Source organism: Gasterosteus aculeatus, chromosome 10, assembly GCF_964276395.1.
Source record: "Gasterosteus aculeatus chromosome 10, fGasAcu3.hap1.1, whole genome shotgun sequence".
Taxonomy (NCBI): Eukaryota; Metazoa; Chordata; class Actinopteri; order Perciformes; family Gasterosteidae; genus Gasterosteus; species Gasterosteus aculeatus.
The window spans coordinates 1,938,349-2,223,769 of record NC_135697.1 but is presented as its reverse complement, the minus strand read 5'-3'; the positions used below and the strand labels follow the sequence as shown (position 1 = coordinate 2,223,769).

The following is a 285,421-nucleotide window of genomic DNA, read 5'->3' as shown; positions in this document are numbered from 1 at the left end:
CTTTAGGAAGAAACCTTAAAGTCCACAACGATACCAACAACCCGTGTTTGCAAAGTAAAGTTCAGCTCTCCGAGTTACTGATTCTACAAAGTATTTGCGGAGACAATATCAAACCACAGGGACGTAAAATTGAACTAGTAGCTAGTAGTAGACATTCCTTTCATAATCTCAAAGTGGCTTTCATATCCCCACCTGTCATAAACACTCAATGGCACTTTGTGTATTTCAAAGCTCTCCCGTGTGCCTCGTAAAGGTTTCTAAAGCCCGAGGTTAGTCACTTTCTTTGCATGCAGACTTCACATCCACAAAGCAGCAATTAACCATAATTATCCCTTGATGCTCTATAGCGCTCACTTCTTCTCCCCCAACCCCAAAGCTTCCATTTCTGTCTGTTTCTGCGAGGGGAAAGGAGGGGGGCGTGTCTGAGTTCTGTGGCATTTCCTTGATAACTCCTCACTATCATCTTTTCCACACGCTTGGCAGAATGAAAAAAAAAGAGCCAAAGGTAACGGTTATCTTTACTGTACATCTAATCAGTATATTCTGATGAAGAATAGCTATAATAGAGCAGCGCGTTCAGAAGGTGGTGGGTTAACATGCAGGAATGTTCTTGCTTAAGGTTTCTGAATAATTACATTCATTGAAATGATTAATTATTTCATTGATAATAAAAAACTAACACAGGTTGAAAAGAAAAGTTTCATGAATTTGAGCTGCCATTTCTTAAATGAATATGAATGAAACATTTCAAAATTAGATGTGAATGCTTTCCATTCAATTCAATTCATTTTATTTTGTATAGCCCATAATCGCAAATTACAAATTTGTCTCAGAGGCCTTTACAGTCTGTACACATACAACATCCTCTGTCCCGAAACCCACCATCGGCACAGGAAAAACTCCCCAAAAAATGAAAAAACCCTTCCAAGAGGGAAAAAGGGAAGAAACCTTAGGGAGAAAGTCAGAGGAGGGATCCCACTCCCGGGATGGACAGACTACAATGGATGCCATGTGTACAGAATGAACAATGTATAATACATGCAATTCCTATGACAGAAATGATTCAAGTAATTGTGAGTAGTAAGCCAGGCGCACAGCAGGACCACTGCAGGGGCAACCACCATCAGATAGAACCACCATCAGATAGAACCACCATCCACAGAAGCCTGTGGGGAGGGAGAGCACAGAGACTTTAGGAGAGAGTAATGTTGGTTTATGAGTACAGTAATATGATTAATATCTAAAATAATAATGATGATGATGATGATGGCAGCAGCAGGCGTCAGCATGGCCACGGTAGGTGTCAGGACCAGGGTCCCGAAGGAACCACGATCTACAGAGACCTGATAGGGGAGGAAGCACAAAAAAAAAACTCCCGGAAAGAAGCTGAATTAGTCATGTGCATTAATAAAACTTGAATTATGGTAGAACGAGAGCGTGAGAGAGGAGCTCGGTGTGTCCTAAGAATTCCCCCGGCATTCTAAGCTTATAGCAGCTTAACTAAGGGCTGGTCCAGGCTAACCTGAGCCAGCCCTAACTATAGGCAGAATCAAAGAGGAAAGTTTTACGAAACGAAAAATATTTTCAGGATGAATATAGTGGCGTGGTGGTTAGCACTGTTGCCTCACAGCAAGAAGGTCCTGGGTTCGATTCCGCCCAGTGGCCTTTCTGTGTGGAGTCTGCATGTTCTCCCCGTGTCTGCGTGGGTTCTCTCCGGGTTCTCCGGCTTCCTCCCACAGTCCAAAGACATGCTCTGGGGATCAGGTTAATTGGGAACTTTAAATTGCCCGTAGTTGTGTGAATGTGAGTGTGAATGGTTGTGTGTCTCTGTGTAGCCCTGCGATTGGCTGGCGACCAATCCAGGGTGTTCCCTGTCTATCGCCCGAAGTTGGCTGGTATGGACTCCAGCCCCCCCGCGACCCTGTGTGCAGGATAAGCGGTTTGACAATGGATGGATGGAATATAGTTTTGACTCAGCTCTATATTTCTTTTTCAATCTTCACATTTCTTTTATGATTGTATTATATTTTTCGGTTGCAGATTTTATATTTTCACTTATTTTTATTTTGAATACAGCGTTGTATTTTTCAACGTTCAAATACAAAATCTAAACTTTTAGGTTCACATTTGTTTTTCAAATGAACAAAACTTTTGACCTGGATTTGGCTCCATACAGACGTTTGTTTGCTGATCAGATCACAAAGAAATATCTTTGAAATGCATCATTGCCATCATGACCAAAAAGGATGAATGCAATAATGCGTTCGGGTTACTTACTTCTTAATACAGTGCAAGTTGGACCCAATGGGTGAAGACACACCGTCACAACGTCGTTACCACGCTCCCTGTGACAGCAGACTAAACACACACACACACACACACACACACACACACACACACAAGTGGCCATTAAAATCTGAACCTGTGTGTCCCTGTAGCATTACCTCTGATGAGTGGGGCAGCGGATGACTGGTAGTTCAAACAATCACCAGTCCAAGCACAATAATAATCAGTTTAACATTACAACCAGCTACACAAGATACAGAGACAAGACAATGTAGACAAGAAGACAAAGTACTACACAACTAGATCCCGCCAGTTTGATAGAGCAGATTCAGATCTGTAATTGGATGATAGTCAAGGTTCATTTTGTTTGAATTCATTTTGTGTTAGATTGTGTTTTGTGGGAATCATTTGAAGCCATGTCCATTAGAGCGGTTCCTTAAGGTGGTATGATCTTTTAAAGCCGGTATAAAGGTAACAGAACACCTTCATTAGTCACACCTTGATGCTGTTTTCAAACGCTTGTTAAACTAAAAATTAGCGCTGTCAGTTAAATGCGTTATTAACAACGTTAATACAAACCCATTTTAACAACGATGATTTTTTGTATTATGAGATAAACTTTTTTATTTAATTTTGGGATGGATGACTGTCCCCAGGAATGGTGGTCCACACATGAAGGAAATATTAAGCCATGGTTTAACGGTATACTATAGGCCATGTCCTTGTTTACCTCAAATGTGCACTTTGTCTTTTTGTACCGCCCTGTTTGGCAATGTTATTCAATATAATAAATAAATAAATGAATGCAAAGTCAATCCACTTTTCTATGTTGATAAGAGCATTAAAATGAAAAAAGATTATGGAAAAAAAAATGAACGGGCATTTAAAACAGATAAAAATCTGCAATCGGGATTTTTTGAGTTAACTAGGATATAAATGTGATTAATCGTGATTAAATATTTTAATCGTTTGACAGCAATACTACAAATAGAATATGAGTGATTATACATTCACCATTTGTATCAAGAAATATAAGAGTAAGTTCTGTACCCACTAAAAGCCTCCGTGGGCTCCTCTCCAGGTGCCAGTGCTGGCTATACCTTTACTTTCCTACGTTGTGTATGCGTTTATACTGATGACCCATGAACAGGATGCCCGCCTCCACCATCTGGATCCTCGGAATACATTTCTACTGTGTACTAAATTTCAGATACAGAAAAAAGGGACATGATGACGGCCATGTGTATGTTTGGCAGTAATGTGCCGTGCATGCAAGCCTGCCCAAAACAGACAATTGTAGAGCCTTCATATTAGAAACTATAGGGTGAGCTTGGATGGACTTGGAATGAGAAGGAGCTTTTGGCTGCTGCATCTCGCAATTATCCATAAAGAATCACAAGGAAAATAATATATGGAAACCACAGGGAGAATATAGAAAATCATTTTTGAAAAGCTGCCTTTGATGGAATCCCCCCCCAAAAAAAGAGTACCAAAGCAAATGATGAAACATTTAATTAAACAAGATTGATTACAGAGAGACTGTGTGAATACTGGATGGAAGCTACTCCCCTCCTTTGTACAGGCTGTACGTTGCGGTTATTCTCACCAGGAAGCGATCCCTCGCTGGGGCAGCTCAGACTTTATTATGGCTTCGCCGCAGTGGACAGACATTTGTTTTTAGACACAAACAGTCTGCTTCTGTTCCCTTGTGCCCTGAAAGTAGATGCCACATGTCGTAAAAAGAACATCCCAAGAGACATCTGTGGAATGTGTTTGTGCTCCACTTTGCATGTGTAGGCATGTAAAGTTTTTATCCACTTAAAGTCATGAATTCATACTCAGGGACTGTAATCACATGGAATGAAGTATGTTATGCTTGTGAATATGTGAATGCTTGATTCATGTGTGTGTGTGTGTGTGTGTGTGTGTGTGTGTGTGTGTGTGTGTGTGTGTCTGTGTTCAGCTTCACTTTATGGATATTTGTCAAATAAAAATAATTTTTTTCAGTATTTCTGTTATCTGTCCAAATTTTTCAACAATATTGTTCATACTGCTGCATTTACCTTACTATTATTATTCTATCTTGTATGTCAATTCATCAAACCATGGCCTCATTAAAGCAGGCTGCGATATAAAAACCTCAAAGAGTTGTTGATGCTTTTCAAGAATCTTGCTTGCCTCATTTTTAGATTTTTTTTAGAGTGTCTCTATCTTAAAGGTATCTTGTTGTAGAATGTGGGATTTAAATGTCTTTTTGATTACTAAGCAGTCTAGGTATTGCATAAAAAGTATACTGTGGTAGTGCTCAATCAACATAAAGATGTACACAGACACCTACAATCATTGAAAATAAGCATGATGCGTCCCCCATAAAGCCGGTTTAGGACAGGTACCCGATTGTTCACGTGATTATGTGCCTTGCCTCCATTTACTTGACGTGTTGTGCTTCCTTGTAGCTGACGTGAATCCGTCTGCATTTAGACCAATGGCATGCTGGAGAAAACATAAAAACAAAGTGGGAACCAAATAATAATAAAGAGGCACACTGATGCGCGTGTGGCTCAGGGGATAGAGCAGATCGTGCTTTAACTACAAGGTTGGCAGTTGGATCTGCGGCTCCTACATGTCAAAGTGTCGTGAGCAAACACCACCACGTTATTTCTAGCGCCAGGTGCAAGCCTTCAGCGTCTGGGCTCACTGCATGGATCGGGCCGACTTTTTCTGTCCGAGCCCGGCCCGAGTCAGACAGCCTTTAAACTATTTTGTCCGAACCCGACCCGAGCCAGACTATATTCGGGTTCCGACGGGCTCGGGTCGGGTATCCACCCTCTAGTTTATAAGAAAGAAATAAAGCCTTGCAGGACCAAATACAGGGGAATTTGGGCGATTTTGATGCACAAAATGATGTTTCCGTCCAAAAGTTGCAATTCTCTTTCAAACGGTACATTCTGCGAATTCCGTCTGTTTTCTGTTATCGCGGACATTTTCTCCCCGCATACCCCCTGAACCACTTTGCGTACCCCAGTTTGGGAACCGAGGTTCTACATCATGGGAAGCAGATGTTGACTTCACTACTTATTAAGATATTTTAAATACAGTCCCGACGGGTACCGACGGGCTCGGGTCGGGTGTCCACCCTCTACTGCACATGTGTCATACCCTCTTTCCCAAAAACGTGCCGCAGCCAGGAATCTATACTCCGGGTAAAAAAACGGGAGGGAACAGCCCCGACTCCGTAATTGATCAGCCAGCGTTCTGGTGCCACTATCGCTAACTGAAGGTCCGTCTCCTGGAGGCGCCGACTGCGATGAAAAGTTTTCTACTTAATCAAATAATAATTTGGTTCTTTATAATGAACTGAGGACAGAGATGTTGAAACGGTGAATAACTGTTGAGGTACCAGGTACAACAAGACAGCCCAGGCCGGGGCTAGCTGGTTAGCATGCTAATTTCAGTAAATATCTGAGCAAGACATTGACCTCTTCACATTCGGGTGCTGATGTTAGCTCGTCTTTTTCTGCGTGTTTTAAATAAGAAATCTGGCTCAGATCTGACACAATGCACCTTTAGAGTTATCATTACACATCTTGTCTGGTGCAGTTTTAGTAGCCAATGTGTTTTGTCTCTAAGGATCACACCCTTAACCAAATGCAGCATAAGCAACCCTGCCTTAGCAACGGTAAAATCCACACAAACGGCTGAGCATCCACATTATGGAAGTACCACACATTCCAAAACGGCAGGAATTGCACATATTGCCTTGCAAGCAGCATGACTTCATCGTCTCGAACGAACCAAGTGACCACTTCACAGAGAGGTGAGGCTGCTAAAATGTTACGACGGGGTAGAACAACCTGACATCAAAAAGGCAGGTGCTCCCACTCGTCTAATCCAGGAGAAAATGGGTGCAACAGGTCATTGTGAACCCTTCAATTACACCAATACGCTTTAAAGTCAAGACATATTTGATTAATAAAGCCTTATAATTTGCTTGCCGGTGATTTCAGGGTTATAAGAACCCAGAGACCACAAGATTCCCCTGAAGGGAAGCTCCATAAGATGTGGCCACCCACCAAACTCCTTTCTCACACTTCATCCAGTGCGACGGCGGCGGAATCTTGACAGGTTGTAATGTCGAGGGGGACTCGCATCCAGCTGATAGAGCCGCCTGGTGTGGTGAAACATCTGGGTCAAAGCAAGCCAGAGAGACTTCAGGGATTAGGACGATTCAAAACTTAGCAAGTGCCTGTGGGCAGCTTTCTCTCGGTGAGCTATTTCCAAAAGGAGAAGCTTGTAATTACAATAAAGCGGCCATATTATATTGCCGACTTCCTTGGAAAGTCTGTATTTTACTGGGCAGGGCTGCAAACGCACTCACACACCCTCGTAGCCACAACACCCCCCGGAATAGATCAGAGCGGGGGCTCGGTTGGGAGGAAAGGGAGAAAGGGAGTGGACTGATGCTCTCTGGGGTCAAAGAATATGTGCGATGAATACACACTCGGCCTGGTGAAGCCGCTGGACGTGTGCGGACCAACGTAAAAAAAATAAATATATATATATATATATATGTGAGGGGTGGGAAGTATTTTAAGTGTCCATTTGGTCACATATATATATACTGAAAAAAGGGAACTGGGAAAGAGAAAGGGTCAGTGATTTTCATTCTGGCCAGCGGACACACCCAGCTAACCACATACCTCGAAATAGGCAAGGACACGAGGAGGAGGGAGGGACTGAGGGGCAGAGCAAGGAGGGAGGGGGGGAGGAGGGGGGACATAGGAAGGGTACACCTAAGTGGGCGTGTGTTTCTGTTTGGATTGATCGCGCCAGTTTGCGGGCCAACTGATGTATAACAGTGTGTGTCTGTGTGACAAAGATTACACAGCATATTATGACAAAGTGGACTCGTCCTTTAATATTCCAACACTATAAAACAAAGAAAACACACGCTGTGTGTTTCCTTCTCTCTCATTCTCAGCACTGTTATGCGCTTCATTAGAGGCTCTCAGCGCTTAGAAATTTGTTCTTTTTTTTGGGTGGGGAGTTTGAAGATAGCTTCCTCACCCTTTGACGTTAAAATAGCAATAGGAGAACTCGAGGATTTGCTCTATTTAGCCGAATTACTCACTGTTAGAAGGTAATTTGCCCAGATGGCACATAATGGCTGGTCTAATAAAAGGTGTTTAGAAGGACTGATGACACAGCATGAACCACGATGGGAGAATATGTTACACTGAGTCATGAAGTCAAGTCACTGCAGCGTAATATAAAGAGCAGGTAACATTTATACGTATTCACTTAAAACATAAATTTACCACAATTAAACAGATAAGATCCCTATCAAACCAGTCCCAAAATACACACGAGAACAGCAAATTCATTCTTTGTGAAGGCCAACAATGAATACGGCTTATGGCCGGACAAACCACATCTCCATTTGCATCTACCAAGATCCATAATGAAGCAGCCAAAGATGGAGGAGAGATAGGACTCCACTGAAGGTTGGAGGAAACTGCTGCCTGGGAGGGGTGGGAGCCACGATCGTGGAAAGATACAGGCAAGAAAAATCAAAGGAATGAATAGAGAGCTGGTGGTGGGGGGCACATAGGCATGCAGACGGTGAGATGGAATGAATGAGGGCCATTGATAACGAAGGAGTGAGAGGACCAAGGTGAAGGGAGGGAGAAAAAGAGAGACGGGGAGCAAAATAGTGGGAGGAGGGATGAAATGGTATTTACACAAAGATATTCCAGAAGAAAAAAATGTTTTTTCACGGAGGGAAACAGTGGACGTCTGGACAGAAGCATGGCGAACTGACCTACTGACTAAGACCCAGGGTGGGACCTCTGCATCTTGTTCTTTCCACAAATGAAGTCACCGAACAGCTGCAGCACACAGAGAGCCACAGTGGGGCTCCGGTCCCCTGAGAATATGCAAAGGTTACCTCAGTGTGATGAGATGAAAACTCACCTGTGTTGTGAACAGTTATGTGTCTTTCTCTATCTCTTTCTATGCATCAAAACAAAATTAACAACACACCCGGAAAGGATGCAAACAGCTTTAAATGTTGGGCCGATTGATAATTCATGCAGAGACTGCGCTATCTCGCTGGACTGACTCCACAGATATAAGTGAGACGACATAAGAAGCAACTGTTGGTTCAACGCAACAACCTCTAGTAGACGATTCAATAGCATCAATTCTGTCAGAACGAGAAGTTATTTTTTTAATTGAAAGAAGAGTGAGGAACGCCACTGAAGGATGTTCTCAATGGAACATTCTGAGGCGGTTCTGTGTTAACGGGTTGGACTTCTGTCCAACGCACAAGCATCAACGGCATCAACGAATGGCTCACAGATATTACCTCATGTCTTCATCCTTTTCTACAGCTGCATCTTTACACCCTTACCATTAGAGGTAAGGGTTCATTGGTCCAGTCATTATCCCTCAAAATGTCCCCAACTAGGCAGAGTCATGAATTATTAACTTGTTTAAACATCAAAACAAAGATATCACACAGATTCATAGCACCATTGAAAAGAAAGAACTTTGATGTCTTTAAACGGTTCTTCACACCTTATCAGAAGGATGGAAGGTTCGGTTCACATCTCCGTCCACATCTTTGTTCTCTGTAACAATATCACACACCTTGCTGACCAGAGGTCTGACAAAAGTATCTCATGAGGAGGTATTAAGGTACATCACCATGCTAGATCAGCTCTGTCTCATAGTTCCTTGGTGTATTACCATATATTTCTACACAGTCATTGTGCGTGGGTGTCGGCATACATCTCAGACATAAACTGTCAATCACACAATCATCCATGTTGACCAACACACTCATCTCAGCCCCAATACTAAACACTTCCAAATATTTTTTAAAGCCCTTGAGAATAATGAAGAACTGATGGCTGAAAAGAATCAGGATAAAGCAAACCGCACAACTTGGAGAGGTTGAACTCATGCACCCTGACAGGATGTGGTTGCCTGGCAGAATTACGTTGTTTACTCCACGTCGATTCAGCCAAGTCAGGAGAGCATATTTAGAGGGAGCAGATTGAGAACCGGCGTATTGTGGGTCCACTGTATGGGATGAAAGAGGAGAAGCAGCAAGTATGTGAAGCATTAAAGGTATTCAGTCATGGTGAAGGGACAAAGAGCAGCAGAGCCACGCCCGGACCAGTCAGCTGGATGCTGAACGGTCGGAGCGGAGCTCATTGTGCCGTTAGAGTGACACCTTGCTGCACCTGGACCAGGTCACCATTCCAAAGGGGGGAGGAATCGGAACGACAAGCTGAGGATTTAACACTGCAATCTTTCTATGGATGGGGAGGAATTGGGTAAACAAAAACAACAAAGAAGTTTTTTATTATGTCGAACTGACGAATCCAATTTTGGAAGAAAATTAATTACTTTAAAAGAAACTTGCAAACAAGTTAAGGAATTGACCGTATAGGGTTTAGTTGCTAGGTTGATCCTGCAAAAACATGATCGGAAATATAAATGCTGATCATTTCCATAAGAGAGCATTCGATTAAAGTAGTCAGCTGCAGCACGAGGCATTGCCTCTTTTAATGATGATATTGTCAATATACACAGCAAAACTTCATTGTGTGCTATACAACTACATCATTTAAGACATATTTTCTGAGGGTATAGTTTTAGGTGAACCAACTCTTAGTTGTAAATCTGTGTGAGAATTCAAACATGCTTATAACATAGTTATAGCGTGTTTGAACACAGACTTTTTTAGGAACACATATGGAAGCATTTCATTGAGAACAATCCTAAATCAGAATTAAAGCTGACTGATAACTGATATAGAATCAACTAAGAGCTTAGTTCTGTCACTTAGAACTTCGTAGTGTCTGCTCAGAAGTACACGGCAGCTTTATGTCCATGTCGGTTCTAACATTGGATAAACTTCCACTAACTGTGTGCACACTTTGATCTTCATGCCCACTTCCCTTACGGTGGGCCCCGATGTCGGCGGAGACATTTCTCTGACACTCCTCCGTGGGCCACCGGGACTCAGAAGAGTGGGCCATCCCTCAACCAGAAGATGGGCGGTCCAATCCCCAAGTCGACGTTCCCAGGAAAGACAGCAACTGCTGAGTCATCGCTGTGTTGAATGTCACATGGTCCAGATGAGCAGGTAGCCCCTTCCATCACTTATGGACTGGATGTCAATGAGTGAATGACATGTTGCTCCATGGACTATTTATCATGCCTTATATATATGAGCCGGAACACTGTGTTCACCGCTAGTGTCTATATCAATGTGTCCTCGGCAAGACACTTACCCTGAATAGCTCCGCTGTGACTACAGTGTGTAAATGTTAGTGACTGATGGGCGTGTATGGTAGCCTCTGTGTGAATGGGCAAATGATGACGTGTAGTGTTAAAGAGCCGTGCTTGGTTGAAAGACTAGCAAAGAGACATCCGTACAAGACATAGTCCATTTACGTTGTGCTATTATTATCAGCTCATCAAAGTGAGTCGGAATGAAGGTGACTCAACGTCATAATGAAAGTCTCTCCAAGATGGCTCCTCCTGGACAGGAACGCCCAGCTCCACTCTCAGAGACCCCGGCGCTGACGGAGGTACTCCTCCGCCGGCCGAGGTGAATAAGGAATGCACCGGGGGAGAGGGAGGGAATGTACCACAGGGGTGTTGAGGAAGGGGGTGGGGAGGCAGCGGAGGCAACACAGAGGGGGGAAACAGAGGGGTCTTTTGTGAGACAGGAAGCTGCTGAGACCAGGGCCCTCTCTTGGGTACAGTAGAGGGGCAGAGAGAGGCCCGGGATGTGAGAAGAGATGTGACTGAGGGGATGAAGACGAAGAGAGCTCAGTAAGGACAGGAAGACACCCGGGAAATGGTGGAAAGCGGGACGGAACAAGTGCAGGAATACGCTGTAAAGGGGAAAAATGGTGGCTTAAAAAAGGTCTTTCTAAAACTTGGGATGGGATTAAGGTGATCCCACTGGAGTGAAATACAACAACAGTAATGAAGCACACCCAACCACCAAAGCTGCTTTCCTCCCATTATGGTGTTGATGAAGCTAAAAGCCATGTGTGTAACAGTCATCACACACACACACGCTGATGGAAGTGAACTAATGCTCATTCACAAACCACTGGCACAGCATTTGGAAACAATTTGGGGTTCTTGCCCAATTGGACTTGGAGATGGAGGGTCAATGAGCCCCTGATCCCATGGTGGTGGACCCTTGGCTCTACCTCCAGAGACACAGCCGCCTCTAAACTCAGTAATTCATGGATCTAACCGTGCTGTGACTATTTAGACAAACTCTTAGCAGGTTAATTAAAGACAGTGACAGAGTGACAGGAGGGACGCACAGATCATCAGATATGGACTCAAACAGCTGGAACTGGTATCAGGGACAGTAGGCCAGTCAATCACTCACTTTATATTATTTTATATATATTTTCTCATTGTTTAATATTTTGACCAATTGTCTGCTTTATTGAAAGGCTTTGACTTACATTTAAACTCCTGTCAGTTCTAAAGTTTTTATCTCAGTCCAAAAAGTTAAAGGAACAATCTTTTCTGCACTTCTCTGATATCAGGTCAGGTGAGTAGCAGAAGGGGTTCTTGGTGGTGGAATTAACAACAGGTGCACTAGAGAGGCAACAATGAGGCGACCCAAAAAACTGTTTTCCATGTGGAGGCCAGTTTCTCCCTCTTGATCTCTTTGACTGGTTTTCCACTAGTGTTGGTTTTAGCTAGAGTCATCAACACTACTGGGAGCATGAGGACATTTCTTAACCCTACAGAAGAAAGTTTAAAGAGATTTGATGTGTCTTCCAGCACAATCCCCAGAACATGGAGGAGATTCCAGGAGACAGGCAGATGCTCAAAGAGAGCAGGACAGGGCCGTTAAAGGTCCTCACGGCCAAGCACTGTGGAGCACCATTGGCATTTGCTATATAATTACAGGACTGGCATGTCCCCCACTGGCGCCCTGTGCTTTTCACAGATGAGAACAGATTCACCTTGAGCACCTGTGATAGACGTGAAAGGGTCTGGAGAAGCCAAGGAGAACACTATGCTGCCTGCAACGTGGTCCAGCATGACCGGCTTGGTGGTGGCTCGGTGATGGTCTGGGGACGCGTATCCATGGAGGGACGCACAGACCTCTACAGGCTAGAGAACTGCCATTAGACATCGGGATACAATTCAGAAGCATTTTGAGTTAGAATAGAATTTTGGCAAAATGGACAAGCCTGCCTCATCATTTTTTCAGTTTGACTTTTGGGGTGTCTATAAAAATAAGACATTTTACTATTGTTTACATCAAAGGATGTGGCATCCTTTCATTGCTAAGACATTAAACTGTCCATATCAGTATAGATATCCAATAAAAACATTAACAAATGTGTTTTTCAAAGAGTGTATTTATAATCTGAATATGCCCAACACTGGCAGGTTCCCGGAGGTCTCATTTGAGCTACAGCGGCCCACATGACATACATGTGGCGTGATACTTCTGGGTGGTGAATGTGCAATATGAACGCCTAACACAACAAACACAACTGGGGAGCCATCGAGGTCATGGACCCCCCAACTGCTTCAGGAGCTGCTCACCAACCAACAGGTGCGACTGTGGTTGTACAGAGCTGCGTCCATGCGGATGAATACCACAGGAATATGACATGTAATTTGCAGGCACGATACAAAAGTGGAAGCTGCACTGACTATGCGGTCATTCATTGTGTCACTGTGATATTGTGTTGATTCTTTAACATGCAGATGCACAGTATCAAACACACCATTGTCATCACACAAAGAGGCAGCAACAATCTCCTGCTTCCTTTTCTTCTTCATACATCATGCTCAGGACTGTTGCAGTTACAGTGAAAGGCCGAATTCAGAGTAAATCTGAACCGTTTCCATCTTAACATGCCCAGCTGCGTCCTTCTGAGACGTTTCCTTCAGCGCATCTCTCAGCCTCACTCATCCTCCACGTTGCCTTGATTAGAGAGCAAGGACAGAATGATATACTTCAGTGGGACCCGTTTCTCAGTTTCACCCAGATTTAGCCGCTCTCTAAGTGTAGCCTGGCTCACAGTCGGTCTGCGTGTACCGAAGCGCTAGCATATGATTACAGAAAGAACATGGGGACGGTGGCTGACCGGTAATTTGGCTTCCCTAAATGTTGTCGGAGTCATTCCAGTCTCTTCCCGTCCCCACAGGCTGGGCTTGGACGACACAATGAAGAGACACTTTTACCGTATGACATGGCTGGATTTGCTAAATCCCACAAACAGAAGCTGCCAGCCATCATTCAAGGCACTTTGATCCGGCATGGAAGCAAAATAAATAACTGCCAATAGTTTATGGAATTGAGGTGAACAGGAGATAACTGCTGTTAAAAAAAAAGTGCAGCTTTGAAGTTGTGTGTTTAGATAATTCCTTTTAGAACAGAAGATAACAGCGAGCAGCACACAGCGTGCCCTCCATTTCGGTATTTGACCATGCACACATGCTCAATGAAGCTCTGTCTTGTTTCTTCACACCTCGGGTTGGTGTGTGTGTGTGTGTGTGTGTGTGTGTGTGTGTGTGTGTGTGGGGCCACACACAGAAGCCATCAAAGCGACTCCCTTGATTGGTGCACAGTAATAACATTCACCCGGTGAAAACGGACCTTCGTCAGGCAGGAATTGAGGGAGAATCTGACCCTGGATATAAAAGGTGTCTTTCTGCAGCGCTCGCCCTCACCCGCACGCCAGAGGGAGTTGGGATAAGAAAACCGAGGGAGAGGACGAGTTAGAGCCAGAAGGAGACTGTGGAGAGAGATCGAGAGGTAACAGGGAGGATGGGGGGAGGCAATGTTGAGGAGGGAATATTAAGGCTGCAACAAAGAGGAGGAAGAGAGAGCAAGAGGCCCAGTGGAATATAGTTATAGAATATAGTATAAATAATCGTTTTGCTTTGAATTTAACTAAATGTCATGATTGCATTCTGTGTCTCTGTGCTCGTCATTAAAAATAAAAAGACAACTTTGAGCTGAAGTAGTATCATTCAGCTGGTGGAGATCTTGTGACTGTGAATAATCCTGTACAGAAGTCTGATTGTGCACGTTCCCCCTGCTGGCAGCTGCCAGCCTCGGCACATCGGAGAGGACACACGTCTGTATGCCTGACACGCCGGTCTTCTAGGAGATGGCGGTCGAAAACAATAGTTTAATAAATGCTATTAAACGCTGTAACAGCTGCTCAGATCCCATTAGTGTGCATTTAATATTTCATCTACTGTTGAATCCTTTCACTACTCTCGGTAAGCAGAACTCCAACTGCAGCCACAGGCTTTAAAAATACATGTAATAAGAGTGGGGGGGGGGCTCTTTCCTGTGGGTCACGTCAGGTGTGGAATGGTGGACGGGTCTCTGGACGTCCCAAGTCAGAGGACACACGGACACACTCACACCCACATTCCAGCCTGTGGCCGAGGGAACAGCAGCTCGGGGACGTTTACCTACACACACGTGCTGCTCCTCTGCTTCCTGATTGGCCGAGGTGCGTCGGCTGGCGATGGAGCAGTAGGAGACCCGGGTTGATGAGACACTGAGGAGGACGAGAGGTCAGTGCTCCCTCTAGAGGTGGAGATCTGGGACAGCGGAGGACCGGGGCCCTGCGGTCCTGCTGGACTGAGGAGCTCGCCGCCGCTGCCCCAAGACGCCGTGGGGGTCCAGTTCAGGCCGTCAGACTCATGGACACGGAGGGGGCGGCTTATGTGGAGCCTTGAGGAAATGAGTGCTCTGTAATTCTAAACCCAAGGTTTGTTTAAGATGCACTTACATCTTGCAATGTCTGAAATTACTAGCTTTTTTCTTTAATAATCACTTTGAAACACTTCAGTATACACATACAGTATTAAGAGTACTCAGACATGATACAACAAGGAGAGACCGGATCCAGAAATAATCACTGATAAAAGAACCTCTGTCTTTTTTTTCTTTCAATCCCTAAAGCACAAAGAAGTCGATGGCTCCATGATGATGGAGAGGGATACAGACAGGACACACAGAACAGAACCACTCGGGTTTTACACCTCATGAACTTGTTTAATACTTTGTAAAAAACAAAAGAAGAACAGCGTCGTTGGTGAAGAGGGAGACAGGAAACAAGACCAATAAACAGTGTGTGGGTTCTTTCAGGATGAAGAGTAAATAATTAAAGAAGATTCTAGATGGACCAGGGAAAGGTTTTTTTCTCTTTTTTCAGGAAACAACCGAACAAACGCACGGAAGAACAGGGCCACTCCTTCTGAGTGCGTTTCCCCGTGTTGAGGGAACCAAAGCAGCCACATCCGCCAACAAGCCGGCAGTCATCCATGAACCGGCGGGCGCCGGTTTCAAGGCTGCCTGGTTGAACACAGCGGGACGGGCTCTGTGTCAATAGGTCAAAATGCCGCCCCGACACCTAGTCTCTACGCATTGGTTGATTAGTCAGTCACAGCCTGTATCCCATAGCAACAAACAAAAGAAACACATGTTTAAGACAGCTACTCAATTCAAAATGTAACAAAGATGGAAACATCTGCGACTCAACGGAATCGCTTCCTCGCGCCTCTAAAATGATCCTCACGCAGTAAGAAAAAAAGAGCTTCACATCCTTTTTCAAACGGAGAAACAGAGTTCTTTCTCCAGGTCCGTGGTGCTGAGCGTTTGCCGAGGTGAAGCAGTGGAGGAGGCCGGCTTTGTGTGGATGAAGCTTCAGGTCAACACCTCAGCTTCTCCTCTGTGCCTTCGATTCGCTCAACAAACCAAACAAACAGCGCTCAACACATCAGCACCAGAGCAACGGGATCGGCCAATCAAACGGATTCACTACACACGTTCATGGAAGCATACACATGTAGCCACACACACACACACACACGCACACGCACACACACTACAATAAATGCTCAAAATAGCATCCGCCAACCACCAGGTGGAGCTAAAACATCATCAACGTCTGTTTATCATCCACTAAGCTCAAAGCGCATTGGCGCAGCTGGAGGAATGGGAATCCTGAATGTTCTCACTGCCAATTCAAGTCAACTTGTAACAGGGTTAATTAAAACAGAACAACAATGTGCAACTGTTTACCACAATATGAATCAACAAGTTGCATGTCCTTCGGCTTTGATTGGTATCTGCTCAGCGGAGTTCCACACTGGTATTCTTCTTCCCTCCAGCACTCGACTGGTTGTGTAGTCGTTCCAATCTCCAGCTTAGACATTCAGAACAGGAAGCTCCACAGAAATGTAGCGCGTCCTGAAGTCAGCCTCCTCCCTGAGGGGGGAGCGACTGACCTGTCTGAGGACAGCGGGTCAGGAGGCCCCATCAGGCTGTTCTTTACCAGCCTCCACCAGAGAGAGGCGGCCACACAAAACCTACACCACCACCAAAGTCTTTAGGTTAGACCACCGTACTGACACGTTAAACAAAGCCACCTGTCTGACAGGCCATCTAACGGTCCGCCTCCGAGTCCGCATCACATGGGGGGAGGCCACGGCTGTGAGAAGTATTTGGACTATCTGCAGGGCAGGAAGCGCGTTGCTCGTCGTGGTCGAAGCAGCTGCTTTCGTTGCCTAAGTGCTTTCTGAAATACAAAAACAAACAGTGGCTGCGTCTGGAGGAGCACCAACACTGATCACACACCGCCAGAATGCACAAGCACAGCTGGTGTTCCTCTCCCATCGGAGGGAACGATAAAAGAAAAGAAAAAGAAAGGGGGACTTCTACATCTTCAGCACACCTGTTGGATGTGGGGAATGGCTGACGGATTTGTCTGAGTACTTGCATAAGGTTTGCATTGATGTAAACGTGCACGTCTTAAACTATATTTGTTATTTAGCACCTGGTAGAGGACAGCTGTGCCTCTTTCCCGTAGAATGACACTGCATGTACGATGGCTAGTGACTAAATACACCTCAGAACAGAAGAGCTTTTAAATACTAAATAAGCACGTCAGAAATCTTTGTGCACGCCAGCACTGCTCCTCTCTCAGCGTGTCGACTAATTCAGAATAGATTTCTTTATGTGCTACTTGCACTCGACTTTCCTCTGCGATGCTCCGATTCAGCCGGCCAAAGTGTTCACTCACAGTAAATGTCAGTCAGCCAGCCAATGGGTTACAGAGAGAGGCCTGGAACATCGGCAGAGGTCGGTGCGGTCCGGCCCCGGGCTCCTTGATGACCTCACCTAAGAGGCGAGTCCCATGTGGAACGGACAGCCAAAACAAACAGCTTTCAGATGCGCTGGTTGGAGCCACACGTTGCACATGGACACGAGTGTGAACAGGCATCTGTTAGCAGGACTCCCCGGACCCTCTTTTGGATTGTTCACATCTACTGTCCAGCCACAAGCATCGGGCCAATGCACACTGCGTGCAGGTAGTAGCTGTAGGGTCTAGATTATTCCGCATTGTAATCTTACATTAACGGAACACCACCTGCAAGTGGCTCAATCCCTGGATCCCTGTCTGTCAAGCCAGACGCAGCCCGGTGAGGCCGCAGACGAATCAGACAAGCCAAATGTGATATTGATCGATGACCAGAACTGTTGCATTATTGCCTATGTGCAATCATTTTAGCTGGTCTTTTTACCCCTTGTGTTGCCCAAGAAGAGTGCAACTAGAGGCTGGACCTTCTGGTGGTCGTCACCAGTCATGTAGTGAATGATTGGACAACAACGCAATAATGACAAAACCCTACATGAAGTACCATCAAGGTAATCTTAGGTGTCTGAGAATTAATGGTCATTTCTAGGAAACAGGAACATTTACAACTCACAAAAGTGCATAAATGACCACCAGCAAAGGGAGGGTTTTGAAGGGAAAGACAAGATTAAAAAGACAACTAAAGGCTTTGTCTCGAATGAAACTGTACTTCCTTCTACCTGTAAGACTCTGAGCTGTTCAAAATGCCAACCAACTGTCACAAGAGGATGAAATCAAAACTACGACAAGGAAAATGTAAAATTCAAGTCATTCTTCCGTCTTACGAAGCCCGTTGTGCGCATCAGGCTGGGAGGGACAACGTCTCTCTGTTCAGCAAAGTGCTCCCACTCCCCTTTTCCTGGATTTCAATGCCTTGGAAAAAGCTCTCATTTCATGAGTACAGTATTTCAAAACAGAAACTCAAACAAGTTTCAGCATGATTACCCCCCCCCCCAAAAAAAAAAAGCAGAAAATGTTTCAACGTTTCCAATATTGGATGAGTTCACGGTGAGAGGGTGTCTGCATGTCTCCAGGACTCCTCCTGACAAATAACAATTGAGTTCGGACCAATGATGCAACCCCATCTGAAGCTAAAACCATTAAGAATAAGTACCCAGCTGGTGATCGATATCATCCACAGAGGTGCAGCTGTGAGTTAAGAACAGGCTGGTTACACAGAAGCCCCAATGTGAGATCTGAGTGCTAAAGGCTAACTGACGGTTAAGAGGTGACCTGTACATGTGTGAACAGGGGTCGCATTGTTTGAGTCCTAACCCCTATGGTGGAAAAACAAGTAGCGCAAAAGATGGTGTGTGTGTGTGTGTGTGTGAATTAGCGTACAGTCAATCCAGAGCCATATAATCCGTGTGTTAGTTCTGTTGCGCGTCAATTCATGTATGCGAGTTAAGATCTGCGAGTGCGTGTTATGACAATTAGCCAGTGACATGGAATACGTGTACGCGTGCGGGACAGCTGGTACATTAAAACCAGCAGGTGCTGCAGTTTAGAGGCCCAGCGAGCCAACGCCGCCCGTGGTGGTGTGCATCGGATCCCGACCCGACCGGGCCTCCTCTAGGTGAGCTGGTGGGGGGCCTCCAGCATCTCCATCAGGAAGGTGTCGATGGGCGTGTCGCCAATCAGTTTGAAGAAGAACAGGTGCTCCAGACACTTTAGACCAATGGAGCGCAGCGCCGGGAGCCGGAGGAGGAGCTTCGCAAACCTGGACGACGGAGACGAGGGAAATGATCACATGGACCGAACATTCAGGAGACGGCGTCTCGCTCTCGTCCCGCTGCTCTGTGCTACGGTGCCATGTTTAATGTGGCCGTGTTATTCGTCAGAGCAGAAACCCACCTGCCCAGCTGATCGGGGTATTTCTGTTTGCAGTAGGACTCTAGAGACGCGTACACCCTCTCTCTCAGCAGCTCCACCTCGCTGGGGCTGGACAAACCCTTGGCATCTTCGTGTGGAAAAAGAGAACTTCTACGTTATCTATATACAGGAATGAAACACTCGTTTTTCATTTCTAAATTGGTTGAATTTTCTAGACTTAATTGGTGTCCTTCGCCAGTCTTTCATAGTGATTTCCAACACGTCCACGTACCTGGGTTGAAGAGGATGATGGCTCGAAGGCAGCCGAGCTCTGTCTTGTCCATCTGCATGTCTCTCATCTTGCTTACCAGCTCCGTCAGAACCCTGCAGAGAGGAGAGGAGATTGGCGGAAGGGTATCCCGGTTGGAGAAAATTCCAGATTAATGAAGAGAAAGGAGACGAGAAAGAGGGAAGAAGAAATAGAGAGCGAGAAAGAAAGAAAAAACAAGAGGAAGAAAGATCGGAATAAGAGGGGCGAGAACAGAGAGGGTTCCAGACTCCTGGATCACGTTTTATACACGGTGACTAAACTAGACTGGCTCCTGCTTCTACAGGGGGAAAACAACAAAACACACAAAAAGCACTGGATCAACTGCTGCCACCTAATATTGGTAAGTTCTATCTTTTTTTCCATTCATTTTAATTCTGGATGTAATATGTTTACAATTTAATTAACAAGTTATTTGGAATTTAACTGTTTTCGCAAATGCTCAACAGTTCTATTATTAGTGCTGTGAAGGGCCAAATTATTCAAATATACCACCGCTGGAGGGTACAAACGTGCCACTATTTCCACCAGCTCTACCGATGACTCCAAGGAGAGGAGAGCAAAGGGCAAAGTTCAAGGAATAAACACGCATTATTCTCCGATTGCTAAAGCTCACTAAGCATTAGTGTTCATTACCTTTTAGGAAATGTCTCGTTCAAATAAAGTGGCCCATGAGGGTATAAATGCTCAAAGAATTGTGTCCAAACACATCTGAGCTAAAGTGAAAATAACAAAGTCAAAGCCAGAGCAGGGACGGGATTGGCAGATTGCAGTACTTTGAGCTATAAAAAGTCGAATGAAAATGAAATAATAGAGAAAAGTCTTGATGAATTGGAGTAAACGGGGGCTTCATTTAACAACAGTGAAACCGTATCAAACACCTGCTTCAAGTGTCATTCGTATTTGACACATGGATCACTGCTGAACGTCTACTTTAAACCCCTCTGGGTAAACGGGGGCTCTCTTTGGGAAGTAGAGATTCTTTGTTCACCATGGAGGCATGTGGGGAAACAAAGTTTGGATTTACAAATGTTCACTTCATCACTAAATGCCATACATTCATTTTTACACACTTCACAAATCTTGACACCTAAGAAAGTTTTAAAAAAAGCGGTTATTCAAGAGAAGACGCCAACTTACCAACCAATCCAGTTATTTCTAATGGAATAGTCACCGTGCATCATATATAGAATGTCCCTTTGGACTGAAGTAAAACGTAACCTGATTTAATTAGTTGTTAAAGGACATGGATGGAGGAGGGGAGGACTATGCAGACGTGAGTGATGAGGTCGGGGTGGTGATGTTTTTGCTACTCTGACATTGTCACAAACACCGCTCAAGGTCAGCATACAGTGTATTGATAGATGGCGTTCTTCTCTCATTAATGGTGAGAAACGGGCACTTCCCATCAGACAAGAAGGCCAACTGCACCTTCAAAAGGTCCAAACGCTGTGAAAGAGCAGCGTCTAGTCCTAATAATGCCCACAGGTTTCACTCTGCTCATTATGGTCTGGCAAGGCGCAACAAGCATTTGAATTTGGAACAAAGAGTTCCGTCGTTGGGGAAACGAAAAGTATCTCAGGCTGATTTCTAATTCAAAGTGCAGCGCTGCTCTGTCTCCATCATCATCATCATCTCAACCAAACCACGAAAGGTGTCAACTACGCTCAGTGGCCATTCAGACGGATATTTTGTAGGGAAAACAACGACTGACTCCTGCAGAGCTTCAACCTTTTAGCTTTGGTATCAAGAGGAGGGGTTTCAGAAAGGTGTTTGTGTAGAGGCGTAATTACCTGTCAAATATGGCCCCAACCTCGGCATTGTGCGCCCTGTGTATTCAATCACAATGTGTTATTACAATGTCATTACACAGTTACATTGTTATAACAAACTCTGACTTGTTCTCTGAGCCCTTTAGCTTTACAGACAGTCAGATCTTACATATGGTTTGACATAGTGACGATCTGTAGTGGTACAAAGTATTTGCTAATGTTATAGATGATTGAATGCAAAGGATCGTCCACAAAGTCTGAGTCTCATTTATCTGAGACACCTGCTCCCAAACACTGATATTTCTCTACGTATAGCTCTACTAAACATTTAATGACATTATGAACAGTATTCTTTCACAAGGCACCAACTTTATTGACATGGATTCAAATAAGCAGAAAAGGAGGTTATGATAACTCATGAGCCAAATGCATTACAGCAGGAAACCATTAGTACACAATAAAGCCATTAACCAGGGGCCTCTAACTGGTGCTCCTCGCTCAGGGGTACTCAGATTTATATTTGTAAAGGGAAGAATGTGTATTGATGTATTGGTTTTATGATGGTACCTCCTGGTTTCCATTCATTTGGCTGTCCCTGTATCCGTCTATTAAGGGCAACCTTAGTGTGACACAGCCAATCAAAGTGTTGGCAGTGGAAGGGGTCACATGGAGCAACAACCAACGTCTCATTCTCGTCTCACTCACAAATGCAACAATTTTGTTTTTTACAACCTCCTTGAAAAATAGAATTCAGTTCCCTCAAACGGATGCAGAAGCAAGCTGAAACAAAAGTCTTGCAGCTAGAAGAGAGCAGTGCTAGGAGAACAGGAGCAGACAAACTGCAGAAAAACCTGACCCGATTCCTTGGAAAAACGAATCCTTTATAACAATGCAACTACTGTGTAATTGACACACTAAGTCGTTGAGATTTGTGATGACGTACGGAACAACGCCCCAATGGAAGCCCTGATAACGTAGGAAAAGCTGCATAATGCAACATACTTCCATTGTCACATCAACAAGCCTTTATTACACACTTATTAACTATCATGTTCTAAACAACCTCTACTATCAAATGTACAATCTCATGATTTAGTTAGCTCATTATTGGTTTATAGTGACACTTCACTTACATGCCGTTTCCCTTTGAAAGTAGCAATGGATGGCTGACGTAATCATACAGAAGGAGGGAGAGGCTGTATTCATGTTCATGTTTCGTCTTCCGGAGTCTTTGGAATATCTGTTTTAAGATCTCAAACTAACAGGTTGCTGAATAGGAATGTTAGCGCTGACTGTATACCTGCGGCCATTAATAAGGAAAACAGGGCTGGCCAATATATTGATATTAGTTATCATCCTTAATGTAGCAGATGGTAGCGATCCAAACTCGCCTGTTCTTGCCGTTTCATTAGTTCCCTTGAGCCACTTGGTCTTAAGATCGACATTACTGATTAAAATATGTACATTGTTGTGACCTTGGATCATCGTTTGGTCAGCAGAAAAGAAGATGCAACCCAAGAATACATTCCCAAGGCCTCCACAACATTCTGCACAATAATGGGATGTAAACATCAACATGGGATGTTTACATCAATGTAATTATTGGTATTTGAGTGATATAATAGTTAGCATCGTACTTTCGCCAGCCATTGGTGGTTTGTGTGCGCTCATGCATGCCTCTGGGTACGCATTAGTCACCAGCCTGACCCGGCATGCGGTTTCTCTACAAGCAGAACAAAAGAAGGCTCTCAGCCAATCACTGCCAACGCAGAACACGGCAGCTGTAGCCAAAGATGAGTTCTCCTAAATTCTTTCCCCAGACATTAATCCAGCTACGCCTGAACAAATCATGTGTACAAGTACGACTTCTGTCTTCATTCTTAGGACTGAGGCTGAGGGTTTGCCAGGTGAAGTCATGAGGGGACTGATGATGTTCAGGGTCACATATTTTAGGCTAAAACTAAGTGGTCCTAATCCAGTGTAGAACAGGCCAGATCTAATAGAAAAGTCTGAAAAAAGCACTTGTATCGTTTTGGTGGCATGTCCTCATGTTGGGTCGCCTTAACATCTGGGGAAATATCCTGGTGTTGTACATCAGTCAGAAAGACATGCTCTGCTCAGATGTGTGTTACCTGTCAAAGATTGCTCCAACGCCGGCGCTGTGGGCGCTGTTCCTGTGCACATGCAGGCCGGTGGCCAGTAGGATCCCATCCTTCACAGAGATGGAGCGATGGGAAAAGGATGCGATCAGCAGTTCATTCCAGCCTGTTGGAGAGGGAGTGTTTTATTGTGAATTCAGCCAGTTGGGGTGTTTTGCATTTCTTTGCACCTGATAAGAATCTGAATGGTCTCGGTCCTCAATGAGCAAATTGAAAAGCTCTATTATTTTTGGAACAATTGACCCTTAACTTAGAATCTTCTGTACCAGCTGACGCTTCATCAACAGATTTGATATCAAACCCTCTTTATCATTTCCTTTTTTCCAAATATATCTTAAAGATATTTATAAGATTGAGGACCCTATTTCCATTTCTATGTGGAAAAGGGGGGGAAATCTCTCGGCCAGATTGCAAGACAGAATGAATAAAAAAAGACTCAAAATACAGGACAATTTGGAATCCGGCAGCCGCTGTGGCAGAAGCAGACGTTTCACCAGACGTACCTGCGCGTAGCAGGATGACCTGGTCGTCCAGGGTCAGCTCGGAGAAGTGCGGGATCCTCTTGGCCCACTCCACCAGGGTGAAGAGCTGCTTGTCAGCGGCCTGACAGATGTTGGTCACCGGATCGTTGGGCTAAACAAAGCAGAATTAGAGGTTTGTAAAGAGACCTTGTGTCATTCAAATGAGCCCAATGTCAGGGACCAGGTTGACGTCCAGACTACTCACAGAGCTGCCACCTGAACCTCCGTCTGCGTGAAGCTCCGTCTTCTGCTCCACAGCCACCTCCGCTTCCAAAATCTTCTCCACGGGCATCTCCTCGTTCACCACACTTGTTGACTCCACCTCGCCCTCTCGCTCCCTGTTCCTCTGGCGCTCCTCTTGGACAGCTGCAGGACGGGGCGGGGGAGAGGAGCACAGGAGAAAAACAATGAAGGACAGGAAAAGGGGAGGACGAGAGAAAGAGGAAGAGCAGCAAAAAAGGAGAAAATGGGTGTGGGAAGGATGTGAGAAAGAAGGACAAACACAATGGAGAAGCAGGGAAGGTGCAAGAGCAGACAAAAGGACAATTTACCGAAGCAAAGGGCTTGGACGGGCAACCCATGGGAGTGATCATAGGACATCATTGAGGACGAGGAACACACGGCAAAAGAAGGGGAGGAGAGAACGACGAGGAGCAACACAACAGATCAAGTGAGACAGTTGCAGATAAACAGATGAATCAAGAGGAGATATGAGGGGGACAGAGGATGGCATAAAACAGGTAATAAAGTTAAACAAAAGAGAAAAATAAAAGTGTAGAAATAATGAATGTGACAAAATAGAAAGGATAGAAACACAATTCATGATTATTCCAGTCTCTCATTCCGTCTTTCATACTTCTTTATGGCTCCCAATGGCGAGCCGTGAATGGACAGAAGAGATCATTATTTACTCCCTAGTTCGCAGTATGACTGAGCAGGCATTATGCCCAGATTCAATTTGAGGACAAATCTTTTTATCCTCAAAGAAAATCCACATTTATTTTAAGATCTTACCCTGATTAAGAACAAGCAGGTTTCTTGCTTTCAGCAAGTTCAACAAATGTGGTCAGACGTCGACTTTAAGCTTTCAGCGGCTGTGGTCGAAAAACTGGAAATGTGGGCCTACTAACAAATGGACTAAAACATATAGAGATTTGGACGTTATCTTTGCTGCGGTCTAGTACAGAGGTTATTTGAAAACAATCTAATGATAAGGAAATTCATTTGAGTTTTCTATTTAAATGTTTGCTTTGATCAAACATTTTCAGAGGAAAATATTCCATCATAAGCTGCTTAGAGTCAACACATCATAACTCTTCTCCCATACGGATGTTTTGATGCTGGAGTTTCTCTCCAAAAGCAATAAATGCAAGAATCCTTTTTTCACCAAATACAAATGTGAGCAGTCAGACATCAAAGCGGAGTGTCAACAGGTACGGATGGAGCTGCGCTCTGTGTGTTTGGGTCATTTCTCGGAGAGCAACGTGAGCTTATGATTCAAATACACCAAACAGAACACAAATTGTTTATCGTTTTCTACTTTTAAATGATGTCTTCTGTTATTGCTCTGTGTTTATTGTCTTCAACCAATCACCAACCCAAGTTCCTTGTATGTGTAACGTGGTTCTCATTAAGACGTTTCTGTTTCAAGCCCTTTTCATCCTTACTCATTAAAGTGTCTGGAAACAGGTTAAATAAAGCTATTTTAGTTTGAATGTCATGCAATGGAATCTTCATGTTATCACCATCAGTCTGCATTGGTCACTGTGTTCGTGCTGCATACATAACTAGTAAAGACTTTTGCCACATTTTGAGGAGCCGGCACTTTGAAAGCCAAAGCTTTCCTGAAACTATTTGCGTGGGCGTTTTCCAAAGACAAATCTAAAGTATCTCAAAGACGGGAGTTAAGCTTGGGTCAGGACTTGGACCCGACTGGGGTGGGAATAAACCACAGGAAGCTTTGCAGTAAAGTAGCATGAGGAGGATGAGCAGCAGACTCCCTGGACCTATGAAGGTGTGAAACAGACATGGGGGGAGTGATTGGAGGCGTGCCCTGGTCCACCTCTGGCCACTGGCAACACACTATGGAACAACATTTTAAAGGAGCTCTTTCTCATCCATATGCAGTGTAATATCTATGTGTGGTTGCTCACTCATGCAGACAGACACACACCCCTCCCTCCCTCTTCTCCTTACATCTGTCGTTCATCTTGGCCACTACAGAAGGAGGGATGGGGGGGGAGAGAGAACGAGAGGAAACAAAAAGAGGAAGAGAGGGGGAAAGGGGGTTAGTGTTTACAAGGCTTACCCACCCCCATCTCCCTCTCTACAACCATGTGCTCGTTCTGTCCATCTCCTTTTGTACCAATAGTGATGAACTCTCCTCGTTCAAATTCACACTGCTATATTTACTGCTATTCATAGATTGGGTGTAATATCTTTTGTAAAAGCCGGGGTTGGTAGTCTTCTTCAAAAAACATTGATATTTTTGTTAGAATTCTCCCGGCATCCTGACAGCAATCGGAAAATCAAATGATCTGATAGAAAAAGAACAACATGTGGGATCTGTGGTTGCTGCAGGACGGTTAAATTGTTCACTCTACCTGCCCGTCCACTTCCACAAGGTGCTCCTTTGACTGCTGTGAGGAGCAAACGTAGCCGTGTTTGTAGCATCACCTTTGCCGTGACGTTGTTGGGAGAGTGGCTTTGGAGAGGCCTGAGGGGGCGGAGGGTCGGTGTTGACATCTTGGGTCCCGATTAGCAACACTGGACTGGACTTTTTGTTTACATGTAGGTTTCACTCTCTGGTTCCTAGATTACCAACCTTAGCTTTAAGGTGTGAACAAGTGAGCTTTAGATTTATAGAAAGGGGCTCCCACAAAAAGCAGCTGACTTGAATGTCCCTTTCAACTGCATTGACTTAAAACTCCATGACTACCGTGACCACACATCTCAACAACTCATCCAACACTGACTGATTCATCGTCCCGCTAAAAGAAAGAAGCATCGCAGTGTGCTGTCCTTGTAACGTATAGAATTATATAAAGCACTGTACACAGTGTAGGGAGCTCTCACCTACACTGACCTACTCAACAGTCACTAGTATCAGTGCTTTACTTAGAGATGATGGTGTAGTAAACTCAGGCCATTTCCAGAAGGTGAGAAGTTTGAAGTTGAATTTCAAACATACCGGAACTGCAGTAGAAAAGGCAACACTTAAAAGTGTGGGTTATGCTTTTCATCCAACTATATTAAATCAAGGAATCACATAACCGCTCAGCCAATGCACTTCACAAATCGGACGGCACATTGCTGGGGACTGGACGTAAAGGAGAGCAAATGTGCTTCTGTTCAAACTGGTCTTCACGCCCCTGGAGGCAACGAGAGCGCATCAACAGCTGGAAACACAATCAAACAACATTTGGGTTCGTCCTGTGCAAGACATCATCAGCGCATTAACCTTTGACAGTAATGTGACTGTTACAGACTTGAAAATAGCACAGCTAATTACAGCCATGTTCTTCTGTATAACACAGACTATGCGGCCAAATAGGCAAGTGAAAAGCGACGTGTATTTCACGGCGTATCAGTGAGTTGGGTTTGTGCTTCAGAGACAAATGGATTGATCTGGGGGGGCCGGGCAAACCCCACCTTGCTTTTCTTTCCTCCCCGTTCAGGTCGGTGCTGGCAGTGGTACAAGGCTGCCTACTCCAATCTTTTCTCAAGTTTCTATTAATAGTAGTACTACAATGTATTCATTTCAAGTAGAAGTACACAGCTGGTAGAATAAAGTTGAGTTGCAAATATGGAAGCGCATTGCAAGCCTTTTCTAAAGTTATTTCTTAAGAGTAGAGCGAGTTAGAATAGGAATAAAACGTTGTCTATTTGGGGCCCTGGTTGCCGTCCTTACCTTTGTGGTTTATGTTTAACTCTGAATCACCATGGATTTATTAGAGAGAGACTCAAGAGCAAAAAGAGTCTGAAATGTCACACAGAAACCACGATTTAAAACAAAACAAGGGCCCAGAGAAGATTCTATACAAAAGAGACTCCAGTGGTTACAGAACACTGAAGGACACACTAGTTGAGTTCTGGAGCAAAAGACGGCCGCTGCTTCTTTAAAACATCTGGAGGAGCCTTTGGGGAGGGAGACCTTTCGTATGGTGTCGAGCATTGAAATGTTTGGTTTGAACCGTCCAGCTGGAAGCCGCTGTTTTGTCAGCCCAAAGCCAACTTGGCAAAACTTTTCTTTTGATGTTTGTTCAGATAAGGTTCCACGGTGGGCTCTTTATTAGTGGTGTCCGTTTCACTCACCAAACATGCACGATGTGAAGGAAACTATTCTGTTGCAGCTGCAGCGACACAGATACTACCCGATAAATCCACATCATCAGTGATGATCAGCTACTGATTGAAATTCTTGAACCAGATTCAGACGATCACACACTATACGAGGTTCTGATCCATCAGCTCAATCGAAAGCTTTCTGACAAATTATTGTCTTGAAATATTTTCAAAACATAAACTGTCTTTAAAATACAAATTGTTGGTGTGACAATGGCCATCTAATGCATTTAAACCTAAAATGGTGTGCGTTGGATGGCGAAAGGGCCCCTTTGAGGGGTCGACTGGCATTGAACCCAGCCACCTACAGGGTGTGCTGACGGGCCCCTGCCTGCTCACCTTCTCTCTTCATGCCCATGGCCAGGCACTTCTGGTAGCGGCAGTACTGGCAGCGGTTCCTCTGTCTCTTGTCCACCATACAGTCTTTATTGTCCCGACAGGTGTAGGTCAAGTCTTTGCGCACTGTGCGCTTGAAGAAGCCTTTACAGCCCTCACAGCTGTACACGCCGTAGTGCTTACCTGGAAGGAGAAAAGACGTAAGACAAGAGGAAAGACAATTTGTTGGAAATGGCAAATATCAAGTGTTTAAGGGTCTCGAGGTTTCCTAAATTTTTTAGTTTAGCCCCAAATCTAAGGGAAGGTACAGAAAAGAGTTATTGAAGGTGGATAGTTACCAGAAGATCGGTCTCCACAGATGGAACAAAGGCGCTTCTGGGACAGCATGGGCCCCGGGCTGTGGGACGACAGCTGCTTCAGGCCCAACGGAGGTTTCACGTCATCGGAGCTGCTCACGGCGTGAAGCCCCGACATGGACACTGTTGAGTTGATCTGTGAGAACGACAAAAGGAGAAGCTACAAACGATGATGCGCCGTTTTCACTTTGAGGAAAACTTCTGTAATAATGTAAAGGACACAAAGAAACCATCAGAGTGAGAGGTAAGAGAGTTGCCCCCGTTTTTACTATTTCTTTGGTTCATCCTTTTTAGTCTTAAGAAAAAAACACAAGACAACTACTTTTTTTTAGCAGAAGTTGCTAATTGTCACCCAACAATCAGGATGATCTTAGATCTTAGGAAAGTTTTGCTTTGCATCTTTTCAGATGTTGATTTCTATTTCCTGCTGTAATTGAAATGGCCATTAGGATTTAAATATATGCATGTAAAAGTGCTAATGCACATTTATAGGTGTAGAAAAATCTCAATTTGACCTGTGATAGAACAGGAAAGCAACCGCATGGAAAGGAAACTCATCCTGAAGGAAAGCAACGTCCCTTACCTGCGGGCTGCTGATGGGGCCGTAGCCCACTGATGGCGTGCCAGGTAGGCAGGGCGAGCCCAGTGAAGAGCTGATGACAGAAAAGGGGGAACCGATGCTACTAATGGGGCTGTTGACCCGAGAGGTGGTGATGGGAGGCAGCGAGGTCATGGAAGCTGCAGCTGAGGGACCCAGCGGAGGCGAGCGCTGCCCCGAGGGAGGGGAGGAGACAGACGAACTGTCTGGACTGTGGGAATCTGAGACGGCGGGAAGGAGAACGGCAAAGGAATGTTTCATTAATAACAGAAATGCATTGCAAAAATGGCTGTGCTTACCAGTAGGAGGTGATACAGTGTTGAATTGAATGTATTCTCATACTTAAATAGATTGAAGCTGATAGTCACATTTGGAAATATATGGAGCTTTTCTTCGTTAAGATTACAAAAAATATTAGTAGCCTGGACTTTGCTGCTGGATGTTTTATTTTCACCAAGAAAAACTGTTGGTATCCCAGCAATGCAGTAAAATGTGCTTTGCTTCTGGAGGAACACTGTGTGGTACCTCAAAAAACAGCACTGCACTCCTCCGTGAAGGGAAACATGTGGTTGAATAGTTATGCTCGACACTTCTCAGGATTTATCAGCTGTCACACAGCAACCGAGAGAAAAAAGATACACTTCCTAGAAAACTTTTTTTAGCTCGGTGACTAAAAATCTAGTGGACTTTTGATCTGTATTTGTGGTGCAAATAGTTGTATCTCTTTATTTTTGTTTACCGTGGGGTTCAAATTGTCTGGGCTTTGCAGCTGGCTACGACTGCATCGCCACGGCCTCGCGGTGTGAACTTGTTCTTCATCTTCTCTAATCTATCTTTCTGGCCTCAAACACACTGTAAAGAACTCAACCGATCATATGATCACATAACTCACCTGCTCATCGAAAACAGTGCTTGCACAACAATGTAAACACTGAACAGGTCAACAAACACAACAAAACCTGCTTTAAAATACTGAGAATATTTTCCCCCAACATTATGGATTTTAGTGTTCTCAAGCCTCCTGTCAATGTCTGACAGTGGTACAACTCCAACTCACAAATTTCAAAGCGCAAACATAGTAAACCCAAGAGTGTTCCACGGCTTGTCTGCTGTAGGAATAGAGGTCCAGAAAGCATTGGAGCTGCACGTTATCAGCGTTCCACTGATACATTGCTCTTGTCTTTACGGTTTCGGATAAAGGTGAATGAACAGAGGGCCAAATAGTAAACTCTATGGACTTTTCAGAGCACAACAACCTTTTGGTAACAAACCTTACCAAGAGCGTCATAATAATCCAGCACCAAAATGCCCTTCGCTTTGAACAAATAGGGAGATTTTGGAGGACTGACCCTGTGAAGAGTTTGTTCAAGAGGTTTGCACACTGGAGCACAGGGCATGAGTCATCTGTGTCAGCTGGAAGGCATGTTTTTTAGAAACCTCTAATATTTATTAATACACAAGTGAGTCGTCACCAGAACCCATTTAATAAACGTGAATTTACAGTGAGTACAATTTGTACAGCTGTAGCTGGTATCAACATTGGATTTTGAAAGCATTAATTTATTCATGCGTTTGCATCGCTGATGACAAACCCGCTCAGCACGCAGTCACTCTCTCACCTCTACTGTCTCCCATGATGGTGGTCAGGCAACAGCGGCTGGCCGACAGCTACAAACCGAGCTACCTCCGTATCAAACGGCCCGCTGTCAAACTCTAGACCGCGGACTGAGGCCCGGGCCCGAGTTGTTTTAGGAAACCAAAAACGGGTCTGAAACACAATAGACATTTGGTGATACAATTGAAAAACAAGGCTAGTAGCCCCCAGTCTACTGCATCGTTATGAGCGCTCTGTGTGCTTGTCATTGCAAATATTGACACACTTACTGTCTTTCGTGCATTTTTGGCATTTGATGTAACGTTAGCTAACGTTATCGTTCAGACAGGTCTTCGCAAAGCAATCAGCTGGTAAACCGATGCATGGGCACATTTTGTTGTATTCATTAATAAATACTTAACATTGGTATACAAAAAACGACTATGTTGACCGGTTTCAACGTAGTGCTGAATACGTCCTATTCCACTATGTAACCTAATTAGACGGTACCCTGACGGATGGAAGCATAACTACTGTTCTAGCAAGCTAACGCGAGCCATTGCATAGCTCATAAACTAACTTAGCTAACGCTGCTAGCTGACCAGCAAGAGGTCTGTGCCTACAGTAAAGCTAACGTTAAGTACCTTGAGCTAGCTAACTTACCCCGCTTGAATAACCGTACACACAAAGTTATTATCGCATATATCGGCACGATATTTAATACAACGAGCTCCTAACGGTACATTTAGTTTAGCACGAAACTTTGTCTGCGTTCAGTTGCCAAAACAACCCGAGCGCTATAACGTTAGCTCGCTATATTTAGCCACCTATGCTAGCTAGCATGCCAGTCCGCCCGAACGCAGCGGCAGAGAGCCACGCAGACCCGTTTAGAACCGGCTGCTCCAGCTGTGCGTATTTCTGCTAGATGCAGCTTACCTACATATTGTAAATATATATTAAGAAAAAACAAATAGGGTTTACTGACTGTTTAGCGGCGCAGCTTCTTCGCATGAAAAGATGTGGCGACTAGGCCCGGGGTGTGTGTGCTTCTCCCCCCACTTTGCCTCGTAGTCAAACCTCCCTCCCCCTGCAAAGATGAAAACACGATGATGGTGGAGGATTTGGCATAAGGCTCTGTTACACTTGAACATTGGCTCAGAATCATCACAGTACAGTTAAGCCTTCGTCAGGGGTTGTGTTCGTGTTCATGTTGCCTCTCACACATCAGCGGGGCATCTAGTGCATGAGGTCAAAAGGTCAAGACAAGTTCACTGAGTCATTTGCAGAAAAGGTTACTGGAGAGCTCCGATGTTTGTGCTGTGATGGAAGATATGACCTTTCTTTATCTTACTTTGAATCAATCATACAAATATGTTTAATCCAAAAGCCATACTATCACTGCATTGGGTTCATACATCGGATATACAATGCATATAAAAGTATTCCCCTCTTGGATGTTTTCCCTTTTGTTGCTTTTATACATGAAATCATGGGCATTACAATCAGGCTTTTTCTAACGCTAATTTTGCAAAGAGTGATTGTTTCATGTCAAAGTTAAAACAGATTTTTACAGACTAATATAAACTGACAAAATATGTATTATAAAATGAGTGACTGACCTAATTCACCAGCTAGTTGATGCCAGCAGGGTCCCAAATAGTGAAGTGGAGATCACTTGAGTGAAGTTGTTGTAGTACAAAAACCCCTGTGTCTGTAAGGTTCAGTCTGGTAGCAGTCTACAGTACTTCTTAATCCAATGGAGAATTTGTGGCTAGACAGCTTTTTCTCCGACCATATATATTATATAATCCATGATAGTTGATTATTGATTATGGAGAAGACCAATTTTAATTTGGATTACAATAAAAATCTAAAACACAAGGATATTTTTGAGTTTGTTCTACGTCGCCTGTGTTGTACACACACTGCCGTGATCATGTGATCTGTGACTGTGTTCACTGTTTATCGTTTCAAACATCTCTAACAGACGAAAAACAAGATAAGTGAGTTTGTGAGCGTGACATTTTTCGTGATGGAGGTTGCTAATGCCTCCTTGTTGTGGTCAGAGCCCCCAGCAGATAGCTGCTGCTTTATCTCCCTCAAGGGGGCTTGAATGGCATTACACAAAACACAAGCACCCCCATTTTAGGAGAATTCTGATCCTTTTTCATTTAATTCCACAATTATATCTTTAAAATGTATCTTATATCTTGTATGTAATGTATCTAATATTTCAGTTCTCTGAGATATTTAGCTTTATATTCTACAAGCTACTTTACAAATAGATTTTTGTGTACACTTTGCAATCCACGCAGCTATTGTTTCCCATTCATTTTATCACATAAAAATTTGTCGTATTCACTTTTGTTTTCATTTGGTCAAAGTTGCATCCTTATTTACGTTTGATTGCAATGAAGAATAATCAGTTAATCATAATCTGTTTACCAAATTCTGAGTAATTATAATAATGAGGGGGAGGTTTTTTCTTTTACATTATGATAACAATCCAGAATCAAAGCAATTGAGGTTGCGAGGAACTTAATAAAATGATCTATCCTAACAATTGACATCTTTAACCCAACCAACTTTTGTTCTTAGCAAGAGTTTAAAAAGTAAAAATTCCTTTTTAATGTGGCAGAGAAAGCTTTGTCCTGAAAGAAAGTGAGCCAATCAGCTGTAGAGGAAGAAACAGACCAAGGCGCCAAAACAGCTTTTTAAGTTTATTTTATGACTCTACATTTGATTCATTCATTGAATCATTTTGACCTACAATATGACAACAACACACACACACACACACACACACACTCAGTAGATAACATAACATGGTAATTATAGGGAGTTAATGACACGCTATATTTTAAATAAATCATTGAGTATCGAGCGTCCTTTCAATACATACAAAGCAAATTCTCCCAAACTCTAATTATTCAACCAGCTCAGGAGTTTGTCCTCAGGCACTTTGTATCTTTCCGGCTGATCATACCTAACTACATTTGATGTTAAGTTATATTGGATCAAGTCAAGTGAAACAAGTACCCAGTTTGATTGTGGAAACGGGGGGATTCTATCTGACCCGATTGATTCTTTGATGTGTTGGTCTGTTTGGAATCGTCCTCCTGCTGTATTCTCATCACATTGTGGTCCATCTGTTAAAAAAGGGACGTAATTCCCGCACTAATCTCACACTCAGTGTTTCACTTCAAATCCAATGAGCTGGAATACAGAGACAAAAAATATGCCACTGTCCAAATATTTTAACGCGCTCGGTGTGTGTGTGTGTGTGTGTGGGAGTGCTGCGTGGGGGGTTAGCCTCAGTGTGTGTTCACCAGTGATTAGCCTGGTCAGTGGGCCTGTTGTGCATTCACCCACACCATTAGCATATTAATGCAGCCGCGCTCTTGATCTCCCTCCTGCTCTCTCTCTCTCTCTCCCCCTCTTTCTCTCTATCTGTCTCTTCCCCTAAACATATTTCCCAGGACAAGTTGCTGCTTCCTGCAGTTTCAACCTACAAATATTACCCATTTAGGGTCCTCGTGCTGTGAAGCAGCAGACTGCCACACAAGTTTCTTTTCCCTCCAAAATCTCCTCTTGTCCCCCTCTCTCACATCTCTCTCTCTCTTTGTCAGATCTTTGCCTTCTTTTTCATCTCCCTCACCGTCTCTCCCCCTCGCCCCTCATTCAAATCCTTCACTTTCTCTCATTTTCCCCTTTCTCTCTCCAAGTCTGGCCTCCTGACCTTTGTCAAACACAGGAGGACAAACGCACACTCATTTTCACAGAGGCAAACACAGAGAGGATAAGCACACACACGCACACACACACACACACACACACACACACACACACAGAGACACACACCTCCCTCCCCTCATTCACCCTTCTGTCACTCTCACCCTTTCCATTGCAAGTCTAGCAGGCCGCTCTGTAGGCGCTGGTGCTGAAGTGACTGTACTTCACGCGGCGGGAGCTTTCTGCTCCCCAACCAGCTCCCAAACGGGACTGTCCATGGTTCTGCATGAGCCGTAGACATTTGGGTCGTAAGTTTACATCTAAACATTGACTTCCTCTTCACTGTCTAATTGGCTGCTGTCCACCTGTCGCTGCTGTTCGGTGCCATTACTTCTCAAATCAGCTCTGGTGGAGGACAATGTCCAAAGCTCTTCACACCCAAGTGGACCACCAGATGAGAAATGACTGTTTGCTCGACATCTTGTGATTCCACTTAAAAGCTTTAAGCTAAAATATTTTACAGTCTAAACTTAAAACAATTCCAGCCTGCGTTGTCGGGAGAAGCTCACATTTACATGAACACACACTTTCCCTGATTCAATGTCTCCCGCTCATCCCCCCTGTCCACGGTCCCTCGTTGATATTCAGAGGTCAGGGGCGTGATGTCCATCCACAACTCCTGGTTTCACAAAGGCAGACGCAAGAATTGCGTTTGGACAATCAGCTCCGGACCTCCGTCCGTCTCCTGTTCAACGGCGCGTGTCCATACTCACGCACACTCAAAGGGTCGACAGCTGCCCATTCAAAGTTGCCGAAGTGAATTCAGCTTCGATTCCCTAAAGCCAGAGAGGGAACAGCGTGTCAATCCTAATAATAAGTTCAGCACGTTTCACCCGCGCTCGCCTCACGTCAGCCGCCTGCTTGGGACAAGGAGGAAAGGACGGTCGGTTAGGAACAGAGGAATGAGCGGGAAGGCCCGGAGAGGGAGAGTAAAGAGAAAAGAGAGAGGGAGAAAGCTCTAACTCATGCTTGTCCTCTTGTGTGGGTGACACCATGATAAACGAAGGGGTCACCACCCGGGGGCAGGCCCGTCCAAAAGGAGCCTGCAATGTGACCCTGTACAAAGGAAGAAGTGGGTCCCCCAACGGTCACACAGATCAAAGGAGACAAAAGCCTGAGATGATAACTCAGCGCAGCGGTATAGCACATTATCATCAGACACATGAGGTGCAGTGGTAGCAAATTGAACTGAGTTGGAAGCAGGAGGAGGAAAAAACTGAAACAAAACGAAAACGAAAAAGGAAAGCTCTGACTCGCCCTAATCTCATTTGCTGTATGGAACATTTTCTCTTTATCTGATTCTCACCGTGAGGTGTTTTCTCTTTCCGTGGGAGCCTGTCTTTATCCCAATGATGTGGTCTTTGGTGAGGCCTGGCCTATTCATGGGAACCCCATGTGCTGCGTGCCCACCATTGAGGTGCAGAGCAGCATGGCCACAAAGGATGGCAGCGTCTCACAGAGTCCTCTCCTTACATTTAAAGTCTCAGAACAAAGTTTACCCTCAAATCACAGCGCCAGAAGACCTGCGACACATTTAAAAAGGGAAGAGGAAAAAGCCTTTAAAGTGTGTGTTTGTATTCACATAGTAAAATATTTGATCAACCTCTATGGAAATAAATACTTTTCGGTCATAAATGACTAAAAGACATTGATTGATCAAACTTTTTTTTGATAGTTACAGTAAAAATGTATTAAAATTGTGTATTCTATTTGATCTTTTTCAACAAAAATAGTTTTTCCTGTTAAAAACTATGTAAAAGGCAGTGGACCGAAAAGAGGCCGAAACTTATTTGGTTTACACTTGTGTGTTGCTCCTGCTACCACCGGACCACTTCACAGAAATACCTGTACTGTTTAAAAGGTGTAATACCTAAATCCACAGCTGTTAATATCACCTCAAAGCAAATAAAATAAAAATAGAAAAATACAAGAAGCCAAAGCGCAGTGGTGCCCTGTGTTTGGACCCTGTGGGGCCAAAAATCTAAATCACAAATGCCTTGCAGAAAGCTGGCGATAAGACGCAGCGAGATTCATCCTTACATGTGTGATGGACATCATCCCCTCATCCTTCCTCCATTGATTCCGGGTCCAGTTTGCGTTGGTTGTCGACGTCTGACCACACTTGTCCTGCTGCTCCATCTTTCACTCTCCGTGCCTTTGCCTCCTCTGATCCTGCACCCTTCTCCCTCTTCTTCTTCTATCCTTTTTGTGCAGACCTCCCTCTGCCTTTACATTTCCTTCGCCCTCTCTCTCTCTCTCTCTGTTTCCCCGCCCTCTCTCTCTCTCTCTTTCTCTTATTCCCTGTCTCTCTTCCTCTCCTCATTTCATGCAGCGCTGGGGTTACCTAAGAGACTGGGCCTCAATAGAGAAAATCTCCTTGGGTACAATGAACTGGGCGAGAAGCAGTGGGGAGGTGGAGAAAAGGGGGGTAGTGAAGGATGAAGGGTGTTGGACACAGGAGGGGTGAGGGAGGGAGGGAGGGAAACTAGAGGGAGTGTGCACATGCACGCAAGGAAGGGATACGAAATCTCCAAATGTGGAATAAGTGGCTTTGCTTGTGTGATTTGGCCTCAACGGTCAAATACCCCCCCCCCCCCCCTCCACCCCCCTCCCTCTCCCTTCACCTGCTCCCCAGTCAGCCCAGTTGGTTTATCAAAATAATACGACCACACATTCCAAGTAAACATTTGGTATGGAACGACCTCAAGAAGCGCTGCTCCATTTACTTTGGGGTCAAAATGAAAGTTCCAAGCCTTTCCTCTCCTTTGAGACGGAAGATCTCTGTTTTATATCCACGGCCGCCATTTTGTTTGTTTACTTGTTTGTTTGCTCTCAGGAGGGAGTGCAAGACGAGACCCGGAGTCTCTCTTTACGAAAAAACAAGTGCGTCTCTTCATGTGCACGGAGCCCATTCAGCACAAGTAATTACACCGGCGCCTTTAATGTGTTCACAGTGTCTGTCCGACATGGAGACAGAGCACGCGCAACCTTGTTTGGAGGTTAGTCCCTGATTAGCACCAAAACTGTTGCAGTTCATTATTGAGCGTCATTATGGAGCCATTCACTCAGTTGCTTGTCTCCAAGTCAGCAAACAGATCCCCCGCAGCTCAGTTTAACAACTCCGCCCCGGCCCGTCTTCTCATCGGAGGATGTGAGGAACAATAAAGCCAATAAAAGAAGGAGCGCGTTTGAGAGAGAAAGTTTGTGCTCCTACGCCCTGGACCACAAATACCAGCAGTGTGACATGGGATACGCGAGGAACTCCTGGTTTTCCTTTTATGCTTTCAACACTCACTCTTACTCCCATGTAGGTGCCGGGCTGAGATATCTGTGTTAACGACTCTATCGGGCCCCGATACCCAGAGGCCCCTGCTGAGGGGATTGCGTCCAAAGGGATTGTGCTGTTAGAACGTGGCCCAGGAGTTGTCAAAGATGGGTTGGGGGTTCCGTGTGTGCATGCGAGCAGGCGAGGGGAGGAGGGGGGAGCTTAGGGCAGATTGTCCACGGTGCTCACCCCTCCGGGCGGGGCTGAATGAAGTTATTTCCAGGCCTCTGTCCATCTGTTACCGTGGCAGCAGCAGTGGCCAAGGTGTTGCCATGGCGAGGTGGACACAAAAAGGCGTGGCGTGGGAACGGGTCCAGAGGTCAGGAGTGAGGTTCAGGGGGTCAAGGGTCACAGCCAGCTGGACAGAACACAAGAGGAGGCCGGGTGAGAAAAGAAGGAGGGAAGGTTTGGTTTTCTTTCTCCTTTTTCCCCCCTTTCTTCTCGGGAGGGAGACGTCCGAAGAGTGGACACCACTGGACATTAACATTGAACCGGGGCGGCAAGATGAAAAAGCGAAGGGGGGGTTGTAGAGGGTGAAGAGGATTGAGGGGGGCCGTGCGGTTCACAGAACGGGGCCCTCACAATATCCAGGCTTTGGGAGGCGAGCTGCATTCGGCCTCCTACCCTCTGGTGCTTAATCGCACATAGCATTTGACAGGCAATTGACTCTGTTCAACGTACACGCCAGTGCGACTATAGAGAGGGTGTGCAGGGCTGTGTGTGCGTCCGCCCGCCTGTGTGGCCTGCACTTTAGTCACATCAGTGATACTCGCAGGAAACAGAAGGCCATCCGACCACGGTTCATTCCAGTCATTTTGAACTCCAACCGCACCAACAATAAGTCGGGTACTAAATCCACATTTCGTTGATAATGGGAGAACACATTTCTGGAAATCTATTCTTTGACCTAGAACTTTTCAATCATATGTATTATTTTCATATGGCTGTTTGCTTCTTGCCACTGATTCCACTACTGACTGCTGTTTCCGCTGTAAAACCTGTTCAAAGACAAATGTTTGTCCACAAAGACCTGATTTTGAGGACGGAGTGAATCCTTGGTGGTGTGTAAAAAGTCTTTGTGTAAGGTTTACTTGTTCACATAAGATTTCCCATTTATTAATTGATTCTTCAAATCTAAATACAGTTTAAGCATTGGAGTTCAGTGTACCTTTGCGTGCACATATTGCTGGCCTCGTGGTCAGAATACCTGTTAAGTGGAAATGGAAAAGGAAATGAAATAGAGGGCGATATTCTTTTTTACACTTAACACTACACACATCCCTAGGTTTGGTAACTGATGGTGAAGTTGATTAAGGAGGACTAAGATTAAAAAATTCTAGACATGCTTTAAGCATCACATTGGTGTCACCGATTCCATGAAATATGAATATCTGCCTCATATACCCATTTTAAGCTTGATTAAATGCGAAAAATCCAATATTCTAGAAACAATTAGTTTTGCCACTTAATACTGTGTGAAAGTATTCATGACAAAAACAGGTTGGAAAATGTATGTTGCAGGTCCATTTAATGCAACCAAAAACAGGTAGAACAACGTGTAAAGGCCTTCTCTCTTGCTCTGGTATTTGTACAGATGTGGTGATTATAAAACCACTTTGAAGTAGTTGTAGTAATAGCAGTAGAAGTACTTTTAAATTGACCTTGTAGAAGTAAAATACATACAACATGCTAAATTATGATCCAATCCAGGCATCAGGCACCTCCACAATGCCAGCACAGTTGTCACATTTTAAACATTAAACATTAGGAAATAGTGAGTTTTATTCTTTTTAAGATACTTGTCTGTCTTTTTTTTATGTACAGTACACAAAATAACCTTGTTTTCTCATTGACCTATCAAATACTCAAACAAATATTTGGGGTGAAGCTCCATCATAGACTAAGGCAGCAGGAAAGATTGAAATGTCCACCTGCCCCGTAGCAAACAGAGAAAGACGGCGAAACCTTAAGCCGCATCAGTGGATAACACATTATGACAACGTGGATAAGAAGTAGCTTACAATGCAATTACACACACAAGAACACACACACACACACACACACACACACACACGGCGTAAACACACAGGGCCCCCTTAGACTTTAATAGTTGCTGGGATCCATACTCCTCCACAGCCACAGTAATAGGATTAGAAGCAGCCTCGGAAGGACATGGCATGCCACGTCCAACGCTCCGTTTGACACCTTTTGTCCACAAGCCCTGAGACGCAGATCACAGCAATGGGACGAGGGACAAAGGCCTTTGAACATTGTGTTGTAACTACAAATATACCCCGATGGGAGAGCGCTGAGCCCTCGTTCAATGGCACATTGAAAAAACATTTTGACAACTCAATTCATTTTTCAAAATCGGCCTTTCTCCCTGTTTTGCTGTTTACCAGTGAAGGCAAAATCTCACATTTTGTTGAAAGATTCCTCTGGAAATGGATTTATGCTCTTCAATTGAATTCTCAATGATCCTTTGGATAGAAATGGAGATTTGGGCTCTAAGCAACTTCTCACAATTCTCAAAAATGATAACAGTTTAATTGATGAAGTATGTTTTTATCCAAATGCAAAGTTTTTACTGAACAATTACCTCATTTAAGTTGTAAGAGCATTTTTCATGCATTTAATTTGATTGGAAAAAATGATTAGGATCTTTGTTATTAGTTATTTGGATTTTCTGCTTATTCAAAGTCAGCATGTTAAACTATTACATCATACACACCTCTTTAAGTGTTGTTAAGTTACTTTTCTCTTTAAATTCTACCGGCGCTTCTCAAGGTAACGAGATAAAACAACATACATCATCTCTGCTTTATTTAGGGAACAAAAGCACCATAATTGCTTTTTCATTTCTGTTAAATTGACATTCTGGGGGCTCCGCTGCCGCCGCTCCACCTCGGTTTGAGCGATTATTGACATTCCCAACGATCTCCTCACATCCCGTGCCGCGCCGAGGCGAGCACACAAAGATCGCCTGTCCTCTCCCCTCCCAGTGCACTCTGGGAGAGCGACCAAAAGACGTTTTTACGGCCGAGAGCTGCCGATGCTCACTTCCTGCCAAGAATCTGGGACGAGGTTCAAAGTGAATAGCGGCACACATGCTAACGCGTGTGCAGTGAGGGACACGCAGCAACCTCAGCACACGTGTTTGAGGATCCGTTTTGCCATCGTTCATACAATCAGACATGAGCTTTTTTAAAATCTTGCATATTTCTTAGAATGTTCAGCCAACAGGTGGATCCAACAAGTTCACGCCTGTTCTCTAGACACTGTCAAAGGGCATTCTGGGAAGAAGACGTAGACCAAGTTGAGGGGAAGTGAGATACATAAAAGAGTCAATTACAGCACGTTATCACGAAGCAATTAGAGAACTACAGTAACGGCCTCCTTCAATGGAACTCATTCACAAGGAAGATGTCCTCCTCTGCTGTGAAACCCGAGGACGGATGAGAAGATGGTTGAATCTCTGTGTGTTCCAACAGGGTTCCAATGCCTCATGTGTTGTAGCAGCAGAATGTTCCATTAGCTTCAGGTAGCAGGAAGACTTTCAATAATAAGACATCTTTGTTCCAACTGCGCTAGGAAGCAACAACAGGCTACGCCCACGAGGGCGGGGCACCTGAGATGTCAATCCAGTTTCATTCTAAGCACAGCAAGTAGCTCCAACGTACCAACTCATCCATATCAATATTAAACCAGGGATGTCTAAAAAGAAGTGGACATAGAGTGGGGGCTGTGGTCCACTTCCTTTCGTTGGACTTGGTGCATAAGGCCTAAAGATTACCCGGATCCTCTGCATCCATGTGGTCCATAGAGCGTTCCCACTAGAACTTCCTTGAACCCCTATATAGTAATAAATGTAATAATAACTATTTAAATGTTCATTATCAACTGAGTTATTACATCTACGATGTGGTACCACCATGTAATGTATGCACTTTCATTCACACAAATACTGCAGTTTTCTGTAAAAAACATAACGATGGATGTATGTATGTATTGAGATGATCATAAAAATATTTCAGAAGGAATTCAGAGTAGTTTATGAGGTCTATAAATAGTTGATGCTTCAACCTATCATCATTATCGTATGATCATTTACCTCAAATAGACTTTAGGAAGGCAGGAAATGGGAAAACATTTGCCTATTTTTAGTGAAATAATAAACATGATGTATCAACAACATTCCAACAAAAGTAATCAACAGGTTCTAATAGATTATTGTGTGACTATCACAACTCTGCGTTGAGTGTGGTGAGGCCCAACAAATGTTGCTTTAAACGTCTTGACATGCTCCCTCTTTTGAGCACTGAAGACCTGATTAATCAATACGAGCAATAACAAAGAAAAGGAGGGAAACCGGCTGAGTGGCAAAGACGTGTGAATAAGAGCCTTGGGATTGTTTACAATGGAAAAGAAATCCTTTATTTTCCAGGCAAAGTTGTGTCCTCTCAATGAAAAAGCCAGTGCGTGTGAGACAGTACGTAAAAAGAGCGGTGCATGTGATTATTGGATGAGGGCCGGACCGGGGCCACACAGGGCGGCCCCCAGACGGCCCAGGGAAAGGGACATTACCTTGAACTCCAATCGCCCCGTCTCTGGGGCGGATTCAGGTATTGTAGACCGGCCTGACAGGGTCAGGAGGGGAAACGGGGGGAGGCGTGTGGGGAATAGGGCCAGGCTGCTCTCGGGGTCGCTACCCCCTGTGGGGGGGGGGGGGGGGCAGAAAATGTGGGGGAGGGAGAGTAGGTATTGGCAGATTTTCATGGGGTGCAGATGCTCAATATGCAGATGTCTAATCGAATTGTGCGACGATGAATTGGTTCCCCCCCCTGATTAGCATGAGGACAATCCTCAGCAGTGGCTTGGGGGTCAGAGCGGTTCGCCGGGACAAAATGAGCAGCCGGCTGCAGACGCCCCTTAGAACGTGTGAACTTGGAGTAGACTTTACTCAATGACAAGGATATTGATTGATTCAAATTTCTGTCTGTGTGTCTGGGAGCCAATCTGACATCTGTCATTGGATTGAAGATGCGTTTCCATGTATACGTAAAACATGGATCACTGTTTGGCGATACAGGTTGAGTACAATGTTTCAGATTGAAGCACTTCACCAATAAATGGAGCGGGCTGAGAAGAGGGAATCAGCTTGTGTTTGGAAACGTTCTGTCTTGGCATAAAGAGGCAGGTGTCCCTATCTTGTGTTTCAAGCATGACTATTACATAATGCCTCAAAAGAAGTCCTTGCAGGAAGTTTATCTGGTGGTGTTCATGATTTAGAATGTAAATGTTCAATTTAGGGGTATTGCCTAATATCATTGGCCTACGTTTAGCTAATGTCTTTGGCTAACGTTGCTGATTGCATTGAGTTTATTCTCCGATAGCCATGATAAATATAAGTGGACAGTAACAACCATTTTATTTTTTTATTTTAAATCTTAAATTTGAGAACAATATGAGAATAACAAGTGCATGTAGTAAACAGCCAATAAACAAATCATCACAGACAACATCATTCATCAACATAAATACATGTCTGAGTATAAATATTACAAACATATATCCCCTTTCCAAAACTCAAACAATCAACTCTTTAACAAACAAATCTTTGTGACTCTTACCCTATACTTCTTTTTCAAAGTCTATTCCAACCTTTAATGAAGTGATAGTTTGTGCCACGTTGTCCTTGTGTAAAAGGAGATAATGCTTATGTATCAGTCCCAATCATAGTGTTACAGCAGCGCAGTGTTAGCACAATAACAAGAAGTTATTGTAACAGCAGAAAGGTTCTGGAGCAAACTGTGTTAGGGTTCTATTAACCATACAACTCTAGGAAAAGATCTACTATGTCCCAAAACGTGGTATGTGAAAGGACCCAGCCCCTCCGCCTGGCCTCCGCTGCTCCACACGTTGATTTAAACTAATGTGACATTAGCAGGTAAATGTGGAAATGGCAAACCTGACACGAAAGACATAAGAGGATGAAATAGTGGAAAAGACAAAGACAGATGTTTTTTTTTATTCTTCTAATGCTGGGCTTATTTCTACAAGGATCAGAACCAGTTTATTATCATTAAAGTCTCGTCTCTAAACCTAAACCATCTGTCATGGAGACACTTAGATCTGTTGTTTTGAAAACAAACCCACCGATGCGTCACATTATTTTTTTTATTTAATTTGATAAGATTTGATAAGAAATCTTAATGTCTTCCTAATTTCAGCTGCACAAAAAAGTGTATTTTGACTCAAAAATGAATGAATGAAAATGCTCTGTCACGCTGCTGACAAACATCAGAGTTGTGTTGCCCTCTAGTGGTAACAAAGGTAAATACACACTCTAATGTTCAGTGCATTCAGTGAACAAGGCAAACCAAACTCTTATATTACAAAAGTGTAAACCCATAATCAAGGCTAGTACAACACAATTGCAGTTCTGAATGCAGGACGGACTGGAGACTGGAAAGTTATATTATGCTTATAATATCACTGTATAATGGAAAATAGAGCTATATGTGAGTCATAATATCACTAACTATCTAAAAGACAGGTAGATCCGGCTCTGATTACATTTATGTATTCCAATAAATGTTTTTATATGCGTGTATATTGTATAGACAATGTTTGAATACAAATGTAAAATGCACTGAATAGGAGTGGTGTGGCGGTGTTTATCGGTACTTACCGATGTCAGGAGAGGAATGACACTCCAGTTTCTTAAAGACGTGGGCCACTTACTTAAGGCAGGTGCCTCTTGAAAGTGGTAGTAAATACATTGTACATTGGCATATGCCACTGGTAGGAAGGAAAAACTGTTTATTACAGAAATAAATGTGATTTCAATTTATATCAGTGTATTTCCCCCCCTGATCTGTTTTCGGAGAATGTGAAATGAAAACGTATGTTTTGAATAAACTTAATATTACTACTGCTCTTACTTAGTTAGACAGATTGACTGATTGACTGATTGATTGGTTAATTGATTTGTTGATAGATGGATGGATGGATCTGATCTGCTGACTGTGGGAGGAAGCCGAAGTACCTGGAAAGAACCAATACAGACGGGGGAGAACATGCAAAATTCACACAGAAGGGCGCTGGGTGGTTTTAAAAGCTATGACTTTCCTGCAGTGAGGCTACAGTGCTAACACCACACTACCGTGCTGCAAGGTAGAAGAATGTGGAGAAATATTTTTCTGTGATTCCAGAGCATGCAAATCTGTTATTTTAACCTCAAAAGATAACAAAATCAAGCAAGACAGCAACTTCAGAAATCAAACAATAGAGGAATGGTGACATCAATGAATAACCCCATTACAAACATATGATTGATATTGTTACTACTTGATACAGTGTAATTACCCGGGGCTCATGAAGCAGATTCTTTCAACAGAGGCCTGTGTGCACGGATCCATACGCGTGTAACGTTAACTCACGGCAGCTTTTGTCTCCCCTCTAAACGAGGCAGAAGCATATAACTATAAGAACATACATCTCAACATACATCTCAATTTACATGGTAATTAAGGATTATTAATGTATTACTACTTACAAATACCCGTACAAGTAGTTTCCTTGAGCAGTCTAGATGCTAAAAGCTAATACGCTGTCGTCGTCAGCATAAATATATATAACGGCTAGAGTACAGAACGTCCGCACATGGCAGCCTTCTTTCTACGCGCAGCTCGCTCACCAATAACATTGGGTTGTTAGGGGTACATTTAAATAATACTAACTTGCTCAATTTTCAACCAATTTTTTAATGGTTTGGTTTGTTATAAACGTCAGATGTAGTTTTGACACTGCATACTTATGTTCAGTTTAATGTAGTTTTCGTACGAAAACCCAAGGTATGCAGTGTTATAAAACATGTTGAGGATTTCAACATGCAGCATTTTGTGATGTATATTTGTAAAGGGAAATCCTGTACCTATTGTAGAACCTTTTTCTATTTTTTAGAACATAACATAATCATTCATAGTATGTATGCAGTGTCATACCTACGTTTATAACAAAAAATGAATCCCTGTGGAGCACCATTGGTAAAAGACAAGTATTTAGGTTTAGCTGTTCCAACAGTCTCAGACTTATAATAATGTTTCTAAGAAAAATAATTAAATAAAATGTGTATTTTGTCAAAGAGTTGTCATCTGCATGATATAATTACAGGTTACAGTTATTAAATAAAAGCCAAACAATATGAATACTGCTTTTTTATGTTGCTATGACAGGGACCAATTACTGATCGAGATGACCATCCCTTTCTATCACATCAATACATCAGATGCCACTGAACGTCTCTTTGACATCGACGATGAGTATGAATATAAGGACGAGCGTGCTGAGCTGAAAAAGGGTCTAAAAATCCGGTCTCTCATTGTTTACTGCCTGGCCTTTGTTCTTGGTGTGCTCGGCAACGGTGTGGTTATCTGGGTGACCAGCTTCAAGATGAAGAAAACCGTTAAGACGGTTTGGTTCTTCAACCTCGCTGTGGCCGACTTCCTCTTCACAGCGTTTCTGCCCCTGAGTATCACCTACACATCTTTGGATTTCCACTGGCCTTTTGGCAAATTCATGCGCAAACTGAACACCACATTAACTTATCTGAACATGTTTGCCAGTGTCTACTGTCACGGTGTGGTTCACTTCATGTTATATTTTGTAGTTTTCTGCCACTCGTGTCCCCGGGTAACTTCACTTCCTGCCTTGTCTCGTCATCCCCTGTGATCGTCTTAATAGTTTCCACCTGTGTCCAATCACCTGCACCTCCCTTGTGTATTTAAGCCGTGTGTCTCCTGTGTCACTTGTCGCGTCATTGTCTTTCGTCACGCATGTTCTTGTCCCTTGTTATGGATAGCTGTAGTTTCATGCCTGTGTGTTTTTGCCCCTTGGCCTTTTGGATTTTGGATCTTGTAACAATTAAAGCCTTTTGTTTCCTGCAAGTCTGCATTTGAGTCCTGCCTTCCACCCCCAACCCTGACAGAATGACGCGACCATGGGACTCAGCAGACCCGCTGCCAGACTACGGACTACTTGGACGTAAGAATCAGCTCGCCTGCCTCGAGCTCCGGGACCTCCTTAACCCAAGGAGAAGCAAGCGGAAGAAGCGCTCTCCCGTTCCCGCTGGGCCGCCGCAGCGCTCTCCCGTTCCCGCTGGGCCGCCGCAGCGCTCTCCCGTTCCCGCTGGGCCGCCGCAGCGCTCTCCCGTTCCCGCTGGGCCGCCGCAGCGCTCTCCCGTTCCCCGACACTGTCCTCCGACCCCGACTCGGCCAGTCCCCGCTCCGAGACTCTCGGCCCCGACCCCGACTCGGCCAGTCCCCGCTCCGAGACTCTCGGCCCCGACCCCGACTCGGCCAGTCCCCGCTCCGAGACTCTCGGCCCCGACCCCGACTCGGCCAGTCCCCGCTCCGAGACTCATGGCCCCGACGCCCCCAGTCCCCGCTCCGAGACTCATGGCCCCGACGCCCCCAGTCCCCGCTCCGAGACTCATGGCCCCGACGCCCCCAGTCCCCGCTCCGAGACTCATGGCCCCGACGCCCCCAGTCCCCGCTCCGAGACTCATGGCCCCGACGCCCCCAGTCCCCGCTCCGAGACTCATGGCCCCGACGCCCCCAGTTCCCGCTCCGAGACTCATGGCCCCGACGCCCCCAGTTCCCGCTCCGAGACTCAGATTCCCTCCCTCCCGCCCCATGGTCCTCTGATTTGAGGGGCGTCTGGGATCCGGCCCTTGAGGGGGGGGCTATGGGGGGGGCTGAGCCGCCGACTGCGGAGGTGTTCTGTGTCCCCGAGCCGACGACGACTGCGGAGGTGTTCAGTGTCCCCGAGCCGCCGCCGACTACTGCTGCCGTGTTCCATGTCCCCGAGCTGGAGCCGCCGCTGGCTACTGCTGACGTGTTCCGTGTCCCCGAGCTGGAGCCGCCGCTGGCTACTGCTGACGTGTTCCGTGTCCCCGAGCTGGAGCCGCCGCTGACTACTGCGGAGGTGTTCCGTGTCCCCGAGCTACCGCTGACTACTGCTGACGTGTTCCGTGTCCCCGAGCTGGAGCCGCCGCCGCCGACTACTGCTGACGTGTTCCGTGTCATCTTGCTGGAGCCGCCGCCGACTACCCTGGAGGGTTCCTGTGCCCCCGAGCCTTAAGGGGGGGGGTACTGTCACGGTGTGGTTCACTTCATGTTATATTTTGTAGTTTTCTGCCACTTGTGTATTCTGGTCGCGTCATTCTCTTTCGTCACGCATGTTCTTGTCCCTTGTTATGGATAGCTGTAGTTTCATGCCTGTGTGTTTTTGCCCCTTGGCCTTTTGGATTTTGGATCTTGTAACGATTAAAGCCTTTTGTTTCCTGCAAGTCTGCATTTGAGTCCTGCCTTCCACCCCCAACCCTGACAGTCTACATTCTGGTGGTGATCAGTGTGGACCAATGTGTGTCTGTGGTGTGGCCCATCTGGGCACAGAACCACCGAAGTGTACGCAAGGCATTCTTTGTGAGTCTGGGGGTTTGAGTAGTAGCTCTGATACTCAGCACTCCATACTTCATCTTCAGGGACACTATCGATGCCAAAGTCATCTACTGCTTCAACAACTTAGCTCTTTCTGACGACTACAAGACCGAGTCTGTGATTCAGCTGAAACCGTTTTGTTATAAGGTCATGGCCATCACCTACCTGGGATTTGTTGTCCCCTTCACTGTTACTGTTTCCTGTTATGCTGTCATAATCCATCATATCAGAAGAAACCGTATCCTGGCCAGTCATTCAAGACGCTCCTTTAAGATCATCACTGCTGTTATCATCACTTTCTTCCTGTGACTGAGTTGACACCAGTCAGAGTAGAGAGATATTGCCCCGTAATACTGAGGTATAAGGTTTAGGTATAAGGTTTCTAATGACATGAAGGAAAACAATTCTGAATTGAATAAAATGATGTGTCAAAGTACTTTTTTTGCAATTTTTTTTGCAAATTTAGAACAATTTGTAAAGATTATCGGACTAGCAAGGATCCGTCCATCGCGGCGTGCAGCTTTAATTTTGTATTGTTTTACCGGTGTGTGTGTCTCTGACTCTGTGGTGAGGAAGGAAACAACATAATGTTTGAAAATCATAAACACAATCATAATCACAAACACCAGATTGGCAATGGCCATAACAAAATACATTAGGTTAGCTTTGGGATAGAAGGGAAAATGTATTGTGATAATGGGACACACTGTAAATAAAACAATAACACATCAGGGGCGGTTTAGGAATAAATGTGAGATACCATTGCTCTAATCCACAGTCAGCAGAACTAAAAGAACGAACAAATGGTACAATCAAATCCAAATTGAGTAAAATGATGAAAGAAACAGAAAAGAATTGGATCATACAATGTCAAGCTTGGTGTGAGACCACTCTGCTGCTAGGTAGTATGTGCATGCTAACGCTTTGCATGTACATACTACCTAGCAGCAGAAGGGTCTCAAAGAATGTGCAGGATGCTTGTGACGGTTTCCTCCTTCTGACAGATGCAAGACTCGTTGTTTTCTTTATATCGACTCGTTTTGCGCTGTTGTTGATTACCGCTTCTAACCCCCCTCACCCCCGTCAACCGGCTGCTTCATCGGTCGAGAGAGGTACCTTGAGCAATGCCTCGAGTTAAACCTAAGGGAGCGGTGCCTCGGTTCATAGAGGTACCTGGAGTTTATGGGAGCGGTGCCACAACTTCTAAGGGATAGGTGCCACGAGTTAAAGGAGCATTGCCTCGGTCGAGAGAGGTATCTCTAGCAATACCTCGAGTTAAGGAGCCTTCTCACAACCTAAGGGAGCCTTGCAATGACCTAAGGGAGCGGTGCCTCAGCTGATAGGAGGTACCAGGAGTCTAAGGGAGAGGTGCTACGACTATTAAGGGAGCAGTGCCTAGGCTGATAGAGGTACAAGGAGATTAAGGGAGAGGTGCCACGACTGTTAAGGGAGAGGTGCCACGGAGGGTGAGGGTGCTGCGATTGTTTAGGAGAGGTGCCGCGGCAGTTTCTGTTAATTTTAGTATTCATATGTATACAATATGTGACAGTATAATACAGTTTAAGTACGACTGTTATCTGCAGGTTGAGTTGCCGTGGCGAGTCGTGACTGCCACAACTTCGCGACAGCTGCCTCGACTTTGCAGCAATGATGCCTCGACTGTTGCCGTTTTCTTTTCATATTTTGACAATATGTGAAGATGCTATGCGGTCCTTAAGAGTACGAGTGTTGTTAGTTGTAATTGGTTTATTCACAGTCAAAAGTATAGAGACAACTATATACTTACTTAACTGTGATTGGCATTTACTTACGTAAGCTATATAGATAGATATGTAAGAGCACACAACATGTCTTTCTGCCTTTCTATTACCAATAGCTGGCTATATTAATATTATTCTAAATTGTCACATTGGTATCTTCGGGGGCCACGTCATATGACGTACAGTGCATCCGGAAAGTATTCACATCGCTTCACTTTTTACACATTTTGTTATGTTACAGCCTTATTTCAAAATGGATTAAATTCAGTATTTTCCTCAACATTCTACACAAATCGCGCCCAACGTGTCTGAGATGTTCCCTTGAAGGAGGGCCAGTTGGTATGGTTGCGAAATGTTGGTGTACGGGGTCGCCACAAGATCCAGGATCAGTGGGCCTCAGTTTTGTATTGTGTTTTAAAGGCACCGAGGAAAGGGGGATCGGTTTACACCATTGCCCGTAGGGATGACCCAACCAGAGCCAGGCAGGTTCATGATCTTTGCTGAAGGCGGTGTTGGGGGTTAGTTCTCCAGGCAGTGCCAGCGTTTCCTCTCCTCCTGCGCCACCTCAGTCAGAGGATGAGCTGTCTTGTGATGGAGATTGGGTAGTATTGGGGCCGGAGAACCCATTGTCTACCTTTCAGGCAGAAGCAGTGGCTCAAACCACCCCTCGCCAGCTGGTTCCACCGCCTGACCCGGTCTCCTTTGTGCCACCTTCGTCGGTGGTTCCGGCAACAAGGACAGCTTCTTTCCCTGTTCTGGAAGGTGCTGCTGTCGGCCGGACCACTAGGTCAACTGCAGGCCATCACTCTAACATCCATCGCCTACCACAGCCTACAGGGGGGGCTGAACGAGTAGGTGTTAATCATCCTGGCCCTGTGTCTAACGCAGTTGCCGCACTATTTAGGCCTTGGAGTTGATGTTTAGCTCGTGGTTATTCCATCGTCGGGACAACAATTTAATTACAGGGGGAAGATTGTGGCAGTATGCAGTGATTGGTCCTAAAAACTTTCAGCTGGGTCTGGATCACAGCCAATCGCTGCATGACAATGCTGTACAAAGGCGGCCTCAGAGCACCTTGGTTAAACTAACCCTGTTCGGGTTTGCTTTGCTTTGCCTTTTGGCCAAGTTGCTTGCCTTCTCTTGGTTAAAGTATCCCTGTTTCTTTTCCTTTTGGCTAAACTGCTTTGCCTCGTGTTGGTTAAAGTAATCCCGGTTGGGTCTGCCTTGCTTTTAGCTGTATTTACCCTGTTTGGGTTTGCTTTGTTTTGGCCTCCTGACTGGGTTAAGACACATTTTAACTGTACGAGAGACAGGCCTTACTTATTTGTTTGGATCCTCTGTTATTTGTCTGTCAATTTGTTATTTTCTTTATTTTGTGATTTGGTTAAGCTTTGGTTAAGCCGTTTGTCGGTGTTTTATTAGTATAGTTTTTGGTTAAATGTAATTATTTTTCTGTTTTGGTTTAGTTTCTTTTATTTTAAACCTGTTGCTCTCGTCCCCCCCCTTCAGGTGCTGAGTCTGCGGTGGTGGATTGGTGTCCCAGGTGGTGGTGTCCCTGTTATGTTTTGCATGTTGTTTGAGTTGCTTCACTTTTAGTTGTTTCACGTATGGTGCTCCTTGCGTCCCCTTTTCTTTGGACAGTCCATCATCGTAAATCTCAGCCCTGATTGGTTCCCCCGTTGCTTGTCCCAGAGTGAGGGTTTTTTACCCTTGTTTTTAAACTGTGAATTTAATAAAATTACATTTTGTACTGTAAATTGCGTCTCTGCCTCATTTGCGACGAAGCTGATTGCCTCCCTTTAGTTTTGTTTGGTTGAAGATTCAAAACAATTCCCAGGGTGGTGTTGTCTGGCAACATTATAATATTTAAACTGCCCTCACCCATACATCACGCCTCGTGTCACTAAACATTCAAAAAAACATAACATAAAAGGGACACCACCGCCTGGGACATCAATCCACCACCGCAGACTCAGCACCTGAAGGGGGAGGGAGAGAGCAACAAGTTTAAAACACACGCTACACGCTACTGTTTACACAGTATGTATGTGTGAGTGTTTCATTAGTGAGTATCTCAGTAGTTAAGTCCTCAACGACCCCTCATACATTAGTGTGAGTTTTGCATTGTGGCAGTTTTTCTTTTATCCCCCACACATGCACATCCCCTTCATCCACCTATTTTCTTCATGTCTTTATTTACATGTAACTATCAAACATAAACATTTACGTACACACATACAACTAATATAAATGTATACTGAGTGGTGTCTTCATCAAACCAAAGTAACAAATTGTAGAATCTACAAGTTGTAGATTATTTAGCATGCTTTCTAAGTTATTGATTATTTTTGGCTATATTCATATGCAGAATAGAGCCAAAAAATAAGGCTACTTTAGCAGGTACCATATTACAAAAGTCAATATTCAGCACGCTGATCCTTACCTTTCAGGTAACATCGACTTTCCTCAACAGGTAAACCTCAAGCAAGCCCACAAAGTCAGAACCGGCACCACTGGCATCGAGGAGAGACTTTCCTGACGTTCCTTCTGTCTGTGATCATTTCCTTTTCCATTTGTTGCCCTCGATAATAACATTTTCTGTCTGTGTCTTCCCACTGCTATGTCCGTAATAAACAGGCACGAAACCTGAACTAATCGCAAAAGGCTACTTGTGATGTTGGTGTATCTTGATAAGGGGTCTTCTTCCGCTTCCAGTAGTGTCTTCAGTCTTCATAGGTCTGTCTGCCAACAGAGTTGTGCAGTATATGGAAAATACATTCTAGAATGACTTCAGAATTTCAGTAGATTCCATGGAATGACTCATAAATCAGAACACATGGAACCTTCTGACTTAATCGTCTTCCACAACTTTCCCCAGTCATACACAGTTCATGCATTAAAATGTCTTCTTTGAGATAGGATAATGTTCCCATTTAAACAATGGGATCTTGAGTAAAAGCACAAATTTGGGGAACTGACAGCTCTGTCCTTCTTATTCACACATACAATCACAGCCAGTGGGTCTCGTTATACAGTTTACCTTGGACACCCCAAGACTTTGCTGTCGTGCCCAGTTATGATAGAGTTAAGAACTTTTGCTCAATGTTATTAGTCCCCAAATTACTTTTACTGACTTTGGGAAAGAGAATTCTTCAAATCGTCTTAATTCACTTGCTTTTCCTATTACCAATACTTGAATACCTAATTCAATTCAATCTCTCTTAAAAGGTTTTAAAATGTACTCATAGGCAAATTAGGAGTTCTAAAAATGACAAGCACCTGAGTTCTTTTAAGAGGAATGAACGGCCTCGTCACAAACACTGTGAATTGTCTTTTAAGAATTGCAGTTATGACCCGTCAATAAACATTTAACAGATAATAGATTTTCAGGTGCAATTCAGGATTCAACCTGAAACCCTACATTTTCTTTCTGCTTCTCTCACTAAATTTAGCTTGAAACTTGACTGTTGATGTTGATGCTGCAGTATGAGGCTTCTGAGAGTGACCGCTGGAACTGAGAATGTGCAGCTAGAGTGGAGAAAGCCGTGTTTGAGCGGACTAAAAGTCTGAGTGTGCAGCGGATCTTCATGACTAAACTCATCACGTTTCTTGTCACATTGTGAACCTAGTTACATTATTTTATTTGATTGTGGTGGACGTCAGCTCTGGTATCGGAATATTCTTTCTCTGGCTATTCTGCAAGGTTTGGAAGGCAATTGTTGTAACCTAGTTCAAGTTAAGTTATTGACATCATGGCCCTTACCGGGGCTAAGTCAAGTAGCGCTTTGAGCTGCAGCCTGACAAAGCTGCTAAAGTTACACGACGTGTGTGTGTAGAAGTAACGCCGTGTGATGTGACATCTCATACCCGTCCTTGGACCGATGCCTTGAGGTTTCTGCTGCACTCACTGCAGACAAAGAATGTCTGGGACAAAACACAGATTCGTATCCGTCTAATGTCTTGTGGCAATTTATCATGTTCTTTAAAGATGCTGTGACAATTGTAGGCATGCAAACGTTGCAAAAGCAAACAGATGTATCTTATGTCTGAACTGCTGTAGTCTCAACCTGACATTTGAGAGTTTTGTCATTGCAATTTTTCTCACCACAACTATCAGGTGAAAAAAACAGCTCAACATTTTCACAGGACTGGAGATTCAGCCTAACCACAATTTACAAGAAGTTCAGTGTAGAGTTCCCTTTAGGATTGTGGAAATGTTTTGTATGTCATGTTGGTGGTGTGGATTAAGGAAACATTTCTGGGAGTCTCAGTGGACGACTCGTGTAGCAGTAATCTAACCCTGCCTTCACCTCTTACAATGGCAAGTGGTGCCAAACAGACAAAGGACAGTTGGATTTTCTATGGAATTTGATCATTTTGTTATGTACCTGTGTAAGCAGGTGAAACAGGAAACTATTAAACACTTCCTTATGCATGAACTCCAGTGCGGCTCAGTTTACTCATAGTAGCTTCTTTGTGTTTGTTTCTCTGGAGATGATAAATGTCACATTTTCATAATTGCTTTAGGTACTTTTCTTAAGAATCTCTAAACTAAAAGTGCAATGGGCACAACTGTTTCATGGGACATCACAACTCGATTGCATTAAACCCATACCTTTGTTCATTTGGCCCTTAAGGAGTACTCAATGGTCCTTTACATGGTACAAAGAGAACGCAATAACAATGTAAGCAAGTCAAAGGGAAGACATTAGACATAACTTTAATGAATAAAAGTAGAAATGTAAAAATAAATGTGGTATTTGGAGAAAATAAAATAGCTGTTTAGTTGCTCTACAACTCAAGAACTGAGCAGAGGTACTTGTACTTAACTTGAATCGTGAACTGACAGTTAATTGTTTAAAAGTAAAAAATTTGATACCAGTTTGTAGATTGTCTCTGCAAGGCGCGATGTGAGTCCCAACTTTATTGTTTTCTTGTTTCCCACTAAGGTGTATCTTATTCATATTTAATGACTTCACTAAATATGAATAATTATAGTCATAGTTTTTTTTTAATAATAAAGATTTTTGCGTGCAAAAGATATGAATAGCATGAAAAGTTCTGAATTATTTTTTGGACAAAATTTGTAAATTGTAAAGACGTTATGCTGTTCATAATTAATTTGTTTAGTGATATGTGCAAGTTCATTGTTGAAACAATTTAATTGATCATGATGATACAGATTTTGGACAGACATATGGACAGACCTGATGCATCAAGTACTAGACATTGCAGTCAGCATAGTGCACATTTCTGCAACGTGTCTCCCATTTTCCCTGTTGGCCGACTTGCTTTTACTCAAGTAGTCAAGTAGGACTTTTCCTTGTAATAGGAAGTATTTTAAATGTCGTCCCCCACTAGCTGGAGGTGATGCAACATTACATTTAGTAACTGTAGACATGAGGCTGCGTCGTCAATGTCGCAAAATTAAAGTAACATCTTTCTCGTCTGTAGATACAGCTTTCAAAATAAATAATTTACCGAAAAATTACAAGCTATTAGCGACGTGTACCAGCTACGTAAAGGCCTCCGCAATAAAAAAATAATTGAAAATGTATTCTGGTTTGATTGTAGTGTGTTCTTTGGACCAGGCAATGACATAATGTGGTCAGTATTGTTGCTTTTCCTTCAACACGCTGACTTGACTGGAAGCTCTTATTTTGAAAACTCGTTCGCTAATTCCGGTTATTGTCTCGACTGACGAGAGGCTGCGCAATGCAGTGCGCATCAGAGACACGCTGCTGATTCAATCGGTTGAGCCAGTAAAGCGTTTGAAGAACAAAGTAAGTTATCTAACGTCAGTGTGTGTGTGTGTGTGTGTGTGTGTGTGTGTGTGTGTGTGTGCGCGCGCGCTGTACGTCTATCTCGTTTGTTAACGTTGGGCGGAAATAGTGACTTTTACTCAAACAGAGTTTTAAAATAAGTCTACTCAAGAAGAAGTGTTGACGCATAACTACTGGACAATTGTGACTGAGCTGGGTGTCAACGTGTCCTATTGAGGGAGACACAGCGCAGCGTGTTAGTCCACAGAGACCCCGGCACGACACCGCGAGCGCGTCGCGAGCCTGTGGCCCCCGTGGGCCTCCGTGGGCCCCCACGCGCAGAAGGATGCTGCGATGTGAACCTGTCTCACACGATACGGGAATATGAATAACACACACTAATACGTCGGAAGCTTTTCACCGTCAGAGCGAGTCCACGTTTGTGATCGGTAGGATATTTAAAGGAGCTCCGTGTTGTTTACAGCATATTGTGATCGGAATCACCTCTATGAAGTTGGGGGGAAACAACTAACAGGATTATTATCGGCACAATAAGTGAAAACCAGAATTTCTGGAGGTGTATAAATCCAATGATGTTCTGGGAAGCCCCTGACTGTTGTCGTCTGCCCCCGTCCTGTTTGGGGGCCGCATTATTGTAGACGTGTAGTATTGTAGGCTTCCTGAGCTGCTCCTCCTAAAGTCCACTGTAATGTCCACAGCTGTGCAAACAGATGGTCTGTGATCCACTGACAGGTGGAGGTTGGCAGAGGGGGGGGGGGGCCTCTAACAGGATGGACAAATCTCATGAGTTCAGAATGAACTACGTAAAGATATTTCCAATATGTGCAATGCATATGCCACAAGTATAATCCCTTGGTAGAGAAGTGGCAGGATGTAGTGCAGACCTTCTACACGGTAGGAAACTGGACGTAGTCACACTCACCCGTTGGTTTTTGGACTGCCATTGTGAAGCTTCAAGTTCGGCAATTGGTTGCAATCTTGGCTTTTGGCAACTGTTGAAAGTAAGTGAACCTATTTGGTATGCGAAGGAGTATCTTCAGCGCTGCGACCTGTCCATACTTGTACGCCCCAAATCATACCGAGCTTCATGGTCTATTTGACTCCAAATGGATTTAATAAGAACATCATGCTGAATTGAAGAAGACTTGAAACTAGACATTGAGATAAACAAACCCATGTTTACTTTGAGAAAAAAATCTCTCTTGATTTATTCCCATAGATTTCTACAATCAGACTTATTATTTCAACCAGAGGAGTCACGGGAGAAACAAACAAACTAGCAAAAATAAAGGGCTAACTAAAAACATTATTTATTAATATAGTGTTTATTAGACAAATGTCTTTGGCCAAATGCGATTGCATGCGTCATTTCAGTGGAGGCAGGGTCGCTGTTCTGGATTCCTGGGTTGACGTCATTCAACATTGACGGGGATTCAGCCAGGTGACGTTGGCCTTAATTCATTGTGGTTTGTGGTTCTTCAGGTAGATGAACACGTTTGTTGTGTTGCTATGTGGCGCAGACACGCACACTTCTGCTTCGTTCTTGGTAAAATCAGTTAAAGAAATCCAAATCCAAAGAACTTGCAGACAACGGATGATGACCCTTTGAGGGACCAGCTCCTCACTTCTCCTCACATTCATTTAATTTAGCTTTCTGTCCTCTGTTCTCATGTCTGTCTCTACTCTTCTACTAACATCAGAGTCCACTGCAGACGGCGCATGACTCCTCCCACCTCCCCAGGTGGTTGGCTGACTGCTGGTTGAGGAAGCGCTTGATTTGATTTGATTAGTTGTGCAGCCCAAACATTTAGTTTGTTTGCCACGGCATCGTTTTAGATGATCAGTGTTTCATTGTAGTAGTAGTATTAAACTGCACCCTAATCAACCTTCTGTCCCTCCTTCCTGTCCCTTCACACAGCGGAGACATGTGTGGAATCTGGGCTTTGTTTGGCAGTGATGAGTGTCTGTCGGTCCAGTGCACCAGCGCCATGAGGATCGCTCACAGGGGCCCCGACGCCTTCCGCTTTGAGAACGTCAATGGCTTCACCAACTGCTGTTTCGGCTTCCACCGGCTGGCCGTCGTGGACCAGCTGTACGGCATGCAGCCCCTGCGCATCAAGAAGTTCCCCTTCTTGTGGCTCTGCTACAACGGAGAGATTTATAACCACCACACGGTAGGACTCATGTTTTCTGTGAGACCAGCGTGTTGCCGCAGGTTTCAGGAGCTTCGTTGTGAATACTGTGGAGGGGCAGAGTGTGGAGGGAGGGGCTCATGGTGGCCACGTAGCAGGTTGCTGATGGTTCTATGATGGGGTCCGTTTTTGTTTGTCCATTCTGGGCTACTGTAGGAGGAGGAAGGAGCCCTCTCTAGATATAAACACCTCGTCTAAGTCTAGAAAACAACGATTCGTGGCCTGAGGTGTTAATACACTGAAAAGCACATGCTTATTGTGTAATAATCCCTTTCTGCCAGCATCACATTACACCTGTAGGACCTGCACATGGGACACAGTTACTAGTGGTCTTAGCACCTAACCCCGGGTTTTTGTGGCTAATACTGATATTTTAACTTTTTAATTATTTTATCGGCAGAGATTCCTCTTTCACTTAAACAAAATCGTTTGCTACGGCAATTTAAATGTTTTTTACATTTGATACTGTGAAAAAAAAGATGTGTGTGTGCGTGTGCGCTGGGGCGGAACTCCACTGTGTGCGACACAGAGAGCAGAGGAGAACAAAAACAAACCAGACATAAGTGTGGTAAAGTTTGTTTAACAAAGGAAGAAGGTTAAATGTTCTACACAACGGTAACTGCTGTTATTATCTACAGTGTTTTTGAAAATGTATAAAATATCATAATACTAACCCATAGCATTATGATTTCATTTTATTTTATTTTATTACTTGTGCACTGCTGTCTTGTCTATTGTTACACTGTCTACTGTCACGCACCAACCGCCATGTCAAATTCCTTGTATGTTTGACATATTTTGGCAATAAATGTTTCCTGACTCCTAATAGGGGTATCTCCCCCTCGCTGGGAACAAAGTGGAATGCATGAGTTTTCAGGCGGTGGAGGCGTCGCTCTAACAACCCGCCGGTGGGATTTCCTTTCAGCTCAGGAAGCAGTTCGACTTTGATCACCAAACAAAAGTGGATGGCGAGATCTTGCTCCATCTGTACGACCGCTTCGGCATCCAGAAGATGGCCTCCCTCCTGGATGGCGTCTTTGCTTTTGTCTTGCTGGACACCGCCAACAGAAAAGTCTTTCTGGGGCGAGACACGTACGGCGTCCGGCCTTTGTTTAAATTCATCACGGACGACGGATTTCTTGCAGTGTGCTCCGAAGCCAAAGGTAACAGGGTAGTTTATTGCGCCCTTTTCACGGCTTCTCTGTCTGCAAGCATTGCTCAACTTGTTGTTATTCCAATCACAGGACTTACGGACATCACCCATGCAGCAGAGTCCCCCGCCAACATCGTGGCCCTCCTCCCCGGGCACTTCGAGGCCTTCGATCTGAAGCCGAACGGAAAGGTTCAGCCGGTCCAGATGGAGCCGTTTCACTGCTGCACAGAAGAGCCGGCGCATGCCGTCTACGACGCCGTGGAGATGCTGCCTGCAAGTGCGTGTGAGCGAGTGTCTGTTCACCCGTTTGGAAAACCCTTTGGATGACCTTTACAGCCTTGGTGTCTCCGCAGGCTGTGAGGACGAGGCGGTGAGGAGCAACGTCAGAGCCCTGTTTGAGAGCGCCGTGAGGAAACGTCTCATGGCTCAAAGGAGAATCGGCTGTCTTCTGTCAGGTCATTTCAGATATGGAAAAAAGTTTCTTTATGTTAACCACATTGTTTCCTCACATCGCAGTTCATCCTAGCTAAGCTAGCTTGGTGAGCCGTGGCGATGGGATGGTTTTTCTCTTTCTCTATTATAAAGGTCGGCGCTGACCACGCGGTTATGGCAAAGCGTGACCATAAGTAGGGACGCAGCAATGGGCTGATACCGGTGTTCACAAGGACTTTTAGCCTCATACTGATGTGGTTGTAGCTTTGTTTTGCTGTTATTTATTCCCCTTGGCCAGAGAATCATAATGATAATAATAATAAAAATGAATAACTGATCTGTTTCAAGAACATTTCATTGGACTCTCCTTGTATGATCCCAAATATTAACAAATGCCCAAGCTTATTTGGCAACACAATTTAGCAATTTAAATGTTTATCTGTCTGCGAGAACAACTCCCGTGTAGTAGCAGCTGATGGAGAGCTTCTCTTTACAGCCGAGATGCAAGAATCTGAACACTACAAACATGCAGCTAACTTGTGAAAATTATTGGTAAGATAATAGAAGATACTGAGCAGCTCTGCAGCCCGGTGACATCGTCAGTATTTGTAAGGCTGCCGGTAGCCTGGATTTGGATATCTCTTGATGAGCGCTCGCGTTGACGCTCCTCCCTCGTGTGGCCTTCAGGCGGGCTGGACTCCAGCTTGGTCGCTGCCACGCTGGTGAAGCTGGCCAAGGAGGAGAAGCTGCCGTATCCCATCCAGACATTTGCCATCGGGTCAGAGGACAGCCCAGACGTCTTAGCTGCTCGGAAGGTCGGTTGTCCGTCACGGTTCCCCTCATTTCAGCTGCCAGCAGCCGGCTCAGCCGTTGCCGTGCGGAGGCCTTTCAACGATTTCTAAATGTGTTCTAAACTCCATAATACAGTAAAACAACTGCATTTATTAATAACTGTTATTGTGAAGTGTGACCCATTTCTTCTGACCTCTCCGCTCCGTGCGATGTACATTTGTTCCTTGAAAAAAGGACTAAGCCAACAGACTTTTGGTGGGTTTCTGGTCACTGTGTGCTCTGCTCTGGTCAGGTTGCAGCCCACATCGGCAGCGAACACCACGAGGTGAACTTCACTGCTGAAGAAGGCATCCAAGCTGTAGAGGAAGTCATCTATCACCTGGAGACATATGACATCACCACTATACGCGCCTCTGTCGGTGAGGCTTTTGTTCATAGACATGGTGTTTCCCCTATGGTTGCAGCTTTGGGAACGGGGGGGTGGGGGGGGTCATTGCATGACTTATTATGATGTATTGGAGGAGCAGTGCAGGAGTTCAGTTGTGTAGCCGCTCACGGCTTTGTGTCCACATCTGTCAAAGGTCGCCTCACATTTCTGCTGATCGATGTGACAAAAATGGGTCTGCTGCATCAGCTGCATCCTTTTCCTCCCGATTGGCTCTTTTCAATCACAGCGGAATCCAGTGAGATTAGTTCACTGACCAAAGAGGTCAACGGAGGCACCACACAGGACATCTAGAGACCTCAACCCAATCACACAGCATGACGATAGCCAGATAAATGACTGCAACGCAACCGTTCGCTATAAAAAACAAGATAAGATGAATTGCTTTTAAGCTAATTATTACCAGTTTAATTTAAGTGTAACCACATTTTTGTTAATGTGGTCATTTGTTATTTTAACAGTTAAACTTGTCACTTTCTGTCATTATTTATCTATAGAACACCTGCTGATATTCTGAGCCCGAAAGTTTGTGAAACAAGCAATGGCAGTTTTTTTAGCCGTAGCATAAGTTCCACGTTTGAGGACTGACGATCAGGCAAAGACGAGTTGCAGCAGTACAGCTGGTCAATCAGTGCGAGGGGCTCAGACCACGACAAGCTCTTCACAGCATCCTTTATAATTGTAGCCATCTTTTAAAGTTTGCTATCCACGCTATAATTAATAGAAAATAAAATGAACACACCTTCACTATTCAGTTATTTGTGGAAAATGACCATTTCACATGCCTGTATGTAAACCCTTCCTCCCTCCGCTCAAGGGATGTACTTGATCTCAAAGTACATCAAGGAGAAGTCCGACAGCGTGGTGATCTTCTCTGGGGAGGGTTCTGATGAGCTGACTCAGGGATACCTCTATTTCCACAAGGCAAGTCGGGATCAGATAAATCTCATTCTGTTTTTAACAATATACAGTAGCATATGAAAATAACTAGATATAATCAACCACTTTACAGTGAAAATTTGAGATGCAGGACGTTATTTTATTTTGGCCTGTTGAGTCCAGCAACAGAAGAAGAAACAGGGAGTTCTGCACCACAAGAACCATGAACCAAACACGTCATCGCATTTCACAAGCCAGAAAATTTTATTTAGGGTCCTAGAAGGAAGCCATTACAGCAAAGCAGCGGTGTGATTGGCTTACAGAAACAGTGCCAACATATAGTTGGTTCATTTAACACGCACGCCCCCAACAGCTGACTGCAGCGTGAGATGTGGAACCCTGATGAATGAACAGGGCTGAGATTGTCTTCCCGAACCAAATATTGAATGTTCCTTACGGCTCCACTGACACGACAGCACAGTATCAATAAGATTTGATGGTGCAGAGACTGGAGGTTTTACCTGATGTCATACCAATAATCCATCCAGTTACCCTAAACACAAATCCGGGGTGAAGTAGGTGCGAGGTGGTGAAGTAGGTGCGAGGTGGTGAAGTAGGTGCGAGGTGGCCGTAGAGGCGTGCATGTTTGAGAGGAGCCTCCCTCGTGCATGTAGCGTGGACGCTGACGTGGTCTAGTTCCTCCTCCAGGCTCCGACTCCCAAAGCCGCCGCTGAGGACAGCGTCCGACTGCTGAAGGAGCTCTACCTGTTCGATGTCCTCCGCGCCGACCGCACCACTGCTGCACACGGGTAAACCCCCCACCCCCACGGAAATGACTTCAAGAGATGACTTATAATTGCACTGATGGATATTAGTGCCACAGATTGTTGTTGTCTGCCTTGCACACATGAAATGAAAAATGCATTTATAATTAAAGGCAACATGTAATTGATTATACCTTTTTTAATAGTGGCCTAAATATCTGCAGTAATGGAATCCAAGGCAATGCTGGTTTTAACTGAATCAAAAATGAAGATAATATACAATGATGACCAGTGAAAAGTTCAGTTTTTATCCAAATGTCTAATAGCCCTTTCACTTCATCAGTCAAGTGTTATTGAGATGTCTCTGCTCTGCTTTCCTTCCTTCAGTCTGGAGCTCCGAGTGCCGTTCCTGGACCACAGATTCACGGCCTACTACCTCTCCCTGCCTGAGGAGATGAGGACCCCCAAGGTCGGTTACTGTGCGTACCTCACCGTACAACTCCTGAAGTGATAATAACGCTCCCCTGTCTCAAGCAGCACGGCGTGGAGAAGCATCTCCTCAGAGACTCCTTCAAAGACCTCAACCTGATCCCGGATGAGATCCTGTGGAGGCGCAAAGAGGCCTTCAGCGACGGAATGATGTCTGTGAAGAAGTCGTGGTACGTGTGCCTGCAGGAGCACCTGGAGTCCATGGTACGTGTGAGCGTAACACCGGTCTTTAGCTTCGACAGTTAGTTCAGGTTTACGGTCTTCATGCACAGCGAGCTTGACCAATAACGGCCAAAGCAAAGGCCTTTATTCTTAGTCTGTGTAAGGAAGGACGTTTGATCTATTTGGTTTATTTACAATATTCGTGTTTGTGCAGAACTAACGCTGCTATGACCACAGTTCATTTGGCCATCCTGTGTCGTAAAATGGAAATAATAAATTCTGAGAATTCTTGTTAAAACATTCCGATGGCTTCAGGGGGCGAGTGTCCTTTTTGATGCCACCACTAGGAGACCTCCTAGTCAAACATTTCGGAAGGTGTTAAATGAATATGATACCAGGAGTGTTTCTGCTGGGAGAAAAATAACAAAATGTGTCATTGAAGTCACGTCCGCGATGCCTTTATCTGATATAGTTATAGTATAAGTAGTATAATAGTTAGATAAAAACACTAATTTAAGTGCGTGAGTATTTTGGACAAAAAGGCTAGTTTGTCGTCAGATGATTCTGAAACCACAAGTCATGTACGGCGCGTGTAAACGGAGCCGGGTCTGCATGGTGGATGCACCAGCACAGCTGCAGGAGCAGTGGGGGATTTGGGATGGAAATATCTTTCAGGGCATTGTATTATTAAAGAGACCTCGGATAATTATCCATTTAGCGATAAGCAAAACATTTGAACGCTTGTGTTCCGATGTACGCAGACAGAGTCCGTTCTGTTCTCTGTTCTCTGTGTGTGTGTGTGTGTGAGTGTGTGTAAGACCTGCGCTCTGTCGTCTCTCAGGTGAACGATGACCAGATGGAGAAGGCTCACCAGACGTTCCCTCACAACCCGCCGCCCTCCAAAGAGGCCTACTACTTCCGACAGGTGTTTGAGAAGCGCTACCCGGGCCAGGCCGAGTGGCTCTCCCACTACTGGATGCCCCGCTGGGCGGACGCCAGCGACCCGTCGGCCCGCACCCTGGCCCTCTACACGCCCGATAAAGACCAGTGATCCGTGTGCGTCCTGCTCGGGTTCTGCCTATTTGGTCGCGTCCTAGCCGCCAGTGGGACGCTGTTTGTCAAGCTTAGCTTAGCTTTAGTAACCATTTGACAAACCTAGGGTCGCTTTTATAGCCGGCGTGTTCTCACAAAACGGGGTCGGAAAGAGGCGAGCGCCACTTCCGACATTGTGACGTGTAGAAGCAGGCTGCAGGAGGATGTGTGCACTTGTAGAGGCAGATGGCGACGTGGGGAACTGAAGCCGGGTTGTAGGAGTGAAATGTCATTACATTGAGTTTTATTCTCTTTATCATTAACAGTCAAACCAGCAGGTGTCTTTGTGCTTTTACTAGTGAGCAATAACTACAGCCGCATTTAAAAAAAAATCATAATATAAAACCAACAAGAAACTCAAATCAAATTGTGTTTAATAATCTATCCAACAACAACAACAACAGCTGTGAGATAAAGAAAGACCGATCACAACCGGTTCTCCTCAAGTCTGCAGTGAACACAACTTCCTTGATTCATTTATGAGGACAGCATCGAGTACACAGAGATATCTAATCAGCTGTCACTCACGCTGCCTCCTGACTGTAAACCCACTGTAGTCGTAGCGGTTTGTATTTCATACAATACAAGGTCTAATCTAAGGATTTCATTCAGTATTTGTTATTTCAATGTTGGGCTTGTTGTACACTAGTTGTTAATTTTACTATCTGATTCGTATTGGGAGAAGTGAATAAACTCTGTTGTACTTTCCTGTGATTCCTTTGTGTACCGTGATGATGGCTGCGCCAACTTAATGGTAATAGTACCTTGACTGTTGATTTCAATCATGAGACTGAACGTATAGTTGTGTTGTCGGTCCCTGACCTCAGGGTGCTGCCTCGTTATTTATTATGTTGGGAAAGGGATTCATGCTAACTAATCAACCTGAACAAAGTGAATCTACTGCAGCCTCATCAAGCTGCTGAGGGCCGAAGCCTCACAAACGTCAACACGATACAGACATCTACACACATCACAACACCCTGCTCCCTCTCTGCCAATCACAGGCGCCCTCATACCTGGACCCACCCCCATAGGTGGCTAGGATGATTGACAGGATGAACTCCTAAGCTCTGTAACTGCAATAACTATTATTCTCATCTACAACAATTTCTAACAGACAGGTCACTCAGTCCGACACAATACTTTCATACAGTGTGCACACTGGACAACTGATAGTTGTGTGGCAGCTCGTAGGAGGAGAATATGAAAGAATGGTTCATTCAAATTGAAATATCTCAGCATCTATTGTCAGACAGTTGGTCACTGTAGGAGAAATGGACTTTAGAATTACCTCAATACAAAAAGGCCTAATGTCAGCCATGTTTTATTTATTTCCCACAAATATGGGGCCTGAAGTTCTGTGATTAATTGTAATCATATGTATATATATATATATATATATATATATATATATATATATATATATATGATTACAATTAATATGATTACAATTAATCATATATATAGCTCCAGATGTGACTGAGCAGCTGCAGTGAAGCACGGCTTGAGTGGAATGAGTCTCCGTGTTCACGGTCCATCCCGATTGGTTACACGGTGTCATGGTGGCTTTAGAGCGATATTTTAATTATTGAAAGTGTTCTACAGGAGCACAATGAACGGCTTTAGACCATCACGGGACCTGTGTGGGTTCGATGCCTGTATAGAAAACTTGTGCTGTTTCTCTGGTGGTCGAGGGTGGAACCTCACATGGATTCTGCTCACTAGAATATGACAAAATGTGTGTGAGACCTCTTACAAGTAGATGTGTGCATTGTGTCCACAATGTCCAAGTCTCATGTCCTCTCTGCTGTCCCACTGGGGTTATACGTGTGTTTGTTACATCATGTTGAAGTTAGGGTTGGCTCTTACGACATATGAAGGTAGAACTTTTATCTTTTTCTTTCTACTGTCAATGAAAAATCATTTTCAGACTAGTTTACTAATCCATGAAGAAACGGTTAGTTTCATCATGAAGGATTTCAAACACATGGACCACCTTTAGTTGAAGTGCTGGGCTGCGAGAGCAGTCTACAGGACACGGACAGTCATCTCTGTCCACTTGTCCACCTGACATCACCATTATTGGCTGACTTGTTTTCTACTTGCTGCTGCAATAACTTCCCCTGTTGGTGCATCTCCGCGCAGTGCCTCTGTCGTCCACCAGAGAGCGCTCTTACCTCAACTCTTTTTCACAATGAATTCACAACTTGAAAGCTGAAAGTTGAACCAGTAAAGAAAATAATTTTATTTTTGTTGAACCATGACGAACACACACACGTTTCCCGTCGTGTAGCATGTGTTAATCTGGAGAACTTGAAAACCGAAATGTTGTATTTAGAGGACAATCAGAAGCAGTAATTAATCAGAAATGAGGCACTATACACATACTTGGAGGGCATAGCCTTGCTTTGATGGTTCACAACAACAGTTAAGTCTTTTGTAGCATGGCAGATGTGGAAAACGCTCACAGAAAACATTGATGGGGAGGCCACCAAATGAAGACTGGCACAGGCACAGCACCACTACGTCACTACAATGTGCAAACAGAATCATTTTTACTCCACTAGCAGCTATACACAGTTTGAGTGAAAACATAAACCAGCGTCGGGTATCCACTCCCTCGGATGAGGAATGGCTCGATGAGATGCAGGCCGCTGGGGGAGGAAGGGGGGGGGGGGCGCTTAGCGGCGCTTGTCGTACGTCTGTAATGTGCTCCACTCGTACGAGCCTGCACAGGGAGGAAGCCCGTTAGTTTCATCCCGTCCTTGCAGCACTTACAAAGTGAGATGTGGCACCAGACTTGAGCAGAGTTTAGCAGAATGTGACTCACCTGGCTCTTCTTGGCTCCGTTTCCCCATCAGTCCAACAAAAGAGTTGACTTTATGCCCTTCAAAGTAAGAGGATCTGATTTGAAAACCATTCTGTGTCCTACCTGAACAGCATTATTATCATTTAGTATGAACAGCATATTACAAATACTGAGGTCAGGAGTCCAAATTGCTCGAGGACGGCCGTGGTCCCCTCTGAGGAACGTGCAACGGTCTGAAAGCATTTGTTCAGTAGTTCTCTACATATTGCTCCAGATGTCAGTCCCCACACTGTATCATTCTGATGAAACTACAAACATTTTAATGTTAGTCGTTATCTCAAATAAACAATAATCATTGTATTGTATATTGTATATTGTACATTGTACATTTCTGAACCTCTTGAAGCTGAACTCCTCTGGCTTGTTACTCCTTGAAGTAGAATCTAGACAGCATGTTATTAGAAGTGCAGCCGACACTGATAAGTGATTATTCCTCATCAGACTGTTCACTTCCATCTCGCCGTCTCCTTTGAAGGCCCCCCTACCCCCGAGATTAGAGACGCAGGATTGATCCCATACAACCTGTGACAGGGGAACGTACTCTCTCCCCGGGACGCCCTGAAAGGACCAGCGGAGCGTTTTTACAGCAGCAGGTTTGTTGAGAAGCGGAGGGAGACCTGAGGCCGGGGGTCCTGCTTTATGAGGATGGGATACTATACGAGTCCATCGTCATCACAATGATGAAGGTCACGATTCGCCACAATCGTACACACCGTCACGTGAAAAAGCTTGTTATTGTGGTAGAGAAGTAAAGAACCGAGTCTGCTTTTAAAATACAGGAATGAAAAGGGAAGAATGAGCTGAAACAACTTAGCGTTTGTTTTTCACTAATAAGAGAACACACAATTGTTCCCTTTGTGGTGCAATAAAATGTGTTTTTCAACATGTAAGATGAAGTTATTCCAGTATTTTAGTTCCATGTTTTGTTTATTTTAATCCTTAATTTGCAACATTATCAGAGATAATATTGTGAATCTCAGTTAATTTCATTACTACAGATTATATTATAACCATGATTACTTTCTGTCCATCCTGATGAGGATCCTGACGATGGCTCCACAATGTTTTTTTCTTTTTTCCTCCATTATTAAAGGTTTTTGGGCAGTTTTTCCTCTTCTGAGGATGTTGTAAGTGTTCAGAGTGTAAAGGCCTCTGAGGATAATTTGTCAATTTGGGCGATAAAAAAATGAATCAAATTGAACTGGAGATAATATTGTAAATCACAGTTATTTTATTCGGGATAGTTGTTCCCATGCCTACAGTCCCGTCGGGTCTACACTGTTGTAAATGTGACGGACGGGCTGACGGGGCGGCCTGTCAATCAGAGTAATGGACTGTAATATGATCAGGAGAAGGAGGAGGACCGCGGTGGGATGAATTCATAGAGAGCCCTGTGGGAGTGTCTGACATTACACACATCAATATGTGCATTAGGCTGATGAGGGTTAGCGGCCTGGAGAAGCAGAGGAAGACGCTTGTGTGACAGGCAGACTGGGGGTAACGTGCCCCTCCATCCCTCACAGGCGTAAACAGTCCAATGGAGCTGTGGGCGTCCTTGGGGCATCGACCCAGCGCGCTCCCCTTCCTAATGATGGGGGACTTCTAGGCACGCGTGCATGAGGAATAAATAAGATGTATGAATACTTTAAGCTGAACTGGGTGACTCATTTAGACAACAAAGGAATGCCAGGCCGACATGGAAAAGAGAAAATCCCCTTCTCCTCATCCTCCTCCCCTCCTCCTGTGCGCTCTTCATCTCTTCGCCACACACCGACGTCTCTGCGGCGCCGTGCATTCAAAAAAGGAAATGCAAAAACAATCATCTGTGCCAGTCGTCTACTAATTAAACCCTGTTTAACTCCCTCCGATCAATCCACTCTGTCTCAAACCCTGACGGAAATAAATATAGTCAATTTAATTCAATAATATTGTGAGGGAAATTCGCTCTTTGTTTTAGTTTTTTTAGAACTCTGCAAATGCCACTAAATGACTCAGCCGTTCCATTTGTCATGGGGGGAATTCAACAAGCAAGGTGTATGTATATATATATATATATATATATGTACATAATACACTAAAACACATACTGCTGTTTCTTTCACTGCAGTAATTAAATTCATTCATCCGATTTTGACTAATGTGGTACGAGGATCTAAAATGAATCTTATCATTTCTATATTTTGAAGCATTCTGAATAATTGAGTTTATTCGAAGCCAAGACGCAGCAGCAGGGGCGGAGCTCCCATTGAGGGTATTTTTTAAGTCTTGGTATGTTAGTGATCCCTTTTAAGGAAAGACGTTGACAATGAATGTGTGAGAAAGCGAGAAAGCTTTGATAGATAATGTTTGGTGTGTCCAGGAGGTGAGGAGGCGCTAAGCTGGGCTCACGACCTCAGTGTTTCAAAATGCTGCACATTTCTTCAGATACCAACAAAAGATGAAGTATGGACACGGGCGTCTTTTTACTGGACAGTGACAACATTTTTAATGTGTCCCCTCGTACTGCGTTTGTGGAATAAATCAAATCCCAGGTGAATGGGATGTTTTACTTACTTTTGCGGGTGATCTGTGCATTTGCTGTGGGAGGAAAGAGAGAGCGACACGTTACCAACAGCAGGTCCCCAAGAGGAAGAAGACAAACGGCGACTCGTACCCATGGAGCGTTTCCCCATCAGGCCGACGAACTGGTGCGGCCGCGGCTTTCTGGTCATCCTCAGGAGGACTTCTCTGAACGGGTCGTTGGCCAGCCAGCCGTTCTGAGGGGGCAAAAACACAACCAGCTGATGCGTACGTCTGCGTCTCAAATGAAGCAGGAACTAAGGGAAATATATTTCTATCTGGTTGGTTAGAAATGAGTGGTGGTCACTAAATTGTAACTGTCACTGAAAGCATCTTAATGGGACGTGATACAAGGGCCAATGAGTACTAATCCATTAAGCCTGAACCTCCATTCAGGGTTTCAGGATATATTTCCACAGCAGTCCTCATTTCAGCTGAGCCACTAGTGTCCCACACGCTCAGTGCGCATAAGGTGTAGCCGGCTCATTCATCAGCGCGCCCGGATGGGGCTGCTGATGGAGCAGCTTGGCGCGTTACCAACTCGCAATGTCAAACGCAGGACGTGCGTTTCATGTGGATGGAGACCGTTCGGGCTCCAGCCGCCGCTACGCTGTGCACTTAAGGGTTGATTTAATTTCCCTGCTTCGAGCGAGACGCTCAACTCTTATTTGTTTAATGTTTAAAGAGGGTTTCTCCTGATCCAAATCAATTTGCTTCAAGAGGGTTCTCGGATCAATTTGAACATATTTCCTGGAGAGAAGAAGCATTTGCTGTTAGACGGATTTGTTGCACGGAGGACAGAGAGGGTCCTTATCTCACTGGAGCTTTTCTTTGTAGGAAAAGTGAAAGTGATCAGTGAGACAGCTGCTTTCAATGAACTGAGGCATAGAAGTGTGACACTGCGTGTTGGCAGTCTGAGTATTAATTCATCATACTCCGCTCAAATTGATGGCTAAATGAAGAGAGAGCAAATCATGAGTAGAAGATAACAAATATCCACCAGAGCACATAACAAAAAGTGTAAAAGAATAAGTGATAATAACCCACACCTCTAATAACATTCCCCAAATAATATCATAACGGTTTCTCAGCTTTATCCACCGAAATCTAACTGCATCATTTGGCTTAAATATACTTTATATCAGTAAACTCGGACCCTTTACTTTAAAATTTTTCATTTTATATTTGGATTAAATAAATGAATAGTACTGTGTATAGCTTTTAAGCAGCTTTATTCCAGATCCAAGATAAATAAACAAATCAAATATTAATTCCGTATATATATATATATATATATAATTACATTTACATTTAGCGGCATATTACCTGAATCTCGTTACTGTTGGTCCAGTAGTCAGCCTCTTCTTTTGGCTCGTTTTCCTCGCAAAAAACTTGTGCGACGGCGCAAAAAAACATTAAAAGCGGTAAAATGACAAACTTCATCATGGCGAGCCTGCGGGAATCTATGTGAGACTCACGGGTGCGTTCAAACAACCGACGATATTCAACTTGAAAACAAAAGGAACAACTAAACGGAGAAGGCTCGAGGCGCGGGAAGCAGCTGTTCTGTGCGCGCACTGCTTCTTCATAGCGCGTGACCCAAATCTGTGCGCGCGCTCAGCCCTGCAGCTTGTTCGTCCTCGCGAGTCCTCCCGCCCAGAGTGCGCGTCTATAAATACGAGCCACGGCGGTAGTGTGATTACTCGAGACGCGGTGGAGTTACAGCTTGTAGAAGACACGTGCGTCACTGGACCTTCTGAATGTGACTTTATTCAGACATACGTCATCATTAAATGTCATAAATGAGATGAAATATAATAAACGGGCCTGATGTTAGCTGACAGTATTCAATGAGGGAGCTCCCTGGTGTACACGTATGTTTTCCTTAGTGAATATGTGAAGCCCTTTGAAGCAGGCCTTCTTCTTCTTCTTCTTCTTCTTCTTCTTCTTCTTCTTCTTCTTCTTCTTCTTCTTCTTCTTCTTCTTCTTCTTCTTCTTCTTCTGGGACATTGTGAGTGACACCCACATATCATGTCAAAGGGTCGGATGAGATACTTCCATAGTTTCTACGATGACGTGATAACGCAATGGTCAGGCAGGTGTGTGATGACGCACTTGAATTTACGCAGTTTGTTCACATAACTGCGTTGCAGTCTAGCAGCAGTGAATTCAATCATTTCCCGAAACGCAATAACAACTTTGATCCAAACTCAATAATAGTAATAAATTGACATATGATGTAATACAGTTTCCAGCATTTGTAGGTGTTGCTTTTCCCTTCAACACTGTCATCATTTTGCCAGATAATGCCATGTGAAAAAATATATTTTCTGATCTTGTAAATGATAAGAGCGCATGTATACAAACTTCTGTCTTATGGCATCATGTTGACTGCTGACTCCCTGTCTGGACATGTAAACTAGGGGTCATGCAGAATTTGAAAGGACAACAGATGGTAATTGCCGATTTGTGGAGGCAAATTTTCAAGAAACTAAAATCTCCATCAATGTGGAAATGAACGCGGCCACACCCACGCTCATCGGGTGAAGAAGAAGGCAAAGTGGTTGATTCAATCTCCATGAAATGTTATTTTCCATCTGGTTAGGTCAACATTGCTCTTTTAAGTGTCTTGTTTGGTTTGACTCATCTTGTGAACTCTTCACATTGAAAATGGAGTTTGAAATGAACCGAAAAGGAGGCATTAAAAGCCACTGATCCCGCACTTCCCTGTTAAAAGTGTCATTATCTGCCAGGACATTTGACCACATTACTGCACAACTTCTTGAATTACTCATTTTTTTAAATGTATTTTCAATCATGCTAAGTGCAAATTTGACATGTTGAGGAAACCTATTGCAAATCTATTTTATTCTATGAATTCACTGCGCTTGTCTGTTTTTATAAAGACTTTGGCAACACTCGCACCCGATGCCTGATATATAATGTAATGCTGTATGTGGCCTGTTCCTACAGCTCAAAGAAAATACTGTTTACAAAACGTGAATGAAATGAGGCGTGTGACCCGGGGGCAGCACTGATTTCCATCAGAAAAGCTCTTTTTTAAAGTGTAGTGTGTTCAGGGTGAGTCGAGGATCCGCTGCAGCATCAGGTTCAGCAGCAGCGCCCCTCAGCAGGGCTCGATTTGCCTTAGTGCTTTTATTCTTTCGACAATGAGTTCATTTTGTTTACTCATGTGCTTTTGGCAAATGCTAATCTTTTTCCCTTGGGGGCGGGGGGGTATCTCAGTCTGTCTTCTGTGGCAAGTGTTATTCCTCTAATCGTTTAATTAATTAAAGTTAACAATTCCCATTAACCGGAGGGTCGTTAAAGTAAGCTTTCCATTGACGTGTATTTTCTATTTATTTTATTTTATTATTATCTCTAAGAATTCATAGCCTCAAGTTCAAACAATGTCATGTCTGACTGTTGGACTGTTGGAGACATAAAGGGAAGAGGTCCTGTTTGAGTCCCCGTGCAGGTGAGGTGACTGTGGACAGGTTTACAATAATACAGTTTACACGTCCCTACCAACGGGAGCTCTGTGTGCTCACAAAGCCAATCCGGACTGGAATTTAATCATCCTCACAACTGTGACAGCTCATCCAATTAACAGACGGAAGAGGGAGGTGAGGAGAAAGAGAGAGAGAGAGAGAGAGAGAGAGAGAGAGAGAGAGAGAGAGAGAGAGAGAGAGAGGTGATGGAGCTGTTGGAACCATGCGAGGGAGTTACCACGTAGGATGAGGAGCAGGAGGTGAAGGGAGTAGGGTGCCGCTGAAGTTGGGAGAGAGATGAAGAGATATAGGGAGAGTGGACTGATAGGACGGCGGTCCACAGAGGCAGGTGTTTGTTGTGATTATCACTGCTGCATAGGTAATGGGATAACATGGGTGGGGAGGTCAGTCACTGTGGACGCTCCTCACACTTTGATTAGGCATCCAGCAGCAAACGTGACGCTGAGATGCATGAATATATTAGAGAAGAGGTTGATTGTCTGCATGGAATTAATACACAGGGACGACTGATTTATAGCCGCACATTGCCGATGGTTGATGCAGGAGCGACGTGAATCAGAAACTCCCTGGTGTGAGCAAGGAACATAGCAAACATTCAATTTATATTTCAATTTAAACAGCCAAGAACAAGCAAGATAGAAAACTGAAAATTAAGACAAAGATCTTGTGCACAGAAATGTGCACAGAAGAACTCTTCTAGTGAACAGTAATACTTGCCTTGTATGTAACGTGAGATAAGACAATTGAGTGTGGGTCGTAATTAATTTGACTGTTCTCGGGTAATTCATGTGGCTATTATTTATTGATGATACATCTAACCTTATCCGCTCTGGAAATAGACAAACTATCAGTACACCGTCATGTTTTTGAACAGAAAGCACATATGACTACTGTACATCATCAGAAAACACATGTAAGTTCACAAGGGACAAGTATTGTTCACAATATGTTGTTGAAGGACACGCAATCTCGCTGCCATCCAACACCTTATTAGAAATGCTGCAACTAACGGCAAGGTCATAATGTCTGGCCGTGTTTCCAACAGTATCATAAACTACAAGTTTCTTTTGGGCATCTTTCATTTATTTCCAACAAAGAAATGTTCACTGCAAATGTGAGTGTGAGACGTGAGCATGCCTGTGCCTACAAAATGGGCATCAACAAAAAAGCAAAGCCAACCACGAGGGGCCAAAAACGGAATTTCCTCCATTGGTCTTCAGAAGTGAGTGAGTCCCTGCAGACCCTCACGTTGAAATGTTCGTCTTCACAGTCTGCTTCAAACAATGCGTTGGTCTTGTTAACTAATTCAAACATTCAAGACAACTGTGTAGAGAGTGTTCTTTTATAACTCACCCATTAAAAGGTGAACTAATGCTTCAAGCTATGCCCAAGAAAGGTAGGGGCTGCTTTGGGGATTGATGTTAATAGTCGGCGAGTTGCTAGCTCGGCCATGTTTTCTGGCCGTGGGGCCTTTCTGGAGAAATTGTCTTGCAAATGTCTGTAAAATAATATGGCTAAACGTCTGTGCTTCATCCTCTCCCAGTTCTGGTCTGATGAACAGGAAATGTATCAAATCCTATTGATATGTTCCAAGCTACCCAGTGGTCATGGTTTTTGAGGCGTTTGTCTTATGGAAGTGGGTGGGGCTTCATCTCCCAGCCTGCTTGCCCACTTTATTGCATGGATTATTACTGCATCATGTGTATTGCGTTCAGAAGAGAATACTTGCTTAAAACTAAAAGTGTTAATTTTAGTGTTTGTTAAACAGACCCTTTGAATTTTACACCCGAGTTGCTAAAAAAGGTATAAGAATAAAAGCACATTTTGACAGTCGGTGTGTGAACAGAAAAATATCCACAGTTTCATCTTTAAATCTTCATCTGTTCATCTTCAAAACTCCAATTAAGCTGTCAAAATCTGACAGATCTTCCATTACTTAGTGAATGTGTCACTTTTGAATGAAAATTGTTTTGCACTCTCTTAAACAATGACTGCATTACCCGCTGTGTTTCACCAGCCATGGCAGTGGTAAGAGAAAACTGGAAAACTTGCTTGAGTCTCTGGTTGTGCTTTTGAAAAATGTATTTTTATTGATTTGGATTTGGATTGTAATGCATTTGTTTTCTCTGTGCAGAAAAATAGGTTGAAGGAACAATGTTGTTGCTTCAGATGGAGTTGATCCCCTGGGCTCTATCTGGATGATAGGTACTTGCAGGTGGGGGACTGATGTGTGGAAAATACTGATAACTGTCAGACATCAAAGAAACAAGCCCCACCTTAGATAATGAGGTTAGGTTTGCTGCAGGATTTGCTGCACAAGTATACACATATGCACAAGTATTACAGATGTATTTTTGAGTTTGAGTCAAATATTTTCCTTCCATTAACTGTCAATAACAACCAAATTTTCAATTTTCTATTGTGTGATAAAAAGGTCCAGAAGGGGAGAGAAAAAATAACCAGAAGATTTAACTTAAATGAAGAGCAAGTATAGGATCTGTGTAGGCAAATCGGTCCAATGTGAGGTGCCGGGCTTGAGGCCTACAAATGAATTGCTTGATGAATCTTTTAACAGCATCTGAAACCACCTCTCCTAATGAGTCATCACGCTCCGGCAGTGAGGTGACGTAGTATGAAGACTGAAAAGACCTGCGTAGGCCAGCTGGATGGGTTAAACATGGACAGGAATACCACCCTGAGACCGCTGTTCTTGTCCTGTGTGAAACTAACAAATTGCTGTTTTTGTATCCACGATGTAAAGTTTCCCTTTCCCATTTGTGTAATATTTTTAACCCAAGGCCACAATCATTTTTTCCCCGCTAAACAAATTGCTTTTTTTTCACTTTGTCAAGCTAACCCCGTTTTTACTGCGGTCGCAGTGGAACGTCAGCGTTAAGGTGAGGTCAAGGGATCCTAACAAAGCTTCAGCATGGGACGAGTTAAGAGGAGAATGGGTTGTTACCAGAATGTAGTCATTTTTGACCCACTGATTCTTTGTGTGTCAGCAGGTTTCAAAGCTATACAATGTCCATCCTCGAGATGGTCCAAACGTGTTGGCTGTCCTCATCAGCGGGTGGAGTTTGCATCACCATGTGTGGAACTCTGTTGACTAGTGTCCCTTCAGTGCCAGGTCGAGAACGGGAGCCGATTGGCAAACAAATGGTGGCCAAACTGTTTCCAATATGGTTCATGGAAGCTCAGTTTGAACTTTGAAGAGAATATAAAGTGGCATATGTTGCACTGCTAGGCTCACTGCAAGAAAATAGATGGTAAATGGACTGTGTGTCTCTATTCTTTCAACCCCTCAAAGCTGTTTAACACTACATGTCATAATTCACACCCATTCATACACTCATGACATACAAAGTGCAACATTCACACATTGTAGTCACAGCTCCGCGATGGGCCACATATGAGTATTCTCCATGTTAAATAGTAAATAGAGGTTATATGAAAAAGTTTGTTTTTAACAGACCCCTTTAATGACTCACCAGTGCACATTTCACCAATTTAGACACAGGTTAACAAAACTCTCCACACATTTTTGCAAATGATTTATCAACAATCTAATATTGTCCCTAAAACGCCCACCAGCCGTGACTGTTGTTTCAGTGAAGCGTTGCAAAGTGAAGTGGCTCTGCTCGGCTTTCAAGCACTCAGGAGTGCCAGGAGTGGGGTTTGTTCCCAGTGTGAGAGGCGTTTGAACGAGTCGATGTACAATTGTCATCTGCGCTTCACTCCGTCAACTCCAGCTCGCTACTGTTAGCTGCGAAATGTCAAGTACGTGGATGGGACAGTAGGGTGCATGAGGCATTCAGGGAATAAAATCATGTGGGTCTCGCTGGAGTGGGGAAAAAACAATAACAGTTTTGTGTACCTATCTCACGAGCAGACACACACATAAATCACACAAAAGATCACAAAATACAATTTCATGTTTGAAGGTTTTGAGGAGCCTTTAATTTTCTTAAATGCTACATGAATGAGTCATGAGCTTTGACAGCTGCTGGAATCCAGTTTGTCACAATGGTTGCTTCACTCATTGCCATTCCTGACATGCGTGCCCGCTTGCATGCAAGCACACCCACACAAACACACACTTCAAACTCTGATTCAAAAGAATGAACCACCTTTCAAAAGGGAATTGGTGCTGAATGTTCCAGTAGCACCGGAGTTTTTTTTTCAGAGGAATTTCAATCAAGATGGTCCAGATGGGACACGTCAGCGCTGCACAACACACTCTCATGGCCACTCATTTCTTACCAGTGCCAGTTCTCACCTCCCTGCTCCTGCTCTTCTTCAAGTGTGCTGACATAAACATGTTTGTCCACACGGACCTCTAAAGCTACAGGCAACGTCTCAAAGCCTGTGCCTCAATAAAACTTAATGCCATCTTTTAATTTCTTCAGATTAAATCGGCGTTGTGAAAAACAATGCTTAGTAAGTATTAACTTACTGGGCCTTACTCGTCTACACATTTCATTGTTCGATTGTTGTTAATTGCCATCTGCGATTCAGCGTTCCCTGCTGGCCTGAACAAACAGCTTGTAATGAACTGCGTCCGGCAATATTTAAGTGTGTAAATATAGATATAGTTTGCCTGATATTGTATTTTATGTCTATCATCTCATATTGTTCCATTAAAACTGTAATGATTCAAGTCAAAAGCTTTTAATAAGCTACCAGGTCTTCGCCAGATGGGACTGCACCCACTGCTGCTGAGTCAACTGTTGCTCAACTGCTGTCAGTTGTAAACCTGGCGAGGTAACAGCTCTGATGAAATGAAGAAGATGAGGGACTGAAGCTTGGTGCCATGGAGTTCGCTCAGGTCCTCCACATTGTTTCCTGGGAATCAGATTGGACAAGATTAATATCCACTCTCTAGAAAACAGCATCATACCACTAGCGAAGTCAGCCTGCCTTCTAAAACCTCACCAATATCCACTAGTTGCCCTCACTTCAAAAAACAGTCAAGAAAAACCTGATTCAGACCAAAGCTAGGCCACAACCAGTTTGTTAGGATAAATATGGTACAAATGATGCGACGCTTTCGCTTCCCCATCACAACATCAAATTATGTTAGGATTAAATAAATGCATAATGAAGGCCGTGAACGCTTTTAGCAACAGGTGGTTGCCATTCCAGGTGAATCACCACAAGCTGTCTTCTGCACACCTCCATTCTTGGATTAACCGGCAGCCAGTACTTGTACAGGCGGCCCGGAGCCGCCCACTGTCAGCTTCTTCAGCTATGTCCATGTATCATTCAGTCTATTGTGTGTCAACCACCAATTCTGTCCTGTGGTTCAGGCATCCCATTGCCTGATTGTTTCATGACAAACTGTCACATATCTAATGTCTGTTATCTATTTTTTATTATTTTGAAGCCTTTTGAAACAGTTCTGTATGAAACATCTCCAAAAGGACAAGTCATGTCATCCGATTAAGTTATGTTATGGATAGTATGCAGATGGCGTAAATTGGAGGATCTGGAAAAACATTTGGTAAGTTAGAGTGGCTTTTATAGCATAACATTCAAATACAAGATTCAGCCCTTGTCTAATAACCCCCCCCAAAATCACAGTGTCCCTAAATCAATCATGAATAATGATTTAAGTTGTGGCTTGTCTCGTTCTGCCGGGAGAATAATAATAAAAGAGTTACTCACGTCATTATTCATCCATTCACACCCATTTACACACTGATGACAGGAGCTACCATACACAGTGCCACCTGCCCATCGGGAACTAACATTCTAACATTTACCCAACCCATAGTCACAACTACAGGAGCAATGTTGGATTAAGGGTCCTGCCCAAGGAGACAGTTTCAAAAAGGGCTGGGCTCAAACCGCCAATCCTCTGATTGGAGGACGATCCCAGACCCACAGCCACCCATACTTGTTTCATTCAGGAGAGACTTCTTGAATTTAACAATGATTGATTGAACAGGCCTAACTGTGAGATATTGCATGCCGAGATACGATAAGGCATATTCCCCCTAAGGAGTCCAGTCACTGGTGGCGGTGGTGGTAGAGAATGAATTTTTCCAATCCTTTGATACGCCGGGTTTGCTGGCGATTGGAGGTTTCCGGAGTGGTGGAGGTTTGCATCGGGTGCGCACTGCAATGAAAACTGACAGGAACGGAGAGGATCATTTTTTTAAAAGTTTGACGGATAGGATTTGTTGACGGAAAAAAGGACAGGGCAGGACATAGCGACGGTCTGGCTGGACCACAGTAAGTTATGGTTGGATTTCAACAGATCAGTGAAAGAGAGGCTCTTGGTAGACCGCAGGACGGGATAGGCTGAGGTTGTGTAAGCTTGCAGACAAGGCAAGACAAGGTTGTGTTCATCCTAGACTGCAGCAGAGAAAAGTCGGGGTCAAGTGAGACCACAGAATAGACATAGTTGCAGAGGGGCTCCCCTCACAAAACAACTTGACCCCCATGCAAGGGGACACTGACAAGATCTTCCAATATTGCCATGATTGAAGACATTACCTCCAGTTATATACATACTTACTAGATCTTTACGGCTTCAAGGATCTTTAATTCCCCAGTATCGTGTTATGGTCGGGCGGATGTAGGACACAACAGCGGAGGACGACCACCGCACCCATCTGCTACAGGGTTGTCCCCGGGATGCCTTGGTTAGCTGCCTAAGCTCCCTTATACTAAAGGAATGAGTAGTGCTGCGGCGATAAGGGGCTTCTAGTGAGGATACACAATGAGTCAATACTTTGAAGGGAGTAGAACTCCCTTTCGTCTATTGGGGTATGTCTCCGCCAGTTTTGGAAATGTTCATCCATTCTTCTTGACAAAAAAGCTGACGCTCTGTCAGATTGGAGCAATTTTGAAATATTAGATTCTCAATTGAGGTCCGGGTTTTAAAGATTAACACGCTTTGATCCCAACTATTGTAGCTGTATGTTTAGGGTTATTGTCGTGCTGGAAGATTTTCCGCCCCAGTCTTTTGCAAACTGCTTCATATTTTCTTCAAGGAGTGTACTGTATTGGGCTCCATCCATCTTTCCCTCAATTCTGACTAGTTTCCCTGTAGCTGCTGAAGAGTAGCATCCCCACAGCATTTTTGCATTGAGGCCAAAAAGTTCCATTTTGGTCTCGTCTGGGCAGCGCACCTTCTTCCACGTGATAGCCGTGTCCCCCTACATGGCTTGTGGCAAACTGCAAACGGGATTTCTCATTGTTTACTTTCAATAACGGCTTTCTTCTTGAGACTCTTCCATAAATGCCTGATTTTATACGGTAAACGGGGTGAATATGTATCATACACTCAACACTTTTTGGATTTTTATTTGTAAATTTTGAAATCCATGTTAACTTTCCCCCGACTTCCTATACTATGACAAAATGTAGAAAAGTCCAAGTAGGTGAATACTTATATAAGGCATTGTATTTGAACATACATCAAAGGAAATAGTCCCTGGTGTGTAAAATCCTTGATTGGTGTACAAACCATCAGTACACAAGAACTAAATACTTAATCTGAGTGAAGTCCTCCCTGTAGCAATGACAAAGAGGACGGAGCCCAGACGTTTTCAATCACACTCCGACAGGAAAATACGGAGGAGCTCCCCCGGCACCAGCAGCACCACTACAGTGAAGAGACCACGGCAAGGGAGGGGTGTGGCCCGCTGACGCACTCTTTAACTCACTTAACATGAACCCTCATGCGTCAGAATGTCTAAGTGTTCCAGTAATACTATTTGACAAAAACTTTTGGTTCCTCATAAAGAAAGCCAAAGGACAGGTTTTCAGCTCCTCAGTCTTTTTGCTGTTTTGAACCCAGTATGTTCAAAATGAAATACAGGCTGCATAAAAAGACCGCTTCCAATCTGGGTAATGAATTCAATACTGCTGCTGTTGGCTGCCGGCCCGTTCAGGATGAATGTTTTTTTTCAATGATGCCAATGGAATTCTTAAAACAGTCACGGCTTGAATGGGCTTCCATGGGACATGGAATCACCACTTACTCCCACTTCATTCATTTATCCATTCAGTAAGTCATCCTTGTTTGTGGCCGTAACAGTAAGCTAAGATCAGTGACTCATCCTCTCTGCAATGCTGGTAAACTTACTGATGCCTTTTGTTTCTGAATGTTTAACGAATAAGCTTCAAACATAGAGGGGGTTGAAAAAATAACAAAGATCTGATACATAAAAGTGATCCCAAAAAAAATCCACAGAAAATATGCATTCCAGGGTATCCCTGAATAGCACAGGCGGTTATTTTTTCTTCTACTTTTAGAAGATCATGTGAATAAGATAGATCTCCAATACATTTTTGTTTTTTATTGTAGTAGATATAAGCGGAGAGACGTCGCCAGACACTGAGGCTGTGCTTCGGCCCGGAAATCCAATGTCGGCTTCTGCCAAATTACAATGCTGTTTTGTGAAGCAGACATAGTGTTTACCATGTTCATCCTCTTAGTTTACCCTGTTAGCATGCTAACATTTGTTAGTTATTACTAAACACAGAGTACAGCTGAGTTGATGTCGATGAAAGGTTTAATCTTAAGTATTATACGGAATTTCCTAGCAATCCATCCCACAGATGTCGGGAGTCACAAATGTCAAATTCATATTGGCATTAAAGGAGAAGTCAGTGGATGCAACCTTGACTGTGTGTACAAAATGTTGTGCCGATACATTCAATGGTTGCTAAGATATTTCACACAATAAGTGAACATTTTTTAACTGTAGCAAAACACAGTTATTATTCTGAAGGAAAAGTGATGATTGGTGCATGCAGTTCTCTCACATCACATAAACATTTTTAATACAACACTGACGTATATTGGTTCTTGTGAGGCCTAAACAATGAGATAAAGAGGAATACATTTTGAAATGTAAAAATCTATTTTTCCTTGGTGCTAAAGAGATCCATACACGGTACCTTTTATAAATTCTGAACAAATTAACAATGATTAGGCTGTACCAAATCATAATTATGCATACCGCATGCAGCAGAAATTAATTTATAGCATGCTGCCCTTGCTCTTCAATAACATCTACCCACCGATCGCTACAAGTACGATTTCGTTTTCTCTACTTCCTTTTGGAAGGATGTGTTCCTTCTTCAAATGAGCCCTTTTTTTAAATTGTGCACATTGAAAGGTGCAACTCTGAATTGTTCTGCTTTGAATGGGGAGGAAATTTCTCTCAAATAAGTTAACTTCAATTAAATGTTGCCAGTCTCTGGCTCCAGAATCAGTTTTTCCATCAAGCCCCTCATTTTCAAATTCAAAGGAAAATACCAGTGGTTAAAGGCCGACATGACTGAAGGTTGCACTACATTTGATATTTAATCAAAAAGGTACGAGAGGCAGAACTGTATCGTCAGTAGTGTTCTGTTCAATCCTTCAACAGTTGCCAGCGACGACTGCCTGCTACAGTATAAATAGTAAGTAAATATTGAGCTGCCTTTCAGCACAAAATAGTAGCCAACCGAGGTTGTGTATCGCATTTCAGTAACCTAGAGAAAATAGTCCCTGTACGAGTGGCTGTTGCTATACAACAGCATGGGGGACATCACCGTTTTTTTGGCAGCCTAGCACCAAACGTTTGTTGATGATTAGCTTGGAGATCGACATTCCTTTCCTTCCATTTGTCTGAAAACATCCATGGTCTTGCTAGATCTCGCACCATCTCATTCATTCACATTGCTCATTTTATAAAAGTTTCCATTAAAATAATAAATGAGAAACTACAATGATATAACATTTAAACATTAGGCCTAAACTAAGTTATTAATGAATGCTTTGCAGTTACTGGGCATAACAACGTTAGATCAATAAACGTAACTTAATTAGCCTTTACTGTTTAAACTTAATTAACTAGGAGTTACTAGCTGCAGCTTGATATACTGACATTTGGCTGCTGTTAACGTTTGTTTATGTTGATTTGGATCTCCATTCATTTTGCATCTGTAAAAAAAGTTTCTCATGTCCCCTTTGTCTTTGATGACATCGCTTGCTCTCTTTGCCGGTGGCTGGGTGTTGGAAGTGCCTTCCCCAGTGAAGATATTACTCCAGCGCTGTCTTTCATCGAGTTTGGTGCCAGCAGCTTTGAAGGGAGCTTTTGGATTTATGTCCACTCACGGAGATGATGTCTCTTGCTTCCACCCAGCATTAGAGAGAGTTTGCACCAAGGTGGTGAATAGGCAGTGATCGTTATAGATTTTTTTGCCCACCGCCTTGTATATCCTGGCCAACATTGGCCATTCTGTACAGACCACAGAGAAAAAGAACTATCATTATTATGAATGCGTGTTAGGGTTGGCTGGCTAAACCACGTAAAGATTAGCCTACTGAAGCCAAGAGCAAATGTTATCTGAAGTGGCAATGCAAATGCGTTGGACAGCGACAGGACAGCGTTTTTTTAAAATCTGAACTAAAATCAAGATTAAAAATAGATCAAAGAATAATAGGCTGTACGTGTTGCTGGTTTCTGTCGAGCAATTCATAGTTCATAATAATTAAATATTTGTTTGACAGGATGACCTGTAGTTTCACTCACATGGGAAATGGGTTTTCGGTAGGTTTATTGATTGTTAAGCGTTTGTTTTTGTGCAAAGATACAGTCTGGTCTCCTTGGGGCTTTACAGGTACTTCCACCTGTATGTTGACATACTGTAAAAAGACATGGAAAGACACACATAAGACAATTTCCTGGTTGGATGATGACTCAGGGGGCAGCACAGATGTAGTAACCAAATACAGCTGCCTGAGTTTATAGTTTGGTGTGGAACATGCAAAATGGTTTCCATGAGAGATAAGGGAATGAAGGGTGATGTACACCTATGATTATAATGAAGAATTTGGTAACCCATAAAGCTTTGTATCCCAACGGAAATCACTGTCCTGGTTCAACTATGTATCATTTGGTGGGTCATTAAAAAGGCCATTGTTTTTTTAGGTTTAGGATCCATAGATGATAAAAGAAACAGAAACAATACACACAAGTTGTTTTCTTGTTTCCATGAAGTAAATCTAACTGACACTTAAAGAGGAGGTGTCACGAAAAAAAATTGACAGTGTCATGTTAAGTGCTTCTGCTCCCATTTAAGATCAGGTTTGGCACGGGAAATATTATATGCAGTGACAAATTATATGCAGGAAATACAAAAAACAAGAGAAAAGTACTGCATCAGTCAGAGAATTGCCACCTCTGGAAAGCTCATTGATCTTGTGATCTTTGGTCACATTGTGTGAGTATCCATATCAGCAGGTCAGTATCATGTCAAACAAATGCTGTTCATCATGATCTTAATGGGGAGTCTCTCTATGATGGATTTCTGTTCTTAATAGCTCCTTAGACATCGACACGTCTACAGGATTAAGTGGATGTTAGAATCACTAACAAGGAGGAATTGCTACAATGGAAAATGTCAGTGGTAAACACTTTAAACGAATGATGAAAATGACTTTTTATTGCACAGGCTTACAGAGGCTGAAGGCCGGCAGTGAAAATGAAGTTTCTGAAAGGCTATTTGCCACTAATGTGGATTAAAATTGATACATGTTGTACATTTTTGTTTTGAATCTATCTTGTTGTTAGCACTCAACAACTCAAAGAATGGAAGTGAACACCAAATGCTTCTATCTAATGGTAATCGGAACAATTATGTCTAAAGGATGAGTCTAAAATCCAACCAAATGAAGCTTTGAACAATTAGGTACAGATGTAGAATTGTCTTGATGAATTTTGTGTTGCGTTGACAGATGACGAGAGCATTGTGTTCACTGCTACAGTCCTTTGACAGCCACATGGACAAATCATGAATCAATCGCTCTCTCCCACCGGCTAGACTGCATATGCTTACATTTAGGGACATATAGATCAGGTAATCCCATACAATCGCAAGCAATTATAGTGCGTACTAGTGCCTGTGTCCTGAATGGGTTGCCACAGCCTAAAGGGCCCCATTCTGGATGGTCAGCTTTGTCCAGAAAAAACATACCCCTTCATTTTTGAAGCGGAGCTAATTTCTGGAGAAGTTTGAATTTTATTTTAGAGAACCTTTTCCTGTTGTGGAGATGAGGGATTCTACAATATGTACAAATTGGTGTAAAACTGAGTGGCTGTCAACTCTGTGAAAAAAGCTACTTTTGACAAGGACTAGAGAGACCAAGCAGTCGGACTGCATGCCTTTGGTAAAGGATCATATTCTCATCAACTCCAAGTCTAACCTAATCTAAATACTAAATATTACTAAATGATATAAATATATCTATTATATTATATTGAATTGCCCATGAGGGTTACAAAAATAAGATTTTTAGTGTATAAAGTGTGTATTGTTTTGGAAATGTTAAATACTAGTAGTAATCTGTTTTTGATAGCTTAATTGTTTTATATTAAATCACACTGGAAATAGCTGAAATCGATCGAATGGCCCTGCCTAGAACAGTTCCCAGTTTAGCAGTTTATGTCCTCCTCTCTGGAGGTCCAACATCAAAATATATCTGAATACATGGTTGAATTCAAATCAAAAGGTGTAGTATACGAGGTCGGCACAGTGGTGTGTTGGTTAGCACCTCACAGCAAATAGGTCGAGGGTCCTAATCCACACAGCGGCCTTGCTGTGAGCAGTTTGCATATTCTCACTGCGTGGTTTCTCTCCTACAGTCCAAAGACAAAGACTCGGGTCAGGTTAGTTGGTGGCTCTAAATTGCCCATGGGTGCGCGAATGCGAGTGTGAATGGTTGTTTGTCTTTGTGTCAGCAACCTCACAGCATAAGTACAGTGTATTTCAGAGTAATTTCGCCATATGTCCTGAAAACGTTTAGCCTCACTATATATAGAGATGCAAATATAAACAGGGGACTTGTAGAAAATAAGGGGTCTCTGGGATGAAATCAGGCATCTAGACTGGGAAACGGCAAACTGTCGGGTTTGTCCTATATTTAATTGAAAATGTTTGTTAGAGATTCACACGGTTATCTTTCAGTCCGCAATACACACATTCAGCTTCCTGCAGGAGCTCTCTCAAGCTGGGCACCGGTTCATTCATAGCACCTTTCATGCAAATACAACAGCAGAGGCAGTAGCCAATCAGATCACGTTCATGCTCACGTCTAAAGAGCGCAGAGCTCCAAAATAAAAGATGGCGGACCAAACTCCGTTGAATAGGGGGTCCCTGCTCCATCTCGCTATCAGTATGGGGGACCTTGGCTTGAAAAACATTGCTAACCCCTGCTTTAGACCAAACGTCCGGCACATTACCAAAGTTTATTTTTTCACGTACCAGAGATTTTCATTTATTTCTATATGAAAACATGAAACAAGCCCTGATAACAATTCCCCTGGATGAATATATTTAGTTCCACCAACCCTCTGCCATTTGCCAAAGCAAGGTTTAAGGCCGTAAAGGGTTATTTCAAGTTACGCTATTCAAGTGAGAGTGCTCGACAATAGAGGTGTGGAAGTGGAACATGCTACAAGGCCACTCTTCTGGAAAGGAGCACAGCCTTGGATATGTACACAATGCTGAATGGAGATGGTGCTGGGGTCTCACTCGCCAGAAGAAAAACTAGCTCTTATTAAAGTTAGACAATTTTCCAATACAAGCCATTTGAGGGTCAGAGTGAAGTCATTTTCATGTATCGCAGCTGCCGACATGCCTGAAACATTTCTGAAGCATTGAAGTTGTAATGTCAGCCCCTTCTCCCACCTATTAGTCCTCTGCTTTATTCTGATGCCTGTAAACATAACAATTTGGAATACATGCACAGCAAATTTCAGAGTTAAATTGACTCTGTGAGATTCAATTTTAACTCTAACCTGGTGTTTATATTGTCCTAATCTTGTCAGTGTTAAATCAACACTCAACAAAGTGTTAACAAGTTAATAACTGTCAAAAATAAATCTGCCCAGTGTTAAATATATTATATGTCATTTAGCTGATGCTTTTATCCAAAGCAACTTACATTGCATTTTTAACCAATTTTAACCACATTTCAGCCTTGGGAGCAATTAGGGCTTAGGTGTCTTGCTCAGGGACACTTCAACATGGGACATGGAGCAGCCAGGATTCGAACCGCAAACCTTGTGGTTCCTGGCTCACCCTCTATACTCCATGCGCCACAGTACGTAGAGTTAAACCGAACACCAATAAGTGTGACACTCCTCAGTTACATTTCAAACCTATCAAAGAGTTAATTTAACTCTACTAAGTGTCGCAAATGAAGGATCTAGAAACTGGATAATGACTCCAGCTCTTTCGTGCAATTGACTCTAAGAGTTGAATCAACTTTTTGCAGTGTGATTCAACTCTGTACTTCAACACTTTTGCCTAATACCGGAAAATGAACTAACAGTTTTGCTGTATGGATTTTTTGCAAACAACTCTGCACTCTGCTAATCATGTTGTATGAGTGGGAATTTCATGCTCTTCTCTTACAAGCAGGCTGCTTGGGAAACTGGACACCTGAAATCAGACTTTGCATGGACTCAGGTGCCTGGCTGCGTTCTTCAAGCCTTGGAAATAATCAAAGAAAATGCAGAGTCTTCGGGCTTCAATGGTGTTTGGAATTTGGTATACGTGCCGACATCTTCACGCCACTGCGTTCAAGCTGGCTTTGGTTGAATGCAGAGGACAGTAAAAGATGAAAGACATTGGTCAAAACGCAATCCGGAACATACTGACTATTGTTCATTGTTTCTTCAAATTTAAGAAAATTAATTAAGAAAACAAATAAAAAAAACAGATGAATCCCTGAGGTTCTTCTTTGTCATTCTCATTAAAAAACACCCATGTTGTTGTTTGCATTTCAGGCTCTGGTCTGAGGACATCGTTAGGCTCAACACTCCTTGAGCACAGCATTGGTCTGATACTCGCATTGTATTCCTCTCCGAAGGTGACAGTGTAATTGCAGCGTAATAGCACTGTGTGGGCAAATGCATAGAACGTTTTGCTATTCTGTCAGAGCGGGGAATCAGCCTGCTCTCTGCTCAAAGAACTGAGGTATGGAAAGGTTCAAGCAAACTAGTTTAAACGACTCCCTGATATTTCTAAAATGCCAGTTCGGGATGGTTTAATAATCACAAACAGAAATAGTTGACACACAGTGGGAAGGCATGATGGTATCTCATAACAGCAGGACCTCAAAGCCATCTCATCTCTTGTTTCTCTGTTGCAGAATATGTGGCAGTTCAGCTTCCCTTCTCTGTCGCACTCAGCTAATTACTGTATTTAGTGCACTAGTTGGTCACGCCTTCCTCATTAGCTCAATCACTCTCACCTGCCCATCCTGCCCCCACTCCTTCAGTTCTCCCCACAGCAGTGTTCTGAGATCGGAATCTGGAATGAAGCTTGTCAAATCAATCTAGTTCCATTGGGCTGCTTATGCGTCCTTAACACCACTGTTAAAGAATACAAAATGTCTGCGTCTTAATCTACTAAGAAAGTAATACATTAAATCGCACAAACACACTTTCTAAAGAGCTCTCCGCAATCAAAGGGCCCCTTAATCACTTTAACTGCAGATGGAATGGGAAGAAGAAGCCCAGTCTTCGGTCCAAGTGCTTTGAGATGAAAAACTGTAGTTTTTCATGTGTCTTCAGATTTCTGGGAATAGCACGTTCAGACCAAAACTCAGATGGGGAAGAGTGTTGGAAAAATTCTCACTCGACACAGTGTAAAATCATCATTTAATGTTTGCAAACAGGAGACAGAGTTGACACACATACAAGTCATGCGCCAAGCCTGCTCGAAGGTCTTTTCCAGCCACCACAAATATACTGGGATAAGGTGTGATAAACAGGAAGGTTTTGCGCACGCACAATGATCTCATTGTACAAGGACCGTCATGTTCTTTATAGGCCTACATCTAATCCTTATGAGACACTGAGTGGCCTTTTGGACACCGAACATACAGTTAGGGTCAAAAGTTTACATACACTTGTAAAGAACATAATGTCATGGCTGTCTTGAGTTTCCCGTTATTTCTACGAGTCTGATTTTTCTCTGAAAGTGATTGGAACAGATACGTCTTTGTCACAAAAAACATTAATGAAGTTTGGTTCCGTTATGACGATCACTAATGATTTGATATCCACAATAAATGTTCGCCATATTATGGGTTAACAGAAAAAGTGATCAAATTTGCTGGGTCAAAAATATACATGAAGCAGTGATAATATTCGGTCACATGTCCCTTGGCTATTTTCACTTCAATTAGGCGCTCATCTTGACAGAATTGGTGCAGTTCAGTTAAATTTGATGGCTTTCTTCAGCATTGTCCACATGTCCACAATGACATTTAAGTCAGGACTTTGGAATGGCCATTCTAAACCATAATTATAGCCTGATTTAGCCATTCTATTGCCACTTTTGATGTGTGTTTGGCGTCATTGTTCTGTTGGAACACCCAACTGCCCCTAAGACCCAACCTTGGGGCTGATGATTTTAGATTATCCTCCTTCTTCATTATCCCATTTACTCTCTGTAAAGCACCAGTTCCGTTGGCAGCAAAACAGCCCCACAGCATAATACTATCACCACCGTGCTTGGCGGTAGGCATGGTGTTCTTGGGGTTAAAGGCCTCACCTTTTCTTCTCCGAACATATTGCTGGGCATTGTGCGTCTGGGCATTGTGCGCCTGACCAAAGAACTTTCCTCCAGAAGGTCTTATCTTTATCCATGTGATCAGCAGCAAACTTCAGTCGAGCCTTAAGGTGCTGCTTTTGGAGCAAGACCTTCCTTCTTGCACGGCAGCCTCTCAGTCCATGGAGATGCAAAACACACTTGCTGTGGACACTGACACCTGTGTTGCAGCAGCTTCTAATTCTTGGCAGATCTGCTTTTTGGTTGTTCTCGTTGACTCTTCACCCTCCTGACCAATTTTCTCTCAGTAGCAGGTGATGGCTTGCGTTTTCTTGCAGTGACAAAACAGTGCCATCCACTTTATACAATTGTTTGCACTGTTGCTCTTGGGACCTGCAGCTGCTTTGAAATGGCTCCAATTACGTTACAGGTCATTTAGCTGATGCTTTTATCCAAAGTGACTTACATTTCATTTTCAACCCATGGCATTTTACATTTTTTCCCGGGGAGCAATTAGGGGTTAGGAGCCTTGCTCAGGGACACTTTGACATGGGACATGGAGCAGCCGGGACTCGAATCACCAACATTGCGGTTCCCTCAGTGCACCCTCTCTACCCCTGTGCCACATCGCCACTAGTTCAAGTCAATGATTCGCTTTTTTCAGCTCAATGCTGAGCTCCTTTGACTTTCCCATTGTAGTGTTTGTGGGCATTTGTATCCAATGAGCTCTATTTAAATGGCCTCAGAGACGTTACCAACTGTAGTCACTCATAATCACTCACAAGAAGTTAAGAAGACTTGCTATGAAGCTCATTTCATTGACACAACTTTCTTAGTCATCATATTTGCTAATTCATGTTGCTGTATGTATATTTTTGACCCAGCAGATTATGTCACATTTTCTGTTAGCCAATACTAAAGTCATAAAAGAACCAAACTTCATGAATGTTTTTTGTGAAAAAGAAGTATCTGTTCCAATCACTCTATCAGAGAAAAATCTGAGTTGTAGAAATAACTGGAGACTCAAGAGAGTTCTTTACAAGTGTATTTAAACTTTTGACCACAACTGTACACGTCACACAGATTTCATATCCTGAGCGGTCATCTTCTCTCAGCTGACATGTCATACACCCAACTTATTGTACAAACAATACAGACATAGTCTTGTTTTGTCTAAGCACCCCTTCTTGACATGACATTATTGCAGTTTTTCCAACAAGTAGTGATCGAATAACGGAGAAGTTGAAATAAGTGAGCGGGGTTTCTGGTGATTTCGTAGCTAACAAGGGACAGGATAAGCTAATCATGACATCATCAAATCTAGCATTTTCTTCTTCTGTTTGACAATGTAACAAATCTACTGGAAATCACATGTTTTTTATGCATCCATCCATCCATCCATCTTCAACCGCTTATCCGGGGTCGGGTCGCGGGGGCAACAGCTCCAGCAGGGGACCCCAAACTTCCCTTTCCCGGGCCACATCTACCAGCTCTGACTGGGGGATCACAAGGCGTTCCCAGGCCAGTGCAGAGATATAATCTCTCCACCTACTCCTGGGTCTTCACCGGGGCCTCTTCCCAGCTGGCCGTGCCTGAAACACCTCCCTAGGGAGGCGCCCAGGGGGCATCCTCAGCAGATGCCCAAACCACTTCAACTGGCTCCTTTCGACGCAAAGGAGCAGCGGCTCTACTCCGAGCTCCTCGCGAATGGCTGAGCTTCTCACCCTATCCCTAAGGGAGACGCCAGCCACTCTCCTGAGGAAACCCATTTCGGCCGCTTGTACCCGTGACCTAGTTCTATCGGTCATGACCCATCCTTCATGACCATAGGTGAGGGTAGGAACGAAGATTGACCGGTAGATTGAGAGCTTTGCCTTCCGGCTCAGCTCTCTTTTCGTCACAACGGTGCGGTAAAGCGAGTGCAATACCGCCCCCGCTGCTCCGATTCTCCCGCCAAACTCACACTCCATCTTCCCCTCACTCGTGAACAAGACCCCGAGGTACTTGAACTCCTTCACTTGGGGTAAGGACACATTCCCTACCTGGAGTAGGCAATCCATCGGTTTCCTGCTGAGAACCATGGCCTCAGATTTAGAGGTGCTATTCCTCATCCCGACCGCTTCACACTCGACTGCGAAACGCTCCAGTGAGAGTTGGAGGTCACAGACGGAAGATGCCATCAGAACCACATCATCTGCAAAAAGCAGCGATGTGATCCGCAGCCCCCCGAACTGTAGACCCTCTTCCCCCCGACTACGCCTCGATATCCTGTCCATGAAAACCACAAACAAGATTGGTGACAAGGCGCAGCCCTGGCGAAGGCCAACCCCCACCGGAAACGCCTTCGACTTACTGCCGAGCACCCGAACACAGCTCTGTTTTTTATGCAGTAAATTGTTATTGAAAATTAACAATGACGTTGCAGGAAGAGTGTCGTCTTAAAACACTGTGGGGGAAATAATTGTAATTTATTTTTTATGTTTTAATCCTCATATCACCCACTTTAAAAGTACAGGTCAATGACTCAATTGAAATAAAGCAAATTGAGATTTTATCTTTAATTGACAAACTTCTGGCCCCGTTGTTGTTCCATTCGGGTTGTAGAGCAGTGTAAGACGCACTTCTTTCTCTCTAATCTGTGCCAAGACAGCTACACACACTGATCACTGCCACAACATTTAGATCATCTTCATGAACGATTTTCTAGGAGGCTTTTATTTGCGCATCTACACAATCTTTCTTGGTGCCTTGTCAAATCTGACCTTTGCATTTATCACTTCCAGCATCTTGTGCTAAACCATAGCGCCTTTGGGAATTGAGCAATTATCATTGCAATAGAAAGAAGGCCCTTCCCTTCAAGTTTCTGGTAGAGTAAACATAATACAGGACAAACTGTTTATCTGATTTATATGGTAAATACAGGGCAACAAATCATTTTAGTCCTTGTTTGATGACAGCATTTTTCATGCTACAAAGCATAATATGCACAGTACTGTGACGGGTTCCAATTTATTTCATCCAAAATAATGGTCACGTTTCTAAATTCCCTTGTGTTCTCACTTAACACCGGTGTAAAATCATCAAAACAGGATATTTAATGTTTGCAAACAGGAGACAGACACACATAGAAGTCATGCGCCAAGCCTAATCAAAGGTTTTTATCTCCGGAGCAGGAATATATAGATGGAAGATAAACATGCTAGAAAAGAGGCCGCAGATTCTGGGCTGGTAGTCGACCTCGGGCTCGATCTAGATCTTTGGCACCACAAGATTAAACACATCGGCCCACAACCACCTATAGATTATCAGATGACCCAGAACACCTTGTGCCTCTATATGAACGAGCACAGACTCTCTGTTGTACTAAGGTGGAACATTATTGCAGTTCTTCCAACATCTTGTCTTTACGAGATGGGGACATGTCAATCAATGCACTATGAGAAACCCTTTGATTTTGCTCTCCACACAGTCTCAGGTGTTGGTCTCTAAAGAAAACAGGTACAATGAAACAAATATTCAGTACAAAAACTAGAAACGTGCACAAGTAGAAGTATAAGGCTCCAGATGTGTGAGCAGCAACTGAGACAGTCCACAACGACTGATGTATGCAACCAACTAACTAACCAACGTATTCACACTCAAAAAACACTCACCAAGCTCTCCTTATGAAAACTTTAAGAAGTTACAACACTGCTTCAATTCCACCATTAAGATCGTCTCAGTCAAATTCAGATTCACTTCTGCAAACAATTTTATTTTCTCAAATCAGCACAAATGGCTTTCGTTTAAAGTACAGGAGCTGCCATTGCCTCAAATTGAATATATATATATATATATATAGAACACATGATCAAAAGGCCAACATGGTAATGCACTTTACAATTGAAAGGTATTTGTGATTTATCTATGGTTGTTTTTGTGATCTAGTGTTGTTTTCCTGTCAGGTGGTGCTATTTTATTCTGTTGGGTTTCATTTGTAGAAGCTGTAGCGTGACTGTTAAATGAGGTTAATTCATTACCTGATTCTCAAAAGCAGTTTCAAACGGTGAAACACCCTCATTGTTACAGTTCTGCCACTACAACCCTGTATTTTCCACCTCTGACCCGCCTCACCAGTTCATTCAGTGCACTAGTCACTCTGCCCCTTTTTAAACCTGTGTTTTACACACAGTCAGATTGTTTCCCGCTTTAATACCAAACCTTCACAGCCTCGCCTCGCCTCTGCCCCGGCAATTCACCCAGCCTTCTGTTTGTGACCACAAGATCACAGAGTTCCCTGTGCCTCTGCTACCTATTGTGGGTCTCTGTTTAAGAATACTGCTGCCGTTTGTCGTACTGCTTCTGGGGCTGCACCTTACCCTTACACTCATATCATCTGCCTGTTTTTACTGGGCAAACATTGTTGTTATAATGCAAAATCAATGATTTATTAATGCACTATGTAGTTTCTGTGAGAAATTTAAACTTTCATTCTAGACATAATACCAAAGAGAACCCAGCAGAATTGCCCATTTCAAAACAAGCTCTATCATATTATTGTATTATAAGTATTGGTGCATTCATGTGTTCATTTATTTAATGTTACGGCTGGTAAAAGGTACAGCTTTCAACTATTACTTATAATAAAAGGGGTAATTAATCAATGTTTATGATGACACAAAATGGAAATGTGTCTGATGTTCAGTACACGTACCTCAACATTGTATTTTAGTAGTTCAGTAGCTTAATGTACTGGAGTTAACCCCACTGATATGGCACAAAAAGAACACAAAGTTCTTCATGGAACTTTTTTCTTTCCCTTTCAAAGTGCACCATGTAAAAAATGATTTGCAGGAGAACATGTCCCCAGAACTTTCTAAGGGGTGCAAGGTGCAGCCACCACAGTAGACACCAGAGCTCAGGGAGGCTTGACGTACCACTGTCTGGGGGGGGGGGGGCAGAGATTTAATCACATTAAATAGGGTTTGTGCAAAAAGTACTTTCATTTACACCAGGGGTCTCAAACTCCGGGCCACGTCCGGCCCGCCGGGGCGTCCGGTGCGGGCGGTCCGTCAACGCCGCCACCCACCTGCCCCTTCGTCCGTACTGTTCGCCGGTCGGACCGTTAGCGCCGCCACCCCCTCCCGTTGTCCACGTTCGGTCAAAGTGGGCTGCGTCTGGTCCGCACCTGAAATGACTGTGAGACCCCTCATTTACACTAAGGTCAATTCAATATTACACAGTGACTGGAAATATCTAACTCTAAGACATGAGTAGGCGACGGTAAGGGAGGTGGCCAATGTATTACAATGATGACATTTCTGAAAATATTCTTGATGTCACATCAAATCAATACACATCAAACTAAGCATTAAGAGGAAATGACAAGTTCATCATTTCTAAAAAATAGCCCTGGCTTGCAGATGTTCTCGTAAAAAGAGACGCTATGGTACAGTATGTCTAAGAGGAATGAAAAACCATCTTTTAAAGTGGAAACAGAAGCGGTGCGAATACAAAATGTTCTTTCAAAATGCTTTTACTTTGGAAACAACTAAGAAGTCATGACAGCATTTGGTAGAGGAGTTCTGACCCACTCCCCTTTAGCTGACAGCAGGCACTGTGCTCCTCAAACTGCAGACGGACCAATTTCATTCTCTTGTCTCATTTTCATTCACTCAGGTTTAACTTTTCAATCAAATCCTCAAAATGCAACCGCTCTTTGTATCTTTTAAGAGCAACAAGCTGCTGTCTGACATGCCGCCTGTCAACTTGACTGAACGCCATCAGGAAAGCTTTTGCCACTCAATTATTTTGCGGCGATGAGTGGGCGCCGCTCGTGTCTGGAGTCTGCCCCCCCCCCCCGAGTTTCTCATTAATCAAATAGATTGAATACAAAGCCATCACTTTACTGATGATAATCGGCTCCCTCGAGTACAGAAAACGCCAAATTGAGTCCCACTGTGCAGATAAGATGTTGCCTATTTCTGTACTCCGCTTTAGAGTTTGTTTTGGGTTCTGGGCATGTTCTGCATGTAGTTATGTGATTGTGATTGCTTAGGTAAGTTGCTCCTCAGGATCTACTATCACATGGTACTGTAACATATCTGTGGCAGGTGAGTGGGTTACTCCCATGGCATTTGTCAAACCACAGAGGGATCAGAAAGCTTCCTGGTGTCTACGGGTTAATTAGTCTCCATGGGTTTTCAGCGGCTGTGCAGACACCAGACGAGCCCCTTTGACAGGCTTAGTTCCAACTGAGTCCTGACCTTTGACTTCAGTTGGTATAATTATTCTTCAAAGCATGCTGTTATCCGTTAGGGTTTTGGGACAGAGGATCTTGCATGTGTACTGAAACCCTCTGAGGCAAACTTGTAATTTTGGGCTATACAAAATAAAATGAATTCAATTCAATTCAATTATCTGTCATTTTCATTAAAACATGAAACATTTGCCCTTTCTGTTGCGAGGACAGTCTGTAGGTTCATTCAAATGGTTCAAATGGTTCATCCAGCTGGGAGCATAAATTTACATTTCAAATGTCAAGACAATCTACCAGTTAAAGTGGTTGATATTGTGGCCAGAAAATAGTGCTAGATATATAATATGAAAAGTTTATTTTCTGGCAGACGAACACCTTTAACCAAGTCCTTTAAACTAAATTGATAAATAATGTTTTGCCTTCGACAACAATTTACCAGAACAAAGTGCATTTTTGCAGTTGTTTGATATGCCACTGCTAGGTCGAAGGTTTGGTCACACTTAGACGAGTTAGTCATGCTAGTGATTTGAGCTAAATGCACAATATGCTAATATGCTGATGAAAAGCAGATTTTGTATTTCATTATTTTAGTGAGGTACCCCGTTAATATTGGCCAATTAGAGGTAAACATAAGTACATGAAAACAACATTTGAAATAGGCCAACAACAGCGGATGATCCAAATGTTTGGGTTTTGGTTTACTTTTAAAATATAAACTGTGTCCTTAACTGCATAATGCCAAACACTAGTGTCCTTATACTCTTTTTGGTCATAAACTAAAGCAATTAGACAGACCCGGCAGGAAAGGAGTTAAGAAAATCCTTTTCATACAATCCTTTGGGGAACCGAAATGTCTTTATAAAATGTTGTAGCAGTACTTTTTTTTTAGCTTTGATGTGTCAGGGGCGATTCAAGGAAAGAAACTCCCTATTGGGAGTGGTATGTCTGCTTGTGTAGCAGGCAGCATTTCTTTTTGGGGCCCGTTTGGGCCCGCGGATATACATTGTTTCAGACAGGTCATAGTTGGTCCAATCAGAAAGAGTGGGATTTCGCTCAGTAGTTTTGCTTGTACTTAGTATATGATAACACGAGAACAGGGTCAAATTTGAAAACACAAACATAAACGTTTACTTCGAAAATATCATGAAATAATAGGCTATGCCTTGAACTAGTCTAGGCCTTGCCACAAATGCCTACACATTTCTGCCAGCTTCAACAGCTTCTTATATCCATCAGTTAATGAATTGGATGATATACAAATTCCCCCCTTACCCTACCGACGCCCCTGTGATGTGTTTCAGTCTAAATCAACCGGCTGACAATGCCATGCCTTTAGAGCCACGTCTGGCAAGTAGTTGGACTTAAGGACCTCCTGACCACAGCAGCAGCATTAATAGTCCTCAGGCCACGGCTGCCGGAGGGAATCAAATGCATCTGACTGCGTGTGATTAAGAAATGTTCAGCTGTCTCTGGATAGACAAGCAACATTAAATGTGCATATGCAGGGGAAGCAGATAAACAATGCTGAAAGAAGAAAGAAAGGAAAATGTGCAAAGAATGTATTGTAGTATCACAGAAATATTGAGAATTTTGATTCCTTCCCCCCACTAACAATGCTCATTCTCGCAGTTTCATCCTACATCTATCGAGGTTTTCTGTCTATATTATCTGAAAGTCCAAAAGATCCAAAAGCTACACAAAATATAAATCACTACGATGGCACAACAAGAAAAACGTTATGCTGTACTTTTACAAACACTAAATTGAATGTCCTTCGATGTCCATACGGCGCTAATTTGTCATGAAACTCTTCGTACTCAATGCGAGGTTAGGGTTAGAGTAAGACGAGTGAAAACACCGAACCAGGGCCGTGGTTTTTACTGGAAGGAGAGGAAAAAAATGCCCAAACTAACACGTTATGTCACATCATTGTGTGGCTCCACAGCTTTCGGGCGCGGTGTGATGGCGGCGCGTGTGTGTGTGTATGTGAGTGAACTGGTATGGAGCGTGACGCTGCCGGGGCGCTCTGCTGCCATCGCAGTAAGCCCACATGAACTGTCAAGCCTTTTGAAGAAGGTGCCACTCAGAGTACTGACTGTGTTCTCTCCGCTGCCTCTTCACATTAGGCCCCTGATTAATGATCCCCCCCTGCACTCCCACACCACACAATCTCTGTGCATCTGGGAAAACAAAGATATAACTCTGCCATAAATCAACAGCATTGAAAATAATTTACTAGTGTTAGCAAAATTCTTATTGGACCGATTTTTATCACCGGGTAAATTTTTTAACGAGACCTCCGGTTTGAGGGCAGCACAGATAATAATAATAATATATAATAATAACACTCAGGCGTTGGTACTGGACAAAAAGAGGGGTTGTCACCTCAATCATGGATGATGATAAAGTTATCGAAGACTCGTTTCTGGCAGGAGAAATGTGAGATTAAAAATAAAATAATGAGCCTTGTATGCATAAAATGTGAGGTGAGCTTTGTCATAGATATATACGTGAGTAACCTGTAGGTTCAGCTTCTTTATTATTTGGACAGCATCAATCAAACCAATTTATTAAATGCCACAGGAGTATGTCTGTAAAAGATCACCCTTTGCACTACTCAATAATTTTGATGCAATATAACATTAACACTGGAAATTTATTACAACTGATCTCATATACAGTGCATCCGGAAATTATTCACAGCGCTTCACTTTTTCCACATTTTGTTACAGCCTTATTTCAAAATGGATGAAATTCATTATTTTCCTCAACATTCTACACACAACAACCCATAATGACAAAGTGAAAACTGTTTTTTGCAAATCTGTTAAAAATAAAGAACGAAAACATAACATGTACATAAGTATTCACAGCCTTTGCTCAATACTTTGTTGAAGCACCTTTGGCAGCAATTACAGCCTCAAGTCTTCTTGAGTATGATTCTAAAAGCGTGGCACACCTATTTCTGGGCAGTTTCTCCCCTTCTTCTTTGCAGAACCTCTCAAGTTCCATCAGGTTGGATGGGGGCCGCGGTGCACAGCCATTTTCAGATCTCTCCAGAGATGTTCAATCGGGTTCGAGTTAGGGCTCTGGCTGGGCCACTCAAGGACATTCACAGAGTTGTCCCGAAGCCACTCTGTTATCTTGGCTGTGTGCTTCAGGAAGTCCTGTTGGAAGATGAACCGTCGCCCAAGTCTGAGGTCCAGAGCGTTTTGGAGCATGTTTTCATCGAGGATGTCTCTGTACATTGCTGCATTCATCTTTCCCTCAATCCTGACTAGTCTCCCAGTTCCTCCCGCTGAAAAACATCCCCACAGCATGATGCTGCCACCACCATGCTTCACTGTAGGGATGGTATTGGCCAGGTGATTAGCAGTGCCTGGTTTCCTCCAGACATGACGCTTGGCATTCAGGCCAAAGAGTTCAATCTTTGTTTCATCAGACCAGAGAATTTTGTTTCTCATGGTCTGAGAGTCCTTCAGGCGGGCTGTCATGTGCTTTTTACTGAGAAGTGGCTTCCGTCTGGCCACTCTACCAAACAGGCCTGATTTGTGGAGTGCTGCAGAGATGGTTGTCCTTCTGGAAGGTTCTCCTCTCTTCATAGAACAACGCTGGAGCTCTGTCAGAGTGACCATCGGGTTCCTGGTCACCTCCCTGATTAAGGCCCTTCTCCCCCGATCGCTCAGTCTGGCTGGGCGACCAACTCTAGGAAGAGTCCTGGTGGTTCCAAACTTCTTCCATTTCCGGATGATGGAGGCCACTGTGCTCATTGGGACTTTCAATGCTGCAGAAATCGTTCTGTACCCTTCGACACATCTGTGCCTCGATACAATTCTGTCTCAGAGGTCTACAGATAATTTCTTGGACTTCATGGCTTGGTTTATGCTCTGATATGCACTGTCAACTGTGGAAACTGGAAACAGGATGCACCTGAGCTAAATTTTGTGTCATGGCAAAGGCTGTAAATACTTATGTACATGTTATGTTTTTGTGCTTTATTTTTAACAGATTTGGAAAAATCCGTTTTCACTTTGTCATTATGGGTTGTTGTGTTTATAATGTTGAGGAAAATAATTAATTTAATCCATTTTAGAATAAGGCTGTAACATAACAAAATGTGGAAAAAGGGAAGCGCTGTAAATACTTTCCGGATGCACTGTAGGCCCACCAGTAATTTGTTTGGAGCTTATAAAGTGAACAGCAACATTAAACGTCCCAAACAACGAGACAAAAGCTGTTAGTCTTCCATCAGAGTTCCTGTGGTTATCTCTGACGACCATCTCTACATAGGATATGGGAGAAAAGGGGTTCAGTGAGGATTCCCCGACTCCCTACACGTCTCTACTCCCACCTACACCATGTGGCCTCGAGGCCTCGCTGCTACAGCTGTTGCTCCCTAAGCCCTCTGTTGCATTATTATAAGGGCATGAGATAGTTACCCTTTTGTTACCCTTTTATTTATTTATTTCCAGGGTACAGGTTTCTACATAAGCAGGCAGTCCCTAAACATCATGGTTTATCCTCTGGTGATGAGTTGGTCACATGGAAATGTTTGATATAAAACAAACTGGAGTGGTGTGATATTTTTTGACATCTTATAAAACGTTAGTTTATTATTTTTGTGCACTTTTGGTTATTGGTTAAGTTAAGGAAAGATTGTGGTTTGAACTTGTGAGGAAATAAAGAAGCACCCCGAGCGGTAAAAATGATAATGTGTGATTATGCTAGTGGTAGAATTATAGTTTTTGTGATATTACATATTATATCATTATAGTATAACCATTCCTGTAATTTGAATTTAACACTACAGGCCGACGGGCCTGTAGTGTTAAACTACAGAGGCCTGACCTCTAATGAAGTCTTTTGAACGGCCACCTGAAGACCCTCACAGACCCCCTCTTGGACCCCCTGCAGTTCGCCTACAGAGCCAACAGGTCTGTAGACGATTCTGTCAACATGGCCCTCCACTACATCCTCCAGCATCTGGACTCCCCTGGAACCTACGCCAGGATCCTGTTTGTGGACTTTAGCTCTGCCTTCAACACCATCATCCCGTCTCTGCTGCAGGACAAACTCTACGAGCTGCACGTGCCCGACTCCACCTGCAAGTGGATCACTGACTTCCTGTCCGATAGAAAGCAGCACGTGAAGCTGGGGAAACATGTCTAAGCCTCTCGGACCATCAGCACCGGTTCCCCCCAAGGCTGCGTTCTTTCCCCTCTGCTCTTCTCCCTGTACACCAACAGCTGCACCTCCAGTCATCAGTCCGTCAAGCTCCTGAAGTTTGTGGATGACACCACCCTCATTGGACTGATGGGGAGGGGTGGGGACGAGTCCGCCTACAGGTGGGAGTCTGACCATCTGGTGTCGTGGTGCAGTCAGAACAACCTGGAGCTCAACGCTCTAAAGACAGTGGAGATGGTTGTGGATTTCAGGAAGTACAGAGCCCAACCCTCCCCCATTACCCTGTGAGACTCCCCCGTCACCACTGTGGATTTTTTCCTTTTCCTGGGCTTCATCATCACCCAGGACCTCAAGTGGGAGCTGAACATAAAGAAGGCTCAGCAGAGGTTGTTCTTTCTGAGGCAGCTGAAGAAATTCAACCTGCCAAAGACGATGATGGTGCACTTTTACACGGCCATCATGGAGTCTATCCTCTGCTCCTCCATCACCGTCTGGTGATGGAGGAGCAGGACAAGGGCAGGCTGCAGCGTGTCATCTGCTTTGCAGAGAGGGTGATCGGCTGCAATCTGCCGTCCCTCCAGGACTTGTTCGCTTCTAGATCGCTGAAGCGAGTTAAAAAGATTTTAGCCGACCCTTTTAAATATTTTTAACTTTTATTCCTTTATTTTAAACTAACCTATAGCATTATTTTTTATTTTATTCCTTTTGTACTGTTGTCTTGTCGTCCATTGTCGTACTGTCTGCTGTTACACACCAACTGTCAAGTCAAATTCCTTGTTTGTCTGACATATTAAGGTGATAAATATTTCCTGATCCTGATTCCTGACCTTGCACGCAGCAGGAGACGTCACATGCCTGCATTGAACTACTCTGTGGCCTGTGGATTGCAGAGACCGGCGGATCCTCAGCTGAGATGTTCTGAATACCACAACACCTTTTCCATGATTAAGTATTTTTGATTTAACAAGATATCCTTTGTCTGTCTGGAGTTTCTTCAGTGTTGTTCATCACCTGTGCGGTGTGGAGCGGAGCGTGTGCGCAAACCAGTGCTGGGAGCATGCTCGCATGGAATGACGTGCTGCAGAGCGACTCACATATTAGTACAGACAATCATTACATAGCACATAATTGGTAAAGCACTTTCTGAGTTTACATTGGGAAAGTGATCCTTGAGATTTGACACCCTAATAGTAGCCTACAAGCATCACACTCTTAAGAGTGAGCATGTCTGGTGCTTTCGTTTAACCCTAGTTATTACTTGGCTGTACGAATGTTTGCCAGGTGCTATATGCAAGGGATATTTCCTGTCAAAATAATACAAATATGCTTTCTTTTCACTGAACAGACTTTTGATAAAAAATGATTCCCCTCATTGAGGCAACAAATATCTAATATGACATGAGAGCTTTTTGCGTCTTTGGTATTTTTGCCGAATACTAAAGGTTCTGCTGTAGAGAACAAAATGCTTTTTATGGCAAAACAAAGATATATTATCTCACAGAGCATGTATTTTAATCCAAAAGGATTATTAAAGGATAAAATACATCAAATGTGACCTGTTGATTCAATTGAAATTCAGAAGGTGTTTCATACAAGAAGCGGAATGTTTAAGCGGGTGTCTTATTGTTATGACTTCCATGAGCCGCAGATATCCAGGATAATGAAATCCTAAAAATACTTTTGGGCAGGCTGTAGAAACATCTACTGTGTCCTATATAAGACAAGAAGCCCCGTTGAGTAATTGACTTTGAATAATTGATGCTTTCCCCAGCCCCCTATTTATTTTTATGATGGCTGAGGGGAATGTTCTAGGTAAGATATTAGGCTGAATGGACGCTTTTTTCACTGTTCGGTCTACGGAAGTTGCAAAATGGTGATTATGATGATGTAACTGCCAACTACCCTCAATTTTAGCTTCCGGTCGAAGAAACGCTCAAAAAGATGGAATAGAACATATCTCATTTTTTATCTTTGATGACAAAAAGTCAATTGGTGTTCTGTAAACTAAACAAAGGAAATAATTTTAATTAGGAGCATTCCTTAATTTAAAAATACTGAAGTAACAGTTCTGTAAAAGAAGAAAACTTAGAGTAATTTATTTTTTGGGCCAGCTGCAGAAAGAAAAACAACATGCAATGTGACGTATCTTTTCATCTCAAAATGTAAAATGTAATTACTTCCCACTGGAGTGGTTAGAAGAGATATAAAAGTACAGTCAATTTATAGATGCAGAAACAGAGCACCATTAGCATTGATTTGGAGTCAGCGACAAGGCAGCAAAGTCCAAACAGGCAGGGTCAGCACCAGAACTGAGTCGGAGAGCGATGTGAGTGAGTGTGGGTGGGCCGGGGTTTGAGTACTGAAGGGAGTGGGTTCAGCGCAGTGGGCAGGTGTGAGGGATTGAGCTGATGAGGTGGGTTTGGCTAACAGGTGCACAGACTGAGCTGATTGTCTGAGTGATGCAGAAGGACGGGAGTGTAGGCATGCTCTTGACACAAGGCAAACACATTGAATTTTGAGAGGGATTGAACGATAGTATTAGCGCATTGCGCCTAAATGTGACTGGACTAAAGATGGGAGGGAATAGTGATGGAGTCATTGGGAGTGAGGAGATGGGTTACAATATGAATGAGCCAGGAAACATAAAAGTGTTTCTGGTAATAGTTTGGAAGGGAGAGAGGAAGGCAGGGTGATCTGGAAGTTGTTCTTTTTCCAATGGCAGGCGGATTTACCAGAACTGCCTTTACAATCGACCGGGCGGTCATGATTAGACAGAAAAATGGTGTGGTGATTTTAATGCGCAGAGTACTCTCTGGGGAGAGGAAAAAACTGAAGTAGAAGTAAAAACTAGTAGAGCGTGCGATGGACTTGTTGGGACTGGTATGTTTAAATGATGGGAGTGTCACTAGAATGAATTATGACCAGGTAATGAGTCAAGGTTAGACCTGACCATAGCATCATGGTCATTGGCAGGTATTTGTGTGTGGGAGGTATTGTTCGTATAAGTGATCCTTACCACATTTACTGTAAATTAGGAATTAGTGTGGGTTAGGAAGATTGAGCATTCAGGTGGGTATTTGGAAGGGCTCTGGGATAAATTAAGAGAAATTAGTGAATCAAGGTTTAAACATGTTGATACAAAACAGGATGTAGAAATGTTAAATGTGAGAGAAGCAATAATTGGAGCTACCGATCAGACAATGTTAAGAAAAGCCAGAACAAAATGAAGGTGTGGTTGCTATCAATGATTAATTAAAGGCAGAAATGTTCGCTAAAGCACTGATTGATGTCTATAGTTCTGGTAATATGTCAGGAGAATTTGAAGAGAAGGAAAATTGTCACAAATTCTCCATCTTTAGTTTTTGCCTGCCTGCTTTCTTGTCAATTAACTCTACTCATTGTCATTCCAGATCCTGTCATCAACAAGAAATCACATCATTCTCTTCACATGGTCCTCATGCCCTTCCCACCTGCAACCCATTCCCTCATTAGCCCCTTACTATATAGGTCCCCACACTTCCACTTTTTCCAGCGGTTTCCCGATTACCTGATATCCCGTCCTGACCTAGCCTACCTTCTTTTGACCACGAACTCTTCGCCTGCCCCTTTTTGGATTTGTTCACCTGTCGGATTGCCATCCTGGTTCTGAACCCTGCCTGTCCTCGTTTACGACTTCCCTGCCTGCCCCTCTGGATTTGTTTGCCCATTGGACTGCTATCCCGGTTTTGACCTTGCCTGTATAAGTAAAGAACTTTTGACTAGATTTCGGCCTCAGAGTTGTGCTTTTGGGTTCCAATACCTGTAACCCTTACAGAAAATAAACAAATGTTTGGAACAGATGAAGATCGGGAAGATGCAATTAATGCGCCCTTCACTTTTTACCTAGAAATAAAAACCATATCTGTCCCAGAAAGGTCTGCTGAGTCCCTCAGCTCCTTTAAATCCAGATTAAAGACTTTTCTGTTTGCTGCTGCCTTTAATTGACCATTTCTGCAATTTGGAATTGCACACAATCTTATTGTATTTCAAATCTTTTAACGTCCTTTTTATCCTTTTTAATGACTTTTCTTATGTTTCAATGTATCAATGTTCTTAACTGTTTATAAATCTCCTTGTTTTATGTTTGGATGGTTTTAATGGTTTTATGCGAAGCACTTTGAATTGCCTGGTTGTCAATGTGCTATACAAATAAAATTGCCTTACCTAAGACAAAATATACTGAGTAATGAGCTGTTGAAAGGGAGGTGAATCTCTCACACACACACACATACATACACGCACACAGGGAGGCAGAATGAGTCACTGCTGACCTTGTGCACCTGTGATCCTGCATGTCAACATGGAGTGCATCACAAATAGTATTGGTGTGTGCTGCAGTGTAAAGGGCCATCTGCCACTGGCAGTTGGAACACTCGATTTGTTCAACGTTGGCTTTTCAGAGTGTGAAGAACCTTGATTCAACACAGGGCTTAGAGCACGAGGCTATCCAATTATTATTCAATTATTGAATAATTATTATTAAAGCCTTCCCATTGTTCTGTGGAATTTTCAATCATTTTCTCCCACTCCTCACCCTGCTTCGCTGTATTTTTTTGTATTCAAGGGTACCGCGCACAGGGTCCCCCACTGTATTTTTTATCAACGTTGCATTTAAGGAGAAACACCACACATTGACTGGTGAAAATCATTAACTTCCAATTCATCTAAAAAATAAAAAAGCTACGGTTGTCTCCCAAAAGAATGAAGACGTAATTTGACCGAAATTGTATCCTTTTTAGAAATGCAGTTAAATTCTGAATTTTCTTCAAAAGGGCGGTGACATTCTTTTCCATCCATCCATCCATTTTCAACCGCTTATCCGGGGTCGGGTCGCGGGGGCAACAGCTCCAGCAGGGAGCTTGAAAGAGTGAAGCGCTGGTCCGTTGTTCCACGACCAGGACGAAAATTCTTTTCATTCCTCTTTATTCAAAGCCTCCATGGAGGCTGCGCTGCCTCCCTGTGTACAGAGAGAGTGAGAAATCAGAATTTGACAGCAGTGGAAGTTTAAAGCCAAAAGTAAAAATTGAAGCCAAATATTTGTATATTCTTAATTGAATAGCCAGAGTATGTTGGTAAAACAGGGCAAGTCCTTCTGGGGAAACATGGACCAAACCTGTTTTGAGACCATTGTAATCAAAGTAGTCGCATCATCCAGCTACATTTGATCTGGATCATCGTCAACAGGTTAATCCTTGAAATCATGTTATCGTATCTGTATCGTGTATAAGGGTGTTTGTCCATAGTAGTTATCATAGCGTGATGACATTTCTCGGATGAAGCCTTTTTTCTTCTATTTGGGCAGCTTCCCAGTGACTCTGAAGGACGGGGCTGGCACACCGACCTCTGATCCTCACTGACACTAAACACGCTAATTGATGTGTTAATCACAGGTTTCCCTCCCCTCTCTGAAAGCAATATGCTGTTTTATGAGAGAAAGCAAGAAATGAAGATGTTCTTCATTCTTCATACTTCATGCAGCGGCAGAGGAGGATCTTTGACTTAATTAAAAATAGGTTGAGAAATACTTAAGTACATCCTTAAGTACCAAACTTATTCAGTATAGGGTATGGCCCATTTGAGTGATATACATTATATTACAGCGCTAATATATATATATATATATATATATATATACATACATACATATACACAGTGCATCCGGGAAGTATTCACAGCGCTTCACTTTTTCCACATTTTGTTATGTTACAGCCTTATTCCAAAATTAATTAAATTCATTATTTCACAACAACCCATAATGACAAAGTGAAAACTTTTTTGCAAATCTGTTAAAAATAAAGAACGAAAACATAACATGTACATAAGTATTCACAGCCTTTGCTCAATACTTTCACCTTTGGCAGCAATTACAGCCTCAAGTCTTCTTGGGTATGATTCCACAAGCGTGGCACACCCATTTCTGGGCAGTTTCTCCCCTTCTTCTTTGCAGAACCTCTCAAGTTCCATCAGGTTGGATGGGGAGCGTCGGTGCACAGCCATTTTCAGATCTCTCAAGAGATGTTCAATCGGGTTCGAGTCAGGGCTCTGGCTGGGCCACTCAAGGACATTCACAGAGTTGTCCCGAAGCCACTCCTTTGTTATCTTGGCTGTATGCTTCGGGTCGTTGTCCTGTTGGAAGATGAACCGTCGCCCCAGTCTGAGGTCCAGAGGGCTTTGGAGCATGTTTTCATCGAGGATGTCTCTGTACATTGCTGCATTCATCTTTCCCTCAATCCTGACTAGTCTCCCAGTTCCTCCCGCTGAAAAACATCCCCACAGCATGATGCTGCCACCACCATGCTTCACTGTAGGGATGGTATTGGCCAGGTGATTAGCAGTGCCTGGTTTCCTCCAGACATGCCGCTTGGCATTCAGGCCAAAGAGTTCAATCTTTGTTTCATCAGACCAGAGAATTTGGTTTCTCATGGTCTGAAAGTCCTTCAGGCGGGCTGTCATGTGCTTTTTACTGAGGAGTGGCTTCTGTCTGGCCACTCTACCAAACAGGCCTGATTTGTGGAGGGCTGCAGAGATGGCAGGAAACCGATGGATTGCCTACTCCAGGTAGGGAATGTGTCCTTACCCCAAGTGAAGGAGTTCAAGTACCTCGGGGTCTTGTTCACGAGTGAGGGGAAGATGGAGTGTGAGTTTGGCCAGAGAATCGGAGCAGCGGGGGCGGTGTTGCACTCGCTTTACCGCACCGTTGTGACGAAAAGAAAGCTGAGCCGGAAGGCAAAGCTCTCGATCTACCGGTCAATCTTCATTCCTACCCTCACCTATGGTCATGAAGGATGGGTCATGACCGAAAGAACTAGGTCACGGGTACAAGCGGCCGAAATGGGTTTCCTCAGGAGAGTGGCTGGCGTCTCCCTTAGGGATAGGGTGAGAAGCTCAGCCATTCGCGAGGAGCTCGGAGTAGAGCCGCTACTCCTTTGCGTCGAAAGGAGCCAGTTGAGGTGGTTTGGGCATCTGCTGAGGATGCCCCCTGGGCGTCTCCCTAGGGAGGTGTTCCAGGCACGGCCAGCTGGGAAGAGGCCCCGGTGAAGACCCAGGACTAGGTGGAGGGATTATATCTCTGCACTGGCCTGGGAACACCTTGGGATCCCCCAGTCAGAGCTGGTAGATGTGGCCCGGGAAAGGGAAGTTTGGGGTCCCCTGCTGGAGCTGTTGCCCCCGCGACCCGACCCCGGATAAGCGGTTGAAAATGGATGGATGGATGGATGGATGCAGAGATGGTTGTCCTTCTGGAAGGTTCTCCTCTCTTCACAGAACAACGCTGGAGCTCTGTCAGAGTGACCATCGGTTTCCTGGTCACCTCCCTGACTAAGGCCCTTTTCCCCCGATCGCTCAGTCTGGCTGGGCGGCCAACTCTAGGAAGAGTCCTGGTGGTTCCAAACTTCTTCCATTTCCGGATGATGGAGGCCACTGTGCTGTGCCTTGATACAATTCTGTCTCGGAGGTCTACAGATAATTCCTTGGACTTCATGGCTTGGTTTATGCTCTGATATGCACTGTCAACTGTGATACCTTATATAGACAGGTGTGTGCCTTTCTCAATCATGTCCAGTCAACTGAATTTAGCACAGGTGGACACCAATCAAGTTGTAGAAACATCTCAAGGATGATCAGTGGAAACAGGATGCACCTGAGCTAAATTTTGGGTGTCATGGCAAAGGCTGTGAATACTTATGTACATGTTATGTTTTCGTTCATTATTAACAGATTTGCAAAAATTAGCAAAAAACAGTTTTCACTTTGTCATTATGGGATGTTGTATGTAGAATGTTGAGGAAAATAATGAATTTAATCCATTTTGGAATAGGGCTGTAACATAACAAAATGTGGAAAATGTGGAAAAAGTGAAGAGCTGTGAATACTTTCCGGGATGAACTGTATATATATATATATATATATATGGCATTATATTGTGTGTATATATATATATATACACACAATATAATGCCAGGTGGCTGAACAATATTGGTATATATCAATACTAAATATGAGTACACACTATAAGTAGGGCAATGTTAGTTTGGACCAATATTTTAAATTTTACACCAGTTTTGTGAACCATAAACCGTGACATATGGTCACTCAGACAAGATGTCTGAGTGAACTAAACAAGACACCTTCACATATGAAGAATCAGACGATGGGTGGGTTGATCCCCGGCTCCCTAAGCCTGCATGTCGATGTGTTCTTGGGCAAGACACTTATAATAGCTGCTGTATTTGTTACTAAGAATGTGTGAAGGGTGTGAATGTTAGTCAGATAATAAGGAAAGTAAAGATAGTCCTTTATTTGTCCTGCAGGAGGGAAACGTACAGGGTTACAGCAGAAAAGGGAAAAAAGTGTGCAGACATAAATTCAAGATCCAATCAATTTCAATAATTTCTGTGATATGGATAGAAAGTATTGTACATCTTTTACGTTGTTCATTGCGCACAAATGACATCTATTGTATTGTGTTTGTTATAAGATTTCTTCCTTTTTGTCTTTAAACGTTTTTTTGCAGTTTATCCAGTGCCGATGAGTGGGTTTTGAGACTGTGATGAATGTACAGAATAAACAACGTGGAAGATTCATCCGACAGAAATGATTCAAATACACATTATCTCCTCATATGCGTTCATAATCATCTCCTGCGCGTCAGCGGAGAAAAAAAAAAATATTTAAGTTGTATTTGCCGTTGTACTGTTAAAAAATCCTGGTTTTGGTGATCGACTCTTCTGTCATCTAACGTAAGACGCGCACGCGCGATTATCCTGATGACTGACATCTGGTTCAACGAGACGGTTAGAGCGCCGATCAGCCTTTGAGGAACCAAGATAGCCTGACATCAATCATCTTATTAATTTTAGCTGGATAAAATGATCCTTGTAGTATTTTGACCAAATGATGTTACAGAAATGTCATTAAGACCCCAAAGAACCATATCAACTTGTGGTAAAATGGGCTTACGAGATGTTCTTTAAAGTGGGTCCAATATTACAGTATTCAAATGAAAATTTATTTTTACAGTAATCAATTGACAGTTTTTTGAAAAAGACATTAAAGAATAAAATAATAACTACAGTAATGATTTCTTAAAGAACGCAAATGAAGTCAGATTATTTTGCGAGAAGGGCGTCCAAGCTTTCTGCGAATAGCGTCATCACGTATTAATGCAGATATACAACCCATTAGCCGAGTGTTATTGTGAGACAAACCTTAAATCAACTCCATAACAGGACAGAAACTCTTTGCTTGGATTACTGTTGCACGGAATTCAATAAGTCTCTTTGTCCGTATTGCCTGCCATCAGGAGTGTTTGTTCTTCAACACTAATTTCACACTAACAGCAGACAGTGTTGGGCAATAATAATTGATTCATCAGTAGCTGCCAGCTGTGGATCTGGTCCTCTTTAGATAACCCTGCCGGCCATATGATACGCTGTTTTCCTTTTTAATTACAATATTTCTACATCTTATTTAATGCACTAGACCAGCGGTTCCCAAAGTTTTTAGGCCACCCACCCCATTCCACATCCCGACCTCGTTCATGCAACCCCAATCCCCCCAATAAAAAAAGAAAGAAACAGGGCATATTTAATACTTGCAATAAAATTGGACAGATAAAAGAAAGGTTTGCTCATGCGTGGTATTGTTATCTAATATTTAGATGCCAGTAAAATCTTGCAGTGTCAACAAAAAAAAAAACAAAGGGGCAACTGCAACATTGTATCATATTAATCCTGAATCGGAACAAACAAACTGCAGATGGTAAAATGCCCTAAACACTGCAACAACGTTTCAATCTCTAATTTTGGGTTTACCCTCTGATTGGAGGACGGAGATTGGAGAATCTATTAATGCTGCTTCAAGTATTAACATGTGTTGGGCAGTGAGGCCAAAGAGATACCGATCGTTGGTCCTCTTCAAAATGCATATTTTAAGGACACTTTTCATCTGCAAAGAAATAATTGAGCATGTTGTGTCTTACCCTCAGTCGACTTAGGGGCATTCTGATGTAAGTCCCGGATCTCCTCCATTTCTGCCTCTTCCCGAGTTGTTCCCCGATGGGGTCAATAGCACCTCTGTTTTCTAAATTGATTCGTCAGGATTTTTCTGCAAATTCAGCTCTCAGAGAGCTGTAGATGAAGCTATTTTGGGGTATTGATTTCTGTCCCCTTCAGGTTGAGAACACGTTAAGGCACAACCATGTTGTATTGTGAAGGAATACTGATGGATCCCTGGCTGTGACCACCGAGACCACTGGACCGCCGGAATACGACTGACGTTTTTTTCAACCGTCCATCAATGTTGAAAATATACAATGCTAAATACGTGCACGACTCAGAGGGAAATTCCAGTGGAATACAGGCGTGGTATTATCTTTGTAGCTGTGACCATCACTTTTAGTCAACATTTCAGGTGGTTTTGATCAGTGGCTCATAACCTTTGTGGCTGATGACCCTTTAAGACAAAAACAAGAAAGTAAATCGACAACCTCTTCATCACACGTTGCATATAGTGGTCTTGGGGAAAAGGCTACACAGTATAAAAAGCATCAACAAGTTACAATTAAGCTATGCTAACTAGGGCATTGATGTCCTAAATCCTCGTTCCAATTACACACAGATAATTGTACCAATCTCATTAAAGTTGAAAACAAAAACAAAAGAGAGGAAAATTCTGTTATGCTTGACTATCTCTAAAAATGTCTCATGTCCGATGATTTATTCAGTCGGATATCATAATGTTGTGATGTTCCCTCATTAATGACCTGAATACAGATGTGGGAACACTATATAAATCATGTTGGTATGTAATAAAACACGGGTCAGCGCAGCGCGGTTCTCTGCTGTGCTGACCTCAGACCAGCCCGCTGTAAATGCTAAAAGGACTGTACTTGTATAGCGCTTTTCTAGTCTTCTGACCACTGAAAGCGCTTTAACACTACATGACATCATTCACCCATTCATACACTGATGACAGGAGAACCATACACAGTGACATGCAGGTTAGCAGAGCCTGGGATCGAACCGACAACCCTCAGATTGGAGGACGACCGAGCTCCCCACTCACCCACAGTCGCCCTGTACTGTGCTCCGTTCCTTCATTTGTAAATATTAAAACATTAGCGGCTACAACTAACGCGAATGCTATGTGTGGGGTTATGAATGCATTCCTCAGGCTGGCTCCTCCCCATCCAATCCCCTAATTAGTGCCAGCAGTTAAAACACTTAATAAATGTGTTGGCTGCTGTTGTCTGGACTATATTGATTTACCTCCGCCTTATGCTTTCAATATTCCTTTTAGCTAAAAGTACATGGCTTAACCGAATTGAATTTAAAATGACCGGAAAATGTTCTTCTCTAAGCCTCAAATATATCATGTTCCAGCTTCAAAGCATATCTTCCAAAATGAAATAAGATTACCCTCTCTATCTGCATTTTAGACATTTTTTACAGCCCGGCAGGTTTCTAGGCAACGGCAAAGCTGATGACGTAAGTCCCTCCGTAGGCCAGACCGTCCCATTTCAGCCTTTGCCGTTTTTGAAGGACCCAGCCGAGGTCGACTGCAAAGGGAGCGTCCTCATGTAAAAACCCAGCGACAGTACAAGGACCTGTCAATCACAGTGGGCCGTGAAGCACACCCTGCTTTGTGATCTGTTATTTTAAGGAGACCATAGTTTCCTAAATTATATTACTATCACATGTCATTTAGCGCTTTTATCCAAATCGACTTACAATAAGTGCATTTCAACCATAAGGATACAAACTCAAAATAACAAGAAAGTGCAATTTCATTAAATAAGCCGATTTACAACTTGCTACAGATAAGAACCATTATAAGTACAATTTAAGAGCTACAAGTTTTAAGTACAGTCTGAAGAGGTGTGTCTTTAATTTGCAGCGGAAGATGTAAAGGCTCTCTGCGGTCCTGATGTCATCAGAGCCTCATTCGACTATTTCGGAGCAAGGACAGCAAACAGTCGCGATCTAGTCGAGTGTTTTGCTGTCACTGAGGGAGGAGCAAGCAGTTTTGCAGATGCAGAGCGGAGTGCGCGGGTTGAGATGTCGGGTTTGACCATGTCCTGGATGTAGGACCTGATCCATTCATTGCACGGTGTAAATGAACACCATGCTGCACGGAGAGAGAGAGATTGAGACCATAAACTGATGTTTGCAAGATGTATAGGAGCTAGAGTCCTTTTCTCAGACTTCTACACAATCAGACTTCTTTTTGCACCCAGAAAGAAACCATTTTGCCTTTATTTGTCACTATTCAAAATGTGAATTTAAATGAGGCCTTCTAAATATCGGACCCCAGATCTCCTGCTCATGCTGGAAACAGCAAAGCAATGTCTATGAGAAGAGAAGAGGGTTTGCACTGGCCTCCCACCTCATGGATTCATGTGCTCATAGTTCCATGTGGATAAGGAGGGCCTCACTCCAACAATGGCGGCACCAGCGCTGAGGCTGAAAGAAGCATCGCTGTGAGATCTATTTTACTGGAAACAAACGCACTTTGGTATTCATGCAAAAGGAAAACGACAACGGAAACTGATTAGTGCCATCTTAACGCAGCTTTTACAGACAAGCACAGGAAGGAGGAGCTATTACACAGCACTTTAATGTAATCAAATGTTCTTAAATGCCTTTACGGGGCGTTTTAAGCGCCACTTCTCATCTGAAGCATTCATAGGTGATGTGTTAATGCATCATAGCACCATCTGTATTTTGTCCACAGTCCGCTGATCACTTGCCGCCGTCCTCCTGAATGTCAAACTGTCTGCTGGATTTGGTGGACTCCAGCATGAGTTCGTACAGTTGGCCTATCTGGTCCTCCTGGAAGCTGCCGAGTGTCCCGTCAGACAGGTTGGCGCCGAACTTCACAGAGCGCTTCTGTCCCCCTGCTGACTCCAGCACCTGAGTCTGCAGCGTGTCCTTGTAGTTCTGCGGAGAGGCACAGTGTTTAGTACCAGGTCTTCCACCCCATCTCCACTTTAACATTTATTTAATGCTTAGCTCATCCAATAAGCGTATAATATGCCCACTCATTTTGCAGTATATAACATTATTATTACATTTAGCTGACGCTTTTATCCAAAGCGACAGAAAGTGCGTTCAACAATAGGGATACAAACTCATAAGGGGGACAATTATGCAAAAGGGTTTAAAGGACAACAGGGATCATTTCTAGTTTTTATTCTTTTCTTGACAAGACGTTCCAACTTAGTTATATCTGTGGTTCACCTTTGAGCAACACAAAGGAGTATGAATGCTCTGATAATTGGATTCTACTTACAGCAGTGAATCTAATATAAAAGGCTGGTAACTGAGGAGAAGAAATTAAATCTGTTAACTCTTCCTGAATGATTCATACGGTCTCATTTTTATTTAAAAAAAAGCATGTATACTGTACATAAATATGTATCTTCTAAATAGCTGGGTCAATTATTCTAGATAATATCCCTTATTGGTGGATTGGTAAACGTGACCACAACAATAACTTCAAAAAAGGTACAGGACCCAAACACGTAAACCTCAGTTATCTCTGCTTCGAACATCCACAGAGATCGTTGGCAGCTTTATGACTGATTTTTGTATCAGTCAATGAGTCCCCTGCGATGGGCACCAAGATGAATGTTTATCACTACATAGTTTTGTGCTACATGCAGCTCTCCGCTCCCTATGCTATGAACCGTGTGTGAATGTACACGCGGCGTCTTGGGCGTTGGGAACTTGTTCCCTGCTGAGCAATAAGGAGCTGTTCCTCTGAGAGCCTTCTTCCTGCACGTAATCTCATTATGTTGAATATTTGCCAAAGGGGAAATATCCTCCCCAAGGCAGCTTAAATGAACACGCCAACCGTTTGACACACTCACTCATAGTTCAAGCACTGGGAAAGTCTTTTCAGTAAATGAATGTTCTTTCTTGGATCCATAGGATTAGCAGGAGTCTGCCATGTAAAATACACTGGTCACATCGGCACATTGGTTTTTATTAAAAGCAAATCTGAGAAATCCTAAAAAGGGAGGCGATGGGGTAAAAGTCCAAGTGTCTTCTTTCGGCATGCGCATGTCGGGGCCATTGTTTGCTCTAAAGGGGTAATTTTTCTCTTTGTTTAGAACCTCACACCCATTTGAAAAACTGTTAACACGTCACATTATTGTTACCTTCTAAAGAAGATCGAGCTCTCTCTGGCGAGGTGGAACAGGCAGGGCTGGCTTTAGCCTTAGACCTGGTTGAATGTATTTTCCCCGCTAATCGCCCCCAGAAGAATAAAGGGCTGAAAGTTACTCTGGACAGTGGCGCCGACACTGCGGTAAACCGTGGTGGTCATGGACCTCACGCCACTCACGTATCGGCCAACAATGGCGGTTTTCTTTCATTTCTATTGATCTGCGAAGTTGAAACTCAGGGTGCAGGACTACCTGGGACCTGCCCAGAGCCATGTGCTCAGAACTGTTCAATCAGCGGCCTGATCAATGCAGTCACGTGACAGCGCCACCAATTATGTTTACCCACTAACGGAAATCAATGTGAAGCCTGGTATTCATAATCCAACGGCAGGTCATTATGAATGCAGGTCATTGTCGTGTGTGCGTGAGAGACATACGGACCATGCTGTTTTACATCACAATACATAGCTAATTTGGGAAATAAACACCAGTTTTGAAGATCCCACGTTTGAATAAAAGGGACATGAAAGCAACTGTGCATGGGAATAAAGCGTGAATAACAGGACTGAAACGAGCGGAACCTTCTGATCTCTATCCGGTTCTCTTCATACGACAGATTAAGATGCTGCTTTAGCTTTACAGGGATTTATAAATTTTGAATAAAGAGCTACCCATTGATTGATTACCAGATAATGTGGTATACTCCATTTGTTTATCAGCTAAACTCTATTGTTCTATTGTTTACTATTAGAGTGCTTCTTTCTTTTTGGACAACAAATTCAAAACAAAACCAGAAGTGGAAGTGGATTTATGAGAAATTCTGGGGAATTTAGATGTTGTGAATTATAGGAACCGGTTGGTTGGTAGATACCAGGAATTAAACAATACAAATGAAAGAAGTAGACCACAGTAGGTCAAACTGTGGCTACAGATGTTTTTCTGCAAATACGTCCTAATCATTTCCTATTCACACTACTCCCTAGTCTCTTCCTCTTTGGGGAAAGCTTCTTCAGCACAATGGAGCAGATTTATTAGTAGCCGAGAACTCCCATGGGTGCCTCTGAAATAAATGGATTACACACTGAACACTCAGTGGCTGTAATCTGATTGTGAGCCTCGCTCCGTGTCCGTTCAAGCAGAGCTACAGTGGAAACCACCTCCTGCTGATGGAATGGACGCAGAGGAGAAGAGGACTCCTGGCATAGTTTGTGTTATTAGGTCTCTGCTTTAGTAATCACATAATACAATTTGGGATGTGGGAATTAGATGTGTGTGTTACTAATGTGCTGTTGTGATTGGATCCCACCAAGAAACGACCTTGGATTTGTGAAAGCTAATGGGGATGCTGCTGACGGAAATTATTTTATTTGCCCCCAATTTAAACCAAACTAGCATCCTTCCTGGCCTGTGCACTCTGTAATGACAGAAGCCTGAATGGCTCTGGTGGTTAGGTGTTATTTCTAGTGCCTCGGTTACAGTACATGACTTTAGCCCAGATCAGAGGGCTATCTTTGCAGATATCTAGTGAATTCATTTCTGGACCTGTTGGGGAGTTACAGCCAAAGGGACCAGGTTGGGGGTTAGAGCCCCCTCGGCTGTGGCCTACCCGGGTAGTATGAATTAATATAATACATATCAATGGAACTGATTAGGTTAGTCAATTTACAACTTACAAGACGGACAGTTGAGAGCAGAAGTATTATAAAAGTATAGTATGTATTTTATCCATATTTTTGTTCTCCTGTTGAACTGCATAAGTTACATTCTATTCATATTTATTTGTAGATTTACATGTGATGAACAAAGTTTTAACCAATCATTTTTTTTGTTTTTTAATAAAATATATTTTGATATTCTTAATGTATGCTCCTAGATTCATCCTTCTATACCAACAGTGGGTAAGCCAGCTTACCAATGTAATATAAACAATTGTTTAATTATTCAAAACAAAGTTTTGCCTGGGACTGTTTACTATTGATGAGTGTGTAAATATGAGGAAAGCCACTCGTCCCCGATTGGAACGGAAGCAAATGGTCTCTAGGTTGTAAACAATGCATACTGATACAGCGAGGCCTAATGAAAGAGACTCCTCCCTGGTGGATTCTCACTTACGGCGATGACAAACGGAACTCTCCGGAACCCATCTGCAATCTCATCTACTTCATTAGATAAATTGGCTGCAGATGGCAGATTTTCCATCCCCCAGCAGCACGCAATTGTGCAGTAAAACATTAGCTCTCCCCTGTAGGGATATAAAAAAGGGGACCTGGCTCACTCTGCTGATTATTTTGGGAACTGGAGGTATACTGGAGATATACAGATTCCTCATCAGCACATGAATCCTGGTAGGTCCGAGGATGGTGCCAGGCTGGTCGACGTTTACATCAGATTAGGCCTGCGTTAATTAATGTACTAAAATAGTTATACGCAGTAAAAATGATTAGAGGAAGAATGGAAAGTCTTTGCATCAGAATAAGAATTAAAATAAGTCTCTTCCTCTAAATTCTGAGTGTGTTACACTACTGAGCTCAGTCAGGCAACACAAGTAGTATTCAGTAGATTATAAATGACTACTCTGGCCGGCGCCTGTAACATTAGTTTAGACATCAGGGCTCCTGATCTTATCTATGAAGGGCCTACCTGGACTTATTCTCGTGGCCCAAAGTCATTGAATTGGTTGGAGGCCGCTATCATAATGTGTTTTGTTTGGATTAAACATTCGCAACGTGCATCACTTCGGGCAAAACTGTTTGAAAGGTTGTGTTTATCAAGGTTGGAAATATGAAAGCAGCTGGAGGTTGACACAACTAAATATGTGAATATGGTGCGTGATGTTGAAGTGTTGATATATAATTGTCACAATGCCTATGTTTCATGAAGGCAACGCGGTTGAGGAACGTTTTCAGCCTTCTGTCAGTCATGATACCACGCCCCTCTCAATTGATACCACGCCCCCTGTGCCAGATTTGAAAGTGAAGATTTAAAACACTAAACTCCCAGGTCCAATGTAGGAGTGGATATATGACCCAACTAGACGTTTACCTCGCGCGGCGTGGCCCTCCAGCTTACTGGCCCTGCTCTGCCATCACGTGGCGAAGGAGGGCCATCACACCGCGAGGCACAAGCCGGCAGAGGCCGCCCAAAGAGCTCCCTTCCTCCGCACCGAGATATGCGGGTTCATTGTACAGGGGAAAGGGACCGGAACTCACATTGTAGGCCGAGTATATAGTGTTTATTTACCTTCCACTCCGACATGAAGCCCTTCGCCTCTTCGGCTGATGCGCCTTTGTGTCTCCTGAACTCGTCTTTCACATACTGGTCTCCGAGGGCTCTCAAGTCTATCGGCAGGAAACGGTGCAGGACCAGAATGCGCTTGTACAGGGACCGGACGCTGGAGACGTGAGCCGAGGCCGCCATGGTGGTGGTACGCTACACACCGGCTAAGATAAGAGACAGGACACCAGAGTCACAAGGAGACTTATTTAACACACGCATGTCCTTGTTTATCCCGGAAATGAACTTCTTCTGGGTAGCAGGCGCGGTGACCGCCACCTACTGGACTGGAGCATTTCTCCACACATCTCTCAGGTGATTCACCTGGAGCAGCACCACCTGAATATAATATATATGTGTATATATATACATATATGTATGTATATATATACACATATACATATATGTATACACACATATGTATATGTGTATGTATATATATATATATATATATATATATATATATAATGTGTATGAAATGTGCACGAAATAAATGTATCTAAATCCAGACATATTTTTAAAGTAAATTGTACTAATTATTTTCAACTAATTTCAGCCTACTGTTATTGATACTTTCAGCTCAACTGTAACTCAAATGTGTTGGTATAGGAAGGAGGTAGCTCTATGACTCTTGAGGAATTGTAACCTCGTACTCTGAGACCTGAGACCCTCCCACTTTGCATTAATGTATTCTTTCCAATTATTACATTACATGTCATTAAGCTGATGCTTTTATCCAAAGCGACTTACAATAAGTGCATTCAACCATAGAGATACAAATTCAGGGACAAGAAAGTGCAAATTCATCAAATAAGCCAATTTACAATTTGCTATAGATAAATTGTACTTATAATGCCACTTAAGTGCTACAATTTGTTAGTATTTTAGTCGAGGTAGAGTCTGAAGAGGTGTGTCTTTAGTTTGCGGCGGAAGATGTGAAGGCTCTCTGCGGTCCTGGTGTCTTCAGAGAGCTCGTTCCACCATTTAGGAGCAGGACAGCAAAGAGTTGTAATCTAGTCGAGTGTTTTGCTCTCAGTGAGGGAGGGACGAGCAGTTTTGCAGATGCAGAGCGGAGAGTGCGAGTCGGGATGTAGGGTTTGACCATGTCCTGGATGTAAGCTGGACCCGATCCATTCACAGCACGGTACGGGAGCACCAATGTTTTGAACTCGATGCGGGCAGCCACCGGTAGCCAGTGAAGAGAGCGGAGGAGTAGACAAATGTTTCTATACCTGGGTTGCTGATAGAAGAAACCCACACTGGTACGATTATGGAGGAGCTGGTAGATGGCTCCAAAGTCTCCGCTTTGAGTGACAGTACGGTAGCTGCTCTCTCTGTTAGGATCGGGTTAGAGACCAACAATGGTTTCACTTCACTGTAGTTGTGCAAACAAGTTGGGTGTCTTCGCTTACAGGTCCACATGAGTGTCGGTGACAGTATTCTTTGACACCATGGCCTGGCATAGTCTGCTGTCCTTCACATATTGTCTTCTTTCATCCAGAGATTTCCCTATAAACTCAGGACAAGAGTGTAGGCCATGTTTGCGGGCTTGACAGAACATGCAGGGGAGCCTTAAGCCTGTCTTCGGCGGTATGTGATTCTCCGTCACTGCAACTGTCTCTGTATGGAGAACACTGGTTTTGGTTCCTTTCATATTGTATATAGTTTGCGCTGTTACTTTTACTACTAATGTTTCTTAACGTTCTGTTTCTATTTTCCTATTAATTCCTATATTTTTGTAAAGGTAAGCAGATTCCAGGACAGTATCTTTTGATTGTGTGATCATGGAAACCGATATATGGACTTATTTCTAATCCTGAATCCAGGTACACTCTTGATAACAGTCAAGTGCTGTTGTGATCAACCGAAGGTTAGGTGTAAGATGACCATGCAAAGTATTTTAATAACTTGTTCTCCATTTTCTCCAGTTGAACACAAGAGCCAAGTGGGTAATTCTTCTAGAACAACACGGATCTTGTGCTGGATCATGACTGGGCCCAAGAATTTGGAGTCCCGGACCAAGCACATCAGGGAAACATGGGCCAAGCGCTGCAACAAAGTGTTGTACATGAGCTCTGTCGAAACCGACTTCCCCACTGTGAAGCTGAACATGAGTGAGGGGAGGGAGAACCTGTACTGGAAGACCATCCGAGCCTTTCAGTACATCCACCAGCACCACCAGGACGAAGCGGACTGGTTCTTAAAAGCAGACGATGACACATTCATGGTCGTAGAAAATCTACGCTACACCTTGTCCAGTTTGGATCCAGAAAAGCCATTGTATCTGGGCAGGAGGTTTACCCCCTTCATCAGACAAGGCTACATGAGTGGAGGAGCAGGTTATGTCCTCAGTAAGGAAGCACTGAGGAGATTTGTCAAAGGGTTCGATAGTGGGAATTGCACCCACTTCTCCACCTTAGAGGACATGGCTCTGGGAAAATGTATGGAGACGATGAGGGTGGAGCCAGCCGACTCCAGGGACGTTAAGGGGAGACAAACATTTCATCCCTATCCTCCAGACCACTACCTGGTCAGGCAGCCCCCACGGCCAAGGCCTTGGTATCGGCTTTACGATCACTATGCTCCTGTAGAGGTATGCAACACAACACACATGCTCCTGTTTATAATATGGATATACACTAAAAATACCAGTTACAACTTTTCCTTAAAGGGAGTTCACTCGAATTGATCCTGCACCTCTCAATTTACACTGAGCATATAAAAATTATTTTTATGTAGAAAATAAAGCCGTGGGAGAGCCAAGTAATACATACAGAGTTTGTGTCACAGACCTGCAATTGCAATTGGCAATTTTTATTTTTATTAACCACTACTGTCTCATTAAAAAAACCTAAGGTAGCACAATATTGTGGGAGGAATTTAATGTTGACATGGAACGTACAATTATGGAGAATTGTCCAAAATGATTGCTTCAGTCTGAGGATTGGTTGCTGTAAAAGTGTACAGCAATGTTAATGGCTCTGTCATGGTGTACTTGGCTCTGGAGATCCTTTGAGGTAACATGCTACATTACATTTTAGAAGCATTACTTTTATCTCAGCTTTGCTATGTTTTCCCGTGTGTGTCATGGAGGGAGGCGGGCACAGTTGGTCTGCATGTGCAGTTGCGCTTTGGGGGGCAGTACAAGACCAGGCATTATCAAACCCCTGGAGGGGGCAATTTAGGCCACAGGTGCTTCAACGTTGTTCATTCATTCGCTTTTATCAGTCTTGATTTAAATGGCCTATATATTGGTATAAGCAAGCTGTTTAATCCAATAGGCGGTTGATCACTGTAACCGGGACCCTGTTGCCACTGTAAAGAAAAAAGGTACAGCGTAGTGTAAACAAAGTCACCGGAACAGTTACGGTCATTCAGACACTTTTAGTTCCCCAAAAGGCTGTTGGTTGTACCTTGTAGCATGACATCACCTTAAGGCCTCTCCAGAACCCGGTGCTGTTAATCTGCTGCACCTGATCCCCCATCTTCGTCCTGTTGATGGTTTCCCTTCACAATCGTCCTCATCAGTACAATCCTCACCTTTTCCTTGTTTCCTGATCCCTCCTCTTCCCATTGAGGAGGATTTTTACATCAGGCGTGGTCCAGGGTTCGCTGTTGGAGAAAAATGTACACTCCTGCTGGGTACCCCTTGGTGCCCCTTTGGTGTTGGCCTAGTAAAGGTCCACTGTTTTATTGTCTGGGGTTGCATGTCACATACTGTGTGAGTGTGGGCAGAGTCGAGGAGGGGAAATGGTTAAAGTTACCGGAGAGAAGGAGAAGAGGATTGGGTTGGACAATGGAATCGCTGGAAACGTTGCACTCCACGTTAAATGTAGTGGTAGATGACTGTATAACAAAGACATTCGTACCAAAATTACAAATACAATTGTATGTCTGCTGAGAGTAGACATAAAAAACAAAGCAACAAAACCAACATCAGCAATAAGTGTCCTCCAGTTCCACAAAGTTATTACCAAAAGAAAAGGAAGAAAAGCACATCATGCACATACCTGACATAACCCTAGACCCATATAAATGGTGTACGTAGTGCCTGGACTTTTAGCCCATTTAGATTTTATCCATTGGACACCTCAATAAATGACCAGATTGTATTCAACACCTTTGATGTAGTGTCGATTTAAATCAGAATTAAATTAACATAGAAAATATTAAAGCCAGGCTAAGTCAAAACCACCTTTGTTGAAAGTTTACGTCAACTAACTTGTGTATTTGAGCCCCCCTAATATAATAGTTGGGGAAACTCGAGCTTGAGTGAAGAATGGGCTCTTCAGACTGCCATCAAGGAAATATGCCTGTGTTTGAAAAAAGCTCTCATATAAAAAAAAACCTGCTGTTGTTTGTCTTTTAGAAGAAAAAAAAAGATTTCAAGATTTTTTCCCCAGTATAATTCTGCGGGGTAATGCAGGGGTTTTGAAGTTTAATGTCAAGTTTCTATTTGAACATGTGAGGAGACAACACTATGGTGTCCACGGGAATGAGGTTCTTTAAGCACACAGTCTGAACCTTCAGCTAAGCTCTCTTGTGGTTCCCTCTTTTTCTCTCCAGGGTCCAGGCTGCTCAGATTTTGTCATCTCCTTTCACTACATATACGGCGTTCAGCTGTATGTTTTGGAGTACCTGACATATAATCTGAGACCATATGGTTACAAATACAGATTTAATCCGGATGAAAGAATTATATTGAAAACCACAACCGAGTCCACATGAAATGTTTGTATGTGCACCACAACTTCTGAACTAAGCTTCATAATTCAAGACCTTTAAATTGAGTGGAGGTGTCGATTCCCTCCACTCCCAAGTTGATGATGCAAATTTAATTTAAACTTTGTTCATGTTGGGTCTGTTTTACTAAGCCATTACTTTTTATTTAATACATGTTCGGAAGAATCCATTTTTATGCATACTACATTATTGTTGTAAAAGCCTTAAACTGCTTTTTTTTCTTTTCAATTTTATATTTTTTACAACCAAGTTGTTTTCCCTTGAATCAGTTTTGATTCAAACTTTCATTGCCAGGATATTGTCAGACCTTAAGATTTGATTCCATGTTTTTTTGATTTTGATGAAGATTTTAAAGCATTTTGTCATGACTTTGACTTGAGCATTAATGTATAAAAATTAAAAAATTAAAACTTTAATAAATGTGATTTTATTCATTGAAATACAAATGTTTATTTTGTTGAACCAACGTGTTCTGAGCTTCTGTTCCTTCTGGCATTTGTCTTGCCATTCAACATTTATCAAGCAATTAAAAGATTTTTCTCAAGTTTAACAAAAACAACCATCACTCAAATCAACATTGAACAACAGCTACAACATGTCAGTACCTTAATTGGGTTAAAAGGGATAGTTTGGGTGTAGTTTGGGTGTTGAGTAAATCCACAGCCATCCTCAGCAGTTCAAAATGAAGCAGGAGCACCGGCAGTGTGAACGTAGCCTGGGAGTCTGTTAGGAGGTCCATGTCTGCTCTCTATGACCTCATGACATGAAAGATTTCCTCCAGCATGACCTGGTGTGTTTGGTCCCAACATTTGTTCTTTGTTTGTTACTGTTCATCTAACAAACCATAAGACAAAAGGAACTTGGAGCGTCCTTTCTCTGAAAGCGTCCTTTCTCTGAACATTTGTAATGTGTCTTAGTGAGAAATATACAGTACTTATCACAAAAATACAAATGATAAAATAGACTCTAAGAAAGGCTCTTTGCCCCTCGGTATGTTTACCTGTCAGCGATGAGTCCGTCGTGGTTGGAGGAGAGCTGACCGTAGCCAGTTTAATCTCAATCTGGTGCAGCCGGCCAGTCGACGTCTGAGGTCCCACCATGGAGGTCAGCTTGGGGCCCTGCGGCCCCCTGCCCCCTGGGGAGGCAAACAGGATGTCGGTCAGCTGCTCCCTGGGCTCCACCAACAGGGTAGCATCAAACAGCCTGTCGTCGGCCGCACCTGACACATGGAACTGTGGACTCAGGGTGGTTGCTCCTACACCAACGCTCTATACTTTGAATGATGCCCTCTGTCTAGCAATCCTTAAAGTTTTACATCGACAGTCATGTGAGAGCACTAAGTGGGCTTGTCTCGCAACAAAGCACCCTCCTGCCATTACTCGCATTATCATTCAATTCATTTTATTTTGTATAGCCCATAATCGCAAATTACAAATTTGCCTCAGAGGGCTTTACAGTCTGTACACATACAACATCCTCTGCCCCGAAACCCACCATCGGCACAGGAAAAACTCCCCAAAAAATGAAAAAAACCCTTCCAAGAGGGAAAAAAGGGAAGAAACCTTAGGGAGAATGTCAGAGGAGGGATCCCACTCCCGGGATGGACAGACTACAATGGATGCCATGTGTACAGAATGAACAATGTATAATACATGCAATTCCTATGACAGAAATGATTCAAGTAATTGTGAGTAGTAAGCCAGGCGCACAGCAGGACCACTGCAGGGGCAACCACCATCAGATAGAACCACCATCCACAGAAGCCTGTGGGGAGGGACAGCACAGAGACTTTAGGAGAGGGTAATGTTGGTTTACGAGTACAGTAATATTATTAATATCTAAAATAATAATGATGATGATGATGGCAGCAGCAGGCGTCAGCATGGCCACGGTCGGTGTCAGGACCAGGGTCCCGAAGGAACCACGATCTACGGAGACCTGATATGCGCATTAATAAAACTTGAATTATGGTAGAACGAGAGCGTGAGAGAGGAGCTCGGTGTGTCCTAAGAATTCCCCCGGCATTCTAAGCCTATAGCAGCTTAACTAAGGGCTGGTCCGGGCTAACCTGAGCCAGCCCTAACTATAGGCAGAATCAAAGAGGAAAGTTTTAAGTTTTACTTTAAAAGAGCTGACCGAATCTGCCCCCCGGACTGAAAGTGGAACCTGGTTCCACAAAAGAGGAGCTTGATGACTGAAGGCTCTGGCCCCCAGCCTACTTTTTAAAACCATAGGAACAACAAGTAACCCAGCATCTATGGAGCGCAGCTGCCTTGTAGGTCAATAAGGTGTTACAAGCTCTTGAAGATACAACGGTGCCTCACCAGCAAGTGCCTTGTAGGTGAGGAGAAGTACCTTAAAATCTATTCTTGATTTAACAGGGAGCCAGTGCAGAGAAGTTAATACAGGAGTGATATGATCCCTTTTCTTAGTTCTTGTTAATACACGTGCTGCAGGATTCTGAATCAACTGGAGAGGCTTAAGAGATTTACAAGAGAAGCCTGATAACAAAGAATTACAGTAGTCCAGTCTGGAAGTGACAAACGCATGAACTAATTTTTCTCTTGGCTCATTGGCTGCAGAGATGAGGGGCAGAGATTTCTTTTGGAGACTAACACCATACTGAATCTGTTAGCAAGCCAAGCGATGTTGGGCTTAAGGCTACCCTCACTGACATCTATCCATTTAATGCATTGGTGAAGCCAAGATGCACCGATCGGTTTCCATTAGTTAACTAGGTCAAATCCTCCGGTTCTGTGAAGAGAAGCCGATTCAGAAGTGTTTAAAAACTTGGACTCTCTTCTGACCAGCAGGGGAAACTCATCCAGTTACAAATGGAGGGCCGGTTTTATGGAAGTCTATTGTCTAAAATTAGTACTTTTGTCTTGATTTATTCCCTCAGTAAAAATTATGAACATGAGTTTATGCTCCCAATCTCTAGTCTCAAGTTTTTAATGGAATGGAACAAGTGCATACAAACGGAGCATTTCACAGAAGTCTTCCAGAGAACAGGCTGCTGTCTGTGGGGTGAGGTGAGGCTGACCGCCCAGTGCTGGTGGAGTCTGACGGTCCGTTAACCACACCTCACATCTCCCACACTTAAAAGCATATTAACTGCATTGAGGATGCAAAAGCATGAATCATTGCTAGTAGTAGTCGTTGCGGGCGGAACGACCGAGGGGGGTGGGTAGTAGTCGTTGCGGGGGGGGTAGTAGTCGCGCGCGCTGTGTTCGCTGGTCGTGCACGGTAAAAGGACAAGAAAAACGCCTGGTGATGCGTAGATTAGAAAACAAGTCAGTTCTCAATGTGAAAAATAACATACTGTATAGGCTATTTATGATGACATAGGTAGTACATGAGTGTTCCTTTAACTTATGTTGTCAGTGTGATTGACAGGCTGCTTAACTGGTTAACTCTTAAATTCATCATATTTTTTCAGGCAGTGATAGGACAGGCAATGATGCAGAGAGCACCAGGTCGAATAGAGAGAGGAGAAGCACAGAGGAGCCATGAACCCCAGAACGCGTGTTCAGGCAGGACCTGACGTGGAGGACAAGGAGGCCCTCTGGGCCCTACTGTGAAAAGGAGATAGTTCTTAATCTGCAATTGTGTTGTTGTGTTGTGTTGACATACTTTTCTTTACTGTTTTCTTAAATTTAATAAACTACTAACACATTTATTCATTGTCATTGATTGTATATGACTTTTACTGATAACATAATGCAATATAGCCAGGACAGCCTTACAGAGTCGCGACGCTTTGTGTTGCGTTGCTTCGCATCGCGTCGAGGTCTGTATGATCACAAAAAAAAGTTTACCCACCTCTAATTTTACCACTACAGCACTGTTTCCACCTGTGTCCAATCACCTGCACCTCCCTAGTGTATTTATGCCGTGTGTCTCATGTGTCACTTGTCGTGTCATTGTCAACCCCCTCCCCCCTGGGACTTCTATGTGTTTTTGCCCCTTGGCCTTTTGTTTTGTTGGAGTTGATGACTATTAAAGTCTTTTTTCGTTAAACTCTGCATTTGAGTCCTACCTCCCACGCAACCCCTGACATAAATTCCCTGTGTCTTCTATGTTTTCAATCATTTGAGTGGGACTGCATTACATCATAAGATAAGGGGATCTCTATTCAGAGATATAATCAAATATACACTGTTTCCATCAGGGTTTATAAGAATCTGGTTTTCGGTAGCTGAGAATGAGCCCTCCATATCAACATAGGGGGCAACAAACCAAACTCTGGCTCCAAACAGACCAAAGGGGGCAAAGTACTCCCCGCTGGATGGCATAAATAAATCCTAGTACACACACATTTACAGTACTAGACACATTAGCACCCAACTAAACCATGCACAGATGATTAACTTAGACTCAGACTTCCACCTGTAGGCGGACTCGTCCCCACCAGAGATCAGTCCAATGAGGGTGGTGTCATCCACAAACTTCAAGAGCTTGACGGACTGGTGACTGGAGGTGCAGCTGTTGGTGTACAGGGACAAGAGCAGAGGGGAAAGAACGTAGCCTTGGGGGGAACCGGTGCTGATGGTCCGAGATGCTGAGACATGTTTCCCCAGCTTCACGTGCTGCTTCCTGTCAGACAGGAAGTCTGTGATCCACTTGCAGGTGTAGTTGGGCACGTGCAGCTGGGAGAGTTTGTCCTGCAGCAGAGACGGGATGATGGTGATGAAGGCAGAGCCCACAAACAGGATCCTGGCGTAGGTTCCAGTGGAGTCCAGATGCTGGAGGATGTAGTGGAGTGGCATGTTGACAGAATCGTCTACGTCTGTTGGCTCTGTAGGCGAACTGCAGGGGGTCCAAGAGGGGGTCGGTGAGGGTCTTCAGGTGGGTCAGGACTAGCCGTTTAAAAGACTTTATGACTACAGAGGTCAGGGCTACAGGCCTGTAGTCATTGAACCCTGTGATCCTGGGCTTCTTGGGAACAGGGACGACGGTGGAGGCCTGAAGCAGGCTGGTATGTGGCATGTCTCCAGTGAGGTGTTGAAGATGTCAATGAACACCGGAGACAGTTGGTCAGCACAATGCTTCAGAGTGCGGGGAGAGACGGAGTCCGGGCAGGCTATCGTTACGGGGGGGTGGGGCTGCACAGTCTGATCATAACATTCAGTGGAATCGTCATAACAAACAACCTGATATGTTTATTAGACATAATCATTTGATTCCTGGGGTCTGTTTCAAGTAGGAGGTTTAACAAACCCTAAACTCTGAGTTGATTTACCCTGAGATGGGAAACTCTGAGTTTTCGGTTTCAGAACAGCTGTTTAGAGTTGGTTTAATCAACTCGGAGTAGGCTGACTCAGAGTTGAGCGCGTGCACCACCACAGTATGAAGGCAGCACGAATGGAGCCACGGTACTAGGAATTTACCAGGGCAACCACCACAAACAATATATTCACCCCTATTGAGCTGGAAATATTAATGCAAGCGTACGACGAGTATGAATCCGTAATTAGAAAAAAAAGCAACACCGCTAATGCAGCAAAAGACAGAAACCGTGTGGGAGAAAATTGCTGTAAGTTCCAATATGGTGTTGTCAGTTAATATTTAATGTACACACTAATCATAATCCATACGTTTTACTAATTCCCAGTGGGAATTACAGTACACACAGGCTTGAAATACACACCCATGCTCATATTTAGAATAATATCGCTGGTAAAAACTGGTTCAATGGTATTGAACCTACAATGTTTTATTCAGGTGCAACCTGTGGCTCTCCTCTTTAATGGCTTCACTGGTTTGTATCCAGGGAACAAAAATGTTTAAAAGACGTTTCAGAGCAACGCACACGCTTGTCACGGCTCTGCATACACCAGCTTTACTAATATTCTCAACATCACCAATGTTGTAAAGGAAAATGCTGTTTGCAAAAAAAGTAATACATTGTACAAAGAATCTGCTCATATGTGAGTACATGTTCATGATGATTGACGTTTGTTATCTGAGGTAGGGTGAGGTTATGTACATATTTGATGGACTGTGAAGATAAACGATACAGTTCAAACAAGTAGTTATCTGGAAACGAACCCCTGGTGTGGTGGCAGGCGTGGTTAGGCTCGGCTACAGAGGTGACAGAGAGCGGGAGTGGCTCAGGGATCGGTGCCAGGTGGAGGCGTAATTGGCCTCAGCTGCAGTCAATGTCATGAATTGTGTGTCTCTCTGCACTTAAGCACTGGTGGCAAGACAGCAAGGGTGCCAAAAAGGCAGTCAAGACAAGGGATCCAGACGCTGGGAACAAAAAACACTGCTACGACCTTGATAAATAATACCATTAGAAATTCCACACTCGTGTCGTACTCCATCTACCCGGGATCCCAGAGAAACAACCACGTTACACCTGGTTAATATGAAATGATTATAACAGCCAAGGACGCTACATAGTGTAATGTAACTGTTATAAATTATTAATTGTGCTGGGATAGTGTGGCCATGAAAAGGAATTGAGCTGGAGTGTCTCACACTGATAAGAGTGAGATAAGTCCTGGCTGTAGAGACACAACAAATGTGTTGGAGGACACCTGTAACTGAACTGAGGTATAAGAACCCCCTGGCCCTGTTGTGAAAAGAGGAAGGTTCTTGGCAGTCTACTGAGCATGTAGCTGTTGTGACCGTTTTTGCCTTGTAAGGAAATAAATGGAGAAAGACATATTTGATTCAGAGCCTTTATTTGTATTTACCGATTGTTTGTGCAAAATCTTCCATCACAATTGCACTTCAGGTCTAGTGGGTCTAAATGGACCCCTGTTTGGGGGGGGGCTGCAGAGTCTTATGACATTGCGTTGGATTGCCATAACAAACGACCTGTTTTGTGTGACATAATCATTTCATTCCTGGCTAATATGAAATGATAAGAACAGCCAAGGACGCTACATAGCACCTCAGTTCTAGTGGGTCTATTCGACCCCCTTTAGGACACATTTGATCCAGTGGTGATCTTAGGAACCTGAATTAACCAGGATGGCACTGACTCAGGGGCTGTGTCTCATCTTGCTGCATCCTACAGAGGACCCGGCCTTTGCGGTCAATGTGACATGTGCCCTTCAATGACCGCATAGGCTGAACCAAGTGGTCTCTCAAATAAGACGGTTTGGTCACTGTATCACACAAAAGAGTAACATTTTTAAACGTTAGTGAGAGGCAGTGGTTGTGGATGTGTGAAGAGCGAGCAGGCCGGGTAACCGATGCTGACGCCTGTATGGGAAGAGACTGCCAGTAAGTCTGCCTGTGGCCCACTGTCTGCAGACAGCTCTGCGTTAAGACAACACAGTTTGGACGTAGATTCCTACCGCCGTTCAACATTCAACATTTGATAAGACCAACGGGCTTTTTACAGCACACGGCTGCACGGCCAGACGCATACTGTACACAAGCATGGCCCCGTGAAATGCTGCCAGGGGCCGAGTGGGAACCAAATTCTATTCTGGAAATTTGACAATTTTGGGGAACCCTGTATTAACATGTTTATTACAATCATTTCTGCTAGCGCTCAGCCTGCTTGATATTTGCCAGAATTGCCTGAAACTAACCAAGCAGTATCTTTTCAACTGCCGTTCACAGGCTTTTTCAAAATTAGTAAGATTCGAAAATGGAATATTTAGACAAATTACAACAGTAGCGTGTCGGGTCTGAATTAAAAAAACAGGAAGAAACAAAAATATTTTGGTCACACATTTAATTGTTTACGCTTCTTTCTCTCTGCTGGGAGTTTCGGCGAATCACATTGAATGGGATTCAACCATGACGAAATAGGCAAGACTTAATTCAGTCTCCGATTTTTGCTTTTGTTCTGTCTCGCTGACATGGCTCTGTTGTGATGTGCTGCTCTTTGGGGGGCTAGGATGGTCGGTTCCGACAGCTGTCGGTAGATTGTTACTCAAATCCTGGTTTCACTGACATTGCTGATGGTCGTCCTGGCATATACTAGAACTTTCAGATTGACGCTCTGAGGCCTGAACACAGGGTGAGTGGGAAGGGTGAGTGCAGAGCGTCTTCATGTACACAAAGGAGCTCTACAAGTTCAGATCCACATTCAGCCACGTTTCACTGTTCAGCCATAAGAGGCACCACCATTGCTTCTTATATAAAACGTAAAAAAAGTAAAATAAAACAATCAAGCTAGGGTAAAAAGTATTTGATGACACAGATCATGATAGAACTGTGGCTAAAAAAATGGACTGGTTTAGATTTTCAAATCACTGTAATATGGGAAGAAACGTTGTGATCTCACCCGTTTAGTCACATGTTCTTAAATCAATAATTAACTTTTGTTTCTCCCTCATGTGACACTTTTTATTACTCAGTTTATGACACAGATACAAGATCTTTATCTGCTGATCACACAGGGAACCTTGTTCATATTTTAAAGGTTACTATTAGATCGTTATCTGGGGATTTTGGAGGCCGTCCTCTTTAACGGACCAGTGTAATAAAATTCTTTTTTTTTTTACACCTGTGCCTTTGTTTTTTGATATTTTATATCAGGTTGAATGCCAAATGTATCAATAAGTCAAGTCATTTTCTCCTTCCGCAGAAGTCGTTTTCAACACTGTGCCATGGGCCACTGGAGGATCACTCAAGACCAATGGCCACGAAGAAACATCTGAAAAGGAAAAATGCAAACTCTGAAGGGCCCTGGATAAGATTCTAACCCAGATGTAAACTTGAGTGGTTGTCATCTGGGAGTTCAGAGTTAGAAACCAACATGAAGACGCAGCAGTCGTTCTTCAAACTCCCAGAAAGCAGCAGATCTGCTCAGACTCCTATTAATTACTATTAGTACTGAGCCTTTTCTGTTTGCTGCTACCTTTATTTGCAGATTCAAGGATGCAGTGGTGGTTGGAAGAAAGAGTAAATGGTGAGCTCGAGGCAATACTGCTAAAGTAATGCTGTTTTAGTTACGCGATGCTGGCTGTGAGAAGGACAGAAAGTTTCAGAGATACGCACCAATATAGAATCCACTGTTAATGGAAGAACGCCTGTGCGCGTACAGTGTTTGGTGACGCATGATGTGTGGCGAGCTGCACTTACGGGAATCACACATGTTGGATCCAGCCGCGGGCGCGCTGCGTGTGGAGAGAACTGGAGCTCGTGGCTCAGCCTTTTTTCCAATAGAATAAATTGATTAGTTGATTAACATTATAAGCTTCATTGTCATCATTTTCAGAACAAGTAGTACCTGGTAGAGACACCTGCACCTGCGCAGTGGCCACTCATCGTTTCCGGCAGGTCAAACGGGAGGATGGGGCGCTTTACGTCTCGTTTAATATTTACCACCGGGATCATGATGGGATTTCTCTTCACTCGGTTTATGTTGGACGGGAACTTTTTAACAGAACAAGCCATTCACTTAGGGAGAAATGCCCAGCAGCAAGCCAAGGCGCACACGCAAACAGGTAGGCACGGATTCATATGTACAATCCAAAGCAGTTTTGTCATAATCGTTTTAATGTTACATTATTATGTGATGAATTGTATCATTTTTATTTACATTTTAGCCATATTTTGAAGCCACAATGTACGTTAGACTCCGGCCGTGCGTAACAGTGCGTGCGTAATGACCGATGTTCCGCTGCTGCTGAAACACAAATGGAGAAACTGTTGTGTAATGATTGGTATACCTGGGTCATTTTCATTTAAAGAAAGTCTGATTTTGTAATATAATCTCAATCTGGAATGTCGAGTTTTATGAGTAAATGTAGCTCACAAAGGGAGCGTGGGTGATTCGTTTCTTGCACGCTGTGTGTCATATCAGGTTGGATCCAAAACATTGAAGTGAAAATGATAGTCCGATAACAAACCCCCACAACTGGTTAAACCTCCACCACTAGTTATTCTCAAACAAATATTGTCTAGGCAAAGGTGTGTATTGTGGGCGCTCAGCTCAGTACAGCAACGAGACACAGAACATGGAGGAGATCCTCAGTCCCCTCACGTTACAGCTACAGGGACGAGGAAACATCTGAGGTTGAACGAGTGCGCATAGGGCTGTTACTGTTACACCCCCCCCAATAAAGTATTCTTTATTGTTTAAATTGTTCCACTAACACACATGTTAGTGGAAACAAATCTATATTGGAAAAATAACCGCCATGTCAAATTCCTTGTATGTATAACATATTTTGGCAATAACGGTTCCTGATTCCTGAATAAGGACATCTGGTATAATATCTTACCTATTGTAAGGTACTTTTACTATTAATATTTCATAAAGTTATGTTTCTATTTTCCTATTAATTCCTATATTTTTGTAAAGGTCAGCAGATTCCAAGACAGTATCTTTTGATCACGGTAGTGAAACCGATATATGGACTTATTTCTAATCCTGAATCCAGGTACACTCTTGATAACAGTGCTGTTCTGATCAACCGGAGGTTAGGTGTAAGATGACCATGAAAAGTATTTTAATAACTTGTTCTCCATTTTCTCCAGTTGAACACAAGAGCCAAGTGGGTAATTCTTCTAGAACAACACGGATCTTGTGCTGGATCATGACTGGGCCCAAGAATTTGGAGTCCCGGACCAAGCACATCAGGGAAACATGGGCCAAGCGCTGCAACAAAGTGTTGTACATGAGCTCTGTCGAAACCGACTTCCCCACTGTGAAGCTGAACGTGAGTGAGGGGAGGGAGAACCTGTACTGGAAGACCATCCGAGCCTTTCAGTACATCCACCAGCACCACCAGGACGAAGCGGACTGGTTCGTAAAAGCAGACGATGACACGTTCATGGTCATAGAAAATCTACGCTACACCTTGTCCAGTTTGGATCCAGAAAAGCCATTGTATCTGGGCAGGAGGTTTACCCCCTTCATCAGGCAAGGCTACATGAGTGGAGGAGCAGGTTATGTCCTCAGTAAGGAAGCACTGAGGAGATTTGTCAAAGGGTTCGATAGTGGGAATTGCACCCACTTCTCCACCATAGAGGACATGGCTCTGGGAAAATGTATGGAGACGATGAGGGTGGCGCCAGCCGACTCCAGGGACGTTAAGGGGAGACAAACATTTCATCCCTATCCTCCAGACCACTACCTGGTCAGGCAGCCCCCACGGCCAAGGCCTTGGTATCGGCTTTACGATCACTATGCTCCTGTAGAGGTATGCAACACAACACACATGCTCCTGTTTATAATATGGATATACACTAAAAATACCAGTTATAACTTTTCCTTAAAGGGAGTTCACTTGAATTGATCCTGCACCTCTCAATTTACACTGAGCATATAAAAATTATTTTTATGTAGAAAATAAAGCCGTGGGAGAGCCAAGTAATACATACAGAGTTTGTGTCACAGACCTGCAATTGCAATTGGCAATTTTTGTTTTTATTAACCACTACCGTCTCCTTAAAAAAGCCTAGTTAGAAGGTAGTACAATATTGTGGGAAGAATTTAATGTTGACATGGAACGTTTTGGAGAATTGTCCACAATCATTGCTTTAGTCTGAGGATTGGTTGCTGTAAAAGTGTACAGCAATGTTGTCAGGGGTGCGTGGAGGAGGCAGGACTCAAACGCAGACTTCTCAGGAAACAGAAAAACAACAGCAAAACAAAAGGCCAAGGGGCAAAAGCACACAGGAACCAGGGGAAAAACAGCAGGCAGGAAACTACAAACATCCACAACGAAAGACCATGACATGCGTGGCAAAAGACAATGACGCGACAAGTGACAACAGACACACATGGCTTAAATACACTGGGGAGGTGCAGGTGATCTGACACAGGTGGAAACTATTAGACGATCACAGGGGATTACAAGACAAGGCAGGAAGTGAAGTTACCCGGGGACACGAGTGGCAGAAAACTACAAAATAACACAGAAAGTGAACCACACCGTGACAAATGTTAGTGGCTCTGTCATGGTGTACTTGGCTCTGGAGATCCTTTGAGGTAACATGCTACATTACATTTTAGAAGCATTACTTTTATCTCAGCTTTGCTATGTTTTCCCGTGTGTGTCATGGAGGGAGGCGGGCACAGTTGGTCTGCATGTGCAGTTGCGCTTTGGGGGGCAGTACAAGACCAGGCATTATCAAACCCCTGGAGGGGGCAATTTAGGCCACAGGTGCTTCAACCTTGTTCATTCATTCGCTTTTATCAGTCTTGATTTAAATGGCCTATATATTGGTATAAGCAAGCTCTTTAATCCAATAGGCGGTTGATCACTGTAACCGGGATCCTCTTCACACTGTAAAGAAAAAAAGCTCAGCGTAGTGTAAACAAAGTCACCGGAACAGTTAATGTCATTCAGACACTTTTAGTTCCCCAAAAGGCTGTTGGTTGTACCTTGTAGCATGACATCACCTTAAGGCCTCTCCAGAACCCGGTGCTGTTAATCTGCTGCACCTGATCCCCCATCTTCGTCCTGTTGATGGTTTCCCTTCATAATCGTCCTCATCAGTACAATCCTCACCTTCTCCTTTTTTCCTGATCCTTCCTCTTCCCCTGAGGAGGATTTTTACATCAGGCGTGGTCCAGGGTTCTCCAGTCACATGTTTGCACTACGCAAACTACGTTACGCTGAATGTCACATTTTTTGAGAAACACGTACACTCCTGCTGGGTACCGGGTTCTCATCACAGAAGTAGATATAACCGACGTCAGATGGGCATCACTGAATACTTTCCACACATTTGACTCAAAACACAGAGTTTACTGTATAACAAAGACATTGGTACCAAAATTACAAATATAATTGTATGTCTACTGAGAGTAGACATAAAAAAACAAAACCAACATCAACAATAAGTTGCCAGTTCCTTCATCAAAGTGGGCCACAACGTTAATACCAAAGAAGCAAGTTTCAAAGGAAGAAAAGCACATCATGCACATACCTGACATATATACCCCTACCCCCATATAAATGTTGTACGTAGTGCCTGGACTTTTAGCCCATTTAGATTTTATCCATTGGACACCTCAATAAATGACCACATTGTATTCAACACCTTTGATGTAGTGTCAATTAAATCAGAATAAAATTAACATAGAAAATATTAAAGCCATGCTTTAATAAAAGTCAAAACCACCTTTGTTGAAAGTTTACGTCAACTAACTTGTGTATTTGAGCCCCCCTAATATAATAGTTGGGGAAACTCAGAGTGAAGAATGGGCTCTTATGGCCATTCAGACTACCATCAAGGAAATATGCTCTCATAATTAAAAAAAAACCTCTGTGCTGTAGTCTCTTGTGTTCTTAAAAAAAACACCATCTCAAGTTTTTGTTTTCCCAATGCATTTTAAAGTTTCATGTCAAGTTTCTGTTTGAACATGTGAGGAGACAACACTATGGTGTGCAGGAGAAGGCTACTGTGTCCAAGGGAATGCTGCTGTTAAGGAGGTTTGGCTTCTTGTTGCTTAAGCACACAGTCTGAACCTTCAGCTAAGCTCTCTTGTGGTTCCCTCTTTTTCTCTCCAGGGTCCAGGCTGCTGCTCAGATTTTGTCATCTCCTTCCACTACATATACGGCGTTCAGCTGTATGTTTTGGAGTACCTGACGTATCATCTGAGACCATATGGATACAAATACAGATTTAATCCGGATGAAAGAATTATATTGAAAACCACAACCGAGTCCACATGAAATGTTTGTATGTGCACCACAACTTCTGAACTATTTCAAAAAGGTTCCAGAGACTAGCTTAATTTTCTCTCTGTAATTCTCCCTAACCACAACGTTATAATTCAAGATCTTTAAGTTGAGTGGAGGTGTTGATTCCCTCCACTCCAAGTTGTTCATGTTTGGGGGCGTGAGTGGGTCTATTTTACTAAGCCATTATTTTGTATTTAATACATGTTAGGAAGAATCCGATGCAAAGTGCATAATTGTTGAAAATGCCTTAAACTGTGTTTTTAATGGGAAAATATAATGTTCTTTCTGTTCAATGTTATATTTTTTACAACCAAATTGTTCCCAGTTGAATCAGTTTTGATTCCAACTTTCATTGCCAGGATATTGATAAAAACAAGTTTGTACTGTATATACATGAATAATAAATAATAATAATAAACTATTAGCTTTGAGACTATGTTTTTAAGTCCTGAAAATTCGACTTTAGACCAAAGATTTTAAAACTGATTTCACAAAGAGTCATTGTGTCATGACTTCTACTTGCAGAAAATGACTTGCGCATAATGTATAAAAATGGAAACTCTTTAAGAAATTATATTTTATTTGTTGAATTAACATATTCTAAGCTACTGTTGCTTATGACATTTCAAAAATTTTTACAAATCAAATGTGGCTGTCCATACAACACTTATAAGAGATTACAAGATTTTTCTTAAGGTTAACAAAACTATCGCTTGAGTAATGAATATAGCTACAACATGTGAGTGTACCTTAATTGGGTTAAAAGGGATACAGGAGCAAAGCATCTGTTAAGTGGACCAGCAGAATGTATTTTTGTAGCCTAAAAGGTCAGGTCCACAACGCGTATTGCTTTGCTCACATGCCCGTTTCCCAGAGAGTGTGCCAATCACTTTCTGCTGTAGGTAATATACCGATGATGGATGAGTACCTTATACGAGCCCACTTCAAAACATCCAATCGATCGCTTTAATAACACAGATTATACCTAGGTGTACACATGCCCTTAAATGCACTGCTGTTTTAGAGAAACGCCTACAAACAGTGACCAAAAATACAATAGCAAGACATGAGAATTTAGTACCCTAGAAGAAGAAAAAAGAAAGTTTTGTACATTGTTAGGTCCATAAACTGTAACAGCAATATACATTGCAACTATATTCTCATGTCAAGTAAAAGGTCCACAAATCTGAAGTTTCGCCCTGTTCTTTCTTTATAGAGTCATGACATTATTCTTACTGGCACATATATCATAACTGACTGTCCATAATCCAGAACAAAGTTGCATTACTGAGAGCACAAGCCGTGGTCCTGCCAGGCGGATGGAATGTGCTGATTTTATGACCGGTGAGAATGTGTGTTCTTTGGCGTGTGTTTCCTTGTTGCTGTTGCCATGGTTGCCATGTTTGGCAACAGTAATCCTTCTCACCTTCAATACACACACACAAAAAATGTCATTTCCCCAGTATATTATACATAACTGAATTGGTATTATCTTTTTCCCATTATTATGTCAGTAGCAAGGACTTCAAACACGTTTAGTTTTTCTAATATATATCATCATATACATATGTTTGTCTCCCAAGCTGTTTCCCATTTTAATGTTTAGATAAAAAGAACTATTGCTTCATATTAGGAAATACTGTTATTTTCTTTCTGACAAATGGTAAGAGATCCATGCACTTTCATATTTGTCTCACACAGATAAACATGAAATATTTTGTGGTAAAACTGGCATGAAAAATCTGCCTCTCCGGTTGGTATCCAAACAGAGGAAGCAGACTCTTGCTTTAACAATTTGATTTTCCTGATTCATTTTCAGTTGTGTGATCAGCCAGATCAACCAAATGAAAGGCACATTTAAATTAGTGGCATCAGGGTGGCATATTGAACCATGCATATAAGAGCAGATATATGTGCAGCAGTTCAAAGTGAAGCGGGAGCACCGGCAGTGTGAACGTGGCCTGGGAGTCTGTTAGGAGGCCCACGCCTGAGCTCTATGACCTCATGACCTGCAGCAGTCCACAGAGGGGGTGCTGTTCCGTCCCTCGGAGACGGTGATGGAGTATGTTGGTCATACACGCCCCATTTTCCCTGAGCACAGCCCGTTACGTGTAGACGCAGGAACTCCTGCAGCTGGCTTCGGTTTCAAAGTTGTTGCCGTTGCCCTGACAACCGCCGTACCAGAACTGAGCGCAGGCGTTGGCCTCGGGGTCGTAGTACCACTTGACCACGTACTGCCGACAGGAACCCGGGTCCAGAGTCTGACTGCACCCCTCACCTGAGAGGACAAGAAGGGTGCAACACCTCACAGCAGGTCACAGTTTCAACATACGTGAAGCCGGTGATGAGATGAGCAGCCACATGCTGAACCCCCCGCGCTGACCGAGGCCCTGTTTAGACCTGACTTTGAGGGCCGGGCATTAGAATGCGTGTCAAGATATCGTCCATGATCGGATCTAAATAATGAACATGCACTCAAGTACGTCCCAACACTGAATCTGTTCTCGTTATTTACATTTACAAATAATTATAAAGACTATGTGGACATGGTATCTCGAATTCTTGGACAAAAGGGGGCACAAAAGCAAAAGAAAGATTTCCTCCAGCATGACCTTGTGTGTTTGGTTCCAACATTTGTTTGGCCTTATGTGTTGCAAAACCATCTTTTTTGTAATGTGTCTTCGGAAATATACTTATCACAAAAATCCAAACGATAAAATAGACTCTAAGAAAGGCTCTTTGCCCCTTGGTATGTTTACCTGTCAGCGATGAGTCTGTCGTGGTTGGAGGAGAGCTGACCGGAGCCAGTTTAATCTCAATCTGGTGCAGCCGGCCAGTCGACGTCTGAGGTCCCACCATGGAGGTCAGCCTGGGGCCCTGCGGCCCCCTGCCCCCTGGGGAGGCAAACAGGATGTTGGTCAGCTGCTCCCTGGGCTCCACCAACAGGGTAGTATCAACCAGGCTCTCGTCGGCCGCACCTGACACATGGGACTGTGGACTCAGGGTGGTTGCTGCCTCCACTGGGAGTTCAAGCTGGGAAGCAGAGTTCAGAGCAGACACTTTTATTCAATGAAGATTTTAGGTCTTCTGTCAATAAAAAGTACTCGCACTTTTTTGCTCAATTACTGATGGACGCCCGGAACACTCTACACTCTACAAAGCTCTAGACGTTGAATAATGTCTGTCTAGCAATCTTTAAAGTTTTACATTCACAGTCAGGGTTGTCGGCTTTTAAAGGCAATTGAGCCGGGGAGAGGCGCCAGTTTTGAATGTCAACTTTACAAGCTACACCTAACAAATCTGACATATTGTGCATTTGAGCAATGTTATCATTTGAAGAAAAATGAGATCAGCATTCCAACATGCTCGATTGAAATGTTCTCATGATTGTTTAGGTCGATGATGATTATGTTAGTTTTGTGATTTAGCATGCTAACATTTGCTAATTAGCACAAAACAAAAAATGATAGTGTTGGAGGTAAAAATATATTGATTCACGAGTTCCACTAAGCACGTGGAGTGTGTCTACAATGTTAAAGGGGAGGTTCAGCTTAGTGGAATACTACCTCTATTACCCTGATACTGCTGCCTCATGTCCAGAACATGATGTCACTGGACCACAACCTTTGCAAATAAGTCACACATGAAGAAACTGGCCGCCCCTATTGTAGTAGGCCCGTATGAAGACTCATTATTGTCAAATAATAAGCAACCTTCTGACTTGGATTGAATATTTTACTGAAGACTGCGGTCGACAGTGTTTTTAATGTATGATTTTAAAAACAATGATAAAAGCAGCCTTACTTGGATGCTTTCCTCAATTGGGAACTCCTCGGAGTGGCTTTCTGCTGGGTGTATTTCCACAGGTGGAGAATCGAAGTTCTGTACAGATGTCATTCTGTCATCCGGCTCACAAATGTGATTCAGTATTTTGCCTTCCAGAGCTGTACCAAAACAAATAATGACATTGTTCTGTCAAGCGGTACAGGTTGTACTTAACCCAGAATAAGACGCTTTAATGCGTATTTATAATACGGGGAGATGAAATCCATCGTTGTGATTGGTTGAGACTGAGTCACAGGTCACCTATTTTTGTCTAGGCTACCGAAATGCCTTATTGCTGGCTAATACAATTTTGTACTGAAAGGCAGCGATTTACTTACTATTTATAATTTCGCTGGTAGCCGTATTATAAAAGCAAAAGCATGAGGCAGTACTTTATTGTCTAATTATGTAACTCAAACTGTTACATATTTGGACGATAAAGTACAGCCTCTCGTACCTTATTGCTTAAGTAAACCATACATGCATTATACACACACACACACACACACACACACTATACATGCAATAGACAAATGGACTGGTACGTGCTATTCACCACATGCCTACACTAATGGCTACCGTGCCACCTGTCCATCAGGACAATGTAACTACCACTAGGAACAGCAATTCTGGAGCAATTTGCAATTAAGTGTCCTGCCCAAGGACATGGACTAGCGAAGGCTGGAATTGAACCGCCAATCCCGTGATCTGCTCTAGACATCTCCTTCAGCCACCGACTAATTCACCTTCCTTCCTGCTGCTGTCAGGCTGCACAACCGCTCTGCTCCATGTGAACCCAAAACAGACTGTGTTGCTATTGTTTGAGACAATGTGCATCATGTACTAGGGAGTGCCCTGAAGTCATCTATGATGTAGACATGCCCTTTATCGGGATCGGAGGCAATGACTCCTTCATAGAGAGGGTCGGTCCTGCTCACAACACCTATTACAAACATCTCAACCCCCTCCACATGAGCGTCCGTTGCTGTCTCTTCAAACTGCAGCTCGTCCTGGGAGTCGGCCTGCACGTCCATCAAAGCCACAGCCACATTCCTCACGCCGGGGCACGAGGCTCGAAACAGCTGGTTGGCTCTATGGATGGCACTGCCCAGGAAGGAGCCCCCGCCGAGGTTTGGCATGTTTCCGGACGGCGGCCTTGAAGTCGTCCTGGGTGGACTGCTGTTGCAGACTGACTACCACCGACTTTCACTTGCTTCCCTAAATTCCCTGTGTCTACTTTTATGTTTTTAATCATTTTAGTGGACTGCATTATATCATAAGATAAGGGGATCTTTTATCAGAAATATAATCAAATATACACTTCCATCAGTGTATTTATATAACTCTTATTTTTGTTAGCTGAGAATGAGCCCTCCATATGAACATAGGGGGCAACAAACCAAACACTGGCTCCGAAGAGAGCAAAGGTATTGTCCGCTGGATGTACACACACATTTACAGTACTACACACATTAGCACCCAAATGAGAACCATGCAAAGATGATTAACTTAACATGTACTGATGAGAAACACAATAAAATGTCAAATTTACCACATATTTCTCTTATAATCCTGACCACTTCTTCTCTCTGTGTACGGAAAACAAACATGGAAAAAATTAAGCTTTCCCTTTTAGTGTAGATAACACCGTCATTTGTGCCAGTCTCTTTACTCACTGTGAGTCCTCGTTCTCCCTTTTCTCCAGGTCTCCCCTGTAAAACCACAGTCATGAGGAAGGAAACTACATTCTCGTATTTCGGAAAAACTGTTGTTGATTCATTCTGTTGCACTTTATTTCTGATTTAAAACAAAACTAAATTATTTTAAAAGTTTTGTTGATTCAAATTCACGAAGTTTCGAGAACATCATCATGTTTGCCAAGTCTCTGTGCATTGCACTTTGTGATGCCAGTGGTTTCCACCAAAATGTTTTCACTTTGGGAAAGTATAGAAACTTATTTAGTGTATTTAAGTTAAAAAAAGGGTGGTGAATGGTCATAATTTTGTTCAATAATATTAGGATAGTACAAATAAACAGCACACAAAGTGTTATTAACAACTAAACCATTTGCATGAGGCTGGCGTTTGCAAACACTGGCGAGCCATTTGTATAGATTAAAAAAATATTTGATATACAGTAAACAGGACCTTAATGAGTATAGGACCAGTCGATCCCTATGGTGATAAATTGATGATGGCATAAGCCTGACAACGCTCATTGGACTCTAGGAATGTCAAAATTACCCTTATTTAAACGTTCCATTCCTATTAAATAAAGAGAGCATTTCCTACGAGAAGGAAAATAAACGTGACCAAAAAACGGGAACAAATTATAACAGTAAACCAAACAACAAGAACCGTTATCGTGGTTATTTTTTTATGTTTATTTTAACCATGTAAAGCGTCTTTGAGTATTTTGAAAAGCACTATATAAATACAATGCATTATTATTATTATTCATTATTATTATCATTGGACAAATTGTGCGATTAGGCAAGTTACCATAGGTCCAGTAGATCCCGGTTCCCCATCATTTCCACTGTCTCCTTTCTTTCCCCGATCTCCAGGTCTGCCTCTGTTACCCTGTGTGTGTGGAGGCACTCTTTATTACAAATATTAGCAGCACTGGTAGTCAGAGGAAAATACGTAAAGGCCATGCAACTATTGGCACATACAGTAGCTGTACTGGAAGTACCTTCTCTCCTGGAAGACCGTCCCCTGGTGGCCCCCGAGGGCCCACTGGCCCCTGAAACCCAGGTTCTCCCTAAAAAGAAAGATGGATGAATCGGTAAGCACCACAAGAGTATTATTCGTATTATCCTCACATCTTCAAGCTTCGTCCATTGAGTGATTGAGTAATTTGATTAAGTTGAGACAGTGGTCATCCTTGCAAGACAAGCTAATGGATCAACAGGCTCAGGTCCAACCCAAGAAAGTACCCAACCAATTAATGCGTTCCCATTGCCTTAAAGTACATGGTGTACCAGTCTCATCAAGTGTTATTATTGTCTACCTTTGGACCCTGGATGCCTTCTCCATGAGGCCCCAACAGGCCTGGTGGACCAGGCGGCCCTGTAGAGCCCTGAGGAGACAAGACAACACAAGTTATCAGGCCAATAGCATGATGGAAAGAGGAAATGGTTTATAAGAACAATAGAAACAGGCTTGTGTAACTCCCCTTTTATACTGTAGATACGCATACACACTGACCTTTGGTCCATAAAGTCCAATCCCTGGAGGACCAGATGGCCCCGGCACACCCGACAAGCCTCTGTCCCCCTTACACACAGACAAAACAAACTTGCACTAAAATGGCATATCCATCTTATCTATCCAACATATGTTATAACATTTTGTTTGTTCCTCGTCAACTATTTTCCTTTCCATGGCCCCAACACTAAACACAGGTTATCAGTCTCTGCTCCAATCAGGAATCACACGGACTGCTTTGAGTTTTACAACCTCACCTTGGGTCCAGGCAGACCTTTCCCTTCCGGTCCCATTTCTCCTTGCAGTCCTGGTAAGCCAGGAAGCCCCTGATGGTCACAGGAAATATTGTTCATTTCCAAGCATGTCTTTCTTCTACTTACCTAAACACAAACCATTCACCCCCCTCATGCTCATGATTGACATACAACCACTAAATGAGAACAGTCCAATGTTTTGCATTGAATATGAGCATCCTTTGATTGCACTGCTCACTTTGAATGACTTTTTCCTCTCACCTGTGGTCCTGGGAAGCCATCCCCCTTCATTCCTGGTGGGCCCAAAGGGCCAGTATTTCCTTTGCTACCCTGACAGAGAAACGGCAGAGCAGCTCAAATAGTGAGTGACTACCAGTAGAGTGTTGTACCTATACATTAGAACAAATACAGATTACCAGTAGGGGGTTTTATTGCAGAGATTCTGTATCTTTACAAATAGGGTGAAAATATTGGGAGCTTGTTACCTTCGGCCCAGTGATTCCTACACCGGGTTCTCCAACAGGTCCAGCTGGTCCTATGGGACCAGGATCTCCCTGTTATTTGGACAGTTAACCCACTATTAAAGCTCATAATATACACACAATAAATGTTATACATTTACTGTATAGGCCCCCTACAAATTCTGTTGTGTGTTGTGTGTGAAATGAACAACGTTGTGGTAAACAGATAAGATTGCTTTAAAGAGGTGTTAAGGTGTGTGTTACACAACTTCTAAAAGGTTTCTTATTTTTTTGTACATTTGACACACTAATGGTTTGGATCAAACTAATTTTAATATTGGAGAAAAATGACCATTGTGTATTGTAAACCTGTCAGTTAACTCCCTGCCGGGCGTCAGCTCCAGAGTGCTGCAGCTATGATTCATTTTTTGAGGTTGATTGTGGCTCAGTAGTAGAGTGGGGTCGCCCTTCGATCAGAGGATTGCCTGTTCGATCAAAACGCTCCACAAGTCCATCACGATGTGTCCTTGACCCACATACTTAATGCCAAAAATGTCTTAAGTGACAGAATTAAATATAGCATATCTTTTTCATCTTTAATCCTTAATGTTTTAAATGTATACATTTTAACATGACAGTCTGAACACTCTAAACCCTGAGAGAGTTAGCGGAGTCCGTGTTGGGTTCACAGCGCAATGTGAACTAGTGTCCTGCCTGATGACGTTTAGTCCTCGCAAAAGACACTTTTTAGAAACCTACATGTCAAAGCTTCAAAACTCACGGGAGGGGCATTTTCTGATGTATTTTCTATTGTAGAACAAAATGTAAAAAAGAACACAAAATAAACCCCACAGAATTTGAGACAAAGGAACCAGAGAGAAAAGATGCTGACTCTGAGTTGTAGAATGTATTGCTGCAGCCAAAGATACCTTACTACATCTCTCTGTTGCTGAATAATTTGAGAGTTAGCATCATCTTTAGCCACAATTTTGGCTCAGGCTCACTTAAAGGTGGCCTGACCTTTACAGTTATGCAACAACGCAACACTAAATATATGTTCTGTTTTATTTTTTATTTGTTGTTGTTGAAGACAACAGGGCACCGTTAAGTTGGTCTCACACAACAAAAGAGGTGAAAAAAGGTAACATTTTCTGCAACAATCTTGCACAGAGATGACTCAGACAACCTTGGCCCAGACACCAGTTGGAGGGGTTGGAGCTACATTATATCTTGCACGTTTAATTGCCGTATTTTTTAGTTGTTTGTTTTTTATTGTAGTTGCAGTAATGATTACTTTTTCCTTTGCAACATAATCCTTGACATTGCTGGACAAAGGGCAGGAACATTGCTTTCCATTCATTCGGAGCGCACACAAAACTTTTGTTTCTAATCCCTCATCATACACAAAAAGTATATACACACGATGACAGTGAGTGCACAGGGTTAAACTTGATGCGGGTGCAGTTTGCGTAGACATTTAAGACTAAGCTCAATAATCCATTTTTTTTATTATTACTTTCTCTTCCAATTGAGTTTGGTTAAATTAATTTTTCTTTTTTTTTGCTTTTTACTGTCCGTGTTTCTTTCTTTGTCGAACTCATTCTAATGTCAATTGTCACTTAGTCACTGGTATGAAGTCATCAGTCAGGGTGTCTGTTCATGTACGTGTGTTTGCATTAACTGATTTCCTCTGTGTCATTACCTTTGCTCCTGGTAAGCCACGCCCAGCCGTTCCAGGTAGGCCCACCATTCCCGGACTCCCCGGCTCTCCCTGAACAAATGCGTCAGTGAGAAAAGGTCAAGCTACCAGCACATAAAAGCCTGTGTCAAGAAAAACCATGTACGGGATGTAAATATTTGCACGTCCATTTCCTCTTTGTAGCTTAAAGTAAAAGGCTTCTATCAGTACAGGTTAACTTTGTACCCGTTTTAGTTTTGTTTTTTATCTTTGTCTTTTTCCTGTTTATTCGTTAAAAAAATAAACTGTATGTAAAGTATGTGGAGAGCAATAGAAAAACTGCAGTCAAATTCCTATGGGCTATGGTAACTTACCTATTGAATTAATTTGAACTGAATTGAATTTTAGCCAAAATAGAGTACCTTTTGTAACATATGGGCACACCAATGAACTACTGTAATGTCCTGCAGTCTTGTTTTTACATTGAATACATTATGTATGGAACATGGGAGTTTCTAGTTGAAGACTATTTGGCCCATGAGCCCTTGACATTTTCCAATTTGGGCCAGCCCCAGTCAATGCGCTTGAACATGACTTGAAGAAGTTTCCTTCTGTCACTCACTGGACTCACTGGAGCTTCAAACCTCTTAAACACAACCTTATCTTAACCGCTGTTTCTGTGGAAGCTGTGAGAGCTGTGTTAGATCCAGTGTTGGATTTCTCACATACCTACAAGGGCAGTTGTTTGATCAAATGAAGCTCGGGCGGTCGTACCACAGTCTGTTGGGACCTGGCTTGCGGACTGGAGGCTGATCAGTACTGTCCCGCACGGACCAAGAACAAAGTGCAGACTGGTAGCACGTCCATGTCCATGACCAACATACCAAACCCCTAACTTCTCGGTGGGCAACCCACTGCCGTCGTTTATGTGTAAAATAGGAACTAGGGGTGAAAGAATTGAATGTCCCTTTGGGGATTACTAAAGTAAACCTTCTTCTGCTACTACCTAGCCTAACCTATTCAACAAACCTTAGCTCCAGCCGGTCCAACGGGGCCCGGAGACCCTGGAAGTCCCCTTGGCCCTCGGTCCCCTCTTTCTCCCTGAGGAGAAACACAAACACATGGCGTGTTACTTCCTAGTGACTCTTGTACCATAGCACTACTAAACTGAAAGATAAATACAACCTAATACAATAATCCAGATAGTAAGCTTTGTATGTGTAGGGCTGAGTCCAGAGGCATGTCAATATGTACAATCACCACTTTGATATCTTCGTAACTATTGACACACGTGTCCTGGTTTTTACAACTGTCAGCTTTAAAAGAACGCACAGGACAAAAACAAGCAACATTTGTTCACAGCTGCACGTGTCTGATTACCTTTTCTCCATGGATGCCTTTCCCCTGTGCTCCCTCTAGGCCTCGCAGACCTGGCAACCCCATCTCTCCCTAGATCAAACCAACATTTCTAATTGAATCATCTGCTTGTGGCGCATGTGAGTAAAGGCAGAGCAGGTGTGTGGTTACTCTTTAGATATCTTGATATCCAAATTGGACCATATCATTTTAGAAAGAGTGAGTGTGATTCACCTTCGGCCCAGCAGCTCCGTCCTCACCAGGAATGCCTGGTATCCCAGCAGTACCATCAGACCCTGGCTCCCCCTGGAACACCACATATAAACTCAACTTATGGGTCTCATTTGGCTGCGTATTTGTAATTCAATGGGATCTGTGGTTGTCTGACCTTTGGCCCTTTTTCACCTACACCTCTCTCTCCCTGAGGTCCCGGCTCTCCTGGAAAACCCTGGTCGCCCTGGGGAAAAACGCAAATGACAAACAACAACTTAACTTTTTAGTTTTAGGGTTCAATGAGAGACAGCTACAGATGTTTTCGGTGCACTTATGATTTCACTTTCACCTCAAAATGAGGTGATTCAGATAAAATGGCCGCATGTTTGTGTGGACACTCATTTGTTTCAGCACATGACTGCTTAATTCTTTAATTCCACATCAGTGACCTCTTGTACTGAAGAAGCAATTTATATCTGGCTCTCATTGATGACTAATTGTCTGAAATCCCCATTTACTTTCACACGATGAATCAAATTATCTGACGGTTTTATATCAGGATTTAATGGTAAATGGATTTTTGATTTTTGGGGGGGAATCAATGGTAAATGGATTTAGATTTTTTTGTATCCGACTACTCAAAGCACTTCACTCACATTCATGCACTGATGAAAGGGGCTATGCAAGGTGCCATCTCAGGAGTCTAACTAACCATTGAGTTCATAGATAAAGCTTAGGACCGCCCACTTACTGTCTCCCCTATCCTCATCAATTTTTGCACATTCACTCAGCTCTATTCAATATGTAATATCTAACACACTGGACACTTTATTGTTTTATCTGAACATTATTATTGTTGATTGCACTTGTGAACATGTTTGTGTGTTTATGTTTAATGTTTGCATCATCCCGACAAGAAAAATTCCTTGTACGTGTAACATACTTGGCAATAAATGGTACGGATTCTCATTCATGCCCATGCATACATTAGTGTCAATTATGTTGCCCTAGGACACATGAACAGGGATTATCAGAGCCGTGGATCGTAAATGAGTTAACTAGGGCTGACTTATTGTCCTGAACATCAGATAAATGTATTGACTTTACTCATTATTTTAAATAATAGGCCACACTGTCAACTCTAGCAATGACCGCTACTGACCTTTGATCCAACTATACCCAATCCAGGAGGTCCTCTGGGACCAGAAGGCCCAGCTGGACCTAGGTCCCCCTACTCCAACGGGAAACATCACAATGTAATGAGTTGCTACACAATTAAAGGATAAACAGGTGGGGGAAGCATTTTCATTGGCTTTGCCTTTTCTCCTTGCACTCCTTCCCCAGGGAACCCCACCATGCCAGGCAGCCCAGGGGCTCCTGTGTTTCCCTAAGGGTCAGACAGGTGAGAGGTCAGACAGGTCGTCCATCATAGCCTTTCAGTCCACAAATGTCCGCAATTGCAACCATTTTTTACAGTTATGCCATACCTTATCACCTTTGTGCCCAACTCCTGGAGGTCCACGGCTACCCTTTGGACCCTCATACCCCCGGTCACCCTGCAAAAAAATACAGTTAAGGTTAAGTGGTTGGGTTAAGAGAACAGGAGAAACAATACCTCTTAAGACTCTTAAATCTGAACTTTAAAACTGGTCATTCTTCCCTCATTAGTTTTAAAACACCAAAATGTCACATCTCATATTTTAAAACTAATTGTTTTTGAAACGGTTTCTCGTCTTAAATAAAGCATTGTAAAATAAAAACGCATATTAGTTTTAGTAAACTAATAGTTTCTATGTCCTGGAACTTACCTTGGATCCTGGAAGACCCTCACCTGGAAACCCTGGTGATCCTTGCATCCCTGGTGGCCCTGCTGGACCCTAAACACATATGTAAATTAATAAATACTGAATGGACAGATGTATCATACTAGCGATAGTATACAGGAAGCAATAAAATAATCATCAAACAATTATAAAAGGTCCGAAATGGTTAAGGATCCCTTTTTTAGCGACAAAATGATTTAAGTGGACCTGCCGTTTAAATATAATTTCTATGGAAACAGAGTAGGACCATAGTAATGTGAATTTTAAATGCTAAATGTGGAAATTAAAATGCTCACGAATATATAGCAGTGAAATATTTATCTTGGAAAATTAAGACACAGTTTGAACATATCTGATTTGAAAATTCAGATGTCATAAACTTTCTTTAAGATTTTCATTGCTTAACAGATACACAACAGAAAGTTCAAAAGGATCTGTCAAATTCAAATATAAAACTTTCAGGTCCCAAAATAGAAAAACTAATCTCCAATGCGCAAATTGAGAGTACATTTAGGGACACAGAAATATGATGAATGTATATTTCTGTTGTTTCACTTAGTTTTGTAAACTCACTGGTGCTCCTGGTTCCCCAATACCCATTGGTCCAGGAGGACCTGGTCTTCCTTGGTTCCCCTTGTCACCCTGAAAGATATAGTTGCCATATTAGCGATAAAAACGTTGAAGTAAACCAGACAAACATCAACCTTCGTGCAGATAGACAAATAGGATAATGTTCCTTGTTTTGTCAAAATCGTAACCAAACCCAAGCGTACCTTGGGACCAGGGAACCCAATGCCGTTATCTCCTCGAGGTCCAGATGCACCTCTCAGTCCTCGTTCACCCTGTTAGGAGGGGGAAGAATTAACTAAGTGGGGCTTTAACGATGTGGAGCTTCCACCTATGACCAAACTGATGTATTTGATCGATTTGACTGCCAGTGTTCCTACTTTAGATCCAGATGGCCCTTCAGGACCTTGATCACCAGGTCCTCCCCTCGCTCCCTGAGACAGGAACAAAATAGGAAGGGAAATGAAAAACATAAAAAGCATTAAAGTATTTAAATGTTACAAAAATAACTAAACCCTTTCATTTAGTTCAGAGTTAAAAGAAAGGTAACACAACATATGTTTTTGTTTTCATTTTTCAGTTCTGCAGTCTGGTCTCTGGGAAGTATGCTCCATTGACCCCGGGTGCCTGTGGTTCTTTCTGAAAGTGTGTTTGATTGTACCACCCAACTGTACATGGTCATATGTTATATGTGCATTACTGGTGGAGAATCACAATCCTTCTCTATTCCACACATTTTTCTAGTGGAAACGTGACTCCTAGATCACCCACAATCCAACCCTTCAGATGTCCGGTGAATTAATTTCTTTCTAACCTTCCTTCAACCCCATATTGATTTCCTTTTCAAACCTAGAGTCTTTAATCTTATCTGACTAGATGAGATGAGGGCAGAGCATGTTTATATGCAACTTTTATTCAAACATATCAAATATATTCAACAAGTAAAACATTGGAAACAGAGTGGGTGCCACTGGCCGGCTAGCGGTGAGCGCCCTCTGCAGCAGTCTAAGAGCAGTGGCCTTGTCCAGAGTAAGCCGTCTGTCAGACACTAGCTGTCCTCAAAGGATAGAAATCCACTAACATTACAATCCTGCATCATGAACAAGTCAGCAAAGCATGGCTGGGAATCATATATGTAAAATATCAAGTATTTCATCACATGGTGAACAAGTGGTCCTACATCGTGGACACTTTGTGAAATCAGAATTCTGATAATTTGTGATGAGATTTTTCTCCCAATTTAAATATTGTTGATGTTTAAAAAAGTATTGATGTTCTTAGAAAAGTAGGTATGATATACAACAGTTGGTATGATATCTTATGAAAAGTCATTTTTTGTGTACTTTTGTACATAAGCCAGCAACGCACGTCAACTTCCATCTCCTTCAGGTTTAGCAACAGACCTCCATGTTGACTGAGATAGATAGATTACCTAATTTAAGATCGTATTACTGTAAATTGTTCTCTCAAATGTCCAAAGTAAGATTTGTCCATCAATCTGCAAACCACTTATCCTGCACACAGGGGGGCTGGAGTCTATCCTAGCCAACTTCGGGCAATAGACAGGGTACACCCTGGACTGGTCGCCAGCCAATCACGGGGCTAACACAGAGACACACAACCATCCACACACCTACAGGCAATTTAGAGTTACCAATCAACCTGATCCCCAGTGCATGTCTTTGGACTGTGGGAGTGCGACAGTGCTAACCACCACACCACCGTGCCGCCCATACGATTTGTGCTTGGATAAAAATGCTACAACATGCACAGGATATACAGAATAATTAATGTAAAAGATGTACAGTTCTTTCAATTCCAATGACAGAAATTATTCAAATATTGCAAGTAGTAAACCAGGTGTAATCCCTTTTCTTAATTTATTTTGTATGTTCCTTGTTACTGTATATACTGTGTTTTTGCAGCAATATAAGCTGATTCTATTTGAGGGGTCCACAAGTGTTCAGTGGTGTGTGTCTTCCCGGGCTGATACAAATCCCCACTAAAAAACAAAGCTGACGAATGATTGACTATGGTTAAGGTTTAGTCACATTTAGGTTCTAAAGTGGATGGTTTGAGGCAGTATCATGGCTTGAGTTAAAATGTTGGTCATTAGTCTAGTTAAGTTAGGGTAGAGTAAGATACCATCACGTCATGTGTAGTAGCCAGAGGGGACATTTCTTCTTCCATGGAGATCCTGCCTTCACTATCTTCTCAAACCGAAAAGGGGATCTGCACGTGTTATAGTGAAGCCTAGACTCCATGAAGGATAACTGTAAGCCACAGAACTTCAAACTAGGCCATTCCTGTATGATCTAAACTGTGCTGGTACTGCTCTCCTTGCTGTCTCAGAGCAACTCCACACTGCTAGAGCCGCCTCTCTCTCCTCTGTCCTCATCCTTCTGGACCTCTCTACTGCATTTGACACAGTCAACCACCAGATCCTTATTTCCTCCCTTCAGGAACTTGGTGTCACAGGCTCTGCTCTCTCCCTTCCAGAGGTGTCAAGTAACGAAGTACAAATACTTCGTTACTGTACTTAAGTAGAAATTTTGGGTATCTATACTTTACTGGAATATTTATTTTTCAGACGACTTTTTACTTCTACTCTTTTACTTACTTCTACATTTTCACGCAAATATCTGTACTTTTCTACTCCATGGCTTGTCGTAGTTCAAAAACACAAAGACAAAAAAAACCTATCCAGATAAATGTCGCTATCCAGACAGAGTGCATTAGATTGTGTTTGGATGAGAAGTTTAAACATTTAGCATCCAGACACACGATTGGTTTTCTCCGCGATGCGCCGGCAGATCGGAGCGACACCGGGTGGGAAAAGTGGTGGAACGTTGGTATTTAGCGACATGGAGCATCTTCATGAGAGTATTGAAAGTCTGGCACAGCACAGCGACTTGCAAGTAGAGCAGCGTATTAAATAAAGTGATGTGTGTCTTAATGCCGCTTTAGAAATGAACGCACGGGAATTCTGTATTTGCTCATGAAGCCTGAAAATACTGGTTATTTGGCCGATGTTTTGATAACCGACTGCTGCCAGTTCAGTGTTTCCCATCATTATAAACAGGGGGCGTGCCCCCCCCCATGACGTAGTAAACCTGGCGGAGAGACCGCAGTCTACCTCATCAATGCCAACAACGTGTGTGTGACTCGTGTCACTGGAAAATGGGTTGTGGTTTTATCTGTTTAAGTTAATTAGATACATTTGTGGTTGTTGTTTCCACAATCCCAACGGCAGGTCACGTGATCTGCAGGCACCTTCTGATCACATTGTAACGCACATAGTACTTTATACTATTACTTAAGTAAAAAGCTTGGGTTGATACTTCAACTTCTATAGAAGTCTTTTTAAACCCTAGTATCTGTACTTCTACTTGAGTAATGAATGTGAATACTTTTGAAACCTCTGCTCTCTTCTCTCGTCCTACCTCGACGGCCGAACCTACCGGGTAACCTGGCGGGGATCTGTGTCGGAACCTTGTCCTCTTACTATTAGAGTTCCTCAGGGTTCTGTCCTGGGTCCCCTCCTCTTCTCGCTCTACACCAACTCTCTCGGCGCTGTCATTCGCTCGCATGGCTTCTCCTACCACAGCTATGCCGACGACACCCAACTAATTCTCTCATTCCCTCCTTCGGACACCCAGGTGGGCAGGCAGATGGATCTCTGCCTGTCTAACTGACATCTCTCAGTGGATGTCCGCCCACCATCTGAAAATCAACTCCGACAAGACTGAACTACTTCTCTTTCCGGGAAAAGATTCTCCGACCCAGGACCTGACGGTCAACTTTGGCAACTCCGTGCTAACGCCTACTTTGACCGCTAGGAACCTCGGCATCACACTCGACAGCCAACTTTCCCTGACTCCCAACATCACTGCAACAACACAATCCTGTAGATACACACTCTACAACATCAGGAGAATACGTCCCCTTCTCACTCAGAAGGCGGCGCAGGTACTGATTCAGGCTGTTGTCATCTCCCGCCTGGACTACTGCAACTCCCTCCTGGCAGGTCTCCCTGCTAACGCCATTTGACCTCTGCAGCTCATCCAGAATGCAGCAGTTCGACTGGTCTTTAACCTTCCGAAATTCTCCCACACTACTCCACTCCTCCGCTCTCTTCACTGGCTACTGGTGGCTGCCCGCATCCAGTTCAAAACATTGGTGCTCCCGTACCATGCTGTGAATGGATCAGGTCCAGCTTACATTCAGGACATGGTCAAACCCTACATACCGACCCGCACTCTCCGCTCTGCATCTGCAAAACTGCTCGTCCCTCCCTCACTGAGAGAAAAACACTTGACTAGATGACGACTTTGCTGTCCTTGCTCCAAAATGGTGGAACGAGCTCTCTGAAGACATCAGGACCGCAGAGAGCCTTCACATCTTCCGCCGCAAACTAAAGACACACCTCTTCAGACTCTACGTCAACAAAAAGACTAACAAATTTTAGCACTTAAATTGTACTTGTAACGCCACTCATCTATAGCAAATTGTAAATTGGCTTATTTGAGGAAATTGCACTTTCTTGTTTCTTGTTCTTCTGAGTTTGTACCCCTATGGTTGAATGCACTTATTGTTAGTCGCTTTGGATAAAAGCGTCAGCTAAATGACATGTCATGTAATGAGGGGCAAAACACAGCTCCATACAGAAGCAATCCTTTGAAAAAATAATTTAAAAGAAATGTTATTGAAGTCTGCTGTTGATCCACGCTGAAGGGGGCATGAGCATTTAAGGAGAGAAGGAATGGATAACATGTGCCCAAATCCTAATCCTGTGGGACAACGACTGCTCAAAGACTACAACCAAACATTGCAAGCTTGGAATCCCCGCTTTCGAAAGGCTACATTAGGAGCGGGATAAGACCTAATCCACAGCTCACATTCCACAAGTGCAAAGCATGAGATGGACCTGCAGTGTGTGGCTTTCACTGCAGTGCACACTGTTTCAGTGTGGAATCTTTCAATTTGACCACACAGACATAGAGGTATGAGGATGTGAAGTCATACTTATCAAATTCACTTTAGGTTTTTATAATTAAAAAGTCTGAGTTGGGTGTATTACATATGGTGAATATTAAATTAAACATCTGTTGTCAACTGTTTTTTTTTCAATATCTTCCATGCAAATGTTTGCCAATGGTATGAGAGCATATGAGAGTCATATTTTAATCAAACCCATACAATGTTGAATGTAACTTAAGTCATTATCAAATTTAAAACTGTAAATAAATTGAGTGATGAAATAAATAGTGAATTAAATAAATGAAGGAATAAATACAGAAAACATATCAGTTGATATATTTGCATAAACCTAAATTAAATCATGTTTTACTTTCGAACTTAATTGATATTCATTTGTATTTATTTCAGGGGTATATTGAGGGGATATATATGTACATATATCCGCTCAATATATATATATATACATATCTTCAATTTTGAATACATTTCTGTCTTTCCTGACGACAAATAGACATGGTCAGCAGTAGTGAGGGACTTTGGATCAATATTTTTGAAACATTGTGTGTTTATGACATTGTGTACCAAAATACATTTTTAGACTTTTTGTCTAAAGCGTCATATTATCTTTTTCTGTTGTATTGCTGAGACTGTGAATAATGGGACACCAAAGTAGTTCTTAGCGATTCATAAATGCAAATAGCCTTGGTTAATGGGATAAAAAGCACAACAAAAAATCTTCACCTGCTCTCCTCTAGGGCCTCTGGGGCCAGGGGGTCCATCTCTACCCTGAGGATAAACATCAATACAGCGTCACTATATGTACATGACGAATAAGAAAAGTTGTAGTGTTGATTCAAACTAACTAAATATTGAAACCTACCTGTTCTCCTTGTTTACCAGTGGCACCACATTCCCCCTGTTCTCCCTGAAAAGTGAAAGAAGGCTTCTATGATCTGGCCCTGTCTGACACTGCTCATCATGTCTGCCAGCTTTAGGGTGTGTAACTACTGTCAATGTAAGAATGAGATATCCAAATCACAGCCGTACTGATAGTATGGTAAAAAGGTTCTCAAAAATATGAATAATACATACCTTTTCCCCTTCGATGCCCGTTCGACCCTAAAGAAAAAAGATTTTCATTTTGGTGATTAGCCTAGCTTAGCATAGAGACTGGAAAAAGGGAATTTCTTGGGTGAAAAAAGCTGTTTCCAGTAACATTTCCCATTCTTGTCATCAGATAGAGGTCGCCGGAGTCACAGCGGAAACCTACGTAAATGTTGCCTTTACCTTTTCTGCCTGTTTTTATGTAATTTGTATTGTTTTCAATATGAATATGTGTATGTGTAAAAGTGATTGGATGATTACCTCAAGGCCCTCCATTCCTGGACGTCCGTTAATGCCAGGTTCCCCCTGCAGTGACCGAGCCAGGACAAAACATTACATCAAACAAAATTTCATGTACTCTCTCAGTATCCAGGCTGGATTATGGTAGACAATAGGGACTTACACGAGATCCCATTGGACCCGGAGCTCGATCAGACCCCGGCTCGCCTGGTTTACCCTAGATGAAAGAATAGGGAGCAATTTTGCCCAATGAGAATGTTTGGGCCCCTCTTTAGGTGTCACTCTGTGTATGTATAGGCAAAGGTGAAACGGGGCATGGTCAGTGCGACCTGTCTGTAACCCCCGGCAACATAAACGTGCACCTCGGTGCAGCAGGTTCTCAGATCTTCTCAGCCTATGTTTGCCTGATCTCCCTTCGTTGACCTTTTTTCCTGTGCCTCTCTAACAGTGAAAACATTACTTTCAGCTGGGCCCCGCCACTACATGCTACACATTGGGGGAAACATTTGCTACTCTGTCACATCTTTTCCAGGTAGATCTTGAATGGAGGCGAGACACCCCCCCAGACAACCCTCTCTATTCAGAGTCAACAAGCCACTGTGTGAGGCCTACTGTTCTCTGTGTGGCTGAGGAAGTGATTGACAACCTGAAGCCAGCAGACACCAGCACAGCTGGGCAGTATCCTGGTGTAGAGATGGCAATTGTGCTTTTATGAAAAACTATGGGTTATGTTGAGATCCTAAATCTTGGGAACCAAAAATATGTTTGAATGTCCACCTTGTATCCAGCTAGAAGAAACGCAAAATGTTGTTACATTTAGGCAACCAAATACTCTGTTATGGTTGGAAAAAAATATCATTAAAATAAAAATGTTGTATCCTACTTATTATTAAAACACATAACATTAAATTACGATTGCTCAAATACCTTATCACTTGCTTTGACTGCATGTTGAAAGTAATCCTTCAACTTGTTTGAGGTTTGTAGTACAATGTATAATGCCAACATTTTTTCAGAAGACTGGAAATATTGTCCCAATGCCCAAAGGTCTGCAGGATGTCAGACCAGGACAGCAGGTCCTTCCCACTACTGATTGAAGAAATGTGGTTTTCTCCAGGGGAATAGATCAACGTGAAGTACCCCAGGTATGGGGGGGACTGTCTTGTTCTGTCCAACTGATCCAACACTGTGTTACAAAACAATTTCTAGTCCAGATATTCAGGGTCTTTTAAGGATGATACTCCGGTGTGGCAATACATCTATATCCACATAGTTGTAGTAAGGCACAAAGGTGTTATGTATGTAGTCATAAGGGCTAATAAGCTCACATATCAACAGCCCCATCTCAGTTGAGTCACGAAGACCATGCCACAGGAAGTTGAGATCCAGAAAAGTTAGTTTGGGGACTTTGAGTAAGGAGTAGGGACATTTTATATTGTTCTATATGGCCCTATTTGTGTCTTGTGAAAAATGTTGAAATGAAAGCTCACACTAACAAATTGCTGTAAATTTCACTGTGGATTCTTAACTGTTTCTAACAGTATTTCATAATAACTGCAACATATTTGTTTATTTTTTTATTCCTTTCATGTAAATGAACAGCCAATGCCGTAAGTAAATAGTTACTGCCGCCAATCAACAATAACAGCAGATTACCATAATTTACCAGCATTATACAGTATATTTTGTGTTGTTGGAAATAAACATCTTTAAACAAGTGCAATGAATCACAATCCCTCTACATCTACTGTATAATAATGAGTCAATAATGACGATGTCATATTTTTAGTAATTTTAGTACTCAACTGTTCATTGGCAAAAAGTCATTTTTCAGTGAGAAGTTGTGACCTGCTTTGACAGCAAAGCCACACACCGTAAAAATTTCAGAACTGTATTATTTGTGCAGGGAGAAGCTACTGGGCGAACTTCACAATTGTGAAATGGCTTTTTCAAATGTCCAAAATACATTTGTAATCTCAGATAAATGATCAGATTTATAATGTTTTGATATACAGTAATTGGGTGTATTTTTTATAGTGGCTCACATCTCATTGTTGTTTGTCCTGTTAAATTACATTACGATCAGTTGCACATTTTTTGTTAGTCATCTAATTAGTTGGGTAAAACTATATATAGTTATAGCTCACTAGTTGTTTCCGTTTAAAAAACATGTATCAAGAACTCCGGCACAGATAAACACAGGTCATCCTTCCATCCATCCCTCCATCTACGCTAGTTGGAATAAAACAACAATAACTGGAAGTAAATGGCGATATACATATTCAAATCTTTGGGAAAAACGAACATAGAATGAGTTCTGACAGATGTAAGCATATCATGATGATCATTTACAGTCAAGGAGAGTACTATAACACACTTACCGTGCTTCCAGGGTGACCCCGCTCCCCCCGCTCACACAGACAGTTCTTTGGCGGAGGGCACTGAAATAAAGGCATGGGGTAGAAAGCAAAAATATTTTTAAAAATTATTAAAAAAAAAATTTTTAAAGGATGAATGAAAATGAAAAAGCTGACCTGGTATTTCTTTATAAAAAGGTTCAAGACTAATATTGTGGTTTGTGGAAGTTTTTTTTTTTACTCTTCATCTCATTTTGAGATTAGTTTCATCCACTTGTAAGGACAGTGATAAAGTTGTATAAATTAAACACCACAGAATACTTACCCCCATTTTGACAATTGAGTTCTGAAAAAAAAAACAGCAACAGTCACTCATAGTCCAATTCTGCAGAAATTGTGATATTTAACATTAGAAGTACGGATATTTCATATTTATTATATTCAGAGGTAGTCTCATTTCTTCTAAACAAAATATGTTTTATTTGTTTGCGTTATGTCTTACAAACTCCTCATATAACAGTGCTACTTAATGTTTTGAACCTGCCTTAAACCCTAAATAAATGCGGTAGTTATCCCAAAGCAAATCACTAGGACTAATGGACCAAATTCTCTTACAGGAAATAACCTGAGGCTTTACCTAGTACCCTTTCTCTAACTGGGAATGTTGGTATAGGCAGACAAACGTTATTAAAGTAAACCTATCAACTATTGGGAACGTGCAGTAAAAGTCCACTCATAACTCTGTTATATTGCGGTACAGTCAATTTAGCAGAATGATTCTTTATTTTTCTTCTCTAAACATGTTTCTGAGTATCTGCAACTCCGGCATGTGACAAAACCAGTAATGGTTGGACTGTACTTGTATAGCACTTTTCTAGTCTTCCGACCACTCAAAGCGCTTTAACACTTCATTTCATCATTCACCCATTCAGACATTGATGACTGATGACCATACACAGTGCCAATTGCCCATCAGTAACTAACATTCACACACTGTGTCACAGCTACAGGAGCAATGTTAAGGGTTAAGGTTAGCCAGGCCTGGGATCAAACCGACAACCCTCTGATTGGAGAACGACCATGCTCCCCACTCACGCACAAATGCAACCCTGACACAGACGCAACTGACCAGTTCATTGAAGAGCCTGTCATCCAGCTGGCTGTCAGCGAGGCTGAGGATGTGCTGCTGCGGGGGGGCGCTGGCTATGGATCTTAGCTTCGTACCCATGGAGTCGTCCCTCTGCGGGCCCGACAGCCCGATGGCGAACACCCTGATGTTGAGCCGCTTGGCCTCGGAGGCAGCTGTCACAGCACTGGGGCTGCGTGGATGGTCCACTCCATCCGTCATCAACAGGGCCACCCTCAGGCTGCTAGAGGACGTCTCGCGGCCAAATACTTGGGTCGAGTTGGTGATGGCGTAGGCGGTGTAAGTGCCGTGGCCGATGAAGGTCATGGAGGCCACACGGCTCTGAAAGACGTCCAGGTCCTGCCAGTCCCTGAAGTTGTGCTCCACCGACACGGTGCTGCTGTACTGCAAAGCGGCCAGGCGCAGCCGCAGCCGCCAGCCGGCAGACTGCAGCTGCAGGAGCTTAGTGCTGAAGCGCAGGACAAAGTCTTTCTGACGCTCAAATAGCAGAGATTTGGCCCTCTCTGAGCTGTCCACGATGAACATGATCTCCACCGGGCAGATCAGAGCTAGGTAAAACCACAACACAGTAGGCTTATATTCTAATAGCTACCGGTTAGAGAAGTGCCGAGCAGCTGGTGCAGCAATATGTTAAAACTCCTGCAGGGAACATTCACATGCATGTTTCAGGGAGCAGTGGCCTCAATTCTTCCACCTTAACCCATCTTCCACCTTCACACATCCAAAACTATTTTTACCTGGAACATCTCTGACATTTGTAAAACATTTCTGAAACCAATAGTTGGATTTTAGAACCTACCCAATGAAATTTGATTGTGTGCAAATTGTATATTAAACCACTTGTATTCAAGAAAAACGCAGAATACAAGACCAGGGAGCAGAAAGGTTGTCTTACATACCGCTCTGCCAATTAATTATTCACACCCCACCTGGAAAACACTACAGCCGTTTGCTATAATGTATCACACCCCAGCCCTGTATTCTGATGTCCTGTCTTAATGATCAAGTTTTGTACAGAAATGTACCCCTTTGACAAAATAGAAAACACTCTTGTCGAGGCAGCAACTTCTGGTTCTTCCGTATGACGTAACCCCTGTGAAACTACTCATTGGACAGTGTCTTCCCAGAAGCATAGCGCCCTCTCAGTGCTTACCAACCAACAAAAAGTGGCACTACAGTACATGCTGGTTCATTAGGCCACGTCTAGAGAACTACATTTGCTAAAAGGCACAATATATTGCTCACAATCAATGGCGACTGTATTTAAGCATTTTATGGTTAAAAAAAACACAAAATACCCAAACCTAAAAAAAAGTATGATGTGTCCCCTTGAAGTCCTTTAACTCACGCCTGTGTAAACAGCCACAGCTCGTTGCTTTGACATAATGTAAGATGTGTAATAATCTAGAATGTACTAAGTCTTTGGACAAGGTGATACATTATACATTTCATTTCTATTCAACACACTTACTTTTGGCCTCATTGATGATGACCTGGTAATCATCTCTTTGTCCTTTCCCTTTTCTTTTTTGGCATGTAGTTGGACTTGATAGGGCCAATGTGAGGATCAGAACCTTTTCGAGCCACCGCATAGTCATTGTTTAGTACAGCCGATAGCCTGGAGAAATATAGAGAAGGATATAGCAGCACTGGTGGTAAATGAGGCTGCAGGAAGACTTGTTGCAGATTTGAGCGGTTACATTATCACTGGTTGGCGGGAATTTCACATGGGCAAAAGTGGGAGACAGGATCACTCTCAGGCGATTCCCCTCGTCTTCCAGATGCTGTTAGAGATCATCACTATTACCTTTACCTCGATACATCTGCCACTAGTACTGCTGCACGTATCACCATATGCTAATACTAATACTAGTGTTTGTATTTTGAATGCTTCTGAGACATCAACTGCCAGAACTACATTTTGGTGGTTCTGGCGATTATACTAATAATGCTGCTCTAGCATCTAGGTTGGGAAATGGGGCGATACATACTGTGGTTTAAGGTCAATATATGGAAAAGGACTGACTTGTGTCATCTAATTATTTTATTCTAAAGGATTTTGGCACCTATGTGGCTACTTTAGCCATTTGAAGTATCTAAAAGGGTTTCATGCAATACGCATATGCAGAACGTGATTTTATTAATGTCACCCACCCCTATCAAAACCACTGATGCAATTACTACAAATAATAGCATTATGTTAATCGCTTCTACTTCCACAAACTACAATTACTGCTATCAGCCTTATTGTGCTATTATTGGTTTGATTCATAATTCTATTGTATTATGAATACTGCTGGAGTGTTGCTACAGAAATACTTTGATTACAGCCAATTACCATGCCTACATATTGCTGGTTATTCAGATAATACTTCTACCTGTGAAGTGGTGGTATTATATTTGGAATCAAAACTGTTTTTAGAAATGTGAGTAAACTGCAATTGCTGCTGTTACTGTAGTGCCACAAAACTAAACTTTCCACCATTTCAACCACTTCTATATACAACATGTGTCTGGTACCATAAGTACCACAAAGTAAAATAAAACATCCTAAAAGAGTATGATGTACATATTTCATAAGAGTTCCCCAAGCTTAAAGGAGCCATACCTGTGTGTTGGGAGAATAAGAGCCCCGGCTTAATCCATTAGTGAGAGCAGCACGCGTGCCTCGTTCTGATGGCCACAGTACACCGGGGAAAGTCTCCCACATTACAAACAGACTTCTTATTGGCCCCCTTCAAAGTAAAGCTCCACATGAATACGTTGCATCTTTCGTCTTTTTTAAAAGTGGTTGGGAACTAGAACTTTACATATGAAAATACTTCCATAATTTCAACATGCAATTATGAGTATATAAGATGCAGTTCGTAGTTCTTCAAATAGCCAGCTGCTTTTATTTTGAAGGCTACTTGTTCTGACAAACTGTCGTAGCTTGAAGCGTTTTTTCACTAATCACGGACTCAGTTGAAATAGGTGGCAATGCAACAACAGCGGAACCTTTTACACATCGAAAAGCACAAAGAGAAAGAAAAAGGAATCATTTAGATGTAAAACTCCTGCAGTCACAGAAAAATGATCAGGTAATCGTTAAGGAGTATCTCTACTGTTATTCTATTGCTGTACCACGTAAATTATTCCAACTATTATTGTGTAATCATGAATGTGAGAGATGTGTATTGTTGTAGCTGTCCCCCCACACAACTATGGGAATCTCTCCATCCATCCAAGTCAGAGTTGTAAACATGTGATAAATGTTGTGAAAGGAAACATGTGTAACATTCGCTCCCTTCTGGCTCTGCTTTGGTCTCCACCAACTGCTCAGGAGAAAAAAGTATCCTTCTCTTTGTTGTAGGTTTGTCAGAGCTTGTCTTTTTGGAAAACATCTGCCTGTTGGACACCAGGTTAATGAGTAATGGCTCATCACTTTTTACATGTAACTATTAATTTCATTGTTTTAAAATGATTGACAAAAGAAGCTTAAAGTACTGAACTTTGAAGTCTATTTCCACCACTTTCAAAATTATATTTGTTTTTTAAGTGCAACTTAAAAAGTAGCAGGTAGCATGTACAAGTTATTGCATCTACCAGCCATCTTTCACTGCAAGGAATATCTGGATAGCATCCAAGACAAAGTCAACACAATAACAGGGTGTAATGTAGGGTGAAGAAGACAGAACATGTACTCTGAGGTTGGACTGAAAATATGGCTCTATCAGGGTGGTGGAGAGAAAAAGGGATGTTCTCAAACTAATCTTTATGGAGCCAAATGTGAAACCCGAGAAGGTTTAGTGACTGCAAGAGACCTGGAGGATGTCGGTATGAGAAATCTTAATTAGCTGCTCCAATAACTCATATAGACAGGCCGGGACGACGCATCACGCCCGATTCCTCACATAAATCACGGATATGTCTTTGACCTGCCACTGCTCTTTGCTGCAAGAAGTTACCAATCATTGAGCTTGTTGCCTGCAACCCCAGAGAAAACATTCCTCCATAGATCCTCTACGTTTATAACATATCAGTTTGCTACTGCTAGGAATAAACAGTCTTCTGAAGTGAACTGGTGCACAATTACACACCTGTTAATATAACAAGTGGTCAAAGGTTGGTAGGCTAACATGAGGTGACATTCAGAATATCTGGGAAAAATTCTCTTTTGATTAAGATAAAGAACTGCATAGTGAAATTAAGCTAATAAGATAGGATGATAGTCTGTAATTTTGTCAAAATTCCCAGCTGCTTTCTGATGCTAGACAGTGAGCTAAACATGCTAAACATCCGTCTTAACACAGACTCTGGCAAAACTTCAATATTAATGCTATTAGACCTCAGTGCTGCATTTGATACTGTCGACCACTCAATACTTTTGGACAGGTTGGAAAACTGGGTGGGGCTCTCAGGCACAGTCTTAAGCTGGTTCAGGTCATATCTACAAGACAGGAACTATTTTGTTTCCATTGGTGACTTCGTATCAGAAACAACTGACGTAACGTGTGGAGTCCCCCAAGGTTCGATCTTAGTGCCGACTTTATTCAACATCTACATGCTCCCACTAGGACAAATCATGCAAAGAAATAAAATTGACCACCATTGCTACGCTGATGACACCCAAATCTATGTATCGCTATCACCAAACGACTATCGCCCCATAGATCTTCCGTGCCAGTGCATTGAGCAAATCAAAGACTGGATGTGTCAAAATTTCCTACAACTAAATGAAGACAAAACTGAGATCATTGTATTTGGTGCTAAAAAGAAAGGTTTAAAACCCAACACCTTCACTCTCTGTCCCTGAAAACATCAAATTAAGCCAGAAATCTGGGGGTTATTATGGATTCAGATTTACACTTGGAGAGTCACATCAAATCAGTAACAAAATCGGCCTACTACCACCTCAAAAATGTCGCACGACTTAGAGGGCTCATGTCAGCTCAAGACTTAGAAACACTTGTACATGCCTTTATAACTAGTAGCCTAGACTATTGTAATGGTCTCCTTGCAGGTCTTCCAAAAAAAACTGTCAGGCAGCTCCAGCTTGTTCAGAACGCTGCTGCTAGAGTTCTAACAAAGACCAAAAAATGTGAGCACATTACACCAATTCTTAAATCCTTACATTGGCTTACAGTATGTCAGAGAATTAATTTCAAAAGCCTACTGCTCACATATAAATCACTACATGGTTTAGGGCCAAAGTATATCACTGATATGCTTCCACCACATAAGCCTTCAAGATCACTAAGATCTTCTGACACCAATCTGTTAGTGATTCCCAGAGTAAATACAAATCATGGGAAAGCATCATTTAGTTACTACGCAACAAACAGCTGGAATAAACTTCCTGAAGATTTAAGACTTGCCCCAACTCTGACCACGTTTAAAACAAGACTGAAAACTTTTATGTTCAGCTTCGCCTTCTGCTAAATTTTACCTACATTGCACTTTTAACCTCTGCTTTTAATTAAACAATTTAAATAAGATTTTAATTTATCATTTTATTTGCTGTTTTTAATTGTCTTTTAATTCATGCATTTTATTTCACTTCATTGTATGAAATGTTATAATGTGAAGCACTTTGAGTCTGCCTTGTGTATGAAAAGTGCTATACAAATAAAATTGCCCTGCCTTGCCTAAAGGCCTCCAAAGGGGGGCTGCAGAGTCGGATCATAACATTCTGTGGGATCGCCATAACAAACAACCTGAAATCTTTATTAGACATAATCATTTGATTCCTGGTTAATATTAAATGATAATAACAGCCAAGGACGCTACATAGCACTCCAGGTCTACCCCATTTGGGACACATTAGATCCAGTGGTGATCTTAGGAATCTGAATTAACCGGAACAGCACTGACTCAGGGGCTGTGTCTCATTTCGGCTGCTGCATCCTACAGAGGACCCGGCCTTGGTAGTCAATCTGGCATGTGTCCTTCAATGGGCGCATAGGCTGAACCAAATAGTTTCTCAAATAAAACGGTCTGGCCTTTGAGGGCTTTTGTCATCAGCTTGTCCTTCCACATCCCGTTGCCTAGCAACCTGCTGCACCTGACAGTAAAAGCGTTATAACTCTAAAAACCTGCAGAGGAAAACCTTGGCAGAGGAAATCAATTAATACAGTCAATAAAAACAACAACAGAAAACACATTGTTCTCCTTGAGCTTGAGGCTGCTTTTCCCTGGTTCCATGAAACAAAACCAAATATATAGTTAGTTTATAATCACACCAAAAAACTAAATATATGGTTAGTTTATAATCACAGCACAAAACTAAATATATGGTTAGTTTATAATCACAGCACAAAACTAAATATATGGTTAGTTTATAATCACAGCACAAAACTAAATATATGGTTAGTTTATAATCACAGCAAATATGATTTGCAGTGATATTTCAGGTTCATAAGTTGTCTACTTGAGCTCAATTTGATCAATTTCTGTTTGTAATATGAAGTATAAACTATATATAAAACCGTCACAGACTTAGTAAGATATTTGTGAGCCTATAAAGTGTGAAAGAAAAAGGCAGGCGAGCTCCCCGTAATGTCAGCTGGTCGTTGCGGTATTAGTTATAAATGCACTCACATTTATATGGTACATTGATGTTCATGTATGCTTAATTGTGGTCCATGACAACCACAACAAGAAGAAGGACCCAGGGGGATTCAGGTCAGGGGTACAGCCCGGAGCATGGGCTGTATGGGGGAGAGACAGCATGACGAACTGACAAATAATTAAATGGTTTTTTTTTACACATGTGACTTCATATGTGCTGAAAGCCTCGTAACCTTCCCATCAGATAGAACCACCATCAGATGTAACCACCATCAGATCTAATCCCCATGAGATGTAACTACCATCAGATCTAATCTTCTTCAGATCTAACCACCATCAGATAGAACCACCATCAAATGTGATGTGACCATGGTTTGGAACTTGGGGCAACTGAAGTCCATTCATCTATCCATTGTAAAACCGCTTATCCTGCACGCAGGGTCACGGGGGGTCTGGAGTCCATCCCAGCCAACTTCGGGCGATAGACAGGGTACATCCTGGACTGGTCGCCAGCCAATCGCAGGGCTACACAGAGACACACAACCATTCACACTCACATCCACACAGCTACGGGCAATTTAGAGTCCCAATTAACCTGATCCCCAGAGCATGTCTTTGGACTGTGGGAGGGCAACTGAAGTGTTCCTGTTAAATTTTCATCAGAAGGAACTGTACATATAAAAAAGTGGACTTTTAAGTTCAACTTCCAAGAAGGAACTTCTAATAAGAGTGAACTTTCCATTCTCGACACAATCAGGCCAAATGCCCTGAATCCACCACCGTGACGAATATATCGTTGTGTCACTGTATAACACAAAAGAGGAACTTTGTTAAACGTTAGTGTGAGGCAGTGGTTGTGGATGTGTGAAGAGAGAGCAGGCCGGGTGCCCGATGCTGACGCCTGTATGGGAAGAGACTGCCAGTAAGTCTGCCTGTGGCCCACTGTCTGCAGACAGCTCTGCGTTAAGACAACACAGCAGCCGCACTGGGCTGGGAGTTTGGACAGAGCTTCCTGCCGCCGTTCAACATATTTTGATAAGACCAACGGGCTTTTTACAGCACACGGCTGCACGGCCAGACGCATACTGTACACAAGCATGGCCCCGTGAAATGCTGCCAAGGGCCGAGTGGGAACCAAATTCTGTTCTGGAAATTTGACAATTTTGTCAAACCCTGTATTAACATTGTTATTCCAATCATTTCTGCTAGTGCTCAGCCCGCTTGACATTCGCCAGAATTGTGTGAAACTGACCCTGCAGTATCTTTTCAACTGCCGTTCACAGGCTGACAATAAGATGAGCTTTTTTCTTTAAGTAAGATTTGGAAATGATATTTTTTGACAAATTACAACAGTACTCTATCAGGAAGAAACAAAAATGTTTTGGTCACACATCTAATTCTTTATGCTTTTTTCACTCTGCTGGGAGATTCTGGTGATTCAATCATGCCGAAATAGTCAAGACTCAGATTTTGATTTTGTGTATATATCTTGCTTTTGTTCTGTCTGACGCAGATGTTTTTCACCTCAGATTATATAACATGAAGCTGTAGAGCCTTGCAGCATGACGTGTATGTGTGCCTTGTCACGTCTGGAGGAAAGCGGATACAGCTCATCACCTATCCCATACCGTCCCTACAGTGAGACACGGTGATAACAGCATCTTGCTGTGGGATGTTCTACAGTGGGAGGAAATGGGAGACTAGTCAATATTAAGGGGAAGATGAATGCAGCAGACATCCTGGATGCAAACCTTCTGCAGAGCGCTCTGGACCTCAGACTGGGGCGACGGTTCATCCTCCAACAGGACAACAACCCAAAGCACACAGCCAAGACAACACAGGAGTGCTTCAGGACAACTCTGTGAATGTCCTTTAGTAATAATTTAATCCATTTTGGAATAATTCTGTAATATAACAAGCTAAGCACCGTGAATACTTACTATGACTTTCTGAAGTCAATACTGCAATGGAAATTATTACATTTAACCTCTCAGTGGGAAATACAAAGATGTCTTAAAGCATTTTCTAAAACAGACATAAGGGTTGAAATTCAGCTGAATGGATAGAGCTCTCTTTCCCCACCGATGGTTCGGAAGTCTAAACAATAAACGTTTTTTACGGAGTATATATTGACATTATTTTGTCCTTCCACACCCCCCGCCTCTCTTGATTAGCGGCTGTCCTCTTCCGTCTGCTGAGGCATCCACCAAGGCTGCGATCCCAGCTTTGTATGGTCTCCCTCATAGAGGGTTAAAAGGGGGCACAACAGGATGCTACTGCAGAAGTCAAAACAAAATGCCTTTGTAATAATAACATTTTATGTCTGGTGACTTTGGATGGCCTGGTTTGCCTGTGTTCGGATTTAAGAAATGCAAGTTATATCAAAGAAGTACATTGTAGTTAGTTTAATGCACCATGCTGAGTACTGTGGATAGGTCATTGTCGTAGGTCAGGTCTTTTATGAGATGTTTGCTGATGGTCAGTACAGTTATCAGGCTTGCTCATGTAACGGTTCTTGAGGCACAAATTCAAACAGACGTGATTCATTGTTTAAATGTAACTTCAAAGTGGCACACAGTGCTATATATCTACTGCATGGGGCCACAGAGACAGTTTTAGAGTCCATGAATGCTACATGAGGAGTTTTTAGGAATGGAGTCTTCCTGAACTCCCCATTCTTTGATCATTTGTTAAAGCTCCCTGTGGCACTTTTGCAGCTCTGACAGCTTCATGCGGTCGGCCCAGGAGCCCCGCTTTGGGGTCCTGATAGGCATGTGGTAGATATGCACAGGTTGTCTCAGACATGTTGGCTCACATTGGCTCACGGCGAGCTGCCTCAATCATCGAGCAACTACCGAATGAAAAGAATCAAGGTGTCCTCCTTGGTATGCAGAATATGAACTAATGATCTCTTGGTAATCGGTTAAATGCAGTGAGTTCCACAGATCCACAGCTCTGTCCAGGTTATGTCAAGGTCAACAAGCAGAAAAGAATGGCTCCATGGACACCCAGCCCTCCAAAATGAGCCTAACCATTTGAGGGTAATTTACATTATTATCAGTGATGATGATTTACACTGCGGGACAAAAGCAAACAGACTGGGGCCTACACTAGTATGTGAGTGCAATGATGTATTGGGTAGATTTTTTAAGGTCATCACTGCGGGCAAACAGTGGGGGCCATTTGACAGTTTCAGGGATGTCCGTCAGTAAAACGTGCCTCATTACTCACTCAAAGCTTTAAATCTAGAGCAGGTCCAAATTTTTGTATTTGAAAAATTCTAGGCATTCCATTTTTTATTTAAAGTGTAAAGGTTTTCTTTTTTTTTACATTTAATCATTGACTAATTGGCCCATATGTCAGAGTCAGAGCTAACAGCTGTTAATCCTTTGAAATAATACAAATAAAAGTGAATCGTTTTGTTTGTTTTTCGTTTCAATTTTACAACCAAAATACAGTAGAGAGCATAACCATCAACTCGTGTGATTTTGAACCACAGACATTTAATGGGCTCAACGTTCCAGAAGATGGCGTTATGCTGCAATTTCTTCACTAAAATAGGAAGATTAAAAATTAAACATTGTGAAGATTTCTACACAGATGTGTTCAGCTGTGCTTTGTAGCCACATACTTCCGACACATTCACACCTGGCCTGAACAAAAGCAAACTGGAACTAAATAAATTGAAATCTAAACTTTATGACAAACTCAGAATTAATTTAAACTTGGCAATGCACCGATGAAATACATTTTAACGAGGATTTAAAAGGCAGAGAATAAGAGCAAATCTTCACATTGTCATGATGCAAAACGATTTGTTGTGTATCGCTAGGGTGACTTTTGGTTTCAAAGGCCAAAATTAAACCAAATTAACAAATGAATGTGCCTGTGTGAGTGGGTGCTGGGTTTTACAGGAATATGGCAGATAGTAGAAACGTTTCCATAACAAAGTGTGTCAGATAGAAGCTATAGTGCTCGTGGACGGAGGCAGATGGAGCAGATACTGCTACGTCACCAGCGGTGTCTGGACTTGCTTGAACGTGGCAGCTGGCCCCCTCCAGGCTACGGCTCTCCCACCCATCAGCAAACTGCATGTGGCTGGACGGGCCTCTTATAATGATATACACGTCCGTACATCAGTTTGCTATAACAATAAATCTAACAGAGATAATTTCCTTCGTGATCATATTTTATGGCACAGTTCAAGGTGGATTGCATTCATCATCCCGCTAAAGGATAACTATAAACTCCTGTCTACGTATATTTAGAAACAGGGTGTGGACAAAAAGGAACACTGATTCATTACAAGCTCTAATGACTCAGGAAAAGGCTCATGTTTGACAACTTGTGCAAGCAAGTGTATATATGTTGAATGATCGAGAAACTAAAGATATTGCAAAAGAAAACACAACAAAGGTGACAGGAAAACAAAAAGAGTGCAAATATTTTTTTTTTAATTGTGTGGGATGGGGACTGTGCTGTGGGGGAATATAACTAAAATATTTAATCTTGTATTTTAGTGTATTTCTGAAATTAATTAAGTTTTTTATTTTAATGCTTCTTTTATGGAGACAAATAGTCTACCTTTTACATATTGTAATATATATATATATATATATATATATATATATATATATATATATATATATATATATATATATATATATATATATATATATATATATATAGCGTCTATTTTTAATGCTGTATTTTCCAGACTGGAGTTGAGGTTATTTAACTGGCAACACACACGGCAACTATGTTGTCCATATCCCTTGCAAAGACTCTTCACTCCATCATTTTTACTTTTCGTTCCGGACCAAATATGTATTAGTGTTAGTGTATGGAATATGTAAAACAAAGCTTGGTTTACGATTTAATTTTGGCAAACAGAACTTTTGGTTTGAGGTGCATTATTGCAATAAAAAATAGAAAATACATTATTTTGAATAATGCATATACACTAAATCAAAAGGGCCAGTGTGCAGCATTTGGGGACATGAGGGCCGTGTTACAGCAGTCCGGAAGGGGAAAAACACAACAGACTCCAGAAGGAGACTTTTGCATTTAAACGTTAGAGTTCTCTCTCGTGCTTGTGATGGATGATACATTTTCATTATTTTATCAGATTGTAAATTTGAACCATTTTGATTGTAAATGACAAGTAATTATAGGGATACATGTTCCCTGGTGTTACAAAACCAGCTAAATCGAACTTAAATGAAGGAGAAACAAACTATACCATAGACACATAAGGCAATTATTAGCATTGGCCCACAGGTTTATTTTTAATCATGTTGTATAGCTGATATCCCTAATCAGTCCACCAGGGGTCGCACATGCCACATGAAAACATGCCCAGGCAATCACCTATGGTTTTACTGAGGAGTTAGACAGAGAACGGGTGGTCTACATCAGCATATAGATTTGCCACAGATGCGCTGATCACCGCCACGGACTCGCCGTTGCGTGCCAGTGCCATGAGGAGGATCTCGCTGTCTCTCCTCACCAATGTTTTGTGACGAGCTCTGATGGTAAGCGTGAACAGGAGGAAGACTTCCAGGAAGTGAAGCTTGACCGTCTTCATTTGGCAGTCTCCTTCTCTTATAATGCGGACTAAGACACAACACATTTTTAATTGCGATCCTTTTCTTCAGACACTGATGCAAAGGTCAAGAATGTAAACTTTTAGAGCAGTTATTGGGTCATGTTTAGAATTGACATACTTGATATTGAAAAGAAAAAATGTCCACTCAATTTGGTATCTAGTTTTTTTTATTTTTTTATTTACTTAACATCACAAACCTTTGTACAAATTAATTTCAACCCAACCAAAACTCCTTGGCACAGGAACCAAACACCCTCCTCTAGAGAACCGATCCTCCACCACACAACGAGTTCATCCGCTTGCAGCCACTACAAACGGGTAGTGCTGCGGGAAGTCATGGATGACCTTCAGGGCTTCAGTGTAGAGTTCTAAGTCTGCGGGATGAGCGAACAGAACACGGGTTAGAACCTCCACGTATGACTGCGGCTGTTATTGAACAAATAAAGCAAACCTACCAAAAAGAATCCCCTTGTCCTCACGCAGCACGTTGTAGGTGGTGGCCATTATAGCGCCTTTGTTTGACACCATGCCAATCACCTCCACGATGCCGCTCAGCTCTTCCTCGAGCTGGGGAAATAGATTAAGATTAAAAAGGTTATCATACCATCTTGATTGATGGTAAAAAAGGTATTAATTATGAACATAAACTGATTGTTTATGTTGAAGTAATTTAAACCATTTTGTCTCAGGTTTTAAATCTGAAACGATGCACTGTGACAGATTTTTGGTTTGTTATGAAACTTCTCCATTTTAGTTTGATTTTCCTCATCTTTACCCAGCACACATAAAAACATTCCACTGCAGACAGAGGGAGCTGAAGGAGAGATTACACTCGGGTTCATTGTTTACTCTCCACATACTCTACATGCCTTTTTACAAATAAAAAAAACAAGGACATCTAAAAACAAGGATGAAGTAGGTTTGGAAGTCCACTGAGTGCTACATATGCAATCTGGGAGTGTGGCTGAGATTTAGTGTGCAGACAAAACTTGATCCTGTGAAGGACCCCAGAAGACCAGCTCCACACTCAGCAGGTCTGCACATACTGAAATATCGAGTTTCTTTTGTATGTAATGACAAATAAACAGTAATAACTAACACATGACAGACACGCGTAACGTACCTGGGTACATTAAAGGGAATATGGCTCACTGGCTGTCTCACGTCCTTTCCTCTTTAGTAAGAAATGGTTCATATTCTGAACAGTGTGGACGGAACGAAACCAACGCTTTATGAACACACTGCAGACATGAAGGATCCATGACGTCACACATGTTCCCTCTGTGTGAAGTGTATGTAAAAAAAGTAGCCCAACACACAAGTTAAGCTAGCAGGAATCAGAAAGTGGATTTACTCACTGGATCGTTTAGTTCAACTGTTGCAACCTTTCCTTCTCCATCCGCGACAGTGAACGTTTTCCCGGTGGGGTGAACCTGGCGGAGCGGGAGAGAAGCGCTTCGCATTTAGCCGTGGCTTAATACCCATGCAAGCAACTAAGGTAACATACCGAAGCAATACGGACCTTTTCCACACGCCCAACGAAACAGACCGGTCTACTTATGTACTGCGTCAACATGGAGCAGGTTACTCTTGGTTTGGGGACATCCAGTATACCTGCCATCTTTACGCGCTTAGCTTTATGGCGTTACTCGAGGCCTTACAAAGTAATATAACGCGGGAAATATTCAGTTATACATTGTGTCACATCCCGCTCTCGCGGGCGGGGTTACTAGATTCACGTTGAAAACCAGCTGGGTTTAAAATAACGGCAAACGCAGGAGATCAAATCCAGCGCCCCTAAAGTTTATGACGACATATCCGCTGTGCTCTGGCATTTCTTCCCCGCAAAAAAGAAGTTCGCTAATTGTTGCCGACAGCGTCACGTGGGTAGGAACTGTAAGCAGTGTTAATAGTTTCTACACGGTCCATATTATGGCCAGTGACGTCAGCGTTAGAACAACACGAACACGGTGATATTGCAGTTAAAAGTACTGACAGATTATTGGGTTGTACCGTGTGTTTTACGATAATTAGTGGGCCCATGCCAAGCTAACGCGGAGCAAATGAAGCGGAACTTACGTAAAGTAAAATTCATGAACTAATTGACCTCAGGACGAGAAGACACAACGACAGTAAGACCTTCGTTTAATGGACGTATTTAGCTGTATTCATCCACTTTGAGTTAATATATACAAATATATCAACACGTGTTTAATGTAATTAAGCGTCGAGAATAAACAGTTCACGTGTGAGCGAAGCTAACATTAACTAATGAAATGTCTAAAGCTCTCAAGGTTGATCACACAAACACTGTCCCACCCGCTAATGTCTTCTTGTCCTTCTTCACACAGGGCATCATGTTCAGCTTCCTGGGACTCCGCAAAGACCCAAAGAAGTCCCCCCCCGAGAAGGAAGCAGAGGGGGGCTTCGTTCTCATCGGTGAGAAACACAATCTCGTTTCATTTTCATTTGGCAGTTTGGCATTTAAAAGTCCTCTTTGTTCAAGGAGCACTATTTTAGTCTGTTCAATGTTCAATAAAAACAGCAGGCGTGGTCGGTCTTTAAGAATCTTAACTCAAGGTCCCCTTACGTGTTAACTTATGAATATAATAAACGGAAGCAAATACAGTTTAACAATATTTATTAAATACAAGTCTAATACGGCCCAACATAAACTCTGACACATTACAAGCTCTGAGTGATCCATGTACCACACGGAGGCCAAACCCGCTTAAATCACACTGCACTGCTCACCTGTGTACACGGCAAATCACTGCAAAACCAACCAACCCGTTAGTTCACACAAGATCAGGTTGTCTACCCAGAGCACTGCAGAAGGTACCGGGGAATATAGGGAAAGTGACCAAATGACAAACAAACAAAAATTAAAGTAGTTAGTCCGCTCTTGTATCTCTATCATACGAGGAACAAAATACAATGGACCAGGAATGGAACAACTACGAAAAACAAAATTAAAACTAATAAAGGACAGCAGGTAGCGGGATGATGACTGCAACACAATAATACAAAATTACCACCAGCAAAGAATTTTAATTCATACACTTAAAAAAATACTTAAAAGCACAACATACCTGTTGTGTCGAACTCCCGCCCCCAGTCATTCATTCTCTGCTTGGATCAGCGCCTCTCATCCCGATCCTGCCATGCAAAGTACCTTAAAATATGCAACCGGCATGTATGAAAAATCAACATAGAAACATATTTACCCAATCACAAAGAAATGGGGATTTCCCCACACTGCTGTGAGTGGCAACACTCTTGAGGCACAGCCTTGAACTCAGAGCGCCACCCCATGGTGCCGCCTGCTAGATACAGATGGATCTTACATCAAGCCCACCTGTCATCACATGACAGTCAATGCTTCGGTCACATGACAACCCAGCTATAACTGTGCGAGGTACAGGTGTCCAGAGTTTGATTAATGCATCAAACTGAGCTCGCCCTCCAGTCAGCATTGGGTCCCATCCTGGCCTCTTAACGCGGTGAATTGCTGAGGTCTGTGAGGTGAATGTTTTCTTCGCTTCTGTGGCGTCAGGCTGGTCTCGACTGAACAGAAGAGCTCCTCTCCACAGTCTGTGGGGTCCAGCCGGGTCAGAAAACAGTCGCTCCAATGTTTCCTGACACAACATCTGCTGAATCAAGCAGAATGATATCATCACATAGTAAAGATAGAGCATTAAAAAACAGTGCTATGTTCTTTTTAATGTATCTTGGAGACATATGTAGGATATCAAAAGATAAATACCAGATGACAATGAGTAACTAGGTATAACTATAGAAATATGCCCTTTAAATGACTTACAGTCATTTAAATACTAACAGTCAGGCGTTCCACTATGACATAAAAAGGGCTTCTGATGGAAGTAATCTGCCAACATTTCTCAATGAATTATGTTTTGTTGTTTTTAAGTATAATAATTGATTTCTGGCGCTGTAAAACTTTAAATTTTTTTCATAATACAATTTAGCAACTATATTCCTATCTGCTGTTTTGACTTTAACACCAGTTTCAGATTTTTCCAAGTACACCTTGAAGCTACAGTCGGGCGCCCATAAGCGGTTTCAGGAGTCGTGTGTGTGTGTGTGTCACCTAACGTTACTGTAAATGTACTTTGCAGCAAAGCAACTGAACTGTGAATGAAGCTTCTTAAGCAGTTTTTATCCGCATTTGTCGATTCTAAGAGAGCATAGTTTCTCTTTCAATTCAGTAGGAACGATTCTAAATACAGTGTACAGCTAATACAAGACGTCAGCAGCGTTCTCTACACGGCTACTTTCGGTTTCTCCGAACTGCACTAATAGCACGACTATGGAGAAATACCCCATATGACCCCAAAACTGTTCCTTCAAGAGTCGAAAGGCTCAGAGGCTGCAGCGTTGGAAGATGCCCAGTTGTTTCCACTCCACTTGATTACTAATGTTGCTTTGGCTGGTGGAAGTTTTTTTTTTTTCAACTATGATACTTTTTTCGTAGACAAATCGTCATTGATTAGTCACAGACTAAGATGATCTCAGCTAACGGGGGATCAAAGGGTTGGAGATACCGTCTATGCACACACAGAGAGGCCTTTGGAGTTCGTTGAGTCCCTGAGGAAGGCAGCTTTCTTCCATCTGAAAGCGCAGACAATGACATCCGTGTGAATGAGTTCAGTCACTGCGCCCCCCCCCCCCCCCCGATATAATGGTAGCGGAAACTGTGTCTCAACGAGGGAGATCCGATGAACGGATCAATGTTCAGCCAACCACGGTTCCTAATCTCAACCCTCTGCTCCAGATATCTGCATTTGCACATTCTCAGTAGTGGTGGTGCTTTTAAATCAATTATGCTGGAAATCAGTCCGCTTTTAGGAATAGCAATTCCATTCCAATGCAAACCCCCAGGCCCGGAGGTCTGATACCAGAGCAGATGCTGCCATCCCACAGGATGGGACCATTGATTGTGAAAAGGGAAGCCAATTCTAGGGCGCCTCATACCTGCATTCTCGCTAGTGACCACCAGGTGGTGACTCCTCTGGTCCTATAGAAGTCTATGAGAAAATTACTCTACTTCTCTCTTGATCTACTCCCTCAGTACAGTTCAACTAAGATCACACAGCAATCTCACGGCCGGTAGCATCGGTGTACTGTGAAGATGTTTTTGTTGATCTTCTCCCAGTTAAAGAGAGCTTTCTTTTCTTCGCTTTATAACTGCACCTTTTTTTGGGCAAATAGTTTTTTCTTCTTTACAACACACTGATGGGAATGACTTATTTTGAATAACCTGTTAATCTGCTTTGTGCCCCGTGCGTCCTGCAGGAGAGACAGCTGACGAGCAGAGGACGAAGACCACCAACATCGCCCACCCCTCAACAAACGTTGTCGTGCAGCGGGTTAGGGTGAGCACGCTTTTTCACTTCACGGGGGCTCCCCATGACCTCTGTGTGTGTGTGTGTTGGGCATTTCAGGTGAAGAGCATCACCAGCTGGCCTCGTGCTGCTCAGTTTGTACGGAACCATTTTCCCTGACGAGCTCAGCCTGCATGATGACATAGAGCTTCATTTGAAGTATAACAAAACGCTTCAAAATCCAACCAATTATTCCAACTATTAGTACATTATTTAAGCTCTCTGAATCTGAAGGGTGATTCACGCCAGCACCCTGTTACGTTCACCGTGGTAGAACTGCATGACTGGATAGACCTCGGTAAGCCTCAAAGGGATCAAAGAGCCGTCATTGGACAGAATAGTAACCAACAACTATTGTGTTGATGGATGTATGCTCGTAACATGCCTGTTTACTTTTCCATGGTAAATGCGGGACACTTTATGTATTTACATTTTGGACTGTTTGGACAAACCATTTGAAAAAGTCACTTTTGGCTCTGTGAAAGTTTAATGGGCCTTTTTGTCTCACTAGTTATTTTTGAATGGCAAAAATGATTAATGACAACCCTGATTAACTCGTCTGTGTCCTCACAGTCATCCTGTCCAGCTCCCGCCCCACCGCCCGCCACCAGGCACCCCGCGGCGTGCCCTGCCATGCCGGCGGCGGGGGAGGCCTCGGCTCTCCCGGACCTCCTCGGGGACGTCCCCTTCACTTTGGCTCCCCATGTGCTGTCCGTGCAGGCCGGGCTTCCCCGTGTCCCCGACGTGCTGCTGTCCCGGGACGTGAACTACAACCTGGCTAACTTCCAGTACGACTTCACCTTAGAGAACTCGGTGCTTCAGAGCGCCTAGTCTGATGGTCCGTGTGATCCTGCAGGATTATGAACAAGTAGAAGCTTACAAAACCTTTTGAAACTTAGAATACTCTCTGTTATTGGCTCCTGTGCATTCTTAATGTGGTGGCTGTGAAATCACAGGACTAAACTTTGGAAAAGAAGCGTTGGCTTTTGACTGGCTGTACCAGTGATGGCAGGTAGAGCTGTGGAAGACCTGAGTGGACGGGTGCTTTACTGGTTTCTTGTTGCTGCTGGTTACCTTGGTGACACATATGAGACTGCTTATGATCGGTTAAGACGTCCTGACCATTGGGTCTGCACATGACTGGATGACTGTGGTCTTTCTTAGTGGTGATGACCTTTGCACTCAGAACTTGTGACAAAAAGGTCAAAAGGGGTGGAGCCAAAAGTACTGTAAGTGCACTAAGTGCACATTTAAAAGACCCTGCTCAATAAACTGGTGGATGTTTGACAAAGTGATGTCACAGATGGCCTCTGTTGTCTCTTTTTAAATTCCGTTCCTTTGGTAACCTTCGGATTATGTGGTGCGAGGGTCTCCGGTTTTAGGTCTCAGTCTTCGGGTGGGTCTGTAGGCGTTCATTTGCAAGCACAGGTAGAGTTTCCGGTGCCATTGGGGGGGGGGTCGTGTCGGGGGTCAGGGCTCAGTTTCATGTCTGCAGTCCGCTCACTTCCCTTGAGCGTTCAAAGCCACAATTTTGTATAACTTTCCTGCAAATGTGTGTTACTTTATTATTCGTTGTTTCTGTATTTTCATCAGTCTGTGCTTTCTTGTGTTCACGGAACATATTTTGCATTCTACTGAATGCAGTAAAATCTAGTCAGTGTCTACAAGGTTTACTTCCACTGAAATGGTTTAAAGCCATGGCAGCATCTGGTGTACTCTGATATAAAGCTGTATTATTCATATTTTAACATTTAGACATTGGATAGTGTTTGAATCTGCTTTCAAATAGGCTGAAGAGGGCTGTGGTTCTCCTCGTACTAATTTACTTCACTTACATTTTTTTTTTTTTTTAAAAGAACAAAGAATTTCTTTCACAAACTTTTGTTCCCATTTAAAGTCATCCGCTTCCTGGTAGGCTTTTATTTTGAAACGGTTTGCTTGTCTATTGAAATGAATGTATGATACTATGGTTTAGAACACGTATGTCAAACCCGCGCAGCCTGGACGGCCTGCCGGATGACTTTGCTATTCTTACAATCACAGAAAGGTCCCCACACACGCGCGGACACTTCTGACAGACGAGAGGCTGGCCGTATCTGTTTTTATTATATCGATTTGTTTTGCACGCCGGTTGGATCGTCAGCGCCACCCCTCCCTATGATTTCAATGGTCTGGCCCGCGTTCGATAGAAATGAGCAGTATCTGGCCCGAACCTGAAATGATTGGTTTAGGAGGATGACCAGATTAATGTGTGCCTCCTGATTTGATTCGTGTTCTTGATTGACTCCACCAGGCTGCTTTTCTAATTACTTACTTTGTAAATATGAGCTCTTGAAATAAACTTTTGACAAGAAGAGGAAATACATTTGGATAAAATCATATTTTAAACTGTAATTTACCAAATATTGTATTTGTACCCTTTTGATTGTTTGTACAGAGTCCAATCTTCAAACCTGCTGTGCCTTTTTAATACGCAATGTTTAAAAGGCAGCATAAGGCCTCCTGTTAATAACTCTTACTAAGATCTTCCCCTTCCACCATGTTACTCCTTGAGTTACAGTTGATATGTGAGGCTCACTTATTCAGCCGGTTGTAGCATGCTTTACCAATAAATCATAAGAGTTTGACTGTCTATGATGTCTATATATGTCACATGCATTACATATTTTAATCTTAATGGAAAGGTTGGACCCCCTTTTGCCTTCAGAACTGCCTTAATTCTTGGTGACATACTTTCAACAAGGTGTTGGAAGCATTCCTCAGATTTTGATCTCTGAGGAATGTTTGTAGCTGACAGGAGTGGCAAGACCACACCAGGTGCCACTCCTGTCAGCTAAGAACATGAAACTGAGACTACAATTAACACAAGCTCATCACAAAGACAAACGTTGCCTAGTCTGATGAGTCTCCATTTCAAATGAGTTACTGGATTATGTCAATATGGACCAAAACCTGTGAGGAATGTTTCCAACACCAGGAACCTGTTGAAAGTATTCCAATAATTAAGGCAGTTCTGAAGGCAAAGGGGGGTCTGACCTTTTACTAGCAAGTGGACCTAATAAAGTGGCCGGTGACCATGAATGAATACGTACACACGCACACACACAATGTCATCATGGCTCTCTTGAGTTTCTCGTTATTTCTAGTTCTTCAAGTCAGATTTTTCTCTGAGTGATTGGAACAGATACTTCTTTGTTACAAAAAACATTCATGAAGTTTGTTTTTTTTATGACTTTATTATGGGTTAACAGAAAGAGTGACCATCTGCTGGGTCAAAAATATACATACAGCAGTGCTAATATTTGGTCACATGGCCATTTTCACTTCAATTAGGCGCTTTTGGTTGCCGTCCACAAGCTTCTCGTTGAATCTTTGACCGCTCCTCTTGACAGAATTGGTGCAGTTCAGTTGAACTTGATGGCTTTCTGACATGGACTTGTTTCTTCAGCCTTGTTCACATGTCCTCAATGAGATTTAAGTCAGGACTTTGGGATGGCCATTCTAAAACCCTAATTCTAGCCTCATTTAGCCATTCTATTGCCACTTTTGATGTGTGTTTGGGGTCATTGGCCTGTTGGAACACCCAAACTGCACCCAAGACCCAACCTTGGGGCTGATGATTTTAGGTTATCTTGAAGAATTTGAAGGTAATCCTCGTTCTTCATTGTCCCATTTACTCTCTGTAAAGCACCAGTTCCATCAGCCTTAAGATGCCCCTTTTGGAGCAAGAGCTTCCTTCTTGCACGGCAGCCTCTCAGTCCATGGAGATGCCAAACACGCTTGACTGTGGACACTGACACCTGTGTTCCAGCAGGTTCTAATTCTTGGCAGATTTGCTTTTTGGTGCTTCTCGTTGACTCTTCACCCTCCTGACCAATTTTCTCTCAGCAGCAGGTGATGGCTTGCGTTTTCTTCCTGATGGTGGCACTGACAAAACAGTGCCGTGCACTTTATACTTACAAACAAGTGTTTGCACTGTTGCCCTTGGGACCTGCAGCTGCTTTGAATTGGCTCCAAGTGACTTTTCTGACTTGTTCAAGTCAATGATTCGCTTTTTTAGATCCATGCTGAGTGCCTTTGACTTTCCCATTGTAGCGTTTGTGGGCGTTTGTATCCAATGAGCTCTAACGGCCTCAGAGACGTTACCAGTCATTCATAGTCACTCACAAGAAGTTAAGAGGCCATGAAGCTCATTTCATTGACACAACTTTCTGAGTCACCAAAATTGCTAATTCATGTTGCTGTATGTATATTTTTGATCCAGCAGATTGTCACTTTTTCTGTTAACCAATACTAAAGTCATAAAAGAACCAAACCTTTTTTGAATGTTGAATGTTTTTTGTGACAAAGAAGTATCTGTTCCATGCCATGATGAAATTATGTTCTTTACAAGTGTATGTAAACTTTTGACCACAACTGTACACTGACATGACTCTTTTTTTTCTTTACTTGGGATTATCTGTTATAACTTGCTACTTGTTAACCTGAAACCTGTTAGCCTTGGCTGGGGACTTGTTGGTCTTGACTCAGTCTTACAACAAGACAATAACCTTTGACATCATTTGCATAGTTTTTTCCCTTATTCAGTATGAAAAAGGGACACACAATTTAACACACCACTTTCTGTTAACCTAGATGACACCTTGTGTGTAACCACCAATCTCCCCGGAAATAATCTCTGCAGACATATCAATTTAAAATATGAAAACAAATCATGGTCATGAAAATCATGTTTATATTCCTCTATGTAATGAAAAAAGACCATTCACTTTGTTGCCCTTCAAATGTTGTCTTGATTTTTTGTCTGGAACATAATTTTATACAATTGGAATATTGTATACTATTTAAATATCCGTTACTGTTGTGCTCATAATACTACATTACCTTATGACCTTATGGCAGTGCTCACCAATTTATAGAAGACCATGAAATCATCTCTTTGACCTGACCCTCATTGACATGAGTGAAAGCTTCCATTCCTCCAATGAGCAACCGACGATCACATCTAGGAAGTAGTCCAGCACCTATCAGAGTGCTCGTAAAGACTTGGCCCCTCCCACGGTCCACAGCTCTGTCAACTGACGCCTTTCTGAGAGGTGTCATGACCATGTAAACGCAATGAAAACAATGTTTCGGACAACATTTAGAATCTTAACTACTTTAGCTGGGGAAGTTAATCGAAATGGATAGCTTAGAGGTCTCGTGGGGGAAAATATTTTCGTGAAGGTCCATTTCTTAGCAGTTCAACAACACTTGGCGTCACATTCACATGTCAGCATCCCCAGCAGCAGCCGACTCACCCCGGCAGCGGGTCACACGCAGCGGCTTCCCAACGACCTCCAGCTGTGCCCGTAACGTCAGCGGGTACCGCGCCGCGGCCCGGCTGCAGCCGCCTCTCCGCCCCCCCGGTGCACCACCGGCTGCACAGCCCAACCCGCCCTGCTTTCTGCTCCTCGTCAGCAGCCGGGAGCAACACAGGACCGTCGACGTCCCGTTGCTCCGGGTGGAAGCGGCTCGGACGGCAGGCTGGACCCCAGGCAGAGGCTTTCACCTACCGGAACGCTCTCCAAAGGTAAGTTCGTCCCTGGAAGTACATTTAAGTTGGTCGTGTAGCACAGCCGTTATCAAAGGGGTAGCTGGATGCTAACTTATCCGTCATGCCAAACTACCTTTAAAAACATGACATTTGGAGGTTTCGGCGATTTGCTATTCTGATTCTTGAATTTTAAAACGAGAACCACGAGTGTTTTCAAACAATTACACACCAGTCTTCTGTTCGGCCCGTGCACAGTTCAACATCTAACATCACATATACATAAAAATGTCATTTTTAAATACATTTTCCCACCATTCGCCATTAGGCGCCACGTTGTGTTTTAGTGAGAGAAGTTAGTAGAAGTCAAAGGCAAAGCAGCCAAATATGATATCATTTTTATTGTAATGGGTGCACGTTTGTATATAAAATGTGCCCCGAATTTTAAATCGGACAGTCATTAATCAGACTGAGGCTGACATTTTCTTCTTTTACTCGTATACCTTTGTTAATAAGCCCGACCACCCAAAAATGTCGGGTTTTCCTTAGCTTACTCAAGAGACCGCTGTAGGTTACTACGACGATACTGTCCATATCAGGGCGAGATGTAAACGGATTGGCTTGCTTTCTAGTTGGATCTAAATACACACGGGTTGTGATCATTAACGCTGTTACGTTACACATCGAGATGGTCCAAAATACGATGCTCTCAAAACATGACCTACATTTGCACAGAACCTCCTGTCGTGCAAACGTGTTGCAACTCCGATCATAGTATCGCTAATATTTTTAGCACACTTTGCTGTTACGCTGTTTCTGGTACGCGGTATTCTTAGTTATTGCGTTACACTGGCGGCACCCTGGGTAGGTGAAGGCTGTGGATGTCTGCTGGGGATGATGCAGCTACTCTGTCGGAGATAAACAAGGATCACTGATCCACATCACGCGGATGACTGGCCAGGTTTTCACAATTTGACATGGCCACCGAACGCTTCTCATTGAGCTGTTACATTTAGCTTGTTTACCATCATTGAAACGGGAGAAAGACGTCGTCAGCAGGTATCTCTTTGGCAACATTGGGGCCTAGCAGCCTGTGAGACATAAACAGAGCCCTCCAGGCGAGCAGGCCAGCCTGTGCAACTGCATGCATGGAGAAGGACTATTTGGCAAACAAACAACAAGACAACGCTGTCAACAAAAAGAATGCAGTGTTGTATATGCAGAAAATGATCTGGCGATCTTGCTATGACATCGTCACCGTGCACATTTGTGACGAGCTGTTAGCTCTAATTTGTTACGTTTGCTTGACTTTGCATCTTTTCTCCCCTTATATCATGGCCGGTAGCAGCGGCGTGTTTAGGGAACTTTGGTCGATGGTGCCAAGGTGGGGCATGAATTTAAGCCAGGCCTGGCACTGAGCATGTTGTTTTTGGCACCTGCCAACAACAAGTTAACGCATGCAGGGAAGGCTTATCGAAGGCTGCTAAGCTCTCGCTGTCGCACATATAACACAGATCGATGAGGTGACATCATTTCCTGATTTTATGTCTGCGGTTATCGGTTTTAGCCTTGTGGTCATCAGTCACTGTTGGTCTTTTTGACGGGTCAATACAAAACGGAACGGAACTGCAATAAACAACCATATATTCATTCAGTGTTTCTCCAATAATTTTGTGAGACTGGGGTGTAGGGTTAGGGTTAAATATATTGACACAGAGCAAAATAAAGAGGCTAGATCTTTAACAGATCTTTGTCAACAATTAGTTTTACACATGGCTTGTAGATAGATATAGATATGAATGGGGATGACCACAAAGCACGGTCATGGCGGAGCGGGTTCTGTGCTTTAAGGCACACGGCCGTGTCCTGTGCGACCTTCACACCCGGACCCGGACGGATGCTGCTCCAGAGCGGGCGCGTTGCACCCCAACGGTGGAGTTATGCCCGTAAAGGGCCAGCCGGGGGTCTGACCTGCTGGGTCCAAACCCCCAGGAAACCCTGCGTGGACCAAACCTGAGAAGTTTCAAAACATTTCGGGTTCCATTGTCAAACTGGTGGGACAACACCAAGCAGGAAGTGACAGGCTTGTGAACATCACTACACAACCTGATCTTTTTCTCAGGACTGCTGGATGTGTAAAACAGGGTTATGTTGCCAACACTCTAACTTTGAGCCAATTGTACTGTACAGCAGATGTGTTTGATTCATTAGCTGCCCTCAAGTGGTGGAAACAATGAGTTAACGTAGTAAACGTATATTCTTGTATAAAAAAACACTGCAACCCTGGTTCCACCTTTCCTCATGTTTGGCTGTTGAAAGTTCCAAAGATGTTATATAGACTCAGTTTAGAGTTTGGGGATTTTGGGAGTTTAAATGTATTTTTATTCTTTTTGTTTGATTCATCTCACAAAATATATTTATATTTACCTTATTAAAATGATAAATTACTGTGTTCAGAGCACTCTACCAGATAATAGTAGGGGCAGTAGTCAGTCCACTGGTGCCCTTTCATACACGGACATATTCGCGCACGTGTTGGTGATTTGTAACTGCATTTTCGGGGGGGATGCCCCTCTGTTAAAATTGTAAGGGAAACACTGTAAGTGGTTATAGAAAATAATCAGTAGAATAACTATCCCCCCAACTGTGGAAGCTTCAGGCTAATTGAATTTGTGTGTGTTAGATGTGACTTTACTCCACCTTCCTTACTATAAACCTTCTACTGCCATTGGTGGTGTATGCGTGAAAAAAGCCCCACGGTGTAATATTGAATGACATAAATTGACACATTCTATGCACAGAAACGCCAGACCTTTGAAACAGTCTTTTAAGTAGAGCCCTATAAATAACGTAAGAACCCCCCCCCGCCCTCCTTTGTGTCTCTCTGGTTTGAGATGGTTGGTTGAATCCCAAGTCGCACCGGATGGCCTTGTCATCCCCCAAATCTATTCAGCATCAACCAAACATGAAAAGGAATTCCTGACGCAACAACGCGGCAGACTCATAAATCACGCGAGGCTTTTGGCTCATCTGTTCACAAGTACAGGAATGTTGTTCCTGTAATCAGCAGAGAATGGTACGCTCGGTTCTAATGTCTGGTACGGGCTTGTGTCTCTGTCCAACAATTACAGGAAGTCCAAACGTATTGCTCAAACCTCAAAGGTCTGCTGGAGTGCCAGTGAAAAGTCCCCAAGTATGATATGAACCCAAGAACATGTGACACAAGACCTTCCAGCCACTGAACGTTCTGCACTGCAATTATGCCACATTTGCACTATCGTGGCATTAATTATTATAATTATAACCTTGCTGCTTAATATATCATGTATATTTCATACTGTATTCTTATTTATTCATAACACATATTCTGCACTGTGTCTTCTTTCTGACACTTCTGGATAGATGTGCTTGTTTTCTCAGTACCTGTAATCTGTGCACTGACAATAAAGTTGACTCTAATCTAACAGCTGGGAACCTTTGTTCATTGGCTTGGTTTGTGTCCCGGATCAGGTGGGATCAGATCAGGACAATAAAAAAAGGAGCAAATATAACTTCTATAGCTGTCCTATAAAAATCCATTTCAAGTCTAAATGGTAAAAAATTTGGATTGGGTTTTGGATTGGGAAAGTAAATAAAACAAATCATTAGTAGTTTTAACTAACTCATAGTAAACCACTTGCAATTAATCTCTAATATCTATTTATATTGTTGTCAAATAAAATGTTTTTTTTGGAAATATTTTCTAACGCATCATAACGTTAATCTTTACCTTTACCCAGTACTCTTTTTCACAAAGCAGCCTTAACGCATCTCAATGTAACGGTACAGAGCGCTGGTTCGTTAGCCGTTAGCTGTTAGCGAGGCTGCTGTCGAACCCGGAGTAGCTGTTCACTTGGAAACGTTGTTAGACGCTGATAGAAAAGCCCGATGGCGGTTTGCGTTAAACTGCCTGTAGTAATCCAATAATCACATCGGGGCCGAAGGGATCCGTGCGGATTGTGAACCGGTCCTTTTCACCAGTAATTGGTTAACGACTCAGTCAGGAACTGTTCACACTGCAAGCAACAGTGTCCAAAATCCAAATGCCTCTTTATTGGTTGCTTATAGTCTGGCAATAATACAGTCTCTACACACATCATAGAATTGGCTAGCTAGTTTTAGGTGACATCTTGTCATCTCAGCCGTGGTGTAGTGAATGGACGTGAAAGTCATTTTTCGGTCAGCTTTGCGTATATATATCCGCTTCTAAATTTGTTCCTCTGTTCGTCTTTATTGTACACTGTGTTCGGTAAGTCGCTCAACGCAGCCATCACCGACACCGTGTAATTCCTCTTGTATATTTTACTGGGTGATTTCTGTGGATCATTGAGCCAAGATAGCTAATATGAGCTAACATTCATTATATCGTCGCTTGTTGCCCCCCCCCCGCCCCTCCCCATATAATGGAAGGGGAAATACTGATACGAATAATATACAGCTAACCCACCTCATGACACTAATATTCTAAAATCATCAAAGACTGAAAATTCTATTTTCATGAATATGACAGTCGCCATTACTAGGGCTCAGAATAATTCTAGGTAGTTTTTATGTCCCTAAAACATCAACACTCCAATAATATACAGGCTTTAGAATCTTCTAAAAATCTGTGGTCATACATTAGCACAAGACATTTATTTAACATTAGTTAAAACACTCACATATTAATGAAGGGTGTTTCTGAGGAGCTTATAATAGACAATAACACATGATAGCGTGCCGAGTGAAGACCTGCAGCATCGGGGCCAAAACACAGAGGAAGCAATTAAAAACGAAAAATCTCAACGAAAAATTTAGTGGCAAAACCACTAAAGTCAAATTGAAAGATACTTCTGTTGAGTAGTTTAAGTGTCAAATGTAAAGGTATGGGTACCTAAAATCATTTTACAATTAAAATGAAAATTGTTTTTCTTCAGTGGCGTGATTAAAGCCACTCACTGGGGTTATGTAATCACCTGACAGGAAGTAGTAGGCCTGTAGGCCATTTTTATCTACTTATCTGAACAAACATGAGTGCATATTTGGTGTATTCTGTTGAGCTGATTTAACCAGCTGTTGGTTTAGTTGTGTGGATTGTGGACAACTAGAGCTGGCTGGACCTAAAATAATTCAATATATATACATAGTTCACACATTGCAGCCTCCTAATCACATGACCAATCCCTGATTTCCAAACCGATGTAGCTGCTGTAATTTACCAACACGATGATGATAAAAATCACGGGGCATACGAGATCAACTCGCAGCAGCGTGACAGTTTGCATCAGAGAGCGATGGGAGCAGCTCCGACTCTGCAGGCCCTGCAGACTCAAGTCAACTGAACATCTATGAAAGCTACTTCAAATGGACTATTTGTTTATATCATAATATAAAAATAACAATTCCAATCATTTAAAAAATGTTGAATATTGCAGGCAACAATTGGCCTGGCAGATACGTGTCTGCCTTCTCCTCCGTGAGTCCATGAGCTCTGTGCTGAGTCGTTATAGGCTTATTAGATGAACTGTAAGTACCGGTCTAGAAAAGCACTACCCTTTGTTGAGCTACTTAACCTGTTTGGAAGATCATGGTCATGTCTAATTTAGTTCTCTTCATGTACTTGTAAGACTGTGGATTTATAGCCAGTGACCTGCCAGAAGCCAAGTTCAACAGTTCAGTACAGGAGCCGGAACCCGATGTGGCCCTGTGACCCGATGTGGCCCCGTGTGAGAGCATGCACGGTAGTCAGGCTTGTCAGGCGTGTTTCCTCCAGACTCTGTAGCTGTTTATTTGATGGAAGAAATATAAAAATCAAGTTATGTTTATTTATTTTTACATCAAAAAACAACTCTGACTGTTTTTTATATTGTTTGTAAATGAACCTTTCTGATTTATCTTCAGTAAAATGGGTCTGAATGTTTGATGAAAGGGTGACCCCACATTGAAAGAGAGGATGAAATCATTTTTTTTGGGGTGTCAGTGGCCCGACGTTTGTTTTAATTTGAGGTTTAAGTCACTGTAGGGAAATGTTGCCAATATTCCACATAACTGAAAGTCTGCTGTTGTACAGTAATTAGTAGTACCGGAAGCTTTTTACCAGTTTTAAATGGACCCCAAAACTAAAGAAAACAGCCCAAATACTATTTATGAGCCTTATCTGTACTGTTCTAACCCTGTGTCTTTACTTGTCTCTTGTGTGTGTGTTTTGTGTGTGTGTGTGTGTGTGTGTGTGTGTGTGTGTGTGTGTGTGTGTGTGTGTAACGGACAAAATCCCAGCAGGTGCAGAGCTTCAGGACAGTTTGGACTACGGCCCTGCCTGGGAACGATCACTGCACCCTACCTCGCTGGCAGTGGCCTTGTGACCCCATGTGCACAACCCTGCTTGTTTGAAAGATAAATCCACACAGGTGAGTGACATCCACCACACCGTCTTCCTTACATGTTCTAGATCATGTTCCCTTCAGAGTCAAAGAGAAAAGAGAATGCAGGGGGTTATTGATTCGTTACGGTTCTGCGTTGTGCAGTTGATATAGCATGTACATGCCCAGTACAAAAATAGAAATACCAGTTTATTTAAGATTAAGAGTTAATGTCCTGGGCTGCCGGTGCGGGTTCTGATACTTTTCAGTCTTGGCGGACTGAAGGCGGGAGGTCTCTTCTAAAGATGGAGGGACATTTTGTGTATTGTCGGTATACAGGACACTGATATCATTATGGTAGTTGGCTTTTCGGACTCCTTCTACGTTAACGTTCAAGTATTTGAGCCGTCTTACTATGCACAGTTCAGCCGCCGAGCGGTACTTCAGCATGGTGGATTTTCCACCAAATAGACATCCCTGCAGATGGCATTCAGTTAAAGTGGAGGAAGAAGCCCCAGTAGCGGTAGGGGGCACTGTGTTGAGTCTCAGTTGATGCCCGGCCCCCTATGCCAGATCACGGGCAAAAGTCTGAATCTGAAACCAATCTGAACCAAAGTGAAGAAAATATCTGAAATTTGAGATGTGAATCTGAAAATATCTGCAACGGCAAAAGATAATACAGCGAATATCAAAAAATATATGTAGGTGAGGAATATGATGGTGACATGCATTCCACCGGTGTCGATGCACGCGCTACGAGCAGGAGGTGTTGGCATGGACCTGCGCTGTGCTAATGCTGTGAAGAACTGCAGAATTACTAGCAGGGATTTTAGTGTACATTATCAGCCTCATCATGTCGGTATGTCAAGTGTCAGAACAATGCTGATACCCAGTTGCTCCTAATATTAAAGTTCTCTAAACAATAATGCCACTCCCTTCTAAGCCAGGATCCAGTTCAACAATTGCAATTTGGGAGCCCAAATTTCTGAATCATCACCTTTTTAGTATATCTCTGAGAATTCATATTCAAAGCAAATGTTACTGTTTTTGGTAGGGATGCACAAATACATGGATAAAAATGAGGAAGGTTAACAGAATAACTTAAACCGGTATACCGCCCTGCCCTACTTGACTGTCACAGCTGAGTCTTACTCTTGGATACAACTCAAGCAGAGCATCAACGTAAACCTCCCAGCATTAATGAAGAGAATATCCTTCGTTTAGATGTACAATACACAGAGCATCGTCAACTCCACAGAGAGCAGGAAGGACTGGAAGGAAGGAGAGAAAGCCAAGTCGCTTAGTAACGTGAACAAAAATAAAAACAGACGACCATTATAATGTAACTTGTATTGCTCCAGCAAACTAGATGTTGTTGCCCTGGCAGCAGCAAAGGTTTTGGTTTTATAGTTGATTCAATGCATTTTTAAATTGAGATTTACAAGACATATTTTAACTGCAACTGTGTAAAGGGAATAATGCTGTTAAAATCACCTTACTTAAAGTATTTACACAAATGAAAGTGGGCAATACACTCATTTTGAATCCATTAATACATTTTGTGATTAATTGCAATAAATCCCCAAAACATTAATATGTGGTTAATCTGAATTCAAAATTGTAATCGTTGCCCAGCACTACTTTTAATCTAACCTATCAAAGAGGTAGTTGGACTTTCTTTTCTGGACAGCTCACTAAACGGCTCATTAGCCAGTTCAATTGGCAGCTCTGGAGATGAAGCGAGCCTGAATGACTATTCAGCCGTCCCATCCCCGTTTGATTGACTATACATCTCAGCTACAGCTTTTAAGTCCCTATGAAATTCAAACTAAAACAACAGCAACTACTAGACCTGTTTAATCTGCTCGTGTGTGTGTGTGTGTGTCAGAGACATGAAGGAACCCCCAGCCTGCCACTAGTGTCCCTACTCTCGGACATGTCTAAACACGTTCCAACACTGGCCCTCTTCACTACAGAAACACAAGCCATGCAGTGCTCCCAATCAATGCAGGCTCTGTGGGAAATAACTGTCATGTGATCCCTTTGTGAGGGCCAATCAAGTTCCTTGTTTCCCTCTCAGGCTGCACTTCTCAGCTTTTCCACAAGAGACAGTGGAACGTGATTGTGTTTGCCACACTGTTAGAAATGACATCCAACACTAGTGTGTCCAGTATAAGCTCAATATGTTACATAGCAGCACTCTGTAAGTGCAACACAAATAGTTTTCAGGTTGGATACTTCGTCATTGATGCGTGTTTCCGCATCAGCACATAATACATTACAGGTCATTTAGCAGACGCTTTTATCCAAAGCGACTTACATTTCACTTTAAACCCATGGCGTTTTCACATTTTTGCCTGGGGAGCAATTAGGGGTTCGGTGTCTTGCTCAGGGACACTTCGACATGGAACATGGGGCAGCCTGGAATCGAACCACCACATCGAACCACCAACCTTGTGCTTCCCAGCACACCTTCTCTAACTCCTGCGCCACGATGACCCGACGACCCGACACATATGCTGCAAAAGGGTTGTCCTCACTACACATGGTGTGGAGCAGTTGGCAAAGAGGCCAAATGCATTTAGGATTGTGAAGATTATTATGTGGTTGCCAAGTCTATTTATAAGAAGGATGAAACTAGCGAGAAAAAAACGCAAAAGGTGTATAAATGGAAGTGTAAATATTTTGTCATGTACATTATATGCAGTGCCAACATACAATAAATGAACCAGTCATTAAAAAAAAAAAACATTTAAGACAACATGGTGGACAGCAGAGGCTCTGGGGTGTTTTCTCAGTCCAAATCTGTTAAATGTTCACACGGTCCACTTTGGTCAGAAAAATAAAACTAAGATTAAAATTTTGCTCTATGACAGTGCCCGACTCATTCAGCCATACTGCTAAAAACAACCCCTTGGAAACAGTTGTCCACAGCTGGAAGACGAGGACACACGTTTCCTAATCGAACTCTCCCTGCGTGTTCTGTAACAGTTCTCCATGTCGAAGTCGGCCCAGATGCAGCTGTCCAACATCACAGTGCCAAAGCCGTCTATCTCCAGGGTGCCCAGCAGCATGGAGGGCATCAACCACGAGCTGGAGAAGGTCTTCATCAAAGATAACGGAGAGAAGGAGGAGCTCAAAGTAAGGCTCCGCCTCATTTTCAATTTACGCACAAAGACTGGCCTCTGATTGCTGTCGTTCTCTTCCTTCTCCCTCCTGTCGGACTCTGCAGTCCCTGGAGGTCCCCGATGGGCGGCGGGCGCCCTTCCCTCCCCAGCAGCGCAGCAGCAGCACCCACAGTGTGGACACCCAGACCCCCATGGCTCCCGGCCGCTCCAGCAGCTGCTCCAGCCTGTCGCCCTGCCCCTCACCCGCCTGCCTGCCCGGGTCACACGAGGGCAGTCCTTACTCCACAGAGGACCTGCTCTACGACCGGGACAAAGGTAACGAGAAAGAAATGAAGGGAGGATCCTAGAAAGGTAAACGGCAACACAAATCAAAGTATTAAAAAAAATAAAAATACCTTTACGAGGGAAATACATTTAGTTAAGTTTTAGGTTTCTGGAAAATTAAAATGGAGAAATGACACCTAAAAATGGCAGATATATTTTTAAATGAGAACCAAGCGACCAAAGTCTTTTTCTTTCCGCGACCTCTATACCCTCAATTGGATAAAAGGCAAACAAACTTTTCCCAGAGGACAATATTAATTAATTAATTCATATTAATTGAGATCAATGAGTATGTTAAAAAAACATGTATGCAGAATAGTTGGTTCCTACCAAGTAAAACCAGCATGTTACTTATGTAAAATATGGAATCCCTCTGATGAGCAGCGTGTGACGTCTGAAAGCTCTTAGTGAGGATGTGCGCCTTTTGAACGGTACAACAGACAGTAGAGATTAAGATTCCTCACAAAGTACTGCAGTGGATAAAATAAGGTATACTCAGAAGTTGGGACGGAGTGAATCATTGTGTGTCTCTGTTGACAGACAGTGGAAGCAGCTCCCCACTGCCCAAGTTTGCCTCCTCTCCCAAACCCAACAACAGCTACATGTTCAAGCGGGAGCCGCCAGAGGGCTGCGAGAAGATTAAAGCCTTTGAGGAGATGAGGTACAGACAAACTGAAACACCTGCCACATCCTCCCAAACCGGAATTAACTGCATGTGTTCCTCCACAGTTCCAGGCAGTCCACATCGGCGTCGGCCCCCCTCTTCTCCTGCCCCGACAAGAACAAGGTCAACTTCATCTCGACGGGCTCGGCATTCTGCCCCGTCAAGCTCCCCGGCTCCCTGCACCTAATGCCGGCCTCGGGGCCGCAGGTAGAGGCGACCGGCAGCTCGGCCCCCTGGGGCGCTGCTTCGCTCCACGGAGCCCCCACTCAGGTCTCCACAAGCACCAGCACAGACACCGCCCCGCCCGGCTCGCCCTCAGAGACTGCAGACCCCCCGACAGACAGCCCGGCCATCAGCTAGAACGGAGCAGAGCTGGCCTTTGCCCTCCTGATCACCCACCACCACCCACAAAACCCTCCCCCTATGCTTCGCCGAGGGGGGGGGTTGTCTCCATCTCTCTGTGCTCTCTTCTATCTCTGCATGACGTAGCCACAATGTCTCAAACAAAGCACCGCCGCCACCACCAAGGCTCTCTACGTTCCTGCATTATGTCCGAGGTTAAAGGTGATGATTGGCAGGCATCGGAGGGAAGAAACAGAGGGGGTGGGGGGGGCATGCATTTTAAAATTGGTAGTATATTTCTGATTAAATTATGTGTTGTGTTCTGTTTCAACATTCGCAGTATGAATAAGCTCTTCTAATCATATATTATATACACATATATCATCTCTATGAAAAGAAAAAAAAATTGCTTGTGTAAGAAAAAAAAAAAGATCCCTGACTGTGCATTGCTGTGTTTAAGTAGCTGTACTATTCAGGATTATGTTTACACTGTCCAGGTCACATTGTCAAACCCTGTCTAAAAAATGCAATGAGAAAATAATTTGGGCAAAGGAAAAAAAAAAAGGCCTCAAATTGGTTGCACAGTTTCTGCATCTGGCCTTCAGGTATTTCCCAATCAGAGTCTATACTCAGGTACATTTGGAATATAAGTCCATACGAATATCTGCAGCCTGACGAAGCAGATCATATTCACCGTCATTGATTTAGTCTCGATCCCAAACGAATCATTGCTTTCATCATTGCTGACAGAGACTGAATGTGTTGACGGGGAACCAGAAGAGGACGGGTCAGTCGTACTGTCACGCAGATACAGTCACTCCAAAGCAGTTGGTGCAGATTGGAGATGAAGTTGTACGTTTATTCTGAGATCAAATTCATTTAGTGTGTGAGTATTTAAAAAGCAGCAACATGACATTGTTTGATGAGAATCTGTGTAATTCTAAAGGATGTTTTCCATCTGAAAAATCTCTAGTGCTCCATGAGCAAACATTTATTTTTTTGGGCAGTTAAATGGAGCGGGAGACGCATCAGGGATGTTACTTCCAAAGTAGAACAAACAACCCGAAAGGGAAAAAGTCATCCAGAAGCTAAAAGGTCCAATGTGTTGGTGGTGGTGACCAAACTCAAGCCTAAAGGGAGAGTGAATAGTGGACTCTGCGTCTTCGCCCTGTAGCAATGAGCCTTTGTTTGATAAGGTAAAGGTGAATAATATGTGTAAATGTCTTTAAATCATAAACCGCAAATAAAATAATTACATGTCAAGCATAGTGCAAACGTGTCCAGACAGTATTAAATGATTGGGTCAACAGACACCGTAGCATTTCTCACTTGGTAAAGGACAGTAGGTGTTACTGCACGGTTTGCACAAACTAAAACCAGTAAAGCCATACAAGATATAGTGTCTCAACTCCAATCTGCATAGCCAAACTGTTTCAAGTATCCACATCCCTTTTATTCCATTAGAATACGAGACGTAAATAGATTCATGTTGCTCCATTCCGAAAATATCTTTTTTTTGATTGCAGTCAGAAGCGAACTAGTGATGTGGAGACACGGATAAAAGCAGCACACTGGCCTGCCTCCCTCCCCCTGTGTGTGTGAAGCCCTCGCGCCGTGTTCCACCACTCACCTTTATCTCTGGATCTGTGGTGCTCCTCGAGTCTCCCTTTCATATGTTCTATATACGCAACTTTAAGAAGGCTCGATGCAGTGTTGTGGTTTCTCGTGGCGTTTCAGCACCTTTCCAAGAGCTATTGCTTTTCTAGTGTCCCACATATACTTGGCACTGGCAAACTAACTAGGATTTAAAAGAAAAACAAGCATCTCATCTTGCATTCCCACACTGATAGAATACCAGCACCGACACATTCCCAGCAGGTCAGCGTGTCCATCAGCTCCCCAGCGAGTGTCCCTGTGTCCCCCGCAGAGTTTAAGTTCATGCACAATGGCAATAAATCAATCAATGAACAATGTGTTTTGTCCACATTTGTGTGTGTGTAACGTGAGAGATGAGGAGAATCTGTGCAGAGTACACGTGTGTCAACAGAAAAAAATATATTCTCCCAAGCACTCGACTACTCGGAAACGCGTTTGCACTGGATATTTCTTCACACTTCACGGTGAACTTTGTACCAGTTCAGTACGTACTGGTAGGTTGAGGAATGATGACGTATGCGTTTGTGCTCCGGGTAAAAATCTAACTAATAACTAACCAAAACATCACCCGTTAATGATCATAAGTTCTTTGAAAATGTGTGTCTAAATACACTAATGAGACACTCGGATCTTCTTGGTCAACTGAGCAGATACTTTGATTTTAGTGATCATTGATTGATTTAGTGGGCAGAAATAACAGCGTGAAAACAAATAACCCAAATTGTGTAAGTTAAATCGAAAGTGGCATAAAAAAAACACAATTAACACCTGGACAGAAAAGAATTGAGATCTGAAATGGTCAGTATTTGAAGTTTGATGCGAGCTATGTAATCGATAATTCCAGACAATGACTCGTGTTTGTTCAGGACAAGGTTCAGACTCTGCACATTCTGAAAATTACATACGGTACCAATTAAGAGATTTTCTAAATGAATGTCCTACTCAAGGAGTCAAAAAAGCTAATATGTCAATATCTCTTGTCCTATAAAAAGAGTTCTCTCAATAATTCCAAACAACGGCCGGGGTACATGTGTTCATCACTTCTCTGACTCACTTGGACCAAAAAAAAATCTTACTGTACCAATTAAGATTTTTTTTCCAAAATTAAAGCTAATTTCTGAATATCTGAGTTAAAATAAAATAGGGTTTTCTCAATAATTGGGATGCCACAACTCTGTACCTTTCCCCCAATGGCGGGGGGACCAACACCCTGTGGCCTGGGTGGGTCGGGTCCTTCTTGTGTAGATGGCTGGCATACACAGAGTCAGGAGCTTGGACCCTGAGACCTGGGCAAGGTCTCTCCTGTTCTCTGCCGTGTAGCTGGTGTACCACGCGGTGGCGTAGGAGCAGAGAATCGACTCAATGGTGCTCCTGTAAAAGTTGACCGGGAGCTTCTGCTCAAGAAGAGCCTCTGCTGCGCTTTCTTCACCAGGTGGAAGGTGTTGATGGCCCACCAAAGATCCCTTGCGGTGTGGATTCCCAGGAATTTGATTACTTTTCTACTCTCCACCTCTCTGGTCTTTATAGCGTTAAGGAGCAGGTTTTTGTCAGTACACCACTCAACCAGATAATGTACCTCCTCCGTTTAAAACTGTCAAAAGTAAAGATATTAATTGTCTTTGATATAGTTTGTTTCAGGTACACTTGATGTTGGGTATGATTATTAACAGGCAAGGTTTTTGTTGTATTTGAGGAAATCCACATTTTTATTACATGGAAGAAAACAATCTTAAGTAGATGTTCTCATTTCAAATCACACCCCATCTTTGATGTCGATAGAGATCAAGCAAAGCCCCTCTGTGCGCCCCAGAGCAGAATGCATGAAGTCAATCATGGAAACAAACCCGGTGCGGCGCAACAAAATCAATGACAGCGACTACGTGAGAAAGAGGACACCAATCAGCCACTAGTGAGCACTAGAGGGCGAAGGCTGGGCGTGCCCAGGTGTGGCTCCCTGACGTAGCGCCTACACAGGACGGTGGCGTCAAGGACTCACTGAGAGGTGCAGCCAATATAACTCAGCGCTCTGGGATGCGATTAACCATTCCTTTTATTATCCTCGGTAGTCTTCAGGAAATGGAGAAAAAAACACTTTTAATGGACAAAAAGGACCCAAATATCCACAACCTCCCTGCAGGTGACTTCACTCCAGACTCCCCCAGCGTTGCCCTTTCCCCTCGCTTTTATACAGCCTTCTAGTCAATTGGGCTAATTGGGAGAAACCAACTGGCTGGGGGTTCTGTCAGGTCTAATGTCTAATTGAACATGCTCTATCCTACACAGTTATGATAATAATTCACCTACGTTCTTATCATATTGTCAACACTGTTGTCATGTGGATGTGAACAATTATATAATCAAGTGCTGATATTAATGTACACATTTAGGCTGTTACATATATATTCTGTGCCCTGTCCCAAACAAGGAATGAACTAGCCCACTTGTCCATCAATTTGGGGAACAGGCTCTTCCTTTAAGAGCCAGGATCAGCTGTGCCACGGAGTGCGTCTCATTGAGGATGGACAGACAGGTCATGGACAGACAGGTCATGGACAGACAGGTCATGGACAGACAGGTCATTGATTTTATTCTAGAAAATGATTGGATTCCTTCAGGTCACGGTAGTACATTGTAGGATAATAGTGGTTGCTAAAACGTACCATAACAGTAACACAAGTAGAAAAAAGTGGTAAATTGAGTAAACAAACTCAGTTACACAGCGTGTCTTTTTAAAGGTCATCACAGAGTCTTGTAATGCACGGATGCACCTTTTCATTTGTATCATTTCCTCTTTAAAGGTTCAATAGTCCTGCTTGAGTGCAGTCAGAGAGCTTGTGCTTCATCGCTGGTGAATAGAAATAATTAGCTTGGCCTTCGCCATGTCCATTTTGTTTGAACAGGTTTAAACATTGTTAACGGGTTGCTACACCCAAAAAACTATCAAAGACTCAGAACCTCACCTATTGTAATTCATTCCTGGCGGTCAAGAGGCATGACAAATTCGAAATGGATGGATGCCGTGTCGTTCTTTCAAATGTCATGTCATTATATTGGTAATTTCCTCCTGTTTCTCTAATCTGCTCGTCCATGCTCCCGTGAAAGGTGCATCCTTACTAAGCAGTTGTATATTCATACATTTCATTGTTGTAATTAAAAGTAAATTAAAAGAATATTCAGCAAATATGAAGCCCGCTATAGAGAAAAAAAAGATAACATGTCATTAAAAATCCCAAATTCCATTACATAATTATAAATGACACAAGACATGAGGAGCATTGTCCTCTTTGATGACATCCTCACTGACATCATGTCAAAAAGATGTGAATCAAATAGACGACTCATGTTTTCTATCTCTAGTTTATTATTTATGATTATGCCAAAGGTATAGTCATAAATTATTGGCCAATTAATAATAATAATAACAATACATTTTATTTATAAAGCGCTTTTCAAAATACTCAAAGACGCTTAATACAATGATGCAACAGAATTGAGATGCTTACAAAGAAGATGCTCAGAGCAAGATACTGGTTAAATGCTGAGTAACCAGTGTCAAACTGATTCATTTACTTCATCGATAGAATATAAAAGGTAAGTCAGTTGTTTTTTAATGAATTGATTTAGGAATCTATTTCTTAGCCTAATTGTTCATGCCTTTCATGCATTAAATAAGAATTCAGGAAACCATATTCCTGTCTTTCTTTAAAATAATCTGGTTTATTTAGGAAGGAATGCTATCACAGATTATTTATTCAGTCAAAGTCAAAACAAATTCAAAGAAAATAAAAATGATTAATCAATAAACAACTGAATAAATAAAAAGTTGAGAAATCCACTCCTACTTCTACGGAGGGATAGATTGATTTGCAGATATTCATATGTGACAACCTGTATTGATTGGTATGGAAATTGAACTGGTAGTCCTCGGAACCAGTGACATATTGCAAACTTAATATATGTCCCACAAATACGTGATAATGTTGACACATTGTAAGTTTATTTTGCTTATACTTTGGACATGTACTTGTTTGGAATATATATTTTTTTCTAATAATTTTGTCTTTTTTATTTGAATCCCACATCCCATTTTGTTTTCCTTCTTTCTTCACCAACAAATAGTCTGGCAAGGTTATTTTGCAGTGTTTTTATTATGCCATGTTTTAATGTCTGCCATTTTCTATATTATGTAGAATCACCACAGAAAAGAAAAGATTTGTTTCCATATTTTTACAATGTGCCGTGTTGGTCTTCAAGTCTTACATTTACTCAAAATAAGACGGCGGGGGAAACCGACAGAAGATATTGATTATATTCAACCGCGTCATCAGGTGTCTATTCACTGAGCCTGACAGAATTCCCACAATTATATGACTTTTAAACTCAACCAGAATGAGTGAATCCAGAATAGGTCTTATACTACTTATTACTTTGCCCAAAATATCTCCAGGAATAAAAGCACTGAAATAATTATTCACCATGGAATGTAAACAGATAATCGAGATAATAATCAGAGGGCAGGTGGTGGGCATCTTAGAATACCTGAGCTTGTGTGTTCGATCCTTCTGTGCTGTCGTGAGTCTTAAAGTCCAAATGAAAATGTAAAACGTACGGAGAGAATTGTTGAGTGCTTTGCTTTGTGGGCTCTCCGTTTAAAGGGCCGAGGGCCCAGTAGCAGGAGACACGTGTCTCACAGTGCTTTAGAAAAACAGATAAATGGGGGTGTAGGATAGAAAAACACTACCTTGAATCATTTATTTACCAAAAATAATTAAATTAGAAAATGTGTGTGTGAAAAATTGTGCGAAAAAAGACTTTCAGAAAAGCTACTAATTGGACCATGGGGAGATTTATTTTATAGCTCTAGAAAAATCATACATTTAAAGTTTAAAATATTGCTAGGATCAAAATCTAATTTATTACAGACTACATTTTCATTACTACATTAGAGAACCACCGTAGTGGTATAATGTTCAACATTTTTAAAGGAATAATACATTTTATCTGACACGTAAGAGTTCAATCATCCAGTAGGTGGCAGTAAAGCACCACAGTCCAGCTGGAGCACAAGCAGATGCCTCCTGCTAACTAAAACATCCTCACATAAGAAGAAAACCATTGTTGGCCCCGTTTCAACTGCTAATCGGCTTTGTCACAAACTCGATTTTCCTGCACTAATCTCCACCTCCCAGAAAATCCAAACAGGGCACACAGAACAAAGGTAAGACTCTTTAAAATCAAATTAGGTAGCAGCAAGACTCTTGTAATCCTCTGTTTCCTCCCCTTCTTAGCCATGCTGCTGTTTTCTCTATTCAGACGAAGCTTCCTGGTACATCTAATCCCTATTTATCATAAACAAACAAAAAAAAGGTGATGGACGACATCAAATCAGCAACCAACTGCTGGAACACCTGACCTGCGGGTGGATGACGACATCCCAGAGTTCACCACATTATCACACCGGTTGCTTTGCCCTTCACTCTGCATTCCCGTTGCGAAACAATCAAGCCTTTTAAATGAGCGGCTAGTTAGTGAGAGTGGTCCTTAATCAGAGCCCCCCTCATTCAGCCAATCAGACCTGCTGACATGGAGGCAGAGCTCGGAGGTTAAACGCAACCCCCCGGCGCTCCCCTGACTGGATCCGCATAGCTGTTTTTTTTTGTGACCTGCTGTTTTTTTTTCACAAGCTAATGAAAAGCCAGATTCAAAGCCGAGATGTCCACACAGGCAAGTCATAAGTCAGAGATCATATTTCTTGACAGGTAAATTTTCCCTCCTTTTTAATCCCATTTAACACCTCAACCCTTGGTTGACATATCTGTTGTCCTATAAAAACAGTTTTTTCAATAATTCCAAACAATGGCCTGGGTACATGTATTCAGGACCTCTCTGACTACACTTTTATAGTGAGAACACTTTCAAAACCACACCCACGTTCGCTACTTCATTGGTTCTTACCATTCATGACGTATCCTTCCCAGATTTGTCAGATTACCTGACCGTATCATCTCTAGTGTACGTTAATGGTCATGAGTCTACGAAGGTGGCCAAGTAGAAGCAGATCATCTCAAAAATTATGCTGAAACCGCCCTGTGGATGGAGATTGTTTAACGGAGCAGTGTGGATGTAGCCTGATTAATGTACAAACATAATCAATGTTTTTTGTTCATTGGGTGTTGATTTTCTTCTTCCACACAAACATGTCTATTTTGGGGATTGTTCTTTATTGATTCATTGGTAGAAGCATTTGAGCAACGAGGCCTTGTTGGTAATCACAGCATTAAAACAGTCTTGGGAAGTGGGACTTGATTGGACAAAACAGCAAACCAATCGGATCAAGTCAAAGGGGAAAAACACTTTTTATTTGGGTTCTTTCAATAGAGATAATCTGACAATCTGCCCGATCAGTAACAAAACAAAGTACTTTCATTCGACGTGCATTGGAAGGGGTAGTGGCCAATTAAATTGCAGGCCGTTCAACTGCAGAGATTTCCCTCAATACTACAAGTTTTAAAAAGTAAATTTTCTTTACAAAGCTCTCAACTACCCCCAAGTCGCCCCATCCTCTGATCGAAGAAACTGCGCTACCGACTATTTTTGTTTGACTCAACTTGATCTCCAAATTCATGCTGTAAGTGTATAAGTAGTTGAGTAGTAAAGTCAATTAATAATGATAAATTCAAATAAAAGCAGCAGAGACAAAACGGCTTCTAGCTGCAGTCAGTTACATCGGAGAAAACGAGACGGTAGCTCAAGATGGAGAGCTTTTTGCATTGGAAGTAAAATAAACAGAGGCGCGACATACAACAGAGAACTGTGCAGAGGAATTCCTCCATGTGTCAAACAGAAAGGGGGTGAGGGGCAAACTGACCACTTAAAGCACCGCTATGCTAAGCTAGCTGCTGGGCTAAGCTAGCTGGAAGAGTTGCTGGTTCAACATGTTCCACCCGGTGGAATTCTGTCTCCAAGATGATCAAATGTAATTTTGTGTTTAAAATAATATTAACAATTAAACAACAGTGTCTAAAATACATGTTTTTAAAAGTGATTACTCATTACTTAGATTTAGTCTTAAAAGAAATTGTATTAAAAACAACAAATTTATTAATCGCCATTAATCAAGATGAATGAATTTAGAAATGTGCGATTAGTTAGTTAATTTAAAAAAAATCTATTGACAGCCCTAATTTCTATATAGTTTGGGCTGGTTCAGGTTTATACTTAGGGCTGGCTCAGGTTTATAGTTAGGGATCGCTCAGGTCAGCCTGGACCGTAGAAAAAACAAATCCGCTAGAGGGCTAGACTGCCAGGGGACTTCCTAGGACACACTAAGCTTCTCTCTCCTTTTCTCTCTCTCTTTCTATATGAATTCAAATCTCAAAAATGCACATCAATGCAAAGTCGCATCCTCCCTGGAGTCTGTGCTTTCTCTCCTCAGAGGTTTCCATTTATTGGGGCTATATCTGCATTAATATGGACAACTGTGTTCCTTAATTGCCCTGAAAAGGTAAACCACAGCTTTCTAGTGCCATTACGCTGCCATTTATTCACAGGGCTGCTCCCCAAATTGCTTCACCAGCAAAAAACAAAACTGGAACCGTAGCCATCTAGAACACGAACACCCAAGAAAGTCTCCCCCCTGCCCCCCTCCTATTTAAATGAGTTTATCCCCTATGTGGCTGCAGCTTCGTGAACTGAGTTTAATGTGTCAAATGTGTCAAATATTCAGTACAATGCTGAAGGAGGCTTTTGTGGGCCATCTCACCGTCTCGGGGGACGGGGGACGGACTGTCAGATTGGGCTCTTTTGTCCGTCCATCTTGTCTCGTGGGTGCATTGTGGAGGCTGGACAGGCCGATGCCACCTCCAGAATCCAGCTGTCCTCCTTGCCTTGTATGCATGTCAGCCTTCCCCTTTTCCCTGGGAGGGATTTCATCGCCCCCGAACCCCCGCCCCTTTTTAAATCAGACGCCTTGAATGCTACACTGATCAAGGAAAAATAATTAACTGCCCTTTTGTTTTAGCAGCCGTTTGAACAGGCTAAAATAAACGTATGGTAATGAAGCCTTATCGTGTGCGGTTCAGACACTGGGTGTGATGAGATTTGTCTTCCTGTGGCGTAGAGCCGTCCAGACCGTAGCGGGCCGAGGCCTGCAGCCAGCTGAGCTAGCTCCAACACATTCTAATGCTGCTCTAAAGAGTCCAACATGCGGCCTCACTGACTGACTGAAATTTGAGTGGTACAGGCATCATTAGGTACATTCATATTTAGTCCATTTTTTTACTATTGAATAAATGTGCTCACCCCAACATCCATGAAGCCTGTTAATGCTTGCCTCATGACTGAGACTAATAGGCATTCTGTGTAAAACACAGCTCGCAAAGCTCCGTATTGTGAACTAACCAAGACCATTTTACTTCTATCTACTTCTGAATGTCGTACTTGGGTTTTTTGCCTCAAAGATTATTGCTTCCCTTTCTTGTTTACCGACAATATAAAACTATAATATATAACCGTAGGGGAAAATGGTATAAAATGTAACTTTGTCATGAAACCCCCCAGTTCTATTATAACTCCCATTATTTTATTTTTTTATCAACAATTTTTTGGTACAATGTATGTTCAAAAATGCAAATGAAGAAGTATCCTTAATTAATCCCCATGGGAAAATGATTCTCTGCGTTAGACCCCTGGCACACAGTGGGAGCAGTGTGTGGCGGTAAAGGCGCATTGGGAGCAGGTAGGTTGGGTGTCTTGCTCAGGGACACTTAGACACAGGATATGGAGCAGCCAGGGTTTGAGCCACCAACCCCGCGATTACCGGCGCACCCTCTCTGCTCCATGCACCACAATAGCCCCAAAGATGATGCATATTCTTACCAAATATGTACTAATTTCCTTACATTCCCAGAGAAGAAATCTTCTTATTTAACAAAGCCACGCTCATTGGTTGAGTTCCATTATGATGATTGTGCTGGCGGGGTGTGGTTAGCTCAGCTGCAGGGGGGAGAGCGGGGGAGTGGTTCAGGGGACGGTGCCGGCAGGTGAGTAAGGAGCACAGGTGGAAGTGATGAGGACTGATTGTGTCTCTCTTGAAAAGCAGTGAGCAGGACCTGGAGAGCGGGTCTCGGGAGCAGACGCCGAGGAGCGGGGCCGAGGAGCGGGGCCGAGGGGCGGGGCCGAGGGGCGGGGCCGAGGGGCGGGGCCGAGGGGCGGGGCCGAGGGAGACAAACCCACTGAAACCTGCTCACTGCGAGAAAACAAAATAAAATATATTGCCCAGAAGAATCGTGTGTCCGTGCGTCCTTAACGCGAACCCCCAAGGTGGTAGCTTGAGCGTGCTACAATGATATATTACAGTCAAAGGGAGTTACTAAAACACTGTCAACAGCCACACAACTTTCACCATCTTATTTATTAATAACAGTTTGTTATAAATATGGCTATGATATCTGAACAAACCCCTTGGTAAAAATCTCCAAAATAGGAATGAAGGCTTGCTGGATGTAAGACTGAATTAGAGAATGATAAAAAAATAATTACGGCCTTTAAAGATCTGTGTTTAAACTACTGACATTTTTAAGTAAAAAATTGAACCAATAGACAACATGAATCTATGTTTACAAATTCTGGTGTGTTTTTTTAGGATCTACAGGAAGAGAAAAAACAAACGTAATTTTCCAATTAACCAAAATCTCTAATTCACCGTGCTTAAGTAAATGTTTTGTCCATAAATCCACAAGAAAGTAAATATGTCACAGAGAAAAACAAATCTAGAACATTATAAAGTAAATTGAGAAATTCTATAATTTATAATAACAAATTCCACTTGCAGAGGCCAACAAAACCATTAATCAACACTTAATTAATGTCCTACACGCTCACCCAGCACCTGACGTGGATTTATCTGCCATTAAAATATTTCCAAATGAAGGCAGTATTTCTATTTGTTCTTTGTTTTGAGAGCCAGAACAACACTAACAACAGTTTATTCAACCAACGCCACTCCCTTGATTCAATATCTATCTGGCAGAAAGTATGCAGTTCACATTATTTGCATGTACTCTGACCTCAGGTTGATTTCCCTGAATGGTAGAATATGAAACCATCTACTGGGTGTGTGTCTGTCAGAGGCTGGCAGGGTCGCTTCTTGGACAAGTACATCTGAGCGAGCGAGCAGGGCCTGAGGAGGACCTTATTTAAATGGAGCCGCTACAGTTACACCATGTGCGATTACACTCTGGGGCGTGTGTGCACGCTCTGCTCATACAGAGACAAACCGGCCAGAAGATAAAGATGAAAACAAAACGTAGGAACACTGTACCACGGCTCGATGGTATCAGCACCCGGCAGAGCTGGAGGTGAGAGATAGAAGCGTGCTAAAAACGCTGGGCAAAGAGCACACAGAGAGCAAGCTCATCATCAGTATCCAACAACAGCTCTGCGCTCTGCTGGACTGGCTGTTTTCCCTCAATGTGCAGGTGCAGGTTTTCTTTTCTTCAACCAATTAACTTGAAGGGGATTGAATAATATATTCATAGATTTAATGAACGCGTGAATGCACCGTGGCGTTTGATTGGAACGCATTCACAATGCTTTCTGCAATCAATTAAAAAATTGCGATGCAATTTTTTACTAGTGTGAATTCTATTACTCTCCACAACTGAAAGACTGATGAATATAAATCCAATAATCTCTCTATTTTAGCTCTATTCAACTTTGCTCATCAGCTAATCTCAGACTCGAGGCAAACTGTAATTATAAAAAGTGAATCCAATGCAGTGTCATAGTGTCTTAAACCTGCATTCGCTCCCATGTTCAGCAGAAGGTGACTCCTCCGATTGCAAAAAGAATTCAGATTGTGGAGGAGTCGATGAAAAGTATCTGATTTTTTTACCCCAGTAAACATTGCTGTAACACCTCTCTGCTACCCGTGTGGGTATCTTTATGCGCAATGATGCTTGTGTGTTCTCTCACACAGTTCATTATTTATTTCTTAGTTTATATTCAGGCCTTGACTTTCACCCCTAGTCGTGTCTGCGCTTTGCTGACTGGTTGTTGGACCCGTACACTGTAACAGTCATGTCATGTACTGTAACAAACAGTTAAATTTCCATCCCTTGCTTGTAAATTAACGGGCAATGTCATGAATAAACAGTTAAAGCTGTCAATTCACAATAATAGCAGACTACCGTAATTCAACTGCATGTTACATATACTTTCTGAAGTGGTGGAAATGCATATACAAGTGCAGTGAATCACAATCCATCTACATCTGTTGTAGGTTAATTTATGGAAGCCCATGTCAGCCACTGAAAAACAGGTCCTGTAAGTCACCATAATGAGATAGTATCTCATGCGATACGATGATGACTGTGACTTATAGGACATTACTATACATGCAGCTGTCACTTTTATCCAAATGCCCATGGTTTGACATAATTGTATGTGGAGTAATTGGGGTTAGGTGTCTTGCTCAGTGACACTTCAACATGGCACAGGGAGCAGCCAGGATTCGAACCGCCAACCTTGTGCTGCACAGCACACCCTCCCTATCCCATGCGCCGCCTTCGCTGTTCTTTCGGTGGCCGGAATGTAAAGATTATAAATATTTGTATTATTCAAAGTGTCAATCATGACCGACTGCTCCTGAACGTAACGTCAGACGCGTAATCTCAGTTCATCCAGAACACCGGTGCAGTTCAACATCGGAGGAGTTTCTCATTGCCTCGTCTCTCCAAGTAACGTTGGTAAGTTTTATTTGCCTAGCATGATTAACATTCTCCTTCCTTACATCTTGTTGTCTTCCTCATCTTTGTAATTTTAATATTTTACCAATGACAGTGTTTATAAATATTTTATTTTGGTTTGTTTTACAGAGGCACTGGATTAAAGACGCCAGCCGTTTGCTGCGGTCAATTGAAAGTGTTCCATAGCGTATTTTTTGCAGTTAGTTTACCTTTACCTTAATTTTATGATTCATTTTTTTATTATTGTATACATGCTGCATATTTTATTTTTATTTTTGTTCTTGGTTACAAATGCCTAACATTTTTGTCTTTAAAGGCATCTAATAAACTCGAACAACTATGACCGAAATGATTTTGTTTGTCTTTTTTTAATTTGTGGGCAACTAAATGCAAAAGTATACGGTTATAAGTATACGGTTATAAGTAAACGGTAACGTTCTGGTATTTATAACACAAAAACAGTAATCGTATGGTAACAAACTGTAATTCAATATACGACAACATACCGTAAATTACGCTAGGGCACTGTAAATAAAACAGTAAGTTACTAGCGTCGACTGCCAGTAAATTACAGTTAATTCACAGCAAAATTTGTTCAAGTTTACGGTAACATACAGTAATCCATTTTACGGCAACATAGTGTAAAAACCATTTATGGTATTATACCGTAAAATAACGGTAAATTCCTGGCGTCCTTGCTGCCAGTAAAATACCATTAATTTACAGTGACATTTTTTAGAGTGTATCTTCCGTTGCTACTAGTGTTTATAGGGGCGAAGAGAGACAATTAATGCCTAGAAGATACTGATGAGGCTAATTACGCCTCCAGGCACTCTTCCATGAACCCCTCCCCCACTCTGTCCCCCACTAACCACGCCCCGCCACCACCATTGTAAACGTAAAGTGTTCTTCAATACAGCATGATGTTGATCTACTAAATTCTTATCCGTTTAGAGTCAAATACGCCATAAAGCTTATGGGTATGGGGCACGCTTGCTGTGATTTGAGGTCTCTACCAGAGACAGCAACTCTACTCCTTAGTAGTCCAACTGGGATTCCTTCTGTCCAAAGTGCAGTACACAAACGGGTAAGGCCTTGACAACTTCATCCACTTCTCATATTTAGTCTGTGGTCTCTATCAGTGTCTGTCTGCTGCTTCTGGGGCTGAAAACAATAATAATTCATTAATCTCATTAATTCTACTACACCTTTAGGCTACTCAAAATGTTTTCTTATATTGTACCAGTCAATGGCTTGGACATATTTTCTTTTTCAATTGAAAAAATGTGTCCAAACCTTTCACTGGTACTGAATCACGAAAGTATTCTGAGTAATACATATGTGTAGAGGCAGTAAGACTGTGTGTGGGCTACACCAACAGGACAAATTAAACGTTGCAGATATAGCACAGGGTTGTGCGGAGGCGTTGGAGCATCATTGAATGGACCATTAGCCCTGAGCTCATCGCCATGGCCACCGAAGCGTGGCGTCGGTTTGCCTTTCGCCAAAAGTTGATTATTTTTTAAATGTTTCCACCAAAGGCCCCAGTGAAACTGGCATTTTCACTGCAATGTCTGTTTTAAAGTGAATGCAGCCTACAGTCAGACCTTAATCAGGACAGTCTCTGCCGATTGGTTAATACAATAATGTCTGGGCGGCTGCATGGTTAGAACCGTCAGCATTCTACTAATTCAGCAACGAACTGGAGGAATTGCCGTACTTTATGGCGTCTGAAATGAGCAGAGTGGTTCAGAGAGGAGCAATTTGCTCATAAAGCAGCCTTCAGTGGAGGATCAGCCGATGGAAATGTGAAAATGCCTCACCTCCACTTGTAAAACCCACCAGTGACCTTTAAATATGCGCCAAGCTGGTCATTGGGACTCTGCCTCTGGAGGAATATTATGAACTCCTCAGCTTCCTTCTGCTCTACAAGGTGCTTTATCTGCAGCAGTGGAAAAGTGCTGCATTTCAAAGGGTATTTTTTAGTATCTGTCATTTTTTAACACTGCAGCCCAACCTCTGAACAGAGCGATCGGTGTTTGACTTCAAGGGTTACATAAAGACAACACATTCCTTTTTACCTATTCAAAAGATGCTCTTCATCATGTGGCACGGTGTGTTGTATTTACTACTAGACAAAAGAAGGTGTGATGAGATAGATTCCTGTTTTGAGTTTTAGCACAAGATATTTAAGTCTGTTGGGTACTTAGCAACAAGTATGTTTCATTTATTGTGCCTAGAGGATGAATCCAAATGATTTTAGTGACTGCTGTCCTTCCATTTAGTCTCACCTTCACTTAAAGTCCAACTAATACAATGAAACTTTACATGCAGTACTCACCAGTTCAACATGTATTAAGTTGATTGAGCATGTGCCTTGTGGAGAGGGAGATGACGGGAAGGCGATAGGAAATCTGGTACCCAGCTGAGCGGATTTAACGACGTATGAAGAGAAAGAGGAATTTAGAACAATATGTACTTTATAGCTAACTGGTATCAATCTGTAACACATTAGGCCTCTATTCAATTGAATATTATTTTATGTGATTCAATTTGTGACTTTATTTGTTTATGTAGGAATAAACATCCTTTGATTTTAATTGAACCATTTATTCAGCTTTATTTTGATGATGGACCCCGGGCTAGAGGGACCTGCTTCACCAGGAAGTCTAAAATACAACATAACCACTGGTTTAAAATCCCATTGTCTTGAATTATGTGCAGTTTCCTTTGCAAATTCTGCAGAAATATCAACTAAAACAAAGTGTGCATGATTTGACCGTGGGACAGAATTAAACCCGGTTTGTATGAACTCAGACTTTGAACCAACCTGTATTAGCTGTATTGCTAACATCTCCGTCTTCATGAACACCATGGTTTACTGAAAGAACCGCCCAACTCTACTGGGAGACACTGCTTCAGTTTACAGGGGACATTTAGCTCATGAGACATTCAGCTTTAAATCAGACCTACAACCACCTGACCCATGATCTTCACATTTACTCTTGTATCCCTTCACACCAGCGAGGATGTTCTATGGAAAAAACTATGTAGTAAGCTCATTGGCAAAAAAAAGAAAAGCATCCTTCTTTTCTTTCCCGATGTTGAGCAGTGGACCGTTCATAATAACTGTGATAATGACAGTTTATTGTTGAGTTGCCTCTTGAAATGCTCAGTGAATCTACATTTTGCACAATGTCAATGTGGGGGCAATGAGATTATTTTTCCAAATTAAAGTACAAATTAAACATGGAGGTTTGTATCATTTAATATTATAGTTTTTATGAAAAGAAATGAATTTGTCCTCTTTGAGTCCCCTAGATTAATAATAATTTACACTACATACTATGTATGTACGCAGCCAGCACTTTGTGTTGCATGTTTTAACCTATGAAAGATTTTTCCAGCCTACGCTGTGACGAGGGAGTACAGCAGGGGACGCATCAGCAGCAAAGTAAGATTTGCTTTCACTGTGACATTTACCAGGAGATTTGAGTGCTTTCTTATTCTGTTCTGTGTTTTTAATTGCTGGGGATAATTCCAGAGATGACATCTCCTCCATGTGGGAAAGATGCTTGGATGACCTTTTTCTGCTCTACTTTAATGCCAAATTCCGCATCTCAATTGTTCCGGCTGCTGTTTGTGTGTGTGCTAGTGTGCATGTTCTACAGTGGGTTCTGTAGAGCAACAGCACACGAAACACAGTTGCGTTTGTGCGTTATATTACTGGATAGTATGCTCTCTGCCTTCACTTATATACACACATACACACACTGATGATCGGATAATATGTAACACAACAGTCATTATTTGAAAAACACTGAAAAACCCATTAGAGTAGTTATAAATGGATGAGAAAATGAACCAATAAAACAGCAGCAAACAATTCAATTTAATTTATTTTGTACAGCACGAAAGCACAAATGGCACAAGAATAATTCCACCCCCTCCACCCCCTCCACCCCAGCAAGAAACCCTGGCGAGAACAGAGGAAGGATCTCTCTATCAAACACATACATGCAATAAATGTGTACATTTGCACAGAATGAACCACAAGTGAATCATATAATTAGAATAGAAAAGTATATCTAATTGTGGAAACCACACTCACAAACTGCACTCCATAAAATAATTAAATTCAGTGAGAAACAGATTCAGGGCCCTTTATATGTGTTTAAAGGATTTATTAAACAAAGAAACGTGTTTACATTACATCCAAACCAAATTATTCATCAATCATTAAATCATAAAATAAATACCCACAATTACACATCATATGCTCAACAACATAATATAATATGACATTGTCATGGTAATGTGATATGTCGTAGCAAAGTGTTGCATGAAGGGTCTCCTTCATAGTTAATCCATTTCAAGCCCTGTGGTAGCCTTTCCATCTATTTATGCTCTATTTTACTCTAAATGGACCATAATTTACACAATGAACATCATTCTAAATTGAAAAGACTCGAAACTAGATAATGAGACCATAAACTCATGTTTACTGAGGGAATAAATAAATAGAGAAGTAGAGTCAGCGGCACTTCCACATTAGCTTCACTTTATCTTTTCTATGTCTCTTGGGAGATGCACAAATATTTGTTTGGGCTCTACAAAAAACTTTACGGGCTGTCGTAATTTAATTTAAAACACTTTGCATAGCCTCTGGCCCCCCTCTGAGCAGCAGTAGTGCACGAGGCCGGCCATGATCCCTCATCAGTTACCAGCGGTGAGCATTATTAGCAATATTGACTCTAATTCAGGGGTACCACCACTGCTTAAAGTTGAAGCACTGTTTCCTGCACCAGTATTTTGCCTCGACACCATTGTCTCTTTTTCTCAAGAAACATTAATACAGCTGATGTTCCACCAGGGATTTTCAATGAAAGAAATCCAGGGCTCGCTCTTATGAGTCAGATTTAATGCTAAAGTGTATATGTGACATTTTTATATGACATTTGATTTGAAAGAACAATTTGATTTCAACGGTATTTTTATATGACAGGATTGACAGACAGTTCGAAACTCGGATTCTTTTAGTTTTTGTTGTATAATGGATAACAAGTTGTACAATTGAATGCCTGTTTTAAACAAAGGTTTGACATGCTGTTACTGGCAAACTACTACTTATAGAAATTGGTGTTGTTGGAATTATGTACATTAAAGATGTGCCTGCTCTCTGCTTCAATCTGGGATGCATTGGCAGATCCAAAAGCATGGAAATGAGCTCATAGAATCTTAAACTGGAAGGAGAGTTTTCTCAAATTGAATCGAAGTTCAATGAATCTCCCTCTGCACGTGTGTGTCCAGCACGTGTTTGATACGACACAGAACCCCCCCCCCCCCGGGTCTCTGCCTTTCTTTCATCATAACAACAACCCATAATTTAGTCTGTTCATGTATCCGCAGCTTTTATGACGGATCCAACGATCCAACAAGCAGCAATCAGAGCATACAGCTTCATACTTGTACATACTTAGCAGTTGCTAGTTGGATTTAATGGTCTAAAGAGAACACCATCCGTTTTATTTCAGTATGTAACCATTACATTGGTAAAAACTCTGCTTTATTTGTGTGTATAATAACTGGTTTTACTTTCACTCGGATTCGGTGGTGGAATGAAAAATATATTTCTATGGGCATGTTTAGGGTTGACTATTAAAGTTATAATAGCTTATTCTGCTTCATATGTAATCTAAAATGATCATTTTATTTTGATTGTGCCTCTGAACCATCATATACAAACCCTGACACAACATGATATTTGTGTTTTGAGTTTCCTCGATATGTGGCCATATGAGTTAATACAAAAAGGAAAGATATGCTGGAAGAGGCTTGTCCTTGGCACATGTCAAATTTACACCCACATAAAAGGGTAAATAGCCTGGAAGGCTGCACAGATACAAGCTGCTGATTGTCCTTCCTATTACAGCTTTATGGAAGATGTAATTCATACAGACATCACCCACCAGTGAGCCTGAACCGAGAATTGTCTCCCTTTGCAAAATTATCAGCTCATATACAGAGCTGCAAAATACCTCAACCAGTAAAAGAAGAGGAGTGGCTTAGATGATGGAAATGACGTTATCTGTTGCTGTGAGTGCATGTCTTTTCCTTTTTCTTGTTGTATTTTATGAGAAAGAAAACGTGTTTATTCTCATGTGTAGGCTCCCATTCCTATTTTAAATTAAACATGTTTAATCGTGGCTGAAAATGTCACAGCAGTTCTGTGTACGTACACACATATACAACTTACATGTACATACCCTCAGTGTATCTGACACCTGAATGTGTTGCTGCGTCTGTGCGGTAGAGAAGAGGCTTGCGAGGGGGGGTCAGCTCTGTCTCATAAAACATCCCCCCCAGAGGACACTGCAGACCGGCTACTGCCATTCTTCTCAGCCCCCCCCCCAAGGACATACACATCACTTCTGTCGCCTTTTGGTCCAACGTGTCACCCCAACCCGTCACTGCAGTTTGTTAACCAAGCTGCTATATTTGTTGGAGGGGCCGGCCGTGAGGTTCTATATCAACCCACCAGTCTCCTGCAGTGATGGAGGTGGCGAAGCGGATCCAGCTCTTTTTTTCCTTGGCCAGTTGTATTTTGCTGCCCAGGGTTCATCTTTGGTTGAGGTAGTTTATTTGGATAATTTTATTCAATGGAGTCTGAATCAGACTCACTTGGCTCCTCATTCTCCATGTTTTTGCTGCCAGGAATGTAATCCGGGTCTTCAGAGGCTTCTGAGCTATTTTTACATCCCTCAAACTTACCTTGAGCAATAAAAACTGCTTTTTAAATGTAACTAGTTGGTAAGATCTGTGACCAGCTAGCACGGTCATCTTGGAGGTCTTGGAACACAAGCTCACATGATCTTGTGTTCCCAGATATTGATATCAATGATACCCCTGATTTCTATGATATTGTTTAGTAGGTGTCACTTAGGGACTTAATGAGTTCAAATCAAGAAGAGAGCTCTAGAAGGAACCTTCCAGAACATTTAAAGGATCTCTCTTGAGGTTTGTCTTGAACTCCTTTAGACTCGATTGAGGCTTGATTTGGTCTTGCTGCAAACCCATCTGATGTTATACTGATACAACTGTATGAACACAGGGTTTAAAAAGCGTCTTTTCATTGTTCTTATTGAAGTACAATGACTCATAACATTGAAGAACACCATATAAAAATGACTGTTTATACCTTGGTCATTAACTACAGGGCATTGACACATTGCAGAACACCATCATGGTACTGTGTTGTAGCCTTTAGATGGAACATTTTGATTTCCTCATAAGGCCCTTTTGTACAAGGGTACATTTAATTCCTCACATATCTCCAGGTAAAGGCTTTCGGAAACTGATAAATAAATGGATTATTTTTCATTCTGAACAATAATTGTATCTGCTCTTTGAAACCAAAGTTTTTCAATTCATCCATGCAGCTATAGAAAAAACACGATTTTTAAGAGTGGGGGCTTCAGCGGATGTCGGAGCCATGTTGAGGTTACTCTGTCTCACTTAGGTCTGGTTCTACTTCCGTTTGTTTGAGTACCCTTATTAAATCGCCATGCCGTTGTAGCTCACTCCATGACCTGCCAAGGATAAAAAATCTGTTTACTGTAAATTGCACCCCACTCTCTCTCAAATACCATCTGCTGCCCGAACTGTGCTTCGCTCACATCGTCTAAAAATAGGCCGGCTGATTGGCTCCTGAGCAGACGGGGGTCCACATCAGCCTCAAACCCTCACCGCTGGATGCTGCTTTAATCTCCTCTAGTCCGATGTTGATTTTCCCAATCTGCCTAACTCATGTCTCATTTTAAGCCAAAAACTGGACACACACTTTTACGGCTGTATAGATTTATTTTTGACATAATTAAAGGTAAAAGTCAAGTAAAAATATTTGGTATCTATCAATTTTCATAAAAGGCTTTCCTTACACCACAAGGGTATTGATTTATTAAAGGATTATATGTTGTGCATAAAATACATTTGGGAACATCATTGTGCTCAGCAGATTAAAAATCAATCTCGTTGGGTGTGAAAAGGTAGATGGGCTGTGGGCTGCTGTCCTAAGGATGGTACTAAGGTTAGGAAGTGTCCAAAGTAGCCCATGTTCTCTTTCTGACTGTGCTCGAAAGGTTCATGACTATATGCCCCTCAGTTTATAAGACATCCCTTGTGTCACATTTGGCCAGAGGGTGGCGCTAGAAGAAAGGACATGAAGTGTTAAAGAGAAAGGGATGATCCTTTGAGGAGCATGAATGTGCTCAGTGTGTATATATGTATATTTGTTCTGTTCATGTGGACATCTTTAAAATTCAAATTACATTACACACATTTGTTTTTGAGGTTCGTAAATTAATATTTTAATTTAAAAAATAACCTTTTTAATCATACCTTGTGATACTATCACTAACTAATGATAATGCAGATGAGAAGGTTACTCTGCCAACATTCAGTTTTCCTAGGGACGTTTGCAAGATTCCACAGTCCGAGCAACCAATCGGAGCCGAGTATCTGAGAACCTTGCTGACATTTTCTGACCTAGAGGTGGCTTCCTGTAGGAATGACCAGTAAATGGCTCCAAAGGTTTGCTCTAGTCTTCCTTGCTCGGTGCATACTATTTGATCAGTGCTGTATAGTTAATAGAAATATGACCAAAACCTTATTTTAGTTGACAACCCTGTTTGAAGGAAGAAATGTCTCTTCAAAAGGGGAATATCACAAATCCTCCTCGACCCTCCGAGTATCGAGATTGTGATGGTGTACAATGTAAACTATAGTGGAAACATGAGGAGGATTATATTATACACCACCCAAGTGACAATTCCTATGAGATAAAGAAAACAGAATCTGTAAGTGTGTTGCGGTCCACTGGCACCATCAGCATCATGACACGTGAGTTATGGGATGGGAGAGGACGTGTCATGGATGCGAGGTCATAACAAAGCGAGCAAGCTTCTAAGCACTGCTCCCGCCTCTGCGTACCATTCTCATCGTCAGGATCTGTTTAGTATGCTGTGGGTGTAAATGGGAGATTGGCGGGGCACCGGGTGGCAGAGCGGGCCACTCTGTCATTAATGTGCCCATCGCTGTTATCATACGCCTAATGACATCGCTTTCAGAGAGCATGCTGGGAGCCCGACCGCGGGGAGCCCGGCTCAAACGTCTGCAGGCACCGACGCCTCCCGTCATCAATTCTACATGTCTCCAAAAATCGGAGACCTCCCGATAATGTCTTTCACGGTTGGGCAGACTTCCAGGGCTTCCCTCCTGCCTGGCCTTGAAATGGGCAAATTAATAGTTCCTTTGAAACAAATTGGAATTACACCCCTCGATGCCTTAATGTCAGAATGCGAGAGCGTTGACGTCCCGCGTCTGACTGCTGATGGAATATGAAGATCTGAGAAACATACTGGAGGGGAAGACATTGTGGGGGTGCAGAGATATGCAGGGCTCCCCCTCACTCACACAGATTCCTCCCCCACAGCTCAGTGGGGCCCTTCACAGCCCCACTGTGTGATCCGTGGGAATGGAAGCTTGGAAACGTGAAGCTCAGCATCAAGAGGGGAAACCCTCCTGCCCCGTGAAAACACTGAGACTGAATAATGTCATGAGACATTATGCACTACAGACTTAATGCCATTGATTAGAGGGCTGTTCCCATAGCAACACAGTGAAACAACGCATAGTCTCTCAATCTATGAGTTTTCTCTTTCTTTGCATTCTGTCCAGAACCAGAGATTATTGTAATTGACTTTGATATTGGATGTTGATATAACAATATCCTTTGTACTGCATTTATCTCACTATTAGACAAAACTGGCTTCTGTTAGAGTGCAGAAACCTACTCATTGATTTCATCGCACCCTCAACCTTGTCTTGTTTTGGTGTATGTCATTAAGGACATTTAACAGACTTTCCACACAACTCTCTTATAGTGAGCCATTATCTAACAACTTTTCAATTCTTACTACCGGAATGTATTCCATTAGGCAAAAGGCTCTACAGTAAATGTAAATCAGATGGCGCTCTAGCAAAATTTAAAGAAGTGATTCCATTTGGATTTAATTCAATATAGTGTCTTAATGTAACAGAGGACTCCTGAGCTAACTTTATTCGGATCCTTTTGTCGATAGTGCTACAGGCTCTCTGCAATGCTCGTCTAACAAAGAAGATAATGAAACAAAGTAAGTTAGCTCCACTCTATGAGACTGATCTCGCTCCACAATGGTAGAGCAGAGGCACGACCCATTGGGAGATAATATCAGCGTGATTGACACTGACAGGAAATCTTTTTAGAACATCTTCCTGCTTCAGGTGTCACACTGTGGGCGCAACTACTGAAAACTCTAATGACCCTTTTTCCCCACAGATGATAATGTGAAAAATAAAATATGCCATTATTCCGCCATTGCTTTTTGACACCGAATCAAAGAGAGTAATGCATCCTCGTTGTGTGATTATAGATTTTTGGCTTTGGCATTTTGGCTTTACAGAAGCCACAACAATGTCTAGTCTGTGCATTCTTATCTCACGCTATGTCCATCTTCTGTCAGCCGGGTCCTGCTGGGGGTCCTGGTGGGAGAAAGCCACAGCAAGGACTCAGTTCACAAGCCGACTCCTTCTCCTCTGCACACGATGAGACTTCCTCCTCAGCAACACACTTCTCGCTCCTTCTGCATCCGTGCAGCTACCGCTGCAGCTGCTTCAGTCGCAGCATCTGATAACTGTTTGACAGCTGGTCCTCAGCAGCTAATGAACGTTACATTTACCTAAGAGATGTGGATGATCACAGCGCAAAAGGCTGTGAGCGCGACTACAAAGTACCTCTATGTATGATCATTGAAATAAATAATAAATAAATACTCATACATCAAATAAATGACTAAATGAGAAACGCTGCATTTGCAAGCAGTTTTCTGGCTTTCACTGCCTGACAGCTCTTGGGACGCAGCATGCCTGCTGCCAGACATAAATATAAATAAATTTACATTTTTTGGGACGCACGCTTGCACCCCTACTCCTAAGAAAATGGAGGTCTGCAGCATGCTACTGCTGCACAGATAATGCACACAATGTTAGATTAACCCTATTACAGGATTAATGTGGATATTATAGCTAAAACGGATGGATTTAAATGTAAATGCAATCAACAATCAAACATTTAAGATTTTATTAGAAATCCAATGACAAAATAGATTAGTATATAGTGCTTAAAGATACTGTAAATGAAAGATTAAACGTTGTTTCTTTTTAACACAGAAAACTGACTCAATACTTCACTTAACCGTAAATGACTGAGCAAATAATAAGTTTCATATTTTAGATGGGGGAAGAAAGAAGATATCCATGAAATATAAAAATAAAATCCTCCAGTAAAATGCGTGTAAAGAAGATGAACGGACGCTTCCCTGCGGACGCCAGCGTGGTCAGCAGGGACAGAGACGTTTCTTTGGACCCCACTGTGCTCGCCTCATCTTGTAAACAGGACACTGAGGATACTCTTTTTGGACACACCGTCTGATCAACATTAATGTATGAAATTAGATTGCATGGAAAGTGTCATAGACACCTCAGGGGGCTCGGGGTTGACAGCCGGTAGAAGAAGCATAGTGTGTGTGCCCTTGTGGATGGATGCTTTCGTGTGCTGCTTTGGGAAGATGTCTGAAATGTGTCTATCTGTGCTTCCTCGCTCATAAAAAGTACAAACTCTTCCCTTGAAACGAAAGATTTCAAAATGTTAAATGGTGCTCTCTTAAGTCCACCTCTGCTTTCTAAACTATGTGTGGTCGAAGCTAACTGCTGGCTCTGGAGAACTTTGGGAGGCTAGTCGAAAGTTACGTGTGCTATAGTTACGGTAATGCTAAGACTGGAGGGGAAGCCTCGGATGGTGTGTTCGTGTCCACTTGCTCAGGTTCAGTTTGGAATCTCCTGCTCCGCTGTTTCCTCTTTAACAGCGCCATCTTCCTCCAGCTGCTCCTCCTCCTCCTCTTCCTCCTACAAGCACAGGACAACAAACCGTCACGTGACAAGGCACCTTTGAACACGGCAGTGTTAGCAATGAACAGAAAGAATGAATTACTGACCGAAAACGCGAAAACTGACTATGGGGTCTTAAAAAAGTAGGTGAAAACAAGCTTAATGATAATACTAAAAGTAGTCGGTCTTTAGCTTACTGGGTATGTAGTGTCAGGTCAAGTACAATTATGTGATGTAGTTGGTTTAAAACCAACGTTTCCACTGGTTGCTTCAAAGCTTAAAAAAGTATGAAAGTGATTTCTGTCAGGTTTTGGGGGCAAAACTGAGTAATGTGAGTAAGACTCACATTCAGAAACAAAAATGATCTTTAATAGAAAGAAAACAAGTTGCTCGGAAGCAAGTAGACCTTAAGCCAGGAAAAATGTCTATGCACTCTAGAAAGGGTCCCAGGGAGAACCCAGGGAAGGTTGTTAATTGTTACACCGGCCGACAGGAAACACGCAAAATAAGACAGTGATAAAAAAAGACACAAGACATGAAATACACTGGGGTTAAAGGTAATTGGACACAGGAAGGAACAATAAGGGACAAAGCTTACAATCACGAGGGAGGGAGAAACACACCAGGGACGGAAGTGAAGCTAACACAGGGACATAAGAAGCAGGAAAATACAAAATAAAACAGGAAGTAACCCGACACAAGACAGTTTCTTTGTAAAGAATATTTAGTCGAAAAAGCTGTTGTTTGCCACAGGGTCGGTTTTCTGCAATAATTTAAAAACCTTTTGTCAAAGGAACCAGCGCAACACTAACTCCTAGGTCAGCCTTCAAAAGTACGTCATTAGCTCTCCCTCCAGTAGCTCGTTTAAAATCATGTTAATATTATGATATGCAACATTAACATGCAGGGTAGGAAGTGAATACACTTACGCCTGTCATAACATACACTTAGAATTAAAGAGAACAGTGATTTTTTTCCACAATTTCACCGCTTTGGTGTGGAGGCGATTGACGTTCAACCTGTTCTCCACACTTCCAACTACATGACCTGCCAGAATGTATACAAGTATTTTGTGAGCGATTGGACCTCTGAACCAAACAAGCACAGTATGACTGACAGTCATTTTTCTTTTCCTTAGGTAGCTGGCAATACTAAGAACGCATCTCCTGGTGGTTAGCTAGCTAGCTTTCTCCTTTGTCCTTTCTCCAATGACAAAAACACAGACTATGCTGGTGATGTTTTTTGCAACTAGTGTTTTGCAGTTCTAGCCAACTGGCTTAAACTGTGTTAAACTCACACAAACACCACTGCTGTAAACAGCTCAGACCTAAGGCATTATTGTATCAGATCTTAACACGGGGAAAGCACGCCAATGCGTAGGGACATCTGTAAAAGACCTATGGACCCTTTGCTAAACCCTGCGCCCCTCTGCTACTCCGTCAAGCCGTCAATTAATTTCAATTCAATTCAATTCAAAACTGAGCCTTCAGTTATCAAGCTCCTCTTTTGTGGAACCAGGTTCCACTTTCAGTCCGGGGGGCAGATTCGGTCAGCTCTTTTAAAGTAAAACTTAAAACTTTCCTCTTTGATTGTGCCTATAGTTAGGGCTGGCTCAGGTTAGCCTGGACCAGCCCTTAGTTAAGCTGCTATAGGCTTAGAATGCCGGGGGACTTCTTAGGACACACCGAGCTCCTCTCTCACGCTCTCGTTCTACAATAATTCACGTTTTATTAATGCACATGACTAATTCAGCTTCTTTCCGGGAGGTTTTTTTTTGTGCTTTCTCCCCTATCAGGTCTCCGTAGATCGGGGTTCCTTCGGGACCCTGGTCCTGACACCTACCGTGGCCATGCTGACGCCTGCTGCTGCCATCATCATCATCATCATTATTATTTTAGATATTAATCATATTACTGTACTCGTAAACCAACATTACTCTCTCCTAAAGTCTCTGTGCTCTCCCTCCCCACAGGATTCTGTGGATGGTGGTTCTATCTGATGGTGGTTCTATGTGATGGTGGTTCTATGTGATGGTGGTTCTATCTGATGGTGGTTGCCCCTGCAGTGGTCCTGCTGTGCGCCTGGCTTACTACTCACAATTACTTGAATCATTTCTGTCATAGGAGTTGCATGTATTATACATTGTTCATTCTGTACACGTGGCATCCATTGTAGTCTGTCCATCCCGGGAGTGGGATCCCTCCTCTGACGTTCTCCCTAAGGTTTCTTCCCTTTTTCCCTCTTGGAAGGGTTTTTTCATTTTTTGGGGAGTTTTTCCTGTGCCGATGGTGGGTTTCAGGACAGAGGATGTCGTATGTGTACAGACTGTAAAGCCCTCTGAGGCAAATTTGTAATTTGCGATTATCGGCTATACAAAATAAAATGAATTAAATTGAATTGAAATTCAATTCAAAGTCTAAAATCACATATTTCCCTCAAATTTGGCATCAGCCCCAGGATTCTAACATTAACAGGATAAACTAACCAAAAATTCTTTAAATGGTAGAATAAAGAAATAAACCATATGGAGAGCAACCGAGGATGCATACCATTGTCAGGGAGGACATAAACTACAGAGAAAATGAACAACCACATCATCTGGAGATCCACACAGAGAAAAATAAAATATTTTAAAAACCTCTCCCACCCTCAACTGTGTGTTTCTGAAGTTGAAAACAATGCTTTGCCATACTTCCTCTATATCATTTCCTGCACACAGTTGTACTAGAAAAAACTAAGAAGAAACAGTTCCCAAATGTACACGTGTTTTAAAGCCAACAAAAAAGAAAGTGACACAAGGGGAGCAGGAGTCGTTTTGGGCCAACGGGGGAGCCAGCTGATTTAGTAAAACAGACAAAGTGAAAGTGACAGTGGTGAGAGCTGCAGCGGTGATTAAACGACTCTGACAGATACAATTATCCCCCCCCCAGAGGTTAATAAACACATCTACACTCCAGAATGTGTGATCACCAGGTTAGGACCTGCAGCCCACGGCACCTCATGAATTCCCGTTCCCCCTGCTAGCTAATTCTCTGTCAATCATGACAGGTTTCTCTCTGCTATGGATCCACACACATACGTCTTAAACATTGTGATAATGTTTAAGACGTAATACCATTAGACTCTTGGGCAAATACTTTGGATACTTTGGATTTTAATTAAATCTAGAAAATTATCTTTGCAAATGTATAACAAAAGCTTCATGTGAGACTATACTGTGCCACATACCAAAAAAGTATTGGAAAAAATGAAAACCTTATGTCACTGGAGGACAATTAATTAGCCATCCACCATGCATCCTGAGGGGAAGATACATCTCCAGGTCAAACTATTTCCATCCCCTATTTCTCCCGACATTTCGCTGAAGACATAACATGGTGGCGCTAGAGGAGATCACCACAGTCAGTGGGTTTATTCGCCTGGCCACCATGAAGGTTCCTTAGAAAAATTCTAGCAACCGATCCAAAAGCCGGAGAACCACAGAAGAATATATAGGCCCAGTCTGATGGGCTTTAAATTTCCTTCTGTCTGAGTTAATTTACTTTTGACACCACTGGTCAGCAGTAATATATCCGCATGTGAACATGTTTTTGTTGTTCATCTTAACTAAAGTTGAAAAAAATATTAAAATCTTGCGCTGCAACGAGAGGGCTGACATTTGGTTAGAGGAAATATTTAATTTATTAAATATAATTAAATAATAATTAAAAAAATTAAATGTATGTCATTATAAGAAAACATTAAAACAGGTTATTGTCAGAGGATATATAAGTCTCATGAGACTTATATAGTCTAAAATATTTCTATTTAGAACGATGAACAGGTGCCAATTCCCTCTCTAACATCTACTTTATATTACTGTGAAAAATGTTTTCTTAATACTTCAAATGAACCTTTATTAAGTCAATGGTCTGCCTCAAAAGAAGAAGAAGAGACTCTGCCATTGCCGTACAAACATCTGCATTAATACATTGGCAATTGCTAGCTAGTTGGGTGGTGGTGACTAGTTAAAAGGTTTTAATATATTGCCCACTACACAGGCACTTGAACATAAATTGCAAAAAATGTCACAGCCCTTACATTTTCCTCTTCCCTGCACTGCACTTTGTTTTATGGATCTTAGTGCAAATAAGTGTAAGCTGTTTGGAGCTACTACAAGCGGTCATTAATGCAAGGAAGCGTACATTTGTTTTAAGGAGGATGCAAAGGACGGCTCGTATATAATCTCTTTTTTAACAGTGACCTTGCCTCTGGAGCCGTCTTGATATGCAGTCTCGCCCTTGAGAAAAATGGGCTTCTTCTCTGATCTCTGGATACTTTCTTGTGCCGCTCCATGGGGCCGATATAAATCTAGCTGTGGGGTGACACCTCATGAACCCCTCCGTTGTATACACCCGTGCCATCCACCAAATCTCCCTGACAAGCCTGCCAATTTTCCAATTACCTGTGGAGCCATCCGTTATCGCGGGGCCAGTCAGCTCTTAAATGGGAAACAAGAGCGGGGAGTAGGGGCCAGCGCATACTAACTATCTCATAAAGCCAGAGATGTGCCTCCCCCACTGATTTAGTGTGTTTCCATGGGGAGAGCGGGGTGACAACGTCCCCCTGGCTTCTCGGGATTTCTCATGTGTTTTCATCCTCCCCACTCCAACCTCTCAGCCACCCGTCTCACCTGGGTCTGCCTAAGGCTGTCGATGCTCCACAGCTTCACTGCTCCCGGTATTATCCTGCTCTCTCGGCCTGCCGAGCCCCATGGACCCTCCCCAGGGCCCCCCCCCCCTTTAGGCTGAGTGGGAGGGAAGGAGCAGGGAGAGACAGGCCCCAAATCTTCATCAGTTTTTGGTGTATATTTGAACCTCAGAGAAATACTATGGTGGGAGTGATACTAAAGCTTAAGATTGCCTTCCGTTAGGGCCCACTCTTCACTCATCCGGCCTTAAAGTCAGGCTTATGGAGTGAGTCCACCAAATTGCCTATGCAGCATGCAATTTAAAGTGTCAGAGAGATGAAGAGGACAAGCTGTTAGTCATATTTGAAATGCACGCGTCACCTGGGGAGTATCTTAAGGGTTCTCGAGAGGGGTTTAACTCTGGATGAAGAGCACATAGTGTGTCATTACATGTGTCTTTCAGGTTATTAATCTTTAATGGAAATATATGTGCCGCAATTAAAAGAGTGCGAGAGAATTTTCTCCCTTATTTCCTGGCCACCATAGGATAGGGCATCAGAAAAAGGCCCCGTTTATGCAAATAAATGTGGAAAAATATATAAGCAAACAAAACCCTATTACTCCGCCGTAAGACATCCAGCCTTTATCTATATATTTCTATGGCTCCAAATACCCCCCGCGTCCAGCTGTGATGCCTCAGCGCCATCTCTATCAAAATAAAAATTTTGGAGTGAGAGAAAAAAACTGACTTATTTATCTGGTGCTTGTTTAAATAGATTTTCTAGGACATAATGCCCAGTTTACAAATACATGAAAATAAACAGGGAATAGAGATTGAATTTTGTGGTGCAGGGGTAGAGAGGGTGTGCCAGGAACCGCAAGGTTGGCGGTTCAAGTCCCAGCTGCTCCATGTTGAAGTGTTCCTGAGCAAGACACCTAACACCTACTTGCAAAAATGTAAAAAAGCTGTGGTTTAAAAATGTAATGTAAGTCGTTTTGGATAAAAGCGTCAGCTGAATGACCTGTAATGTAATTAATTACTACTAAAGAAAATATGTAAAAATGTCTAATTCCTATGGTGAACTATGTTGTTAAATCATCAGCAATTACACGTCCCCATCACATTTACATTTTCTTTTTACTTTAGGAATCTACATATTGGTACAGCTTTGACGAACTAAAAATATTCTGTAATGATAATATGGTTGGTACTAAGATGATAAGAAATCCTCCTTGGGAAACAAGCAGCGTATATGTGATGAATACACAATCAATCAAACTGCATCATATCCGTGACAGCAATGACCTTTCAAAGATGCTTTTTTTTAGACAATAGCTACAATTATCAATACAAACCTAAAATTATCTGCGGTTTAGAGATTTGCAGCACGTTGCTCCTCCACTGATCCAGACAGGGGACAGAGGAGGCGGGGTTCTACGAAGGTGGAGGTATGGAGCTGTGTTTTGAAACAGACCCCCCCCCCCCCCCACTCCCACCCACACCACACCTCCTTCCGAAGGACCTGCAGGAGCTGATGGGCTCTGGCGTTGTGTGATATCTCCAATCCATTCCCTCTGGGGAAATGAGGCAAAGGAGAGGAGGGTGGAGAGGGGGGGGGGGGGGGGGGCTCACCGCTCACTTTCCATACGCTGGCAGGCCTTCTGGCACTAACATATACATGTATGATAATGAAATGGCACATTTTTCATCGGAGTCGGGGGTGGCGTTTTAAAGGGCAAGAGCAGAGCGTCGCCTCCGTCATGTGATGCCGGGAGAGGAGAACTCACATCCCCGCTGCTTGCAACATTAACACCAACACCAACGCAGGCATGCGCAACACACGCTCAAAATCAAGCTCATGAACGCGGATTACATTTTGGCTGCAAAGGCAACATAATGTACCACACAGCATGCGCTTTAATAAGCTTTGCCTTCCTTTATCAAACTTGTGCACTCCTCAAACAAATTAGCAGCTAATTAGAGGAAGGGATTTCCTAATCTTGTTTTCTGCTTTCATCGTATTTATTTATGAGTGCGTCTTATGCTGCACAACGTCTGTAAGCAGAAGAGGCTCTGCTTCATCATGTCCTCTCACCTTTGATGGATTCCCTGTCCTCTCACAGTAAGAGCAGAAGGGCAGTACAGATAAACACATCTTTCTGCACATCTTTGTGCACAAGAGAAAAGCACAAACGTCAAGCTTTTCAATATCTAAGAAAAACAGTTGGGTTACACAAATTGAACCGGTTTAAAGAAATCCAATCAGAGGTGGATTTGTTTGGATTTGATGGTCATGTTGCACAATTAATTCAACCCTAGTTTGTTTAAAATGGATTCATATTTCAAAAGAATTAACAGACAAATCTGCTGTCCATGTAGTCAAAATGTACTGTACAGTCTACAGCTATATATATTAATGGCATTTGAAAGCCACCAACCCCTCCAATTACACCTGTAATTGACAGAATACATTATGAATCACTATTTATTTTGTATGACTGTTTCTTCTCAAATCATGTAAGTAACATAAATGATCAGAAGGAAATGCTCATGTAGTTTATTAGTCTTATTTTTGTATTATTGGCCATGTTCCATAAGTCCACTGCCTAGTTTCATCAGCTATAACTTGTATTTACATTATGTTTCTCATATTGCTTCTCATATTGCTTTCTCCGTCTCCTGTTATTAAAATTATAATAAAGTTGTTCTAACTGACTCTAATGTTGTATGCTGTTAGATTGTTGCATTGTACTAGTTATGTGGCCTCTTCTCAGCAAAACAAAATTCATTAACATGTTAATTCATTTTACCGAAGACGATACCTCATTGCGTGTGTGTGTGTGTTTGAGTGTGTCTCTGGCATCTTGTTCCCATCCAAGAGATGACACATTGCAGTGGGTCATAAACAGCGGCTTCATTAGTCTGTTCAGGCGGTGCGTTACGCGCTACATTTAACCACCTCTGCCCCCCCCCCGAGCCCTGCTCCTACAACACCGCCCCCCCAGCACCCACAAACCAGCCACCGCCAAGTACAATTACATTTCATGACCGCGCATATTTGCAATTCCCATTTCATTTATTACAAAGGGCATTCTTTAATGTCCCTTTTTCCACTCTCTCACTCTCTCCCTCTCTACAAGGAAGGTATTTCCATTTTAGTGAAGCATGAGCGATACCAAGGCTACCAGGCAAAGCCTAATTCAATCAGAGAAAAAGCTTCACGGCAGGTTTTGCTTCTTTATCAGAGAACTACAGATGTTACTTGGAAGAGGATGTATGGTCGGGCTGCTTTTTCTCTGTTTCTAATTTGAAGCATTTAGAATAAAGAAAAGGATCATAAATAGCGTGAGTGCTCGGGCGGTGTGGGATAAGTGGTTGTGTATCTCTGCTTTATCTCTGAACAATGTAGGGAATACACAACACGTCTTGTTAAATGGAAACGAAGGGTACACAACTTCTGAAATATTTTACATGGCTTAATGAAATCTACTCCAAACACAGGATGCAGGTCCCCCACAACCTTCACTATACAAGTACACAAATGTAAATGACTCGCGCAACACTATAAAGGCAAAACAACCCTTTTTCCTTGAAACACGTTAATTCAGGCTGCGTTTGCGTCTATACCTGTGGATCAGGATTGGACGAGGCACAAGCAAGTTTAAACTGGTGGGCTTGAGGGTCTTTTGTAGGGTGAGTTGTGGTTAACACAGTTCCTCCCCCATCACAACATCCTGGAAAAAAAGAACATGATCCCTCACCGGCTTCCCCACAAAGAAAACATCTACAAGCTAAAACCACATATTAAAGAATAATCCGGATGATGAGTGAACATGTCCAGACTCTAGCTGCGTATTTCATGCACCCTCATGGAACTGTACTGAAACGTTTGAACATCCCTTTAACTACAAACAATTTGATATTTATAATTTTATTAATTTATTTAAGTGATAACATTTTCATTCTAAATCAATATCCCTTCAGTATGATATAAGACCTGCCTAGGTGGACTTCAGGAGATTGATGGATGGATTTGTCAAAAATGTGAGTTCCACCAAAAGCAAGTCACATGACCACAGTGTTAGTTAATTAAGTGACATAGCACGTGTTGCAATTTGACGATTTGCACTTTACCAAAAGTATCATTACATTACATGTCATTTAGCTGACGCTTTTATCCAAAGCGACTTACAATAAGTGCATTCAACCATAGGGATACAAACCCAGAACAAGAAACAAGAAAGTGCAATTTTCTCAAATAAGCCAATTTACAATTTGCTATAGATGAGTGGCGTTATAAGTACAATTTAAGTGCTACAATTTGTTGATTGTAGATGTGAAGGCTCTCGTCCTGGTGTCTTCAGAGAGCTCGTTCCACCATTTAGGAGCAGGACAGCAAAGAGTCGACTATTATTATTATTATTATTACTATTATTATAAACAGTCCTATATGAAGCCATTCTGTTCTGAACCAGCAGCCTTCTCTACTGTAAGGCACCAATGAGACAGTGCTGCATTCTGGGAAATATATGTTTCAAAGATTTCAAATACAACCTCATGCTCATAATCAATATGCTAAAGAGCTTTATCTCATATAATATGTATCATCTGTGGATGAGTAGCATATGCTTTATGCACCTGCTATTTTCTTCTTGACGTTTTCACTTGCACATGTTGATGCCTGATTATGATGTTTTATTCTCTCTATAACAAGAACCTGCCATGCCAATCCAACTTTGTTAAATGGCCTGAAACACTTAGCTCCCACTGAAACTGATCTCGGACAAATACGTTTTTATTTTCATAGCACAGACGGCCTTGCACTGTTCAATGTTTTTTATTTCCTGCTGGCTTAGCCATTTTGATTGTTAATGTGACATTAGTGTGACGTGAAATAGTCTACGGGAAGCCCCGCTGGAACTTGTGTGTGTTTGTCTGCTGTGCTCGGGCCAGTGTGCGTCCTTGTGAGGAAAAGGACATCCGCCTCATTCAGATTACCGCATTTAAACAAGGAAAGCGTCAACATGCACCAGTATCCTTCCAGACTGACGTCCATCAGTGCTCATTACTTAACGCAACTCAAGGCCACATCTGACCCCTCTGTTCAGCCGTGGTGTGGAATGCCGTCCTAATAAAGAAGGGCGATGACTAAAAACCCATGTACGCTCAAAGCTAAAAGGGCGGCTAAAATGAGCCAGAGAAAGTGACAGGGGGGGGGCCCTGGGGACCCTGGCGGCAATCTCACACTCCTGTTTACTCCGCAAATTGGCCCCTGAGAGGGGCACCGGCGTCTGTATCGCCTAGTTACAGTGATTGAGGTGACTCCCGATATTGATTTTCTCTTCGGCCGCCCCCCTTGACCGTGTCCCATGCTCCCCGCAGGCTAGTTTAGCTGCCCCCGGCTGGCCGTTAAATCACATTAAACTGTGGTTAAACTTTGGCCGTGACTAAAAGACAGCCGTCATTGATGAGGCTCTCATGCTTTAAGCACTTCATATGCCTGAGTAACAGGCCCCAACTCTGGGCTTATTGATCGCACTGTTCAACCGGAATACAGATAAGAGAATTTAGAGAGCGACAAATTCAGATTGCTCTTCGGGATCCATAAATGCACCAATGACACTGATCAACCAATCAACCTATGAATGAAAACTGCTTAATTGAGAAAATAAAACCAGGCTGAAAGTTATTTTTTGCACAAAGATAAGACACCCACAGGCTCCAAATACCATAACGTCTGTTGAGTAATGATGCCTATTTTTCTTTCAATTGACTCAACATTGTAAAGGCAGTCAAGCGTGCCGCTTCATCAAGTTAATTAGGCAAACTTAATTACGGTCCTTCACAGGTCAAGCGATGGAGCTTCTGATTGATGGCGCAGCGCGTAAAGGTAATCTTCTCCTCTGAATCAGGAAGACATCAGCTGCTAAAAAAACGTAAAAATACACTTAAGATCTAGTTGCTTCGTAAACAGCCAGCAGGGAAAGACTATCCTTGAACACATAACTGGCTTGTACACATAAACAAAACCGTATATACTTCGATGTCGTAAAGAACTTCAAACACAAGCTGATTGCTGTGTAGGAGGAGGCCTGTGGCTGTGCACAAAGGCAGGGAGATTAAACTTTCATGGACAGTAATTCCAACAGTTGCAATCCTTTTGATGACAACAAGTCTGAGTGCAGCTAAAGTAAAGAATCCCACACAAGTTCACAGTTGAATACTTAAAACACTGCCTGGGCAACTTCAAGAGCTTTTGGCATTTCAAACCTTTTATCCGAATCTTCGGGTCTGAATCAGCGTGGAGCCCAGCATGCCAGGCGACGCCGCAAGGGCGTAAATAAAGCTCTAAACAAGCGTCCCTTGGCACGGCAGCAGGCTTGAATTACAGGCCATCCGTATATTAAGGCGACACTGTCACTTTACTACTGAAATCAATTCAGCAAGGGCCTGCGGCGACAGCGGGCCGATGTGGCCCCGGTCAGAGCGGGGTTTATCTGAGCCAAGCAGGCTGAGAGAAACACAGCGCCTATAGTGAACTCAAGCCTGTCTAATAAAGCCTTTTATTGCCTGCAGAACAGAAACAACACTCAGCTCCTGCATTGGCTTGCCATACTGTAAACCTGCAGCTTCCCTGTAATTACTACGGCAGAACAAACAATAGGAGCACCTCATAGGGACAAATCATCAGCAAGGCGACTTTTATTCATCAGGACCTCACGGCGTCCCAGAACAGAGAATAAAATAAAACAGTAAACAAATAAATAAATGTATTTTTTGGTAGTACAGGATTTACTTTGTAGTACTTTTGTAGACTACTATGTTATACTTATATGGCTACCAGCAAACCTCATGCAGGTGACTGGATAGCATGGTCGCACAACCCCCGGCTCAGCTAATCCGCATGTCGATGTGGACAAGACACTTAACCCCAACATTGCTCCGGTAAGCTGTGACTAAGGTGTGTAATGGTGTGGCAGGTGGCACTGTGTATGGTAGCTCCTGTCATCGGAGTAACAATGGGTCAATGATGACATGAGTGCACAGAAGACTAGAATAGAGATACACAGTACCGCCCAATTACCATCTTGAATATTACGTGCAACACAGAAACAGGTTGGCCTCCAAACATTTAACAAAAGTGGTGCTCAGCATCACATACTGCGAGATATTTTGTGCCTTTTCCTGCACACCTCTTCCTTCAGATGTCATACATCTTCGCCTCAGATAAGAGCAGTGGCTGCGGGGAGCTCAAATCACTACATGTACAATTCTTGGTAACACCCTGCCAGGCAGAAGGGTTGACCATCCGCTATCTCTGCCAGCAGCTACATCTCACTCGCAATGATCAGGTAATACTGTGCACTTAACGCTGGCATTTCAAAAAAACAATCTCCCCCATAGGCAAAAACGGTGCATGACTTGGCATTTAAAAGCAGATAATAAAACTTTCCTTAAATACAGCTCTCATCTCAGAGTGCTTTTTAGATGCCCTGAGTGGAGACAATTATCTCCCTCCACTTACTATTACTGAGACACTCTGAGCACCTCATGCTTTAAAAAGGTCTGTACACCGTGCTCTCTCAAAAATGTCACATTCTTCACTGCCTCTCAGAATGTAGACCCTGCAACATTAGAAATGACATACACTCGTTAGCTTCTTTTACCCTTTTCTTGCTTAAATATAGTTCTGCGATGTGCTGGAAGAAGTGAATACTTAAGATCCTTCAGAAGTGGGAACCATTGACCCCGTCCATACATTTCCAGAGGAGAATATGAACAGATTGGTAGAACCAAGGCTTTCAATGTGCTCACAGTTATTTAACACGAGTGATCTTTGCTGGCTCAAGAAACGGAGAGAAGAAACGTCACGCTGATTTGTCACGTCAACACAGCAAACATTATTCTCCTGTCACCAGTGAAATGTCGACCTGCTCTGGGGCAGAGAGCTGAAGGCAAAAGGTTCTCTCATTTGATGTTAACAAGTAGGAGGGAGGGGGAGGATGGGAGCTGCTTCATAGGGACAAGATACACCAGAGGGAATGGGAAACGAAAGTCTTAAGAGGTGGCAGTACAAAGATGACATGCAGAATGGAAGCGGAGCGAGAGCCACAGAGACCTGCTTAATACCCACTATTTGTTTTTACACAACTTCTGTTGGCTTGCAAAGCCACATCAAATTTCCACAAGCAGCTGCTGTGTTGAGCTTCATAAGAAGTTAGAGCTTTTATATTTTTTATATTTTTTTTTATTTTTATAGCTTTTATACATGCGTTCTTCATCCATATAAGAACTATGACTCAAGCCATAGAGCCCAGATCAGTGGATCAGATGGACGTGATTTGTGTGTATATAAAATGAAACCAAAACACATATAGCACGTACTAACAAGTACTAGCAGTATATCACAAACAACATTTTGATTTTAATAGATTATTACATGGGGAAAACATGCATTTAAAGAGAGCTTTTGCTTTTCTCAATAATGTTCCACCCCTATGATGTAGCATCTCCACTATAGCTTTTGTATTTCATTTTTTGTGCGCCAGCATCAATCAGCCCCTATATTCCCAATAGATGGGGCCTAACAGGACAGATTACTAGATTCTAGACAGACAAATGGGTACACATTTATCAATTAGAGGCAGCAAAGTCCTCTCTTTTATTGCAAATTGGTGACAATCAAAACAAGCAAAGAACTAAATGAAAAAAAAGTTTTGCAGGTTTAAAAATAAAAAATACAAATCAGAAAAATGCTATTCGACTTCTTTAGCATCTATTTTTGAGATGGAGAGCTGCTGTACTGCACTTTATCTAATTATTTTAAATTGAAAATGCGTTTGGTAGTGGCTCTGGTTAAGAGTTGGGGACCTCTGGTCTATTTGAGTCTAAATGGACCATCATTTACGAAGTGAACACCATGCTGTATTGAATAAGACAAAACTACAGACCATAAAACTCTTGTTTACAATGTTTACTGAGGGAATAAATCAAAAGAGAAGTGGAGTCCTTTAGGAGAGGTAAAGAAAAGGCAAAGCACTCTGTAGCATGCATTATATAAATATTTCCTGTGTTTTTTTAAGACAGAAATCAGTCCTCAAGCCGTTGAGGAAGGTCTTTCGTTAAGTTATCTTCTAATCCTTTCATGTAGTACCTTCAACAAGTGATGTACTGTGACACTATAAATTCATGAAATACTCCTTTCTAAGCTTGCAAACCTATATTCTGTCCTTCCTATTTGTTTTTTTTTATTTTAACGTGTGCCCCACTTTCAAGTGTAAATGTGTTTAATGGTATGATCTGACTCCTACACTGTATCTAGTTTTTGTATGCTGGTTGTTTGTATTGCCCCCAGGAAATGGAAGCTAGCATGCTAATATTAGCATTGATTCCCACTAGTATTGGTTTTAGTGTGTGGTATTTCAACACCCGCTGAGTTGCTCCTCAGATCGGTTTTGTTAGTCCTGAATTAGAAAAATGACAAAATCTAAGAAGCAATTGTCTCTCCTCCGCAAGTCCAATTTCAGTGATGGAAAATACAGACCTTGAGGGTCAGGGTATGATTCAGACAGTGTGATCAACAAAAGACCAAAACCTTCACACAGTCAAGAGATACCGTGACTACTGGGAAATCTCAATGAAATGAAACAGGTTTACGCCTGTTTCATTTCATCGAGATTTCATCGAGATTTCCATCAGACGAGGGGCAAAATGTCTGTGAAACCACTACATGAACATAGAAATAAAATCCAATATGTATTGTAATTCAGTTAGTTCAGCTAACAAAAACAGAGCTTTGTATGTACTTCCAGCTATTGTTCAGCAGCTAATTTAGTCAAGTTATTTAGTTTAATTAAATCCCCCATGCCCCCGGTTGCTCTGAGAGACACATGCAGTGCACACTCACCTTGGAGGAGGATGTGTCACAGTCCTGGCAGATCCAGCCGTATCCCGTCTGCTTGGGGGATTTCTTCAGCGGGGGGTCCAAACACCCGAAGTGATAGCAGAGTCTGCACTCGTCACACCTGTACAGGAAGGGCACGTGTTATGCCTCGCCAATATAAAGCCCCCGTTCTCCTCCAATGATGAGGCCGGCACGGGGAGCTATGATGGATGATGACAAGGCAGCTAGTTGTCATTCATGGGACTTTGTTAATGCGTCCCTATACCCCTGTAATCACTCTGGTCCCTTGACCTTACACAGCCATTGCCTGTCCAATGGTTCATATCAGGAGCCAGATAAATACATGCCTTGTTAGTGCCCCACACATCACGGTAAGGCCTCCTAAAGTCAGACTGAGTCTGTGTCCTCGGATGAAGTAGCATCACCAAACACAATGAAAACTTTTTATTAAATCCTTCACTCACTGAATATTAAAAGCACGGATGAGTCCAGAATGATGCCATTAAACCTTTTAATGGGGGAAACTATTTGCTGTTACGCGCATAATATGAGTTTAAGAGTGGAACTGTTTAACCAATCACACGCCGGAGCAGCTTCACGAGCGGCTAATCACCCGTAAATTGATCAGCAAAGTGAACAAATCAATCCAGGTTACGTCTGCTCAAAGCACAACCAGTCTACAGAGTGATACCCCTCTTTCTCTGTCACATACCGTCGGCAGGAAATTCGCTTCTATCAAAGAAAATATCATCTCAAAAGCATGTTAAAGGAGTAGTTCAACATTTGTGGAAACATGCCTATATGCTCTGCCAGCTAGTCTATCTTAGCTTAAAGACTGGAAATGGCAGGCCTGCTACTTCCAAAGATCAAAAGGTCGACATTTTTAAAGCCTGTGCTTTAAAGATATCATCCTTGTGCATAAAAATTAACAGGAAAACAAGAATTAGTGCTTTGGAACTATTAACAATAACCACAATCAAAAGTCAGCGATTACATGAATGTCAACAAGTTAACCAAAGTTGTGGTTGAGATTCGACACCACTTCAGCAAATATCTTTGTGGCAGGTTTCTTGTTCTTCTCCTTCTTTACTTCATTATGAGCTCTTTGTGAAATGAAAACCACTACTGTCATGTAATAAACGAACACTCAAGTCCTCGACAAAAAAACTGTTCATTCTCAACATTGCCCAATGCAAAGAAAATACTACTTCTTTGGTTTGGAAAACATGATCAGACATATGAATTCTTTCTCTCCTTTACAAAATGATATGTGGCTTGATCTCCTTCGCGCAAACCGCTGTTGTCACAACGACTGCTGCATATTGGCTCACAAGAGGTGCAGAAAGAGGGGGTGGCATTAGCCCACTCAGGAAAAGTGATTTCAGACACTTTGCATTTTCTGCAGAAGATTCACTCAATTCACTCCATCCCAGAGACCATTAGAGTACTAAGGACGCAAAGTTAATTTAAAGCTCATTAAAAGAAATACTGTCAGCACTACAACCTCCCTGTCCTGTTTGCACAACTGCTATTGTTGATTTGTTGGGTCAGGCTGGCTTATGCACTTCACGTATTGGGTATCCTTTCATGCTTTATGCTTGTCACGTTTTCTACTTTCAGTGTCTGACAACGCAGCAGGCCCTTTTCTATAGTACATGTTTCTATTAGGCATAATTATCCCTCACGTACTGGCTTCTTATATGTATGTTGTTTGTGAGACTCTGTGTTGCATGCCTTGAAAGCACGTATGTGTTTGACTTTCAAAATATTGGAAGTCAAACATGTTCCTTTTTATATTGTAATAGGAGATATGCGAACGCCATCATCCTTTTTTGAACGGCGTCATAAAAAAAAAAAGTGAGAATTTTGCTAATGGAAGTGTCTTTCGCAAGAACCATCCAGACCAGCTAGCAAGTTCTAAAATTCTAATCATAACTGTTATCAGCATCAAACTCTAACATTGTTGGAAGTTAGGTCTCAGAACTAACAATTGATAAAGGAAGATTATGACTGTTTCTGTGCATCAGCAGTTTAACAAGTGACTTTCAGCCAAATGGCTGGTCCTAGTGGACATCACTGGGGGCTGCAGACACAGCTGACTATTCAAAATTGATTAAACGCTTTTATGAAGACAAAAACATGTTCAGTTTGTGTTTCCAACAGCTGCTGCCATGATGTACATTCTGGTTCATTTGAACCAATTCTATGAGGGCGAGCTGTAGTTGTTGACTACCGCTGACACGAGTCTATGTTATGGAGTTTGACGTCCTGTACATGACCAAAGATTGCTCTTAAAGTCTCATTGGTGTAACGTCACACTAGTTTTCTCCCCTAGTTTCCTTAAACAACAGTTTATATGATATTATGCCGAGAGTTACTACTTAATTTTCATGCATTTTCCTTCAACATTTTTACAAAACAAAATCGAGTCAATATGTGCTTGCATACGTTCTTTAAAAAAAAAACTTCTTTGTTCATAGATAAGTTCAATAAAAGATCATAGAATACTTAGTTATGTGTAGAAAACAAAACACTTTGAAAAACTGTGTGTTTTTGTTTTTGTTGTTTCAATTTCTGTACAGAAGTGCCAAAATGGAATTACGAGTCTCGTGACAGAAAATTCAACACTGACTTGTGATGGGGATCAAAGGCGGCATCTTGGCTGAAAGATGACTGTTTGTTAGATAAATCCACCGCCCAGAAGCGAACAGCAGTGTCGAGTGCTTTTTCAGTATTCTGCAGTGTTCAATTGTCTTGCATGGTTACATTGCTCTTTGTTAGTACTGGACCTCAGTTCTGCGTTCCATAACATATTGTTTCGGAAGCTATGGGATTGGGTAGGCATTTCTGGCATAGCCTTAGACTGGATTACCTTGTACCTTGCTGACAGAAGCTTCAATGTCTCTGAGGGTTAGTTTGCGTCTCAAACCTCTCCATTGTTTTGTGGTGTACCACAGGGCTCAGTCATGGGGCTTTTGTTATTTTGTCTTTATATGTTACCATTAGGACCGGCTATAAAAAGTCATGATCTTGCCTATCATTTTTACGCAGCTGATATATAACTCCATCTTTCATTTAAACACTGTGAGGTTTTCACAGTAACTAGGCTCGTGGATTGTGTCAATGCAATCAGTGACTGAACAACAGAAAACCGCTTACATCTGAACAACAGTAAGACAGAGGTTCTAGTCATTGCACCTGATGAGTTTGTCTCAATAATCAATCCAAGTATTGGTCTTCTCTCCTCTGCTGCCCACTGCAACTTGGGCAACCTAGCGATTTTCTTTGATCGATGCATGTAATTTGACCCCCATATTTAAGCAGCTGTCTGGATCAGGTTTCAAATCAGAAGTTAACTCAGATCTCTGGTCTCAACTGCTGAACTTGAGATGATCATACATGCATTTATCTCGTCACGCAGTTATTATTGTGATTCTCTTTCTTCATCACTTACTGTAGCTTCTCTGAACTGTTAGCAGGTCATTCGAAACGCTCACCGGGGCAAGTCAATGTTTTTACATCACCCCCATACTCCAATCTCTCCACTAGCTTTTAGGATTCACCACAAAATTCTCACACTCACATACACAGCAGGTACCCCTGCGCATCCGCTCGCACTCCGATGTAATGGCTGAGGTCTTCTGTATGTCCCTCGCACACCTGTATATCACCCGTGGTGGTCGAGCCTTTGAGGCATTAGCTCCTAAACTGCGGAATACTCTGCCTGTATATCTACGCCCTGCAGATTCTGCTGTGTATTCACTCAGCAGCTCAAAACGCACCTTTTTAAACTGGTGTATTTGTAAAAACCCACGTCCTATTCCTGCTTTTCAACTTTGCTTTACACTGTGTATTCTATCATGTGTCTGTTATTTGTTGGCACCTTTTGGTCACACTGTGTTTTTCCATTCTAAGTTGAATTGTTGCCCTTTGTGATCCTGGTGTGTGAAAAACGCTCTATAAAAAGATTTTACTTACTTTATTTTATCTACTTAGATGGAACGTGTAGGCGTGTATAGCTGGAAATGATGGATGAGCCTTAATAAATACAGACTGTATGTGCGTATAAAACATATGTTTTTTGTTTTTAGTTAATCCCCTTGGACGGCTTGAGAAGCTATTGCATTGATCATTCTACTTTAGAAACTTTCAAGGGATCTATACAACAATTACGAAAATTGAATCAATCACGAGAGCAAGACCCAGTAGAAGCTCATTAAGTGAGCCTTAGTTCTGTAATGACGGGTGAAGGAAAAGAACCACGGTGAGTAGTTCCCTCCCCCTCTCTATTCTGTCCACATGGGGATTTTAGATTAACATTTCCTTCATATGTCCTACAGTATTCTTGATACATTGCGCATTTGTAGTTTCACAGGTTAGACATTGATCTTAAACCGTACCCTGAAGATCACTAGGGTCTTAAAAAATCTCTCTGAACCTGAAAAATACACTTGTCCTTGTTGTCCTCTCGTGTTTCTTTAAAGCCCCCCAGGTGTCCTTCTTTGGCTAGTAATGGAGACGAATCGAGAGGGTTCAGGTTGACCTCCCCGGCTGTGAAGCTGTTATCAGATTTTCATTGAAGAATGTGAATCTCCTCCATTGATTAGGCCATAATTGGCTCTAATTGTGGAGTGTGAGTGTGTTTAACAGGCAGGGGGAACTCGATGAAGGGCAGTCAGCCTCATAAATGATTAAAAGATTCTCTCGTTGTGCTGCAGTCACAGGTCAATCTCGCCATGCCTTTAATGTGGTTTACTCTCTTGCTGTTAGGTCTGTTACTAGATCTGCTGGAAATAAGAGTCAATAAAAAGAAAGATAGTAACGTAACGTAACGTAAATCTTAATCATGAATGAAAAGCGATGTGTCATGGTGGCCTGGAAGCCTCCAGCTCTTTTCAGTCTGAGGTGAGTACATCGCCAGTTTAAATTGCACATCAATTTTAAAACACACCCTTAAATATGACCCTAGCCACACAACATCTGAAACATAGTATTTGGCAGTGTAGATCTTGTTTCTCTGCAGTTGTTTTAATTTCTGTGAATTGAATAAGAACAAACCACGCATTCTCTGGGATGCTATCCTTGATTTCACGAGATAGTAAAAGTAAACAGACTTGTGCCAGTAGAGCGCTTTTCTACTTTTCCACTTAAAGAGATTCAAACCCATTCAAACCCTGAGAACAGGGGATTCCAAGCAAGGTGCCATCTGAACATTCATACTACTCCATAATCAAGCGGTTGAATGTGTGAAGCATTGGGGATGTTTCTGTGGTTAACTGCTGTTTAATAATTAGAACATTTTGCACACTGATGTAGAATAGCATTGGACATTTGACTTAAACTGCATTTGGCCAGTAAGAAACAAGTACAAATTCAATGTATGAGATGTTTTAAGGATTCAAATATATTTTCTTCACACCAAACACCCCCTCTCTATCACTGCTGATCCGCTCTCCTTCCCTCGATGAATAAAAATTACAAAAATCTGGAATCAGCACACCACAGCGATTGGGTTTCATTCTGTTGGGATGTTCTGTCTTTTGATGCTGTGTTTCAGGAGCATCATGAAATCATATTATACGCTCCGTCCAAGGGGCTGTCTTGTCCGTGATTTATGGCAGCCAGTGTTTGGATATTAGTGACTAGCTCTTGCCAACAAAGCCAGCGTTTTCTGGACGTGTGCGCTGAGAGGAATTGGGCAGATCTGTGCCAATGAAAATAGAGCAATGTGAGAAAACCCACAGCAGTTTTCTGATATTCAAATTCTCTAATAATCTTCAAGTTATAATTTATAATAACTCATTTTATAACTCCATCAGTAGTTGATAAATACTGATAACTGCCTTGTCTGATTGTAACCAATATGAATTCCGAAAAAATAAATCTGTGTTTTCTCTAAATTAACCAAAACGTCCACAATGCTCTGTATCTGGAAGGTTAAATATATAACAAATGAACATGTACCGCTATTTGCAGAATATCAAATTATTAATATAATTATATAATATAATTGTTTTATACTCAAATGACAACAATAGATTTCGAGCCAAGCAGTGGGGACCTGCAAATATTCATATGATTTCTGAAAATAGAAGCACGCCTTAAGCTTTCACAAGGCTATATGTATATGACATAGAAAACGGTTGGGTGATTTATTAGACAACTGTGATCCATGTTTTCAGCGATGACTATGAAATGGAAAAAAGCACAAAAATAAGTTAATAGCAGAACATGGTGGGACCCTCCATCTGGAAAAGTATAAATATAAAGTTATGGATAGAAGTCCTCTGGCACTGGGCTGAAACAAAAAGTCGTTCTAATAAGATCTACCTGAAGCGTTTATATATTAAGTCTCTGGGATTTACTAAAATCAGAGTTGAAATTTAATTGGTGTAGATAATTGGCATCTTACGAGTTGTAGGGGCAAAAGCGAACAGCTGCTGCACATTTGTGCAAATGTGCAGAGGCAGGTCTTTCACTCTCTCTCTCTCTCTCTCTCTCCGATACAAACAAACACAAACACACACACACACACACACACACACACACACACACACACACACACGCTAATCTTGGATGGGCTGAGCAGGCATATCTTCCTTGGAAATGATGAGAATTTTAAGTGCCCTCTAGCCACCTAGTGAATAGAAGACAAATGACCAAAATGTGTGCTCTCCACTAATGAGCACTATTCTTTTGTTGCACACAAACCACCCAAATGATTTCACATGAATCTCAAACTAAGGCAGCAAACTCCAGTTTCGCAGCAGGAGACTCTTGAAGACCTTTCAAACTCACAGGAGGGCTCTTTTTATTTGGCGAAACTGTGGTGGCTGCACACATGCTTCTCTAATTACTTTACCTTAACAAACCCTTGTTAAATGTCTGTTGTATATCGCAGGGAAGTTCCTCGAATTAAAGCACTGCTCACTGGTGCAAGTTTTTTTTGGGGGGGGCATGCCATAAAATAGGGAAGTTGATGGTCTGGTTTAAAAGGGGGAAAAGCAGTAAAGACCACTACGAAGAACAATTCAACATTTGGGGTATTCTTTTGTTCACCATCAACTATTGTTCTATTTCAAGTAGATGTGATATGTTGAGCTAAATGTAGCTAATAGACCACAAGCATAGAGACCATAGACTGAATATAAGAAGGGGAGGTAGTCATCGGGACGTCACCCACTAGTTTGTGCGTTGCCATTATGAAAGCCTGATTTTAGTCATTTCGCCATCGCCATCTTGTTGTTTTGCAACCAATGTTACCATATTTTGAATGAGAAGGAGTGACGCAGAGACAAAGTGTGGAGCGTGTGGCGCCAGGGGATTGTCAATAAAACAATAATCATAATCCCTCATAATTTACCAAATGAACATTGAAGACTTGAAACTAGATATTGAGACCATAAACTCTTGTTTACAATGTTTACAAAATCCAGAGAAAAATAGAGCCATTTTCTGTCTTATTTTTGCAAACAGAAGAGTTGCCCCCTGTTGGCAAGTAGAGAGAGTGCAAGTTTTAAAGCAATTGCACACCTCTTCACTCGGTGGAATCTGAGGTTGTCAACTAAGGGAAACATACAGAAAAAAGCAGGTATTCAAGTCAGCAGTTCTGTCCAGCAACTTTGATCTGCCAGCTCGCTGCATTTTGTCTAACCTGACAAGGACTCGTATACCAAAAAATCACAATATCTTTGTTGGCAATACACATTTTTTGTCAGATTTATGTTTGTTCAGGAAAGACGTTGGAGCCACACTGTAAATTCCGTACCTATGGCTTGACAACGAAGGTTACGCCTAAACAATGAGCTGAAACTCACTCTAGAGCGCTGGAAAGTACACCATGGCACGGCTTAAAGAAAAGTCCACTTTAAAGCCTATTTGCCCAAATTGGCATTTTCTGGCTTTGTGTTGTGTTCCATTTGAATTTCACAGTTCCCAGTCAGATACTATAACTTTGCCTCAGGTCAAACTCTGGAGAACCTCACCTGAGCTCAAAATCCAAGATAGCTGGTTCATACATAATCATTAGTTAATAGCTTAGTAATTAGCACGGCTGACTCACTTGTGTCTCGATAAATGTGTTACCAATGGCTAGCCTACAAGGAAATGGTAGGGTTAACTTTTGCTTACTAGGCCATTAAGGTTTGACATCATTTTTAGCTTCAATTTAAGACTTCCGAGGTGAATGGAAGAGAGCTTTAGTAACTAACTGGACAACCAAAATATCAATCATGAAGACCGTTTCCTGTGGTCTTATTCAGCACAGAAGTGAGGAAACTCCTGCTTCTGTTCCATCCATAAAAGTGACATTTGCGCATCACAGGGTGAATTTGGACCCTCGCTGGCCGATCTGTTCTCAGGGTGTTCACTGTCTGAGTCACCTGCTGCCACCAGCCTATCTACTCCAAACACTGCCCTTACACCCCAAGCCACAGCAAGGTCCTTGATGTTATCAAAGCAATTTGGCCCTGCTTTAATCATTGGGAAAATTGAGCAGCCCCCACTTCCCCCTCCCGCTTTGGAAGCAGACAAAATCCAATCACTCATAAGAGAGGTTATTGATTGATGTAATCTTATTGGAGGTGATGTGGTGGAGGGGACATGATTGATTGCTTTTGTCTGCTACACATGTTGCTCTCAGTGGGCGATTCGTGTCTGCTTTCATCTGGCATTTAATCTCTGTGTGAAGTTCCAAGATCCCCCCCCCCCACCTCCCAGACCACCCCATCCTTCCCCTCTGCTTCATCAGCAGACCTGTCCTCACCATGCAGTGCTCAGGACCCACAAATCTGAGCTGGCTTCATTTGATCTAATCCACCTCTTCAAAATCCCTGTCACAGTGCTGTCATCCCTCGAGGGTCGGTAAAGAGCCCCCCCATTCATCCACAGACGCTGCAGAAATATTCTGTGACGTATCACCAAAACTAAATGAAGTCCGCTGAGGACATGGATGGAATAGAGAATGATGTTTCTAAATGGGACTAATCGGGACTTGGGGATGTGGTGAGATAATTAAAGCAATGTGAACTGTATGAAAGGGTAGTATAACAATGTCTGTGTTTCTTGTGTATAGTATCCAACACGATCACTCTTATTTATTAAAATCATAAATTAAAGTCTATATTTAGTTCATATCTAGACCAGGATGTGGCATTACTGAACAGAATTTTCTATATTAGGTCTGTCTAATTTCTAAACTTTATCGCCCAGATTTTTCTTTAGACAAGACAAGCGTTTTGTGTTACACAAAGAAATCCAACTGCTTTACGTCATGGTCCATGTATTGACGATGGGTTTGTGGCCCAAAAAAAAGGTCTTCTCTGCAGCAGCCCTGCCGTCTGAGCCCATGTGGTTGAAACAAGGCAATGAATTTATCACGAGTGGGCAATGCAATTACCTTGGGAGTGGCCACGGGGCAGAAATCAATATGACACAAAGCACTGAGCCATTGACTCTCATTCATGACAAAGTGTGCCGCCGGTGTCTTTCCATAGAAAGGAGTGGATTATAGGACTTTGCGAGCCTCCTACCTTTTTTGATTTACTGTTGGATCACTACGTCATTAGAAAAGAGCCATTGTTTTACAAGAGGGGCGAAGAAAAGAATGGATTGCTGAAGTCGCACCTATGGTGAAAGACAAGTCAAAGTGGCTGGCTTTATTAGCTCACCTGGACACAACTCATTCACAGCTGGGAAGGGGAATAATCTCTTCACCTCCCTCCTGCCTTGGATGGGACATGTTTCTTTTAAAGTCCAGCAGGGGGCCTCAGTGAGCTGAGTACAACCTTGGAGGAGAGGGGACTTCAGCGGCAGGTCCCTTGCCTCATCTCTGTGGGACAAACCTGACCCTTGTAGCGTCTGACCCAGTGAGAAGCATCGAGAAACCTCAATGCGGGAACTCCACTAAAGGTAGAAACAGTGTAACTCCATTAAAACAGTCTATGGTTGTCTATCTAAGTCTATGGGTATCAATTAAGATTTAAGGCACCCACAGGGCTTTGGGACTCATGTTGGCTATGTAATGATTAAAAAAAAGGTAGGAGGCCACCCACTGCAGTTGAGAGGATAAGACAGAAAGCAGTAGCAGAGGGAGAATGTGCACGTCGGGAAGCGCTGGGGCAGACCCACACTGGGGTGGAATCAGTGGGATAAAGAGACGGCGGTAGAAGCTAGGGAGTAATAGCTTTGAGCTGCTTGGCCACACTTCCCACACAGCCCCAGTCACAGCTCTGGTGTTTTTGGTTTTAATAGGGGGAAAAGGGTGAAGTCAGCAAAAACAAAATGCCGCCATTAAATCATCTCCCCGGATCCGGTGTCAGAGCAGTAATGGGAAACGCACTCATCATCGGAAAGGTTACTGCCTTCCAGAACCCCCCTCCCCAGCTAGCTCCGTGTCTCCGTCCCGCACCTCCTGGTCCCTGTCTCATTCCAAACAAGGCCGAGCCCATCTCTGGTTGGCCCGCTGCTACATCGTCCCGAAAACCCTCCTGAGAGGGGGTGGGGGGGGGGTGGTGGTACAGTTCACCACGGTATGTTGGTTCCATCTCACAGAGATGCCACAAACCAAAATGTCTCTCTTTGTGTCGTCTGGCGCTGTTTAACGGACAAGGACTGAAATCATTACGAAAACTTTGTAGTCTTTGCATTCTTTTCTTACTATATTTAATTAATCTGCTTTACTTAAGATTGTACTATTTTACAAATGATGACTTCTGTAAGATACATGAAAAATACATATTTTTTATAAAGATCTTGTTCAATTCGGATGTGATCCATATGAAATAGTATTTATGATAAAATGGTTTGAGACTATATTGAATATTATTGAAAAATGTTGTTTTTGAAAGCCTGCTATGCTGTTGATTTAGCAAATGAGGCATGGATCTTTTATTTCTAATTGATACTCTGGAGTTGCTGGAAATGTTGGAGGATACTTACATTATGTAATCATTTTACATACAGCAAAATAGTGCAACCTTTTTAATGCAAAGTGCCCTTAAAAATATATGTATATTCCAACGTGTGTGCTAGTCTAACAATAGGCATGACGATAGCCTAATTAGTTTATAATCACCGAAACGGAGTATCAACTCGTTTCTGTTGGCTTAAAATGAGCCCTTCATAAATGAAACGAGTGGGTGTTGGTCCTCCCTACAGTTTCCACCATGTTGCACTGCCTTTAAGGTTTACACTAACCGTCTTAAATACAATCAAAGTGATTTATCATGTGCATGAGAGGCCGCTTAAACCTTTCATCTCTTGCACACTTATTGCCAGTCTGCCATTGGTTAAGATACTGTCAGCATTGGCATGTGCCACGGTCGCATATCCCCGATGAGGCCTAATCTGTGAAGAAATGATAGTTTTAAACAAAATGAATACATATGCAAAACTCAGAACAGTCCACCAGTGTGATTGATGGGTCGTCTATAGTTTGACAGCTTTTAGAGTTCAATGCTCAATAACGGCCTGGGGTAAAGGGTGACGGTATTTCCAGTCAGCAGCTTCAATAACCTGACACTAAGAGTTAAAGGAGTCTGTGCTGATCAAACATGGCCAATGTCTGCAGAGAACGAATCCAGCAGGTCAGCTCTAGACTGGATAGTATGTGGGCAGCGCAGCAGGATTCGGTCTTAGAGCCCCCCCCCCCAACAAGAAGGCCACTTCCCAGGTGATAAATCACCGATGACAGAGGGCATTACACGCACAAACGGACTGGTGCCGCCGCCGCACCTTCGGAACAATTAATTAGCCGGCTGACACTCATTTATCAATGTGGCAATAGGATGAAAAAGTCAAGAGTTTATTAAAGCTCTGCTTCATTTTCAAGAGCTGTAGGCCAGAGGCTGAGACACTTCACATACACAACAGCAGCAACATCCACATTCCTACTTCATACAGTATCACAATACAGCACACAATTATTCACATATATTCCCCTAAAGGCTTGGGTGTAAATGAATGAGAACTAAGGTCTGAGGAAGAAAATATGGCAGTCGCTTCAAGAATACATCACAAATCAATCAGAGTTCACCTCGTCTTACAACACAATTTTATGATATTTAATCAAGTATGTAGGCACCAAAATGTATGATTGGCCTCTTCAATAAATACTGTACAGTGTCACACTTAGGTAGCTACCTGGCATTAAAATTCAACAAGACCACATCACTTATTTTACATTTTAAAATTACTGTACAGATCTGGATAAACAGATACAGCCATGCATTGTGTACGTGACTTAGAGACTGACTGAGCGTGAGTGATGGGGAAGGACCGGTCAGGAGACAGCATGTCGCTCTGCACAGAGGTCTCGCCTCTAAAGACGGATCTGGTGTGCATTCGGGTCCCAACGAGCAAAAAGCCGTGAACTGCATGGGTTTCACTGCTCCCAAAAGCCTGCATCCAGGGCCCTGGACGGGCTGCAGAGTGACACATGAGGGCAGAGTGTGACACTCGCCACAAGCCCTGACAGAGCAGCAAGCAGCTGCTGGTTTTGACGGCTTGGACAATGGAGCACCAGGGACATGGAAACAAAGCTGAGCTTCTTTCTGAGGACATGTCAGTTTAACTGTCACTTCAAGATGTGGAGACGGAGGAAGACATAAGTGCCTAAAAAACACGTAGGTGCTATTTAGGTGCTAATCCCACTAACTACACTAGTTTGTTTCAAGTACAGATGCTATATAGTAGCATTCATCAAAGAGAAAGACTTGGCTTTTCTATTCATAACACTGACTTCTCCTAATAATTTGGGTCCTCGAAGTACAGAGAAAACACAACACAACACAACATTCATGTCTTGGAGAGAAAGTTTGTCTGTAAAAATCCTCACTGGAAGGTGCAGGTTGATGACTTCAATCAATAATACTGATTGGTACTAATGAGAAGTGGTACTGACGGGTGAAATTATTCACACACACATTGGATGAACACCTCGAGGCAAAGAAAGGAACCTTGGGAAGGTTCTCTTCCTTTTGGAGCTCTGTGATCTTTCAACTGTTTGCAAGCAATGAGTCCTCTACTCACGTCTCACAAAGGAAGTTCAGCTACCATGAGAACAATCAAGAGTTACGTCAGCCTTGGACAAACTTGTAGCACCCTATCGCATGATGGGACCACAACCTTTAAGATCCCATGAAAGGAGCTTTTTTTAGAAAGTTGCTTCTTGGTGGAAAACAGAGCCTCCTCAGTGGTTCCTGTGATTTGTGAGTGGCCTTCAGAAATATATCAACTAACTACAACTTCATAGGGTTTGTCTTTGTTTGTCCTGGTACCTTTCACAAAGGTTGTTCCTGGACGGTAAAGGGTACACCTCAAACTATCTGTAAAAAGGATATAGCGAGAACCCCTACGAGAAGTTCTACATGGAACTGTGGAATAATGGTCCAGGATCGCATCCCTCTGGAGGTTCTATCTAGAACGTTTCCAACTTCAAAAGGTGTTAACAATAACCGACCATGAGGGTTCCACCAAGAACACTTTATTTCAACACCAGTTCATGGGATATTTAAAGATAGCAATGACTCAATGTCTTACAAAATAAATGTGGAGCACTGCAGCCATAAATTGTCTTCAAGTCTAACTATCAATTCACTTTCTGCTTATTAATGTTTGATGCGACCTAGCTAGCACAAAGCGATGTTGTGGTTATTCACCAGAATGGTTTAATACATGAATTGTATAAAAAACATACATTTTTCTTACTTGGTAAAACTTCGTAGATGCAGAAAATTGCATAGGTGCAACTTGAGCCACAAGCGTTCACAGAAACAATTAACCAAGTAAGGAGTAGTGTGTAAAAGCAGTTAGGAGTCCAACTTTAACCAAAAACAACTCCGCGTCTGCATTCAGTCGGCCTGGCTCAACTGCCGTTGGACAGTTCGTGGTCCCGTTCGGATCAGAGGTGGTTGTGGGGGCGGCGTGACGGTCTCGATCCTCAGCCTGACTCGAGCGGCATTCTTCAAACGCCTCAATTTGCCTCTCTCTGTCTCTAAGCCAACGTCGTCTGTCCCGACTTTCTACGGGAGGCGAGCTGGCTGCCCCGGCTCTCACAACCTGTGCAACGCAAAGATAGAAAGAGTCAGGGCAGCACAGCTCACACCCTCACAACGCTTCACAGCCACCAACACACTGCTCTTGCCATGGAGATGTTGTATTTTTCAGTATAAGACGTCACTACATGGATTGTGAAAATGTAACTCAACATTGTTTTTGTTTTTTCTTGGCTTCGGTTATATATACTGATGTGTAAAGTGGTACAAAAAAATATAATTCTTATTCTTATTCTCAAATAGAAAAATAAATCGTCATAATAAATATGCCATGTCACAGGGTGGTGGGACGTTATTGGAATTATGCAATAATTCCCATTTATTTCCAGAAATTTGAACACTGGATAAAGCCAAGTTGTTTCATGTTATTGAAATGAGACACAACTAGAAGGTTTAGTGTGACACTTAAGTGGGGATTTCTGGCATAACTATTGTGAAATGACATACGTTCTAAAGACAAGAATAGAATAGGGTCAACTCTAACTAGTAGATAAAGGTAGTAAAGGTGTCTTTCTTTAAATGGTATTTAGCACTGAAATCATCATTTTTGAATGTGTTTCAATTATAAAATGTCAGTGTATATGGATTATTGCTCCAGAGCTAGTAAAGTAAGTAAAGTCTTCACATATTTTCATTCTTTCACAAGTCACATTTTGTTTTAGTTCTTTCATTTATGAAGACCACGGGTAAAAATAGGTGTACGTGTTTCATGTGTATATAACAAACAAATAAAGCAGGAGATCAGAATCAAGGGAGGTGAATATAAAAATAATCTTGCTTTAAAACAAGAATAGTGACTGTGACAAGAAGTGGGATTAATAAATAAAAGCTTTCTGCCACGACTGGTTATGTTTCAACAGAAGAATTCAGAAGTCACAACATGTTCAAGTCACTGTGTACCATCACACAACACCACAGTGATGAAATACATGAAGGAAGACGTTCATCACATGACCCCGTTCTGACCACGTGTCTGCTGTGATCTATTCTTTTTCTTTTTCTAATATGCTTTCTCACAAGATTCCAATGTCAAAGGAAAAAAATCCAGCTGATTAGATTCCTGACACCTGGAATCCAAGAAAGGAGCAGAATAAATTGTGCTATTCATTACGCCTTAATGAACTGTGCAAATGTATGTGGCAGGTGAATGCAGGGGGCCCATGGATGAGGGACCCTCGGCCCCCTCGTTCTCAGAGCCCAGGCGGCCAGGCCTAATGAAGACTGAACTTTAATCATCAGGAGGATACGACCCCCACACACACACACACACACACACACACACACACACACACACACACACACAGAGCGTGTCTGATAGCCCCGCCCCCCAGCTTTCTCTCTCTCGCTCTCTCACCTCACGAGGTTTTCGTTGTCGCCCGGTCCACTGCAGGTTGTGCACTCGGTCCTTGTGTCGTCAGCTTTGGGTTTCTTCTGCATTGCAGATTGCCGTTGTCGGCGTTCCCGTGGCAGCGGTTCCTATGGAAACACAGCTTATTAGAATCCAGGGCGGTTTGAGCGCTTGATGGTGTTTAACGGAATGTTAAAGTGGGGAGGGACGGGGAAAGCGCCGGAGCATAATTCCCAGAATACAATCCTGGACAAAGAGCAACTACTGTGTAACGTGACTCTTTTCATATTCTTCGATGGCCTTCATTCTGTTCATAGAAAAAAATGAATCACTGATTTCTGTGGATTTCTGAAAGATAACATCCACCTCCTGCTTCTTTGTCGACACAAAAAATACACAAATATCTCTAAAGGACAACGCCGTACGTGTCATAAAGAATAATGCCAGATTGGCAGGAATGTATAGAATCAAAGTAGCTCAAGTCTAGTTGGATCTATTTACTTTTATATATATAAATGTTATATATATAAAATGGTTCAATTAGGTTTTAGAAATATGTTAACTGATCTCTTCTTTTTTATTGTCAGTAATAATACAACTGAAATATACCAGGATTAGAGGGGTCCCAAACAATTGTCAGCATAGCTAAAGAGCAGAGGTGAAAACAGGTCATCGGCATTTGGAAAAGGACCAACCTCGGCTTTATCTTCTCTGTCTTCACTCATCGGAACTCTCTTCCTCTTCTGCCCTCTGGTTCTCTGCAAAACACAATCAGCTCAAAGAATAAACACATGACAACTCTCCAGTTCCATCTGCGTGGATTCAGTTCAGCATTTCAATCACAACCTGATGTGGTTCTTTTACTCCCAAGTCAAAATGCAAGTATTATTCACATTTTAACCTCCTTAAGATCACATATGATTAAAAAATTATTTAAAATGAATACACAAAAAAATCTTCGTTTGTTTTGTTCTGTCTGCCTTTGCCTTATGTAAAGCGTCTTTGGGTATTTAGAAAAAATCCCATTCATTCCTGTAAAGAAAAACAGGACTTTTAAGCTACTTCAGACACATTTCCACCAATTCTATATCACGTAACATGAAGCAACAAGGGAGGTGTATGTGTGTGTGAGCCGCAGCCCACTTTGCATCCCTTAAATATTGACTTTCCCTCGGGGATAGGTGACAGCAGAGAAGCTACAGACGTCCATAATTTAATTGAGGAGCTGAATGGAATTCTGGCCCTCTAGAGGCCCAGAGCACCGATCTCTTCATCTCACAGCAACACGCTGGGCCGCGGCACTAAACCAAAGCGTGCTCCTTCCTCACAGCACACTGAACAGAGCATGGAAAGAAAGAAGAAAAGTCAAACATCCCCTTGTTGTTTGCTAGCAAGTGAGCGTTTAAAAAGGGGAAGAAAAATCGACAACATATTTAAACAGATTGTGAAAACAATCCCATCTGTCGCCTTTGGCTCGCCAACACTCGCCAGATGGGGCACTTATCGTTAAGAACGCTAACAGCAACCCTGCTGCCAATTGGCTGCCGTGGACCTTCGCCGCTTCTCCCGCGACCGCGCCGCCAAACAAAGGAGATTATTTAGTTCTTTGTGCATTAAAGTAGTGACTGTAAAGTCATTCAGGAGGCCGGGCAGAGCCAGTGCAGCTCAGCAGCTGTTTCAGCAGTAAAAAAAGAAAAAGGCTCAGCCTCACAGCACGGCTAATCTCTGCTCAGGTGAGCAAATTAAAACTGCAGGCAGTTTATAAGTCCTGTGCAAAATCAATTCTGTAATTAAGTACATCAGTGCGTCTTTAACTTGCATGAATCATTTCACACAGGATTATAGAAAATGAACAGCGCGTAGACAGTGGTAGTTACTAGATATATTAACTTAATTCTTATAATTTCCAACTGATTAATGGGATATGTGCGTATTGGAGGTTTTAATGTTGCACTGCAGCAGTAAATCATGTCTCATTATGAGGCGCATTTTATTGCCACCACCGGTTCTCCTGTGGAACCCTAAACCCCTCTTTAAACTTCTCCCTAATAATCATTACATCACATAACTGCAGAGCACTTCTCCCTGTCTTCCTTTTTAACGCTATGTAATTGTAACGGGTTTGAATTAGCGTAGCTAAGACTAAAACAATTATGACTACAAATAATCTACCCACAATGCAATCTTCTCGGGAGGAGCTGGTGTATCACCGGTGCTCTATTTTAAAATATTATCTGATGTTGTGAACACACAACCCTTGTTTTAATAACTGATGTCAGAGCTTTGGAAAGAGTCATCCTCACACCACCCGTTGCTGGCCAACACTGGTCTGCACACACGGTCAGGGACAACACAACCTTTGGGTGTTTTTTTTTTTTAAATAAAAAGACGCCGTTACAAAGCGTGTGTTCCTATTCAAAGTCCTTTCATTTCCAGCGTGTTCAACTTGCATCGAGTGACTATCTCTCAGAAACACATTAATTGGAGCACGAAGGACAGGGGACTGGCAGCTGTAGCCGTGAGAAAGGCTCAGTATTAAGTAGAGTCGGACTGAACACACTGAACTATTGTGTGCTACAGACTGGGCCTCGCACGGAGCGCAATCTGGATGCAGGAGGGTCCGTGGTGGTCTATTTCTAGCAGACCTAATAATTTATACAGCTGCTACATTACATACATGCTGAATGAAAATGAGCTCACAGGCTGGCTTTAAAGCTTCAACGACATGCCGTAAATAACAGCACAACACCCGTAGCTTCATCCAGGTGGAGCACCCACACCCACACACACACACACACACACACATACGCCTCGGAGGCGAGCGGGAGGTCGATTAGGGAGCCCTGATAGATTGAAACGTGGCTTTAGAGGAGTGCCAATGCTTGGGCGCCTTGGTAAAAGCATTAGAAATGCAAAGCAGCGCCTTTTAGCGTCTGCCATAGCACGCCTTGCATTTGAAGATAAACGCTGCACTGAAGTGCCTCGCCCGAGTGGCCGCGGGGAAAAATCAGAAAGCCGCTTAATCCCCCGAGAGCTCCGGCGGGGTCCTCGGCACACGTCTGGGCCCAGGATTTCCAAACATGAACAGAGGAACACATTAACCCGGACTGGACTAAGACACAGAGTGCAGAGAGCGCAGGAGAGGCGGAGGCCCTGCCTTTGTTCTTCTCCCTAACGGAGGCAGAAGGCTTCTGGTGGAATCGACTCTGCTGTCTGTGGTCACTAGCGGGAAAGTTCCCCCAAGTTTCAAGTGCTCGGCAGCAGGTCACACGCTGACAGTGGAAAAACAAAAAAGGACGTGAAAGACGACCCCCGCCTCTCCACCGATATGTTAGATTGCAATCCGGAGTGTTTTGTTGAGGGAGCGGGGAGGCTGCTTTGTGTTGCAGGATCAGAGAGCATGCTGGGTACCGATAAGGTGGGATCCAGTGAGGGTTAGAGGGAGGGACTGTTCCCTCGCTCTGCTGTCATAAGATGTTACACCGCATACCGGCGCTCTTTATGTGGCACGGTGATAAGAGCTAGAAGGTGACATGAAACAAGGGCTTTTAAATCTACACAACCCTCCGCTCGGGTCACTAGTGCTTAGCATTTGAACATTTATCTAGGGCATTACTGAGGTAATATGTATTATTCATCAGTCGCCTCATCTTTGTCATAATTTATGAAGTCAAAATTGAATAAGAGGTCGGCCAAATCCCTAAAGTCAAACAAATGAGGTGCGACAGTGTGTAACTCCGGTGCACGTTTGGAGACCAACAATCGCTATCAAACAGGCAATAAAAAGCTCTTTTGACAGAATGTGAGTCACGGCAACTACAAAGGGTCGTTCAAAACGGTAATGCTGTTTGCAGACACAAACACACACGTGAATGGAATGTGCTGCGTGACATCGGGGAGACCGTGTTACTGGGCTAGTTGCTGACGCAGAACAGCGGCCTTTGGATTTCCATTATTTCCCACCAAGCTCTCTCCTTCCCGCTCTCGTACTCAAATTCAAAAGTGATAACATTCTTTTCCACTGACGTAGTATTCGTTAACTTTAGCTTCAGAGGTTTATCCTCTGCTCATGAGAGCTCACTTTAACTATAAAGACAGAAGTGAATCGTTAGTTATCGATGCCGATTGGTCGATGGCTAACAGAGACACAGGGTCCAACTCAAGGGGTCTAATTTTAAAGTCCTCTCACTTGATGTTTCTTGGGCTCCGGCGACATCTCCTGCGGGATGAACTTGATCGGCCCTTTGACCTGCCTCCTGGACCTCTTGGTGCCGTCCGGTAGCGTCTCCATGGCGATGTCGGCCTCGTCACTGCTGGCCTGGTCACACTCTGAGCATTGCCTGAGCAGAAGGAAGAGGACTCCTCTCACTGAACTGCATTGATTTGTTATTATCACACACATGGAGCTAGTTTACAGTAAAGTAGAAATTACGGTATATTGATATTGGATTTTATAGTTGATAGAAATCTAATTTGGACTTTTTAATTGAGCACCACCATTAGATTCCTGGCTGTCACTTATAGTTATATATGAAATAACTATTTGATGGCATCCATCAGATAAATCCCATTGACTCTCTGACTTCAGTATTTAGAAATAAAGCCAAATTGTTAGCTATTTCCATCAACCAGCACCATACTCACAATACGTCACTCGTCACACCCTCTGGTTTAGAACATTCCCATCATCCTCTGCTACACTGCTAATTCGCTAATGTTAATGTAAAGTGAGCTGCTAGAAGAAACTTGCTGGAGTCTGTTGATCCTGATGGTGGAACTCAACGAGCTGAACCAGGAACTTAACATAAAGGTCTATACAAAATAATAAAGCATCAATTGCATTGTGGGTGAACATAATACATATATGTAAGGGGAATTGTGTGAGTGGAGTGCGTTTTTGTGCTGATGATGGATCACATATCACCATCCCATGAGATAACGCTGGTATTTACTGGCACAGAAGAGCAAAGCAGCCTTTGAAGGTTCACCTCCGTGTGATTGGGTACGTCTCTGCAGCCACACACCGTTATCATTCAAAGTGTCCCTTTTTCTCTGTCAATGAGGGAATGTGCTCACAGACAGATTGTGTAAGACAAACACGGACACGTCCTGCATTCTAAAACCAGTCATACGCCGGGGGGGGGGGGGGACTAAACTTTGCGTCTAGATGAGGAGGTGGAGTAGCTAAGAGAAGAGAGTGACATTCTACCATCTCAGCATCAGTCATGTGATAATCCCGCTGCCACCGACGGGCCTCAAATGTCACATCCAAAAGGAATAAACACAGGTGTGTTGCTGCTGCTAGCACACAGAATAAAACTGTACAGCCCTCCCCCAATTATATTCATTCCATGGAAATGTTTTATGATGTCAGGGTTATGAAAAGTAAAGAAGATTCTTGCAGGTCTGAGAATTGCTTTTTTGAATTGCTCTAATTCAAGGCCTCTTAAGGGGATGCTTCAGGAACACAGATCACAGGAGGAAGGACCTTTTGTCATGAGCGCTCTGTATGTGCAACTGTGTGGTCGCTTTCACATGAAGAATTCTAAGATATCAATGTGGTTGATTCCGAAAAAGAGTTCTTGTGATGCATGATAGGAGAGTAAACTATCTGTCCCTCACAGAACGCTGCTTCTAATGGAGCTAACGTCCTTGTGCCCTCACCCTCGTCTTTTTGCTGTTTTTTCTGATGCTGCGTCTCTCGCAAAGGGGGGGGCGCAGAGGAAAGGTGGGAGGTGGGGAGTCAGAGTCCTCTTCAGGGTGGGCCTCTGAAAACAGCGTCTCCTCAGGGGGGACGGTCACCAGCAGGCACGGGGTGGGGCAGATGAAATGGTTCCTGCTGGCCACCAAGAATCAGAGAGGAGTGGATCTGGAGGACTACTTCTCCGACTTGGAGAAGTTCGCTCGCTCCGTTCAACACGGCTGCACGAAGAAGGGTGCTGCAGATTACACCCAGCGGGAGGTCTTCCGACTACGGAAGATCAACCTCAAGATCGCCAGGGAAGGAGGAAATGGGGCTGAGTGAGGCGTCCGACCGGCGGAGGAGGATCCTGAGCGGGAAGACGGGCCACTGCCATAGTGACTAATGACTGTAATTGTTTTTTATGTAAAATAAAGGTTTTCTAAAAATCAAAAAAATCTCTCTCTCCCCCCCTTTCTCTCTCTCCCCCCCCCCCCCCCCCCCCCCCCTCTCCCTCTCCCTCCTGTTTGTAACTTAAGCCACTCGGAGACGTGGTTTCAAACGCATGTCAAGTCCTCATGTCGCTTTTCTTTTGTTTTCTTTTGTTTTCTTCCATTGTGGCTGTGTGTTAGGGATGGTGAAACCGAGACCCCCCTGTTGGAATGCAGTGCCCCCTTCGGCAGTGTTTGGGCCTTATGATGTGTTCAAGCTCTAGACAGTAAAGATGAATATCAGGCGAGGGTGAACTATAACGCTATCGTGATGTGTTTGAACATGTTGTTTTGTTCTGAGCAATTGGTGCCTCCAGAGTAAACAAGTTTGTGAACTCGCAAATTATTCAGATAATTCATAATAATCTTATTCCATATTATTCTTAACAAAACAAAACCCAAAAACAAATGCAAGTAAAACACGGGTTTTACTAAATATTATGGAGAATGTCTATTGTGGAATTCAGCCAAAGGGTTTACGGTTCCCTCACATGCAACAGTCAAAGTGTTTGCTTTTATAGTTGAATGTATAGCGAGTGTTTATTCTGCAGCTGCACCTATTGAAGAAAGACCATGGATGTGGTCCACATCCATAACCACCCCCCGTGGTCTATCACTGTCACGTCCAACCACGTGGAGAAGCACGGCAGCGCGTTGGGAGGGCCGACGGAGCGGCACACTGAGGTGTGGCTGCTCCTCCTGAGGAACCTTCAGTGGTGTAGCCTTCCTCAAGCTGACAATTATGTCCTGTATATGTCCTTGACCCCCCGTGTGTCTCACCAGTAGCTGTTCTTGGTCTTCTTGGGCATGCGTGTGAGCGGTGGCTCCAGGCAGCCCAGGTGGTAGTACAGCTTGCAGGTGTCACACAACACCAGCAGGTGCTGGTCCTGGTTCTTCTTACAGATTCCACAACTACAGGAAAACGAGTGAAACGAGTGAAATGAGTGAGAATTATTGATTGTTGAGCAGAAAAAGTAGTGATTTATTTTGCGGCATGTATGTTTTACCATAAAATATCATATAAATGGCCTAAAAAGAATGATGATAATGAGCATCTACAGTACGATACAGGTTCCTTTACTTTATCATTTAACCTTCTTATTTGTTGTTAGCATCTCTCAGGACAATGTGTTCACCTGTAGAGGATTGCTGGCAGGCTGGATGATTTCCCAGGGGATCCTCCCTCCTTCTTGCTGGGCTTCCTCTCTTTAGGGGCTTTCAGAACAGCTGGGGTGTTCAATTTCTGCCAAAAAAAAGAGGCACCCGTGTTTTGATGTTACGGCTATGGGCAGCAGCATTTCTTCCCAAATCAGTGAGCCAGTCCCGAGCTTAAAAGGTCCCTTTCCTCTGGGTGTGCCGTGTCCACACTGAAGGAAGTCATTCTAATCAAAGTGGTGGAGCTTTCAAAACAAATTTAGAAAATTTGATAAAGTAGAATACAAATAAACTATTGATTTGACATCCCACTGTATCTCTGAGCTCACACTTGGAAAATGAGGTTAGCAATGATCTATTTGTAAAGCAACTTATGAAATGAAAACTGAAATGTTTTGGGGAGGTTAATGTTGGGAGCTCCAGTCAGCTCAGGGGTCCTTGCTTGCTTGATTCAGTAGACCTAAACAGCAGTGTGCAGGAACGTTGCACGGATTTTGTATCTCAGTCCTTTCAGGCGGGTGAAAGGGGTGAAAGACTGTATAAAAGTAGCAACACAGACTAGAAAGTGTAAGAGTAACGGACTATGAGGAATGTCAAATATGTTTGTTTTACGAATGTTTTGTCAAATAGCTTCCCAAAGACATCGACATTTGTCCATCAGTGAAGACCATCGGCTGTGAGCTAAAGGGAAACGAGAATAGTTTATGAATGCCCACGCTCATCATTTGATGGTGGGATGTCGGTGAGCAGTGGCGAGGACAGCTGGGTAGCGAAATGGCAGAAGACAGGCAGCTTCAAGCTTGGTGTGAGTGACAGGCAGACCACCTCCAGGTGTGCAGAGAGCTGAAAGCAGAGGAGGGGTCTACGGATCCACAGACACAGCAACTACAGCCACACCGGAAACAGGCAATAACCGTAGAACTGCTTCTATACGTTTCTGTGATGTCATCAGGACCTGACCCTCAACTGCTCCATTTGTCTTTGGGATTACAAGTATTAGCACTGCCTTTACCGGGAGAGGAAGTCAGGACTTCTAAATACAGCGTGTGTTTTTAGGGTGGCCAATCTTCGCACTTCGTGTCCTTGTCAGTGTTTCCTTGGATTAACCTAATCCGGTCTCCTGGCTGTATCATTCCCCGATAACAACAAAGCCAGTATAGTGACAATGAAAGCTGTGTGAGTGGGCAGATTGCTGCGAGAGTGAATGAGGTAGAAAAAGGTGACAAAGGGGCCGGCCAGTTGACGACCCCCCCCAGCCCTCAAATAAAACTCTTTGGATCTACACAATTGAAGTGGATGAATTTCAACAAAATGTGTGTTATGTGTGCCTAAGATAGGTGCAAATCTTTCATTATTTAGTGGACCTAAAGCGCTTGCAGCTTGTGCATCTATTGCTGTCCCTTCAGAGAAGTAACACGGTTCTACAAAACGTATGCACGCCTTCTGGTATCGAAGTGTGCGACACTTACATCCTCGGTGTGGTGTGGACTCCACATTAGATACTAAGTGGTGAAGGAATTATTCAAATCTTTTATTTAAAAGGCATGTACGGTCAATGTACACCACAAGAGCTCCGCAGTACAATAAAGCTGAGATTGAATAGATTAACATCACATTTAGTTCTCCCCATTTTTCCAAAAGTGGCGGCGCCTTAAATTGGTTCTAATGTGCAATCTTGTCACTTCGAGTGATAGTGTTTTTTTTTGTGTTTCATCATACTCTTCATACAAAGTGCTCTCTTTGTCAAATCATTTTCTGGAAGAGTCCATGCTGTTGATACAGAAAAGGAGAAAACTGTTTATCATCTAATGTGGTGAGTGGCTAAAAATGATTTAGAGTGAAAAGTAAAATTGTAGACTGGTCCTACTAAAGTTGGAGTTGTATTATCCACAAGTGACACTTTAATGACCACCTGCTTTTGAGTCAAAGTTCCCTCCCGGCGGAGTCGACGGGAACCTCTTGTATGTGCCAGGTGGAAAGCAGCAGCATTCTGCCGTGTATCCCCGCTGCATTGCTGCCACGCGGGTTAATTAGAAAACTTATCTCGTAGGGACCCAGTTTGTCACTAAACAGACAAGGCTTCCCCTGAGGAAGCTCTAATCTGGGCGCGCTTGCTCCGCCTGCAGCGGCGAGGGAGCGTCCCCGCAGGGAGGCCTGATAGATGGAGGGGGAGGGGAGCAGGGCGAGCGTAACAGGACCTGCCGGGGCTATCTCCTCAACCTGGACTGCAGTCTACCTCCGACCTCCTACAGAGCAGCGCCAACATGGTTAACGCGCCTTATCAGACGGGTTGTAAATGGTGGGTAAAAACACCCGGGCACACAAACAAAGTGAGATGTTGAATAGCAAGGTGAGGCACGAAACAGCAGCCAGGATGATGATCCAATCCGTACATTCTTTGGGTTAGTGCCTTTGCCCCACAATGGGATCATCTTAACTCAATTGAATTGAAGTATATTTTTGTTATATTTGGTTTTTACAACGAAGCAGCAATGTTAAGGTCAACATTGATCCCAGTGTAGCAGGTATAGCAGAATCCCAGCTACAGAAACTAAAGAAGCCACATTGGTGCTAACAATATCAGTGTTTCGAAGAAGGGGGACGCCCTGCCCCCCCTAGAAAGTCTGGAATAAAATTTAAAAAATAAGCCATACGACATACCAGGTTTTTTTTTTCCAAAATTGAGCCAATGTGGAATAATCTATTATACAAATTTGGCTGGGTGCAGTTTGATTTTCTTAAACAAACCACATTGTGGCAAATCATGTGGACGTCTGATGAACACCTCAAACTTTTATGACTACGACCTGATCTGATTAAGACCGTAGATTGTGCCGAAGCACATAGGTTAATACCTTTAATAATCCAGTGTTGGCGGTAACTTCAATTTGGAGTGAAAAAGTCAAGACATTTGCTCGCTCGCGGAACGTGAACTTCCTTGCTTGCGAGGCACATCTCGAAGGTGTTTTCTGGGCGCTCGCTGTTCTGTTCTTTTTGACAGTAAGGGGGCGGAGCCAGTCGCCGTGGTCATCTAGTTGGTTACAAACCCTGTCTTTGGATTGGCTGGAGTTAAGCATTCACAGAACTATAAAAGCCCATTTCCGCACTAGAGAAAAGGGATAGAAAGTCGAAACGTTGAAATAAAACGTTGTAGCTGCAGCTACAACCCCAGTTCACGTTCTGTGAGCGAGCAATTATCTCACGCGAGATGGACTTTTGTTCATGAATGTTTGATTTACGCGCACATGAACCTGATTTGCGCTTTCGAATTTTGACAATGATTTGCCGCCATATATGATCATCAAGTTCTGATCATTTTGGATTATCATTAGTAGTAGTACTACTACTGCTGCTGCTATGACTGCTGGCATTTTATGTAAAATGTTAGCATTTGGATCGGCAATGTTTTAATTTCAATACTCAGTATTCAGTACTAATTTGTACTCATGATATCTATCACACATTTATCCATCCTTATAGGGAGAGAAACATAGGAGGGATCCCTCGAAGACTTCCTCCTTTATATTTCCCAGTTTAAAGGTGATTTATGTTCGGATGTGAGGCCCTCCGTGACGTGGCGTGGCGAGGATGCGTACCCTGTGCCAACTATAAAGCCCTCTGAAGGCAAACTTCATTTGGATTTTGGGCTATACAAATAAAATGAATTTAATTAAAGGCCCTTCACTGTTGAATTACACCAGTTGCTAATAGACCATGCATATCTGCTTTCAGGTCAGGCTGGCAATTATTTTTCTGTTTACAGACACTAAACTGGACTACACTGTAACACTAATCCCTTTTATAATATCTGCGGCCCAGTGGCTGTTTGTTCCTCGTTGCGTTTTAAAGTGGGTGGTGGAAAATGTCTCGTGAGTGTTCGCTTGTGAAGTTGCCTAGAGCATCAGGAACAAAAGCTCTCACTGTGAACTGGAAGAGGGATGCGAGTCCTGGTTGAGGACATTAATAATTTCGGCAAATGCCCAGGCATGATGACAAATAGGAGATGAAAATGTGTCAGATAGATGACACAAAAGCATGCACTGCTGTGACTGATGTTGCTACTTAAATTCTACGTGTTCATAATTAGGTGATTTATGGTGGTCGTTGCAGATTCACTTCCAGTCTCCTAGTTCCTGTCCATTTTGCTGCCTAACAAACGCATTAGCATCATTCCACCATTTATCTACACGGGTCAGACTCTCCAAGACCATACTTTTAATACGACTTTTTATTGCTTTTGCTGGGACTTATATACATAAAACCCAGAAGAAGTACCAGGCACCACAGTAGAAATAGTGAATAATTGTTTTTGGTAAAGGAACAGTGTTCCTCTGATCTTAAAAGGTAAACACACTAGTGACTGATGATTAACTAGAAAGTGCTGCCTATGGAATGCTATGGACAACAAAAGGTAATGTATTAATCCCGGCTGGATTTGAAATAATATGAAATTTAAAAAAAGACACCATAAGCATGTATATCGAGTGTATGCTATATTGCCGTGAGACAAACCTTTCCAAATGGGAACTGAAGAGGAAAATCAGCAGAGAAAAATCAGCAGGGGCGACAGCTTCAAGCTTCAGCTTTCACTCGTTAAATTGGTATATATTAAAAGTATGGTAAATTCCCAATGTGACTTAATTCATTGGATAATTTATGAAGGGGAGTCGGCTTGGCACTAGACATAAACTGCTGTAAGCTGTACGTCAATCATGATACGATCACTGTCAGACATTATGGGAAAAGAATCCTGTCGTATGTAATGACATTGCAATGACATTTTCCTTCAGTCCTTGTGTTTTATCCTAAAGGTCCTAAAACAAATGTTTAACTCAGAACAGGGATCCCAAACTCTTGTATGTCAATTACCTTTTACCTCAGTCAGTGGGGGATTTGGGGTGTGATGAGTGAGGGAATCTCGGATTCGGTCACCATATAGAGCCACTTATGATGGTTAATAAAATGCCTGGCGTGGACGGAAGGCACGATGACTAGACTGGGCGGAGTTACTTTTCAATGTGCAGCCAATCACATACAGTTGTAAAATTATGAACATACCCCGCGAGATACCAAAAACTGTACGGGAACAGAGGTAGTCGGAAGCCTCCGGAGATTGCTGTTGGTCATATCAGACTGGGGATGGAAGATTCTCTATTCCATGGAACACTATTCATAGGGGTTTCACTATGTATTCACTACACCTGAATTCCCCTCCCCCTTTGTAGATTGCAGTTCATTTAGAATCCATCAGCCATTGTGGCAAATCTTTACAATTGGTTACCATAGAAACGAGGAGTGGGAGACGGCTATTAATTCCTCTGGTCGGACTTCATGACAAATGACAGGTCAATCAGTTAGGAGTTTTTCAGAAAGCCTGGTTATGTCCCACTGTTGTTGGCCATGCAGGCTGCTAGTCCCGATCTGATTAACTCTTCATCACACATCACAGATAAGCTAAAAAGGTCAGTCTCCAAACAGCTAATATATGCGTGGGAAACAGGGTAGAAGAAGGCAGGGGGAGGGGTGTGTGATGGTGGTGGTACCTGGCCCAGAATGCCCCCCAGAAGAGTCCATATGGCCTGGCCTTCACTCCGCAGCTCCCCGTTCACGTTGAGCAGCTCCTTCAGGGACTCGCAGAGCTGCGACAGGAGAGAGGGGACAACGTGAGGACGCACCCAGTCACATATGCAGATCGGATCATAACCTGAAATAACAACTGGAAAACGTATTTCCTGCAGAAAATGCTTTGGAATGCTGAAAGCTGAAATAAATAATAGCAGTAGAAAGCAGTTGTTTAGTAATATTAGTAGTACAGCGGGGAGAACAAGTAGTTGATACTCTGCAGACTTTGCAGGTTTTCCCATTTGCAAAGCATGTTGGTGTCTGTCATTTTTATCATAGGCTCTTAAGTCCAAGTTATTTTGATACGTCTCATCAAAAGCATTTCAGTAAGAATTCCCTCCATTAGGGTTAAAAAAAAAAAGAAAAAAAGAAAAACAGGGAATGAGAGAGACAAAGAGACACAAATAGAGATACAGATAGATTCTGAATATTAATTTAATAATAGCATAACAGATAGAAAGCTGAAACCTGATTGCAGGTTTAAAGAAACTTCTGCATTGTCAGGTGATCTGCAAGAGTTGAGCCCAGTATCACAAAGTCGACTTTGCACCGGGCGGTAGTAATACACATCGGTCAAAGCCGGACTTGTAATGTCATTCTTTTCAAGGCCTAAGTCATGTAAGAACTCAGGCAGTGCAATTAGCAACACACACTCCATTAATAACGCTTAACACGCATGGCAGACTGAACGCAACATTAACTCCTGTGACTCCTACTCGGCTGCTGTGTTCCCTTCCTCATGTTGACAGATGGAGGGGCAGACTCTTCAGAGGTCACGCAGCACGGTAAGGCCATTTCTAGTGTGGTGATACTAAGCTGAGCTGAACATAGTCCCTAAGAAACCAAGGCTGGTCAAAGAGTTACCAAATGAAGAAGAATTGTGTTTTATAATGGGCCTTTCACCTTGGATCAAGTGGCTGTGCTCCAACGATGAGCCTGGCCACACTTCCTTCTAAGACCCGAATCGACGCAGTGCCCCCCCCCTCTCCCCGAGAAAGTGCGCATCTATCTCCCGGTCGGCAGACTAATCCCCCCCAGACATTGACCACTGCATCGGTCTGACAGTTGGCCATTTGCAAAGCTTCATTGCAAGACATCTGGTTCCGTGAAGGATGAACTTTCACAATTCACAACTTTAGTGATCCCTTAAATCCTTGTTTTTTTGCATTTAAATATATTTTACAGATTTGACTGACTTTAAATATAATAAAGAAACTAAATCAAAGCCCTCTTCAAAATATAAATAACTGAAAATAATGCACCTGAAAGATAACCAAGCAAAATACTTCGAGAAACACATTCTTTTTTTTGAGTCTGCTAATTTTAATACAATATCAAATGTCATGCAGCCGAAACGACACATCCGCTGGGTAGTGTTGCTCACCTTGTTGTACTCCACGTGCAGTTTTTCTTGCTCGCTCTCCAGCTTGTCTTTTAAGTTCTTCTGTTCCGAGATGTTGTCCTGGATCTGGATCATTCGCATGTTCCGCTCTGAATATCAATGGGACAGAAAGTAATCAATATCTTGATCACAATCTATAGATACATAGGAAAAGGCACATGGGAGAGTGCACTGATGGCAGATAGGCTGACGGCTACAGGCTAATGAAGAATGCTCTCAAGGTTACTGGCGTGGCTCCTTACAAATCTGTCATCCCAATCATTTATTTAGGGAGGAAGAAAACACCTCCACACAGAGGACACAATAACTAGAAGTGCCAGGTGGTTTGTTTTGAAGTTGTTAACCAGTCAGTGTACTAAACCCAGTCCTCCTGCCCGTTTATCTAAACTGGGGTTGTAGGAAACGCAATGACGATGTACGAGTACGACAAACCCTCTAAGAAGCCCCAAACTGTCCTTTTAATTAACCATGTATATACTGTAGGGGGATGCACACCTCTTTCATCTTTGTTCAGAATATTATTGTGAGACTGGACTTCATTTAGCACTTTAGATTACAAAATCTATTAGAAGTTGCTTGCTCTAGAATGTTATTGATGCTATAAATTCTTATCCACAAATATGCGAGTCACTTTTCTTCATATTTCACCCTGGACCCTTGCAGAGAGTTTCCTCACCCAGGTAGTAGTTGACAAAGTCCGCTGTGAGGGCGGGCTGCTTGTGCTTCCTGCGTCCGTCCAGGCTGGCGTTAGTATCGGACGTGTCCACGGGGAAGATGTCTGTGCTGATGCCCATCAGCTCAGCTTTCCTCATCAGCTTCCTGATGGCCGAGGCACTCGAGGTCAGGGGTCGCGGCAGCTTCTCCCGGGGGACCCAGGCCTGAGGTCGAGTGTTCCTGGACAGCTCCGCTTTCGCCCTGTACTGCTGCAGGCGGGTAGTGATTCGGGCCTGCGGTAGGATGGGCATATCTTCACATTTGTATCATCTCTTCCAGACCACTTTCTATTGCAATGTCATGAAGTCAAAAAAAACCTGAAGGTGAATTCATGAGACGTTAGGAAGAAGGAACCCAGGTGCTTCGATGATCCGACATATTTCACTAAACTACGGATTAGATGTTGCTCACTTAGGTCTGACATGGAGAGCGTTATGAAGAACATATGTAGTGAGTGGCAGCTTCACTTGTGATGCGTGGGAGAAAAACTGGAGCTCCTTTCATCCTGCTGCTGACACACTTCACGATTAACGCTGACAATTCAGTTGTGCAAAATCAATGAAACTTTTCAATATTTCCTTTCTGAAATAACGTAGGGGCAACGGTTTGCTTTTAGTTTGCTTTCTTAATAGTTAAATATATTGTTATAGGCCGATGTTGTTAGCTTCTTGTTATTGAGACGGTTTGCTATATTCACAGTTGTATTTGATATTATTTTTTTTAATTGTTATTTGTTACATGTTTTGGACTGAATCCTAATAACTGTTAAACCTGTGCAGCCAAAGCATCAATTTTATTTTCACTGACGGCCAAATGCAGCGTCACTTTAAATGCTGCAGCCACAAAGAATTGGTAATGGAGGGTCCTGTGTTGCCTATGTTAATGGAATTGAGAAGGGAAGCAATCAAGTGCCTTTCCTTTGTATTTCCAGAATTCAAACAGCCCTTTTTGTGGTGGCATTCCACTCAGAAGGAAGCTTCCTAAACAAAAATGACTTTGGACCACAGACCTGGTCTCCACCACTCCACAGTGAATGTAAACATCAGCACGCAGTGTGGACTCTGGGATACTCTCCTCGATTTCCTCTCTGTGTGAAGTCCGATGAGCCTTTTTAGATGGAGGAGCTGACATTAATGAATGAGCCTTACCTGGGCTTCCGGCGTGAGCTGTTTCTCTCTCTCCTGCAGAGAGACTTTGCAGTACGACTGTAAGGCAAGATAGTTCTTCCTTTTCCACTTCCTGTCAAAGCGGTCCGCATGCTGTTTGCAATACGCAAAGAACGGATCGGCAATCTCCTGAGGAAACAAACATGTGCATTCACAGTTTTAATCATAGGTAAAGAATGGGAACTTTGTTGTTTAAAGTTTTTTACCACGGTGACCTTTTCAAACGCACTCCTCTTCGTTCCTCACTTAACAACACAAAAGGCAAGTTGTTCTGGCTGCTGGCAACAAGTGGACAACATAGAATATGGATAGAAGCCTTTCAGTGCAACTGAATGGATTAAGGGGTTTTAAGCGGTTTGAATGGATTAAGTAGGATTTTCTTTTACTGACATCAACAGCTCAGCCAAATTGATGATAAGTATCAGAACCCCAGTTCTTGCTGAAATACTTTAAGGTAATCTGCTTCCGCCAAGCAGTTAAGTTGCAATTAAAGTCATGTAAAAAATGTCATCCCACTGAACACCTGTCTGAAAATGTACTTATTGAAGGTGTGCCTGTGGAGTAACTATGTGCTGTGGCCTCATGGACATCACAGAGTACATAACGTGGTGAGTGGGCTGTACTAGGTAGGCACTAAGGATCTCTCATGACTCTCGGTATAAGTCATCCTGTGTAAAACGTAGCCTCAGTAAGGATCAAATGACAGAAAGGAAAGTTACTTAGGGAATTGCAGTTCTATGAATCTTGGACGAGCCAATAAGTGCGACAAACTCCGGGGCTCCGTTCTGCAGGCGTCCTTTTAGACAAGACAATGGCAAGCGCGAGCACCACTCCTACAAGAACCAAACGTAACTCAGTAGAATCTCTGCCCCAAAAACGGTTTGATGTTAAATATGTAACTGCAAAATAGTAAAGTATTTTTGATACCTATGTTTATGCATTTAATCATACTGGGATATTTGCTAAAAGCGATTGGATGACCTAGAATGTTTTGACCAGCCGCCACTGGTAGAGAGTATTAATTATTAATGAGTTAGGTAGAACTAAAAAAATCGGTCTATTAGCTACCCGCTTGTAGCTAATATCCATTAATCAATACCACAACTGACCGACCCACACGGGGTTAGGGATGTACAGAATGTCATCTCTTACATTAAAAGCTTCTATTGAACTTTTTCTTCCAGTACATTTAGACTTTTAGTCTCTGGAGTTATTGGATATGTTGGCATCAAACAAGCACAAAAAACGCTGGAATCTTATTCTACACATCTTATTATACTAAGAATTTGTATAGCTCGACCATTATCTGCAACCGTGCAGAAGTACCAGGTTTCAGTAACTCTTTGTAACAATAACTCACAATAACTTTGTTAAGTGATCATATGGTAGAAATGACATCGTTCTGCTAATTAAAGTACCTAACCTTGACCGTCCAGTGTGATGCTGTAGGACAAGTATGGCGGCAAATCACTGTCAAAATCGAGAGCGCAAATCAGGTTGCTGCGCGCGCGTAAATCCGCGAGCAAATGTCCGTCTCGCGGGAGCAAAAGGTCCGATATTTGCTCGCTCGCAGAACGTGAACTTCCTCGCTCGCGAGGAGAATCGCTGCTCGAAGATGTTTTCTACGCACTCGCTGTTGTTCTTTTTGACAGTAAGGGGGCGGAGCCAGTCACCATGGTATCTCTACATCTACAAACCCCGTCTTTGGATTGGTTGGAGTTATACATTCACACAACTATAGAAGCCCATTTCCGCACTAAAGAAAGGGGATTGAAAGTCGAAATTCTGAAATAAAATGTTGTCCAAACACAAACGACACATCTCTGTAATCCTAGTGGACCGTAGATGACAACCAGCTACAACCATCATTTACCATCATTGCCGGCACATTAAGACCAATGCGTCCAGCTCGCAGACCGTCTGTCTGAATCTGTGAATGTATTGCCAACTTTACCGAACTATGGAGGAGCCTGCGCACATCTTGTCTCATTACTTCGATTTTCCAAAAGTCGATCCGTATTGAAAAATATTCACAGATTCGGACTTTATTTTACCAATACGGACCGGTCTGCGATTGGTCACATTGGTCTTAATGTGCGGCCAAAGTGCCAAGAGCAGGGCTGGTCTTTACATAGGTCTTTACATACATTTGAATATTACATTAACGTGATTGGTTGTTGGGATAGTTGCATAGAGCATGCATCACATTACAGGTCATTTATCAAAGCGACTTACATTGCATTTTTAACCCATGGCTTTTTAAATTTTTGCCCGGGGAGCAATTAGAGGATAGGTGTCTTGCTCAGGGATCCTTCGACATGGGACATGGGGCAGCCGGTACTCGAACCACTAACCTTGCGGTTCCCAGCGCACCCTCTTTACCCCTGCGCCACAACGACCCACAATTTTTCACAATTTCACTCTTGAATGAAGCACTCACCTCCTCTGCTGCGGCCTCAGACAGCAGCCCCTCTCTCTGTGCACAGGTGACATGGAAATAAGAACGGCACATTCCTGCATCACAGCTGATGCACACGCCGGTTCGGGCAAAGCGGGCGTCCTCACAGAAGCTGCACTCCTGAATGTAATAACAGGGAGAGTGTGACTATTGTTACCAATAGGCCTTTTCCACATTAACATGCAAATCATGAAATCATTTTAGCTGCTCTGATTTCAGGCTCACCATCACTCACTTGGAATGCACAGAGGCATTGTGAGTTACCAGTAGAACAGAGCATCCACCTGCAGTGACCAGTCTGAAAGTCCTTTGTGAGAAAGGCCTAACTTACACCTACTGACGAGTCTAATGTCATTTTCTGTGAGACAACCATCTGCAGCGCTTCCAATTCCACAGATATTTCTCCAGCTAAATGACAGCTCCTGGCTTCCACATAAAGTGACATTTCAACTGCTTGCTTCTTTTACTCTTCACCTGACACTTCAACTTAATCTCATTCTTTCAACAAGGGTTTTTCGCCATAAGGAAGCAAATTTCAGTCAACGCGATGAAAAGGAATAGATCCTGTAAGCCAGCGAAGTGTGGGCCGCGGACTGCAGGTGGGCCACGAGAGGTCATTTACAATAAATAAATAAAATGTTTTTAATTTATTTTCCTGTGGACTGCAGGTGGGCCACGAGAGGTCATTTACAATAAATAAATAAAATGTTTTTAATTTATTTTCAATTTTGAAAAGTTTGAAATTAATATAAAAATATTCATGATTTAAATTACGATTGATAACTGACAAGATACAAAATGCACATCTTTTTCTCAGTTTAGGTATTATTTGAACAATTCTAGCGGCACATTAGTTATGTGAAACATTAATTGATGAAGCACAAACAATTTAAACAAACAGATTAATAAAACAATAAGGCTCTTGCTCGAAACGGCTGCTCTTGTCCGCCTGCCGTTATTCAACAAAAGGCGCCGCCAAACAAAACAATGTCAAATGGGGCGCCCTCTTATAGTATTAAAGTAAATATATATGAGCTCCGGAGAAAATGGTATAAAAAACATACCTTGTCGGTTAATACATTTTTAATTGGTCAAATTCTTAAGGTCATTTAATCATCCTTAGTTTATGTTTTGATCAGATTTGTGATTAAAGGTTTGGGTGGGCCGCAAAAGATTTTCAGATTTCAAATTGGGCATTCTTGAGTTTGGGAACCGCTGCTGTAAGCCATTATGATGATAAACTCAATGAAACTAGTCATGTCTCAAAATATTGACTTAAGAATCTCAAAATAATAAGCTTTATCCAACTAATAACCTAATACCTCAGTCCTAGCTCAGTACATCAAAATAATCACATAGTAGCTACAACTTACAACAATGCTATATCTACACAATAAATCTGTCTTTTAAGCAAAAATAGGCTTCCATACCTGAGGCTTTCATTAATGAAAATGTACAAGTTGTACTTCTAGTTGACGAAGCAGGAATAATGAAATAGAATCAATATATATTTTTATATACATTCATGATGTAATCAAAAGGTGGCCCCTGCAGGATGTGGCACATGTGACATACACATTAATTTACAATCCCACCATAAGTAAAAGGAGTACTTGCCTTGGCCCCATATTTTGAGTAATTCATCTCTGTGAGCGTTACCGGTCGCAGCTTATCGATGTCTCCAAATGCTACTCCGGGGACATAAAGTGCACAGACCACATGCACCCACCTATAAAAAAGAAAGAAAGAAACCAATAGCTTGATGAACTGGTTTGTTGAAGGTTAACAGAAAGAGCACTACAACACATTAGTTTGGAAACCTTGCACTGTCCTAGTAGAAAGGTGACATTTAGAATGAATTGATTTGAGTGATTTTAAGCATCACCATCACATTGATTTATATCTATGACAGTGGTTATTTTTTGCATTTAGTACAGTGGATTGCTGCAGAAAACGAGGAACTTTGTTTGTCAAAAATGGCTGCAGTTAGTTCTCAGACACTTCAAAAAGAAATGGTTTCGTAAATGTATGTGGCCCCAGACTCGAGCTGTGCTTTGGTGTGACACAATTTCAAATGCGGACTTTAGGGAAGAGAATCCGAAGTCCAATATAAAGATATCCATCTCTAGCAAGCAACCGCTTCACAGTTTAATTTGCTGTGTTTTTCATGCTCTAGTGAAGTAGTAAATTCGGGTGCAGCCTAGCTGAGGAGCACTATCAGCGATAACGTGGCTGAAGTCTCCACGCTTCACATAACACACTCTTTTCTCGCACTCCCTTTCTTTCTGTATCTCTTCTCCTCCCTCCATCCGCCTCTCTCATTCCTCTGCCAGTTCTCTCTCTCGCCTCCTTTATCCAACTTTCCTCCAATGCAGACAACACTGTGTGCACCATTCAGATTGAACATAAGTTGCCTCAGGTCAGGTCATTGGGCGTTGTTTGCCTCTCGTTGTATCCCACCTTCCGGCGTCCGTCTCTTTGAAGATGCCGTCCTGGTTGGGGCACAGCTCACAGCTTGGAGTCACTCCGTTCTTGCAGGCGTCACAGAACCAAGGCTCTGTGGAGTTCTCCGAGGCTGAGCTCATGATGGAGTCGCTCTCGCCGTCCACACCGTAACATCCTGGAAACACAGAGAGAGGCCGGCGGAATGGCATTATTGTGTTGCTATTAACTTCACCAGGAAAAGGTAGAGGAAAATCAGCATTATGAGTGGACCGTTCACATCCCTTATTTTTTTTAATCTATTATCTATGAAGGTCTTTACATTTACTCTGCTTTTCCAATCCTTTGGACTCTGGTGAAAATAAACAATCCATTCTATACAAGTGAAGTGAGTGAACAGTATTAACGATAGTCTGAGCAAAATAAGCCAATCTGAAGGCTCACAGCCTTTACAACCTCTCCTCCCATTCATGGTTTAATAAATTAATATGGTGAGTACAAATAGATAACCAGACATGATGACCACGTGTACAGAATAAGAACTGGGTGGTAATAAAGTGCAAATTCAGATAACTAAAATATAATGTGCAAAAAATGTTGTTTTCTCTATTACAATTTGCATGAACCAGGGAAAATGATAAACATCCAAGAAACCTGTGCAGTCTCGAGTGTTGTCATTCGTCAATTCACAATCCATCAATCATCAAATGGAAAGAGATAGCGTGGACTTTCTCCCTGCTCTGCAGTAGCTTAGTAGTTTTGCCCTTGACTGAGGAAAGAAGTAAAAGTACACAACAATGGAAGGCAAATGCAGTCTCTGTTGGACGCTCATTGATCTCCCCCTTTGTGTTTTAAACTATAAATGCAGAAGGAACGCTTTTGTCATGTGCTGCTCCGAGGGTTTATCCAGCCAGCTGCTACATTGTTTAACTATAATGTGTATTCTCTCTTAAACTGATTCTAATTATCCGACATGATACAACTATGACGGTATACTACATGTAACCCTGTGGTTTCTGTTGTAACACTTTGGGAATCAAGTAGAAGACAAAAAGTAACAAATAGAAAAAAATAAATTGACCTTGTTTGCTCTGAGCTGTCAATCTGCTAGAACACAAATTGAACATTTGATATTAAAAAGTGCCCCAGAGAAGTACGAAGAAGCCAAGCGAAAGAATTTTAATGTTGTCCTCTTAATTTTCCGAGGTTGCCTAAACAATTACTTGGCTGATGTGGTTTCTATGGCAGCTATTACACCAGGCAGACGTGCTCTTCACTACCAATGAGGCCAGCAATCAGTACCCTGCCTCCACTGGGGAGATAACACTCAAACTCCTAATTCATTCAACCAGCCTTCAGGCTTTTTGAGCAATAGGAAAGACTCACAAATCAAAAGCTCATGTTCTGCATGCCCGTCCCCGTGTGCCGCACTGGGGAGCCATCGAAAGCAAACACAGGGGCGGACAGAGTTGTTGATTCAGCTCCACGCTTTGTTTGGTGGGCGCACGTCCTTTTATGATTGCGAGGACCTTTGCCGCCAGTCCGTTGAATCACTAATTCTTAATTCCGCTACTCAGAGGCCGGCAGGTCATATCTTCAACTCATTTATTTTTCTCAAAGAAAGGTATCACTGCAGTAACTTCATCCTCACTGATTGGGCTTTGAACCGTGGCACTGGGGGTTGTGAAGGACCACCATGCTGGTTTAACCGACTTATGGCTGAACTGTGGCACAAATCTTCGGTGTTCCTTTTGAACTGAGATACAAAGCTCAGACTGCTAAGCCACGGTTTGCTGGCTAATATGAGCTAAGCTGACAAAAAGTGATGACGACAGGATATCTTCATAATCCCTGAAGGAAAGATTATCCTTGTCAGGAATGATGAGCTTGGCAGGAAAAAGAAATGGGGTGCAAGGTAGAGTTGACGGAACCAAGAACGGCGCTTTAAACTGCATTGAGATTTAATAGAAATAACTGTTTGCTTGCCTTTTACAAAAGCTCTCTTAACGTGGACTCATCCAGCAGTGAGAATGAGTAGAACGAGAGTGAACCCATGGCTGGGTTTTCCTTGGTGATGGCTGCAGGCTCTCCTAATTATCAATCCATCTACACACCATCACATGTGAGTTCACGATCAAGAGAATAAAGGGAATGTAAATGATTGTGCAAACATCTCCTTGTAGGGTACAATGGTCACGGAAACTATGTGCTTTCTATGTCAAAGCCCTCATTGTCACAGGCTCTCTCCCAACAAGTGCTGCCGAAATCAAGTGCTTCTAGGGTAGGATCATAGGACAAAGTTACTCTAGCATATTCTTAAAAAGAATCTCTGCATGACAGGTTTATGAAATTGCATAAATTGGGTATGAGTGGATCTAATCAACCTAATTGTTTTCATGTGGGACAATTTTTAGGTAGATAAGACAATAAAAGGGATTTAGGGGCCAAAGTCTGATTGCAGAAAAATGCAATGACTTCAAGCTTCCTTAAAATGCCCACTGTTCAAAAAGGGTCAATGACAAAGAGAGCTGGAGTAAAAGAGGTTTTATGTAATATGTGACCACGTGGTTCATTTTGATTAATTTTCTGGAACCAGAGTAGCAAGTTATGTGCAACGAGGGAGCTAGCAGCCCAGTTAGCCAGCTTGCTAACTAGCCTGGTTACAAAATATTAACATTGTTTGGTTGCCACTTATACGTGTCATTCCGTGTCCCTCTAGGGAAGGAAAAGCTAGTTACCAAGTCAACTACCAACTTAACCACCAATATAACTAGCCAGCCATCTGTCTCCAGAGGGGGGATCTGCAAAAACACAACATTGAGTCTTTGTCTATTCCTACCAATTATTTTGGCAAGATATATTGATTTGCCAAAATTCCTAGTTTCCATATAAATGGTAGCGTGTTGTTTTTAATGCGCCCAAACATTGAGAAGCATCCGGAAAATCCTATTCATTTAAGTTGGAGTACTATATCTAGTATGTTCTAAATCATTTGTGTAGTTAGTGTAATTTCTAAGAATATTCCTGATGTTTTGTGTGCGTATCCAAAGCCTGATGCATGTCATTCCTCCATGTTCAAGGAAACCATGTAATGAGAGAGATTTTTCACCGGTTATACAGATGTTTAAGGCATGTGGTTTAGCGCCACACACACAAAATTGCAATGACAAAAACATACCAAATCCATTGGTACCACTTCTTCTAAACAAATAAGGTGGCGTGTGGCAATAACTGTATTTACAATACAATGATTTAATACATAATATAAAATCAACATCACATTCACTGGATCACAAAAACATTCTAATGTATTCTTAACATCAACCTTTTGTAGAGTAACCGGTCCTAGATAAGTGTGTTGGCCCGAATAAGAATAAGTCACAAGCGTAAGACATTAATACGGGACAGAAGGGGCTTGTCTGACATTTGCAGTCAAATATAAATAAATGAAATGGGAGATGGTCTGTGTCATCTGGTGACAACGACTTGCTCTGTGGAGCTCTGCTCATTCCAGCTTCTCATCTCTCGCCCAGGTCGTGTGCGCCTACCTCTCATGTCAGCCTCTCTCCTCGTCTGAGAGGCAGCAATGGTGTCCGGACACCAGAACAAAGCGAGGCAGTGAAGTCGAGCAGCAGGACCGACTTGCATGAGCTCCAGATACAGACAGCTCATCCGTCATCTCTGGCGCAGAGTCGGTCCTCGTTTCACCTTGTGTTAACCTTAAACACGCTACACTGTGATCTCCAACAATGAGTAAACCGGTTATGAGCACACCTTCATCTCCGGCATCTCCACCATTACTTATCCAGCTAGAAAATAAAGCTGTCATGATTGCTGTATCAATCATTTTGATTAATGGTTAACTGATTATTACTAAGTTGACTGTGTGGGGGTAAAAGTTACCTTTGCGGTAATGAGAGTGAAACCAATAACCAACCTGTTACAATTAAAAAAGATATATATATCGGAGGAATTTAACATGTCATCTTAAACAAACTTTCATTAAGAAAATGATTATTTTAATTCATTATGTAGCACTTTTACTCATCAGCCAGTCGTTGGTCAACCTCAGAGTGCATCAGCACTACTACACCTTATAAAACATTTTTAGCCTTGTTCTCTCTTACGACCTCAGAGTTACTCTCACCCGCACCTGGAGCCCTTCCTCAGGTGAGCTACACCAGGACAAGGCTTGCCACGGTAGTCAGGTTATCACTGTAACAGGACACAGCGGTTAAACCACTTGTTTTATATCTTTTATAGAAATGTAACTTATTTAAGGGCTTTTCGACGATTTACCAATGAAGGCATCCGCTCTGTACTAAGCAGCAGGGGACCGATGTCACTCAAAGCCCAAAAGGTTTACCGGTAGTATCAGCGACCAAATCCAGAGCTCAAACATATTGTTCTTCATTCCTCATAAAAAGGCCAGATTCTGTACTACTGGACTACACCTCCAGCAGCACAATAGTAGACATGAAGTCATGTGCGGATTGCCAGGATTCACTGCTCATGCCCTTGGATAGGGAGATAGGAGCTCCCTCCTTCTCTCAAGCAGCTACTGCGCACCAGTTATTCTCTCGTCTGTGTCTTTTTCAGGGAGATTAAAACGTGTCTCAGAGGAACCCAGCGAACAAGATAAACTTAAGAGCTGCTCCTAATATCTACTGTCTGCCTGTGGAGAATTGGTGATTAGGATGTTTCCCACCCAACGAAGACACTTCCACAGCGTCCGAGTGTGCTATGTGGTGTGTTTTGCATGCGATGAAATTATAACCAAAGATGACCAATTCATGAAAATGTAGTGTTTCACGTAACTTTGTACATTACAGAGTCGTAGGTCAGGATATCATATATACAATATGAGAATTTAGCAAAGCCGTAGACCATGAAATGATACTGTCCTGTTCAGCAGGCTTAATCTGGGGGACCTCTGCCCCCCAAAAGACATGCAGCTCTGCATGCACGACCATGGTTATATGCAGGATAGATTTTCATATATGTGGCCTGTTTGTTTTTTGTTATTATTCTTTATTCTTCATAAAAGATGGTCACAGCTTTTTAGAGCTTTTGACCCAAAGACGCAAATCTTCACATTCGACATGGCTGGAATTCGTGATCAGTGACTTAAATCAATTCATTATCTGTCAAGTGAGAGTTGATTTAATAATACCACTATCCAATTCAATGCATACTAATAATTTCATCAGTTAAGTCAATTGATATTATTGTTCAAATAGTAGTAATTCTTTTTTCCAATTCCATATAGAGGAGCTAAATTATTGTTTGATAGATCTTTTCTGTTCAAATGAAAGACAACAGCTTTTCTCAGTCTGCCTCGCTTTGACTTGTGGATTTAGATTAGTACAGCACGGGGACATACAGGTAGAACAGATGACCCGAGGAGTCATTGATCCTGTTTTGGTCAGTGACTCAGCAGCCTACCTTCGTGCACAGTAACCCCACAGTTGTCACACTGGATGATCTCATCTGCATCCTCGCTGTTGTCTCCCAGACACACGCAGCAGATGAGGATGTGCTGCGTGTTCCAGGTCTGGGACCGCTCCAGCAATGCATCCTGGGGAATCAGGAAATAGACACAGTAAAGCCACTTATGTACCCCCCCCCTCCTCTTATCTGACCAGAGATCCCGTCACTGACTGTTAGTAAATCCCACATACAATGCTCGTGGACGCTGTGCTGAGTAGATAACAAGAGAGGCAGAAATCACGCCGATACCATCGAAACCTCTCATTGGATTATACGGTGACTTAGTGGCTCATATTGTTGTTTGGCGTTACGGACTATCGTACAGAGAAAGTAGCAGAAGGTGCAGGCCAAATATGCAGCTCATCTGCAGAGGTTACATAACTGCGTTAAAGCTCAGTGGCTCAGCATTGGAGTGTTTGGAGTCTGAGCACAACGTTTGTCCACCACCATGTAGAAATAACACAATTGACTTATATCATTCACTACCGTATCATAAGGGTTACAAACAAGCAGCAACCATTGTTAAGAAACTTACACCCTCCAGTCATTACGTTCAAAGCTTCCATCAAGTGTTTTTTTAAATATACTTGTCAACTTTTTAGACGTAAAGCAAAAACAAAGCTAAAGTAACAATCTCCCAAGTCCTCAGTTTGGGAAGGTTGGATAAAAAAGATACGGCTGATACGGACTGATGCTTGTGTTCTTCATGCTTTAGACTCTTCACTCAGAAATACCATTTTCCATCTATGGTTTCAAATCCCCAAAACATAGTGATACATTTAATCAATTATCTAAATTGTAATAAACTGGACTAATCAATAATCACTGCAGCTCTAATTGAGACTGGCTAGAAGAAGATGTGGGCTGCATGGTGCTACAGGCTGATATGTTGATAGAAGTCAATCATATACTTGGGACGTTAAATTGTAATCATTTGTAGGCTGTATGCGACTTATTCGATATGCAAGTCCATTTTATTTTAGTGCACTGCACATGGAAGGAATGATACATGACTATAGACATATGATTTAGAAACTAAATATGTCTTGAAAGTATGAAATATGCACAATATCATTTGTCACCTCATTGCCCTTTCCTTGGGACATGCTGTCATTCGTCAGCTCTTCATAAAAAGCGTTGGTGCTCTTAGTCTTCTTCTTGGGCTTTTTCACATCTTTGTCACTCTCACTGCTACTGTTGTTGTTGTTGTTGTTGTTGTTGGTGGGGGTGGTGGTAGTGTTGGTGGTGGTGGCGTCATCCCCGTCCTCCTTGTCATCATCTTCATCTTCGTCGTCGTCGTTGTCATCGTCCTCATCGTTATCATCGTCCTCATCATCCTCACTGGCGCTGCCGCTGCCCCCGTCCTCCTCCTCCTCGGCACCTTCTTTCTGACCGCCGGCTTTGCCTTTTTTCTTCCCTGCCACGGGTCTCCAGTCGTTGTCGTCTTCGCTGTCGTAGTCGTCCATCTCGTTCAGTTCTTCCATCGTAGTGAAGTCCAGAAGGGGCCGATTCCTCCGGAAATTCCATTTCTTGGGCTCGGCCTGAGGCTCCTCAGTATTCACGCTGCCACACGTGGACGTCGAGGTGGATTCCGTGCAGGCCCCCGCGGCTGGTTCAGACTCTGACACCTTTTTGCTCCTGCGTCGTCCTTTGGGGGGTTCAGCGGCAGGGGTGTCTTTGGTGGAGCTGTCCGAGGACGCCTGCTCTTTGGTTTTCCTTTCGTCTTCCGTCAGGTTGTCCTCGGCAGCGAGGTCTTTGGCCTCGTCTTCGTCGATGCCGTTGTCTGCAGAAACGGCGTTGTTGTTGTCCTCATCGGTCCCTGAACCCGCAGCACTGGCTTTGGAGCCTTCCTCGTCGCTGTTGTTGCCCGTGCCGTCCGATCCTGTCGGGACACAGAAATATGACACCTTAATCAGAGGAGTGAACCACCACACAATGACACAAAACAAGACATTTCAAGATGTCACTTCAGGCTTTGGGAGATTGTGAGGGGTATTTAGAATAGAATACTTCAAGACGGTGACTTCAAAATAATAAAAAAATGACTTATTGCAGTCCAGTGGCAGTGGTTCCAGATCCTTGAATGAGGATTCCAAAGATGAGGGCTCACAATACGGTCCTACTGAAGCCTCTTTTGAAGGTCTTTAATAAAAAAAACGTTACCTTTAAATATCACAAAAAGACTGTGCTTACCTGAAGCATCTCCCACTTCAAAGTCACTGTCGTCAGAGCTGTCATAGTCCAAGGCATCGAGGAGGGAGGCAGCGAGGGGCTTCACCTGCCGGCGCTTCACACTGCGGTCCACTACAGGACAACAACACACGAGGAAACACTTTTGAGTGGGCCAGTATCTGGAGAGGACCTGAGGAAACCTCTAATTAAAATGTTTGTTGCCTGAAGCAACTCCCACACAGATCAGATGAATGACAATAAAAAACAGGGGAAGAAAGGGAGATGAATCAAAGGAATTTCAGTTGTGTCCTCCTCTTTAAATCTATCTATGCGGTGTGAAGAGTACTAAAAGAATCTGCTAGGTTGCGATGAGCGATTTAGATTTAAACCATTTCAGAACTTTGTCATTGCTTTTTTGATTAAGCGATCAAGTAACACAATTAACTAAGACAGATTCTCCATGGGAGTTATAGTGCGGTATGGGAGTAGATGCGCGTGCTTGTGCTGTGACAGTTTGAAAAATAAGGTTGTTCAGTTTTGCAGTTGTTAAACGCTGCCTTTGTTTACATCAATTCAGTTCGATTCAAGAATTCATGATTATGTTTTTTTTTTATTGAATTACTTTTTGGGTCACCAAAAACCACCGTTTTGGGTGGTTTGAGGGGGTTCTGGTTCCGTTCCTCCTCGTAGGAGAACGCCTCCCGCCTGATGTTTGTTTACATTTTCCAGACCTTTGAATGGACTTCTAATAAGGCAGTGAAAACATAATTGCGATACACAGGTTGAATTGGCTTTAGGTAGCTGTCATTACGGACAACTCTAATGCTAATAATTCGGACAAATATCATTCGTGAACATCACGTGCGCACCTAGTTAGCTGTTAGCAAGTAATAGCAGACAAAGAGCACCGCTAGCCGAAAAGCTTCAAAAGTCCTGCTCGTTGAGCTCATAGTAAATCCGACAGGTTTCTGCGTACACAGACATTTTGCGGAAAGACCTCACTGACACATTTATCGCAAGCTGTGTCGCATCCCGAAATCATAGTTATCCCAGTAAAGTAACTGACTAGCTAAAGGTGCATTAGCTAACTAGCATTAGCAGTGGCCATTCGCGTTAAATTACGGCGTTGTGCACTCCTGTTAGCTTTTCGCAGATCTGGGTGTGCAAAACTCATTGAATATTCTGGTTGCTCCAAACAGTAAAATACCCAGCCAAGTGCTAAACTTTAAACAAAATGACAGATTAGCATTGTTAGCAGTACCAAGTGCTAGCCACAAAGCACAGCTGGGATAGCTTAGCAGGCTACCTGACAACTGGGAGTTCAAATAACGTGGTTAAATCGGAGCCCTAGCTAATCGTTAACTTCATAAAACCTTCCCGAATCTCCGAGGGAAATGACAAAGTGGAAAAAAAACACTCACTTTGTAGTTGGTATTTACTACAAGGAACAAGGCCGGTTTCCCTTTAGCAGCATGTTATGTGGACAATGAAAAACACAGCTGTGACGTTTTCACGACTGGGGGATGTTGCCATGGGGACACATATGGTACAGATAGGAGCATAGGCATATATATGTATATATATATAATATATATATTTATATATCTCTGATGTAGCCATCCTCCCCATATATATAATATATATATATATATAAATATATATGGGGAGGATGGCTACATCAGAATCAGCTTTCTTGTCCATGTATGCTTAAGCACACATTACATTTTACTCCAGTTTTTCCTTTGCTCTTTACTGTATTTTTGTCTGTCGACAGTCTTTTTATCCAAATGAACAAAATAATTAAACACATATAAACACAAAAAGTAAAGACATGTGAGGGTATGAACATTTAACAACTATACAATGCTCATTCAATTCAATGAGAAAGTGTCAAATTTTGACTGGTACTGTACAGTATCCAATAAAATATGTATATATAAGAATAACTGAATAGAATTCACTGTTGTTGCATTATGTTTTAATTATGTTCTTGTTTATATATAAATAAACACACACACACACACAGCAACAACAGATTGAGGTAAAGTGCAAATGTAGGTGCAATATAACTGGTTCATTTTTCACAAGGGACACAGCCTGTGGGAAGAAACTGTTCCTGTGCTTTTGGCGTACAGTGCTCTGTAGTGACTACCAAAGGGGCGGAGCCTGCAGTAATCTTTCCTGCCCATTTCCTGACTCTACAGATGTACAGGGGCAGGATGGAGGGAAGGCTGGAGAAAATGATTCTCTGCAGACTTGATGATCCTCTGTAGTCAGTTCCTGTCCTGTTTTGTGGCCGATCCAAACCACACAGAGATGGAAGAACATAGAACATACTGGATGATGGCGGCGTAAAGCAGTACCAGCAGCTCCTGAGGAAGGTTGTATTGTGCTCGAAAGAGTTGTTTTTTTATCCGCTTGCATCAAAACCCTCTGGGGATATCACAGTGGCCATCATCACTATTAGCATTTTCATTACTCTCTTGGCGCAACATGGCAAACAGTTTCTACTGCACTGCTCTCTTGAGGTTAAAACGTTCAAGCATGTTACATTACATTACTTACCATTTAGTTGATGCTTTTATTAAATGTGAATGAGCTGACACTACGACACAGGGCACATACCAGCTGGGCATCAAATTGGCCAATCCTGTGGTTACCAGAGGACCCTCTCCAGTCACTGCGCCAGTCGCCCTGTGTTGCTACTCTAATGGACGTACAACCTTCTCCCAGTCATGCTTGCTTCTGCTTTCTGCCTGGACTATTGACTAACACATTGTTTTCCTCAATTTGCCTTTGCTCAATTTACTTTTGTCAGATTCATTGGCATGTGTGTGCTTTTACTCACTGTGACATGAGTGGTTGGATCTGGCCAGAGGTGCAACATGCGCAATTGTGTAACATCTGTGATGCGTCTGGGTCCAAAACAACCACAAAGTTTAGGAGGGGAAGGGTGAACACGCCGTCAGCGTGGCTTTATTTCCAACAAAACAAAAAAATAGGATGAGGACGCCGTCCGCGTGCTGCCGGTCCCTCCGGCTCAAACACGTATCAAAGACCAACTTAAAACGTCCTCGGTTTCCCGTCGTTGCCTGGGACAAAAAGGGTGGTCGTTAGTCAGGGGGTGATCACAACATGACTAACAGGGTCGAACAACGTGGAGTCTCAACTTACCGCCCGATGGTGAGAGCTCTGCTCTGGATACGAGCCAGGCACACACAGAGAGGCCAGGGTGCAGCTCCTGTTATGCCGACACCCTGATTGGCAATTCAGCACAGCCGTGCTCCTGCAGGCGGGGCTGGGAGCATATCACCCTGATCAAGGATGGATCTGGGGACATACCTCCCATCGATGACCCGCCCCAAGAGCTGCACCCGGCCCCCTCTGCGTACACCAGTGCTGCAATAGAGACTCTCACCTGATCGGGGGCAGCCTAGGGTAGAGACTCCACATTTCCCCCCCCTAAGCTCCTTGCTTGGTCCAGGAGCTTCATGGTCATCATCTTCGTGCATGCGGGACATGGCATCTGCATGCTGCATCTCTTTTCCGGGCCGGTGTTCGACCCTGAACTTATAGTTCTGCAGCTCCACAAACCACCGCGTGACCCGCTCGTTCCGATCCTTATTGAGGGCCATCCACTTCAGGGGTGCGTGGTCTGTAATGAGGGTGAATTCCCTGCCCCACAAGTAGTACCGTAGGTGATGGATGGCCCATTTCACGGCCAGGCCTTCCTTCTCGACCGTGGCATAGGTCTTCTCATGTGGCAGCAGCTTCCGGCTGATGTAGGTCACCGGGTGTTCGTCCCCGTCGACGTTCTGGGCCAAGACTGCTCCAATGCCGGTCCCAGAGGCGTCCGTGTGGAGGACAAAGGGCTTCGAGAAGTCAGGGGCCACCAACACCGGTTCCTCACACAGGGCTTTCTTCAGGGTCTGGAACGCCTCTTCAGCCTCCCTGGTCCACTTCACATGGTGGGGCAGATTCTTCCGGGTCAGTTCGTGGAGGGGGGCTGCGACTGTGGCAAAGTTTTTCACAAATTTCTGGTAGTAGCCCACTAACCCCAGGAAGGACTTCACTTGCTTCTTCGTCACTGGGTGTGGCCACTGTTGGATCTTCTCGATCTTCCGTACCTGGGGCTTCACGCAGCCCCTCCCTATTGTGTAGCCCAGGTAGTCAGTTTCGGTCCATCCTAGTCGGCACTTCTTTGCATTGGCCGTTAGCCCGGCCCGTCGTAGTGCGCCCAGCACCGCCTCCAGGTGCTCCAGGTGTTGGACCCAGGTTGCGCTGTGGACCACGATGTCATCTAGGTAGGCGGCGGCGAATGATCGCAGGGGCCTGAGGACTTGATCCATAAGCCTCTGGAAGGTCGCGGGAGCACCATGGACGCCGAAGGGTAGGACCCGGTACTGGAACAGTCCGTCTGGGGTGGCAAAGGCGGTCTTAGGCCTTGCCCTTGGGGTCAGAGGGACCTGCCAGTACCCCTTCGTCAGGTCCAGGGTGCTGACGTACCTGGCCGGCCCCAATCGCTCAATCAGCTCATCGACCCGGGGCATGGGATACGCGTCGAAGGTTGAAATGTCATTCAGTTTCCTGAAGTCGTTGCAGAACCGCAGGGTCCCATCCGGCTTTGGGACTATGACAATGGGGCTGGACCAGGGGCTGTAGGACTCTTCGATCACGCCGAGGTCAAGCATCCTTTTCACCTCCTCCCGTATGGCTGTCCGCCGGGCCTCCGGTATCCTGTAGGGCCTCTGTCTGACCACTTGCCCTGGTCTGGTTTCGATGTCATGCTGGACAACTTTTGTGCGTCCCGGTAGCTCGGAGAAGATGTCCCGGCTGCGACTTAGGAGCTCCTTCATATCCTGGACCTGTCCTGGTGCAAGGTCCTCTCCAAGGGCCACCTCTGGAGTCTGGGGAGAGACAGGGGACAGAAGAGCCGGGTACGGCAGCGGCTCGGCCGTATGCCACTTCTTTAGAATGTTCACGTGGTAGATCTGAAGGCCTTTTCGCCGGCCCGGCTGACTTACCCGGTAGTTGACGGGACCCACCCGCTCAACTACCTCAAACGGGCCTTGCCATTTTGCCAGGAACTTGCATTCCGTCGTGGGGACCAACACCAGGACCTTCTCTCCAGGCTGGAACTCCCGTACCGTGGCGCCTCGGTTGTAGGTGCGGGCTTGGGCCGCCTGGGCCTTTTCCATGTGTTCCCGGACAGTTGGCCACACCTTTTTAGCCCTCTCCTGAAGCCGCTCCACATGCTCGATCACGCTGCGATGTGGTGAAGGCTGGCTTTCCCACACCTCCTTGGCCAGGTCTAGAAGTCCTCGGGGCCGCCGGCCATAGAGTAGTTCGAACGGGGAGTAACCCGTGGACGCCTGGGGAACCTCTCGAATGGCAAAGAGGACGTAGGGGATGAGCTGGTCCCAGTCTCTGCCGTCTACCTCCACCAGTTTCTTCAGCATCTTCTTCAGGGTCTGGTTGAATCTCTCCACGAGGCCGTCCGTTTGTGGGTGGTAAACGGACGTGCGTATTCGCTTTATCTTCAGCCATCTGTACAGGGAACTCATTACTCTTGACATAAAACATGTACCCTGGTCCGTTAAAACTTCGTCCGCGATCCCTACCCGGCTAAATAACATCATGAGTTCGTGGGCCACATTCTTCGCATTGGCCGTACGCAGGGGAATGGCTTCCGGGTACCGCGTAGCATAGTCAACTATCACCAAAATATATTTGTGGCCCCGGCTGGATTTGGATAACGGACCCACTATATCCATTGCAATGCGTGAAAACGGGGTGCCTATGATGGGGAGTGGTACTAAGGGGTTTCGGAAGTTTGGGCGGGGTGCCGTCTTCTGACATTCCGGACATTCACGGCAAAATTGTTCAATGGCACCTTTCACCCCCGGCCAGTAGAACCTGGCCACCACCCGGTCAAATGTCTTTTGAACTCCCAAGTGAGCCCCCAGCTGGTGCGTGTGTGCTAGATACAATACTCGGGAGACATACTTCTTTGGCACCAATAACTGCTCGACTAGATCCCCCCCCTTAGCTTGGACCCCCCTATACAACAGACCGTTCCTTATGCAGAAATGTGGGTTTGGTAGCTCATTCACCCCAGGGCACAAATTACCATCGATCGCCATCACATTCCGACGAGGCGCCTCTAAGTTTGGATCTTCCCACTGGGCGGTGGCGAACTCACCCCTTTGGCCGGTCGCCACTGCGTCAACCACCGGGAACTCCGCGAAGGCATCCTGGTCAGGCGGCGGGGTCCCGCCATCCTCCTCCTCCTCCGGAGCTCGACCCGGGGGTCCCCTCTGTGCTGGGCCGGAAGGTGGGGCAGGCGACTCTGCGCACTGGGGGGCTGGCCGGCCGACGCCGATGTCCCCTTCGGCGAGGTGCAGCAGGTAAGTCTCTTTTGCCACTTCCCCAGAACCGGGGGAAGAGGGGGAAGTCTGTG

General features: G+C 42.9%; 12 protein-coding genes, 1 long non-coding RNA gene and 1 pseudogene across 21 annotated transcripts in view; 7 read left to right on the top strand and 7 right to left on the bottom strand.

Moving 5' to 3' along the window:
- Positions 1–15,355: 15,355 nt before the first annotated feature.
- Positions 15,356–33,592, bottom strand: rxrba (retinoid x receptor, beta a). 6 transcript variants are annotated; one of them, XM_078080698.1, is made up of 14 exons: positions 32,513–32,579; positions 32,325–32,426; positions 31,365–31,513; positions 29,731–29,966; positions 29,130–29,283; positions 28,795–28,974; positions 26,308–26,328; positions 24,317–24,477; positions 24,094–24,223; positions 23,564–23,696; positions 21,453–21,488; positions 19,624–19,715; positions 19,374–19,479; positions 15,356–19,239 (listed from the first exon to the last, which is right to left on the bottom strand). In XM_078080698.1, exons 3-14 carry the CDS (start codon positions 31,378–31,380, stop codon positions 19,092–19,094), a joined length of 1,413 nt encoding a protein of 470 aa, XP_077936824.1. In that variant the 5' UTR covers positions 31,381–31,513; positions 32,325–32,426; positions 32,513–32,579; the 3' UTR covers positions 15,356–19,091. The 6 variants fall into 6 exon arrangements, with proteins under 6 accessions (XP_077936824.1, XP_040044132.1, XP_077936825.1 ...); XM_040188198.2 differs by having other exon boundaries at positions 32,325–33,592; XM_078080699.1 differs by lacking the exon at positions 26,308–26,328.
- Positions 33,593–46,712: 13,120 nt separating this feature from the next.
- On the top strand, positions 46,713–52,415 carry LOC120826743 (chemerin-like receptor 1; annotated as a pseudogene).
- A 3,930-nt stretch (positions 52,416–56,345) lies between these two features.
- asns (asparagine synthetase) lies at positions 56,346–65,609 on the top strand. Its single transcript, XM_040189159.2, has 12 exons — positions 56,346–56,501; positions 58,420–58,675; positions 59,619–59,856; positions 59,938–60,123; positions 60,200–60,301; positions 60,966–61,093; positions 61,363–61,489; positions 62,333–62,439; positions 63,103–63,203; positions 63,546–63,627; positions 63,696–63,851; positions 64,651–65,609. The coding sequence occupies exons 2-12, from the start codon at positions 58,427–58,429 to the stop codon at positions 64,858–64,860; spliced, it is 1,686 nt and encodes a 561-aa protein (XP_040045093.1). The 5' UTR covers positions 56,346–56,501; positions 58,420–58,426; the 3' UTR covers positions 64,861–65,609.
- A 1,513-nt stretch (positions 65,610–67,122) lies between these two features.
- tac1 (tachykinin precursor 1) lies at positions 67,123–72,295 on the bottom strand. Its single transcript, XM_040189327.2, has 5 exons — positions 71,656–72,295; positions 70,424–70,526; positions 70,324–70,347; positions 67,732–67,788; positions 67,123–67,629 (listed from the first exon to the last, which is right to left on the bottom strand). The coding sequence occupies exons 1-5, from the start codon at positions 71,773–71,775 to the stop codon at positions 67,583–67,585; spliced, it is 351 nt and encodes a 116-aa protein (XP_040045261.1). The 5' UTR covers positions 71,776–72,295; the 3' UTR covers positions 67,123–67,582.
- Positions 72,296–114,093: 41,798 nt separating this feature from the next.
- On the bottom strand, positions 114,094–119,564 carry sdhaf3 (succinate dehydrogenase complex assembly factor 3). The gene is made up of 2 exons (XM_040189481.2): positions 119,279–119,564; positions 114,094–114,809 (listed from the first exon to the last, which is right to left on the bottom strand). The coding sequence occupies exons 1-2, from the start codon at positions 119,453–119,455 to the stop codon at positions 114,612–114,614; spliced, it is 375 nt and encodes a 124-aa protein (XP_040045415.2). The 5' UTR covers positions 119,456–119,564; the 3' UTR covers positions 114,094–114,611.
- A 244-nt stretch (positions 119,565–119,808) lies between these two features.
- On the top strand, positions 119,809–124,475 carry LOC144383422 (glycoprotein-N-acetylgalactosamine 3-beta-galactosyltransferase 1-like). Its single transcript, XM_078080690.1, has 5 exons — positions 119,809–120,455; positions 120,813–120,901; positions 121,056–121,137; positions 121,240–121,904; positions 123,878–124,475. Exons 3-5 carry the CDS (start codon positions 121,110–121,112, stop codon positions 124,037–124,039), a joined length of 855 nt encoding a protein of 284 aa, XP_077936816.1. The 5' UTR covers positions 119,809–120,455; positions 120,813–120,901; positions 121,056–121,109; the 3' UTR covers positions 124,040–124,475.
- An 8,315-nt stretch (positions 124,476–132,790) lies between these two features.
- c1galt1a (core 1 synthase, glycoprotein-N-acetylgalactosamine 3-beta-galactosyltransferase 1a) lies at positions 132,791–138,082 on the top strand. 2 transcript variants are annotated; one of them, XM_078080689.1, is made up of 4 exons: positions 132,791–132,932; positions 133,242–133,470; positions 134,507–135,171; positions 137,491–138,082. In XM_078080689.1, exons 2-4 carry the CDS (start codon positions 133,317–133,319, stop codon positions 137,653–137,655), a joined length of 984 nt encoding a protein of 327 aa, XP_077936815.1. In that variant the 5' UTR covers positions 132,791–132,932; positions 133,242–133,316; the 3' UTR covers positions 137,656–138,082. The 2 variants fall into 2 exon arrangements, with proteins under 2 accessions (XP_077936815.1, XP_040045340.2); XM_040189406.2 differs by lacking the exon at positions 132,791–132,932 and having other exon boundaries at positions 133,112–133,470.
- Positions 138,083–138,226: 144 nt separating this feature from the next.
- col28a1a (collagen, type XXVIII, alpha 1a) lies at positions 138,227–163,670 on the bottom strand. 2 transcript variants are annotated; one of them, XM_040189405.2, is made up of 35 exons: positions 163,487–163,670; positions 162,350–162,496; positions 160,861–161,426; positions 160,057–160,077; positions 159,756–159,815; positions 157,538–157,591; positions 157,396–157,440; positions 157,123–157,149; positions 156,911–156,955; positions 156,772–156,816; positions 151,431–151,484; positions 151,257–151,325; positions 151,057–151,125; positions 150,469–150,537; positions 150,148–150,216; positions 149,979–150,047; positions 149,823–149,891; positions 148,836–148,904; positions 148,682–148,753; positions 148,472–148,540; positions 148,121–148,192; positions 147,116–147,184; positions 145,438–145,506; positions 145,214–145,282; positions 144,956–145,024; positions 144,699–144,767; positions 144,502–144,570; positions 144,184–144,252; positions 143,991–144,071; positions 143,166–143,201; positions 143,042–143,078; positions 141,469–141,608; positions 140,643–140,697; positions 140,424–140,558; positions 138,227–139,942 (listed from the first exon to the last, which is right to left on the bottom strand). In XM_040189405.2, the coding sequence occupies exons 2-35, from the start codon at positions 162,474–162,476 to the stop codon at positions 139,770–139,772; spliced, it is 2,880 nt and encodes a 959-aa protein (XP_040045339.2). In that variant the 5' UTR covers positions 162,477–162,496; positions 163,487–163,670; the 3' UTR covers positions 138,227–139,769. The 2 variants fall into 2 exon arrangements, with proteins under 2 accessions (XP_040045339.2, XP_040045338.2); XM_040189404.2 differs by having other exon boundaries at positions 140,424–140,697.
- Positions 163,671–173,184: 9,514 nt separating this feature from the next.
- On the bottom strand, positions 173,185–174,887 carry rpa3 (replication protein A3). The gene is made up of 4 exons (XM_040188463.2): positions 174,558–174,887; positions 174,394–174,468; positions 173,491–173,602; positions 173,185–173,409 (listed from the first exon to the last, which is right to left on the bottom strand). Exons 1-4 carry the CDS (start codon positions 174,654–174,656, stop codon positions 173,327–173,329), a joined length of 369 nt encoding a protein of 122 aa, XP_040044397.2. The 5' UTR covers positions 174,657–174,887; the 3' UTR covers positions 173,185–173,326.
- umad1 (UBAP1-MVB12-associated (UMA) domain containing 1) lies at positions 174,693–181,072 on the top strand. The gene is made up of 4 exons (XM_040188462.2): positions 174,693–175,167; positions 175,387–175,474; positions 178,352–178,431; positions 179,014–181,072. Exons 2-4 carry the CDS (start codon positions 175,393–175,395, stop codon positions 179,269–179,271), a joined length of 420 nt encoding a protein of 139 aa, XP_040044396.1. The 5' UTR covers positions 174,693–175,167; positions 175,387–175,392; the 3' UTR covers positions 179,272–181,072.
- Positions 181,073–185,797: 4,725 nt separating this feature from the next.
- Positions 185,798–196,776, top strand: glcci1a (glucocorticoid induced 1a). The gene is given in 8 exon segments (XM_078081871.1): positions 185,798–185,905; positions 190,271–190,303; positions 190,305–190,355; positions 190,357–190,398; positions 193,342–193,491; positions 193,583–193,793; positions 194,343–194,463; positions 194,532–196,776. Coding segments are annotated over 8 exon segments (1,011 nt in total). The 3' UTR covers positions 194,827–196,776.
- Positions 196,777–207,712: 10,936 nt separating this feature from the next.
- LOC144383600 (uncharacterized) lies at positions 207,713–208,483 on the top strand. The gene is made up of 3 exons (XR_013451035.1): positions 207,713–208,045; positions 208,141–208,211; positions 208,341–208,483. It is a non-coding gene; the product is annotated as an uncharacterized LOC144383600 (long non-coding RNA).
- A 10,889-nt stretch (positions 208,484–219,372) lies between these two features.
- On the bottom strand, positions 219,373–280,511 carry phf14 (PHD finger protein 14). 2 transcript variants are annotated; one of them, XM_078080686.1, is made up of 18 exons: positions 280,383–280,511; positions 278,983–279,093; positions 277,872–278,671; positions 276,745–276,877; positions 271,318–271,477; positions 270,475–270,586; positions 268,840–268,977; positions 266,382–266,528; positions 265,196–265,466; positions 264,502–264,608; positions 263,039–263,134; positions 257,477–257,583; positions 257,121–257,252; positions 254,359–254,509; positions 250,865–250,927; positions 250,176–250,297; positions 234,771–234,888; positions 219,373–220,211 (listed from the first exon to the last, which is right to left on the bottom strand). In XM_078080686.1, coding segments are annotated over exons 1-18 (2,850 nt in total). In that variant the 5' UTR covers positions 280,384–280,511; the 3' UTR covers positions 219,373–220,130. The 2 variants fall into 2 exon arrangements, with proteins under 2 accessions (XP_077936812.1, XP_077936813.1); XM_078080687.1 differs by lacking the exons at positions 219,373–220,211; positions 234,771–234,888 and adding an exon at positions 246,550–248,825.
- A 4,605-nt stretch (positions 280,512–285,116) lies between these two features.
- Positions 285,117–285,421, bottom strand: part of LOC144383460 (uncharacterized) — a 1,841-nt gene continuing 1,536 nt past the window's right edge. Inside the window, exon 2 of the mRNA XM_078080837.1 lies at positions 285,117–285,421. This exon is cut by the window's right edge and continues 1,354 nt beyond it. Coding sequence (XP_077936963.1) covers positions 285,220–285,421 — 202 coding nt within the window. The 3' untranslated portion in view covers positions 285,117–285,219.

Bases quoted from the DNA above. Each gene is read 5' to 3' on its own strand.
- rxrba (XM_040188198.2), bottom strand. The intron at 24,478-26,307 runs GTAAGGAGAAGA...CCCGTCCTGCAG, and splicing joins GGCCAAGATGAACGACAGAT to CTGTCCAAGAGGAGCGCCAG. The intron at 19,716-21,452 runs GTAATTACGCCT...TCCTCTCTGCAG, and splicing joins GTTGGGGCCATATTTGACAG to GGTTCTGACGGAGCTGGTAA.
- asns (XM_040189159.2), top strand. From the start codon at position 58,427: ATGTGTGGAATCTGGGCTTTGTTTGGCAGTGATGAGTGTCTGTCGGTC. The intron at 63,204-63,545 runs GTAAACCCCCCA...TCCTTCCTTCAG, and splicing joins CGCACCACTGCTGCACACGG to TCTGGAGCTCCGAGTGCCGT. The intron at 63,852-64,650 runs GTACGTGTGAGC...GTCGTCTCTCAG, and splicing joins AGGAGCACCTGGAGTCCATG to GTGAACGATGACCAGATGGA.
- tac1 (XM_040189327.2), bottom strand. From the start codon at position 71,775: ATGATGAAGTTTGTCATTTTACCGCTTTTAATGTTTTTTTGCGCCGTC. The intron at 70,527-71,655 runs GTAATATGCCGC...TTGCCCCCTCAG, and splicing joins CCAACAGTAACGAGATTCAG to AACGGCTGGCTGGCCAACGA. The intron at 67,630-67,731 runs GTGAGTCACATT...CTCCCTGTGCAG, and splicing joins ACGGAGCCAAGAAGAGCCAG to GCTCGTACGAGTGGAGCACA.
- sdhaf3 (XM_040189481.2), bottom strand. From the start codon at position 119,455: ATGGCGGCCTCGGCTCACGTCTCCAGCGTCCGGTCCCTGTACAAGCGC. The intron at 114,810-119,278 runs GTAAATAAACAC...GCCTCTCCGCAG, and splicing joins GCTTCATGTCGGAGTGGAAG to AACTACAAGGACACGCTGCA.
- LOC144383422 (XM_078080690.1), top strand. From the start codon at position 121,110: ATGGACTTATTTCTAATCCTGAATCCAG. The intron at 121,138-121,239 runs GTACACTCTTGA...CATTTTCTCCAG, and splicing joins ATTTCTAATCCTGAATCCAG to TTGAACACAAGAGCCAAGTG. The intron at 121,905-123,877 runs GTATGCAACACA...TTTTCTCTCCAG, and splicing joins ATCACTATGCTCCTGTAGAG to GGTCCAGGCTGCTCAGATTT.
- c1galt1a (XM_078080689.1), top strand. From the start codon at position 133,317: ATGGGGCGCTTTACGTCTCGTTTAATATTTACCACCGGGATCATGATG. The intron at 133,471-134,506 runs GTAGGCACGGAT...CATTTTCTCCAG, and splicing joins CAAGGCGCACACGCAAACAG to TTGAACACAAGAGCCAAGTG. The intron at 135,172-137,490 runs GTATGCAACACA...TTTTCTCTCCAG, and splicing joins ATCACTATGCTCCTGTAGAG to GGTCCAGGCTGCTGCTCAGA.
- col28a1a (XM_040189404.2), bottom strand. From the start codon at position 162,476: ATGACTATGCGGTGGCTCGAAAAGGTTCTGATCCTCACATTGGCCCTA. The intron at 160,078-160,860 runs GTCAGTTGCGTC...TTTTTTTTTCAG, and splicing joins ACAGGCTCTTCAATGAACTG to AACTCAATTGTCAAAATGGG. The intron at 143,079-143,165 runs GTGAGTAAAGAG...TTCCGTACACAG, and splicing joins AGGGAGAACGAGGACTCACA to AGAGAAGAAGTGGTCAGGAT.
- rpa3 (XM_040188463.2), bottom strand. From the start codon at position 174,656: ATGGCAGGTATACTGGATGTCCCCAAACCAAGAGTAACCTGCTCCATG. The intron at 174,469-174,557 runs GTCCGTATTGCT...CCGCTCCGCCAG, and splicing joins TCGTTGGGCGTGTGGAAAAG to GTTCACCCCACCGGGAAAAC. The intron at 173,410-173,490 runs GTAGGTTTGCTT...CTCATCCCGCAG, and splicing joins GGACAAGGGGATTCTTTTTG to ACTTAGAACTCTACACTGAA.
- umad1 (XM_040188462.2), top strand. From the start codon at position 175,393: ATGTTCAGCTTCCTGGGACTCCGCAAAGACCCAAAGAAGTCCCCCCCC. The intron at 175,475-178,351 runs GTGAGAAACACA...TGCGTCCTGCAG, and splicing joins GGGGGGCTTCGTTCTCATCG to GAGAGACAGCTGACGAGCAG. The intron at 178,432-179,013 runs GTGAGCACGCTT...GTGTCCTCACAG, and splicing joins TTGTCGTGCAGCGGGTTAGG to TCATCCTGTCCAGCTCCCGC.
- phf14 (XM_078080686.1), bottom strand. The intron at 257,253-257,476 runs GTGAACACATTG...GTTTTCCTGTAG, and splicing joins CTGCCAGCAATCCTCTACAG to TTGTGGAATCTGTAAGAAGA. The intron at 250,928-254,358 runs GTGAGAGGACTT...TGTGTTTTGCAG, and splicing joins CGGAGCCCAAGAAACATCAA to AGAACCAGAGGGCAGAAGAG.